The 259,330-nt window shown below is 69.0% G+C and overlaps 21 protein-coding genes across 33 annotated transcripts in view; 12 read left to right on the top strand and 9 right to left on the bottom strand.

Annotated features, from left to right (window-relative positions):
* The window catches only part of STMN3 (stathmin 3), a 6,983-nt gene extending 5,355 nt beyond the window's left edge, over positions 1–1,628 (bottom strand). The window contains exon 1 of the mRNA XM_054577483.1: positions 1,494–1,628. Coding sequence (XP_054433458.1) covers positions 1,494–1,512 — 19 coding nt within the window. The 5' untranslated portion in view covers positions 1,513–1,628. The remainder of the gene's footprint in view (positions 1–1,493) is intronic.
* A 3,658-nt stretch (positions 1,629–5,286) lies between these two features.
* RTEL1 (regulator of telomere elongation helicase 1) lies at positions 5,287–28,161 on the top strand. The gene is made up of 35 exons (XM_054577551.1): positions 5,287–5,529; positions 6,306–6,501; positions 6,789–6,882; positions 7,446–7,527; positions 7,697–7,757; positions 8,576–8,651; positions 9,226–9,310; positions 10,995–11,060; positions 11,523–11,669; positions 16,766–16,829; positions 16,909–16,987; positions 17,743–17,840; positions 18,037–18,092; positions 19,025–19,099; positions 19,195–19,276; positions 21,256–21,388; positions 21,485–21,598; positions 21,679–21,719; positions 21,820–21,905; positions 22,001–22,078; positions 22,461–22,538; positions 22,742–22,888; positions 22,956–23,071; positions 23,149–23,272; positions 23,360–23,507; positions 23,634–23,794; positions 24,250–24,345; positions 25,395–25,593; positions 25,707–25,847; positions 26,317–26,433; positions 26,587–26,820; positions 26,911–27,051; positions 27,166–27,337; positions 27,469–27,622; positions 28,012–28,161. Exons 1-35 carry the CDS (start codon positions 5,428–5,430, stop codon positions 28,159–28,161), a joined length of 3,993 nt encoding a protein of 1,330 aa, XP_054433526.1. The 5' UTR covers positions 5,287–5,427.
* Positions 28,162–28,283: 122 nt separating this feature from the next.
* Positions 28,284–29,825, top strand: TNFRSF6B (TNF receptor superfamily member 6b). The gene is made up of 3 exons (XM_054577529.1): positions 28,284–28,793; positions 28,883–29,104; positions 29,488–29,825. Exons 1-3 carry the CDS (start codon positions 28,361–28,363, stop codon positions 29,784–29,786), a joined length of 954 nt encoding a protein of 317 aa, XP_054433504.1. The 5' UTR covers positions 28,284–28,360; the 3' UTR covers positions 29,787–29,825.
* A 1,187-nt stretch (positions 29,826–31,012) lies between these two features.
* ARFRP1 (ADP ribosylation factor related protein 1) lies at positions 31,013–35,085 on the bottom strand. The gene is made up of 8 exons (XM_054577526.1): positions 34,970–35,085; positions 34,451–34,544; positions 34,169–34,256; positions 33,919–34,001; positions 32,153–32,234; positions 31,877–31,947; positions 31,301–31,401; positions 31,013–31,233 (listed from the first exon to the last, which is right to left on the bottom strand). The coding sequence occupies exons 2-8, from the start codon at positions 34,541–34,543 to the stop codon at positions 31,146–31,148; spliced, it is 606 nt and encodes a 201-aa protein (XP_054433501.1). The 5' UTR covers position 34,544; positions 34,970–35,085; the 3' UTR covers positions 31,013–31,145.
* A 135-nt stretch (positions 35,086–35,220) lies between these two features.
* Positions 35,221–46,025, top strand: ZGPAT (zinc finger CCCH-type and G-patch domain containing). The gene is made up of 7 exons (XM_054577527.1): positions 35,221–35,418; positions 35,606–36,233; positions 43,960–44,093; positions 44,266–44,451; positions 44,861–45,061; positions 45,166–45,574; positions 45,714–46,025. The coding sequence occupies exons 2-7, from the start codon at positions 35,650–35,652 to the stop codon at positions 45,850–45,852; spliced, it is 1,653 nt and encodes a 550-aa protein (XP_054433502.1). The 5' UTR covers positions 35,221–35,418; positions 35,606–35,649; the 3' UTR covers positions 45,853–46,025.
* A 1,393-nt stretch (positions 46,026–47,418) lies between these two features.
* On the top strand, positions 47,419–48,811 carry LIME1 (Lck interacting transmembrane adaptor 1). The gene is made up of 4 exons (XM_054577482.1): positions 47,419–47,516; positions 47,672–47,886; positions 48,005–48,357; positions 48,445–48,811. Exons 1-4 carry the CDS (start codon positions 47,419–47,421, stop codon positions 48,688–48,690), a joined length of 912 nt encoding a protein of 303 aa, XP_054433457.1. The 3' UTR covers positions 48,691–48,811.
* Positions 48,812–49,780: 969 nt separating this feature from the next.
* Positions 49,781–53,280, top strand: SLC2A4RG (SLC2A4 regulator). The gene is made up of 8 exons (XM_054577525.1): positions 49,781–49,891; positions 50,175–50,314; positions 51,222–51,331; positions 51,742–51,941; positions 52,015–52,115; positions 52,208–52,472; positions 52,556–52,647; positions 52,742–53,280. Exons 1-8 carry the CDS (start codon positions 49,781–49,783, stop codon positions 52,893–52,895), a joined length of 1,173 nt encoding a protein of 390 aa, XP_054433500.1. The 3' UTR covers positions 52,896–53,280.
* A 3,070-nt stretch (positions 53,281–56,350) lies between these two features.
* ZBTB46 (zinc finger and BTB domain containing 46) lies at positions 56,351–90,451 on the bottom strand. The gene is made up of 5 exons (XM_054577515.1): positions 90,299–90,451; positions 75,130–76,098; positions 67,367–67,651; positions 59,687–59,862; positions 56,351–56,725 (listed from the first exon to the last, which is right to left on the bottom strand). The coding sequence occupies exons 2-5, from the start codon at positions 76,064–76,066 to the stop codon at positions 56,351–56,353; spliced, it is 1,773 nt and encodes a 590-aa protein (XP_054433490.1). The 5' UTR covers positions 76,067–76,098; positions 90,299–90,451.
* Positions 90,452–109,735: 19,284 nt separating this feature from the next.
* ABHD16B (abhydrolase domain containing 16B) lies at positions 109,736–111,232 on the top strand. The gene has a single exon (XM_054577517.1). It carries the CDS (start codon positions 109,748–109,750, stop codon positions 111,230–111,232), a length of 1,485 nt encoding a protein of 494 aa, XP_054433492.1. The 5' UTR covers positions 109,736–109,747.
* Positions 111,233–113,241: 2,009 nt separating this feature from the next.
* Positions 113,242–129,287, top strand: TPD52L2 (TPD52 like 2). 3 transcript variants are annotated; one of them, XM_054577518.1, is made up of 7 exons: positions 113,242–113,402; positions 115,798–115,943; positions 118,127–118,275; positions 119,244–119,303; positions 122,674–122,775; positions 127,943–127,991; positions 128,490–129,287. In XM_054577518.1, exons 1-7 carry the CDS (start codon positions 113,384–113,386, stop codon positions 128,577–128,579), a joined length of 615 nt encoding a protein of 204 aa, XP_054433493.1. In that variant the 5' UTR covers positions 113,242–113,383; the 3' UTR covers positions 128,580–129,287. The 3 variants fall into 3 exon arrangements, with proteins under 3 accessions (XP_054433493.1, XP_054433494.1, XP_054433495.1); XM_054577519.1 differs by lacking the exon at positions 119,244–119,303; XM_054577520.1 differs by lacking the exons at positions 119,244–119,303; positions 127,943–127,991; positions 128,490–129,287 and having other exon boundaries at positions 122,674–122,779.
* A 2,845-nt stretch (positions 129,288–132,132) lies between these two features.
* DNAJC5 (DnaJ heat shock protein family (Hsp40) member C5) lies at positions 132,133–153,191 on the top strand. Of its 4 annotated transcripts, XR_008529477.1 has the most exons (6): positions 132,708–132,843; positions 148,997–149,114; positions 149,612–149,825; positions 150,265–150,436; positions 150,520–150,586; positions 150,850–153,191. XR_008529477.1 is itself a non-coding variant. In XM_054577522.1 (5 exons), exons 2-5 carry the CDS (start codon positions 149,008–149,010, stop codon positions 150,951–150,953), a joined length of 597 nt encoding a protein of 198 aa, XP_054433497.1. In that variant the 5' UTR covers positions 132,133–132,228; positions 148,997–149,007; the 3' UTR covers positions 150,954–153,191. The 4 variants fall into 4 exon arrangements, 3 of the variants coding, with proteins under 3 accessions (XP_054433497.1, XP_054433496.1, XP_054433498.1); XM_054577522.1 differs by lacking the exons at positions 132,708–132,843; positions 150,520–150,586 and adding an exon at positions 132,133–132,228; XM_054577521.1 differs by lacking the exon at positions 150,520–150,586.
* A 5,359-nt stretch (positions 153,192–158,550) lies between these two features.
* On the bottom strand, positions 158,551–168,324 carry UCKL1 (uridine-cytidine kinase 1 like 1). Of its 6 annotated transcripts, none has more exons than XM_054577510.1 (15): positions 168,187–168,324; positions 163,481–163,668; positions 163,292–163,398; positions 163,041–163,211; positions 162,892–162,963; positions 161,903–162,092; positions 161,763–161,824; positions 161,339–161,355; positions 159,770–159,868; positions 159,603–159,696; positions 159,453–159,515; positions 159,252–159,374; positions 159,070–159,177; positions 158,843–158,999; positions 158,551–158,769 (listed from the first exon to the last, which is right to left on the bottom strand). In XM_054577510.1, the coding sequence occupies exons 1-15, from the start codon at positions 168,297–168,299 to the stop codon at positions 158,690–158,692; spliced, it is 1,644 nt and encodes a 547-aa protein (XP_054433485.1). In that variant the 5' UTR covers positions 168,300–168,324; the 3' UTR covers positions 158,551–158,689. The 6 variants fall into 6 exon arrangements, with proteins under 6 accessions (XP_054433485.1, XP_054433484.1, XP_054433488.1 ...); XM_054577509.1 differs by lacking the exon at positions 161,339–161,355 and adding an exon at positions 160,311–160,330; XM_054577513.1 differs by lacking the exon at positions 168,187–168,324 and adding an exon at positions 165,734–165,963 and having other exon boundaries at positions 163,481–163,671.
* Positions 168,325–171,521: 3,197 nt separating this feature from the next.
* Positions 171,522–176,810, bottom strand: ZNF512B (zinc finger protein 512B). The gene is made up of 16 exons (XM_054577524.1): positions 176,687–176,810; positions 176,285–176,427; positions 175,827–175,955; positions 175,090–175,733; positions 174,770–174,996; positions 174,597–174,668; positions 174,357–174,503; positions 174,108–174,232; positions 173,941–174,033; positions 173,698–173,796; positions 173,445–173,615; positions 173,095–173,289; positions 172,828–172,929; positions 172,484–172,546; positions 172,095–172,193; positions 171,522–171,899 (listed from the first exon to the last, which is right to left on the bottom strand). The coding sequence occupies exons 1-16, from the start codon at positions 176,808–176,810 to the stop codon at positions 171,651–171,653; spliced, it is 2,682 nt and encodes an 893-aa protein (XP_054433499.1). The 3' UTR covers positions 171,522–171,650.
* A 5,086-nt stretch (positions 176,811–181,896) lies between these two features.
* Positions 181,897–185,126, bottom strand: SAMD10 (sterile alpha motif domain containing 10). 3 transcript variants are annotated; one of them, XM_054577478.1, is made up of 5 exons: positions 185,010–185,126; positions 183,047–183,228; positions 182,797–182,968; positions 182,298–182,438; positions 181,897–182,106 (listed from the first exon to the last, which is right to left on the bottom strand). In XM_054577478.1, the coding sequence occupies exons 1-5, from the start codon at positions 185,098–185,100 to the stop codon at positions 182,084–182,086; spliced, it is 609 nt and encodes a 202-aa protein (XP_054433453.1). In that variant the 5' UTR covers positions 185,101–185,126; the 3' UTR covers positions 181,897–182,083. The 3 variants fall into 3 exon arrangements, with proteins under 3 accessions (XP_054433453.1, XP_054433454.1, XP_054433455.1); XM_054577479.1 differs by having other exon boundaries at positions 182,338–182,438; XM_054577480.1 differs by lacking the exon at positions 185,010–185,126 and adding an exon at positions 184,289–184,345.
* Positions 185,127–186,676: 1,550 nt separating this feature from the next.
* On the top strand, positions 186,677–211,878 carry PRPF6 (pre-mRNA processing factor 6). Its single transcript, XM_054577508.1, has 21 exons — positions 186,677–186,857; positions 188,299–188,467; positions 189,469–189,587; positions 191,266–191,344; positions 191,831–192,007; positions 192,193–192,348; positions 195,089–195,183; positions 195,491–195,647; positions 196,359–196,521; positions 197,862–197,980; positions 198,770–198,988; positions 203,904–204,026; positions 204,817–204,938; positions 206,063–206,201; positions 207,033–207,152; positions 207,351–207,527; positions 208,036–208,169; positions 208,702–208,793; positions 209,443–209,557; positions 211,121–211,247; positions 211,708–211,878. The coding sequence occupies exons 1-21, from the start codon at positions 186,787–186,789 to the stop codon at positions 211,858–211,860; spliced, it is 2,826 nt and encodes a 941-aa protein (XP_054433483.1). The 5' UTR covers positions 186,677–186,786; the 3' UTR covers positions 211,861–211,878.
* A 1,989-nt stretch (positions 211,879–213,867) lies between these two features.
* On the top strand, positions 213,868–215,331 carry CUNH20orf204 (chromosome unknown C20orf204 homolog). Its single transcript, XM_054577505.1, has 4 exons — positions 213,868–213,995; positions 214,443–214,794; positions 214,891–215,043; positions 215,182–215,331. Exons 1-4 carry the CDS (start codon positions 213,868–213,870, stop codon positions 215,329–215,331), a joined length of 783 nt encoding a protein of 260 aa, XP_054433480.1.
* Positions 215,332–222,729: 7,398 nt separating this feature from the next.
* On the bottom strand, positions 222,730–224,068 carry SOX18 (SRY-box transcription factor 18). The gene is made up of 2 exons (XM_054577477.1): positions 223,641–224,068; positions 222,730–223,523 (listed from the first exon to the last, which is right to left on the bottom strand). Exons 1-2 carry the CDS (start codon positions 224,002–224,004, stop codon positions 222,730–222,732), a joined length of 1,158 nt encoding a protein of 385 aa, XP_054433452.1. The 5' UTR covers positions 224,005–224,068.
* Positions 224,069–233,066: 8,998 nt separating this feature from the next.
* TCEA2 (transcription elongation factor A2) lies at positions 233,067–239,611 on the top strand. Its single transcript, XM_054577476.1, has 10 exons — positions 233,067–233,308; positions 235,511–235,573; positions 235,878–235,983; positions 236,977–237,064; positions 237,788–237,918; positions 238,033–238,089; positions 238,479–238,633; positions 238,698–238,844; positions 239,219–239,290; positions 239,458–239,611. Exons 1-10 carry the CDS (start codon positions 233,069–233,071, stop codon positions 239,464–239,466), a joined length of 1,068 nt encoding a protein of 355 aa, XP_054433451.1. The 5' UTR covers positions 233,067–233,068; the 3' UTR covers positions 239,467–239,611.
* A 699-nt stretch (positions 239,612–240,310) lies between these two features.
* Positions 240,311–244,851, bottom strand: RGS19 (regulator of G protein signaling 19). The gene is made up of 5 exons (XM_054577475.1): positions 244,754–244,851; positions 242,333–242,428; positions 242,092–242,213; positions 241,207–241,281; positions 240,311–241,128 (listed from the first exon to the last, which is right to left on the bottom strand). The coding sequence occupies exons 2-5, from the start codon at positions 242,360–242,362 to the stop codon at positions 240,702–240,704; spliced, it is 654 nt and encodes a 217-aa protein (XP_054433450.1). The 5' UTR covers positions 242,363–242,428; positions 244,754–244,851; the 3' UTR covers positions 240,311–240,701.
* A 3,559-nt stretch (positions 244,852–248,410) lies between these two features.
* LKAAEAR1 (LKAAEAR motif containing 1) lies at positions 248,411–249,286 on the bottom strand. The gene is made up of 3 exons (XM_054577474.1): positions 248,879–249,286; positions 248,555–248,677; positions 248,411–248,470 (listed from the first exon to the last, which is right to left on the bottom strand). The coding sequence occupies exons 1-3, from the start codon at positions 249,284–249,286 to the stop codon at positions 248,411–248,413; spliced, it is 591 nt and encodes a 196-aa protein (XP_054433449.1).
* A 3,849-nt stretch (positions 249,287–253,135) lies between these two features.
* On the top strand, positions 253,136–256,998 carry OPRL1 (opioid related nociceptin receptor 1). The gene is made up of 3 exons (XM_054577473.1): positions 253,136–253,359; positions 255,987–256,342; positions 256,409–256,998. The coding sequence occupies exons 1-3, from the start codon at positions 253,136–253,138 to the stop codon at positions 256,930–256,932; spliced, it is 1,104 nt and encodes a 367-aa protein (XP_054433448.1). The 3' UTR covers positions 256,933–256,998.
* Positions 256,999–259,330: the final 2,332 nt, after the last annotated feature.

Here is a 259,330-nt window from a genome sequence, read left to right as displayed (position 1 = left end):
TGAAGGCAGATGGACGGCGGGGCGAGGCCTGCCCAGCGAGAGAAACGGCCGAGGAGCGCCTCCCCCAGGCCCTGCCCATTGTCCCGCAGCTCAGGCATGGCTGGTGGCCGGCGTGACAGGACCCGCACCCCTCCTCAGTGCCGGCCGGGGGCAGGGGGTGGGGGGGGCGGCCCTCTGTCGCTGGGGGAGGCTCTCCTTCTGCCCAAAGCGGGTCCCAATGTCTCTGTGAAAGAGCAAGAGGTCGGGGCGCAGGAAGCTGGGAGGGACCAGCCCTCCAGACGATGTGGGTGGAGCGTGGTCAGTGACGCACGGGATCCCCCCCAGACAGGTGCAGGCATCACCTGGGAGCCGCAGGGCCTCAGGGGCGGGGGTCAAGGCAGGCACACATGGTGGGCGGAGCTCTGGAGAGTCACTGAAGTCTGGACAAGGGGCCGCACCACGCGCCCCCAGGGTGGCGGGCAGGGTGGGCAGGACCGCCTGTCCTAGTCAGACGGGGACACGGCATGAAAGGGGGGGCCGAGTGCAGAGATGAGGCTGATCTTGGGGCGGCTGGACCTAGCGCAGACCGTTCCTGGGGCGAGCAAGCCTGGCTCCCTTGCTCCCCGCGTGACTGGGCAGCTTCCCCGCGTCGGAAATGTGCTTGACGACCACCACCCCACGCCCAGCCCAGTGCCTGTTTTTCGCCGGGTTCCCCGCCAGGCGTGGACCAGGAGGGTGTGGGGTCCGCAGCTCGGGGGGCGGGGAGGAGGAGGGAGGCGCAGACCCCTCCCCATCCTCGGAAGGCTTGGAAATGGCAGCAGCCCCTCCCCCATCTAAACCCCGTTGCGCCAAGGGCGGTGGCTTTTTCTACTAGAGCGGGTGGCACCGTGTCGCAGAGGGTGGTCCCCGAGCCCGCTGTGGGCGCGAGGAGGCAGAGATGCGAGGTGGAAGCGCAGCTCCCCGGGGTCCCCGCTGCGGTCCCCTCCCAGGACCCTCTCCAGCTTTCGCGCGCGCTGCGAGGCACAGGGCGGGCCCAGCTGCGCCGCCCTGGCTTGGGGCTCCCACAAAGGGTCCCACTCGCGCCCCTCCCGGCCCTTTGCGCGAAGGCGCGGTCCGACCAGCTTCTGCGGTTGCCGCGAGCCTCAGGGGACCCTGGGCGCACCAGCGAGCGCGCTCGCCTGGAGCACGGGCCGGGGCCGCGCTCGGGGAGCCACCCTGCGGCAGTCGAGCCGGGCCCGGCACCGCGGCGCCGGAGGGGCGATGCGCCCAGGCGCCCGGCGCCCCCGCTCAGGGAGCTCCCCCGGCGCCACCCTGCCTCGCCCCGGGCCGCAGTCCCAAAGGCGCTCGGGGTCGCCTCTGCCGGTTCGGCCCAGCCGCGCCCTGCATCCTTGCCATGCGCGGTTCCGAGATGGGAAATCGGAGTTCGCCACCGGTCCCAGCAGGAGGCGAGGCCAGACAATGGCCTTGGCTGGGATGCGGCGCGGTCTGCGGAAGCCCGCGGCTCGGGCGCCTACCGGACACGGTGCTGGCCATGGTGCTGGCGGGGGCTGCGGAGGCCGGAGAGGCGCGGGCGGCGGCTGGAGCTGCAGTCGGCGAATGCTGCAGTGCCGGGGAGGGAGGGAGAGAGCGGGGGAGGGAGCGAGAGCGAGCGAGCCTGGTGGTGGCCGGGGCTGCAGGCGTCAGAGGGAGGAGGGAGCGCGGAGACCCGCCGGGACGCAGGGCGGAGCGCTGCAGCCAGACGCCCATCCTCCCACTGCTCGCCGCGGGGGGCCGCGGCTCCTCCAACCCGGCTTTGTGCGGGCTCGGGGGGGAGCGGGGGAGGCGCCCCGCGCCCCAGGGTGGGCGCAGCGGGAGGGCGGGGTCCGGGAGCTCTTCCCTGAGGCCCATGCAGGCTGCAGGGCCCCACCCGTGTGCCCAGCTCTCTGCGGAGGTTTGGAAAGCGCGTGGTGGCCATGGGTGGGGGGTGGGGTGGAGACCCCAAGAGGCATCCCGGAGGGCGAGCAGATTCTGAGGCAAAGGAGAGGGTAATCGAGAGCCTTGACCAAGGGCTGGGACGAGGGCTTCGACGCAAGACAGGGGGTCCAAACACAGCTCTGACAGCCCCTCGCTGGGGGATGAGGGTGAGTTTCTGAGCCCTCTGGGCCTCCAGTTCCCGGGTGACTGAGGACAGACGTGCACGCTCGGTGAGTGGGGGGTGTCCTGCCTCCCCCTCCTCTGGGCTTGGGGTTCTGGCTGATTCCCACAATGGGAGACACTGGCAGAGGTGCTGGACCCTTTCCTGCAGCAACCGCCTCGCCTGGCTCTCGGAGTACAGGGTCGGACAGGTGGGCTGTCGTACAGGTGGGCTGTCGTTCCCCCTTAGGGACGGAGCCCATGGGGCGGAGAGAGGTGCTCGCTCCGCACGCAATGAAGTCCCGGGGCCAGGAGCGCAGCCGCGGGAAAGTCCGGGTCCCCGCAGAGAGAGGGGGCGGGCTCAGGGGGGCGGAAGGCACGGACAGGCCCGAGGATCAGAGCCGGTCAGGAGGAGGCCCAGCAGGGGCGCATAGAAACACATCTCGACGTGCACACGCAGCAGGCGTGCGACCGGTTAACATCTGTCCTGTGGCCCACGTGGCGTCTGGTCCACTGCAGGAGTCCCACGCGGCCGGCCAGAGCCGACACCCAGTTCAAGTGTGTTGACAAGTCGAGATCCCTGTGCCGCTGCGCACGGCTTGCTCTGGCCTGCCTCAGTTTCCCTCTCCTCTCTCGTCTCAGGGTTCGGCGTGGTGCAACGGTGTTTCCACGCTGCGACTTAAAGGGGGCTGGGGGGCTCCTCCTCCGCGGGATGTGCCGCCCAGCAGCTCGCGCAGCAGCTCGGGGGCTTGGGGTCCTCAACTCCCGCTCCGGCCAGGAAGGTGGCCAAGTCTCTGGGTCCTGGCCCCCTGTCCTCAGGCTTCCGGGGGGATGGACGCCGCAGCTCTGAGAAGATGAAGGGCAGCGAGGTGAAGAGAGCTAGGCTGAGACATGCCAGCTGCTGCCCCGGGGCAGCGTCCCAGCCACCTGGGGTTTCCGTCCTCACCTGTAAACTGCGGACCGTGAACGAACCTACCTCAGCCCCGGCTGGCGGGGCTCAGCGGACAGAGCGCCGGCCTGCGACCGAGAGGTCGCCGGTTCCATTCCCGGTCAGGGCCCCCGCCTGGCTTGTGGGCCAGGTCCCCCGTTGGGGTGCACATGAGAGACAACTGGTTGATGTTTCTCTTCCTTTCTTTCTCCCTCCGTAACCTTTTCCTAAAATAAGTAAATAACCTTTTTTTTTTTTTAAACAAAAGAACTTATCTCAGCGGTCCTTAGAACAAACACACCAGCGCCGGCACGGACGGTTCTGAAGCCCGTGGCTGGTGAACCTTCAGCAAGGGTGTGGCCAGGTCTCCTCATCCCCCCGCAGCCCCCTGCTCAGAGGCCTAGGTAGACAGACACTCCCCAGTCCCCCCATGGGGACAGGTGGGCGGGGGTGGATGCCAGCTTGCATCACAGGCTTCCCCAAGCGAGGCCTCACGCACCAGCGGGAAGCACCGGGGCAGTAAGGAGCCCACCAGCAGCTCCGGAACCAGCACCGCCTGCTGCCTGTGGGCTGTCGCTGCTGATCCCTTCCTGGTGTCCAGGCTGGGGGCACCTAGATGCGGGCCTCTGGGACCCCCGCCGGCTGCCAGCTGGTGCTCGGTGCAGGGCACTCAGAGTGGCCCAGCTCTGACCAGTGGGGACATTGACCTGAAAAGTGGCTGAACCCAGGGAACAGTAAAGAGACGGGCTGGTGCGGCTCCCAGCAGGCGGGGCATGGCAAGGGGCAGCCATTTGTGGATTTCAAGGGGAGCGACTGGCTTCGAGGGGAGTCTGAAAAAGAGCGCCGGGCCCTGGCCGGGTGGCTGCTTTGGTTGGAGGGTCGTCTGGTGCACCAGCAGTTTGCAGGTTCCGTCCCTGGCCTGATGCCCGGTCGAGGGGCGTACAGGAGTCAACTGATGTTTCTCTACCACATTGTTGTTTCTCTCTCTCTTTCCCTTCTCTCTCTAAAATAAATTTTCAAAGATCCTCAGGTGAGGATTTGAAAAAATAAAAAGAGTTCTGGGTGTGCTTGGATGTGCAAGGCATCCAAGGTGGCTTGGCCCACCGAGGGCTAGCGGGCTGGGGATGACGGGCAGGACCCCAGGCTTTTCTGGATGCGGGCGATAGAGTGCTGGTCCCCGGACTCGGGGGCGAAAGTGTCGGCGGGGCCTGGAACCCAGAGCACGGGTAGCGCGGAACCCTCGGCTGCAGAACGGTTTCCGCTGGGAGCACCGCCCCGCGGACCGGAACTGGGAGCAGAAGTGACGTTCAGTGACGACTGCGCGCCTCAGCCCGCGAAGTCCGAACAGGCTGGCTGCGGAGGACTCGCTTGTGGTGCTTCGAACAGAGTGGGGTGAATTCCTGGGGCCCCCGGTCTTGGAAGGCTCCCCGTGGAGACAAGCGGGCCGAGAGTCACGGAGATCGCGGAACTGGTACTTATACCCGCGCGGCGGCTTCCTAAACTACAGCTCCCGGCAGGCCCCGCGCCGTCTTCATGCCCCCGCGCCGGCAATGTGGCCGCGCCGCATTCTGGGGCCGGTAGTTTCCCTGCGCTCGTGGGCTCTGGGCGCTGTGCTCTGCGGACCCTCGTGGCGAGGGACCCTCGTGGCGGGGGACCCTCGTGGCGGGGGTCCCTCGTGGCAGGGCTCCGCAGCGAGGGCAGGCGCTCTGTGTTTAGGGAAATGGCCTGTGAGTCCCGGCGTCCGGGCGAAACTGAGATGTAGAGCCGCTGAGTGATTTGCCGGGGTCCCGACGGATTCGCCCCCAGATGAGAGCAGGCACACGTGCCCTTTCGCTACACCTGGTTGCCCACCTGGGAGCGACCGCGGGCAGCCCCCGGCCGGCGGAGCGGAGGGTTGGGAGGCGCAGGGGCCGCCGCTTCAGACCGGCCCAGGCTGGGGTGGGACGCTGCTGGAATCTGGCCTCCAGAGCCTGGTGGGAGGAAGCAACTCGTTATTGCAGGGGAGCGCGGGCGACTGTGCCCGCTTTGGCTCCCCTAGTTTCTGTGAGCCCGGTGAGCCGGATGCAGGGGGTGGGGGGCCGCGGAGGAACGGGCAAGGCTGATGCTAGCGTCTTTACCTCCCAGCTCCGCGGGGTAGGGTGTCACAGGCCCGCCGTGGGACCTGGTCCAGGGCAGGGGCTGCCCGCAGTGACTGAACTGGCCTGGCCTCCCAAAAGCTTGGCTACAGTCCCGTCCCCGTCTCTGTGCTGCAGGGGTCCCTCGGAGAGCAGTGTCCTGTCCCAGCGCCTCGGGCTGGCGTCGCCTACCTGGGGTGGCGCAGACCCTGAGATGCCCCCGGGGGTTTTGTGTCCCACGGCCACACAGCCTGCGTTTCAGCCAGCCACTGAGCCCCCCGAGAACCGGCCGCCATGCCCAAGATAACCCTGAACGGCGTGACCGTGGACTTCCCTTTCCAGCCCTACAAATGCCAGGAGGCATACATGACCAAGGTCCTGGAGTGCCTGCAGAAGGTGACGCCTGTACCGGGGCGGGTCCGTGTGGGCAGCGTGGCGGCCGAGTCCCACCATTCTGCACCTGCCCCTTCCGGACGTGGGAGTCAGTCATAAGTAGGGCCGGGCGTCTAGGTTGGGTAGGAAGAGTCGGTAATAACCAAGAGAATTCTAGATGGTAATGAGGGCTGCGCACAAAAGACATAAGGTAATAATAGGCTGGGAACCCCCGTGGGGCCTCGGGGAGGAGGTGGTGTTGGAACCGAAGCCGAGTGACAGGAGCAGCCGCGCGAGAGTCTGGAGGGCGGGTCCCCATTCAGAGGGACGGCCGGCGCGCAGCCCTCGTGGCAGAAAGTCTTTAAACCCTGGAGGTGTGCAGGGGGTGGGAGGGGTGCAGGCTGCTTCCCGCTGGGCCTCTGAGCTGCCCTCTGCTCCCTGCGCAGGCCCCAGCGCCCGGGCTGAGTCCAGCCAGGCTCACAGCTGCGCTGTGGACGCAGGCCCCTGGGGCCCGGAGCCGGGCTCAGCTGTGCCCGTCCGCCCACCCCTCAGGCCTCGCTTGGGCTGCCGTCTGAGACTTGGTACCTGATCAGCGCCCTCGCTATCTCGTTAGGAAAGCCCTCTGCAAATTGTCCGCTGACGAGGGCCCAGTTGGCCCACAGCTTCGGTTTGGGAGTAGGGGTCGCCCACCGTCCCTCTGGCTCCTGCCGCCGGGCGGGTGGGCGCGGCCGAGCAGAGCTGCGGGCTCCTCGTGCGTGCGCACTGCGGGCCACGGCGCCTCACCCCTGCTCCCCCTCCAGAAGGTGAACGGCGTCCTGGAGAGCCCCACGGGCACAGGGAAGACGCTCTGCCTGCTCTGCAGCACGCTGGCCTGGCGGGAGCACCTGCGTGACGCCATCTCTGCCCGCAAGGTCGCCGAGAGGGCCCCCGGGGAGCTCTTCCCCGACCGCCCCCTGGCGTCCTGGGGGAATGCCGCCGCAGGGGGCGATGCCGCAGGTCAGCCCCTGCCCTGGCCTCCCGTGGGTGGGGGTGGCGAGGCCCCGGGCAGGCCGTGCTGTGGCTGCATTCCCATCACGTCCCACCATCCAGCTGCAAACCGGGGATCTAGGCCTCGCAGCCGAACGGGGACACTGCAGACACCCCCCACCCCGCTCCCGGGCCCCAGGCCGGGCGCCCGGCGCTGAGCCGCCTGCAGGGCTGAGCTAGCCGAGTGCCCCAGGCAGCGGCGCACGGGACGCTCTCTCACGGAGCCACGCCTGTCCTGCTCCCTTGTGCCTGGCCAGCTTGCTACGCGGACATCCCGAAAATCATTTACGCCTCCAGGACCCACTCGCAGCTCACGCAGGTCATCAGCGAGCTTCGGAACACGTCCTACCGGTGGGTCAGGCGGCGCTCCCTGCCTTGGCGTTGTGGGGGGTGGCCTCGGTGCCGCAGTCCATGGGCCGGTGCCCGGACCGCAGCCCGAGGGCCCGCTGCGCTGCGTGCGTGGCCGGGCCGACTCCGACGCCTGCCGCTTGGGAGGAGGCCGCTCCGAGATGACGTGCTGGCCTCGGCTCGCACCCGGAGCTCCTCACGGGCCCTGCCGTGTCGGCTGGGCGGTGGGTCCACGCAGCTGTGTGCTGAGGGGGGCGAGGCTCTGTCCCAGGTCCCGTGGGTCGAGCTGCAGGGGTCCTGGAGCCCCGCCTGGCCTCCCTGGGAGCCGGCACGAGCTGGTGGGTCCCTGTGGGCGCTGTGGAGTCTCCTCCCCTCTGCCCAGTCCCCGCCGGGGCTGCTCGCTCACTGTGGGTCATGCCTCTCCCAGGCCTGGGGACATTCTGGCCGCGGCCGTGGCCCCTGGCTGCCCCATGAGCCAAGTGTCCGGGTGCCCCCGCGTGTCCCCGCACCGCTGTGCGGTGGGACGCACACCCTCCAGTCTTGGGCCCACGGTGCTCTCTCCCCAGGCCCCGGGTGTGCGTGCTGGGCTCCCGGGAGCAGCTGTGCATCCACCCCGAGGTGAAGAAGCAGGAGAGTAACCACATGCAGGTGGGTCCTTGGGCGCCCGCCTGTCCTCTGCAGATCTGCCCCAGGTGCGCCCCCGGGTGGGGGACGGCAGGGGACGAGCCGGCTGCGGGTGGGGCCCGCCGGCTGGGCGGCGGCTCTGCCCTTCTGTGGCCATCATGCCAGCCAGGACCACACGTGCTTCCTCTCCCAGATCCACCTGTGCCGCAAGAAGGTAGCGAGTCGCTCCTGTCACTTCTACAACAACGTAGAAGGTAAGGGGCTCGTGGGAGCGGCCGCTGCCTCCGGCTGTCGGTTCACAGAGCCTGGGGGTAGGGTGTGTGTGGCTCGGGGCCCAGCTCGGGGTTGTTCGGGCTGCTGGCTGTTGCCCCTGGGGACCCTTGGCTGGGCAAGGCAGGTGCCCGGCTCTGACTCCTATGCGGGGGCCTGTGCTGGATCGCGTGCGGGTCAGCGCGCGGAGGGTCCGAGGCTGCCTTCTCTGAAGGGCCTGCTGGCAAGGCCGGCGCCCCGGTGCCCAGGGATGAGCTGGCAGGGTGGTCCTGCCGCCCCGGTAGGAGGGGCTCCCTGGGCCTACACTGTTGGTGCGCAGCGTGGTCTATGCTGAGCATCCACTGCCCCCGGGAGCCTGGAAGTCGGCGCCTGTCAGGCAGGGGCGCCCGCGGGACCAGCCCCGGGGAGCCTGGGCGCTGGGTCTCCGGGGGCTCCTGGCTCGTCCCGGCGAGGCGGCCGGGAGGGCTCTGGGATCGCCTGCCCCGGCTCCCGTGCTCCTCCACGCGCGTCTGCCCCCGAGGCACTCGTGGCGCGTCCCTGCCCGGTGACGCTCCGCGGACGCGTGTGGCCCTCTGAGCGCCCGGGGTCCTGCCAGCGCCTCCTGCAGCCTGAGCCGCCTGGCCCCGGCCGTGCTGCTGGCGCTCACCGCGTCCTGCCCCCTTCGCTTCGTGCGGCCGCCCGCCCTGGGCACGGCCCTGCCCCGAGGGGGGCCGCCCCCGCCCCTTCATAGGCGCCATTCCACGCTGGGTGCCCCTGGGGTCGGGGCCCGGAGGGCCGGGCTCACCCCTGCCTGTGCCCGCAGAGAAGAGCCTGGCGCAGGACCTGGCCGCCCCCATCCTGGACATCGAGGACCTGGTCAGGAGCGGGAACAAGCTCAGGTCAGTGCCTCCCTCGAAGCCGTGCCGGCGTGTCCTTCCCGGCCGGGGCCGACTGCTGCGGCGGACGCGCGGGCTTCTTTCCTGTTTCCCTTTTCTAATCATGGAACTAACAAGCGTTCGGTTGGAAAAGCGCGAGCTTTCCTGAGAACCCGAGAGTGAGAGGTGGGGCTGGCCCTCCGTCCCTGCCTCCACCCGCCCGCTGGGCCCCGTGGCCCGGTCTCCAGGGACCAGTGGGCGCCATGTGACCCTCCGGCGCCAGGACTGCGCCAGCCGCCGGCTGCCCTCGGCCTCCTTCGCCCTGGTGTTCGCCGGCGGCTTCTCCGAGCCTTAGGGCTCCAGGTTGTGACGGGACAGGACTCTGTTTCTGGTGACGGCACTGACCCGCCCAGAGGAGGGTGGTGTTTTCCTGGTTTCGTGGGCTTTTAAGTAGGTGACCCGCTCTCAGGGTTGAACACGCGTGCCCCCGACCCGCGCGGGGCTGGCCGGAGGACACAGCGCCCACGTGCGGCCCAGGGTCGCTGCTGCGCCCCCCCGCCCGCCAGGCGCGGCTCACGGCCTCGCGCTCCGCCCCCAGGCTCTGCCCGTACTACCTCGCCCGGAGCCTGAAGCAGCAGGCGGACGTCATCTTCATGCCGTACAACTACTTGCTGGACGCCAAGGTGAGGCTGCAGCCGCAGGACGGTTCCTGACCAGAAGCCCCAGGCCTGCGGGCGGCTCCGGGGCACCTACGGGCGCAGGGCCTGGGGGCGGCGGGTGAGTGGGAGCGCCCAGTGCCCCCCACCGGTCAGGGCCCGCGCTGCCTGCGCGGAGCGGGCGGCTGGGGCCGCAAGGTGGCCGCAGGGCTGCCCGGGGCTGTCCCGGCAGCCCCGCTGCGGCCCCGGGTGCTGTCACGCCCGGCCTTCGGGACGCTCGTCCCTCCTGTTCTGACACCGGGGCATCCAGCTGCCCGTGTCTAGCAGCTCGAGCCTCGTGTCATGAAAGCGCCGTGGATGCCACCGTCTAGGGTCCCTGGCGTCGACTGGGGCCTGGGGACTGTTGGCACAGCCCCGTGCGGGGCACGGGTCGGGCTGGGAGGCAGCGGGCAGCGAAGCCAGCGTGCTGCGCGCGGGGCTCTGACCGGCAGCCCCGCCGGCCAGGAGCGCTGGGGCGGGGCCAGGGGCTGGGTGGGCGGCCCCCTCCCGGCTGCAGGCCGGGCTGCAGACAGGTGCACGTCACGTCCTGGGCAGGCCCACAGGGACTTGCTGGGGACGTCCCGTCCGTCCGTGGGAAAGGGCAGGCGCCGCTGCTTGTTTCCCCAGCACGGTGCCGGCGTCACCGGCGGCCTGCCTGGAAAACAGCAGGTCTCAGCCGGGACTCGGTGCTTCTCGGGCCCAACGCTGCCGTGCACAGAGCAGACCCGGGGAGGCACCGCGGCCTGGGGAGCCGGCGGTTCTCAGCTCGGACTCGCGAGGCACCAGCCGCGAAGGGAAAATCGAGACGTCGGTCACCACCCGCACGTAAAAATCGAAAGCAAGTCGCAGAAAGGGGGAGAGTGCTCCTGGGACACTCGCCGTCTGAGGGCCTGTGCCCAAGCGTGTGCAGCTCCGGTCACTCGGCGTCCGGCCCGCCCGTGTGGAGGCGGCGCAGCGGAAGCTGCGGGAGAGCGCCTGCATTCCCTCCAAAGCGGCTGAGACACGGGAGACCTACCTCACCCGGTGATGGTGAGGCTGGACGGCGCGGCGGGGCCGCTGGCGAGAAGCACCGCGCCAGCCTGGAGGTGCCCCGAGAAGCAGCCGCGTCCACGACCCGCACAGCAAGTTCCGGAGCTTTAACATCTGCCGCAGCGGGGACAGCCCTGCCGCCCACAGCCCACGCGGTCCCTGCTCTGGGCGGCGGCGGCGAGCTCGCGCTCTGCACAGGCGGGGGCGCGCAGAAAACGGACGCTTGGCTTTATGAGGATGAAATGCGCTGTTACGCGGAAACCAAGGGCGGGCGCTGGGCCGCAGCGCCCACAGCTCCCCTCGCTCCCCGGCTCCCGCAGGCCACCTGCGCCGGGCGGTGTGTGCGGGTGGCCCTCCCCCTCCTAAGGCTGCACGGGCGCCACGCCCAGGGGGCAGGCGTCTGCTCCCTCGTGCTGCCTGTCCCTAGGACAGGCCCCTGGCATCCAGCTCGGGTGGTTGGCAGTGCCCGGCACTCTGACCGCCACCACGCAGCCCGAGTGTGGGAGGGCCTGCCCCGGAGTCCCCAGCGGTGTGGGACTCGCGTTGGGGGGCTGTCCCTCCCTGAGCCGCCCCGCCTGGCCTCGGGGGGCTGGGGCCCGCGGCCGCCCGCACAGCTCCAGCCCTGCGTCCTCTCCCCACGCAGAGCCGCCGGGCGCACGGCATCGACCTGAAGGGCACGGTCGTGATCTTCGACGAGGCGCACAACGTGGTGCGTGTCGGGGCCTCCCCGGGCACCCCTCCTGCCCCTGACCTCCCTCCGGCCCTGGCGGTGGGGACCAAGCACCCCTGGGTGGGGTGCCGCCCTCCCTGCCACCTGCAGGGCTGCCCTGCCCATGCTCCCGGCCTCCGGCAGGGCCCTGTGCTTCCACGGACCGCGGCCTGGCCCGGGCCCTGGCGGATGGCGGGCTGGGGTCCGGGGGGCCCTGCCAGGGCTTGGTGTCCTGAGTGGGCCCCACCCTCTGCCCCCGCTGGCTCCAGGCACCTGCTGGAATCCTAGGTTTTAATGGGGTTTTCCCATCATGAAACGTTGGCTGCCCAGGAAAAGTGTTTTCAAAGGCGGGTCCGGGCCAGGCCTCGATCCCGGGGGCCGGGCTGGGCTCTGCGCTCCCCTGGGCGCTGGCCCCGCGGCTCTGGCCCTGCCCCCTGTGACACCGTGTGCTGGCAATCCCAGGAGAAGATGTGCGAGGAGTCGGCGTCCTTTGACCTGACCCCCCACGACGTGGCTTCTGGACTGGACGTCTTAGGCCAGGTCTTGGAGGAGCAGACCAAGGCTGCGCAGCAGGGCGTGCCTCACCTGGACTTCAGCCCGGACTCCGGCGCAGGTGGGCTTGCGGGCAGGACGCCGCGGTCGGGCGAGGGGCTGCGCAGGGTCTCGGAGATGGGCTGGGTCCAGCCGGCCGTTCTGGCGTTTTCGGAAGCCGCCGCCTCCTCTCCCGGCCTGTGTCCTCTTCCTCTGCTGAGCGGGAGTGAGGACAGATGTATTGACCTCGCAGACACTTAATGACCTGTGAGCATGGTCCACGTGTCACCTACTCCTAGGTCTGTCCCCAGTGTTTTCCTTGGCCAGTGCCCATCGCGGTGGATGTGGGCAGCTTTGGTGGACGCGGCAGCCCACCCCCATGCTTCCTGTGGCCCCTGTCAGCGGCCGGTGAGGACCCCGGCTGGGCTCGGCCGGGCCACCACGGGGCGGTGCCTCTGGCAGCTGCTGCAGGCTTTTCAGTCCTCACGGACGGGCAGCACATGCGATGGGGCGGCCTCTGTGTCCTCGCCTTTCTCTGGTCACAGGTGTGAACGGGCCCTGCGGAGAGCTGGGCCGGGGTGGCCCCCCTGCCCTTCCACCCCGGGCGCCGGCTCCGGTCCCGTCTCCCAGCCTATGTGCACCTGCGCGGGAAGACACAGCGTTGGCCAGCGTTGGCTTTGGGACCTTGTTCATTCTTTTTTTTAAAGATTTTATTTATTTTTAGAGCGAGGGAAAGAGAGAGAACTATCCATGTGTGGTTGCCTCTCGTGCCCCCTGCTGGGGACTGGCCCGCAACCCAGGCCTGCGCCCTGACTGGGCATCGAACCGATGACCCTTTGGTTCGCAGGCCGGCGCTCAGTCCACGGAGCCGCACCCGCCGGGGCCCCTTTACGTTCTTAAAACTGAACTTGCTCTACGTGCGTTACATCTACGGATGCTGTGTGAGCAAGGAAAGCGGAAACACTTCAGATTTATTCAGTCTCCCCTTTGAATAGCAAATGTAGGGTCTCTAACAAAGTGTCGCGTCGAGTGGCTTAACCACAGAAGCTGGTGCCCTGCCCCTTGCGGGGCCAGAAGTCACCCGGTTAGGCCGTGTCCCGGCCCCTCCCAGCGGCCAGCGGCCTTGGCTCGTGGATGCAGCGCCCCAGGCCCTCCTGCACACCGGCCCTCTGCGTGTCCACGTCTGGATTCCCACTGACAAGGACACCAGTCCCCGGAGGGGCCGCCCCGTCCACCGTGGCCTCGTCTTCCCTGTCACCTCTGCAGGGACCTGCGCGCGGGGGAAGGCCCTGCTCCCGGGTCCTGTTTCCGTGACACGGGGTGAACAAACTGTCCTCCGAGAGGGAGCACACACAGTGCACCCCACGCGTACCGTGGACGTCAGCAGCGTTTGTCTTGGAAAACGCCTCCTGGAAGTGAGCGGGGCAGCGGTGCTTTGCGGCCTCACGGGGCTCCCCTGTGTCCGGCGGGACGGGGGAAAGGGCCTCACGCTTCCTGCCTTGGACCTGATGCGCACCCCCCCCTGCCCGCCCCCGCTGCGTGGGGCCCGGTCTCGGCTGCGGCCGCGGCTCAGCCTCGTCACCCTGCGGGCCTCAGGGAGCCGCCTCCCCTCGGGGCTCTGGGGGAACCATGTCCGGCCCTTTAGGGCCCCCGCCCCGCCCCCTGCGTCCCCCCAGCCTCGGTGATCCCGTGGGATCTCCCTGCTCGAGGCCCTTCATGTCATTCACACCCATGAAGTCCCTGTTGCCGTGGAAGGGGACATGCTCCCAGGTTCGGGGATCGGGGTGCGCGTGGCGGGGGTCGCTGTCAGCCTCCCACATGTGGCCTCTGGAAGTTGCACCGTGTGTTCGTGAGAGCGAGAGACAAAGGCAGACAGGGCTCGTGATTGTTGGTCAGTCACAGTAAGGTTGCAGACATGGGTTCGCTGCGGGTCCTGGACGGGGCGCGGGCCATGCCCCTGGGCCCTGCCTGGGGCCCCCCGCCCCCCGTGGCCGGGTGGCCGGCACAGGTGCCCGCAGGGACAGGCGGGCGCTCCTCCAGGCTCTTACCCGGAGGCGGCCCGCGCGCGTCGTGGCCCCGTGGTCCCTCCCAGGTGTTGCATCCCAGGAGTCGGGGCTTCTGTGAGGGCTTCTTGTCTTCAATCCGAGCGGCGTCGTTGTCCCCGTGGGGGTTTTTGTGGGTCGATGTCGTGCAGCCTGTGATGTGCTTTTGCAGCACGTTCGGAGCTGCTTGTTTTGGGACGTCTTCCTGCGTTCTGTGCTCCCGGCTGCTTCCTGGGGAACACGCTCCGTCCCGCACGGGATTCACCGCTTCCCTCTCCCGCCCGCCCTCCTGCGGTTGGACTTCCTGCTCGCCGGCGCCCCCTGGCGCCGAGGCGCGCTGCGCTGCGCTTTCCCTCTCGTTCCTTTGGGCCTCGGTCCGCCCCCCCCCTCCCCGGGGTGGGAGGCCGTCCCGTGCCTCGCGCCATGTCCCGAACCGAGTCGGGGGTCGGGGGTGGCTCCCCACCCCCACCCCGCGCTGCGGTGGCATTACTCAGTTTACACAACGTGCTTTTTTTTCTTTTTAAAATTGTTCCAATGTATTTGTCTCCATTTCCCTGCCACCGTGTTCCCCTGCCCCACCCCCACCCCTTACACTTCGGCTTTGTGGGGGGGGGGCGCCCACAGACTCCTCCGCCTGACCCTCCCCTTCTTTCCCTGGCACCCCTCCCCCTCTCGTTACCGCTGGGTTTTTTCTTTCGCCTGCTGGTCCCATTTTCCTGGCCTGTTTGTTTTGTCGATTAGGTCCCGCTCACAGGCGAGACCGTCTGGTGCGGGTCTCTCGCCGCCTGGCGCGCTCCCTGGCCGCCAAGCTCTTCCCCCAGTGTGTTTCTTTTTGCATTTACTTTTCATCTTTCACTTTTATCCATTCGTGTTGACTTTATTGTAACTTTCTTTGAGTATGAACCGTTCACATGGTTCCAGAAACGAAAGGCACAGTGTGCTCAGGGGAGGCGTCTTGCTCTTTGCCCCCACGGATACGTTTTGCTGATTATTCTCGCTCTGGTTTTCTCGTACCTCGTACATGCTTGTTTGCGCTTCGCTGTGTTTACTCTCGAGTGTCCCTGTGAACGCCCCCGCCCCCGCCACCCCCGCTGCGGAGACGTCCTGTTCTCTCTGCAGCTGCCAGGCTCCCCCTGTGGACCCTCCACGTCCTGCGAGCGTTGCCATGGAATTGAGGTCACTTCCCGTATTTCGCAGTCACACGCGGCGCGGTAATGAGTAACCTTGTGCGCGTGTATCTCCGTCCTCTTAGAGGTGTTTTGCAGGAGGCTTCCCAGAAGCGAGGCCAAGGGGTTGGCTGCGGGGGCGTGTCTGCCTGGGCCCCGCGCCGGGCGATGGCTGCGCTCCGGAGGGAGTGACGGTCTCTGCGCCGCTCTGACACGCTTCCCCTCAGGAGTGAAGTGGAGCATCTTTTCCACGGTCGGGAGACTTCTAGGTTTTTGGCAATAGCCACCCCGGGGGCGTGAGAGGGCAATTTCCTGCATTTTGACCTCATGTTCCTGTTCTGTCCCGGAAGGCTCGTGACCCCACATACTCTGCCCTTATCGGGGACAGCATCTCAGAATTCCTTGGTTTCTGGGAACCGCGGCCGTCGGGCAGAAGGTCGGCAGGGTGTTTCATGGCAGTCCCTGCGCCGGAGCACGGCTCGTGTTTCCTCGGGTCTGCGGGGGGGGGGGGGGGGGCGGGGCTGGGGGGAGGCGCCCTCTGTCACATCCTGTGCTGTGCGCGCTCTTGGCTCGTGGCTCAGGACCGTGGCTTTCGGCCTTGACCGCCTGGCCGGAGCATCTCTGTCAGGCCCCCCGGTCACGCCGTGCCCCACTCTGCACACTGTGCTCCTGGGAGGGGCCCCACAGCCCAGCTGCCTGGGCCGCTCGCCACACTGGCCGCCTCCGCGGCTGTGACCCCAGCCCACGGTTCCCTGGAAGTGACCCCAGCAGCAAGGCCCCCCAGAGAGAACACAAAACGGACTTTGTCAAAGTTAAAACCTCAGTCAGACGTTCAGGGGACACGGTCGCAGGGCAGAACAGCAGCCACGGAGCGGGAGCGGTTCTGTGGGTCCCACGGAGGACCTGGGTCTGGGGTGTGCCCAGCCCGGGCAGCGCTGCAGAACCACGGACCAAGGGCGGAAGGCGCAGGATGGGGGCGCGGCTGGGGAAGCATCTTTCCTTAGCGGAGAGGCTGCGGGTTCAACTCCCCATCAGCACACAAGTCTGGGCTACGGTCCGGTGCCCAGTCTGAGCCTGTATGGTCCTCGGCCTGGGCACGCACGGGAGGCAACCCATCGATGGTTCCCTGTCCCTTCCTTTCTCTCTAGAAGCCCTGAAAAAATGTCCTCGGGTGAGGATAAAAGACTAAAAAATTAAGAGGCACAAGGCACGATTGACAGCTCTTCACCGAAGCTGTGCCGACGCCCGCGTGGAGGCTCGCTGCTCCACACCAGGGCGCGCGGGCAGGACACCGGGCAGCGGTGGGCACCGTGAGCCCTGGGACAGCCCGGCCGCCCCCACGCCACTGGGGGGGCCTGACACGGCGCGGCTGCTGCCCACTGGGCTCCCGGCTCGGGCCCGGGCTTGTGGTCACTCTGGTCCGGCCGCGCCCGTCGCCGACGGGTGGGCGCGCCCAGCGGGTGCTCTCGCGCTGCTTGGCAGGGCCGTGGTGGTTCCGTGTGCCTGAGGGCAGGGCCTCGCCGCCCCGGCCATCTGCCGACACCACTCGGGGAAAGGCAGGGCACACGCTTCCTTTTCTCCCCTTTATTTTCCAAGTCGTCAAATTTGGAAGCGTGAACTGGTCATAGTGCACCGTTGGTCGGTCCCCGGTCAGCGGGAGGGGCACAGGCCGCGCTGCCGCCGTGGCCCGCGTGTGCGGTCGCAGACGGCGCTCTCACCGCGTCGCACGTCTCGCGGTCACTGGGCCCGGGCGCCTGGTCTCCCGCCACCGCCACGCGGGCCCTTCGTGCCCTTGGCCCCCCCGCCGTCCGTGGGGCCACGACGCCTGCCCCCGCCCGTTTCTCCTGTCCCCTCCTGGACTCTGCCGGCCCCCAGCCCCGGGGGCGTTCAGTGGGAGAGGCGTCTCCAGGCCCACGTGGGGCAGGGGCACCCCCCCTTCCGGACGGCGCCCCCACACGGCCCCCAGACAAGTGCGCTGCTTTCTCCGCCAGGGCTGAGCATGCAGCTGGAGGACATTGCGAAGCTGAAGAGTGAGTGCTGCCCCCCCCCGCCCCGCGCCCCCCCCCCCGCCCCGGCTGGGGCTGCCCCTGACCGCCCTGCGCCCCGCAGTGATCCTGCTCCGCCTTGAGGGGGCCATCGACGCTGTCGAGCTGCCTGGAGGTGACGAAGGCGTCACCAAGCCGGGGAGGTGAGTGAGTCGCCTGGGGCTGGACACCGGCGGGCGTGAGCGGGGCTCTGTCCCACCGGGCTGCCTGTTGGGCACCGCTGGCCCTGCGCCCGGCGAGGTCTCAGCTCCGGAGGGGCTGCCGGCTGGGCCTGGTCTCCTGCGCTGTGTCCCCTCCCCCAGTGCTCAGCGCTGCCCCAGGGCATCTTCTGTTAGGACGAAAAGCACCGTCACGCCAGCCCCACGTGGAGGCTGCCAGAGGGCCCAGAACATTCTGAACGGCCCCCCGGCTTCCAGTCCCCTCAGCAGCCGGGCGGCGGGGTTCCTTTCCAGTGGGCAGACACCCGGTCGTCGCCGGGGGCGGCTGGAGCTCCCCTCGGGACGCTGCTGGCCGCTGCCCTGGGGCCCTGGCCCGGGCGGTCGCGGGTCTATTCTTCTGGAATGTCCCAGAGCACAGACTGCCTGCCTCCAGCGCTGTGCCCGGGCTCTGGTGGCCCCCAGGCTCCTCCCGGGTGACGCAGGCTCCCCGCTCTGCCTCTCTGCACGGCCCCCTGCTGCTCCCTCTCCAGCGCCGCCCTCGGGCCGGGACGGAGCCACCACCTCAGGGATGCCCTGAGGACCGCTCACGGCCCCAGCCTGAGGCTGACCTCTGGGGCCGCGAGGCGGCTGTCCTCTTTGGGCCCCTGGGGACAGGCCTGTCCCCTGCAGGTGACTTGCGGGGAGGGTGCAGAGCCTGGGCTCTCAGGCTCCCAGAGCCCACCCCGGCCTCCTCCCCGCAGCTACATCTTTGAGCTGTTTGCCGAGGCCCAGATCACGTCTCAGACCAAGGGCTGCATCTTGGACTCCTTGGACCAGATCATCCAGCACCTGGCTGGACGTGAGTTCCTGCCGCCCGCGCCCTGGGCCTGCCTGCGCTCCCCGCGGGCCGTGGCTCAGCCCGACACCACCGCGCAGGCGTTCCCTTGCCGGCGCTGGCCGCGGCGGCGCGCGACCCCCGTGCCCGCGGCCCCCGACCAAGCCCTGGTGCGCCCGCTGCGGGTGCTGCAGGGTGGTCAGTGCCGCTGCCCCCACAGGTGCCGGGCCCTTCTCCCACACGGCGGGCCTGCAGAAGCTCGCGGACATCATCCAGGTAGGACGGGCCTGCCCTGCCGCAGGGATGCCCCCCCCAGCCCTCGTCACTCAGCCTGGCCTGGGGCGTGGGGGCCAGTGGGCAAAAGCTTTTCCCAAGTTTCTTCCTGAAACAGGTTCGGGAAAGCTCCAGCATAAGCCCAGCACAGAGTGAGGGCGGTTAGGCTCCAGCCCCCCAGCCCCATGTCTGGCTCCAGGGCCAGCCCTGCCCAGAGGCTGCGGGTGGCGAGCGTATTCAGGCCGCAGCCCTTGTGCCCCTGCGCGGCCCTGGGGCTGGGAGTGGGGAATCGCTGGCCAGCCGGCCCTGCGCCCTGGGCTGTGGGGGCTGCTTGGGGCAGGCAGCCTCCTCTGCAGCCCCAGGGAGGTGCCCCGCGTCGGGGCCGCTGGACACACCGCACCGTGGCCCCAGCATGCTGTCCCTGTCCCCCGAGCCGCCCCGCCGCTGGAGCGCCGGGCTAGGCTGGCGCCCTGGGCACCGGCCGGGCCTCCGTGGGGCAGTGGGCCCGTCAGACGGGCAGCCCGTGGCCAGCGTGGGGGGAGGGCACAGCCTGTGCAGGACGCGGGCCAGGGAGGCGGCGATGGGCCGACGGGGGGCGAGACCCGCTTCCCAGCTGGGCACCGGCGTCCCTGGGGCTGCGGCACCGAGGCCTGCGGCGGGCGGGCGGGCGGCGGGCAGGCGGGATCGATGCTGTCCTGGGAGGAAGGGGCCACAGGAGGGGTCGGGGGCAGAAGTGGGGGCCCCAGGCCCGTCACTGTTGGACGCAGAAGCCAGTGTGGCTGAGCTGGGCGTGTCCCAAGCGGGGAGGGGGTCAGGGGCGCTGCGGGCTCTCAGCAGGGGCAGTGGCGGCGACGCCCCGCGCGTCTCTCTATCGTGGGGGGCCACGCAGGCAGCCTAGCCTCTGCGCGTCCTGCTGACCCGCCCCTGCCTTGCAGGTCGTGTTCAGCGCAGACCCGGCCGAGGGGGGCCCTGGCGGCACCGCAGTGCCTGGGGCCTCCCAGTCCTACAAGGTGGGGGCTGCCTCGGCAGGGGTAGGGGGCTGTGGGCGGGGCCTCGGGCCTGACTGGGGTCGGGGGTGTTGGCACAGCTGCCCTTTGCCCCCCAGGTGCACATCCACCCGGACACCAGCCCCCGGAGGGCGGCCCAGCGGTCAGACGCCTGGAGCTCCACGGCAGGCAGGAGGCAGGGTAGGCCTGGGGTGCGGCCACGCGCCCTGCCCGGCCGGCGGGGGGCTGTCCCCGCCGACCTTGCATCTGGCCACCATCCTCTGGGACTGTCCAAGCTGGAAAGACACTGGGGAGGCCCACCGGCTGTGCCCAGGGCTGCTGGGCGGGTGCCCACCAAGCTGGGGTGCAGCGGGCCCTGGCCCGCAGGGGCGGTTTGGATGAGGCCGTCACCCCGCCCAGCCAGGCCGACCACGGTGCGGCGGAGGCCACCCCGCAGGCCCCTCTGGTGCCGGCCCCACTCCACGCCAGCGTCGCCTGCTGCCCAGGGTCCGGCCCTGGGGCGGCTCCGGATGCACCGGGGGGGCAGGTCTGTGCCGGGCGCGCTGTGGCGCCCAGTGTGGCGTGGCCGGGGCCGGCCCGACACGCCTTCCCGTAGTGCCTGGCTGTGGCCCTTGGCCCAGGGCCTCCTGGGGGGGGCTGGCGGCCGGACAGGCCCCTGGGACGGTCCTGTGGCCGGTGCCCCTCCCGCACCCCGGCTGCCGGCCTCAGCCTCGGCCTCGCCTGCCAGCAGGGAGGGCCGGAGGTGGGCGCGGCTGCGCAGGGACCGCCCGCTCCTCGCACGGTGTCCGCGGGGCCGGGCCGTGCGGGCCGCCCTCCGCAGCCCTGACAGGTCACGCGCGTGCCGGGGGGAGGGCCCCACCGCCCCGTGCTCCCTGCGCCTTGGCAGCCTATGAGTTCTCAGCATTCACGCCTGGGCTGGGTGTGGAGAAGAAACGGGGTCACCCCCGTCTCCCTGCGGAGCTGGGGCTGGGGGGTCGGGCTGGGCGGTGATGGCGGAGCCGGCAGCTCTCGCTGTGAGACGTGGCCAAACCTGTAGGGGGTTTTTACGAGTTTATGTGAGCCGAGCGGACAGCGATTGCTCCGAAGCAACGCCTCCACGGGCTGTTCCGTGAATGGCGGTTTTACAGCTGATTTTATATGTCAGCATCAGAGGAGGAGGGAGGCTTAGGGGGTGCATGTGAGGCTCCCTGGTGGCAGGCGGGGGGGAGCCCCGTGGGGGTGGCCACAGGGCCCAGCAGAGACCGGCCTCTCTCTCGCGGGGGCGCGGCTCTCGGCAGCACTGGAGCAGGTGTCGGGGTGGGGCGGTGGGCGCTGCGGGCCCTGCTCCTGTCCCGCCGGGCCGCGCCCCGCGGGGATGGGCTGCTGACACTCCCAGCCGGAGCTGTCCCTTGCCTCACGCGCAGAAAGACAACAGACAGGCCCCGCTGAAGAGAGGATTGACCTTTGTCAGGGAAGGCGCAGGCCCCGGACGTGCCTGCCCCCGACCGGCTCTGAGCGGGGAGTTTCCGTCGGCCCCTCAGCGGGGCTCCCCGGCCCTGACGGGGTGGGCCGGCCCGGGCTGGCTGGGCGTGGTGCGGGGCCCCTTCCGCCGCTCAGGGCTGGCCTGGGACAGGGCGCGCGGTGGTGCCGCCCGCGTCCCGAAAGCAAACGGTCTTCTCTGGCTCCAGAACGTGGCCCCTTCTTTCCTGGACACCTCCCTGCTGACCGGTGGCCCAGCCTTGCCTTCGGAGGCAGAGGGTTGGAGTCGCTCGGCCCTTGTGTTGGTTCCATCCCCACTTCTGGAGCGTAGGCGGGGGTGGGGCCTGCCTGGGCACTGCTCTGGCCTCCTCCCTGGGGGCGGCACCGAGGAGCTGCCACTCCCTGTGATGGACCCGGTGCCTGGGGACGTCACCCCTGCTTGAGCGCCTGCGGGTCCCCCCTGGGCTGCCCCAGCCTCAGGTCGCAGGCGGCGGGGGGGCGGGGGGGTGGGCCGGCCCTGCCCTGGGCATCCACAGGGGCCCGCGGCCTCCCTGGAGGCGACCCTGCGCCTGCCCCCGGGGCGTCCCCAGGGCTGCTTCCTGCCCCCCAGGCCCCAGGGAGGGCCCCCCACCCCCGTCCGACCTACACGCGTGCGGGCAGGGCCCCCGCGGGTGGCCGCACCCAGCCCCCTTCTCCCCCAGGGAAGGTGCTCAGCTACTGGTGCTTCAGCCCCGGGCTCTGCATGCGCGAGCTGCTGCGCCAGGGCGTGCGCTCGCTCATCCTCACCAGCGGCACTCTGGCCCCCGTGTCCTCCTTCGCCCTGGAGATGCAGATGTAAGGCCGCCGGGGGTCCCCGGGCCGGCCCCCGGCGGAGGGCTGCTTGGGTTGGGGTTCGGAAGTTCACGGGGGACCCTGTCCCGCTGCCTCCAGCCCTTTCCCCGTCTGCCTGGAGAACCCGCACGTCATCGACAAGCACCAGATCTGGGTGGGGGTCGTCCCCAGAGGCCCCGACGGAGCCCAGCTGAGCTCTGCCTTCGACAAGCGGTAGGGGCTTGGCCCGGGGGACGGGGGGGCGCCGCGGCGGCGTGTGGGACCCGGTACAGCCGCCCCCTGGCTTCCTGCAGGTTCTCTGACGAGTGCTTGTCCTCCCTGGGGAAGACGCTCGGTGAGTTGCGGGGGCCCTGGCCCGGCTGCCCCCCCGCCGCCCCCCCGCGGCGTCGGGGGCCCTGGGAGCCGTGCGCCGACCGCCGCTGCTGTGCTTCCAGTCAACCTCGCCCGCGTGGTCCCCCACGGGCTGCTCGTCTTCTTCCCCTCCTACCCCGTCCTGGAGAGGAGCCTGGAGTTCTGGCGGGTGTGTTCCCCGCTGCGCGTCCTGGGGGTCGGGCACCCTGGGCGGCCCACGGGCCTCGCGAGCTGACCCGGCCCCGGCCCCTCCTCCCCCTGCAGGCCCGTGACTTTGCGCGGAAGCTGGAAGCCCTGAAGCCGCTGTTTGTGGAGCCAAGGAGCAAGGGCAGCTTTGCAGAGGTCCGTGCCGTCCGGGACTCCGCTGCCCCGGGCTGGTCGCCGTCCCTGCCGGGGGCTCCGGCCAGCTCCTGGGCCTGCAGCCGAGGCCCTGCATGGCCCTGGCGTGTTGCCTGGGGGAGGTCCGGGTGCGGGGAGGGCGGCCGGACGCACTCGGGGAGCAAGGCTCCCCCACCCCTGGGGCCCCCGTGTTTCCCGGGAAACGCTGAGCAGACCCTGGGTGCTGGTGCGAGGCGGCCTGGGAGCCCGGGCCCTGAAGAAGCTTCACGAACATCCTCCCAGCTCCTGGCTGGGAGAGCCCTTCACCTCAGGGGACGGGGCACCGGGCCCTTCTCACGGAGGCGGGAAGGGCCCGGGGTGGCTCAGGACCCCCCCCTCCTCGCAGGTGATGGGCGCGTACTACGCGAGCGTCGCCTCTCCGGGGTCGCGTGGGGCCGCCTTTCTGGCCGTGTGCCGCGGCAAGGTGAGCCCGAGCGCCTGGGTCCCACACCCGCTGCTGCCCCCGCCCCCGGGGCTCACGCCCTGGGCCGGGCGCAGGCCGGTCCCCTGGGGCGCCCCATCCCGCAACCCCGGCTCGGGAGGGCAGACGCCCGGGCCGGGGTGGGTGTGGGCGGGAGGCTCGGCGGCGTGCCGTCGGCTGGCGGGTGAGGACCGCGCTGTCCCCAGGCCAGCGAGGGGCTGGACTTCGCAGACGTGAATGGCCGAGGGGTGGTGGTCACGGGCCTCCCGTACCCGCCACGCAAGGACCCCCGGGTCATCCTCAAGATGCAGTTTCTGGATGAGATGAAGGGCCGGAGTGAGGCCTCAGGCCAGGTGAGGGGCCTCACAGCGGCGGGGGCAGGGCGGCTGGCGACGCCTCGTGACCAGCCCTCCCCCGCAGTTCCTCTCTGGGCACGACTGGTACCGGCAGCAGGCGTCCCGGGCTGTGAACCAGGCCATCGGGCGGGTCATCCGGCATCGTCATGACTATGGGGTCGTCCTCCTCTGCGACCACAGGTGCGGCCCCTCGTGTGCCCGCTGGGGGGCTGGGCCGGGGCAGGCGGGGCTCTGGGCTGACGGCCCCTCCCTGCCAGGTTCACCAGCCTGGACTCCAGGGCCCAGCTGCCGTCCTGGGTGCGCCCCCACGTCAAGGTGTACGCCAACTTCGGCCATGTCGTCCGAGACGTGGCCCAGTTTTTCCGGGTTGTCCAGAAAGCGGTGAGTCCTGACCGCCCAGCCGGCCGTGCCCTCTCGCCGCCCCCAGGGAGGAGCTGGGTCGGCCCCCAACCACCTGTGACCGTCCAGATGCCGATGCCGGCCCCCCTGGCCGCTGCCCCGAGCCCGGGAGAGGGAGAAGGCGCCGTCCTGGGGGCCCTGTCGCTGGGGCCCCTCTCCCCCAAGAAAGCTAGGAGCCTGGACGTGCACGTGCCCAGCCTGAGGCGGGGCCCCGCAGGTGCGTGGGGTGCGCGGCGGGGCGGGGCGGGGGCGGCGGGGGGCGGGGGCTGCCCCCAGGAGGCCGGCCGGCTGCGGGGTCGTCCCGGCCTCGCCCCGGGCGGGCCCCACACTCTGCTCCCGGCAGGACTGCCGGACGCGGGGGATGCGGGGTACGGCCTGTGCACGGAGTACCGGCAGGGGCTGGCTCACACGCCGCCGAGGCGCGCGGGGCTGCTGGCCGCCCTGGACCGGAGCGAGCGGCTGGGCGGAGGGCCCGGGGGCCCGGCGGCGCCTGAAGAGGAGGAGGTGCGGGCGCGGGGCCGGGAGGCGAGGGGGGTCGCAGCTGCCAGGGCTGAGGTCTGCTCCCAGGCGCCGCCACGCTCCCCTCCTCAGCCCCCCTTGAGCGTGGGGTGGGTGGTGGGGTCTCGGCACACTCCCGATCCCGCAGGTGCTCCCCGACAGCTCCTGGGGTTCCCCAGCACAGTCCACCCAGGGCCCGGCTCCTGCTGTGCCGTTCCCGGGAGCCCGACTGTGGCCGGGACCCCGCTGCTGTCCTGCGGCTTCTGCCCACAACCCCGGCCTCCAGGGCCCGGCCCGGAGGCCCCTGCGTCCTGCTGGGCGGCCTCCCCTCCGCCCCACCCCGCGGCCTCGGCAGCCACCGCAGGGCTTCGGCCCCAGGCTGCGAGGGAGGCACTGCCCCCGTGGGGTCGGGGTGTTGGGGCCGCCAGGGCGGGGTCGGGACCACAGGCGTGTCCCCTCAGGCGCGATGCCGCTGCAGCCCGTCACTGCCCGGGGAGAAGAGGCCTGCGGGGGAGCAGAGAGGCGGACGGCGGAAGATCAGGCTGGTCAGCTGCCAGGTGGGCGAGCGCTGAGGACGGAGTGCGGCGGGGGCCGCTGCCTGGCTCGGCCAGCCCGGGGCGGGGCGTGCGGGGGCGGGGCGTGCAGGGGCGTCCTGTGGGCGCAGGAGCTGGGGGGCCAGCGGGGGGGCAGTGCCGAGGGGTTCCTGGGCCAGCGTGACCCCGCCCTCACTTTCGTGGGGGCGTTGGGGGCGAGTTCCAGACGTGGCTTCCTGGCCCTGAGCCCGGAGGCTGCCTCCCCGCCCTCGTGCCTCGGCGCGCGTGGGCACGTGGCCACTGTCTCTGTCTCACTTCAACCTTTAACTGTGGGAGCAGGAGCCCCCCCATAACACGTGGCACCGGCCTCTCCTGCTCCGGGGCAGCCTCTCCACACTGAGTCCTGCAAACCTGTGGTCAGACTCGGGCCTTTCAGGCCGGCAGGGTCAGGCCGCAGCCCCGGAGGCTGCCTCAGGCTGGGCTGGCAGCCGGCGGGCCCCGGGCAGGGGCCGGCTCTGGCGGGCGGTGGGGACTGCGGTGCCTGCACAGGGGGAGGGTACGTGCTCCTAGCCTCGGGGGTGGGGGGAGCAGTCGAGGGCCCGAGCGCCGGCCTGGGCCAGGAAGCCTCGGAAAGCCCCGGAGCCGCTTTTGTCCTTCCGTGTTTCTGGGAAGAGCGGGCGGTACAGGAAGCGGGCTAGGTACCCGGGGCCGGGGGCCTGGGCCGTGAGGGCCTCCTGCCTGGTGCCCGCCCTCCCCTCCGGGGCCCAGTGTCGGGCCTGGGGCGCACCGCAGAAATGGGGCGCAGGGTGCTTCCTGTCCTTGGATTCTGGAAAGTGTCTCTTGGGGTGTCCCTCTGCACCAGGAACACCCTCCAAACTCAGCGCGCCCACCACAGCCGTGCGCTGGGGGGCGGGCAGGGATAGGCAGCCCTGGGGCCCAGTCACCCCACTCCGTCCCGAGGTCGCGGCCTCCGCAGGCCCACCTGACCGCCTTCAGGGGAACCCCCGCCCGCCGGCCCCAGGGGCGAGGGCGGTCAGCGCTTCTGATGGGGCTCCTGGCTCTGCGTCCACCAGGAGGAGCCGGCGGCCGGGGCCCGCGTGGACAAGGCCAAGCTGTTCATGGCAGCTGTGAGGCAGGCGCTGAGCCAGGCCCACTTCGACTCCTTCGCCCGCGCCCTGCAGCAGTACAAGGGCTCGGACGACTTCCAGGCGCTGGCAGACTGCCTCGGCCCCCTCTTTGCGCAGGACCCTGAGAACCACCGCCTGCTCCGAGGTGCCTGGGGGGGGGCGGGCCCCCGGGCCCCAGGGCTGTCCCTGCTCCTGTGGCGCGGGTGCGGCCTGGCTCAGCGGCGGCCCTGTGCCCCGCACCCCCCCTCCCCCCAACAGGCTTCTGCCAGTTCGTGCGGCCTCACCACAAGCAGCCATTTGAAGAGCTCTGCCTCCGGCTCACAGGCCAGGGCTGCGGCCGCCCGCCCGAGCACCGCCGCCCCTGCGGGCCAGGGACGCCGCCGGCCCAGGCCCCTGGGGGTGAGCAGCGCGGTGTCCTGGGGGACCTGGGGCGGGTCCTGGCCTGGCCCCGCCTCCGTGTTCCCTCAGGGGCCAGCGGCTCATTGACTGCTGGGCGGCCCCACATGGGGGTGGGGGACCCCGGAGCCCTGCCTGCCCTCCCCTGGCGGTGGGCCCTGCGCCTTTGGAGCCCAAGAGCTGTTCCTTCACAAACAACCCACGCTGGGCAGGGACTTCCCCGAGGATAGGGGTCCCGGGGGCCTGGTTTTGGGAGACCGCCCACCGCCCCGAGGACCTCCCCTTTCCTTCCTGGGTTTGGGCCACCGGGCATCCCTGCACCTGCCCTTCCAAGCAGACAGCTGCCACCAAGCTGCGGGCCAGTCCCGGGAGGCTGTGGGCCCCGCGTCGCCTTGCACAGACCCGCCGCGCCCCAGGGAGCACCCAGAACCTCCGGGGCCAGCCAGGCGACCCCCTGTCCGTGTTTCCTCAGGAAGGAGGGAGCCTGTCCTCAAGATGACCCTGTCCCAGGGTGCGGCCAGGCAGCTGGACCCCGGGGAGCACCTGAACCAGGGCTCGCCTCACCTGGCCTCCAGGCCACTGACCGAAGGTACCTTGTCCCTGCGGAGGCGCAGACCAGAGCCGCAAGCAGCACCAAGCCCCTGGAGGAGGGCCCCTCCTGCGGGCGGGGGCTCTGGCTCTGCAGCCCGAGGGGCGTGAGGGTGCTGCGGGGCCCCCACCGCGGTCCGTGTCTCCCCACCAGGAGGCGCCGGCAGCCACCCGCAGGAGGGTCAGGGGGCCCCCAGCGCCAAGAAGCAGGGTCAGCCGGCCGTGAGCGCCTACTTGGCCGACGCCCGCAGGGCCCTGGGGGCTGCAGGCTGCAGCCAGCTCCTGGCCGCGCTGACCACCTACAAGCAGGACGACAACTACGAGAAGGCAGTGGCGGTGGTGGCAGCACTGACCACCTCGCGGCCTGAGGACCTGCCCCTGCTGCACAGCAAGTTCCTGAGGCCGCGACTCGGCGGGGGCGGCGGGGAGGAGGGGGCGGGGGGGGGGCGCGGCGGGGCCTGAGCACCACTCCTCGCAGGGTTCGGCATGTTCGTGCGCCCCCACCACAAGCGGCGCTTCCGGCAGACCTGCGCCGACCTGACCGGCCAGCCCGTCCCCGACAGGGGACCCCAGCAGGGGGCCTCCCCAGGGCTGCCCACCCCCGGGACTCCCGAGCCAGGTAGGGTGCCCGGCCTGGGGCCACTGCCGCCGCGCCCCGGAGCCTCGCGCAGCCCCGAGGCGTGGGCAGCAGAGAGGCACCAGGCACCCTGCGGACGCGGGTCTCTGTGTCCAGGCCCCTCCACGCCAGGGAGACCCGGCAAGACCTCCTTCCTCCGAGCACCGACGGCCAGCGGGGCGGAGGGTCCCAGCCGGCCCCCGAGTGTGCCCCACGGACGGGCGCAGTCCAAGTGCAGTAGGTCCCGGCGGGGGCTGCTGGGCATGGGCCTGGGGGCCCTGGCAGAAAGGCTGGGGACACGTCCCTTCCCAGCGTCCCCCCACCCCTTCAGGCCCCGGGGGGCACGGTGGCGGGTCGGCACCCCGGGGGGCGGGGGGCGGGGCCCCCGGCAGGCATGTCCGGTGTCCTCTGTGTTCACAGGCCGCTGAGAGGACAGGCCGTGCCGGCCCTGCAGGCCCACCACCAGGAAGCAGGGCGTCGAGCTGGTCGTCTGGAGGCCCTGGGCACGGCAGGGCTTCGTCAGCTGCCGCCACCCCGCACTTGGACACAGAGTGGACACGGGCCTGTCGGCAGGGTGGGCCGGCCCGGTGTGCAGAGGGCCACCACCCCGAGCCCCAGTGCTGGGTGGAGAGGGTCTGCCAGAAGGTGCTTCCCCGGAAGTTTCCTTGGCTGCTGGTTTGGGGGGGCGCCCCGAGGGCTCTGCAGCAGGAAGGGGAACCCCTGCTGGTGTCCGGGGGACCTTCCCTTGGGGGCCTGGGCTGGGCAGCGGGTCTGCATCAGGCAGGCGGCGGGATCTCTAATAAAGTGACTGGCACCATGGGGAAGCTGTCTGCCTTGCTGGGGCTGGGGGGGCGGGGTTCCAGGTGCTAGAGAGAAGGAGGGGTGCCTGCGCAGGTCCCCCCAACCCTGTCCCACTGGAGGTCCCGGAGCACTTGTCCACTTGGCCAGCCTCTGTCCTTCCAGCTGGGCAGGAAGATGCTGGCGCCAGAGGGAAAGGAGCCGGCCGCCGCCTCCACCCTGCCCCCAGGCCCGGTCACTGGGTCACTGGCAGTCCGGGCATGGGGAGGGCCCTCAGGAGAGCCCGGCATCCGGAGGGCTGGGCCCAGCCGGTGAGACTGGGTCACAGCGGAGCCCTAGCTGTGTGGCCCCGCCCCTCCCTGCCCCGGGGCGGGGCGAGGCCAGCTCTTACAAAAGGCAGCGTCCACAGGGGCCGCGCTCAGGCTGGGGCTCGTGGCAGGTGGCACAGCTCCAGCTGGGACCAGAGAGGGGTGGGGACAGGGCGAGGCGGGCTTCCTGGTGGGTCCACTGCCCCATGGCCGGGAGGACCACGGAGGTGCGGGGGAGGCCACTCCCGGCCCAGCCACGGGCGCTGCTGCTCCTGCTGCTGCTCCCGCTCCTGCGAGGGGGCGCGGGGGATGAGCCCACCTACCCCGTGTGGGACGCGGATGCGCAGGAGTGGCTGCTGTGCCGCCGGTGCCCCCCGGGCACCTTTGTGCACCGGCCCTGTGGCCGGGGCCGCCCCACGGCGTGCCACCCGTGCCCGCCGCAGCACTACACGCAGTTCTGGAACTACCTGGAGCGCTGCCGCTACTGCAACGTCTTCTGCGGGGAGGACGAGGAAGAGGCGCAGCCGTGCTCTGCCACCCACAACCGTGCCTGCCGCTGCCGCCCCGGCCTCTTCGAGCTCTCGGGCTTCTGCCTGGAGCACACGCCCTGCCCGCCAGGCTACGGCGTGGTCACTCCCGGTGGGTGGCAGGCTCCACGGGGGGCACTGGGACCTCCTCTGAGCGGGGGGCCCCAGCTCCCCCTGACCCTCACCCCGTTCTGCCCCCAGGCACCCCCACCCAGGACACACAGTGCCAGCCGTGTCCCCCGGGTACCTTCTCTGCCACCAGCTCTGCCTCAGAGCGGTGCCAGCCCCACCGCAACTGCACGGCCCTGGGCCTGGCCCTCAACGTGCCAGGCTCACCGGCCCACGACACCATGTGCACCAGCTGTGCGGGCTTCCCTCTCGGCGCGCCAGAGACCGGGCCGCCGGGCAACTGGAGCGGGGCAGGTGAGCCGGGGGGTGGCCAGCTCACCGGGGGCCCTGCCCCCCGGCGCTCAGGCTCTCCTGCCCTGGACCCCATGGGGCATTCAGTAGGCATCTGAGAGGTGCTCCTGGCTTGGTGGGGTGAAGGGCCCGAGCCCCACGGAGGAGCCTGGGCAGTGGAACCACTGGGTGCGGCATGCTGAGGGCTTCCACGCTGTCCGCACCCCACCGCAGGGAGACTGAGGCCCTGAGGGTGTGAACACCCCACCCATGTCCCGTCGGCCTCGGCGGTGGCGAGTCAGCCCCCCTCTGGTCTCCTGCGCTGTTCGATGGCCCCCTGGGGCAGAGTGGGGGGGGCCTTGCCCCAGGGCCTGGCTGAGCCCCCGCCCCGCCCCTCCCTCCTGCAGGGACCGAGGAGTGTGAGCGAGCCCTCGTGGACTTCCTGGCCTTCCAGAACGTCTCCGTCCGGAGGCTCCTGCAGCTGCACCAGGCCCTGACCGGCCTGGGGACGTGGAGTCCACCGCGAGCCCCACCTCCACCGTGGGAGGACCGCGTGGCTTTGCAGAGGCGGCTGTGGCAGCAGCTCACAGAACTGCGCGAGGCCCGGCCCGGGGCGCTGGCCGCGGAGCTGCTGCGGGCCCTGCAGGCGGCCCGCATGCCCAGGGCAGAGCGCGCTGTCCGGAAGCAGTTCCTGCCGGCCCCCTGAGCCCCACCCTATTTATTGTTCCTGAGTCTGCACCGAGTTTAGTTTTCATAAAGCTGTTTGTAAAAACGGGTTGTGTGAAACCAAGAGCTGAGTCAGCTCAGGGGTGCGGTGGGCACCGGTGGGGCCCCCTGGCCGCAGGGAGCCGAAGCTCGCTCCACGCCCCCCGCCAGCCAGGCTCGCGCTGGTGTGCAGGACAGCCGGGCCCGGCCGGGGAGACACCCAGGGGTCACCGAGTCTGGGGCCCTCTGAGCAGCGGAACCCCGTGGCCTGGCCCCACTCCCACCCTGCCTTCTTTTTGGGCTCCACCCCCTCCAAACCGGAGGGGGACTTCCCAGGAGGGACCGGCCGACAGCCTCCCCAGCGTCACACTGGCTTTCTGGGAACTGCTCTCCCCTCCCGGCAGGCTCACAGCGGGGCCTCTGTTCCCGGAGGAAATGGGAGGGTGGGACTCCCAAACCTGGCCACCCACCCGCCCTTCCCTCAGGCCCAGGGCTCCCCGTGAGTCACCTCGCCTGGCTCTGGGCCCCCACCCCCACCCCTGAATCAGCCCCTTCCCAGCAGCCTCTGTCAAGCCCCCCGGGGAGGGAAGACAATCTGGTGGGAGCGAAGCCCAGGACAGGAGGCCCCAGGCCCCTGGCCGTGGCCACCGCTCGGCCTCGGGCACTGGAGAAAGGACGGACAGGAGCCACTCAGATCGTCTTTATTCTCCCCCCCACGAGCCCAAGGCCAGGCCCGCTGGGTGGCGGCCCTGTGAGGAGGGGGCATGGGCCTGGACGGGGCCCCACCCCTCATCCTCGGTGGGGAACAGAGGCCCAGGACACCACCAGCTGGGCATCTCCACCCCCACCCTGTCGCCCACCCCCCGTGGACGGCACCCGAGGTGGTCCCAGGGGAATGGCAGGTGTGCTTGGGGAAGACGCCTCCTTCCGAGGCTTCCCAGCCCACCAGGGGCCAAAACGTGCTGATGCTGGGCCAGGGGCGGGGGGAACCCGCCCAGGTGGACCGCACCGCGCCCACGCTGAGGCTGCCTGGGGCCTCCCCGTGCACAGCGGCACTAGGGCTCTGCCGGAGCCACACCCCAGGCGAGTCGGCCGGCCGCTAGGGTGGCAGCTCCAAAGAGCACCCACGGGGCCCTCCACCCCGGCCTGGGGAGGTCCAGGCCCACACCAGCCGACTGCAGGCCCTGCCGCCCCCACTCCCCGGCAGAAGCCTCTGGGAATCCACACTTTTCAGGACACAGAAAATAGTTTGTCTTAGAGAAGAAACAGCACATGAAAAGCCCAAAGGCAAAAGGCAAAGCCAGCTCCGTGCCCGGGGTCGGTGGCCCGGGCCTGCAGGCGCGCTGGGCGCTGGCCACTCCTACGTGATGTCCCTCTGCCGCGGCGGCCGGTGCACATTCCGCACGACACACTTCACTATCCACTCGATGCCCTCGCGCACCCCCTTGCTGTGGAGAGAGTGGGTGTAAGGGGGGGCCGCCGGTGACCCCAAGGCAGGGCGAGGGCCCCACTCACCCCGTGAGGGCCGAGCAGGCTTGGGTCAGGCAGTCCCGCCGGCCGATCTTCGAGGTGCAGTCGCTGAAGGCGGTCTTGATGTCCGGGATGGAGAGGCAAGTCTGGGGGGCGGGGCAGGCTGTGAGGGGCGGCCCCTCCCTCCCGAGGCCAGGCCCCGGCACCAGAGGAGGCCCCAGGGCAGTCCCTAGGGCTGCGGGGGGTGGGGGGCCAAGAGCCAGAAGTGGGGGCTGAGGACGAGGCGCGAGGCCACGGTGGCCTCAGGTGGGGTGGACGCACGTGCAGGTCGAAGGCACCCCTTCAGGGGACGGGGTGGGGGATGGCTGACCAGTGGTCCTGAGGACAGTCTCTGTCCTTTCCTGACAGCCCTGGACCTGGGGGTGGGGCCAACCCAAGGGCAGCGCTGACACCCACCCTGGGGCCCCTTCGGCTTTTCTCTCCAGAGCCTTCCTGGCACCACCTGGGCCTTCAGGCCGCAGCGGGACAGAGCGTGGCCGCCCCCTGGTGGAGAGGATGTGCACTACACAGTAGGAGGGCCCACCTGGACGGGCCGTGGCCCTCCCGGGCGGGCAGGCTCACCTCCACGTCCTGCTTGTTGGCCAGCACCAGGATGGGGACGCCGTCCAGGGCCTCGCTCGTGACCATCTTCTCTGGAAAGCGCAAGGCAGCCCTGAGCACCCCTGGCCCCTGACCCAGCCCCACCCGGCAGCCCCCACGTGCCCGCCGACCTCTCCACACGTAGGGACGCTGTGTGCCGTGGCCAGGGCCCTTCCGACTGACACAGCCCAGGGGGGACCCACGGGGTGTGCGGGCAGGCCCCTGCCCCCACCCCCGGCCCCGGCGGGCCGCACCCACCAAAGGCTCGCTGGGACTCCGACAGCCGCTCCTCGTCCGTGGAGTCGATGACGTAGATGACGCCGTGGCACTCTGCGTAGTACTGGGGGGGAGGGGGAGGGGGCTGATGCTCAGGCACCGAGCCGCCCTCCCTGCACGCCACGCCACGCCCCTTCTGCGGTGCCTTCTGGGCGCGGGGGGAAGAGCACAGGGGTAGCCACCTCCCCGGCCCACTTCCTAGGGGGTGCAGCCCAACCCCCTTCAGGCCTGCCCCTGCAAACCACCCACGACCCCGGGCTCGCGGGCGGCCCGGCGGGACAGGCGGGTCCCGGAGGCCGAAAGAGCCCAGGCGAAGCTGGTCCCCCAGCCGACGCGGAGGTGGAGCTCGCCCACAGGGCCCCATGCTGGCGCAGACGGCACACTGGGCAAGGCCCGTGCCACGTCGGAAGCAGCTCTGTCCCCTGCACAGGACGGCAGAGCCAAGGACAAAGCCAGCCTCACCGAGCTCAGCGCTCTCTGGTTTGGACCAGTGTGGACCGGAGTGGGGCAGGCGGGCAGGCAGCAGCAGGCTCCCTGGAGCAGCGGTCACAGGAGCCCCCAGACCCGTGAACCGCCAGAGCCTGGGGTCTGGGGAGAGTGACGCGGAAAGGGGAACGCAGCCGCCCTCCGGAGACACGCGGAGCAGGGCCTTCCGTGGGACAGGCCCACTGGGCCGCAGGCACAGGAGGCACGGGCTCCGACCGGGTAAGTCCGTCGGGAGCACCAGCCGGAGGAGACCCTGGCGACGCCTACACGCGGCAGCGGGCGGCTGCCCCTGCCTCCTGCTCTCCTCTTCGTTGCGGGCTGAGCCAGCGGTCCGCACGCTGAAGGGTGCTCCGGAGCGTTCCGCGGCGTGACCCCCACTCCACCTAAGGCTGCCCACCCCACAGGGGCAGCGCGGGGTCTCGTGGGCTGTGTCCCCCACAGGCCTTCCTGCCGGGGGACACGCGGGCTGGGTCCAGGCAAGCAGGCCGAGGCTCGCTCTGCCTCCAGGTGCCTTAAATGGCCAAGCCTATGGCCACAGGACAGAAGCTGCCCACTAGCTGAAAGACACGGCAGGTGGGGACACTTGGAGGGGGGACCAGGAAGGACTGACTGGACCTGCTGCTGGGATCAAACCAGGTATCGGGATCTTGCCGTGCAGTTCTAAACACACGGGCGCCAGAAAGTGGCAGGGAGGACTCGTCTGGGCCCCCAGCGTGAGGCTGCTCCGAACCCGCCGAGCCAGCCTGCCGCGAGGGGCTGCCTCACAGAAGGCGCTGGGCCGGCCCTGCTCACCGCGGGCCCCAGGGCCCCGCACGGACTGCAGCCTGGGGGTGCGGGGAGGGCGCCGCTGTCTCAGAGACGCCCCCGCCCCACGTCCAAAGAGAAGACAGCGGCTGTCGGCCTCCGAGGACGTCCCTGCCTGATGAGGGAGGGCCACCACGGAGCAAAGATCCCGAGCCAGGACGACGCAGCCCCCAGGGGAGACTCAGGCCTGGTGCCTTCCCCATTCCTGGTTCTGGGCCAGCTTCTGTCCCGTCCCAGTTTCGTTAGCAACAACACCTTTCAACCGAAAGGGACCAAGCGGGTCGCTGCTGTCAGGGGCTGACTCGGGGACCAGGACAGGGCGGGAAGGGGAGCCTCAGGGACCAAGGGGGCGACAGAAACTGCTGACAGGGAGAAAAGAAGGTGAGTCTCAGGCCTTCCAAGAAAAGGGGGGCCGGGACCAGGGTGGCACCGGGAGCGAAATGGCGCGAGGGGCTCACCTTGTCCCACAGAGACTGCAGCTCCTCCTGCCCCCCTAAGTCCCAGAACATGAGCCGAGCCTTGCCCACATCCACGGTGCCGACTAGGGAGAGAAGAGGCCCTGTGAGGCTGCGGCGTGGCCTGCTCTGCAGGCCTCCCAAGTCCCCCGCAGACAGCGCGCTGCTCCCACGCCGCGGAGACGGGCCGAGGCGCCGTGGCGGCAGCGGGCGCCCCGCACCCCGCCGCCCTAGCCCTCGGAGACCCTCTTACTGTTCAGACCCACGGTGGTGGTGATCTTGGAGAGACTCATCCCCTTGTAGTTCTTGCTGAACCGGGTTTTTGATTGCTCCAGGAAGGTCTGCGGGAAGACGGGAGACAGGCAGAGGCGCTGGAGGGGTCTGCAAGGCGGCTCCCCGAACGCCCCTCCTCGGGCCCATTCGGCCAACAGTCTTTCAAAGCAGCGGGGGTCGACTGTTGCGTGGCCTTGGAGGGGGATTGGGTCCCGGGCGGGCGGCGAGCAGGCAGCGGGGGCGCGGGCAGAGCCAGGCGTACCGTCTTCCCGGCATTGTCCAGGCCCAGAATGAGGATGCAGTACTCGTCCTTCTGGAACACGTACTTGTACAGCCCCGACAGCAGCGTATACATCCTGCGGGGCGCCGGAGCTGAGTCCGGCGCACGGGACCGCCCGACGCCCCGCCCCGCGGCCGAGGCCCCGCCCCGGCCCCGCCCCTCAGTGCCTCCCAAGCCACTACCACCTCCCCGCCCAACGCAGGCGTCGCCCCCAGGAGTGCACCCGCTCCTCTCAGACCGTCGGGGCCACCGCGCCTTCTCCCAATTCGGCCACGCCCCTCGGTGGCGCACGGCTCACGGCAGAACCCCTGCCGGCGACACACCGGGACGCGCCCGCTTTTCGGAGGCGGGGTGCGTGTGGTGGCGGGGCGGCCGCGTAGTGGCAGTGCGGCGGGCAGGTGGCGGCGGGGGTCCCCGGGGCCCAACACGGCCCCTGACACCGGCGTCGGGCCCGGCGTCCAGCCCGCCGGCCCGGGAGGCGGCGACTCAGCCCCGGCCTACCTGCGCCCGCCCGGGCCGGAGCCGCCGCGCGCCTGACCGGCTGACCCTGCACCGACCTGCGCCGCCCCGCGCGGCGCCCGATGGGACGCGGTCGGCCGCCAGCGGAGGGTCGCGGCCGTCCCGGCGGCCCCCGCGCGACGCCTCCCGTCGTCCCCCGCGACAGGCACTTCCGGCGGCGGCGCCTGGGAGGAAGTGCCTGCTGGCTGCGAGGGCGGAAGCCGGGCGTCGCGCCGCTCTAGCCGGTGAGGCTGGCGGCCTCTCTATGGCGCGTCCGGGTGACTGCGCGGAGGAGGTTCCCGGCCCGGGGTGAGGGGCGCGGTCTGGACGACTGAGCCCGAGGTGACAGGTCCGGCGGAGACCGGCGGGCCGGGAGGCCGAGAGGCCAAGCGGCCTAGCGGCCTAGCGGCAGCACCAGGCCGCCGGGAGGGGAGCGAGGCTACTCGGAGCCGGTAACCTGTCCCAGCCTGTTTCTCGTCCCTGAAACGGGGCGGGTGGGGGGGGGGGCGGGGGAGCGCACACAGTTCCGCGGGCCGCGGCGAGGGTTCGGTGAGGTCCCGGGGCAGCCGTCGGCGACGGGCTCGGTATCAGCCTGGGCGGCGGCAGGCCCCGGGCTCACTGGGCTCCTCTTCCTCGCAGCTCTGCGCCCACCCGCCGCGTGAGGACACGGGAGCCGCCGCGGGATGGACGAAGAGAGCCTGCAGAGCGCGCTCCGCACCTACGGCGCGCAACTGCAGCAGGTGGAGCTGGCCCTGGGAGCCGGCCTGGACCCCGCCGAGCTGGCCGACCTGCGCCAGCTCCAGGGGGACCTTAAAGAGCTGATCGAGCTCACCGAAGCCAGCCTGGTGTCCGTCCGGAAGAGCAAGCTGCTGGCCACCCTGGATGCGGAGCGCGCGGCGCCGGACGACGCTGAGTACCTGGCTTTCCGGGAGGCCATCGCCGAGGCGGGGGACGTGGCCGGAGCCCCCGCGGCAGAACCAGACGCTGCTCCTGAAACAGAGGATGGGCCCGCGCCCAGCCAACCTGGGCGGGAGGAGGAAGGGGAGGACTCGGAGGACGACGGAGGGCTGAGCGGGAGGAAGGTGAACGCCCCCTACTACAGCGCGTGGGGCACCCTGGAGTACCACAACGCCATGGTCGTGGGCACGGAGGAGGCCGAGGACGGCTCGGCGGGCGTGCGCGTGCTCTACCTCTACCCCACGCACAAGTCGCTGAAGCCCTGCCCGTTCTTCCTGGAGGGCAAGTGCCGCTTCCAGGACAACTGCAGGTAAAGCTCCGGCCCTGTGCGCAGAGCTGCGGGGGGCTGGCGGCTCGCCAGGGCCGGGTCCTTGGGAAGGCGCTTCCTCGGGTTTTCGTGGGTTAATCAAGAGCAGGAGAGGCTCCTGTTGAAAAGAACGGACGCCCCCTCCCCACCACCGGTTTTATTCCTCAGCATTAAGCCTCTAAATTTTACTCTTGTTACGGAAATTTGCCACCCAACACGAAATGGGAGAGGTTTACACTCCTCGCCTCGTCTCTCGTCATTGCTTTGCTTCCTCGGCGCCCCCTTCCCTGCCTGGGTCCCCCGGACCCTCCCAAGCCAAGCCTCGGAATGACTGGGTTTTCACCTGCACGTACTTCAGGGCAGGGCCCCTCGCCTGACCGAGGAGGACGCCGCGGCGGTGCTGCCTCGGTGCCCGAGTCTCTGCAGCCGTGGCATTGTCGTCTTTCTCCCAGTGGGTGACCCTAACGCTGCTCCTTTGTACTGCTCAGAAGGAACGGTTACTGAATTTCGTTGTAGAGAGTTTACTTTTTTTAGCCAACAGTTCACAAGTGACTGTCTCTAGTTCTTTGGTCATCCTATTTTTTTTCAAAAATTTTCTGTTTACCCTCACCGAAGGATATTTTCTTTTGCTTTTAACTTTTTAAAAATACTTTATTTATTTACTTTTAGAGAGAGAAGAAGGGAGGGGAAAAGAAGAGAAATGCCCAAGTGTGGTTGCCTCTCGCGCGCCCCGCACTGGGGACCGGGCCTGCTACCCAGGCCTGTGCCCCGACTGAGGATCGAACCGGCGACCCTTTGGTTCGCAGGCCGGCGCTCAATCCACTGAGCCTCACCAGTCAGGGCTCTTTTTAATTTCTTTAGGTTTTATTCATTTATTTTTAAAGAGAGCAGAGGGGAGGGAGAAAGGGAGAGAAACATTGATGTGTAAGAGAAAGTTTGCCTTTCGCACACCCTCAGTCAGGGACCCGGTCCACGGCCCAGGCATGCGCCGCAGCTGGAAACCGAACCCATGACCTTTCGGTTCACAGGCCGGCGCTCAATCCACTGAGCCACACCAGCCAGGGCCCAGGGACATTTTCATTTGCTTTTTGAGAGAGAGAAAGAAGGAGAGACGTTGGAGTGAGAGAAGCGTTGGTGTGTTGCTTTCGTGCACAGCCAGACTGGGGACCCATGCCCGCACCAGGGCCTGGGCGCTGCTGAACTGGGGCTCACACGCGCCCCGACCTCCCTGGCCGGGAATCAGACCGCGACCTTTCAGTCACAGGACGGCGATCCAACCGCCGAGCCCCCCGGCTGGGGCGGTCATCCTGTTCCCTAAAAGGCTTGCTGGGCCCAAGTCTTGTCTGGCAGGTTCCTCCTCCCTCGCTCCCTCCCGTGCTCTGTCCTCTGCGAGTGTCATGAAAGTGCGGCATCTGTGCAGGCAAGGGCGTCAGTCATTGGGCTGGGCGACTGTCCAGAGCGGACATGCCCACGTCGCCAGCACAGGTGACGCGCCAGGGGCTGAAGCCTTTCGCCCGCGGTGCCCCGAGTCCCCCACCTGCCTGCGGGGTGTCCTGGGCCAGGCCGCAGGCCGCCGGTCGGGCTGCCTCCTGTGCTCCAAGCTTTCCTGCGCTGCGGCCCCCCGCGCAGCAGCAGCCCCGCCGAGGCGGACCCCGCGCCCAGTGAGGCCACGCGGCCTCAGCGCGCCGACCGCCCTGCCGACGCCCAGGCCTGGCAGTGGTTTCCTTACACTTGGTTTGGGTCTCTAAAAACAGGGAACTAGAGGGTGTTGACCCTGGGACCCCCACCCTGGCCCAGCGCCCTGCCCCCCAGGCGGCTGGGGTTCGCGCAGCCTCCGCGTGCCTCTCTGCACCAGAGGACACGGTAGGGCACGCGTCGGCTTCTGCCCGCAGCCCAGCCCACTGCCCGAGCACGTCTGCGCCCGTCTCCCCGCCACCGCGGCCTCCCGCTCGGCCGTCGGAGGACCGGACTGTTCGAGCTGTCAGGGGACCCCCCCAGTGCAGTCCAGCTCCCTGCTCGGCTCCCCACAAGCCGGCAGTGGGTCCGGGGACCCGGCCATGCCCCTGGCAGGGACTCCAGGTGCTGTTCTTGCATCAGGAGGCCCCTGATGACCGGCCGTTCTCCATCGCGCCAGCAGCCGGGGAAGCTCGGGAGCGCCCATCAGCCCGGGGGGACCGTGGTGAAGGGCCCCGTTCATCCCGCCCGTCAGCTGGCTGGCGTGTCGCGCGCAGACGCGCTCCCTCGTCTGCGGTTTGGCTTCGGAGTTGCACGGCGAGGAGATGCGGGGGTTTGCTGTCTCGTTACTTGCTGTCCTGGATAAGGAGTTGCTTCTCTTTCACCGGACGATGGGACGTTGGTGACTCGTGGACTCAAGTGTACTTGGTGAACCGTCCATTGTGATTCTGACCCTCACCGCACGCAAATGGCCCCGCCTTCGGCGAGCGCTCCTTCCCGGCCTTCCCCAGTGAGTGCGCCTCGCGCTGGCGGCGTCCACTGCTGCCTTTCCAAGCTGAGCAGGTCCCCTTTGTCCCGTTTGTTGAGTGTTTCTTGACGAAGGACGCTGGGTGTCTTCAAGCACCTGCTGTGCGTCCGTTGACAGGGCCGTGTGTGCTCTCCCTTCGTCCTGTGACGTGCATGTTACGTGGAGCGATTCTCACAGGCAGGTCTCCGTGCGCCCCTGGTCACAGTGCAGGACCCTTTAAAAGGCCAGTGGGCCCGGTTTGCTGGTTCTCCGTGGCGGGCATTCCCGTCCCTCCGTCCCCACAGGCTGTGGGGCTGTCGTTCCCTTTTCTTCGGGCGTCTCCGTCCGGCCTTGGAGTCGGGGCTCTGGCCTCGCGCGGCATTGGGAAGCGTTTGAGAAGGACTTGGGCGTCGGGGGCATCTGCCAGCGAGCCATCTGGGCTTGGGCCTCTTGTTGTTGGGAGTTCTCCGATTTACAGCTGTTCGTTTGCGATGGGTCTAGTCATGTTTTCTGCTTCTCCTTGAGTCAGTTTTGGTAGTTTGTGTGTTTTTAGGAATTTGCCCTTCCTGCCCGTTACCCAGTCTGTTGGCCTAGCACCGCGCCCCCTGGCGCCCTGAGCGCCTGCACTTCTGCAGGGTGGGTGGGCTGGCCGCCTCCTTTCCGGCTCAGTCTCTCCAGTGCTCTCTCAGTTTTCGGTCAGTCTAGCTAAAGGCTTGTAGGGTTTATTTTTTTGTTTTTTGGTTGTTGACGCTACATTGTTTTTCTTTTTTCTGTTTCACTCATTTCCACTTGGGCCTTCAGGGTCCCTGGGACCTTGTGCTGCTGTGGGCCAAGCTCACGGTCCATACGGGGCCTTGGGGCCCACAGCGAGTCGCTGGCTGGACATTGTCCTCCTTGGAGTGGGCGCTGGCAGCCGCCTTTCCCGTGAGCCCGGTTCTGGGGTGTCGTTTTCATCGTCATTCGTCAGAGTGTCACCTGACCCCTCTCTCACCCCCCGCCCCCCCCTCGCGCCCCCCCCCCAACTCCCTAGCTGCCCTCAGTCCAGACCGTGCTGCTGACCCTCCACGTGCGTGACATTGCCACGCTTCCTTCTGTTGTAGGTTTCTAGGTTCAGGCCCCTGGGGCTGGTGAAGGTACCTTGTGCGACTTCAGGGCTTCACAGTTTGCTGAGGCCCCACGCGTCTCCTGTGTCGCCCACAAGGGTGTGCGAGGCGCTCGGCCGGGCGGCCTGGTGCGTGAGCGTCTGCGGGGGCGGGGCGCGGTCGTGGCACCGCCCGAGTTCCGGCGCGCGGGGCCCCTCCGCCTGGGCTCTCGGTGCGCCGTCGTGCAGGCGGCAGTGAGGCCTGCGCTCCGATCCTGTTTCAGCCTGGAACGCTGCCCGCTCCCCTTTCCTGTTTTGGGGACTCGGTTGTTGGCTGTGGATGAGTTTGTAGTTGTAGCTTCCTGAGGGGTTGATGCTTTTAGCAGTGTTTTCCTTTGTTTTCTCTTTTTCACCGATGCGTTTTTCTCCAGTTGCAGTTCCCGTTCAGCACAGCCCTGTGTCAGTCCCGGGGCGCAGCGTCGCTCCTCTCGACCGTGACCCCGTCCCTCCTGTCTGACAGCAGCGCAGCCGCTGCTCCCGCTGCTGTGAGCGCGGAGCGCCCCCCACCCTCGCCTGCTGCTCTCGACCCAAGCGCGTCTCCTACAGACAGCACGGAACTGGGCGCTTTTATAGTCCGTTCTTCTAATTTAGAGATTTAACCCGCTTACGTTTAATTACCAGGAAGCAGGAACTAACCTGCCATTTTTTCTTTTTCCTATTGTCGTTAAAGATTTTATTATTTTTAGAGAGAGCAGAAGGGAGGGAGAAAGAGAGGGAGAGAAACACGGATGTGCGTTTGCCTCTCGTGCGCCCCCTGCTGGGGACCTGGTCTGCAGCCCAGGCCTGTGCCCCGACTGGGAATTGAACCCGCGACCCTTGGGTGCGCAGGCCGGCGCTCAGTCCACTGCAGAAACATAGTTCTTGTTGGACAGTGTTTTTCTTTCAGTGCCTGAAGGACGTCATCCCCGCCTGGTGGCTCAGTTGGCTGGGACACCGTGCCATGCGCCAAAGGGCTGTGGGTTCGACCCCTGTTCCTGCCCCGCTTCAGCGATCCTCCCCAGCCCCTACCCTGAAGTCAAAAACCATGTTCTCGCCGTGTGACCAGCCTCTTTGAGTTCATGCTGCTTGGGCGCAGAGATTCACCTCTCTCATCACATTTGGGGATTTTTCAGCCATTGTTCTTCGATTCTGCAAACATCGCTTTGCCCTTTCTCTCCCTGTTCTTCTGGAATTCCCTTACGCAGATTTTAGTGTGCGGTGTGCTGTGCCTTTTAGTACATTTTGTACTTTTTTCTCTATAGCCAGACGTGAAGTGTCGGCCAGAAGGGACTACTGTACATGGGCCTTTAGCGACGTGGTGATGAGGGAGCCTCCTGGACCTCACGTGTGCGTCTCAGCGGTCCACACACGGGTGCACCCACATGCACACGCCCAGGCGGGCCTCAGGTGTCCCCTGACCCCCGAGGGGCAGGCTCTGGTTCACTGCTTTCCCTCCGGGCAGCACGGGGTGCTCTGGTCTCTTGAATACGCTTCCTTTTCCCCTCCTGCCACCTGAGCACAAGGAGATTTTTCTCCAATACCTGGTACAGCTTCCAAAGTAAAACTCACAGACGCGTGGGCCCCTCACCCTGAGGACGGGCCCCCCGCAGGTGCTGTCTCCCCGGCTTGTCCGTCCGGCCCCCAGCAGCGGGGCGGCGCTGGTCACGCGCACTTCCCCCTGTTCTCCGAGTGGACCTTCCAGGTTTGGGGTGGCAGCTGGCCCCGTGGTCCCCCTTGTCTTAGGGGCCCGAGAATAGTGGTCGGCTTTCCAGTTTGCTCCACTTCTTACTTTCTGTGGGGACAGAGGGGTGACTTCCAAGCTGCTTTCGTGCTATACCCGCAACCAGAAGTGTCCTGTCTGGAAGTGTCCTGTCTAGTGACTGTTTCTTTCTTTCTTTTTTAAGATTTTATTTACTTATTTTTAGAGAAAGGGGAATGGAAAGCTAGAGGGAGGGAGAGAAACACCCATGTGTGTGGTTGCCTCTCGTGCGCCCCCTGCTGGGGACCTGGCCACAAACCCAGGCCTGCGCCCCGACTGCGGATCGAACTGAAGACCCTTCGGTTCACAGGCGGCGCTCAGTCCACGGAGCTGCACCAGCCGGGGCGTGACTGTTTAATTTCAGCCATTGATTTTTCATCTCTGGAATTTACACTGATTCTGTTTCTGTAATCTCCCCTTTTCTGGAATCATTGTCGTCATAGTTTCATTTAATTCCTTAAATATACCTACGCCCTCCACTGTGACGTCTTTGTCAGATTCGCCGTCTTGGCTCAGTCAAGTCCTACCAGCTGCTTTTTCCTCTCTACGGGTCACATGGCTCCGTTTGCATGTGTGATACGTTTTTACAGAAAACTGGACGCTTCCGGTGATACATTGTAGCAACGCTGGGTTCTGAAATGCTCTCCTGTGCCCTCCCCGCCCCGGCTTCTGACATCCCTGCTCAGGTTCTCACGTTTCGTTTTCTCTCCCGCCGGCTCCCTAGGCCTCGCTCTGTCCACACGGCTCCGTGGTCTGCCAGGGACTTGGTCAGAGGCTGTGCCCGACTTCTCCCCAGAAGGTGCCCCTTGGCCGGCTATTCTGTGCGTTGGGGGTCTTGTCCCAAGCTCAGCAAGCCCCCGTCTCTCTCCGCTCCTCCCCGTCCCGGCCCCTCCCGGAGCTTTTGATCCATGAGCACAGACCTGACGGCTGGGGTGCACCCCGGCCGCGCGCTCACCCGCCGCCGCCCGGGGCGCTCCCTCAGTGCGCCCCCGTCGGCCTCCCGCCCCGGCCCCCGCCTGCCCGCGCCCTGCCCTGCCCTGTCCTGAGCGCCTTGGGCCGTGGCCCACGTCCGACGGCTCCCCAAGCTCTGGAGCTGCGCGCTTCAGCCGTTCTGCTGCCCGGTTTCTCTGGGGACAGTCCCCCACCCCGCCCTTGGCCGTGCGGGACCGGAGCCCCCGCTGGAGTTGTGAACGCCCGTCCACAGGCCCCTGTTCTTGCTTACGGGGGCGGGGATCTCTGTGGATGTTGTGAGGTGGGCGATTGAGTTGGTTTTTTAATGTGTAAAACCAGTTTTAAGTATTTTCTGTGGGAAGTGCACATCCACCCTTGCCCGCCCCTGGGTGCGTTTTGGAGGCGGGGCCCCTCTCCTTCCGCTTGCCCATGCCCGTTCTCCGTGTTTTCAGCACATTTTATGGATTCGCCGTTAACCGCTGCTCAGGGTTGGAAACCAAGGTGCTTCTGAAGTCTTCAGTCTTCGGTCAACGTCACTGTGTCCGAATCTCTGTACGCTTTCATCGTTCTTGCATTAGAATAATGTCTCTGAAGTGCTTGTTGGGTGTCAGGAGTGCACCAAGTTCAAGGTCCCTGGCATCACCGAAGACTCCTGCAGCGGGGCTTTGGCGCCGGTGCCCGCCTGTGCCGTGTGGCCGCAGTGGCGTCCGTGGCAGGTGGCGGGGGGAGCGTCTCACAGGCGGGAGGTGGTTGCCTCCACTCAGGTTCCTCCCTTTGGAACGAGTGGCTTTGCACTTCGGTTGAGCGGGCTCGCCCGCCGGCCTCCACGGCCGTCTGCGTGGGGCGCAGACTCGCAGGCTCCGAGCCCGGTCCAGGGCGGCCCCCGGGCCCTGGGGACAGCGGGTGGGAGAAGGAACCACCCAGATGCCGTCTTGGTCCGGGCGCCCGCGGGAGCCAGCTGGGGCGCCACCGCCCGTTCCTGCCTCAGCAGGCGGCCCTGCCCACAGCCCCGGGCCGTGGGTAGCTGCCTGTCCTGGCTGCTCTTGTGGGGGAAAGCAGTTTCCTCTCGAAGTGACGGCACCGTCGGGGTAGGTGTGTGGTCGGCGCTCTCATGTCTTTATTTGGCAAAGGAAAGGTGGCAGCCTCACGTTTCCTCCTTCCTCTCTGCTTGAGTTTTCATCGCACTGGCTCACTGCTCTCTGACAGGAACTGCCCGTGATGCGCTGGTGGGTGTGGTGGAGGCTCCGCCCCGGGGGTCTGCCAGCCGCGCTGTTTCCCCAGCCCACGAGGCTGGGGCTCACCTGAGGCCTCAGAGCGGCCACAGCCCCGGCGAGAGCCGGAGGGGGCTGGGGCAGAGCCTGGGCATGGGGGCAGGGTGCACGGGGGGTGGGACTCTCCAGGCGCCCCGTCTGAGCCCCGCTCCGCGGCCCCTCTGCAGGTTCTCCCACGGGCAGGTGGTCTCCGTGGACGAGCTGCGCCCCTTCCAGGACCCGGACCTGAGCTCCCTGCAGGCCGGCTCTGCCTGCCTGGCCAAACAGCACGATGGTCTCTGGTACCCGGCGCGGATCACGGGTGAGGCTGCCTGCGGGCCTCCCTCAGGCCCTCCTGGAAGTCCCCGCCCGCTGCCCTATGACCACGCCTTCGGTGGGGCGTCAGGTCCCTGCTCCCTGCCCCCCCGCCGTCCCCCCTGCTTCCCGCCCGCGGTGAGGCCGCTGACCTGGCTCCCCTTTGACCCTGCCCGCAGATGTGGACAGCGGCTACTACACCGTCAAGTTTGACTCGCTGCTGCTGAAGGAGGCTGTGCTGGAGGGGGACAGCATCCTGCCCCCGCTGCGCCCGGAGCCCGAAGGGCCCTCCGACTCGGACAGCAGCGACGCGGGTGACCCCAGCTACGCCCGAGGCAGGCCTGGGCCGGGGGCGGCCGGGCGGGGTCTCCCCAGGCTGCTCCTGGCCGGTGGGGGCCAGGCGACCCTCTGGTCCGACTGCTGAGCCTGGTGCACGTGCACAGCAGGGGATAGCGGGACCCCGCAGGAGGCAGGGGGTGAGGGTGTGTGAAGGGTCTGGGCAGGTCACGGACGTGCAGGCGCAGAGGCCGGCCCCTTGTCACCGAGGGCCGAGTGCCGTGCAGACCTCTGCCGCCGACTGCGAGCCCAGGGCTGGGCCGCACGCAGGGCTGCTGCCAGCGCAGGAGCTACTGGAGACGTGGGCGCACAGGGAGGCCGGGCGGGGTGGCGAGCAGGAGGGCAGCTCCTGGAGGGCGGGTCGGCAAGGGTGACGAGGGGCGGCGTCCCTGAGGTGGCGGTTTCCGAAGCCTCCTGCCCCTGGTGATGGTGTGGGAGCTTGGCCCTTGGGCTGCCGCTGGCCAAGCCGTGGTGCAGCCGGGCCAAGCTGCCACCCTCCCTGTCCCCTGTCCCTTGCAGTGGTGGCACCCAGCACCACCGACCACGGGACCTGCAGCTCCGACTTCGCGGGCTGGGAGGTGCACACGCGGGGCATGGGCTCCAGGCTCCTCGCCAAGATGGGCTATGAGTTTGGCAAGGGTGAGCAGGCGGGCGGGCGCTGCCCGGGGGCGGGGGGCCAGGGCTGCCGGGGTGCAGCGGCAGGGTGTGGCGGCCACAGCAGCACCAGCCCCCTGTGTGCCCAGGTCTGGGCCGGTACTCGGACGGCCGGGTGGAGCCCGTCCATGCTGTGGTGCTGCCGCGAGGGAAGTCGCTGGACCAGTGCGCGGAGGTCCTGCAGCAGAGGACCAGGGGCGGCAAGGCGGGCCCCAGCAGGCCCCCGAAGTGCCGGCGCAGAGGGGGCGGGCCGGGGGGCCGCCCGCCCCCGCGGGACGTGTTCGACTTCCTCAATGAGCGGCTGCAGGGCCAGGCCCCCGGGGCCCCGGAGGCCGGGGCAGCGCCCCCCAGGCAGAGGAGCGGCAAGGAGCTGTACCACGCCAGCAAGAGCGCCAAGCGGGCCCTGAACCTGCGGCTCTTCCAGACAGAGGAGAAGATCGAGCGGGCCCAGCGGGACATCCGGGGCATCCAGGAGGCGCTCGCCCGCAACGCCGGCCGGTGCGCGGGGGCTGGGCGGGGGCAGTGGGCGGGCTCAGCGGCGCTCCGGAGGGCTGGAGGGGCGGGCGCCGGCCACAGCGGCCTCAGGGCTTTGTGGGTGCGGCCCGGGGGCCCACGCTGAGGGGCAGCCTCTCCGCAGGCACCGCGTGACGGTGGCCCAGCTGCAGGAGAAGCTGGCGGGGGCCCAGCGGCAGCTGGGGCAGCTCCGGGCGCAAGAGGCAGGCCTGCAGCGGGAGCAGAGGGAGGCGGACACGCACAAGAAGATGGCTGAGTTCTAGAGCGCCGCACGCACAGCGGGCAGGGGGTCCCCCACCGGCGCCGCCGGAGGAGGGGCCGCGCACCGCCAGCCTGTCTGGGCATCGCCAAGTGGACATGGGCACGGGAGCCGCATCTGGATGCTCGGGGGCCCGCGGACCCCACCTGCGGGCACCTGCTTATCGAGAACATTAAAGTGGCTGTTGTAGCGTTTCCTCGTGGTGGCCGCTTGGTGTGGTGTCTGTGGGGAGGGGTCTCTGCAAGCGGCTGTGGGTGGGCAGAGGAGTCCCAAGCCCGCCTGGAGGCGGAGGGCCCAGGGGTACTGGCGTCCTCCCTGGTCTCCCAGATGGGTCCCCATGTGGCCCAACACCCGTGGACAGCGGAGCAGACCTCTGTCAAGGGGCAGGAGGGCCCGGCAGCGCGAGGGGGAGCCCTGGAGCCCGGCCTCGCCCCCCACCACCAGCGCTTGGCGGCCACAAGACCACCCAGGGCCCATGCGCGCCCACCTCCTGGGGCGGGGACTGGAGAGGCCGCTGCGAGCGCACGTGCCCCCGCTGCGGTCACTAGACCCTGGGTGGGGCTGCAGCAGGGGGCAGGGGCGGTGGCGGCCACAGCCGTAGGAAGTCAAGACTCAGCCCCACACAGGCAGGAGGTGAGGGGAGCCCTGCCGGGTGCCGGCCACAGGCCCGTGTCTCCAGGGCCTGGCTGTGACCCGCCCGTAGGGTGAGGCCTGTGGCACCGATGAGGGTTGCTCTGGCCTCCAGTCGGGCTGCGCTCCAGGCCCCGTGGCGCCCCCGCCAGGTGGCTGAGAGCCAGGGTCTGAGAGCACTGGGCCCGGCCAGGCCAGGGCACTGGACTTCCCTGGTGGGATCCCATTTCCTGGGTCTGAACAGACTGGCTCCTCCCCTGGCCTCTCCTTGTCCTGTGCTACTGGACTGAACGGCTGTGCTGACTGTAGGGGTCCCCCATCCCCTGTAGCAAGGCCCCAGGGAGGGCACAGGTTCAACAGCGGGGAGGGCGGGGAGAGAGAGGTGGCTGGGCCAGTGCCCAGGGCAGACCCTTTCTGTCTGCTGACCCCGCCTTCCCAGCCCCCAGCAGCCAAGACTAGTGAATGGAGGGCGTTGTCACCGCGACCGAGGCCTTACCTGGGCACTCTCTTACCTGGATGTGCTGCAGGTGTCTGGGCCCTGTGGCTCACAGGCTCAGGGCTGTGACCTTGGGGCCCTCAGGTCCCGGTTTGGGCTGCAGCGACCACCGCGGGGCCTCGGCCAGGTCCTCGCTGGCCAAGCTCTGCGGCCACGTGGGTCGTCGCTGACCTGGGTGCTCCTGAGAGCATGCGTCCTCGCCTCTGAGCGGGCGCGCCAGCCCCAGGCGGGAAGGGAAGGTGGGCGCAAGGCGGCGTCCTCTCGGCCTCTGTAGGGGGAGGGGCTGCTGAGTGGCGGGGTTTCCTGTGTGCTGAGTCAGAGCGCCCAGCGGCGGGCGGTGGCCCGGCAGTGTGAGGCCCCAAGTGGGGCTGCAGGTGGGCGCCCCAGCGCCGGTCGGCCCCCAGCACCACCCTCTGCCCCCAGGCTGGCCTGGGGCTACACGGGATGGGATCGCTGGTGTTCTCTGCCTCCCCTGCCCTCTGGGTCCCAGGGTGCCTGGCCCTGCTTCTCTGGCTGTGGGTGCTGTGCACAGCCCGCCACAGGTATGTCGGTCCCCTGTCGGGCTTCCACGTGGAGCCCGGCCCAACGCTGCGGCCAGAGGGGGTGGGGCTCCAGGCAGGCCCAGCTTGACCAGAGGCTGGCGCCCCTGCCTTGCGCCTCTGCTTCCCTGGCCTGACGACCACCCTCCTGCCCGCAGGAAGCGTGCGCAGAGGCAGCCGGCTGTGCTGCAGGGGAGCGTGAGGCCCGCGGAGACCGTGAGTTCCAGGCTGCTGTCCCCAGGCCAGGGTGGGGCCAGCAGGGCGCTGACTTGCCTTCCTTGCCCCCAGTCGACGCTGAGGCAGCCCCACCTCAGCGTCCTCAGCAAATCGGACACCAGGCTCCACGAGGTGCACCGGGGCCCACACCGCGCAGGTGAGCCGGGCGGGCAGCCAGGACTGTGGGTGGGGCTTCCTGCCCCTCGCTGGCCAACCCACGGCGGCGGCCAGACTGGCTCCGCCCCAAATGACCCCTGCCCTGACCCCACCCCCAGCCCCGCGGCCTGCCAGCATGGATCTCCTGCGCCCGGCGTGTCTGGAAGTGTCCAGAGGCAGCATCCGTCCGCCGGCTGCCTTCGCGCCCCAGGAGCCGCCCCAGCCATCGCCTGCTGCTACGCACGCCCTGCCTGCCGCCGGCCCCGAGGCCACCTATTCCAATGTGGGGCTGGCTGCCATCCCCAGGGCCAGCCTGGCGGCCAGCCCCACGGTGTGGGCAGGGGCTCGGCTGACCAGCAGCCGGGCCCGGCCAGAGGTGGCTGCGTACGCTCGCATCCAGAGGCTCAAGGGGGCAGACTGGGGGCCCCAAGGCCCGGAGCAGGGCAAGGCCCAGGGCACCCCCGCCGCTCAGGTACATCAGGGGACATGGGGGTGGCTGGGCCGATCCGCGGCAGAGTGGACCGTGCTGACCCCTCCCGGGTGTGCCTCCTCCCTCCAGGCGGACGTCCTGTACTCCAGGGTCAACAAACCCAAGAGGAGAGATCCAGGACCTGCCGTAGCCCACGCGGACCCCCGGGGCCAGGCTGCGGTTCTGACTCTGGGGCGAAACCTGTCCTACGAGGCCCTCCCGCTCAGAGGCCCGGGCGTGGACCAGGGAGACGACGGCTCCCCAGAAAACGTGTACGAGAGCATCCAGGACATGGGGATCCCCCGAGGGCCGGCAGCCCCCAGCTCTGGAGACTAGATCGGACCTGGAGGCCTCCTGCGCCCCCACCTCAGCCCGGGCAGGGCCTCCCCCCTCCCCTGGCCGTGAGCGCTTACGCGCCCAGGCTCCCTTCTCCAGCGTGGGGCGCACTCCAATCCCCTCGCAGTTCCCCCCACGCATGCTGGCAGCCCGGGAGGTCCCTGGGGCTGGCCGCTCCGGCCGCTTCCACCGGCGTCTTAATAAACCCTCTGCGCCGCGAGGGTGAGCACAGCGCCTCCTTCTCTCCTCCAAAACCTGGTGGGTCTAGGGGGTCGCGGGGGTCGCCTGGAAGCAGCGAGCGCGGCCCCTGGCCTCGGGGACGGCCCGTCCGCCCGGGGCGCCTGGGCCCTGTCACTAGGCTCCCGCACAGCCTGCGGAGGGAGGTCAGATCAGGGGCGGCGTCCCCAGGTCGGTGGGGTCCAGGGGACGCGACCCGCCCGCAGGGGGCCGCCGGGTCGGACTCACGCCCGGAACCCCGGGGGCGGAGGCCCGGGCCGCGCAGCCCTCGGTGGTTACATAAGGGGCGGGGGTGGGCAGTCGCGCCTTGAAGAATAACCTGCTCCCGGGAAGCCCTCCCAGGGGACGCGGCCGCCCCCCGGCCGCCAGCTCCGCGCGCAGGACCCCCCCGCGAGGAAACTGGCTGACCCTCTGGAGGCGACAGGGGCGCGCCAACCAGGGCTCCGCGAAGGCCGAGGAGCGAGCGGGCGGGCAGGCGGGGGGCGGGGGCCGCAGCGGGGCCCCCTCTCCCGGCCAGCGCGGGAGCGGCGGGCCCGGGGCGGGGCCTCGGCGGGGCGGGGCCACGGAGCGCGAGCCAATGGGGGCGTGGCCACGGAGCGCTAGCCAATGGGGGCGCGGCCAGCCCCGGCCGCGGTCCACCTCGGAATGTTGATACGGAGCGCCGGCCAATGGGCGCGCGCCGGGGGCGGGGACGCGCGGAGGGGGCGGGCCGGCCGCAGCTTCGGGGGCAGAGCGGCGCGGGCGGCTGCCGATCCAGGGCGGGGGTCGGCGGCCCGGCCAGCCCGGCCCGGCCCGGGGCCGAGTCCCGAGCGTCGCCCTCGCTGCTTCAGCCTCGGCGCCCGGCCGACGAGCCATGGAGGCCGAGCGCCCCCCGGCGCCCGGCCCGGCCTGCGGGCGCCCCTCGCCCCGCGCCGCCGGCCCGGAACCCGCGGCCGCGCCCGTGTCGGTGCCCGCGCCGCCGCAGGTACCGGGCGCCGGGGGCGGGCGCCGGAGTGCGCTCGCCGCAAAGATGGCGTCGGGGCGGCACAAACTTCGGGCCCCCGGGGGCGGGGCGGTGGCCCGTCAGGGGCCGCGGGGCCGCGGGGTCGCGGGGCCGGGACGCCGGGGCTGCTTCCCGCCGCGCCGCGCCGGGGGCGGGGCCGGGGGCGGGGCGCGCCGACCGCCGCTCGTTTGGGGGTGCCGAGCGGATCCGGGTGGGGGCGGGGGGCCCCGGGCCGCTGCCTCCGCTGAGCACGCCCCGTCCGCAGGGCCCGGCCGTGGGCGGTGGCTTGGCGGGCTTGCAGTCCTCGCCCCCGCAGGAGCCGGAGCCGCGGGCCCCGGGGACGTGGGCGGGGGCGGCAGCGGGGCCCCTGACGCCGTCGGCGCACATCCCAGTGCCAGCGCCCAGGTGAGCCGCGCGCCAGGCCGAAGTGGGCGTGCGCGCACGTGCGCCCGGGTGTGCAGGGGGTGGTGGGTGGGGCGCGGGCGCGTGCCTTCGCGACACCCCTACCGGGTCGGCGGCGGGGGCAGGTCAGGGTCCCAAGCCGAGCGTCTGGCCACCCCTGCTTTCCCGCCCTGGAAGAGTTAATCAGCGTGTTGGTAGCCCTTGTCCTCCTCACACCCTGAGGCCGGTGGAGCTCGGCTGGAACGGGCCGCTGTAGAGGCTGGTGGGTGGCCAGCGTGCGGTCCCCTGCCCAGGGGATCCCGGGACTTCTGACCGCCATTACCCCAGCCCGTGCATTAAACCTTCACGGGCGCTGGACACCCAGGGCTGGCAGCTCAGCCAGGGGCGGGCACTGGCCGGCCTGCTGGGCCTGGGGACCCGCTTGTGCTTGGGGCTCTTTCCCCGGCTGCTGCTGGCTGCTCTCCGCCGCCCCCCCTCCACCCCCGGCCTGGCCCGGGCCCCACAGCTGCTGTTGCACAACCCTGGTTAATGTGTGATTGGGGGAGGGCTGGGCCTCCTGTGCCCTGGCCCCACTATTGGGGGGGGGCCCTCAGACCCCCGGCCAGCCTCGGGGTCTGAAGGAGGGGTCTGAAGCAGGCTCCGTGCAGCACGCCTGGGCTGGTGATGACTCAGGCTTCAGGGAGACCCCAGCCCAGGCCCAGTTCCTGGTGGTTCCTGGAGATCTAGGCTCTGCAACCCGAGCCGGGGGTGGGGCCGGGCCTGCCGCCCGGCCCAGCGCCTGGAGTGAGGATCCTGGCGTGCACAGGCACGTGCCCGGGCCTGCACGTGTGCGCCCGGGCTGGGGGGGCCAGAGCACCTGCTGGGCTCCACCCACCCACCCACCCACCCCCTCGTCCCCTGTTCTCCCCAGAGCCCCCCGAGGGAAGGCGCGGCTGGATGAGGTCATGGCCGCCGCGGCCCTCACGAGCCTGTCCGCCAGCCCCCTGCTGCTGGGGCCCCCGGCCTCAGCCTTCGGCACAGGTGAGACTGAGGCCAGGCGTGGGGTGCGGGCGGGCCGGGCCCAGGGCCCTGTTCCTCCAGGACCTGGGGTGGGGGGCAAGCGGAGCCCCCTCGCCTGGACCACCACCTTCTACCCACACGGACGCCAACACCCCACGTCCTCTGGCCAGCAGGCCTCTGTGGCCGCCTGCCTGTCCCCTCCTGGCTGGCCAGGCGTCTCCCCACACGGGACTTCTCCGTTCCTCCTTCCCTGTCCGAGGGGGGTGGCCCCCAGTCCGCGTGGCCACCTCCTCCTGGCCATCGGCTCCTCCAAGGGCCCACGTGCCCCCCCCAGACTTACCTGTGAGCAGGCAGAGGCTCAGAGCGGAGGGGCTCGGGGCCGGCAGCCCGAGCCCCGGAAGTCCTGAGCCCGGCCTGGCGCGTCCCTGCAGAGCCCGGCTTGGAGCCCTGGCCTGAGCCCCTGGGGCGGCCGCCGGGCAGTCGCGGCGGTGGCGGCGGCGGCAGCAGTGGCAGCGGGGACTGGGGCTGGGACGTGGCCGGCGAGCGGTCCTCTCCACCCACCCCGCCGCCCCCGCTGCCCCTGGAGGCAGCCCACTTCCTGTTCGGGGAGCCTGCCCCTCGCAAGAGGAAGGTGAGCCGGGGAAGGGCTCAGGGCGGGGTGGCCGCGGCGGCCGAGCCTGACCGCCGCCCCGTCGGTTGCCCAGGGCGCGGTGCAGGTCCTGTTCCAGTGTCTGTGGAAGCGCTGCGGCAAGGTGCTGAGCACGGCCTCGGGGATGCAGAGACATATCCGCCTGGCGCACCTGGGGTGCGTGGGCCTGCCGGCGGGCGCGGCGGGCAGGGCGGGGGCAGCCGCGCTCCAGCTCTGGCTGCAGCTCCCCCCTGCGCTGTCCCCGGCAGGCGGCAGGCAGAGCCAGAGCAGAGCGACGGCGAGGAGGACTTTTACTACACGGAGCTGGACACTGGCCTGGAGGTGCTGGCTGACGGGCTCTCCAGCCTGACCCCGATGGCCCCCACAGCCTCCCTGCCGCCCACCTTCCCACGCCTGGAGCTACCGGAGCCCCCGGCCCTGCCCAGCCTGCTGCGCCCTCTGGCCTTGCCCCCGCCACAGGTGCTGAGCCCCGCGGCGCGCCCCCAGGTGTGCTGTGGCGACCACTCCTACCAGGTGGGTGCAGCCTCAGGCAGCAGCTGGGGCTGGGCCCCTGGGCAGGCGCTCTGGGGAGAGACTGCCGCTGTGTCTCCTTGCAGGGCTGCCTGGCGCCCGCCCGGCTGCAGCCGCAGCCCAGCCCGGCTGGGGCCCGCGAGCCAGCCCTGCCCTCCGAGCTTGGTGCCAGCCTGAGGTGCGTGCGTGCGTGCGTGCATGTGTGTGTAGAGGGGGCGGCGGGGGGCAGCAGGGAGGGTCCCGGCCCAATGGCAACCCACATGTTCCCCCAGGAAGCCCCGCGGAGACGCCAGGAAGTGCCGGAAGGTGTACGGCGTGGAGCGCCGGGACCTCTGGTGCACGGCCTGCCGCTGGAAGAAAGCTTGCCAGCGCTTCCTGGGCGCAGCCTGCTGCCCTGGCCGCCGGGGCTCCCAGCGGAGGAAGTGAGCTGCGCCCCAGCCCTGCCCGGGCCTCCCCGCCGCAGGGTCTGCCTTTCTTGGGGGGGCAGGCGGCGTCAGGGACCCTGCACCCCCAGAGGTGGGGGAGGGTCCCACCACTCGAAGTGCCTCTGAAGAAACCAGCCTTTTGCACTAAAGCCCGGGGTGGGTGGCCGCCCTCCCTGCCGGTCCCTGGACTTGTCAAGGGTGCTGACGGTCTGGCGCCGTGGCCCCGTGGGAGCCGGGCCTGGATGCACTTTGAGGGGGGCGGGCGGGGCCTACCCCGCACTTAACCCGATGGATGGCGGTTCAGGGCCCCGGACGGACCTTGGACCGAGTTTGCGAAGCTCAGGTGTCTTGCGTCTGGGCTGCGCCAGGCGAGGAGACAAATTAAAGATGCGGTTTTTCCAGAAGCTGTGTCTGCCTCAGGGGCGGGGAAGGCGGGGAAGGCGGGAGTGCGAGCCCGGGGGTCCCTCTGGCCCCCTCTACCCGGCGCGAAGCCAGGGGAGGGCGCCCTGCCCCAAACACACACGAGGCGTCTGCTTGAGCAGCAATTTCCCGATTTATTGAAAGTGATCGCTTTGCCAGAAGGTCTAAGCTAATCCCGTCACAGAAAGGAAACCCACAGGCGGGCCGGAGGCCAGGCGACGCATCGTGAGACCACAAGAGAAGGTGCTGTTTACCTGTCCTACGCTACAGAGAGGCGGACAGGCCGCAGAGCCCGGCTCACCGCCCACCGGGGACCAAAACTCCTCCCCCGAGTATGAAACACACCTCCAGTACAAACACAGGTTTATAATAATTCATAGAAAGTCAGTATAATAGAGATTACTCCCAGGAAAAAATCAACAGTCTTCAAACACTGCCCTTTTTTTTTTTTTTTTTTTTTTTTTGTCTGTTGCTTTTGTTGACAGGTTGAAAGCATGTTGAAAAAAATAAATATTTCAGAAAAGCACACGCACAGCAGCACCGTCACTACCGGCAGCCCTAGAAGGGCCGCGCACAGGGCGCAGGAGAGGGTCTAAAAAATAAACACAGAAACCACCGTGAAGTATGGCTTTTAAAGAGTTGCACATGTCACAGAATGAGCGAAAATAAGGTTATCTTTCATCATATTGCAAAAAGTTCCAGTTTTTGCATTTTCTCAGTTTTGTGTTTTGTTTTTTTTTTATAAAGATGTGCAAAGTTGGAAGCAGTAGCGGCGTCTTGAGTCGCGGTCCCTACCGAGCCCCGGCAGTGTTGTGACTGTCCCCAAACCCAGGGTCCAAGTAAACACCCCAGTCAGGGTCCAGCGCTTAGTCCCGAAGTCTGTGGTGCCCTGCCCTGCCCCCACAACGGGCTCACCCCCCACAATGGGCTGTGTTTTCCACTTTGGTGTTGCCCACACCAACATACAGACAGACACGAACGAAACAGTACAAAATGTGAAATGTAATCTACACGGTTTTTCCTCTTCATAAAAAAAATATTTATTAGCTTAAACATTGATTTGGAAAAAAAAAAAAAGGGTCAGTCACATAAAAAAACTCTTCGTGACGCACGTCTTTCCCTTCGCACCTCCTGAGATGACAGGTTCATCTCCATCCCGCAAACGGCAAGCGCGGGGGCTCGGCGGGGCGGCAGGCGGCCCCGCGTTTCCAGCGCACCGCCGGCCCTGTGGCACGGACAGCGAACCCCCGAAAGGCCGGCAGGGGCGGTGAGCAGGTCAGGAAGAGCAAGACGTCCTGAGTGTGGAGGCAGGTGGCCCGGGCGTGGGCAGGGCAGCCTGAGGGGCGGGGCCCATACGAAGCCCAGAGGCACCTGTTGGCAGCAAAGGTCTGGTTCCCAAAGGTGTCTTATAAGAAAGTAAGTCTGCGTAGAAAGGGGGCCAGAAAGTGGGGGAGGTACAAGTCCGGGATCCCAGGTCGGGGCTGACCGGGCCTCGCCGGCGACCGGCAGGAAGCATGTCCAGGAGCCGCCGCCCCAAAGGGGAGCGGGCAGCGCGGAGGGCTCACACGTCCGGGACGACCTTGGCATTTTCCGTCAAGGACACCGACCAGGACCTGGCAGCGTCCCCCGCTGGGGGAGGCGGGCGCAGGCAACCCGCTCCTCCAAGAGCGCCCTCCTGTAACCGCCAGAAACGGTGACTAATTTTACTTCAAAAATAAATACGTCAAAGCAAAAGCGGAGACATCCCCCTGGGGCAGGACTTCAAAGACAGCACCGCGCCCCGGACGCCTACACGCCTACGGCCCAGGTCGCCACCCTGCCGGCCTCCGCTGCCCACGGAGGCCCATGGGGTTTCCCGCCCAGCAAGCGCGGGTTGGACGTGACCCAGAGTAAAAACTTGGTAAAAGCCCCCTGGCTCAGAGTCTGCGGAGAAAGAGAAAAAGGCGTGGTCTCTCTGCGGCGCTCAGGGCCCCATGGGGGACGGGAGCTCGGCGGGCGAGAGGCGTGACCTCCAGCGGCCGGCGGCCTGGGCAGGGAGCGCGCCGGCGAGGCCCGTCCTCCCGCCGGGACGGCGGTGCCGGCCAACAGGCTGCACCTGCTTTTCACGCGGAAGAGAGGAGAGAACAAGGTCGTGAGCGCGTTTGAAAAGGCAGCAGAGCACCCGGCGACAAGCTAAGGGAGAGACAGCTCCGTGGGGTTGTCAGGTGAGAGCAACGATGCCAGACGAACGGACCGTGTGTGGCCTCAGTCCGTCTCTACTTAAAAAGTGTGGTTACCCATCCGGGAGGCGTGAGCAGCACGCGGCCTCCGCGGTAGCAGCAACGCAGGCGGCCCGGGCGGGGCGGCGGGACAGGCCTGTGTGACCAGCGGGCGGGGCCGCGGGACAGGGCCCCCCGGGCTCCCCGAGGAAGTGCACGCAGAACAGACCGCGGAGCCCCCGAAGGGACCCCGGCTGCCGGCCCCTCGCCAGAGTTAGCACCTGGGGGCCCTCGCCCCTCGGGGCTTCTGCCGCTGGTGGTGGTGAGCACCGAAGCCCAGAGGCTTTCTGTGCGCTGGGCCCCAGGGGCGCGGAGCCTCGAAGGCAAAGGGCAGCGGGCAGGGCCGGGCTGCTGGGAGGGGCCGCAGGGCGGAGGGTGGCCTGAGGCCCTGCGGTGGAGGCAGAGCTCCTCAGCTCCGCCCAGCGCTCCCGGGGGCCGCACTCGACACCCACGCAGTGCTGACCGGCCCCGGCACCTGCCCAGCCGGCCACACGGCCCCTGACGCTCCCCGCCCCCCGCCCCTGCCAGGACTCTCTCCGCGCCCCGCCGCCACCTTTGCGTTCGGCCCCGGAGCCCCCGCTGCGGGGTCCGCGCCTGCCTCTGAGACCGCAGGGCGGGCTTCTCGGCGCATGTCTGGGGGGCGGGGGCAGGGTAAAGGGGGGGCCGGAGGAGGGGCTGCAAGGGGTCGCGGACGGCCCCACCCCGGGCGAGGGAGACCCCTAAGCACGCACACACGGCGGGGGCGGCGCTGCCCCCGCCCCCGCGCCCAGCCCGGGGCCTAGGAGATCCAGGCGAAGTCCTTGTCGGGCGCCCCCGGGGGGCTGGGCGGCCCCCGCGGCGACCCCGCCTCGTCCTTGTCGTCCCCCAGCAGCGCGTCCTCCTGGGCCAGGCCGACATCGTCCTCCTCCTCGCCCAGCTCCTCCTCGCCCTCCCCCCGAGGGTCGTCGGGGTCCTCCAGGTAGGGCCCGTCGCCCGCGAAGAGCTCTGGGGAGCCCTCGGCGCCCCCGCCGTCCAGCGGGCCGGCCACGCCGCGGCCCGCACAGTCGGCACACACGCCGTGGCGCCGCGAGCCGTGCTTGATGCCCACGCTGGCGGCGGACATGAACGCGCGGCTGCAGAGCTTGCACACGTACTTCTTGTCCTTGCTGTGTACCTGCGGGGACAGGGGGACCGGTGAGGGTGCGGCTGGGCAAGCCGCGCCCTCTCGGAGATGGGCTGGCGGGGCTGCGCCCTCCCTCTCTGCTCGCCGGCGCCGCCGGGTCGGTGTCCCTGGGGCTCAGCGACTCCCCGCCGCGGGGGACCCCAACCGCCCTCCCGCCACGCCTGCCCACAAACCCCAGACCACGCGCGTCTACCACGCGAACGTGTGCTGCCCCCTCCAACTTGAGCAGGTCAGTGGGTGCAAGGTCTGGGGTGGGGCGCCCTCGAGGAAAGCCGGGGAGCCCCTCGGAGCCGGGCGCTGCCCACAGGCTCCAGCCCCAGGAATGGGGTCCCTGGGACCCTCCTGGGTCTTTTTTGTTTGGTACATTAAAAAAAAAGTGCTTATTTTTAGAGAGAGGGAGAGAAACATCCATGTATGGTTGCCCCCGCTGGGGACCTGGCCCACACCCCAGGCCTGTGCCCTGACTGGGAATCAAACCAGTGACCCCTTGATTCTCAAGCCGGCCTCCGTCCACCAAGCCACACCAGCTGGGGCTGTTTGATACATTTTAAATCCAGGGCTTCCTCACCCTCCCCCAACAAAAGAACAAAAACTCAAGGCCCAAACGCCCAGCCAGGCAGGGGCGCGGGCTGCGGGGGAGCTGGGCGGCAGCAGGGCACCGGGCCGGCAGGGCACGCGGGCCAGGACCAGATGGCCGGCACTCGCCCGGCCGCGTGGACTGCAGGAAGGAGGGGGAGGGGAGGGTGCCGGTGCCATGGCAACCACGGCTCAGCTCCGAGCGGCCTTCTCAGGGTCAGGGACCCTGGAGAAATTAAAGGGGACCGTACAGATCCCTCCTCTGAGGAAAACAAGCCCTCCCGGCTCCGGCAGGTTGTCAGGGATCTCTGACCTTCCCCGAAGCCCAAGCTCGAACCCGGGACAAAATCCCAAGGTAAGCAGGCAATGTGGACCCTGACCTCCAACGGGGTCGTGTTCCCCGAATCGCGAGTGCGGTTTTGCTGAAGACGAGAGATGCAGCTACCTAACCACGCGCGGCGGCAGGTGCGTGCTGGAAAACTGGGGGCGGGGGGGGGCTTTGGAAAGCGCCTGAGTCTCCAGCCACGACGCCGCACACCTGAACTAGCACAGAACGATCTCAAACATGAAAGGTCACTGACGAATAAAACCTGGAGTCCTTTACAAAAATCGTAATTGTGAAGGTGCTCAGGTCCCAGTGACCAGGACAACGAGCTTACAAATGCCACCGGCTGTGACCGACGACCTGCCGCAGACGCAGAAATCCCTGCCAACCGGCCGCCTCCGGCAGCGGGCCCCCTCCGGCCACAGCGCTGTTGACACGCTGCAAGCCGAGGGCTCCTCCGGCCGACCCGCGCCCTGGTTTCCTTTGGTCAGCACCACGCATGGTCTGAGGTCGCTGGCTCCTCACTTTTCCTACCAAATTACAGGCGCTTCCCTTCGCCCACGGTCGTTACTTTCGATGTTCGCACATCCGGGGTTGGGTGGTGAGGGGTTGGTCCAGCTTCTCACCTAACTCTGCCGACATTCCTAACCCGTAACCAACCAAAGCCACTGCAAGCCGGCCTCGGAAATCCACTTGTCCGATCGCCGGGGTGGGGCCACATAGCAACCTAGGCTACAACTTCTCTGCACTTGTTAGTGTAACAAACAAAAAGATACACTTCTCTTTGGACAGGAGGTTTCTCTCTCTCTCTCTCTCCTCTAAAGCGCTGGCTGAAAAGAGAAGGCAGGTTGCACCCCGGGAGGGAGCAGACATGCAGCTGGGGAGAGGGAGCTCGGAGTTGGGGCGTCGTGGGGGCCTTGTGCCCCTGGGCCTCCCGACGTGCCTCTCCAGGTCCAGGCTGGACCCTCCTGGGGAGCAGGGAAGGCCAGGACCCACCGGCGGCGCGGCCACTCGGGGACACTCGCTGGCTGGGGCTCGTGGCGCATCCCTCGGTCAGCGGGCCCGGGCCCCCACTCCCTGGAACGTCGCCCCTCCAGCTTTTGGATCTGACCCCAGAGGCTCTCCCCCAGGTGTCCTACCCCCCAACAAGTACCCCTGGGGGGCTGCCGGGGCAGCCTGGTGTGAAGGGTGGGCTGGAAGGTCCAAAGAGAGCCATGTCCCCGACGCAGCCAAGCCCCTGCGGCGCGGCTGGAGGCCCAGGCGGTGGCTCTGCTCCCCACACGGACCGACGCCCGCGGCGAAGACCCTGCTCGCGCCTGCGGTCACCCGCTCCGAGGCCGAGCCTGAGGGCCCGGCCTCACCCCACGATGCGGTCCCTTCACACCAGCATGGGCGGCCGCCCTCCCATGCTCCCTGGCGCCCCCCGAGATTCCCAAACTAGCGGCATTCCCCCAAGGCCCTCTACTGACCCCCACTCGAGCCCAGGGCCACCCCACCACCTCCCTTCAAACGGGTCCAAGCCCAGCCGGCCCCACCTGCAGAGCGCTTGCGGGGTGGGGGCGGGGGCCCAGATCCCGCGTGCCCCCCCTGGGCCGGCGGCTCCTCGGCAGAGCCGCTGGCGTCCCCGGCGCACCTCCCCACCCGCAGGCCCTCACCCCGTCTTCTGGAGGGACCTGCCCCCTTTCGAGGATGACCGTTCCATGTCCTGGCTGGGCAAACCCGCCCCTCAACCCGCGGCCCGACAACTGCGGGCTGGGTCCCCACGGAGACAGGGGAGGGGCATGGAGGGAGTGGCCTGGGTGGGACCCGGGGCAGGGCCAAGGGAAGGGGTCCCAGCCGGGGAGGCCGCGGGGCCCTGAAGGGAAGAAGGGAAACCGACGGGGCGAGGTGTCCCCGCCTGTGCACCCAGGCCTGGGGCGCAGCTGGGGCAACATGGGGCCAGCAGAGTCAGTTCAGGGTTTCCCAGGCCCCCAGACCACGCCCCGCCCCTGCCCGCCCCGCCCCCACGATCGCCCCGCCCCGCCCCACGATCGCCCCGCCCCCGCACTCACCAGCGTGTGCCGCTTCATGTGCTCGCGGCGCGTGAACTTCTTCCCGCAGATCTCGCAGGGGTAGGGCCGCTCGCCCGTGTGCGAGCGCATGTGGCGCTTCAGGATGCACTGGTGCATGGCCGAGAAGCTGCAGTACGGGCACTTGAACTTCTTTCTGATGACCGTGAACTCGTTCACTGGAAGAGAGCACAGAGCCGGTCACCGGGGCCGGCGTGCGCGGCCCGGCACCGACTGTCCCCCCAGGCCCCGCCCCCGCCCGGCACAGGGGTCCCGGGTGCCCGAGGCCAGGCTGACGGCCACAGGCAGCCGCGCCCTCCTCTCCCCTGTCGGCATCTAAAACGCAGGGGCGCCCAAGTGCGCCATCGTAGCAGGACCTCGGTGTCCCCACCGGGGAGCCGGAGGCCGGCCCGGAGCCTGCAGGTCTGCCCCCGGCCTCGGCGCCCGGTGCCCCGGGTGGCTCCACACTGTGAACTCCCAGAGGGAAGGTGCCGCCTGGTCCCCTCGGGGAAGCACTGGGTGGACAGAGCCGAGCGAGAGGCCAGGCCCACCCCAAACGCACAGCGCGGGCGGCGAGCGGCCTCCCTGGGCCTCCTCCGAGGGCCGCCCGGGGCCGGCTCCACACGGGACACAGCCCCGCACTGGGGGCGGCGGTCGCAGGTGTCAGCCCACACGCCACGGTCACCCCCTCCCGAGCCCGCAGGGTCCCCCCAGCGCCCAGGGGCCGAGACCTCCCGGGTTCCCGGGGACGGCCGAGAGCCGCCCAAGTCCTGTGGTCGCATGTCCTCCTGTGGGAGGAGCCCCGAGGCGGACACCTGTCCTCCGGCGTCCGGAGGCAGCTTCCCGGGCCCTCAGCCTCACCCCCACCCAGGGCGCAGCCCAAGGGTCAGGAACACTGGCCCCAGCCGAGCGCGGCTGCCGGAACAAGCGCCACAGGAGGGGGACGGCGGTTAGGCCAGGATGGCCTCCCACTGCGCCCTTGAACCCTCGCAAATGCCAGGACCTGGCCACGGTCACAGCCGCCCCTGGGGGCACCGAAAGGGAGGCAGGCGTGAGGACAGGAGCCACAGGGGCGCGGGGTGCGGGGCGGGGGCTGGGCCTTTCCCTAGGGCTGGGGGCGGCCGGGCGGCCGAGGAATGACCAGCCGGGGTCCATGAGCTCCACGCCCCCCGGGCCTCCCACCGTGTCTGAGTCAGGGACCCCTCAGCACCATCTGCTGGCAGCGTGGCCCCCACAGCCCCGACTCCCAGCCCCCGACTCTGTGGAATGCGCTGCCGGCAGGGTCCCCAGCAGGGGGCGCACGAGAGGCGACCCCACCGGGATGTTTCTCTCCCTCTCTTTCTTCCTCCCTTCTCCTCAAAAAATAAGTAAAATCTTTACCAAAAAAAATCGAGCAACCAGAGTCCCAGGTTTTCCAGCAGGGGACAGCGAGGCCGCCGGCCGGGGGCCCCGGCCAGGCCCGCGCCCGGAGCTCTCTGCGCTGGAGCCTCCCGCGCCTGCTACGATCTGTGCACACCCGTGCTCCCCGGCAGGTGGGCAGCAGCGTGGCTCCGCCGTGCCCCTCGCCTTCGACCTGTGGCTGTCACGAGCTCCGTTCTCGTTTGTGTTACAAAACCCACAAGAGACTATGACCGTTGCTCCACACGCCGGGACCACCGTTTCTGCTGGTCACACGGACACTCCTTCCTGGAGCTCCTGCCCCCTCTTCGGTCTGTGGACGTTCCTGGGGGCTCAGGCCGTTGTTACGGCTTCTTGTCCGCGGCGGAAACTCCTCTCACTGCTGTTGGGTTGCGCGGCGGTGTCTTCCTTCAGCCTGGGTTTCCGGAGGACGCTTTGGCTGGGCAGAGGGCCCTGGGTTGGCCCCTTTTCCGCAGCCCTTCGCTGACGGCCTTGCCTGGCGCGAGCCTCTGCGGCTTCTGTCGGACGGCAGCCTCCGTCGGCTCCTCTGAAAGATGCTTTTTTTCCCTCGGGCTGCTTTTTCGACTCTTCGGCCATTGGTTTGCAAGAGTTTGACTGTAACGTGCCCAGAGACCGCGTTGTGTTGCTACCGCTCTTGTGTCGTTTCGGTTTCCATTCTGCACTGGGGTTACAAAGCTTCGTGACGCTGGGCACGGGTGTCTTTCACCTGCTGAGGGAAATTCTCAGCGGCCGTCTCCTCGGGTCCTCCTCCTGCCGCGCCGTCTGCCCTCGGCGCTCGGGGAGCCCAGGGGTACGTCCACGCCGCGCCCCTGCTCGCCGCTCCCTTTGCCTCCCCCGCGTTCCCTTCTCCCCCTCTGAGCCGGGGCGCAGGGGTTCCCTTTGCTCCGCCTCCCACGTCCCTCGGCCCGTCTCACGCCGTCTCTACGCTGCTATCGACGTGCCCCAAGGGATTCTTCTTCGTTTCGGGTGTTGCGTTTTCAGTTTCAGACTGTTCACGTCACTCTTTTCTAGGGATTCCAAGCCTCTTGCAATGCTCCCTCTTTTGATCTGTTTTGTCCGCTGACGGTTCCGTGAGCGCGTTGGTCACGGGTGTCTTCCGGTCCCCCTCTGGTGACTATGACGTCATCGACTCTGCTGCGTGGCGACTGTGGCCACTTCCTTGGCACAAAACACTGCTCCTCTCGGCTCGGCCTGTTCCCTGCCCAGCGCTTGGGAGCTGTGCCCGAGGAAGCTCCGGGGTGAGAATACAGCTCGTCGCCGGCGGCGGCCATGCTGCGGGTCCCGCCTGTGCGGGCGGCTCCCCAGGGCTGTGCACGTGTGCGCATGGGAGCGGGAGCTGCCCGGAGGGTAAGCCCAGCACAAAAGCGTCATCACGAAGCGGGAGCTTCAGAGAGCTCCCTTCAAAATAAACGAATGTGCTTTCTTTCACACCCGAGTTCTACGCGGCTGCTAAAACTGACCGGGATCAAAACGGAATTCTTGGTTTTAAATGCAGTTGAAGTTAGTGAATTAGCACCCGCAAGGGTGTGGAGGAGGCTTCCCTACCCCCCACATAGGCCCACAGCGCGCACCCAAGTGCACGAGGCCTCCCGTCCACATTTTGTGAAAATGGCCGATACGCTGAGAAGCCCCAAACGAACGTCGAGACGAAGCGGCAGTGCCTCCGGCAGGGAGGGGCCCTACGTGAGGGGCCAGCCCTTCGTCACCGAAGTGCTCGCTCGATGTTGGAGAAACATCGGGGTTACATTTCCGTAATTAAAAAACAACACGACTCTTGAAATCAACCCCTGAGCACCAACGTTTCAGTGAAAAACTCACCGCAAGGAGGAGATGGGAAATTCTCATGGTGGAGTCGGACGCCGCCACGGGAAACCGCGGACGCGGGGTGGCCGCTCAGCCCTGAGGGACAGGACGTTGGACACAGGGACAGAACCGAACAGCGGTTCATCCTAAGAATGTTCCTTACCTCCCTCTTCGTTGTAGCGTCCCGCACAGGCCTGCTCCTTTTAGGTGCAGCGGGACCTGTCTAATATTTGGTAATTGTCTTGAAAACGTAACCAAAGCCCTTCAGCCCCGCGGTGCAGAGAGACGCTCCAGAATTCAGGTCTGCCCGCGGCCCCATCCCGCGCCCGCGGCCCCGGGGGCAACGTCCCCAGCCGCCCGGCCCTCCGTTAACTCAGAGCTGACAGGCGGGCAGCCAGGAATCCACGCGCACAGGCTGCTCCTGCCACAGCGACCGCACGGCGCCAAGACCCCACGTGACAGCGAAGAGAGAAAAGGACGTCTCTAGCCGCGACGTTCGGTGCCGAGGGCGCTGACCCAACCGGGGCCTTGGGAAGGGCGCGGGGCGCCGGCCGACCCGCCTTTTAGCTCCGGGGGACTCGGGGGCCCGGCGGCCTTGGCAAGCACCCGGGGCGGGCGGGCGAGGCGCCGCCGAGCAGGCCTGGGAACGGGGGTGGGGCTGGCCCCGGAGCCCACCGCCCCCGCCGCCGTGCGCTCCGGCCGCCTGCTCCCTCCCTCCGGCCGGCCAAGGCCAAGCCCGCTGCTCCGCGTGGTGAGCGGAAGAGCGAGAGACCAGAGAGCGGCAGCAGCCAGGGCGCCGGCACGCAGTCTGGGCGGGTCTCCCGCGGGGTCTGTCCTTCGTGCTCGGAGAGAAACGCTGTGGGGCTCGCGTGCGAGGGTGCGGCCCCGGGCTCCGTCCTTGGATCTTTCTAGAAAGTAACAGAGTTGGAGCCGTTTGGCTCCTCTCCCCGTGGGTTGGGTTCCCTGCCCCTCGGCTGCCGCGCGGCTCCACATGTCGGCACAAACCCTTCCTGACTGTCGCCTGGAGGCTGCGGGCGCCCTGCCTACCGGGTGGGCGCCGAGAGGTCTCCCCCGGCCACCTGTGTGGGCTTGGAGTGACCGCTTTAAAGGCACAAATAGACGCCTAGGCCCAGTCCCATCGGCCCGCGGCCACCGGGACCTGCACCTCAGGCCCAGCCGGGGCGGAGGCGCCTGTTTCCACGGCGCGTTTTCCTTGTGGGTCCTGCGCTGACCTCAGGGTAAAGCTGGCCGGGCCCAAGGGCTCTGTGCCTGGCGCCGGCCCCTCGCAAAGCCCCCCAGGCGCTGGCTGCAGCCAAGTCCGGGGAGGTCCCACGCCTCAGCCCGGGTCTCCAGGTCCCGGGAGAGGTCGACCAACAACGAGAGACAGGCCAGTCATACGCCGCCAGGACAGGACGAAACCAAGAGCACTGTCAGAGCAGGAGGCTTCGCCCCTTGGACTCGCCGGTCCCAGTCCGGCCGCCACCAGGGGGACCGGTCACGCATCTGGAAAGGAAGGCTGCGGCGAAGTCTCGGGAACGGATGCCCAGGAGAAAGGTCCGCGTTCCGAGAACACCAGTGCGTCCCCGATGCGTCCTGTCAGAAAGGGCCGCAGGGGCACAGTGTCCCGTCCATCTCGAGCCTGGAGTTTGTGGCCCAGCTCCCCTCCAAGGCTTGGTTTTCCTCAGGGGGACAGAGAGGAGCTGCCGGGCTCTGCTTCCGAGGAGAGGCAGGGAGGGCCGGTCCGGGGCCCCACGTCGCCGCGGGTCAGTGCGGCCTGGCGTCCGGAACCCTCGGCTTCCCGAGTCGGACGCCTCTCCCTGGACAAAAATTCCTCAGGGAAGTAGTTTCGTTTAAGTACGAGAACCAATTTAACTTCTTACAGCCTGTCGCCGTGAGAGTGAAACAACTGTTGCGAAAGCGGCTCCGAGCGAGCGGAGGGCTCCGCCCGTTCCCCGGGCCAGGCGCTCACAGGCAGGACGCCGCGCCGGGGCCGCGCCGGGCGTGGGCAGCGGGCTGGCTGTCCCCGGCCTGCGCACTGGGCCGAGCGACAGTGGAGCGAACACTCTGCGGCCCCGTCCCCCGCTGGGGCGCGGGCTGGCGCCAGGCCCGGGGAGCACGGGACGCGACTCTCGGCTGCGGGACCAGCAGCCGTGGGTGGCGCTGAGCGGGTTCCGGAAGCGCCAACCTCGACCGTCCTGTGGCGAGCGGAGCGCGTGTGTGGCGAGCGAAGCCGGGATCTCACTGCAGTGGGCGCTGTGGGCTTCTCTCCAGGTCCCGACAGCCACAGGTGCCACGGTCTCCATGGGTGACTTGTCCGGGGTGCGGGTCTCTTTCCCACAGGACTGTCACCCAGAAAGTCGCAACACGTCACGAGGTCAGGCTGGCTCTTTCTCAAACGCCCTCTCGCAAGAAATCGTTGCAAGTGCCAGCGTCCGTCGACCCTGGCAAAGGCCCCGGTGCCTCTAAAAACACCAGGAGACGGTCCTCCACCCGCGCGCGGCCTGACCGAGCTCGGCCGCAGTGGCTCCCGGACGGGCCTCCTCTCCTGGGGCCCTGCAGGCAGGCCAGCCCCGCGGTCGCCCTGCCTGGTCGCAGGTGGTGAAACGGGCGTGTGGGGGCTGGCGGACCCTCGGCCTGGCCCGGCAGAGACGCAGCAAGGCCCACACAGGGGGCGAGTGGCATTCTCAGCGGCGAGGACAGACCAGCCACGTGGGGGCAGCACAGACTGCCGCCACCGTCGGAGCCTGTGCGGAGGCCCTTGGGGAGGAGACAGGATGGGGTCCAGGCCAGGGGAACACGCTGAGGAGCCGGGACAGCAGAGGGCACTGGAGGCCGGACCTCGCCACAGCCACCGTGTCCAGTGACATCGCAGTCTGCTCTTTGTCCCCCACAAAACCTGTCTGCTTGCCCCTCAGCTGCGTGTCCGGCCGCCGGACCTGCCGATTGTAAATCCCAGACGCCCACGTGCCCTGGGACCACCTCCTTTAACTGTCCCAGGATCCGCACAAGGCCGGTGGTTTCTGTCCAGTCACTGCCTTCATCTGGGAGTGGGCAGGACCGACACCCCGTGCTGATTGCCCACTTGGCTGAGGTGTTTGCTGTTTTGCAAACACTGTTGTTGTTTTGTTTTTTTTTAAGAATTTATTTATTTATTTTTACAGAGAAGGGAAAGGAGAGAGGGGGAGAAACATCAACGTGTAGTTGCCTCTCGCGCGCCCCCTGCTGGGGACCTGGCCCGCAGCCCAGGCAGGTGCCCTGACTGGGGATCGAACCGGCGACCCTGTGGTTCGCAGGCCGGTGCCCAGTCCACGGAGCCGTACCAGCTGCGGCTGCTCTGCCTTAAACTCGCAATAACTGGGTGAGAGACGCTGCCCCCGAGTTTCTGATGCACAAAATGAGGCCTGAACGTGCGACTGGAGCCTTGCCCGACGCCCAGCGCTCGGGCGGCCCCAGCCCCGCCCCGTGCACCAACCCTGCGTCGCCCCGGCAACGGCCCCCGATTCAGCACAACAAGGGGAGCGTGCGCGGCAGTTCCAGGTTCCGTCTTTACTGGCCGTCGCTGTCTTCATCACTCCCACACGAAAGCTGAAGCACGTTAGTGCTCATGAGAAGTTATAAAAATGTTGGATTTTAAAGTAAAGATGAGAACACAGATCCGTGTCCGCAGCCCCCAGTGCCCAGGACGCTGGCAGCTCTCCCTTCCTGCCTTGGGGCCGAGGACCCCTCCCCACCCTGTCACTCAGGCCCCGCTCCCAACACACTCGGGCCCCAGGGCCACCGGGTGTGGCGCCGCCCGCTGTCCCCACGCGCCTCGCCTCCTGTGTGGGGTGTGCCCCCTCCCCCACAGAGAACCAGGGCCCCCACCCCCGCTCGCCCACAGTGCGCGGGGCACCAGCCAGACCCGGTGTTTCCCCCTGGTGACCGCTCTTTGCCGCCCATGGGCAGCGGCCACCAGCGTCCCCACAGCCGCTCTTCAGAGCGCCCGTGACGGGGAAGTGGCCCGCGGCTCGGGATGGGAGGTGCTTGCGCTGTAAACACCACGTCCGACCCCCTTTCCACGACTCACGGGCAACCAGCATCATCTGGTGAAGGCAGAGCCAGGAGACACGCCCCGGCCTCAGCTCCCTCCCAGCTCTGCCCCTGGAGGGAGCCTCGGCGCGGAGGTCGGGGCGGCGCTGGCCGAGGTGGCCCGAGCCCGCCCCCCGGGCCCGCCGGCCGGGCCCACACAGGCGCCCCGTCCCGAGCCTCTGAGCTCCAGCGGGTTTGAGGTCCGAAGGGGCACACGCTGCCCGCCCCGTGGTCCTGACAACCACACGACCTCCCTGACACACCTCAGGGGTCGTAGGGCACCACGGCCCACAGCCAGGCGCAGCGCCCGCCCCCGCCGCCTCCTGGGCCTGCAGCCGGCCGCTCCTCTCAACACTCAGCGTCAGGGCGCAGCGGCCGCGGGCGGGCACTTACGGGACAGGGAGTGGGTGCCCTTGGGCAGGTACTCCAGCAGCAGGGAGCTGTCGTCCCCCAGCGCGTCGGCCTTCAGCGACAGCAGGCTGTTCTTGCTCATGAGCGCCGCCCGCAGGTTGGCCACGGCGGTGGCCTGCTGCAGGGCCTCGTCCTTCTCGGGGGTGAGGGGCGGGCCCAGGTAGCCGGCCTCGGCCCCCAGGAGGCCCTCGTCCACATGGCTGTAGAGGTCCGCCCGCTCCCCTCGGCTGTCAGAGCCGCCGGCCTCGGTGACGGTCAGGTCGGAACCTGGGGGAGGAAACAGACACGCAGGTCATTTCGAGACTCTCCGCGCAGGAAGGAAGCGAGGGCGGCCCAGGCCCTCAGGCTGCTGTGACTCTGCGGGCTGTCGCCCCCAGGACACTGTCCAGCCACCCGCGACACCGCCGAGTGCAGAGCAGCGCGCCAGCACTTCCGCCGCCTCCGGGGGGGGCGCGGTGTGGGCACCGGCCGCCGGAAGCACAGTGTCGCCCCACAACGCGGGGGCACATCCCGGCGTCTGCCTTCCCCCCGCGAAACGCCTACCCTCTGAGGCTGCGTTTCTGGAGCCCTGGTGTCCTCCCGCACCTGGAAGGAATATCCTCGGCACCTTGTCCTGCCGTACGGTGACGCAGACCCAGCGGAACCTCGGAGCAGCGGTCCGCTCTGAAGGCTGGGGATGCCGCAACGCCAAGCGAGACGTCTGCCCGCGCCCCGTGTTTCACGGACTCAGAGACGCGCGGCCGCCAGCCTCCGGGCCCCGCCACCAGGCGCTGCCCCGCGGCCGCGTCTGCCCTGACGCTGACTTCTGGACTTGGGGGCAGCGTGGGTCCTTCCAGGACGCACTGTCCTTCAAATGAGGACACAGAGCGGAAGCGTCCCGAGGAAGAGCGTCTGGTGGTGAGGACCCGCCCGAGGGGCCGCGGGCGCGGCCGTGGGGACAGGAGGGCGGGGCCCGGGCTGCCGCGGGCAGGACGCAGGCGCCCAGACCGTCGCCACGGGGGTGCCTGGCCTGCCCGGGTCGCCCCAGACCACAGCTCGGGCTCCGAAAGAGGAATTCAAGGCAGCGACGTCAAAAGTGAAATTCTCCAAGCAGAATGGGAAGTGGAAGGCGGTGCGGGTCTGCGGCCCGCGTGTGACGCCCTGGGAACAGGACGCTGGGGGCCGCCGCGGGGCCCCTGTCCTGGCAGAGCTGGGCCCTCGGAACCACCGGGCACTGCAGGCGGAGCGGCCGTCCCAGGGCGGCCGCCCGCGGTGGCTTTTCTTTAGCGGCCTCGGTTAGTTACGGGTCGAAGTGACCTCAGGTGGTGTTTTCCCTTCCAGTGCCCACCTCCCGGGGCCCCCTGGGCGGCGGGGAGTCACAGCCACAGCCCAGGGGGCCGGGCGGGAGGGCTGGGCTCGGACCCGCAGCTCCAGGTCGCTCGGCCGTAGATGCGGGGCAAACACGCCCCCCGCCCCCGAAGAACACCACCATCACGAGGCAAGGATGACAGCCTCCGACGTGGGGGGGCAGCCCGGCCCTCTGACCCACGTGACTGCTGACGGCACCCGTGCGTCTTTGTGGGGGGGCTGGCGTCGATCCAAGGCAACACGTGACAAGGGAGACTCTTTGGGGCAGGGACGTCCGCCTGTGGCCCCTGGGTCACACGCGGCCCAGGACGGCTGTGCGCACGGCCCAACCCAAAAGCGTGCATTTACTTAACATCGAGGAGTTTTTTTTTGTGATTCCGTGTTACAACGTATTTGATATGTGGCCCAAGGCGACTCTTCTTCTTCCACCGTGGCCCAGAGTCGCCGAAAGGTTGGACGCCAAAAGGTGTGACCATTGGCGTATCCTCCCGTGTTTGGCCTGTGAACAGTTCTCTGTGGCAAACGCAGGTGCGGTGACCTAGGAAGACGCTGTCGGCGACACGGGAAACGCGCGAAGCGGAGGGCCAGCTGGGGACGAGGGTGGCTCTGCGTGTCAGGGGCAACGTCCCCGTAGGTCCCTCCGAGGAACTGCAGGCAGGCCGCTCAACCGGCTCAACCAGCGGCTGTGGCCGCCTCGCCCCCGTGGCCCCCACGCACGGCCTGCGTCCGTCCCGCGGGGACAGGCAGGGCTGAACTGCACACCCCGTCCGGGGGCCGGAGCGCCAGGGGGTCCCGCCCAGGCGCCGCCTCCTGAAAATCCCCATGAGTGAGCAGGCTGCACGCTCGGCCCCGCGTCTGGATCACATGCGGGTGGGGCCCACAGGCTCGTTGGTAACTCAGCAACTCGGGGTGTTCCCTTCACCCGGAAGTGCCACACACGTGTGCACATGCGTGCTCAGGGAGTTGGCGTGGCACCTCAGCCCCTGGCCCGTGTTATTCCGGCCCCCGACACGCTGCCCCAGCCGCACGCTGGACGTCTGCCTCCCAGGACACTCGCCGGGTGGGGCGACCCCTGGGCACCAAGGGCCTGGACCGTGTCATTTTCTGTCCGTTTTTAAGGTGAAATCTATAAACTTTAGCCCTGGCACCGTCTGCGGAGCACGGCCCCGCGGCACCGAGCACGCCCCCACTGTTGGCCCCCGGCACCCCCGCCCCGCCCGGGACTCTCTCCTCTTAGAAAACGGACGCTCTGTCCCCTCAGCACGCAGCCCCCCCCTCCCCGCCCCGGCGCCGGCCTCCTCCTCTGCCTCCGCGGCTTTGGCTGCCTCAGGGCCCCGTGCCGCTGCGTCACGGCCTGCGCTGCGCAGCCTGCGTCCTTCCTGCCACGGAGCACAGTGTCCTCGAGGCTCATCCGCATGCAGGCTTCAGAGTCTCTTTCCTTCGGACGGCAAGAGTCTCGCTGTTTGAATGAACCACAGCTTGTTTATCCATCGGCCGCAGGGACACTGTGTTGCCCTGGTAAACGCTTTCGAATGAATGAATGAAATGAAAAAGGAAGGAAGGGAAAGAAAGAAAAAACCACCAAACAGGGGCCCGGGCTCTTCGCAGCCTCAGGAGGCCTTGGGGCAGAGGAGGGGTGGCTGCCCCGGCTGACGGCTTCTCCCCGGGGAAGGCGTCCGCCCGCAGCCGCGAAGCTGAGTCCGAATCCGTGCTTTTATTTCACACTTCGAAGTCAACGCTCACCTGTGGCGCCATTTTGAATTTCCCAGCGTACGAGCCACGCTTGTCCCTTGACAGAGAGGCCCCTGCTCACCGTGAGCGGCGCGGGGTCCCCAGCTCGGGCGCTCGGGTCAGGCGGCTCCAGGCCCCCTCCCCCGACCGCGCCCCGGGCCCACGGCTCTCGGGTCCCGCGCTAAACCTACACCTACAAACTGCCAGGGAAGACTCCCAGGAGAAACCTATGGGGCCTCAGCGAAGAGGAGCCTTAGATGAGACCCAGGAAGCACACGCCCTGCCAGAAAACGCGCCCGAGCCGGACAGGCAGCGCTAAATCAACCAGGAGCCAAAGGCCGGGAGGAAGTGTTCGCGCAGCACACGTGTGAGGAAGGACATGTAATCAGAACAGAGGAAGCGCACTCGCCCGGCGATGACCAGCGGGCAGAGCCTCGAGCACACGCCCCGAAGGGGCGGGGTCCACGGCCGACCCGCGCAAGCAGACGCCCGTCACCGTGGCCGCAGCCCTCGGGTGCGCCACACAGGCGCTCAGCGGCGACACACAGACCGGACCCCACCCCCCAGCAGGCACCTCGGGAGGAGAGACAGGCGAGCGGCCTCACGGGACGCGTCATGGCCAAAAATCTCTCACGCAGCCAAATGCCCGTCCACAGCGGAACGAACAAGGGAGTTGTGCCGCGGCCACGGAACCGAACAGCATTTGGCAGCAACAGGAGGACTCAGCGAGGCCACGGCGGCACCGATGGCACTCGGACACACAGTGAACATCACAGGCACAGAGGCAGGCCCGTGGCACCCCAGCGCGGCTGGGCGGGTGGTCACACGCGGGCTGTGCCGCCACCGACCCCCTGGGCGTGGCTCTGACTGTCCTGTGCGAGGTGAGGCCGTGGGCGGAGCCGCGGAAGGCACGCGGGTCGCTCTCTGCTATCCTGCAGGGTCGGTGACTAACGTAGCCCCGGCTGGCGGCTCCGTGGGTTCGAGCGTCGCCCCGATGCACCAAGGCTTTGGGTTCAAATCAATAAATACAAAATTTAAAAACACACCGTTGATTATTAATCAACAGTCGCCTCACAAGGAGGCTCTCTGGGCGGAGGGTGAGCCCGGAGGGGCCGCCTGGGGGTGCGGCGGGATGGGGTCGGGGGCTGCCTGGGGGCAGGAGGGAACGCCGCTGGCAGTGGGAACGGCCTCCCCCCGGCCCCACAGGCACAGCGGCGGGGCATGCGGGGCCGTGGCCCTGAGCCCCTCGCACTCCCGTGAGGGGCAGGGGGCAGCCACGCAGGGAATGTCTGGCCCGGACCCGCTGCTCCCTGGTGTTTACTCAGGAGAGATGGGAACGCGCGTCCGCAGAACAGCCTGGCCAGCAGCGGACACAGAAGCTTCATTCACAACAGCAGCCCGGCCGCGGCTCCGAGGCAACCGACACGAGGCCGGACCAACACACACCGGTGCGTCCAGGCAACAGAACACGCACCACGATCCACAAGGTGTGACCCAGGGACACCGGCACCGCCCTGGCCGGCTCCCGCAGCGCGGCCCCCCGCCTGGCCTGCCCGCGGCCTGTGCTTCGTCGCCCCAGAACACGCTCCAGCTCTTCCTCGGGGCTTCCTCTGGGCGGGCGCGGTGGCGGGGACCCCCAGTTTCTCCCGGCGCCCCGAGCGGGAACGGCCGCTCCACCGGCCGCTCAGCGCAACCGAGGGCGAGCATGGCCTCGTCCACGGAGGCTCGGGCGCAGAAGGTCACATGGTGCGACCCTCCCCCAGCCAGACACTCACTCTCGCCCTCTGCGCTGTCCGCCCCTGAACTCTGCGCCCCTGGCCGCCCCTCCCAGGGGCGCTGCTGCCAGCAGCGGGTTCGTGGTCACCAAGACAGAGCCCGGGTCCCCGCTCGCACCTGAAGCAGGGACGTGCATGGGGGCGGGGGCAGTTGAGGGCTCAGGAGGGAGGAACAGGTGAGTGGGGGCCCGTGTCTTGGGCCGGCACCCGCCTGGGCCACACAGGGTTGTTTTCATTCAGCCCCGCTTCCCCCCAAATACGGTATCACACTAAGCGAGATGATTCTCCTCAACAGAGATGATCGAACGGCTTGAAGGACAGTCGGGGGCGGGCGGCGGGGAGGGAAGCTCGCCCGAAAGTGGCCGGAGCCGCTTCGCCGCCTCCCCGAGCGCCCGGAGGCCTGCGGCCCTGGGCGTCAGCCTGCCACCCGTCTCCGATCGCGTCGTGGAACCGAGGTTCCAGCTCCTCCGAGCAAGTCCCCTTCTGTGTCCCAGGCGGCCCAGGACAGCGCTTGCAGGCAGGTGTGGCGGCCGGCAGACGGCCCGAGAGGGAGGCCACCCACTTCGGACCAACTCTTGCCTCGGCCCCAGGGACGTGCTCCGAGGGGCCAGGACCCTCCGGCTCAGCTGAGAAGGGCCGCTGAGCCACCGTCCCCGCCCGGAGCAGGGGAGAGGCTGCCCGGTGGGAGGAGCCGCCGCCGCCCACCTGTGGCTGTTCTCTGGGTCCCCAGCATTCACGACACTCCCACTGTGCCGTGGTCTCAGTTCTCGTGCGCCCACCCAACCCCACCTCCCTGCGAAGGACACACCGGTGCCAGCGGCTCGGGGTCCGTCCGCCCGAGGCTCCCGGGCTCCTCCTGAGCCAGTCGGCACGAACCGCCACCTCGCAGGCCCGAGGCCGCCTGCAGGATCACAGCCGGGCGAGGCTGGCGCGGGGGCGGGCGAGGGGCGCGCAGGCCTGGCAGGAGGTCTGCCCACCCAGGCCACAGGCCGTCACCGTAGGCGCACGCCCTGCACGTTTCAACGCGACTTCTTCCCACGCCTGTCCCACAGGCGGACGCTGTGATGGATCGTGTTCCCTGTGGACGTTTCCGTGGAAGCTGCCAGGTGAGGATGCACTGGGTGTTTAGCTCAGGAAAAAATCACTCCGATCGCGGACAGGCGCCCTGGCACCACGGCGGAGGCGGGACGCAGAGGGGTCAGAGTGGGCGGGCGCCTGCAGGACCGGACGCCGGAGACCCCGTCTGTGCCCCAAACCACGTGCGGTAGCCCCGTGATGGGTTCCCCTTGGGGAAGGGCCTCCCCCGCCCATACGCGGGCTGGGAAGAAAACAACCCTGTTCTCTGAGATGCAATAGATCCTCCGCGAAAGCCCAGTGCCCCCCAGTGCGGAGCCCAGCCTGCGCTCCCGAGCCCCGGCCCAGGGCCAGGGCGGGCGGCGTGAGCAGGCAGACCGTCCCACGCGAGCGCCCAACCTCGCGCCCTTGTCTTAGCAACTCAGAACAGTCGGGTGGGAGCGGCTCACGGTTTCCTTGGAAACCCCAAGGATTTAAGACGTTCGCAAGAGCACGCAGCAGAAATCACTTGTTGGATTCTAAAAACACCTTCTGCTCGACAAGTGCGTGTAAAACAGCAAACCCACGGCTCAAGGACGCTGCCGTTTCTCAGTGCGTCGACGGACTCTCCCGTCTCCGGCCCCCAGTGTCACCGCCCGCGGGAGACGGGCCGCCCCGGACAGCGGTGAGGGCCCCTCTCCACCGACCGCCGCAGCAGCCTCGGCAGCACAGAGCCTCTGTCCTGGTCGTCCACCGCGGATGGCGGCGTGTCGGGCTCTCGTCACAGTTAGGAGCCGGTAGGGACACCACTGACAGCCAGCAGGGGGACAGGCGCTCTCAGCTCAGACGCCCAGCCTTCTTCTGACTCAGTTCAACCCCAAAGGTTCTGGGGGGCTGCCTGTCGGGGGCATTTGCCAGGTCTGGGGTCACCAGCGGGCAGACGCCTGGGCCTCAGGACGCCCCGCCCAGCCGCCAGGCTGAGCCCTGGTCAACCACAAACATGCAGCAGACACACAGTAACGAGAAGAGGGGAATGGATACTCCCGGCTACAGTGTCTCCTGGGCTGCTGTGCGATGGATACAGAGTTGCAACTTGGGGATAAAGAGGAAGTTTCGGCAACGGGGGAGAGAGGCCCCACAACAGCTAGAACACATCTAATGCCAATGAATCATGCACTTAAAAGTGGCTGAAGAGGTGTGTGTGTGTGTTTTATGACAGTGCAGGGGGACGGGGGTGCTCCTTCTACTGAGGGGAGCGGGAACGGGGCTCCCCAGGGGCCCCGGGACGCTTTCCGGGCAGGGCAGCGGGGACCCCCACGGGCGCAGGGCGTTTCGTACTTGTGACACTTTCCATCGCCCCACGGTTTGCTGCCTTCCGTCCACCTCTGTGCACCCACTCGGTTGACTTCCTACCTTCCCTCTGGACAGGACCCTCCACGGCGGACACTTGCTGAGCAGCCTCCGTCCCGAACTGGACCAATGCTGGGCGGTCCCTGAGCCCCACCCACAGCCCCAGGAGCCCCCGGGCGCCCGGCGCCCGTCTGCCACTAAGAAAGGCTCGGCCTGACCCTCGTAACTGCCAGAAGGAGCACCTGACAGGCAGTGAACATTGACTTGGCTGTTTACTCCTCTGAGAGACAGATACAAAGTATCCTCCATAGGGTGAGAAGCAGCCAAGCCGCCAGCCCTGCACTGGGTGGTGAGCCCAGCGGCCCGAGACAGAAACGCCAGGGAAAGCCCCGGAGCGAGCCCGGGCGCCGGTGGCTCCGTCAGCATCACGCACCGCCACGGGCCCGCATGCAGCGCCTGAGCCCCGCCTGGAACCGAGGGAGGGCTTACTTGAGTCGCGGATGCTGAACGGCCACCCGGAGGTCGGCAGGAAGGACGGCACCGGGGAGCCGGCCCGGCTCTCGTCCTCCACCTGCTGCGTGATGTGCCGGACGGTCTCCTTGTTTTTCCGGTTCTTCCTCCGGCCTGTGGGCTGCCAGCCGTCCCCGCCGGCCTGCTCGGGGAAGGCGTGCTGGGGCGCCCCGTCCTGGGCCGCGGCCGGCTCGCCGCCCCCGTAGGGGGGCGGGGAGGCCTGCTCCTCCTTGATGCGCAGCGGCCCGTAGCCCACGTCGCCCGGCCACAGCGACTGCGAGGACAGGTCGTCCGAGCCGTCGGCCTTGGGCTCCTGGTCCTCTTTGCCGTAGCTGCTCCCTCCCTCGTGGCAGCTGGCGATGGCCGAGTCTCCGGAAGAGTTGGTGGGGCTCGCGCGCCGCGCCAGCCACGGGGAGATGCTCCTCCCGGCCATGACGGCGGAGATGAGCGCGTCCGCGCCGCTGCCCGGCGGGGCGCCCACCTCGAACTCCGAGAGCTCGTCCGAGGCGTCCGGCTTGATGCTGATGTCCAGGGCGGCCTTGATGAAGTCGTGGCAGGCCTGCACGATGTCCGTCATCTGCAGGAAGCTGGCCGCGGACATCACCTCGATGACGTTGCGGCTGGTGAGGGCCAGGTGGGCGGAGTACATGAAGTCGATGATGGCCTTGAAGCCCTGGGCCGTGACGATGTCCAGGTGCGTGACCGTGGCCGGCTCGGACGTCTTCTGCACCTGGCAGTACAGCGTCTTGAAGTAGCGGCTGCTGCCGAGCAGCACGTTCTTGTGCGCCTTGAAGACCTTGCCCTCCACCACGACACACACGTCACACAGGACGCCGTGCTGCCTCTGCTGGTCCAGCTCACGCAGCAGGTGCCGGTAGTGGGACGCGATTTCCATATCTTCCTTCCGGTTGTTCATCGGGAAGCCGGGTGCTGCCTCTTCTACAGGCCCTGTGGGGACAAGACGGGACAGTTACCCACACGCGGTTGGCCCGGCGCGCCCGGTGGTCGGCGGCGAGTCCGCGGAGCAGAGCCCGGGGCCCAGGGGACGGGGGTGGGGGGGCCCGGCCACGCTCGGGAAGGAGAGGGAGCTCCTGGTTCAAGGCCGGGACACAGATTTTGGGACAGAGTCCCCCCAACACCGCGAACCCTCCACACAAAAAGCATATATCCCAGAAACAGGGAAGGCGCCCATCAGGAGTCGAAGCAAATTTCTTACCCAAACGGAAAACCTAGGGCATGTAACCTGTGTCCTCACCCCTCACCCTTGAAGGAACATCCTTAAAAACAGAAAGAGAAGAATGACTTTCCACAGGAAGCCGGCGAGCAACGCGTTGGGTGCAAGCCACCCGGTCACCACACCGCCTCCCGCTGGCGGCCGGCGCCCCAGGTCACCCACTCAAGGCCCCGCGTCCCCAGCCTGTGTCTCCCAACCCGCGTGGCTCGTCCTCCCGCTTCGCCGCCTGCGCCTGCGTGAGCTCCCCCGGGACGAGGGGCCGTGGGCCAGCAGCCGGAGCAGTAGCTCGTCGTCCGGAGGCCTGAGCCCCCAGCCAGGGCGTCGCAGGGTCAGTCCCGCGGAGAATCCGAGGGAGGGGGCGTCCCTGCCTCTCCGGCGCCCGCCGGTGGCCGACACCCCTCAGGGCGCCTTGGCTTGTGGACGCACCCCCATCCTCTGCGTGGCACTCTCCCCGCGTGCGTCTGTCCCCGTGTCCCCTTCTTATAAGCGCAGCGGTCGCGTGGGATTCGGGGCCACCTACTCCAGTGTGCTGTCACCTTAGCTAATTACGTCCGACTGGTTCCCGGCCACGGGACGGGAGAACCAAGGCTTTGGGTTCTGCCGTCACAGGAGGAAGTGTGGGCGATTTTGCAACCGGATTCCCTCCATGGGGGAGTCTCGACCCGCCCGTCGGGAGACCCTTCACGAATCAGGAAGATAGCGCAGAAGGAAAGAAAGCGCAGTGACGGTTTCCAGAAGAACGATGACCTCACGGGGCTTGCGTTTCAAAGTCACCTCAACGGGCCGGGCGAGTGCTGAAACAGGTCGCCCCTCCGTCGGCAGCAGGGAGCCGGCCCGCACCTGACCGAGGTTCTGCCCTGGAAGACGACGCGGTTTTCAGGGCGAGAGGGACTGGCCAGACGCGGAGAAGGAACTTCGCACGGCGGGGACCGAGCGGATGGGCCGTGGCGGACAGCGCGCCAGCTCCGTCCCGGGGACGCGGGGACGGCAGCTGCCTTCGTCGCTCCGTGGGAGACCCCTCGCCCCACGGCGGCGCGGCGGCTGCGACCCTGAGAATGGAAGCACCCGGGCAGCAGCCGCGCAGCGCGAGCGAGTGCGTGTTCGCTCGAGACTGAAGCAAAAGCTCAGGGCGCGAGGGCCCGGAAGCAGGGCGCCTGCCCGGCCCAGAGGCGTGCACTACGTGAGGCACACACCTGTCCAGGCGACGCACACCGGGCCGCAGGACACACACCTGCTCACAAGGTGCGCATCCGCTCGTGGGGACACCTGTGGGCTCAGGCCTGTGGACAGACAACCTGGCCGGCGTCTGCGGGGCGGGGCCGAGGCCCTTCATGCACCCAGAAGCCTGCGGTCCACGAGGGACGCAGACGCCACGCGGCGGCACGGCTACGCGCCCGGCGCCCGGGTGCCTGGGGCGGCGCTCGGGCGAGGCCAGCACCCCTGAAGGCTGCGTCCGCCCTGCGGTTGCCTCCGCCGCCGCGGCCCCCAGCCCCTCGGTGGGCTCGCCCTCCACTGCTGTATTCACAGCCCACGAATCCCAAGGTGCTTCGGAGGGTTTCAGCCAGAATCACCACGACACACCTGGAATCCCCGTCCCAGACGGAACCCGGGCGCCGCACAGGATGAACGGCCCGCGGCTGGGGGGGCCCACGCCCCCTGGGGGCGGCCGGTCCTGGGCACAGGGGCCAGGCCGCTGCCGTGGCTCCCCAGCAGGCGGCGCGGGGCCGAGGGTCCCTCCCCCGCTCCGGAAACTAGTCTTTGCGATTAGGTCGGTGGGATTTCTTTTTAAAAAGTGGGCCCCGTTTTGAGCAGACATGTCACAAAGAACACGTACGAATGGGCGGCCCCGGAGATGCCCGAGCCCTGGGAGGCGCCCGGCCTCTGTGCTGCCGCCCCCGCCCCCCACAGCGTCGCTGGGGCCAGAAAGCCACCTGGCGGAGCCCGTGGGCCACACGGCCTTGAGACAAGGAGCCCACGTCCGGGGATGGACGTGCCGGGGGACAAGTGACCGTGAGACGGGGCAGGGCCCGCGGAAGGGCCCGCAAGGAGCTCGGCGCTGGGCGGGTGGAGCGCCCGCTGGGCCTCAGGGTCCCCGGGGCACCGGCCACCAGGACGGGGACCCCGTCGGCCGGCACCTTGGGGGACGCAGAAGACCCCAGCGCAGCTGCCGCGGCGTCCCAGGCACCCCCTCAGGTGCCGGCCGACAGGAGGGCGGAGGCGGCCTGTGAACTTCCCGTTTCTCGCTTCCACCGGCGGGAAGTCAGTCGGGGGAATTTCTTTGTTTTCTGGGTTGGGAGGGAGAAAGGGGAAGAAGCCACCTCTGCACCTCAGCGGGCGCCACCCCCGGCACCGGTCCCGGCCAGACCTTTGGTCTCCAAGCCGCGCCTGCTCTCCGCGGCGTGACGCTCCCCTTAGCTCAGCCGGTGACGCGCACGGTGGCAGAGCAGACGCACTAAGGCCGCGTTCCCGGCCGCAGCCGGGCGCCCGCCCACGGGACACTGCCTCCGCCCCCAGGAAGCCCCCGGCGCCCCTCCCCCGCGCCTGGGCGCCCCGGCCCTCACGCTCAGGGTGACCAACAGTAGAGGACCTTTTCTTTTCTCCTTTCCCGTTAAATCTGCGATACTGAGCGCCCACATTTTAAACTCAAGAAATATGTTTTAAATGCCCTGCATGACATGCTGGTAGAAGCGGGAAGAGGCAGCGAATCCCTGGCCCTGGGACAGGGGCTTGGTGGGGGGTGGGGAGGCCGTGCCCCGCGCCCCTCCGCCCGGCTGCTCACCCCAGTGACATCCCAGCTCCGAGCCACCAGGCGATGTGACGTTCGCGGCCTGACACCGCGCGAAGGCTCCGGGGGCCTGGTCGGCCGCAGTCCCCGGCAAGGGCAGGGGAGGGACGCAGAGTCCTCGCTGCCGTGGGCTGGATCCCGTCCCCAAAAAAGCACATTGAAGCTGCAACCCTGGCACCTATGAGTGTGACCTCATTTGGAAAGAGGGTCTTTGTAGACTTAACCCAGGGAAGAGGGGGCCATAACCCAATAGGACTGGCGTCCCTACACAAAGGGGAAACCTGAGCACCAACGCACCGAAGCCTCGCGGAGACCGAGGCAGCAGGAGGGATGCGCCCGGGACCCACCCAGCGGCCGGGACACTGGGGGCCGAAGACGCGGAAGGGACCGTCCCCGAGGCTCTCGAGGGAGCGGCCTGCCCACCTTGATTTCAACTTCTGCTTCCCAGAATGGCAACGACACACCTTCCGTGCGATCCTTTTCACATGGCAGCTTTAGGAAGATTTTAAAATTTTCTCGGACAGCTCCCAGGCTCCACGAGGCAAAGAAGCTGTGTCCGGGGATTTTAAATCCGGGCTATCCCGTGACTTGAAATGTGAACTCCGTGCACGTGTGCTCCACACGCAAGAGGAAAAGATCTAAGCAGAACACAAGGACAGTGCAGTCGAGTGACCCGGAGCCCCCCGGTCTTCCAGTGTTTTGGGGAGACCCTTTCCAGTGCACGGAGCAGCGGTGGGAGCAGCTCAGAGAGCCCGGCAGCCGGGAGCACCGCTGTTACATTCTGCAACCCGTGCTCACGTCAAGCAATATGCTGGACTCTTTGATCGGTCCTTCTTTCTTTCTTTTTCAAAAAGCTTTTTATTTATTTATTTTTAGAGAGGGAGGAAGGGAGGGGAATGCGAGGGAGAGAAACATCTGTGTGTGGCTGCCTCTCGCATGCCCCCTGCTGGGGACCTGGTCCCAGGAATATGCCCTGACTGGGAATCGAACCTGCGGCCCCTTGGTTCGCCAGCCGGTGCTCAGTCCACTGAGCCGCACCAGCCAGGGCGGTCCTTCTTTCTTAAAAGCCGAGTCCCTCAAAAACAAGAGACGCCCCCGGTCCAGGTGAGGAGCTGCGTGCGCAACGGGCCGGGCGAAGGCGGTCTCGGGTGCAAGCTCTGGTTCAAACGGAGCCACACGTCTGCTCTGGTGTCCAGCCGAGCTTCAGCCGCCAGCGTGACATGTTCCCGATGCCCACTGTCGGTTCTGCATGAGGACGGGGCAGGCGAGGGGTGGACAGGGACCGCCTGAGCTGTGGCCAAGACCTCCCACGGGCAGATCCCGCCTCCATCGCCCGGGCTGCTGCTCCCCACGTCGACCTCGACAGCACAGCCTCAGCAGCGAACGCGAAGCCCGGGTCCCTGGCACCGCCCCCCCACCCCCGCAGCCAGCTGGGCGCCCGAGGCAGGATGGGCACAGGGCCACGGTGGGGCTGCCCAGGCTGAAGTGGGGCCCCAGCACGGGGTCACCTGGACCCACGAGGACTCAGCCCACAGGGCCCTCAGGGGAGGGGCCGGCTCTTCCTCTCTGGTCGCGGTCCGGGCTTGGGCCTGGCTGGGGTGCCGCGGAGGCCGGGAGGTGGAGGGCACCTTGTGTGCCCCGATCCTGCCGTATGACAGAGACAGAGCTGCTCCCTGGGAAAGACCTCTCTGTAAAGCGCTGGGCTGGGACGGCTTCAGGCAGCTTTAAGAAATGAAACTCCACGATTCAGAGGGAAGACCGGAGCTGCCAGGCTCGGGGTCGCACGGGGGACGCGCCAGGGCAGGCGGCTGGTGCCCCGGGGCCGCAGGGCGCACGAGGGCTCTCCAGCCCCCACGGACAGGCGGCCGCAGGGATGGGCACTGCAAGCGCCGGCTCAGCCAGGTAGCCGCGGGGGAGGTGGACTCGCCAGCCCTGGTCCCCCACCGGCCCAGGGCCCCGCTGCGCGGGAACTGCCCGCGGGAGGGTCGGGGGGTCGTGCAGCCCAGTCAATGCGAGCTGGGGTGCTGCGGGGTGCGCGCCCCGGACGCCAGCATCGCCCCGTCCCCACGCCCTGCCGGGGAAGGAGCCACTGAGGCTGTGGACGCCTGGGGGGTCTGGGCGGGTGCTGGGTGCAACCCTTGGCTCTTCCGCTTTTAAAACCGAAGTTAACGTGAAGACGTTAACCAAGCGACACACACTGGATCCTGAGAGAAGAGTTCCAAGGAAAACGCGCATCCGGAAGCTGGCAAAAATGAACATCCGGTCCTGAAAACCCTTCCAGGGCGGCGGCATGCACCAGCGGCCCGCAAACGGCCCGTCCCCCGGCGCGCAGAGGCAGCGGACCACGGGTCGCGGGCCGGCTGCGGCTCCGGCTCCACCGAGGAAACACCCGAGAATGCCCACTCGGGCACAGGGGCTTCCAGCACTGCTGTTCTTGACGGCAAAAAATAAGAAACTCCCAAAAGCCCGACAAGGAGAAAGCAGCCCAAACGGCTACGTGTCACAACTAAACCAGGCCCAGGGAGCAGCGACAAGCTGTCCCCGGCGCAGCTGCGCAGGGAAGGCGACGCTGAGACACGGATCAGGAGAGACCAGGCAGAAAGTGGAGCAGGGAAGCCGCGCCTGGGGAGAGGGTCTTGTCCCCCTTCCCTCTACGGCAAGCGCCTCGCTTGCGGAGCCCAGGAGGGAGCTGCACAGCAAACCCCCCACAGGGCGGGTCGGCGCGGCCCCACGATGCCCGGGGCGGAGGTGGGGGTCAGTATAAACATGAGAAACAGAAACGGACGCCTCCTTCGCTGCTTCTGGGGGCGTCGATGCCGGCGCGTGCCTGGCAGCCTCCTTGGGTCCCCAGGCCCACAGGGTCCCCACGGGGGGAAAACACAGACCCCCGCTTCCCACGTTGCCGCCCGCGCACGGGGCTGCCAGACAGACACAGGGAGGCTGCGACACCCCGGCCCCAAACTGCCTTCTAAAAACCACGGGGGGATCCTCAGGGCATCGGCCGCCCTGGGGGCGTCTCCCAGCGGCCCCTGGGCAGAGGCTCCATCCCCACGGCTACCCAGCCACCACAGGGCACCCCACGTTCGGGGCTACTGCGGCTTGACGCCTTTCAGACCCGCCGCTGTTGGATGCCTGACGTGCCCCGTGTTCCTAAAGCACAGGAGGAAGTTCACATTTTTGAAGGGGGTGTTTCCTTAGCTGTGACCTTTTGTTTTCCTGTGACCCTTCTGGAAAGTTGGGAAAAGAGGCCATGCGTCTCACCAGCTGCCTGGGGACAGAAAAGGCCCTGGTGTGACGAGGGGGCAGGTGGGCCCAGGAGGCCAGAGGAGGCCCTCCTGCCCCCGCCGCCCCCGTGGGAGCCCTGGGTCCACCTCGGCTCACCCCCCTCCCGCCTCGGCCCCGCATCCCTCGCCACGGCAGGGGCGCTGTCTGTCTCTGCTCCGTCGCCTCCCCTGGGGGATGTGCTATCTGGTGCACCCTAAGCCAACATGACTGGCACCCCTATGAGAAGAGGGAAACCTGGACGCTCGGGAAGAGGCCACGAGCACGCGGCAGGAGAGACGGGCGCTGTGTCCGCAGGCCCAGGGATGCTTGGGGCTGCCGGCCGCCGCCGAGGCCGCAACAGGCAGGAAGGCCCTCCCCCGGAGCCTTTGGAGACGCGGAGGCTCTGCCCACCCCGCGGCTGCCGGCTGCCGGCCTCCCGAACGTGAGGGAGTGAATCTCCACCGTTTAAGGCCACACGTTTAAGGGTTTGTGGTACTTGTTACGACGGCCCCGGAGGACTCAGACGCAGGGCGACCTGCTTCACCCCGGCTGTTCCCAGTCAAGGGGGCAGGGACGGCCTTGGGTACGAGGCGGGTGGGAGACCACACGGTCCTGTTGGTTCAGAACCGAGCGGCAGGGCTGAGCAGAGAGCCGCTGAGTCCACCCCGTCACCCCGCAGGCCGGGAGGCAAAGTCGCTCACGCCCGGAACCCAAACCCAACAGGGTGACGGCACAGCAGCTGCGCCCCTGCGGGCTCGTCCGCGCCCGGGGCGGGGGGCGCCTGAGCGGGGTCGCAGGCGGGGCTTCCAGCGCAGCTCCGCAGGGAAGGGCGAGCCCTCCGCACCCGGGACCCCCCCGGGCGGCCCGCACGCCGCAGCTGCACCGAAAAATGGCTTCTGGCCGACGCCCCGGCTCATCTCTATTCACCCTGACAGGTGCGCGCGTCCTTTATGGGTGTCAAGAAAAATAAAACCGAGACTTCGAACACACGACGTCCCGGGTCGTCTCGCCTCTTCACACAAGGCAAACCCAGCAAGTGAGGTTGTTGTGAGCCACATTAAGCAAACACGGGCAGCACCCGGGCGCGCTGAACAGCGGCGCTGCAGCGGCTCCGCTTCCTCCCGGGACGCCGTGCTGTTCGCTGGCTCCGAGGACCGCAAGGGAGCGGACCGCGCCGGTCTCTGACGGGCACCTGGCCGCCTTCCTGGGCCGGTGCGGGCCCGGGGACCGTGTCTGGCCCGTGCCCGCGCGCACCCTGGAATTACTCTCCGCTCGTCTCCGCCGAGGGAACTCCGCGTGCCGCCTGGACGCACGGTTTCCCCAGCCCCGCCGGACCCTGGACGTGGGGGTTCTGCCTCCCTTCGCTCCGGGGTCTCTCGCCTACGAAGTCCCGCCACGCAGAACCGCACAGAAGTGTCGGCTCTGATCAGCAAGCCAGACCAGGAGCGGAGGCGCAAAAACATTTAAAACATTGACCTCGTGCCCTGGCTGGACGGGTCAGGGGGTTGGAGCGCCACCCCATAAACCGCAAGGTCGCGGGTTCGACCGCCGGTCAGGGCACGTGCCTGGGTGGCTCTCTTGCATCGATGCGCCTCTCCCTCTCCTTCCTCTTCCCCACCTTTCTAAACTTGGTAAGTTTGTTCTCACATAAGGATAAAAAAATAATAATAAAATCAAACGCTGCCTGTCAGCCCCCCAAACGGTGACTACACGGCCCTACCAAGTTCAGGGGGCGCCGGTCAGCTCGCCTCTAGACGGGCCTGTCCGGACCGTGCCACGTTTTCACTCCGGTCCTTGTCTCGTTCTGCCAGCAGCAAAAAAACCGGAAAGCCGAGCCGTCCCCAATATCACAGGCTCTGCCGGCGGCCCCGCAGGCTGTCACAGACACACGGGCCCTGTCCCAGCGGACGGCGTGTCTGCTGACGATTTCTGGAAAGTTCTTCAAAACACTCTGAGGCTGCAGAAAAAGTCTTTGTACAGAACAGAAGCAGGGAGACAGGACAGGCGTGTGACTCTGCTCTGCACAGACACCAGAGGCGGCCACGTCCTTACGGAGCCTCTCGTTTCTGAGGTCCCTCCCGTGCACCCGAAAGCGAAAGCAAAAGTGGCCGCGTGGGAGAGACAGGCACCGTGAATACCGCAGCGCGGGGCAGATTCCTCACGGAGCCTCCCGCGCGCCGGACAAGCGCCTCGGCTCTTGGTTTGAGCAGGGCCCACCCCCACCCCCGACCTTCCCGTGGGAAATCAAAACCGACAGACGCGCACGCGCCAGTCAGAGCGGCCCCGAGTCCCGGGATGGGGCGCCTGCGGGGACTTCCCGAACGCGAGAGGGTCCTGCGGGGGCCCCAGCGCCCGCCCACGGCCCCTGCTCCCTCGCTCGCGGCCGGCAAGGTCTTCATCCGCACCTTCCTCTCACCTCAGAAGGTTCGTGCAGGACAGTCGCCGCCTTTACCTGTTACTCAGCAGCGAAGCCTCACTCTGAACGTTCTAGAAAAGTGAGGAACGTGCTGATGGGGGGGGCCCGGGAGACGCCTGAGGCAGGCGGGAAGCAAGGAGGGAGAGCGCCCGTCCCTCCGCGGCCCCCAGAACGCCTGCCCGGGGCCTCCCTGGGTGCGCGAAGGGCCCCACGTGAGCATCGGTGGGGGGCGACCTCTGCACAGATGCCCGACGGGACCGGGGGCCCTGAGGGGCTCCTGGGCCCTGACTCAGGGCTCGGTCCCCCGGGGGCCGCAGCGTCCCAGATCCAGACGCACGCCATAGAGCAGCCGCTGCCCCTGAGGAGGCCGAGGCGGCACCAAGCACACGGCACATGCCCGACCAGCGCCAAGCCCAAGCGGTGAGGCAGGCGGCCCGCGTGCTCTGTGCCGAGCGCACCCGCCGCCCCTCCCCAGGCAGGCGAGCGATGCCCGTCTGCACCCTCCTCGCCTGTGTCCTGGTCGCTGCGGTGGCCCCGCTTCGCCGGGGACGCTGCCACGTGGGGCCTGACAGCAGCTCTGCCCTGCGCGTGAGGACGTGGGCCCAGGGCGCCCGGCACAGGGCCGGTGCGGACATCGCCTGACACGTGGGCTCTCGGCGCAGGTGGCGGGAGGGGCGTGGCTCTGGTGCCACGTGGCTTCGGCAGAGACCAGAGGCCGGGCCTGTCCTCGGCCACAGAGCCGGTTCCCTGGGGTGGCAGCGACCACACCGAGCGCGAGTGGAAGCCCCTGAGCCCTCGGAGCCGGAGCACCTGGCTGTTTCACGCCCAGTCCCTGCGCCGATCCCCCTCCTGAGTCTGCAGGGCAGCCCGTGGTCACAACACCTGAAACCACACGGGCCTCGTCCCGGGCCCTGCGGGGCCACCCCGTGTCCGGCTCCGCTCTGTCACCCCGGCCCCCTCTGCACACAGCGCCCCGGGAGCCGGGCAGATGTCGCTCGGCGCGGATGCTGCCCCCTGCCGCACGGGCGACCCTCGGGCTGCACGCGTGCGAGCACTTCCGGAGAGACCGCACTGCGGGAACCGCGGCCCAGCCCTGACGCCCCTCTGCGGCCGGCCCAGCGCGGCAGCCCCCGAGCCGGCACTTCCCGCGGCTGGTCCCTAGGACGTTGGCCGGCAGAGCGGCCCCCGGGCGCAGGCCTGGCTTGGCGGGCTGCTTGTCCTTCTGCCCGGCGAGGAGTCCCCCACTCTCCACGCCCCGGGTGTGTCTGTACAGCTGGGTGCTCCTCACGGACCCTCCTGTGGCCGGGCGGCCCCCGCTGACAAGGTGACCGCCCAAGGCCGTGGGGGCCGCGCCGCCCGCATGTCTGCCCCTCACGGAGGAGGCAGCTCAGTGCACTTGAGACCCTTGGACCCTCTGCGTAGCCCGGGACGCAGGCGCCTGCCTTCTGCTCCGCGAGGGTGGGGGTGCACCCCCCCTTGGCCAGCGCAGGGCTTCTGTTCCGCCCGTGGGGCCTCGCTTCTGGGGCCGGTGGGTGCGCTCACGACGTGGAAGGACAAAGACGAAGCGAAGAGGGATACAGAAATGCCTTATAGACAAAAAGCCTGCGTCCCGTGCGAAGGCCACGCTGCCCAGATTTTACCCAAATACAAACACTTTAACACCGGTCATGCCACGTGGGCGGGGACCCCTTCCGTTGTGCGCGCAAGTGGAAAGGGCAGAGAGGCCCCCTGCTGAAAGGGACGGCCAGGCGGAGAGCGGACAACGCCGCCGGTCCGCCTGAGCGAGCGGTGGCGTCGTGCTACCCCGAAGGCCAGGAAAAGGACCGCTTTTCCCAGAGGACCACGCGTGGCCTGCGTCCGTGCGTGTGTGCCGGGGCGGGGGCTCTGGACGGTAGAGCTCGAAACCGTGGGGTTCCTCAGGCCCGCCCCGCAGCCAGTCGGCCCCCCCGCCCGCGCCGCCCAGCCAGGATCTGCTCCGGGGCGGACAGTGGGGTCCCGCATGGGTGGGGGGCCGAGGGGGCGTCCGCATGGGCACGCTTTCCCTCCGGCCGCGGCTGGAGCCTTGGACGACCCCTGGCCCACCCTGCAGTCTGTGCTCCGTCCTCTGGGCTCACGGGCCCTTTCCTCGCCAGCCCTTGTGACCCCCACCTGGTCACATCGGGGTTCCTGTGCCCCCCATCCCAACACACCCCCGGCCCCTCTGCGGGGACTCTGTCCCCAGCCGGGCCTAAGGGCTGCTCCACAGCAGGGTCCTCAAAAAGGCCAAAGCACCTGCACGAGCGAGGACCCTGGGCGAGTCTCGGATCCGGCTCAGGACACACATCTGTCGCAGCAGGGGAGCTCTCAATGCGGCTGGAAACCCCACCAACGCTGCTTCTCAACTGTCTGTCCTAAAATACCCAGGTGAGTCATTTTTTAAACCCAAATAATGATGTTTAGAAATGCTTAGTAATATTAACTCTAAACAAGAGTTAGGAGGCAGAGTCGACAGAAAACCTCACGGAAATCGTAGGCGGGGGTCCCATCTGAGCGTTCGGCTTGGCTCCCCGTCCTCACCAGAACGAGCGAGACCCCTGGCCGCCCCGTCTTCAGTAACAGCCAGGAACAGGCCTGACGTGCACCTGTGAGGGACACAGCACTTCAGCCAGCACGGCAGGAAGGGAGGGGACGTCAGCCCTGTCACAGCCTCAGACCCCAACGCCACTGGCAGCGCAGAGGACAGGAGAACCAGGGTGGGGACGAGACAACCGCGCTTCCGAGGCTGCCAGCGCCTGTGGCCTCGATTCGGGTTTCTCCTTGCGCATCCGTTCCTGGCAGGCAGGCCGCTGGAGTGAGCTTGTAGCAACAAGAAGGATTTCTTTTGCGGGGGTAAGGGGACGTTTTGGTGAGCTACCATCCCCCAGCCGACTTCAGGGTAAAAGATGGTAAGTCAGAGAGAAGGAAAAGCCTGCATTTTTCTGAGCACATGAGTTGGCCGGTAGCGTAAGCCCCCAGGACAGGGGACCGCTGAGAGACAGGGTGTGGGGACAGGACTGATGGTCTCCACAACTCTCTCGTCACTTTGACAGGAGCCAAGAGGGCGCCTGAGCACAAAGCACCTGCACAGCGCGGCGTGAGCGCCAGGTCACGGCTCCCGGAACTTTCTGCTCACCGTGCACTAAGTGGGTCTCTGGGCTCCTGGAGGCTGGTCTCAGACCTCTGGTTGAGAACAAAGCGCGAGTGTCACACAGATGTCCCAGAAATGCAGACCACAGGGACAGCGTGGCCCAATTTCCCTTAATTTGAAAAACCCCACATCAGGACAACGTTGGAAAGTTCACTCTGTTAAAATTTAATTCTGCTTAACGTGTTGGTAAATAATACATCATCCAGCAATAAAAGGCTGTCACGCCGCACGGCATTTACTCCAGGTCCCTGTTTGCCTCAGGCCCTCGGTGCAAATGTGTGACCGAGGAGCGTGGGGTGTCCCCGGGGCAAGGGGTCACTGCGGCCCTGGGTAACAGAGCGAGGACACAGCAGGCAGCCAACACAGGCCGGCCGGCCGGTCCTGAAACCACAAAGGGGGCAGGGGCGGAGGTCTGAGCACAGCAAACACGAAGCAGCCAAACCTAAGCAGAAAGTACCTCGGCCAAAAGAAACAAGCTTCTCGCCTCTGGGATGCCCACAAGAGGCTTCTCCGACTTGTCCTGACGTTGGCGTCCAGCAACGGCTGGGCTTGGGGTTTCTCAGCATCCCAGAGTGCGCACCTGCCACCTCTCCCCAAAGGGAGCGCGCACCCTGACCCCTCCCTGTGGTCCCTCCCATAAGGGATGTGAAAACAACAACTGGCTTTTTAGAGGACACAGCGTGTAAGTTCCTCCTTCAGTGTCCGGTAACTTCTGCCTAAATGTGCCCGGCACTGGCTGGATCCTTTCTGGAATAGCAAGGCATCTCCAAGTTTCAGTTTAAAATGTCTACAGAGATCAGAAAGTACACCGGATGGAAGAATTCTGCTTCGATAAAATACTATTATTTTCTTCATGATTCACAGGGGAAAGGCTTCCATAAATCTTCTGATGAACGAACTAATTTCCACTCTCCTGGAGTGGAAACGTTACCTTGCGCACAGCAGGCAGGCCAGCAGCCGAGAATCCACAAGTCTGCTACCCAAACGGGACGTTACCTTTGCTAACAAATCTAGTATGAACGGTCCCGCAACCGATACAATGAAACTGCGCCTGAGGACTCCGTGCCCAGGTGTGTGCGCCCAGCCTCCGCGGGCTGCGTTGGCTCATTAGCATTTCTTGAAACAATGCTGGTAACAATCTTGCCACTGTAATCCGTCGCTGAGGTTCTGGCAGGGAAAGCGGGAGGAAATTCGCTGGGAACCTCAGTGAAACTTTCTTTTGTTTATATTTCCTCGGTCTCAGAAAATCTCTCTCCTTCGCCCCGTTGGGCTTCTACCCGCACTCTTCGCTCTGGTCCAGCCCTATTGTGCGTGGTCCGTTAAAGCGACACGTGATGAATTTGTTAGCGGGGCCCGCGGCACCCCAACTAGCCAGAGCCCTCCTCCCGGCGTAGAAAATTCCCCGTTCGCCACCGGGATTGAGTTGTCAGATACCGGCTCGCGCTACCCTGTGAAACTGACATGTCTATTTACAGAGAAACAAAGACACGGCTCGCCACGGACCCCGGTCTCTCCGCGCGCCTCGTCCGCTCGGCGCGCCCCTGGCCGCTCGGCGCGCCTCGCCCCCTCCAGCTCCCCCGGTCGCTCGGCCCCGAGGCCCCTGCGCCCCGATTCCGCCGGTCATTAAAATGGAGACGAGGCCAGTGCCCGGCTTCGGGGGGAGACAATGACCCCAAGGCAGGACAGAGCGCGGAGACCCGCCCGCACCCACCTCCCGCAGTTCCGACTCTTGGCAAACTCGGCGCGGGCGGGTCCGGGTGCGGCTCGGCGGCGCGGGCGGGGGGCGCGCGGGGCGGCGCGGGCGAGGGGCGCCAGGACGCCCCCGGGCTGTCTCCTGGGGCCGGGCGTTGACGCAGCAGAAATTACCAGCTGGAAAATTCCCCTTTCGGAGGTGACGGGGGAGGGACCGCGGCGGCCGCGGCAGGAGGCGCCCGGGCGAGGGGCGCGGGGTAGTCCCGCTGCCGCCGCCGCCGCCTCCGCGAGCAGCCCCGCGGGGACCCCGCACCGCCCTCGCCCGCCCCGCCCCGTGACCCTCGAGCTCGGGGACCGGCAGTGACGGGCCGGGGTCGCCCCCGGCGCCCCCGGAGCCGCAGCCGGGGCGCTCCGATCGTCGCCGGGAGGGCGCCCCCGCGGGGTGGGGCGCGGCGGGCGCCGGGCGGCAGGCGGCGGCGGCGCGCCCCGGCTCGGAGCGGCCCCGGCTCGGAGCGGCCCCGACCCGGCCCCCGCCCGGCCCCGCCGCGATGCGCCGGCCGGCCGCGCGGACAATGAGCCGGCGCCGCTTACCTGTGACCCCATGGGGCGCGGGCGCGGGCGGGCGCTGCGGCCGCCGGACCGGAGCCGGTGATCGCCGCCGCCGCCGCCGCCGGGCGAGCGCTGCGTCCGGGCGGGTCGGAGATGCGCGGCAGCCTCGGCTGCTCCGTCCGTCGGTCTGTGCGTCCGTCCGTCAGGCCGGCGCGCGCCCCCGCGGCCGCTCCAACCCCGCGGCCCCCGCCGCCCGCGCGCGCGCGCCCCGCCTGCGGACCCCGACCCCGCCCCCGGCGCGCGCCCGCCGCCGCTGATTGGCCCGCGCCGCGCCCCGGCCGCGGCCACCGCCCCGGGCCCCGCCCCCGCCGGCCGGGCCGCGCGCCCCGCGGCGGGCTTGGCCCCCTGCTTCGCGCCGCGGAGCGGGAGGGGGCGCGGCGGGGGTCTGTCCTCCTCCGGGCCCCCTGCGGGCGGCCGGACAGCGGAAGTGCGGGCTGGAGCTCGCTGGGCATTGTGGGAAGCCCCCTCTCCTGGGCAGGCGGGGGGGCGGGGGCGGCGCGGCGTGGGGTCTTCGAGCACCCGCACCCCTCTCCGCCGGGCAACGGCGGGGACACCCGGGTGGGAGACGCGGGTCGGGGCGAGGGCCCTCAGCCTCTGGCTGCGCACCCCGGCCTTGCCCACGCGCCAGTTGCTCGGGGGCGCGCGGGTCTCCGGGCCACAGGCTGTCCCCGCGCACCGACGCGCAGTCGCGCGCGCGCCTCTCAAACTTCGAGACTTCCCCGCGCCCCGGCGGCTCCGCGGGCCCGGCGCTAGCCAGCGCGCGCAGTGAGAAAGTGCTCCCACGACCCGCGCCCGCGAGCGCCGGGGGCCTGGGCAGCGCACGCTCGCGCCCCCGGGGGACCTCGGCTCACCCAGGCGGAGACGCACCTCGCGCGGAGCGGGCCACGTCACGGTGCATGTCACTGGGGCTTGGGTTTGGCCAACTTAGGAGCACCGGCGGCCTCACGCGGTGGTCCCTCCCGCCGCTGCGCCTGTCTGGAGGGGTCACGGGCCCCGCGCCCCCGCAGGCGATCACCGATCGCGAATCGTGCTGCCCTGGGATGGGCCTTGTGTGTCTCTCCTCCCCTAACACGGTCTCCTAGCCCTCGGGCGGGCGAAAGGGGAATCGCGGCCCCGCATTCCTGGCTGGCCGGTGCGGGGGCAAAGGCCACCTCGCTTCCTCTCCCGGGCGCGGCGGTGGGAAGGGAGGTGAGCCTGTGGCTGGCCAGCCGCGCAGGGGAGTCGAGCAAGGCCCGGCCATCCAATGGGGAGGCGCCGCGGGTCGTCCGCGCCCTGCCTCCCCGCGGGCCCAGCGCCGCGGAATTCCTCCCGAGGTGGGAGGCGGCGGGCCATTACGGATGCTTTCTCAGGACGTGTAAGGAGGCATTCACTGGCTGCGGGGAGAAGGCCGGTCGGGTGGGGGGCGGGGGTGGAATTCTCCTTGAGCGAACAAGGGCGAACGTCGGTCTGGCAGCCGCGGAGGAGAGGCTGGACACTCCCTCCCCGCGGGCTGACGGAGCCTGGAAACGGCTGGGCGGACCAGCACCGCGGGCCCAGGAGCCGGTCCCTGCAACCCTGCCGCGGGGAGGCCCCGCTCGCCCACGGCCTTGTTGTCTGGAACAGGGGACCCAAGTTTCCGAGGCCTTGGCCAGGGGGCTGGGCAGAGCCACCCTGACCAGCGGCTGCCCCTAGGCCTCCGGGAGGGTCATCAGCCTCCTCCCTTTGAAGGGACAGAGGTCTCTATGCAAGAGTCCCCCCACCTGCGTGCCCAGAGCACAGGTATCGCCTCAGGACGACCCTGAGACCCAGGAGGGCCTGGCCACTGCCCTCCTTGACGTCTCTCCTAATGGGACTCGCGCACGCGTGACACTCTTCAGGGAGAACAGCCTCCCTGGTAAGCCGTCCCTTCTCTGGCCACCTCGGTCAGAGCACACAGTGGCACTCAGGAGGCCTGCCCGCGAGGGGGCCCACCCCGCCCCCCACCAGCCTGAGGCCTCTGGTCTTGGCAGACAGCTCCGGGGTGAGCCCCTGGGGCCCTGGGACCCCCTCTCCTCGCTCCCCTATCCTGTGTGACGATGAATCAAGGCCCCCCTCCCCACAGCACTGGCTGGGGGCTGAGACACCCATCTTTTTGGTCCATGAACCAACAGAAGGGCCAGCGGCCTGAAGATGAAGCGGATACACTGAAAAGGCAGAACCTGGAACAGTCCCAGGGAGCCTTGATCAAGCCATGCCTGAAACCCACCTCGTCTCTAGGCTGTTACTGTTCTGTGAGCTAATGTCCCCCTTTATCGTTTTAAAAAAGAACTAGTAGCAGCAGCTGGATGCCCTGGAGCCGGCTCAGCGCTGATGGGGCGATGCCGCAGCCCTGCCCAGGAACCCGGTATCTGCCAGCGCCCAGCGCCGGCTCAGTCACCACTAGGACTGGGCAGATGCCGGGCTAGGTCGCAAAGCCTCCCCTCTTGCTGGGTCCCCAGACCCTGCTGAAGGCGACATGCACTGCCCCTCAGCCCTGAGGCCTGGCCCAGGCCCCAGGAGGGGCCTGTGTCCGGCTCTTCATTGTCCACAGACGGGAGGCCTCGGCGAGGGCAGGTGCGCCCTGGAAGTGGCTCCGGGGACAGAGGGGGATGAGGGTGTGTGGTTGGCCTCAGCGGTGTTCTTTGCGGTGTTGGGTCCTTTGACCAGAGGGCCCCGCGCCCAGGGCCAGCGGAGCCGGCCCACGGTGTTGGGGGGCCACCTGCCGTGACGAGCCCTGGCCGAGCTGGTGGACAAGACCCAGGGGTGGCGTCGGGGGCTCTGCCCGGCTGAGGGCTGCGTGGCGGTCACCCTGGGAGCTCGCCCCCGGCCATGCGGCTGAGCGTGTCTGGAGCCTGCCCCAGGCACACCTGCGGCCGGGGTGGGTCTAGGGTCTGAGAGGCCAGGGCTAGGGCTCAGGGGCCGAGGGCCAGAGCTGGTCCGGTTCCCAGAAGCACTTGCTGACAGCGGCCCCCCAGAGCGCACTGCCCTACCCCCACCTACGGACCCCGGGCTTTGGAAGGGCAGGCTGGCTCGGCGAGCCACACGCTGGCAGGCCTCCCGGTGCCCACAGCCCCGGCACCTCGCACTGGGCCAGCCCTCCGCCTGCCCTCCAGCCCCACTGTGGCTTCGGGGGCAGAGGAGCTGGCAGGGCACCCAGCCTCTTGCCCCATGTGGGCCCTCCGATGCCACCAGCAGAGCCAGGACCAGCCTCCGGTGCCCGAGTCCGCCCTGTGAGGCAGAGGCGGGAGGGGCTCTGGGGAAGACGGTGGGAAGGGCATCAAATATTCCTCCATATGTTCCTTCCCAGTGTCCCCCGGGCAACACCCCACCCCCAGGGCCCTCACCACAAGCCCCACCTTCCCCAGGGCACTGCTTCCCCATCCGCCCCCACTGGGTTTTCTGTGCAGTCACTGGTCTGGGAACCTGCCTGTTTATTCTCCAGCCGTCCCCATGGCAACAGCCCTGGGAGTCCTGCCCCCTCCCCGGGAACTGCCCAGAACCTGCTCCTGCCCTCTCCGAGCCCTGCTGGAAGGTCCCCAGGGAGGGAGCGAGGCTGAGGACCGCCGGGGAGGAGGCGCGCGGCCGGTGGGCCCAGGATGCCTGGGCTTCGCGGCGGGAGCCGCCCCGGGCGCGTCATCCTGGGCCCTGCGGGTGGACCGGAGGCGTCCCTGGCCTGCAGCGGAGCCCCGCCCGGAGGTGGGGAGGCCGCCTGCCGAGGCCGGAGCCTGGGCTGCTGCCAGCTGGCCCTGCCCTCCCGCTGGGCCTCCCGGAGACCACCCTCCGGAGCCGCTGCGGGCCAGGGGCTACCTGCCAGCCCCGCGGCCGCCCCGCCCTCGGTCCTCCGGGCCTGCGCCCCTGCCAAGCCCCAACTGCCGCTCCAGCTGCCACCGCCAACTGTCGCCCGTCTCCGTTCCAAGCGCTCACCCCCAGCCGTCCCTCCGACAGGCCACTGCCAACTGCCAGCCCCTTCCTTCCTGCGCCCTGGCTCCTTCCACCGCCCCCAGGCCCTGGCACCGGGGCTCTGCATTCCAGACCTCCCCTCCGAGGCCGAGGCGGAGCCACACCTGCTGTGCACCCGCCGTGCGCCCGGGAGGGGCTGGTGTCAGAGGGCAGGGCAGAGAGCCTCCAGGAGCTGGGGGCCGAGGGCCACAGGCCGAGCAGCGGGTGGGGGGAGGGCAGGGCCGGGAGGAGGCAGGGGCCGTGCCAGCTGCGCAGCCGGCCGAGCCCGCCCGGGGTGGGGTGGCAGCCAGCGCCTGGCCTGGGCAGGCCTGGGGGCTGAGGGTGGAGCTGGGGCCTGTCCTCCGAGGGTCTGTGAGCAGCCCGGCCTGACCAGCAGCCTTGGCCTGGACTGGCAGCGGTCAGGAGGGTCCTCCTCTCGCGCCTCCCCGGGCCCCTCTCCCGGCCACCAGCCTCCCCCAGGCCCACGTGAGCCCAGCTCCTGATGCCTCAGCCATCCAAGGCCACCCTGGCCCGCTGACCCCGTTCTCCTTGGACCCCTGGCCACCCCCGGGGGTCCCGGCCTTGGCCTTGCTGTCCCCCTTCCTCCTCAGACCGTCCTTTCCCTGTGGCCGGCCCCCTTGGTTCCCGCAGTGGCCCCTGACCCCCACCCTTCCCCACGGGAGATCTCCAGAGCCTGGCTGCTGCTGGGCCCCGAGCAGGCAACCGATCTGAGTCGGTCCTCGCCCAGGCGAGCCAGGAGACACTGCCGCCTGCCGCAGGTGCCGGCCGGGGCTGTAATTCCATCTCGGGCGGGTTCTGGAAACTGGGAGGCGGCGGGGGCCAGCCAGCCAGCGCCGGAGCCGGGCGAGGGGACAGGGGCCTCCGTCCCGCTGGAGGCCCTGCTGCTCCCCAGGGCCGGCTCGCATTGCAGCGCCCAGCGATGGCTGCGATAGCCGCAGCAGGTGGAAGGGACACCGGCACCCCCAGTGTCCCCTCCAGGAGTGGCCCGGCCTGGACACATGTGGGGGAGGGACCGGGAGGCCGTGGCATCGGCGCCCCACCAGGTGTAATCCTGGGAGGAAAGGAGCCCCCGACGCGGGGGGTGCTTGCCCAGCCTGGCCCACCTGCTGCGCTAGGGGTCAGAGGGGGAGGAGGCGGCTGTGCCCCCCGCCGCCGGAGGCCCCAGGGTGATGGGCTCTGTCCTGCCCGGCAGGTCAGGCCTCTTCCCACCAAAGGAGGGTCTGGGAGCGGGCCCGCCCCACGCAGGGCCAGCCTGCTGTCCCTTTCGCTCGCTCGCTCGGCCACCTTGGTGGCACCCGGGACCTACCGCGTGCCTGGGACGGTCCTTTGTCGGAGGGAGTCAGAGCCCTTGAACTCTGGGCGGGGGCCAGGGCTAGGCAGGCAGCCGAGGGACCAGCGAGGGCGTTCCTGACGGCAGAGGGACCTGGGGAAGGGTTGGGCAGGCAGCGCCGGGGACCTGGGGGACGGACCGGGGCAGGGTGGGAGGGCCAGGCCACGGCGCTGACAGGAGAGATGCAGAGCCGGGACCCTGTGGGGCGTGACGCCCAGCTGGGCGAACACCGGGGAGGCCGGAGTCGCCACGCGGGAGGGGCTGAGCGCGGCGGGGACCCCGCAGAACCCCGGACAGCGAGACTGCGCAGGAGGGCAGGAGGCGGGGACGGGGAGGCCTGCCCGGCTGGCAGCCCCTGAGCAGGGGACTGAGGCGAACGTCACCGGGGCATCACGGGGTGCCAGGCTCCGCGACACCGTGTGACAAGGGCACCAGGCCGACACCGGAGCCCAGCGAACGCGGGAGAAATTGCACCAGAGAAGCCCCCACTGGGGGCCGTTCCACCCAACACCCGACAGGGCCTCCTCGCCAGAGCCCGGCTCGGGTGCGCCGGCTGCGCTGCCCAGGTGTCGCAGGGCCAGGGAGTCATAACGGAGACACGGGGAGCCCGCGACCGCAGCCGGCTCGGCAGCTGAGACATGGGCCAGCGAGGCCGCTCGGGGCGGGCAGGTGGGCCGCCTGCGTGCAGGGCGACAACGTGGGAGAAAGTGGCACCGGGGACGGGCACCCGGGACCTCGGGGCTGGGCAGCGGGACAATCGTCTCTGTATCTAAAACGACCCCAAAATAAAAGTTTATTTTCACAAAGGAAAACCTTCAAAACCCATCCGATCATCCAACAAAACCTTGTCCTGGGGCCCCTGTGCTGGGGCGTCAGCCTGGCAGATCGTCTTTGGCCCCCGACCTGCCGGCTCCTGCAGGCCTGGCAGGGCCACCGGCGCCCACGGCGCGTGCCTCGCCTGTCACCTCGCTCTGCCGTGAGGGCCTCGGCCCTGCCCGCCCCAGGGCGCGTCCTAACGGCAACCCCAGCCCCTGAGCTGAGTCTTTGCGGCCAAACTGCGAACGTGCTTCGCCTGTGCAGGGGTGTCCGTGAGCACGTGTCCTGCATGCTTCTGCCACACCTGTGAGCCAGGCCAGCACTGGACGCTGGGCAGGAGGGGAGGCCGCCGTCCGTCCGAGGGCCTGGGGCCACTCAGGGCGAGCGGGGCCCCCACAGCTGCCAGGCTGGGGCTTCCGGTTGTCTCACGGCTGGAGGGGCCGCTGAAGGCTTCTGACCGGGAGGCAGATGGGCCAGTAATGATTCTGCGGCTCTAAGGGCGCAGAGCGGACATGCCCTGGAAGGAGCAGGCGCAGGCAGTGACCCTCGCCGCGGCGGCCGCGACATGGCAGCGTTTGCAGGGCAGGAAGCCAGAGGGGCGGTGAGCGCGGGGGCCACCCAGGTGCCGCTGGCCCAGGTTGGACGGGCGAGGCCAGGGCTGCGGGTGCGGCGCGGGGGAGGGGAGCCGTCAAAGGGCACAGAGCCGGCCTGCGTCCCGGTGACGAAGGGGCAATGCCATCCCTGCCGTCCCTGGGACACACGGCACCCGCCCAGCGTGGCTGCGGTGAAGGGAGGCCATGTGACCGTGGGGCGCCCCTCCCTCCAGCTCCGTGGGGCTCCAGGCGTCCCTTGGGCAGGGACCAGGGCAGAGGCTGGTCTTGAGGACGCCCGGCCCCAGGCGGCTCCCCGTGCGGTGCAGGAGGAAATGAGGCCCGGCCTCTGGGCCCAGACTCCAGCAGTCTGCACACCCCTCCCCCCACCCCGCCGCCTCTTAGTCACCCTCCACCTCACACCCCGCAGCCCTGCCTGGACGCGCTCCCCTCCTCCGCGCAGGGTGGGCGCCAGGGTCTGTCCGCTGGGCCATGGGGTCCTCGTTAAGATGGGGCACGGAGACCTCTAGTCCTTCCCCCGGGGAACCAGCCCTGGATGGACACTCCTCCCCCTCCCCCCTGGCAGCTGCAGGAGGAGGCCAGCCCTCACCCCCACCCCCTGCTGGGGGGGCTCCTCCCACTGAGGCCAGGGGCACAGCTCCGCTTCGGGGTCCCCTCCCGGTCAGCACGGCTGGAGGCAGGAGGGCACATCTGGAGTGAAGTGGAAAACCGCCTTCCCCACCCACCAGGGACGGTGGCCACCCCTCGCCCCTGCCCACCCGCGGGCTCAGCGCCCTCCCCGCCCATCCCCCGAGCTGCCCCGAGCTGGCCTCTCGACACCCGAATTCCAGGCTCTTCCAAGCTCACACTCGCTGCCCACGGCTGCCCGCCCTCTCCTCTGCCCCCTGAGAGGACCTGCTCAGTAGGCAGGGCCCTGCCTCCGGTCTCAGGCAGGCACTTTCTGCCTGTCCTCCCCCGTCCCTGGGCTGCAGCGGGGCAGGGCCAGGCCCAGGTCCCCTGCGTGTCCCGCTGGTTCCTGAGGGCTCCAGGGCAGCCCGGCCAGAGCGGGGGTCACCAGCGAGCGCCTGACTGGGCACGCCGCTCCCCCCTCCGAGCACAGCGTGCACCGACGGAGCCCACCTGGCAGAGCCCCGCGGGCTGAGCGAGGCGTCCACTGAGGCAGCCTGGGGGTGCTGCCTCATGGGGGTTATGCACTATCCCCTGGAGGGGAGTGTAGCAGGCACTGTGCACGGGGGGCTGGGGAGGGGTGCAGGGCTGGAGTTGTCGGGGAAGCCACAGGGGCCCCAGGGCCGACCGGCCCCAGGAAGAGGTCCTGCTGCAGGAAGGGTCTGCCTGGTATTAGGAGCCGGCATCTCCCCGGGATGCGGCTGATGCCGGGCAGAGACTGAGGACCACCCCCCCGACAGGCTCAGGTAGGGTGGGGGCGTGGGAAATCCAGGGCTAGGAGCTAGAGGGGGCCTGGGACCTTGGCCAGGGCCCTGGGGGAAGGGGACGGCCTGCCCCGGGGTCCAGCGGCCGGAAGGAGCTGGAGGGAGGAGCCATCCGCCTGGCCGGACCACCTCTGCCTCCAGCACCCAGACTCCAAGCCCCTCCTGGCAGTGAGGGGCCCCGCCAAGCAGGAGCGGTGGGCAGCACCAGGGACCAGTTCCCGGCCCTCCTCCCTGGGGGGTCCTCGTGCCGGGGTGGTTTTGAAAACCAGGGACTGGAGGTCTTATCAGACCGCAGGTTTTCCTGAGGAAGGAAGGGTGGGTGTGGGCCTGGGGCGGGAGTCTCCTCTGGGCGGGAGTCTCCTCTGGGCGGGCCTGGCCTGGCAGAGGGCGCGAATGCTGCCCCTCCCTCGGCGGGCGGCGGGGATGTGGGGGGGTGGCCTCTCCCCAGGGGGCCCCAGCCCAAGGCCCAGCCCCGGGAGGACAAGCAGACGCCAAACGCAACAGAGCCACGGAGGCAGGGCTCTGCACGACGAAATCGAGGGCAGGTTCTAGTGTCCTAGGAGAGTCCCCCGACCAGAGCCTCGGGGGGACCTGTGGCCAGGTCGAACCCCTGCTCCACCCAGGGCGCCCCTGGAAACTGCTGAGCTTCACCTAAAACCACATGCTCAAGCGTTCGAAGCCCCCCCATGCGTAATGACCCCGAACTGGAAATGCCCACGTGCCCCTTGGCGGTTGTGCAGGCAAACGAAGTGTGGCCTGTCTCCCATGTAATGTGACAGCCGTGACCACGAGCCCCCGTGCACTCCCGGTGCCTCTGCACACGCCTCCGGGCGGGCGTCACCAAGGTGTGAGCGGCCGCTTCCGTGACCAGCAGGTCCAGAGGCGCCCACAGGATCTACCAGCGATGGCCTTTGGGGTGTGGGCCCCCGGGTGGGCAGTGTCCTGGTTTCTCAGCCCGGGCGCCGGTGTCGTGTCCAGTGTGCGGAAGTTCACTGCGCACGTACTTCAGGCGTGAGCGCGTTTTGGCCCGTACGCGGCCCTCCCATCGAGAGTAACAAGACCCCTCGCTGCTGGGCCCCTCTGTGGGGGAAGTGCTCCCCAGGCCCTCTGCTTCCCTCCCTGCCCCCTTCCTGCGTCTCCAGGGACCCTCCGTGCAGGGGACAGGCTGATGGGGTCAGGAGGGGGCGGGGGGCCGCTGTGAGCAGCCGCCAGAGAGGCCTGGGGCCCTTCCTACCTGCGGGGGGGGACCGAGGGGGCAGCCGGGCTCAGGCCAGGCCGACTGCCCAGGGCTGGCTCTCCCTTTCCCGGGGGGCAGGCTCTGAGGAGTCACGCAGGGTGGGGGTCCGCGGCCTCCCAGGTGGGGCCCGGCGGATGCGCCCGCCCTGCGGGAGCCCGGCCTGCTGGCCTTGGGCCACCAGCCGCCCGCTGGACCGGGGGCGCCTCCCCCACTCCAGCCTCTACCCCCTCCTCTGCCCCTTCCCCTCCCGGAGGCCCCAGGGCCATTTTTAGGCTATTTTTAACTCCGCTGAGCTGCCTGTGCCGAAGGTGGACAGAGGGGAGGGGCCCACATCTGCCTTCCTGTCCCCTCCGCTCCCGGGGTCCAGGCTTTCTAGGGAGACTCTAGAGGGGAAACAGCGCTGGACCCATGAAGCAGAGCCATGCACAGAGGCCACACAGACACCCAGGGACGCAGGCACAGGCCTGGGACACATGCGCGGGCGGGCGCGTGAGCCCGGGGCCCAGAGCCCTGCTCACCAACAGGCCAGACACGCTCACTCAGAGGCACAGGCCGGTCTGCACGACAGACGCCACTCAGCCCTCCCTGATCCCTGGATCCTGGACACACACCCTCACGCAGAGGCCCCAGGGTCCCCAGCTGGGGGCATGGGGAGGCCCGCAGGTGGGGCGCTCAGCCCCCCATCCTCAGGGGCCAGCACGACTCCCCTGCAGCCCACCCGGGGTCCCCAGCACCCACCCCCAGCCCGTGGCCCCGTGACCAGGGAGGCTGAGCCGCATCCCGCCTCTCCCCACCGCGGGCGCCCCGGCCACAGGACAGGAAGCCCAGGAGAGAGGCAGGGGAGGCCGAGCGCAGAGAGGTGCCTGCGAGCTGCTCAGCCCCTTCCTCTCCCTGCTCCCCACTTCCCCTCTCCTCCCCCAGCCTTTGTTCCGTGGAGCAGCCACCCCCACCCCGCCGCCCTGGAAAAACCCCAGGTGCTGGTCTGGGGCCTCTGTCCCCTGCGTCTGGAACCAGGCCGAGGAGGGAGCCAGGCGGGAGGCAAGGGGCACAGGACCCCGCAGGGCGAGGGCAGCCGGCCGAGGTCCAGCTCCCCGCCACCCCGCCCCCACCCTACCCCCGGGAGGCCCCAGGGATAAAGGAGGGTGGGGAGCCGGCCTGGAGGACAGGACATCCTCTTGGCAGGACACAGGACGCAGGCCGGAGGTTCCCAGCCCGTCAAGGCCACAGGGGGAAAAGGTCACCGGGGCCTGGGGCCCACCACTTCCAAGAGTCACCAGGGCCTCCAACAGCCCGTCCAGGAGACTGTGAAGAGGGACTTCGAGGACCCTGCACCGATGAGACACCCCGTTCCCTGAACCCCCCGAGGCCCCACCGTGGCCAGCCAGGCTGTGGAGGGGCCCGCCCCCCCCCGTGGCCCCAGCCCCGGGGCACCCTTGGGGAGCGTGGGAGAGGCACAGCCCTGCCGTGTGGGCCACCCACACTCCGGGGGCCGTCCTCAGGCAAGTCTGTGGCCAGCACCTGGGGGGAGAGGCCTCAGCCTGGCTCTGGCCCCGGCCCTCCTGTGCCCAGGACAGGGACCCAGGGACAGCCTCGTGGGGGCAAAGGCCAGGGGCACCCCTTGCTCTGCATCCCTCCAGCAGAGAGCAGCAGAGCCTGGCCGTCCTGGCTGAGATTGGCCGACAGTGTGCTCGCCGGTCCGGCAGATGAGGACCTGGAAGGCCCTGGAGCAAAGGACTTCCTATGGTTACCACGTCCAGGCCGCCAGGACCGCGGCCTCATCTGTTGGCGAATCCAGACCAGGGCACCCCGCTCGTCTGGAAAGGCCTGGAGGGCCCGTCCCTCCTCCCGCGCGTCTTACGCCCAACGCAAGTGCCCGCCGGGTCACCCGTGGGAGCTTCTGCTGACCTGCCTCCGCGCCCCACGCGGGAGGGGGCGGCTGCCCAGAAAGCAGCCTGTGAAGACGCACCAGCGCAGCATGCGGCTGGGCTCCGGGGCTGCCTCCGTCCAGCGGAGGCCGCAGTCACCGAGGGGGGAGGCGGGCACAGCCGGTGTCCGCCCGCCCCAGCACCGCCGCGCCCGCGCCCGCGCCCGCCCGAGGGGCGGCCCCTCCGCCAGAGCCAGCCGCCCAGACCCGCCCTCGCCCCCTTCCCTCCCTTCGCCCCTATGTTTCTCCTGGTCCCTCACAGTCTTCACGTCCTCTTAAAACTTTTTTGTTCAAGTGCGATTGACATACGATGAGCTCCCCAACTTGCAGCGTGCAATACGACGAGCTTCGACAAATGTGGGGTCATGCCGCCGCCACGACCGCGCCGCGGAACATGCCCGCCTCCCCAAACGCCGCTGTGCCGCCGGGGCGTCACGCTCCGGGGCCCACACCGTTGCTCCAGGCGTGTCGTTCCCAGGACTTCACGTCAACGGCGTCACGCCGTGGGTGGTCGCCAGAACGCCTCTGCGACGCGTACGTGGCAGGAGTTCGCTCCCGTCCTTTGCGCCAGGCTGCAGCATTGGAGGACAAGCCTGTGTGTGAGCGTGTGCGCGTTCCACATCTCTCTTTCTTCCTTTTTTAAAGATTTTATTTATTTTTAGAGGGGAAGGGGGGAGGAAAGAGAGGGAGAGAAACATCGATATGTGGTTGCCTCTCATGCGTTCCATACCCAGAACCTGGCCTGCCCCCCGGGCCTGCGCCCTGACTGGGAACTGAACCCACGACGACCCTTCGGTTTGCAGGCTGGAGCTCGGTCCACTGAGCCACACCAGCCGGGGCTGGCGTTTCGTTTCTTTCGGGTAAGTACCTGGGAGTGGAATTGCTGGGTCATTTGCTGCGCTTCTTGTTTCCTCAGTCTCTTTACGTCTTTGTCATTGGCCTGCCCCCTACGCCCGCCCGCAGCCAGGACGCCGCCCCGGGTCCAGGCCTCGCCTGAGCTGCCCGCTGCTGCGACCCCAGCTGTCTCTGACACCTGCCCTGAGGGGAGCACGGCGGTGACGTGGGGGAGTCCTGGGGGTGCTCCTGACGGGGATGGGGTGACAGAGCGGCCGGCGGCGGAGGCCCTGACGAGGGCGGCGATGACCAGTTGGGCAACCAGGGAGCGGGTGTCAGCGGTGACGGACGTGGTCCTCTGCCACGGCAGCGGCTGGGAAGCCTTCTTTGTCCCTCCTCGGAGGTGTCAGGGGCCAGCATTCTCCACCCACCGGGTCAGGCATCACGAGTGGTGACCCACTCCCACAGTCACGCCTGCGGCGCGAGCGTGGAAGGGACGACATCCGCCCGCCCCCGCTGTGGCCACAGAGCCGCCACACCTCACGGAACCCTTCGCTCTGGAGACGGCCCTGTGTTCTCCCAAACACATGGCCTTCCCGCTCTTTGGCTTCCTTCTCACCCAGTTTAGATTTCGTTTTTTTCTCTCCAAAATACAGGAAGTAGCAGCCGTGCTGTCCTCGCCCAGCGCCCCCCACCTTGTCCTCGCCGGCCCCCGAGAGCCCCCCTCCCCGAGGCGGGCGCCCACCCGGTCCCTGGCCACCAGCACAGCAGGCCCGCGGGCTGTCTGCTGCGTGGCTCCTGTTGGGACGGTCGGGGGCGGCCGTGGAAAGGCGCAGCCCAGGCCGTCTGCGTGCGGCGACTGCGGGCGAGACAGCGGCCTCCCTCCCGCCTCCCGGTGCCTGCGGCAGGAGACCAGCCCGGCCCGGGAGGCCCACGGGGCACGGAGCCCACCCTGGAACGGGAGGCCCAGGTGCGCGGGGAGGAGACTCCCGCCCCACGCAGGTCCGAAGGCACCCCCGGGGCTTTCCAGGGGGCTGTGCCCACGGCCGGAGCCTGCGCTGGGGGTGGGCTGGGCGCGGGGCATTTCCTGCCGGCCTGCCCACCCCAGGCTGCAAGCCCCGCGCCTTCCGCCCCCGCCCCCGGGGCTTTCCACAAAGCCCAGACCCGCTATTTTTAGCTGAGGGAGAGGGACCAGATCCCGGCCCCACTGCCGCCCCCAGGGAGCCTGGGCAACACTGGGGCCAGGGTTGGGCCCCAGAAGCCGGGGAGACAGCCGCAGGGCAGCCCCTTCCTTCCTCCCCCTACTCCGGTCTCCGCCGCCCCCCACACACACCTGGAGCGAGGCGGCTAGCACGTGGCGCGGGCTCGGGAGCCCAGTGGGCAGGGGCTCAAGGCCTGGGCGGGGTGGGCCCAGGGCCTGGGTGGGCTACTGCCCGCTTCCTGTCGCCGCGCCCCGGCACTTCAAAGGCCGCTGCGGCCCTGCGGTCACTCCCCGGCTCCCACGCAGCCAGCGGAGGGGCGGGGTGAGCACGAACCCCTGGCAGCTGAGCCGGGCCCCAGCAGCTTCAAAGCCGCCGGGGTGGGCAGCCCGGCGGTCAGTGTGGGTCCCCAGGGCAGGGTGGGGGCTGTCCGCGGGGACAACGGGCTCTCTCCTCTGCCTCTTCCTGCTCCTCACACGCCGCCTTCCTGGGTGGGCTCAGGACAAACGCCCAGACCCTCTCCTGGCCCCCCGACCCTGTCCTGGATTGTGGTCCCCTGGGAGCCCGAATGCGTCCCTGTCCGCATGAGGTGCAGGGTCTCGGGGTGGGGCCCCCCTGCGCTGCACGCCCTTTACTGAAACCAAGGCTGGGCCCCCTGGCCGCCCGATCTCTGGCTGGGGCGAGGCTTCCCGTTTTCCCTTTTACCCCTCCCTCTCCGTCCCCCCGCGGGGCAGCCCCGAGGGGAGGGGAGGAGACAGAGGGAAGAAGGGCCTGCCTGTCTGGGCGCGCCCCGCGGCAGCCCTGCCCCCACCCGCCGCAGAGGTGGGCCGGGCCGGCTGCGGTGGGCTTGACCTCGCGCCAGATCCCCAGGGACCGCGGGGTGCCGGGCGGGGGAGCCGGGCCTGGGCGCGCGGAGAACAGAGAGCGCCTGTGCGCGCGGGGCGGGGGAGGGCGCCTTCAGGGTCCCCTGGGGTCAGCGCTGGGACAGTTGCCGTTTTTAATCTGTGCAGGAGGCTGAGAAGGAGCCGCGAGGGCTCTAACCTAGATCCGCTCCCAGCCAGCTCGGGGGTGCGGCGGCCGCGCCCCCGGCTGTGAGCCCCGCGGGGCAGAGCGCGTCCGGCCCGCCTCCCCGTCTGAGGTCTGTGGGGGCCTCTCAGGGTCCCGCCCGGCTCCGCGCTCACTCTCCCCGGACGGACCCGGGCCTCCGGCCCCGCCGCTGTCCCCGCGCGGCGCCAGGCTCCCCAGAAAGGGGGACGCGGCCCGGGGCTCCCCGGTGCAGGGCCGCGAAGGAGCGTCGTTTGCGGGGGGCCTCCGCGAAAGGCGGCTTTCAGCCCACGCGGCGGCAGGTGGGCGGCCCGCGCCCGGGAAGGCGGGCCTGGGGGTCTCCCCTGCGGCCCGCGGGCTCGGGGCAGCGCCCCGGGGCTCCCCGGCCCCGCGCAGGCGCACGACCGGCGACCACCCGGCACTCCGCGACCCCCGCCTGCCCTCCAACGCAGGCCGCCGTGCTATGTGCTCGGGGCGCCGCGCGGACCGGGGTGCTGGGCGGGGCTCCGCCGGGTCGCCTGCCCCGCCCCAAAGGCGCGTCCCCTCGGAGCCCGCGGCCGGCGGCTCCCGGTCGCTGCTCCGTCTACCGAGCGCGCTGGGCGCACTGCCCCTTCCCTGGGCGACACCGCCCACCTTCCCCACGGCCGCACCGCCTTGTGAGAAATGTCGACGGTCCCACGACTTGGAGCCTGGAAAGGTCGCCCGTGCCCCCCGGGCCCTGGGCCCCCGGTGGAGTCCGAGCTGCCACGAGGCCCGTGCGTGGAAACGCGGGCTCGGATTCAGCGGCTGGCGGCGAGCAGGTGCCGTCGGGGACCCGGGACAATGCCCTTTTCCCGCCCCGTTGCTGGCTTTTGCGGTCCCGCGCTGGCAGGGACAAGGCGCGCATCCCGAGACCCGACTTGCAGGCGGAGGGTCCGCGACCCTTTCCGTTCATCCTTCGCCCTCGCCCGCCCCGCCCGGCCGTACCCCGAGTCAGGGCGGCTGAGGGGCATCCAGGCCGCCGCTTCCGTCTGGCTGCCTCCCAGAGCCTGGCGCCGGGTCCCACAGGCGCGGGGTCTCCAAGGGGCCAGAGTGAAAAGCGGGCAGCGCGCCGGCCTTGCGGGGGGGTCAGGATCAGTCCCTAGTCCCTTAACTAGGGTCACAAACAGGAAGAGCCCCCGCTGACCCGTTTGCCTCGCGTGTGCACCCACGCGGGGCTCACAGGCCGGTCCCAGCTGTTAGAAAAGCAATGCAGCCCCGGCTGGTGCGGCTCCGCAGACTGAGCGCCGGCCTGAGAACCAAAGGGTCACCGGTTCGATTCCCAGTCCCGGCCCAGGCCTGGGTGCAGGCCAGGTCCCCGGCAGGGGGCGCGCGAGAGGCGACCACACACGGATGTTTCTCCCCCTCTCTTTCTCCCTCCCTTCCCCTCTCTCTAAAAATAAACAAATAAAATCTTTAAAGAAAGAAAGAAGAAGAAAAGCAATCCAGCCAGATGTCCTGGCCTGAAGAAACGCCCCCCACCCCTTGGGCAGAGGCACTGGGATGGCGGAAGGGCACCAAGGGAGCAAGTGACAAAGGTACCCTCCTGGCCAGCGCTGCCTGTCGTGCATGTTTGCGGGCACACAGGGCAGGTGTGAAAGGGCACATCCAGGCTCAGCTCCCTGGATGCCGGGGTCCGGGGGTGCGGGGCAGGGGAGCAAGGACCGCGAGCTTTTTGATATGCGTCTCCCCGATTGCACTTTAAATAACAAAACTGCCAGGAAGCCCTGGCCTTCTTGTGCCCTGTGCTGGGTGTCAGTCAGCGGTGGAAGGGACATGGCTGTGCTTTGAGGGGCTCCCGGCCAGGAGTGACCTTGGGCCCACGTGTTGGGACCCTTTCACGTTTGCGTCGGAGGCTCCAAGCGTCCCTGCAGGAGCCAGGCCGCGGCCCGCACAACTCCAGGGGGCGCTGCGGCCTGTGAGAACGGGGCAGACCTGGCCGCCCAGGGGATGACGCCCCTGGGACTCAGCCCCAGGGACCCCTCCCCAGGCCGCTCAGTGTGAGGGGGGTGGGGCCCGGGCCTGCAGGGGGGCAGGAAGGAGGGGGCCTGGGCATGCACCCCCCCAACCCTCCACCCTTGAGGGCGCCGGGCAGTTCTGTGATTCCAGATGTTCAGCAGCTGTCCTGGCCATTTCCGCCCCTTCTCTGACCCCACATCCGCCAGGAAGCGTCCCCTCCTGTCCTCAGGCTCCGAGCCAGCCCCCACCTTCCCTGCACCCCATTTCCTGAGCAGAGGCGTTTCTGCAGACTCAGCTCCCCCTCCCAAGGCCCGGGGCGCTGCTCCCACAGCCCTGGGCCGAGCCCACCAGCTGGGCACCCTCTGCCGGGGGCTCTGATCCCGGCCCAGCCCCGCCAGCCTCCGGGGCTGGTCTTCTCTCTCTCCCTGCGCTCCTTCCCCAAGGTCGGCTCTGCCGCTGGCAGCATAAATCAGGGCCTGGGGAGGCCGAGCAGAGCGGGCCCCAGGGGGCGCGCCTTCGTAGGAGGGAGGGTGGGAGCCTGGGGGAGAGGCCAGAGGTCGCAGCGCCCGGCAGGCTCTGTGGGGGCGGGGTGCACACTTGGGCGGCTGCCTGCAGACACTGGGGCGTGGGGGACTGCCTCGTGGAACTGAGAGCTGACAGTGGGGGACACTGCCCCACCTTCCCGGAGCAGATGGGGCACCGGAGGTCATTGCAGCTGGTCCAGTCTGGGGGGCTCCTCTGGAGGGGACGGCAGGAGGAGGGCTCCTTCCTGTCACATGCTTTCCTGTCTCAACAGAGCTGGTGGCTCTGGGCACTCAGGCTCCCAGGGGCTGGGGGTAGGGCTGGGGCGGCAGTCAGGGGCCCGGCCAGACATGGGGTAAGGCCTCCAGCCTGCCGGCCTCTGCCCCTCAGAGCCGCCCCGCCCCCCGCTTCCTGCTCTTCTGGGGAGCCCAGGGCAGGTGGGCCTGGCTGAGGGGAAGCCAGTGGGGGAACTGCCCCAGGATGACGAGAGTCCTGGAGCCTCGAAACAAAATGTGGCGTGTCCCACACGCTGTGCCGACAGCCCTCCAGGACCCCCACTGTGCCGCTGTATCTGCCCGAATGTGGCTGGGCACGTACCAGGGCCCTCTGCGCTGCTGGGCCGGCCCCGATCTCACGGAGGGAGCCCGGGCCCCTGTCTGCGCCGCCCCTGCCCTGGCTGCGGGGATTATGAAAGACGTTCCTGGGGGAGGAAATGCCCTGCCTCCTCCAAGGCAGCCGTCTCCCCCAAGCACAGGGCCAGGTGGGTGTTTCCGGAGAAGGAGGAGGGCCACCCCTTGCCACAGGCACCTCTGCCCATCCCTGGACACCGGCCATGGTGCTCAGGGGGCCCCTCTTTGGGTTGCCCCCCACTGCCCCTCAGGACCCAGTGAAGAGGTGAGGTGGCTGTAGGGCAGTGGAACAGAGGGGGCCCTTGCCCAGGTTCCCCCGCACCCTGGGACTCCTCTGGGTCCTCAGGACCTGGCCCAGGAACAGAGCCGCCCAACCTGGAATACGAGCTGGAAAATCTGGATCTCAGTAGTGGGGGGAGGGGGGCAGGGGGCAGAGTTGCCAGATTTAGCAAAAATCAACAAACAAACCTACAAACAGGATATCCAGTGTGTCCCATGCAAGATTTAGGATGTACTTGTACTCAAAAAGTGTTTGTTCTTTATCTGAAATTCAAATGTAACTGGGTATGCGGTATTTCATCTGGAAACCCTGGGGAAGAGTCAACCTGCCCAACCCACCCACCTTGCCCACCGACCCCTCCTGCCCCCAAGTCCCTGAGGGCGGCGACGGCCTCACTCTGCTCCAAGCGGCTTGCGCGGCCGACGCCACCCTATCCAGACACGGAGGAGGACGGAGAGGGTGCTGACGCGGGAACGTCCTCTCCCGAGGCCTGGGTGTCGGGAGCAGGCCTGGCTGTCTGGTGCCAAGGGTCCAGCTGGTTCGCCAGACTCCCACTCCAGCTCTGGGCACCTTTGGAATGAGCCCCCCCCCCCGCCCCCGCCCCGTGGCCTCCAACCCTGCCACCTGGGCCCTCAGGTGGGCCGGTCCTCTCTGGTGGAGAAAAATGGGACTGCACCCGAGCCCGCCAGAAAAGGGGAAGATGCAGCTGGTGGGGCGGTTTCAGGGGGGAGGAGGCTTGAGCAGTGGCTGAAAATGAGGAACGCTGCCCAGGAAGGGCCCACCTGGAGGGGTGCCGCTGCCCCGGAGGCGCCGGTGGAAAGAGGATCCAGCGCAGGCGGGGGTTTCCAGCCTGCACCCGCCTGTCCTGAGGGGGGCGCTGTGGAGGGTGGGCCCAGCAAACTGGGAGCGCAGGCTGCCTCCCACCTGCCAGCACGGTCAGGTTTCCTGGGCTGCTCGGTGCGCTGGGGGGCTGGGGGCAGCCTCACTGGCCTGGGCGGGGAACTGCTAAATCCACCCCCTGGCTTCTGCAGGGGACCACCCTGTCTTTGCAAACGCTTCCACAGCCTGGCGCCGCTCCCGTTCCCACCAGTGTGGGCACCTCCCGGGGTGGTGGACCGCCCGGAGCAAGCCCTGCCTTTTTCCCAGGGAGACGCGGGCCTTGCCCCTGAGAGGTCGAGGCTGTTCCCTTCCCGCCTCTCTGTCCATCTTCCGTTTAAGGAAAGGAGCGGATGCTGTTGTAGGTGTGGGTGGGAGGTGGATGAGGCTGGGGCAGGGGAGAGCGAGGCACGGAGGGCATGCGGAGGGTGGCCACCTCGAGGTCCTAAAGGCTTGTGTCCCAGGGGTGAGGCAGGACCTGCCGGCCCATGACTGGGAGCCCTTTGTGAGCCCATCGCAAGGTGTCACTTCTCCCCACAGCAACGGTGAGTCACAAAGCTGGCTAGTGCAGATGCCACCGCCCCTGGAGGGCCCGAGTCATAAAGGCCATTAAGTCCAAGCCTTGAGCAGGAGCGTCCCAGGACAGCCCTGCGCGGTGCTCGCCCCTGCAACCGGGCTGGGCTGGGCCTGGCCCTCCCACCTTGCCCGGCTCCGCGGCTGCGCATTAGGGTTCCCGCGTTGGAGCCTCCGGTCGCCGGGACGCCCATGTGTGTCGTCTGCTTCGTGAAGGCGCTGGTGCACGTGTTCAAGATCTACCTGACGGCCAACTACACCTACAACTTCCGCAGCTGGCCGGCGGACTTCCGCTGGGATGACGTGCGCGCTGCCGGCGCGGGCAGCAGCGGGCGCCGTGCGCTGACGTGCACGGCGGCAGCGGCGGGCGTGTGGCTGCTGCAGGATGCGGCGCTGGGGGCCGATGCACCCGGGAGGCCGCTGCGCGGCACGCGCAGCCAGTTGCAGTGCCTCCTGCAGCAGATCCGCGAGCTGCCTGGCCAGCTCGCCAGCTACGCGCTGGCCCACTCGCTGGGCCGCTGGCTCGTGTACCCCGGCTCCATGTTCCTGATGACCCGAGCGCTGCTGCCGCTGCTGCAGCAGGGCCAAGAGCGCCTGGTGGAGCGCTACCGCGGCCGGCGCGCCAAGCTGGTGGCCAGCGACGGCAACGAAATTGACACCATGTTCATGGATCGCCGCCAGCAGCCGGGCAGCCAGGGCCGCGGCCTGCGCCTGGTCATCTGCTGCGAAGGCAACGCGGGTTTCTATGAGATGGGCTGCTTGTCGGCGCCGCTGGAGGCCGGCTACTCGGTGCTGGGCTGGAACCACCCTGGCTTCGGGGCCAGCACCGGCGAGCCCTTCCCCCAGCACGACGCCAACGCCATGGACGTCGTGGTCAAGTACGCGCTGCACCGTCTGCGCTTCCCGCCAGCCCACGTGGTGGTCTACGGCTGGTCCATTGGCGGTTTCACTGCCACCTGGGCCACCATGACCTACCCGGAGCTGGGGGCGCTGGTGCTCGACGCCACCTTTGACGACCTTGTGCCCCTGGCCCTGAAGGTCATGCCCCAGAGCTGGAAGGGACTGGTGGTGCGCACCGTGCGCGAGCACTTCAACCTCAACGTCGCCGAACAGCTGTGCGCCTACCCAGGGCCGGTGCTGCTGCTGCGGCGCACTCTGGACGACGTGGTCAGCACCTCGGGCCCCCTGCGCCCCCTGGCGGCCGGCGACGTGGAGGGCAACCGCGGCAACGAGCTGCTGCTGTGCCTGCTGCGCAGCCGCTACCCGGCGGTGATGGCGCGGGACGGCCTCGCCGTCGTCGCCCGCTGGCTGCGCGCCGCCAGCCCAGCGCAGGAGGACGCTCTCTACGCGCGCTACCACGTGGACGACGAGTGGTGCCTGGCACTGCTGCGCTCCTACCGCGCGCGCTGCGAGGACGAGCGCGAGGACGAGCGCGAGGACGAGCGCGAGGACGAGCGCGAGGACGAGCGCGTGGACGAGCGCGAGGACGAGCGCGAGGACGAGGAGGCCTGGGGGCCGCACGGACTCCCCTTCCCGTGGATGGTGGGTCAGGGCTTGAGCCGGCGGCGTCGCCGGCAGCTCGCGCTGTTCCTGGCGCGCAAACACCTCAAGAACCTGGAGGCGACCCATTGCAGCCCGCTGGAGCCTGAGGACTTCCAGTTGCCCTGGAAGCTGTAGCGCTCCCCTGCAGGGCTGTTTCCTCCCCATCCCCCAACCAGCAGAGCTGCCTGCCCTGGGGGTCCCCACCTGGGGGAGGGCAGGGCATTGTTCCCAGCTCCCTTCCGTCCCTCAGACACCTGTACAAGTCCCCGTCTGCTCCCAGTTCCTAAAAGGAATGCAAAGATTAACCTGACCCGATTAATGGCAACGCTGTGTAATGGGGCTCGAACACCTCGAAATGATGGTGGGGGCGCGTGGGCTGCGGGGCCCTAGGAGGGTCCACCGAGCCTGGGTTCCAGGGGGGCTCCGGGAAACACAGTGTTGAGGGGCCTGGACGCGTTGCCCGTAGTTGTGAAAGGACATTAGCGACTGCAGAAGCACATCGTAGCCGCTGGACCTTCCTGAGCTGTGATGCCCCCGCTCCATAGGGTCCCCGCCCCGCGTCCACTCCCGGTTCCTATGAGAGGGGTCCAGTGGGATTGCAGAATCAGGGTGACAGGTCTATGCAGTGGCGTGTGCACGTGGGGCTCCCGTCAGCAGTCACCCGCTGCTGGGCGGCTGCTGAGCCAGGCCCGCCCTGGGCCTTGGTCCTGGCTCAGACACGCCATGCGGGATGAGAGGCAAGCCCTCTGCTCCCCGCTATCCGTGCCGCAGCTGCTCTGTGACTGTCTGCCCTGAACTGCTTGAAGCAGGGACTACAGGCGGTCCCCAGCCTCTGGGGACAGGCTGGCCAGGATGGGTTGAGCAAGAAACTCCGGAAAAACTGAAAAAGTGGGGCAAACGTATAACAGCACCAGAGCAGGACATGGCCATGATGCCCCTGGCCAAGCGCAAGCAGAGGCCGGCACGGAAGGTGACGGAGAGTAACAGGAAGACACCTGTAGGAGACGGTGAGCTTTGAGCTGAGACTGAAAGGATTCAGGGGAAGGGGCATCCATGCCTGGGGTCAGCGTGGCTGGGCTGGAAGCGGGAGTGCAGTCCCTGGTCGGTCAGATCCTAAAGGCTTTGGAGAGCATTTAAGGACCGCTTCTAGGGAAAGCAGGAGACAAAGGAGGGAAGTCGTGGGAATTGCCTTAACAGGACTGGTTGCCTGACGTCACGTACCACCTGGCCTTTGAGAAGTCTGGCAAGTTAGGCTCTTGTTCCAGAGTCTTCTGGAAGCCACTCCAGCAGCTGGATGACCTTGGCAAGGCACCCTAACCTCAGTTTCCTCACCTGTAAAGTGGGAGGGCTCCACCGGGTGCACGGGGCGGCTGAGACGAGCCCAGGAGCCCAGCGCGCGCCGCAGCGGGCCGGCGAAGGGCGTCTGCGCGCTCACGAGGCCCGGTGCCGGCACGGGGACCTGTCCTCTCCATCCTGTTCAGGGCAGCAGAGCCTGCATCATGATCATACGTTTTTCTGTGTGACCCCTATGCCACTTTTTAAAAAGATTTTATTTATTTATTAGGGGAAGGGAGGGAGAAACATCCATGCGTGGTTGCCTCTCGCGCGCCCCCTACTGGGGTCCTGGCCCGCAACCCAGGCCTGTGCCCTACACAGGGAATCGAACCGGCGACCCTTTATTTATTTTCAATCCCTGTAAATGGGTACTCTAAAAAAGGGACTGGGGGCAGAGGCTAACCCCAAAGTCAGGGATCGGGTCTGGGAGGGATCGCCAGCGGTCTGAATCGGACCCGTCAAGGTGTGTGAGCCCTGGCGCTCGTCGGCAGCTGGAAACACCCTGGACACCTGCCAGGGGACTGGGTGGAGGGCTTCCGTAGCGCCATGTTGGCCAGCCCTCCCACTTCCCACCTTCCTCGGGCTCTCGGGGCCGTTCTACCTAGGCGTCTCGCTGGTGGAGCCGACCTGGGAGGGCTGCCCTCAGATCACGGCCTCCCTTTCCTGCTTCGGCCGCAACCTTGGCCAATCAGGTTGAAGTAGGTGGACCGGGGACTGGGCCAAGCAACGCTCTTATTGGGCAGTGCTCGTGGGGGCAGGACGTAGGCGGAGCGTGCGTCAAAGCGGAAGTGGGCCGTCGCGTCGCTGATTACGTAGTGCCACGGCGGCTGAAGCGGTTCCGCTGGCTAGCGTGTGTGCGGCGAGAGTCTCCCGGCGGTGTCCGCTCGTCTTCTGCGCTCGCGACCCCGGCCCCGACTGCGACTCCGGCTGCGGCGGGGCCGCCGTCTGAACATGGACTCTGTTGGCCAAGGTAAGCTGCGGGCCCGCCACCTCCGCCGCCTCCGGGCCCTACCGGCCCACGCTCCGCCCCTCCTCGGGTCGCGTCTCGGACTCTTGCGCCCCTTGCTCTCCTCCCCGGCCCCGCAGCTCTTCTCGGCGCCCCAGCGGTCGCGGCGTGTGTGTCTTCCGCTCCCAGCTCGGACTGCCGCGAGGACAGGGTCCCCGGTACCGCCCGCCCCCCAGACCCCAGAGCTTTGGGCTTTTTCGCCGCAGGCAGCTCTGGTTAGGCCCTCGCCCGCCGTGCCTGCCCTGGGCCCTGGGAGACACTCCCTGTGGACTTGGGCCGAGTGTGTGCGCGGCTCCCGGAGGAGTATCGGGGAGGTGAGGCCGTCCTCGCGTTCAGCGCGGCGCCCCTTGGGTGGCAACGCTGCTCGGAGCGCAGCCTCCTGCGAGGTTGGCTCAGGAGGCGGAGGGCGCCGTGAGTCAGGGGCACACCCCGCGTGCCTGGCCTGTTTCCAGACAGACACCGGACCAGTGTGCGATGGCCGCCGGGGGTAGGTGCCGCTCGGGTCCAGGAGATTCAAATCTTGAGAAGGCGATAACTAGTTTGTCTCCCATTACGAGGCTCTAGGGCGGGGGAGCTGCTAAATTTCTCTGTTGACATAACTACGCTGCCTAATTCCAGGAAGCTTTTATCAGAATGTTAATTCAACATTAGAACTCCTGGGTTCTGATAACGTGCTCTTGGTTTTCCTGCTTTTGACGTCTCCTGACGAAGTAGTTGAGTAGTTGAGGCCCGCGGGGGGCCTTGGGATGTTCAGGATGCGTTTTACTGTGTCCTTTGCACCCCTAATGAGTTAAGCATCACAGACTGGATTCTGATCATGGGAAGGACCGAGAATGTTCACGGAGCACCTGCCGTGTGCCAGGCACTGTGTTAAACCTGCTGTTTTCAGAGCAGCCCTTTGAGATCGGTCCTCGTATGGCTCCCAGCTGCAGATAGCCATACAGGGTTGGAGCGCCAGGGCCGCCCCGGGTGAAGGGCCACCCCACGGTCATTCCCTAGGGGTCCTTTGGCAAGACCCTCTCCTGCCCACAGAGTGGAGAGGCTGGTATCATGCAGAGTTCGTCCCGGCACGTTCTGCCTGGGCGTGACTTCCGTGGGATCCAGCTTTAGCTTTCTAGCCAGAAATGGTCCGAGAGCCTTCGTTTATTTATTTGTTATTAAACATTTTATTTATTGTTTTATTTTATAGAGAAAGTGAGAAGGGAGGGAGAAAGAGGAAGAGAGTCGTTGCTTCTCACATGCCCTCAAATGGGGGCCTGGCTGGCAACCCAGGCCTGTGCCCTGACTGGGAATTGAACTGGTGACCTTTTGACCACTGAGTCCCCTGAGCCCCACCAGCCGGGGTGTTTCTTTTTTAAATAGTGGGAAAGTGTAGAGAATTCAAAGCATTTACTGGATTTGAGTAGGTTCAACGTAGTAGGGACAAATGATGAAGGAACATCATCATGTAGGTTGATCCCAGTTAAGGATCGGTTGATTCTGAAGTGGACGTGCTCCGTTTTGTAAACATCCGTGGAGAACAAGGAAGCGCAGGGCTGGAGCGTGTGGGTGGGGCGCGAAGGGAATGAGACAGCAGCTAAGTGGAGCGTCTTTGGTTTTAAGTGCCTTCTATCTATACTTAGCAGACAGGAGGCAAACATGTCTGCAGTTAAAAACACTTCAGTTCTGCCTAACCCTTTGTGCTTTTTATTTCATTTACTTTTTAAGGTGCCAGACACCGTACAAAGGCTGTTTCTTCTCAGTGTGCTGATCGAAGGGAAGGCGTTTCCAGTGCTGGGTGTCTAGAAACACTAAATGGCAGCGTGCGGTCAGGGTAGGACAGGACTAGAGTAGGGCCCCCCCCCCCCATTTCCTGTGTTGTGATCATGAACTTTCAGTGCAGACGGGAAGGTTCACTTAGCGTGAAGCAAAAACAGTGACCTTGGAATTGGGACCCAGCCGGCGCGGCCCGGTGCCTGGAGGCCCCGGGGACACGGCGGGCGGGGCCGCGGGCCCCCCGCAGGGCGCCCCTCGAGTGCAACCCCAGCAGGGGCTCTGGCGGGCCCGCCGCCTGGAAAGAGGCGCTGGCGTCTGCAGCCGCGTCGTGTCCCTTTGCGCTCAGTGCCTCGCAACAGAGTTTCCCCGGCTCCGGCGCAGGCTCTCACGGGGAGCCAGCGTTTTAGGCCCGAGGCAGTGCCTGGGGTGTGCTGCCCCAGTCTCCGGCCACCCTCCCAGAAGCTTCCGGAGCGGAGGCTTTGCTGTGTGTTAGGGCCCGCCCCCACCCTGCCGCCGGCCCTTGCACCCTTTCCCTCCTGCCGCCCTGGGCGCCTCCGCAACTCCTTCCCTGACACGCTTTCTGGACCCATCTTGTCTCTGGCAGACATCAGCCTGAACTCTCCCAACAAAGGGTCGCTGCCCGACGCCATGACGGACGTTGCCGTGGACACGGTGGTGGCCGGCCCGACGCCTGCTGCCACGGGCCTGACGGAAGCGGAGGAGGAGGAGCTGCGGGCCGAGCTCACGAAGGTGCTGCGTTGGGGCGGCGGGCCCAGGGCCTGGGGTGACCGTGAGTGCAGGCCTCCTAGGCGAACAGGGGCTGGGCTGGCGGGGCTGTGGAGGAGGCGGCGGCCGACCCCGCGGCCCCACGGCCCCCGCCCTCTGCCCTCCGCAGCCCTGGCCTCGGGCCTGGCGCCTCGTGGGTGGGACAGCCGCTCTGTGTGCGCCACCCGCCGGGAGCTTCTCTGTTGGAGGTGACACGACATGGTTTCAAGACCCCACAAGTCTCACTGCCCCTGGGATTTGATGTCTCTTTCAGAAATACTTCTTTTGTGCAAGTGCTTCACATAAGCTTTTTGAAGTGAGAGTCCCTTTAAGAGGAAATAGGGGTTAAGAACAAAGCTGCCAGAGGTGTTCTTTGCTATGTAGAGCAGAGTCCAGTCGTGGCTCAGTGGAGAGTCCAGAGTCTGGGGACGTGAACCCCGGGTGTGGCTGCGGCCTGCAGCCCAGGACCAGCTCAGAGCCCTGGAAAGGACGTGGGGATTTCTGACTCGAACAGCCGCTCACAGAGAAGCAGCGAGAAGTCCGAGGACACGCGCGCTCTGCCCTCTGCCTCGTGCACTGGACTCGAGACCAACCCCGCGGCCTCCTCGGAGCTCGGTCGCGGGGGCCTCTCGTGTGCCTGGGGTTCTCGGGCAGCTTGTTCCCGGGGCGGCTCTGCCTGTGCCCAGGGCCCTGTCTGTTGTGGCGGCTGCAGTTGTTGCCACCTGAGCGCGCGGCGGTCAACAGTTGGGGTGGCTCAGACAGTCCGTTTTGTTTTTTTGTAAGAAAAAAAAAATTTTTTTTTCATTTTCACTAGTAACTTTACTGATTTGGATAATTGGAGTATGTTAGGGATCTCCTGCTATTGGCTTCCGTGGTTGGAGGCCAGGGTCCCTGCTCAACACCTGCTAGGGCGTAAGGCGGCCGCACAGCGAAGAGTTGTTTGGCCAGAATGTCACTAGCGCCAAGAAACACTGCAGACCGCTGTGGACGTGTTCAATCAGTCACAGCACCTTTTCCACACACTGCATAAATCTTTTGAATTTTTATCTTTTTTGAAGTAATAAAGCATGATATGCCAAAAATGCTCCATATCTCCCTTCATCTCCAATATTAAAATGGCTGCACAAAAATTCACCAATTTTGATGTTTTAAAAAAAAAATGCATGCTGAGCCCCGGTGGGTGCAGCTCCATGTACTGAGCACCAAGCCTGCGGACCCAAGGGTGGCCGGTTCGATTCCCAGTCGGGCGCAGGCCTGGGCTGCAGGCTGGTCCCCAGTGGGGGGGGGGGGTGCGGGAGGCAGCCACATGTGGATGTCTGTCTCTCTCTCTCTCTCTCTCTTTCTCTCTCTCTCATCTTCCTGTCCCCTCCCTAAAAATAAACAAGCCTTTAACACACGCCGCTGTGACAGCTGTCACAGCAGAGTCTAACAGTTGCTCCGCGTGAGGTTAAAGGCAGCCCAGTGCCGCTGGGACTGTCGTGTGGACAAAACTAAACGAACTTCATGCCGCCCCTACTTCCTAAGGCAGAGTCTAGGGGCGCACACACAGCTCGAGCCAGTGTCAGCGCCTTCACCCAAACAAGCCGTTTCTGAGGACGGGTGTGTTTTGTGTTTGGTTTTTGATTCTTTGAGAGCAGTCCTCTGTGCAGGAGCGGGAGACCCGGAGCCGTGGGGCTCTCGGGGGGGCTCCCCACGGGCGTCACTTTTCCTTTCAAGGCTGGGGAGGCTCAGGGCTCTTGCTGCTACGCAGCTGGAACTGCCTTCAGCACAAAAAGGCTTTGGCGTTCGCTCTGGCTCTGGCCAAGGCCCAGCGCCGACCCTGGGAGCACAGGAGGTGCCGCGAGGGTGGTTTCTCTTGTCACCTGGGTCCCTGGACGCCCGTCTGTCCTGTAAGCTCTGCTTCCTGCCTGTGGAGTCCTCCCCGGTGTGGGGGGGTGTCGGCTGCAGACGTTCAGGTCCTGCGCCCGAGCTCAGACCCAGGGCCCCGGGCGGAAGGGGCACGATCCACGCCCCGACCACTGTGCCTGCCGCTGGTGGGCTTTGCTAAGCCACCCGCTTGCAAGGCGGCCCCGAGAAGCCGGGGGTGCGGGCGCCCTCTCGCCGCAGCGTGTGGGGGTGTCGGTCACCTGCAGCAGGGCAGCTGACCGTGTCCCTGCGTCCTTGTGCAGGTGGAAGAGGAAATTGTCACTCTGCGCCAGGTCCTGGCAGCCAAGGAGAGGCACTGCGGGGAGCTGAGGCGGAAGCTGGGGCTCTCGGCCCTGGAGGGCCTGAAGCAGAACCTGTCCCGCAGCTGGCAAGACGTGCAGGGCTCCACCGTGTAGGTACCTGCTCGGCGGGGGGCGCCAGGGGCGCGGAGAGGGGCCTCTGCCGTGGGGGGTGGCTCTTGGGAGCGGGCACCTCGCACGTTGGCCAGCGGCACTGCCCGCTGCTCCCAGAGCTCGGTTTGTGCGGGGGGACGGGACTCTGCCACTTGTCCAGGTGGATGTGGATGTGGGTGCGTTTTGGGATCTGAATTTTTTTTTTTAAGGTTTTATGTATTTATTTTTAGAGCGGGGAAATGAAGGAGACAGGGAGAGAAACATCCATGTGTGGCAGCCTCTCACACATCCCCCACTGGGGACCTGCCCACAACCCAGGCCTGTGCCCTGACTGGGGATCGAGCCGGCCACCCTCTGGTCCCTTTGGTTCTCAGGCCGGCGCTCAGTCCCCTGAGCCGCACCCGCCGGGGCAGGGTCTGCATGAGAGCAAAGCCTCTTCAGGTCCTGGATGAGCCTGGGTCCCGGTAGCTCAGCGTCAGCTCAGGTGGACCGAGCCCTTCTCCTGAGTGCGATGCGGTCCCAGCTCAGGACCGCTGCACCCAGCGTGGCTCAGCTCTCGGGGCTGGGGGGTGCCGCTGCGGGCCCCCGACGTGTGTCCTCCGTGGTGGGGCTGCGGGGGTGTCGCCCCTGTCGAAGAGGCCACGTCCCCGCAGAGAGGCAGGTTCGGTGCCATTCTCTAAACCTCCCTGTGAGGAGCCCATTTCTCTCAGAGAACTCACAGGGTTTTCGGTCTCAAAGCATGGCCGTCACAGAGGTGCCGTGGGGCTGCGGGCCGTTCGCTTCTTGGCCCTCACAGCCCCGTGTCCCCAGGAGCCGCCTGGAAGTGGGCCTCTCTCCTGCCGCCGCCTCAGCCCGCGCTCGGGTGGCTGCAGGCTCCCGGTGCCGTTTCCCCGGAAGTTTGCCTGCAGTTCGAACCCTGAGTTGAAATAGTTCTTCTAAATGATTCACTGCAGACTTTCTGTTTTAGCTATGTGAGGACTTCTGAGAAACTCGGAGAGTGGAATGAGAGAGTGACCCAGTCGGACCTGTGAGTGCCTCTGCCGTCAGCGCCCGCCCCGCCCCCCGCCACGCCTTGTAGGGACAGGCAGGCTGAGTACACTCGGCACAGACCTCGTGTGGGGCTTTCGGGCTGTTCTGTTTTTCATCTTTTTCCCTCTCAAACGCAAGGGAAGTGGCTCCACCCTCCTGGAGCAGGGGCTCCGTCGCTGAAGGGGCTCAGCTTCCAGACCACGCTGAGCACCTCTCGGCCCAGCACGCGCCCCGTAGGGGAGGCGTGGGCTGGGCCCAGGCAGCGCATCTGGCGCCCTTTGGAAGGTGCTCAGCTTCCACAGCAGGCAGGCAGTCGAGGGCCTCCGGGCCCGTATGGGTGGGGGAGCCTGGGGGGTTCGGTCCTGCGTCCTTCCCTGGTAGACCCAGCTCCAGCTGTGGGGTCTCCAGAGCTTCACTTGCCCTTGGGGGGGGTTCCTTGAGTTGGGGGGGCCATGCTGCGGGATCCCGGAGGAGCGGTCTGAGCAACACGCAGCGGCTGGCCCCACGGAGCCAGCGGCGTGCGGGAGACCCAGCGGAGGGCGGCCGCGGCCTTCTGCCGGAGGTCCTCCGAGGGAACGGCAGAGCTTCGTTCACCTGCGCTGGCTCTGGCTCTCTGGGCTGGGAGGGGTGGTGTTTAGAAACAGCTGTTTTCTGGGTGTGTCCGTCTCTGTTAAGAAGTCCTGCCGCGGTCCTGCGGTGCGGATCAGAGGAAGGGGCCACCGCCCCGCTTACCCCGGAGGGGCCTGGGGCGCTGGCTGTGCGCAGAGCCCCCGCAGACGGTGGTCGCCGGCGCTCGGGTGCACGGGGCCTCGCGCGCGACCGGCGGCGGCCGCCGCAGCGGGTGTTGGCAGAGTGCGGGCCGTGTGCGCTCGGGTGCACGGGGCGGCTGTCACCGGGCCGGTCTCAGCGCACACTTCGTCGGGAAGCGGCCGCCGTCCGGTGGGAGCAGCTGGCTTGCAGCCGCGGGTGACTGCAGCTCCGGCCACCGAGGGGACCCGTGGCTCGGGCCTGGCCGCGTGTGGCCAGCTGTGCGGCCCCCCCCCCCCCGAGGTCTCAGCCCACCCCGTCGGAGGCAGAGTTGTTGGAGCAACGCCCCCAGTGGGACGCATCCCCTGGGACCGCCCAGGCGGGCTGCACGCCTTCCGGAGGGGAGGGGCCCTGGGAGCCTGGCCGCATCCCAAGCAGAGCAGCTGGCAGGGCGTCCAGCGGGGCCAGCGCGGTGGGGGGCCCGTCTCCCCGTCTCCCCAGCACTCGTGGGGCTGTGCTGGGCAGGGCGCTTATGCCGCCGCTCTCAGCCCCCGGCTCCTCGGGCTCCACGGCTGAGCCTAAGCCCAGCGGCGCTGCGGATGGCGAAACGGTCGCCTCGCGGGCTCTTTCTCGTCAGCAGTTCTCAGTGGCGCTGACCTGAGAGCGGCTGGCGGCACCGCACAGGCACCAGCTGACCCAGGGCAGTGCCTGCAGAGTCCTCTGGCTGCAGCGACAGGAAGCGCTGCGGGTCGCTGGAGCACGGGAGGCCTGGCCGCGAGACGCCCCTGCTCCAGGCCCGCCCACCGGGGGCTGGGGGCCGTCTGCTCCCCGCACAGCGGCTTTGGTCTCAGTTCCTCCTTTGTGGTGCGAAGGGGCGCCCAGCAGCAGTGCGGCCCCGTGTGGCTCTCGCTGCGGGGGGGGGGGGGGGGGGGGCACGACCGGGGAGGGGGGTGCGGGAGGAGGCAGGCGTGTCTCAGGGCCCTGCTTCTGTGCTTTCCCAGAAGGGGGAAGTGGTGCCCGGGGCGGCGCCAGCTTGCGCTCAGACACGGGGGCGGGGGGACCGCTCCCCGGGACGCAGACGCCGGCCGTGTCCCAGGCCTGTCACCCTCACTGGCTTCTGACCGAGGTCCCAGGGACAGCCTCTAGTGACACGCGTCCCCGCACCCCAGACCCGCCGAGGGCTGCGGAGGGCAGGGAACGGCTCCGCAGGGCACTGTCCTCCAGGATGCCCCTGCGCGTCCTCAGCGATGTCCGTGTCCCAGCCTGGCCGTGTGGGCACACGCGGCGGCTCCGCGAAGCGCTGCCCCCAGACCCCGGCCTCAGTCCATCCCGCCCCCGAGCCCCCGCCGCTCCCTCGGGAAGGGCTGGGTGTGAAGACGGGCTCTGAACTCAGATTTCCGAAAGGAGACGCTGCGTGTCCTTATTCCCCTCGCCCCTGGTGTTTTATGACTAATGCCGTGGCTGCAGGTGCACAGAAGGCTGTTTCTCGCAGGTGATGTTATTAACTCCCTTTGAAACAAAAGCCTCGTGTCAGGCGAGGTCTCGGGGGTGGGGCTCCGGCAGGCCCTGCGCGGCCCAGAGAAGCGGCAGAGCCTCCCTCGGCAGGCCTGTCGTGGGCCCCCATCCCCGGTGCCCCTCCCCCTCGGCTGCCGAGGCCCTGCTGGGCCCTGAGATGCGTCATGGTGTGGGGGCAGCTCCAGGCAAGGACGCTGTTGGGCGTGAGGGCCGGCTCGGGCAGGCTGGGTGCTCCGGAGGCTGGCCCGAAGCAGGAGGGCCATGGGCGCTCTCAGGGACCCCCGCAGGCGGCAGTGCAGAGCGGGTGGCGGGGAGGCTCAGGAGGCTCGCTGCTGGGGCCTTCTGACCCCCGTCCCCCTGTGCTGGTGGGGACGTCCGCGCGCCCTGTGTGGGCTGGTGTCTTGAGAGCTCAGCCACCTTAGGCTGTTGCTGTGAGTCGCCTGGTTGGGCAGCAAGGAGCTCTTGGGTTCGGGCTGCCGTGACTTGTTGATGGAAGCAGCTGGGTGGGGGCCGAGAGCCACGGGCGCGAGCTCTCGAGGTTGGCCCAGGGGCGCCCTCGCTGTGAGCCAGGACCAGGTTCTGGAACAGAAAGCGGCGGCTCGAGGTGGGGGTTGGGGGTTCCCGGTTCTCTGCGGACGGAGTGGGACGGTGCGGCAGGGGGCGGCCGGAGGGGCCCTCCGCTGGAGGAGGTCGTGGCGGGCCGGGGCGGGGCTGCGAGGGCCGCCTCGCAGGAGACGGCGGCGGGGGAGCCTCCTGAGGACGGCGGCAGGGAGCCCAGGGGACGTTCCTGGCTGCGGCCCCAGACCCAGGGCCTCTGCAGCCCCAGGTGCTGCTCCTCGAGAGCCCGAGCCGCCAGGCGGAGGCGAGGGAGCCCTGGGGCTGGGGGCGCCCTGAGGGGGGCGGGTGGCTGGGGGTCGCAGCGAGGGCAGGCCACAGGCCTGGCGGTCACGGCTGCGCCGCTGCGCCCCCTTGGGGTCTCTGTCGGGCTGAGGCGGTGCCCCCGACCGCCGCCCCGTGCCGTCTGGGCGCTCTGTGTCCTTGGCTGTGGACGTGGGGAGTGGATTTCCCCTGGGTTTGGTTGGCTTAACTGTGTTTCTTCCTCCCAGCTACAAGAAGACTCAGGAAACCCTCTCCCAGGCGGGACAGAAGACTTCAGCTGCCCTGTCCACCATGGGCTCTGCCATCAGCAGGAAGCTTGGGGACATGAGGTGAGGCCCCGCCCCTCCACCCTGAGGCCCGGGCCAGTCCGCGGAGGCTCGGTCTCTCGGAGCCAGGGCGTGCAGCCCGCGGCCACGTGCGGCCCAGGGTGCCTGCCAGCGCGGCCCCACAGCGAGTCCCGAGCTCCCGTGAAAGACCGCGGGTTCGTCGGTGACTGCACGTCGCGCTGTCACGTCGCGCAGACGTTCGTGTGTGTGTGTGTGTGTGTGTGTGTGTGTGTGGGTGTGTGTGTGCGGCCGTCCCGTGCCGATAGTGGCGGTGACCCAGGAAGGCCTCGTGCGCGCTCGTGGTGACTCAGGAGGCCGCGGTTGTCAGGAACGTGTCAGGCGACCCTCGCGGTGTTAGACACGCGTGTCACTCAGAAGTCGGGTAAGCGTGCTCCTCCGACGGTCAAAGCACTTCCGTGTTGAGTGGTAGGTCCCGCCTTCCCAGAGATGACGTTCCTCGCTTCCCAGTCACGCCTTACTTGCCCTCGCTGTTTGGCAGCGCCTACGTTTGTGAGCAGCGATTTCCGAGAATGAAACATGGGAAGAGTAAAATTAGAACTACAGGCTCTGATGAGCACCTTGAGAACTCACTAAGAATTGCGGCCACTTCTATCAAACCAAGTATTAGCACACTAGTCTCTCAAATACAATGTCAAACATCCCAGTGGTGGTGGTTTGTTTTTTTTTTTTTTTTAGTTGTATTTATTTTTGCACAGAGGGGAGGGAGGGGGAGAGAAACATCCATGCGTGGTCGACTCTCACGCGCCCCCTACTGGGGACTGGCCAGTGACCCAGGCCTGCGTCCTGACAGGGACTTGAACCTGCGACCCTTTGGTTCGCAGGCCGGCGCTCAGTCCGCTGAGCCGCACCAGCCTGGGCTACATCCCACTAGTTTTATGTTGCCCTTTTTCCTTTTATTATGAAAAAATACAAAAAGGGGCATCATTGATGTTTTGTTACTTAGGTACGTCTTGTACGTTAGCGATCACAGACTTGGGACCTGCTTGACGACTTTACGGGTCTCGAAAGGGCCGCTGCATAACGTGATAACGAGGGTTCTCAGACGAGGACGTTCCTGCTCTTCTGCAGTGGCGGATATCACGGAAGTGATGCACAGATCTTTTTTTTCCTCATCAGTTCTCGTTAGTGTTGGTATATGGAACGTGTGGCCCAGAGACACCAAAAGGTCAGACACCCTGGTCTTAGAGCTGCTGCGGGCCAGGGCTCAGAGGCCCGTGTCTCAGGAGCCCCTTCCAGCCCCCACCCAGCTAGTTTGAGGACGGTCTGCAGGGGCCTCACCGTGTCTCTGCTGCTCGGGGGAGGGCGGTCGTGGGGCCTCGACGTCGGGTGCAGGACCAGGGAGGGCAGGACCATTAGAGTGGCTCGTGGAAACCCTGGAGCGGGCGTGACTCTGGCCTGGTGGGCATGTTGGGGTGGGCAAGTGCTGGGCAGGTGACCGCCAGGACCTGCCCGGGGCAAGCCTGGTGCTGTGTTGGGGGCGTGTGCCCGGCCTGGGTCCCACGCCGGGGCCCAGCGGAATGTGCTTTGCAAGGCTGGCCAGACCTGTATGGCTGCCGAAGGTGCTCTGAGCACAGCCCAGGGCCCGGGGCGCCGTGTGGTCCAGCGCCTGGGGCTGTGCACTCTGCCTGCGGAGCGGGGTTCAGGCTGGGCTGCCGGAGCGGCGCCCTTGACCAGGAGGAGAGCGGCAGGGAGTGGCCGTGTGGGGCGGGCGGGTCCTCGCCAGCCTGCGGCCCTTCCTCCCTGCTTCCACCCCTCGGAAGCCCTCACCGCCCCGCCCGAGGGAGTCACACGGCCTCGCAGCCCGTGGGTTTGGGGTGCTGGGGACGCCCGTGCTGACCCTCACCTCCGCCCTGCTGGGCTGGGCGTCTTCCCGCTCACAGGCCTAGCAGCTGCCGCTCAGCCAGAGGCGGAGACAAGTGCTCCCGTGCCCTGCAGGACCCGTGCCGCCCAGCGCACGGCGGCGCTTGCCAGAACCCCACTCGCCTTTTACTTTTCTGTTTGATGTAATTGTTTCTACCTTAACTTTATTTGGAAACATTTCAAGCCTTTAAAAGGAGAAGCTGAACAGGGAGGCACCCCACATGCTCCCTCCGTGCCCGGGGACTGCGCCCCCTGCCCTGGGGCTCTGGTCGAGCTCGTGAGCAGCTGGGGGTCCTGGCGGGTCGCCCTGTGGGCGCAGGCCTTGCCCAGCGCGGCTGTGATGGGGCTCTGCCCTGCCAGCCAGGGGTCCTGTGGCGCGTCTCCCCCAGAGGTGCCCCCGTGTGGCCCATGCCAGCTCGGGCCTGTCCCTGTGACGCGTCTCTTGTGAAAGGAGATGGGGTGCCGTCGCTGCTGTGCGCCAGGGCGTCTGCGGGGCCCCTGAGCCGTGACTGGTGAGCCTGGTGCCACCAGAGCAGCAGTGTGCGGGGCTGCGCCCGTTCCCTCCTCAGATGCTGGGTTTCGTCGGCACCAAAGGAGGCCCAGGTGTCCGCTGTGCCTCCCGCGCCCTCCGCTGGGGATGGGCCACGCATGCGCCTCCGAGGGGCGCTGTGCAGGCCTGTGGCTCCGGGAGGGCAGACGTTCCCGTCTCTGCTCGGAGGCCTGCCGTTTGCCGCCGGCTCGTGGCAGGGCCGGCAGCACGTGGCTTCCCATTGCAGCGATGCTGGGGTTGCTCTGAGCCTGTGCCCGGTCTCGCTGTCCAGTCTGAGCACATGTGGCACCTGCGCTCTGCGTGCATGGGCCACCAGGGAGGAGCCAGGCCGTGTTCAAGGGGCTGAGAGAGAGTGACCTGCTTTCTGGTGTGTCTCATGCCGGGGACTCCTCCGTCTTCCCAGGGTGCTGTGAGCTCTGACGTCTTGGCCTTGACGTGGCCCCAGTGTCTCACCGCGTGGCCTCGGCGGGTACCCCCCTGGTTTCGGGTCTGAGGTTGCCCGCTCACGCCTGAATGGAAGTTGGGCTCAGGAGGGGCTTGCACCAGGAGCCTGGGGCTGGGCGACCCCTGCTAGGCATTGAGGCGCTGGGGGCCGGGGCCTCCAGGACAGCCGCCCCAGGCCAGAAGCCACAGCGCGTGCCCTGGAGCGGCCCTGGCCTGGCCTGAGAAGCGCTTGTGCCCTGGGGCGTGGGTGGGAGAGGGGCCTGTGCTGCTCCCCGAACAGCAGGGACACGCCAGGCCCCGCGGCTGTGCCCGTGCCGCCCCACCAGACAGCGTCTACGGGGGGCAGCCTCCGCAGCATCTGAGGCAGCAAGCGGGCTCGGCGATGGAGCGGTGGCCATGCCCCTCCCACGCCCTGTCCTTGGACACATGATCGTTTCTGAGTGGCTTCTGTCGTTCCTGGTGGCAGAGCCGGAGCGTGGAGGGCTGAGGCGGGAGGGCGCCGGCTCCGTTGCCGTGACTGGGTGTGCGCCGTGGCGGCGAGTGCGGCTGGCTCGGTTCCCGGGGGCGGCCCCCCCCTTTGTGCTGCTCCACTCTTTGGGGCTCCTTTCCTCCAGCCCCTGAACGGGCGTGGACACGAGGGTCCCCGGCACCCGACTGCGCCCAGCGGAGCAGCGCCATGGGGCCGTGCGCTGCTTGGTTGTGTGCCGTGCCGGGCGGGGGCGGGCTCTGGCCTCTGCCTAACGCGTGTTTCTTTTCTCCTCCTGCTGCCGCCGCTCAGGGCCCGTCCGCTCTCACACTCCCTTAGGTAAGGCGGGTGGCCTGGGGTGGCCCCTCTGCTCCGGCCGGGGGCAGGCAGTGCGGGGGGCGGGGGTGAAGTGCCCGCGGGGCCCCCCGGCGTGGCGAGGTGCCTGGGAACGCACGGCGGTCCCTGCGGGCTGTCCCCGGCCACGTGATGCACGTAGGCGTGTCCGTCCCTGGGCTGGGGCTCCCCGCTATGGGCCCAGGGGCTCTGGCCGCCCTGGGGCAGCGGCGAGGCCGGTCCGGGCGGCGCCAGCTCTCCGGTCACACGCTCCTCTGGCCTGGAGGCCTGGAGGCTTGGAGCCCAAACTCTGAACAGCCTCGGGTTTTCGGTGCTTTTTACTCACTTGACCTGGTGGTTCCTCTTTTGCCAAAAAGTCACCTAGTTTGCTCTGAAGTCAAGTAGGGACCTGTGACAGCTGTGTGTTTTGGGGCTCCAGGCTGTCTCCCTTGGCAGCGCCACATTGCTGGGGCGACCCTGGGGGGAGAGGAGCCCTGGGTTGAGTGTGCCTCCTGCTGAGGGGCCTCATGAAGCTTCTTTCTGCTCATTTCCACTGTGCTGGGGGTGGGGGTCCTGGTGCCCCCTTTGCAAAGTCCAGTGAAGGCTACTCTGTCCTCGCCTTAACTCTTGCTTCCTTCTCTGCTTTTGCCACGCTTCCAAGCAGCGGCTACTCCATCCGCCACTCGATAAGTATGCCAGCCATGAGGTAACGTACGCGTGCGCCCGCAGCTCCCGGAGCCGGGGTGGGAGCCGGGGGGCAGGGGGCTTCCCACCGCCCTGAGTGAGGCCCACCCTCCCCTGGCAGCCTCCTGTTGGATAAGGATTGGGGAAGACCCCTCCCAGGCCAAAGAGCTAGTGGGGGTGAGGCTCGGAGGGGGCCACAGTGCCACACCGCGCTCCCCTGGAGCTTTGCAGGACTGCCCGCTGGGCCGGGCTGGCGAGGGGCAGAGAGGCCCCCCTCACGCCTGGTGGCTGCAGGTGTCTCCAGGCCTTTTAGGGAGGCTGTTCTGTCTGCTTTGTGGCCAGCTTTCTCCCTGCCGAGCCCGTCCTTGTCAAAGGACTAGCAGCTGCCACGCCCCAGAGCTCGCTGGGAGTCTGCGATGGGGTGTGTGGCCGGCAGGGGCCTGGGCGCCGTGGAGGAGGGTGCCAGTGGGGCAGGGCTGCGTGCTCTCACCTCCCGTCCCGTCCTCACCGTGCGCTTGTCCCGGCTGCCGCGGGCGTTCTCTGGCATCGTGCTAGCAGGGCTGCGTGTGGAGCGCACATGACGACTCCGTGCCCCAGCGGGCGGCCTGCGGGTCTCCCGTCCCTGTGGCCGGTGAGCATGGCTGACCCGGCTCCGACCTGGTGAAGCCCCCGGAACGGCCCTGGCCGGGCCCTCTGGGAGGCGCGTCTTGCAGTGAGGCCTCAGGGCACCCTCACCTGGAGGCCCTGGCGTCCAGGCGGGCGACACAGCCCTGTGCTCCTCGTGCTGACTTCTGCTTCCTCTTTCTTTCAAGGAATTCTGCCACCTTCAAGTCGCTGGAGGACCGCGTGGGGACTATAAAGGTAACGGCCTGGAGCGCTCCCTTCTCTTGGCGGGGACCTGCCACGTGGGGGAACTGACTGAACCGTCGCAGATTCACGTTCAGTTCCAGGAGCCAGCACAGGGAGCCCTGCCCCTTCCCCAGTTTCCCAGGGTGGGGTGTCACAGCGTCACATCAGGACCTGGCTTTGACACGGTCGGCCGAGAGCGGGCCACCCCGCGGAGGCCCCTCACGGAGCCCCCCCGCCCCCGGCACACAGTGGCCGCCTCTCCCGGCCCACGGTCTGGTCGCCCGGGAACGTCCTGAGTGGGCCCGCCCAGTGGGCGACCTGTGTGCCCTCATCGCTCCACGGGATTCCGGGGAGGCGTCCCAGCCGGCGGCCCACACCAGCGGCTTGTTCCATTGTGTTGCTCAGCAGTGTTCGCTGTTGGGAGCTCATGTGGGAAATGGGGCACCGGGAGCTCCCGGCGGGGCCTGTGTGCTCTGCCTCAGGTTCTCCTCCTGGTCTCCCCGTCTGCAGTCGAAGGTGGCAGGCGGCAGAGAGGACGGCAGCGATGGCCTCACCTCCCCGGCCGGGAACGGCGAGGAGCCCGGCCATGCGCCCCGCTAAGCCCGAAGCCTCAGCCGCCACGGAGCACGTCCAGCGCCCCTCGCCTCGGCGGCCCCTCCGGGCGGCAGGACAGCAGCGGCCGTGGGAGGATGCGGCCTGGGGGGCCGCGCCGCGGTGCCGCCCACCGTGGACGGGGCTGCCGCACCGCATGTCTTAGGGGACAGCCTTGTGCACAGATGCTTTCCACTAAAGCCGGTAGACGCAGCAGATCGTGGTGCCATCCTTCTGGGGGCAGGAAGGGGCCGGGGCGGGCGGGCTAGGTGCTCGGCTTGCTGACACCTGGGAAGAAGGGCGGGGTCAGGCCGGCGGCGTTGCATGTGCTCGCCCTTCCTCTGTGCCCCGTCTGACCTGTGGGTGTTCTTTCAAAATGCTAAACAAGGGAATTGTCTGTTTTCGGAGGCCCTCCAAGGAGAAACCTGATTATCAGCCGCTGCCGGGTTGTTACACTAATGACCTATAGCTTTAAGTAAAGCAAACTCTTTATTTTTTAAATGCAGTGAATTTTTCAAAATTTAAAACTAAGCAGAGCAGCTTTAGCCTCATAGTTAGAAAATATTACTTGTTTGGACTCAAGCTGAAATACAAGCCTTACATCACCTTATACTTTATTTGTTTATTACATTTTTATACATAGAAGGGAGAGTTCTTTAGTGGGTTCTGAACACCGCACAGAATTCTGCGCCTGCCCGAGGGGCCACCCGCCTGTGTCAGCAGCTCCCCTCACTCCCGAGCTCCTCCCTCCTCCTCTTGGGCCCCGGCAGCTCCCGCCAGCGTGGGCCGTGGGCCTCAGGTGGGGGCAGGAGGAAGGAAAGCCACCCCCAGGGCGGCTGCGCTGCCCTCGTGGGGCCAGGCCTCGCCAGGCCCGGCCGGCACGGCACTCTCGGAGGCTCCATCCGCCCACCTGCTGACGCCCGGGACTCGGGCAGCGCGGGGACCCGGCCCGGCAGGGTCGGGCCGGGTGTGGGGTCCGCTGGACCTCCGCTGCCGCCTTTTCTCAGGAGTTACGAAGATCACTTTCCCGTTTGGAAGCTGCCGCACCCCAGCAGCCGCCGCCCAGGGCCCCAGGTGTCCGGTGTGTCCGCAGGGGCAGCTTGTGCCTTACTGGCTCTTAGTGGGCGCAGACCTCGCCTGCGTGTGGCCCGTGTGCCCCCCGGGGACTGCAGTCCACGCTCCTGTGCTTTCTTCAGAGTTAGAATCTCAGGCGGGGGGGGGGGGGTAGGCGGGGTGCGGGGCTCGTCACTGATTTGTCTTTTCCGTAAAGTGAGTAACGGGCAGTCTGTCAATAAAGAATTCGTTTGGGGGAACGTGCACTTCATCTTGTGTGGCGTGTCTTACTTGTTCAGGAAGGTGATGAAAGGGGCACAAACCAACGGACAAGACCCCTCGTGCCATGGGTCTGCACTCTGGGGGGAGGCGGGGAGGAAATAGGTGATCTCCAGTACGAACTGCAAGCCTTCGCTTGCTGCGACAGAAGCCCCTGAGAGACTGACAGCGACGGTCTGCGGGTCCCCAGGGCCGGGGAGGCCGCGGGGAGGGAGCCGGGTGGCGGACTGGGCGGCCGCACCGTGGGGGTTGAGCAAGCAGCCGGCGTTGGCCCACCGAGAGGGTGGCCTGCAGGAGCGCAGCTCGCAGTCCGAGTGTCTGGTTGCTGTAACAGCTGGTGCAGAGCAAGGCAGCCGCACCCCTGGGGCCGGTGCATGGAGGTCGCCGAGGGGGCCGTGGGCTGTTGGCCCTGTCGGCTCGTGGCCCCGCTGCAGCGCTGGAACCGCGTGAAGATGGGGAACGCCGCCTAGAAGGCAGGTGGCGAGCAGAGCAAAGGTGGGCACAGAGCACCCGGTGGCGGGGGACGGGGGAGGCTCCAGAAGCAGCGGCAGGCCCGCCCCAAGCAGGGGCTCCGGTAGGTTTTCCATCTTTTTTAATTTCTATTTTTTACATTGCCTTTTAGTCTCCTGGCAAGTTTCCAGGGTGCTCTTGTGTAGAGGGTTCAACGCGGTGACAAGGCCTGTCCCCCCGCCTCTGTGACTGCAGCCTGTTAATCCCGTATTTCTTGATGCAAAAACAAACGTGGATGTGGGTTCCCATCCCATTTCCTGTTCCAAAGGTGCCACGCAGGCCATTGCCACGCCCTGCAGTGCCTGCCGTACCCGCCCCTGGGGCCCTGGCCGGAGAGCCTCCGCCCCTTGCTGCCCGCAGCTTCCCAGGGGGCCCGTTCCCAGCGGCCTGCGCGGTCGCAGCAGGGAGCGCCAGGACTGGGAGCACCACCCCTCCTCTGGGGTCAGGGAGCCGGGCCTGCCCGGGGGGTACCAGCGGAGGAAGCCGGTGACTCCCCCCACGAGAATCTCCACGCGACAGTCAACCCCAGAGTGGGCTGGGCAGACGGTGGGGAGACCCGCAGGCAACATTCGCCCTCGTTTATCTAGGAAATGGGTTTCAGGGAGGCTTTGTTAAATGTTTAAATGGCCTGAGGATGAGGGTTAGGGTCCCCTTTTGTAGGGGTACAAGGGTGATTTCGACAGGAGCCAGCCCGGTCCTCCAGGGCCTTGCGTGTCCACATGTTGGGGAGGACATGGTGTTTCCCTAGGTGGCTAATGTGTGTGGGGTGAGCTTTGGGAGCTGGGAGACGGTGGCCAGGGTGGAGCTGAGGGCACCGCTGGGCTGGCCTTGAGGGTGGGGGCTTCCTCAAAGCCTCGGGTGGGAACAGCAGGGTCGGCCACGCCCGGTCAGAGGGCACGAGAGGCACGGGGCCTAACTGTGGCCATTGTCCCCATCCTTCCTGTCTCCTTAGCTCCGAACAGGTTGGCTGTGTTTATAAACAGTTGCAATAGTGTACTTTTTATGTATCACACACCTTGCTCCTTTTACTTTCAGGAGGTAACACAAGTGCTTGTTATTAGGTAGCCCCTCTGTCCATTCTTTTCCTGTATCATTTGGGTGCTCTTGCGCAGTAGGCCCGTTTCCAACGTCACTGTTCTAACGCCGTCGAGAGCAGCCTGGTGTACGTGCCTGTTTCTGTTCGCAGGACGTGTTCGTAGGAAGGATGTCGCCACATCGGCACTGCTACGTCAGCGAGGGGTTCGCTTAGGCCTGGTTCATTCGTTCTTGCTGCTCCCAGCACGATGCTGGGTCCCTTTTGTTCTCTCATTTTTCCTGTGATTCTGGCCTGAAACCTCTCATCCTCTTGAATCAAGAAGCACAGCTATCCACCTGCCTTTTCTTGCAGCCGGCTTGACATTGCGGGGGGTAAGGACCGCCAGGTGACGTCCCGAGCTCTCCGCCCCTTACAGGCCCCGAGCCTGGGACGGGCTGGACCCTTCGAGGGAAGAGGGAACAGCGCGACGGCCGAGGCGGAGGGAGCGGGAGAGGTAGACAGGGCGGAGCCTGGCAGGCAGGCAGGCGGGCGGTGAACGGCAGGACTGCTACGCTCACAGCGAGTCTACCTGGGGAAGCGCGGCGGGCGGGCCGGCCTCCCCACCTTCGCAGCCGGTGCAACCAGCGGGGGTCGCGGCCGCGCGGGGAGGGACGAGCGTGGGAGCAGCTCTCCTGCCCTTCCGCACCGTCGAGCGCGGGCGGCTCGGGGCGGGCGACCGGATGCTGGCGGGGCCCTTCGGTGGCTGATCACGAAGGCAGGAAGTTCCGGCGCTGCGCAAAGGTCAGTCCCACCGCGGCTGCGGAGCGCGGGCGGCCCGCGGCTCGTCTCCGAGCAGCTCCGCTCCCCGTTCTTTGACGCGATCAGTTACTTTTTCCCCAGACTCAGCTCCAGACCAGTCCCCGCACCTTTCTGGGCGGCTCGTCGCAGCGCAGGCCGGCCCACCCGGGATCACCGAGGCGCGGCCTGGCGGCGCACGCTTCCGGCTCCGCCGGGCTGGCTCCTCCCGCCGCTCCGGAGGCCCGCCCACGGGCTGTCACTCGGAGCCACGCCCCCTAGTGGGCGGGGCCTCTGCCTAGCAATCTGGGCGCACGCGCAGTTGGCCCCGCCCGCGGCTACGAACCGGCGGAGCCCACGTCTTTCCGGGGGCGCGCGCGCCGGTGCGGGTGCGTGCGTGAGCGTGCGCGAGCGTGCGTGCCCCTGCCTCCTCTGCCGGTTCTGCTCCCGCGCCCTCGGCCTCTGCCCCCGCCGCCGCCGCCGCCGCCGCCGCCGCTTCTGCCCGGGGTCCCCGAGGCGCACCCCCGGCTGAGGAGCGCGTCAGCCGGCTGACCACCAGCGTCGCGGAGCGGAGCCGCGGAGCCGGCGGACGGACGGGCGGGCGGGCGGGCGCGCGGACAGGTAAGCTCGCGGCGGGCCCAGCGGGCCTCCCGTCAGGCCGGGGCGGGCGGCAGGGCGAGGGGGCGGCGGTGTGTGCTGGACGCCGTGGGGCGACGCGTCTGCAAGGCGCGCGGGGTCTCGGGGCAAGGCGTCTGCGGGGTGTGCGGGGCCTCGGGCCGGGGGGCGGCGCGCCGCAGCCGGAAATGGCGGCGACCCTCCCTCGGGGCTGGGACGCGGGGTGGGCGGGGGCGGAGCTTCGCAGAGGCTGGCGGCGGCGGCGGCGGCGGCGGCGGTGGCGGGGCCGGCGGACGCCGCGGCGCGGAGAGGCCCGGGCGGCCGGGCGACCCCCGGGCGGGCGGAAAGGTGTGCCCGCCGCGAGGCCCGGCCCCACGCGTGCCTCTGTCGAGGTGGCCTCGCGGGGTCGCAGCGCGCGGCGGGCGGGCGTCCGCTTGCGGGTGGGGCCGCGCCCGGGGGACTCGGGCTCCGTCGCCCACCCTGGTCCTGCGAGGTCGGGCGCGCGCGGCCTCCCGCGCCCCCATCGTCCCCGTGACCGACCGGAGGGTCTTCCATGCTGCGTGGCGGTGCCCGCTCCGCCTCTGGCTCTTGTGTTAGGTCTGGATTAAGGACTCTCTGTCTCGTTGCTTAAGCGGATTTCTCAAAATGCGCTCGGTTGTGTCAGACGCAGAGGGAAGCAAGAGTCTCCGCGGTTAGGCCGGATCCGGGACTTTGTAACCAGCTGGTCGGAGCCTCAGCGGTGCCCGGTCTGGATTGGCAGGCGCCTCTGTCCTCACCTGCTTGTGTGTTTAAAAACTATCTCGACGACAAGAACAAGTCGAAAATCGCCCCCTGCGTTGCCGCGGCTGCATTGAGGTTTCCGTCCACCCGCTGCTGCTTCTCTCGTTAGAGGCTGCGATGAGTTCCGGGACTGAGTAGCGTGTCCCGTGGGAGGTGAGAAGAGGAGCCAGGATTTCTGGGCCCCGGAACCCTCATGACCGAGCTCGTGCGGCTTTCCTTTCACCTGGGCCAGGGCCCTGCGGCTCAGGGTGGCTCTGGGCGGCTCCTGGCCAAGCCCAGGGCTGTAGGGCCCGCTCCGGCCTGCTGGGGCCAAGCTGCTTGGGCCCCCGCGGTCACTGTGGGTGGCGTGGTGACCGGCGCTGGGCTCTGAGAGGGGTGCGATGCAGGCCCCCTTGGGCCGAGCACAGGCCCGTGGCAGACACTGAGCCTTGCTGAGGGACCCCTGCGGGTGGGGACCCCCGCCCCTCCCTCCTTGGCCTGTCAGGCCCCGGGCGCAGGTCGGCTTGGCCCGCTCCGCTGCCTCCTGCTCACGGTCCCTGCGGCTGGGGCTCCCCCGACTCCCGACGAGGCTGCCGTGCTCCCAGCGGCCGTGGAGTGTGCTCCTTAGGCTTGGCGCCTCGCTGTGAGGCGAGGTGCCCGGGGAGGCCGGTGGGGGAGCGGTTGCTGGCGGCGGTGCGTGCCCAGGAAATGCTCGTGGAGTGCGTGAAAGCGTGGGCCCGGTGACAGCTGGGGGCAGGCACAGGGACCTGGTCACTGGGCGGTCATCGTGGGCGAGGACCGAGCGCCGGGGGTCCTGGGTTCTGAGGCAGGTCGATGGCAGGTCCCCTGCCCTTTGGGCCAGTGATGAGGCGGGTCAGGGAGGTGTGGGGCCGCTCCGTGAACTTTTCTTTTGCAACTTGTATATTATTTCAAAATAAAAAGATTTTAAAGGCAGACCTGCCACTCGTAATGTGTTTAGCAGTTTTATCTTTGGCAACCCCCCCCCCAAAAAAACCCTCCAGAACCCCCCGTGCCAGCCTTCCAGCCCGGTGACACCCGTCGGAGCAGGTAGGGCGGGGTGGTCCTGCGCAGAGCAAGCCGTTGCCAAGGGCACGCACAGGTGCTGCGGGCGCGGGGCTCTGGAGGCGTGGCCAGACCCCCACCTGCCGCCCACCTCAGCTCAGAGAGAGTGGGCTCGGTGGTGGTTGTAGGGGGACCGTTCGCGTGCGGGGCCGAGCGGGTGCTGCGTGATTCTCGGCCATGTCTGTCCTCGAGCCCCCTCGCTGTCCTGTCCTGTCCTGACCCCCTGCGGCGATCTGCCCCAGACGGCACGTCCCCAGGGCCCAGGCGCGAGGGGCGCAGCGGCCCCGGGCGCAGGCATCGGTGGACGAGCAGCAGAAGTGAGCGAGGCTGGGGTCGCGCTGCAGAATTGTCTCAAAAGCGAGAGTTTGCTTCTGAAGTCAGAGGGCGGGTGAGCGTGAGGCGCACACAGGGACAGTGGTCCCGGCAGCTGGGGGGCAGCTCCGGACGCAGCCCCTCCCTGCCTGCAGAGACGGGTGGCCGCCTGGCCAGCAGCCGTGGGAGCGAGGACAGCCTGCGCCTCGACGCCCGCCCTCTCAAGACCCCTGTTGGTCACAGCCCCGTCGCCCTCACACACGCGGCCGCTGCTCCCTCCCGGACCCCGCCGGTAGCACCCCCAGCACCACGGCTGGACGCAGGCGCAGGCACAGTCATCTGCGCGGGCTGGCCGCCACCCGCGGTCACGTTATGCAGCCCTGTAACGTGAGTCATGAACGGTGTGCACGTATGTGCTCGTCTTCCAGGCGGTTTTACAGAACATCAGGAACACAGGTGCAGGGCAGCGCCCTGGCTCGGAGCTCCTGCGGCACAGCAGGGCCCAGCAGGGCCGCTTCTCGGCGGCCAGGCTCCCGGAAGAGACACGCCCTGTGTCTTCACAGGTGTGGGGAGGGGACTCTCAGCTCCCCAGGGCGTCCTCGGGAGTCGCTGTCGCGGGTGGAACCCTGTCCTGCGAAAGCGCGGCTCGTTGGCCTCTTCTAACTGAATGGCCAGGTCAGAGTGTAGGCGGCTGCAGAAACCTCCTGCTGGGTCACAGTTCTCCCGCCTGTCTGTCCATCCGTCTGTGTGTCAGCGGAGTCCGTGCTGGGCTTTCCGTCCCCAAAGGGGACGGGGCTGGGACTCTCGCGAGGAGGCCGCCCCACCACATGAGGGTCGGGAACTCCCCTGCTTGCAGCGGGGCTGGCGAGTCCAGGGAGTGGGAAGGGAGAGGCTCCTTGGCAGCTGCCCCCTGGATGTAAGGACCGAAGGTGCTGAAGGCGGTGACAGTTTGTCTCATGGGGGGTTGCCTCGCCCGCCCCGACCCCAGGGCCGCTCTTGGACAGTGACGTCCCCTGAGAGGATTTGCAGCTAGTCAGTGAGCGGTCACTTGGGAAACTTCAGGGTTAGGTTACCAAACCGCCTTTAATTTCGTTTTTGTCTCTGTTCTTTGGACTAATTTTGTGTACGTGAGTTCTGCCTCAGTTCTTGGTACTGGCACAGAATAGGTTCAGGTCTTCAGCAAAGAAAATTGTTCTAAAGTCTAAGACTTTTGCAAACGTATTGGGAGTTAACACTGAAATTGCAGAAATTGCATCTCATTCCTGAAGAGGGAAGTGCCAGTGAGCCTGGGTTTTGTCACTGAAAATGGCGCCTCGGGCAGTTCCCCTTTGGGGACTGATCTGTGTGCCTTGAGGGCTCCCTTCCTTCCAGAGGCACCATGCGTGCGTTTCCAGAAGCAGTTTTAAAACTTGGTTCTGTGGCAGGAATCTTTGTTTGTTAAACCTGTGATATTTTAAATAACGTGCAATGTGGTGAGCGATGGGGACTGTTCCCCGAATGTGTGTGAATGAGCCTTAGTCATCATCATGGACTATTTGAAATTTTATTGTCCTTCTAACCAGCAGACACGGTGGTTTCCACGATGAAATGTGCAGTGGTGTGGTGTCTCCTGCTGCGCTCCCAGATACTCTGCCAGTTGGTTACAAAGTTGCAGCTCTGGGAGTCAGAGGATCGGAATGCTGAGGCGCCAGCCGCTCAGCTGCGCCCCGCCCTGGCTCTCCAGAGGGACGGTCCCTTAGAGTGGTTTCTGGCCCATGGAGGGGAGCTGTGTCCCGTGGAGAGGGGCTGTGTCGTTGTGACACCCGGAGAACCAGAGCCTCCTGTCTCACGTTGACCCTGCGTGGCTTCCAGGGCCAGGCGCCGAATGTGGGTGCTGGGGCCCAGGAGCTCGCCTGCACCCTGCCCTGCGGGGCCACCCGCCCGCCCGGCGTCTCCTCCTGCCTCTGCTGCTGAGGGGTCAGTGGGGAGCGGGTGCTTGCTTTTCAGAGAGGCTGCCCCGGTTGACTTTTCTGCGTTAAATAAGAGTGTCTTTCCTTGTGAGAGGGTTTCTCTAATGACAGATTCTGGGTCAAATACGGCAGACTGTCGTCTTTGCCCTGTGTCCCCAGGTGTGCGGTCTGGCAGCCCGGCTGCTCTTCTCCGCCCCCCGGGGGCTGGGGCACCTCAGGCCTTGGTGCTCCGGTCAAGATAAAATAGCAGTTTAGTTACAAATAAACGCAAGAGCTTAGTTTAAACGGACCTTCTTAAATTCATGGAATCAGCCAGCATCTCTCTTTTCTAACCCCTCACCTGAGGACGCCTTTCATTGCTGGGGGGAGGGGCGCGTAGTGGGAGAGAAGCTCCAGTCGGTCGCCTCCGACGTGCCCGGTGTAGGGGTCGTGCCTGCCCAGCCAGGGACTGACCCGGCAGCCTGGGCATGTGCCCTGACCAGGTGTCAGACCTGCAGCCTTTCAGCCATGGGACAGTGACACCCCCCCACCCCGGGCCAGGGCATGAAGCAGTTCGTTCTTTTCTTTCTCTTTTTAGGATTTTTATTTATTTTTAGAGAGCGGGGAGGGAGGGAGAAAGAGAGGGAGAGAAACATCTGCTTGTGGTTGCCTCTCGTGCGCCCCCTGCTGGGAACCTGGCCCGGGACTCAGGCCTGGGCCCCGACTGGGGATCGAACCGGCGACCCTTTGGTTCGCAGGCCGGTGCTAGGTCCACTGAGACGCACCAGCCGGGGCTCGGAAGTGCTCCTTCGCGTGTCCAAGGACAGGTGCTCCCTGTGTGGAGCGGTGCGCTGCTCATGAAGCTGCCTGGAGGGGCCACCCACCCCAATAGGAGCACCGTCGGCGGGCCCTGCTGCCGCCGCGGACAGGCCTGTGTGGCGCCGCGCCCGTCCGCCCCGGCCCCTGGCGCCGCCTCGCACGGTCGCTGTTGCCCAGTTGCAGAGGTGAGGAACCGCAGAGCTGCCTGTCTTCTTAGCACGAAGGTGTGGTGTTGAAGAGCACACACAAGCAACACCCTCGTGCACAGGAAAGCGACCACACAGGACTCAGAGCCCTTCGAGCGCTGGTGTGCTTTCCTCTGGCCCCGCTACCCGGTGCGGCGACCCGGCAGGCACTGCATCCGCTGCCTGCCACACTGGGCTCGTCCTTTGCGCAGATCTGGGTGCGACAGGACGGCTGGCGCGTCGTCGGAGGGTCTGTGCTGGTGGCTGGGCAGGGACGCAGAGAGGCCTGGATGGCTGGCACCCCGAGGACCTGCTCCCCTGTGGGTGGGGAAACAGGCGGACCCTCGCGCGTGCCTGTGCTTCGCGCCCCGTCCCTGCAGCCTCAGCCGGGTTGCAGTCACAGTGTGGTGGCGCCGCCCTGGGTGCACCTCTCGCTTCCCCGCCCCCGGGTGCCGCTCCCTGAGGGGGCCGGCGACCTTCGCCCTGTCCTCGCTCACCACGGCCCTCTGGCTGACGGACAGCTCGCCTCTGGCCCCTGCTGGTCACAGACCCAGAGTGTGGCGCAGCGAGCAGAGCACAGCCTCCCCGAGTTGGGTGCCGGCCCCCAGCGTCGTGAAGACAGATGTCCCCTTAGAAGGGAGAGGGCCTTTGACACCCCAGGGGTGTGCGGCAGTAACACCGGCGGCGTTCAAGTGGAGAGTCTCATAAGCCGTAGCCAGTGTGGCAGGTTTTGTCTACACGTGTGTCTGTTCTCATGTAAAAAGTAAGGAAAGGGCTGACCCAGCACCTGTGCAGGCGAAGCGGAAGGTGCAGAAGATGATGCCTGTGCTCCAGCCAGGGAGGGGCTGCCCCCTTTGCACGGCTGCCGCTGAGAGCCCGCCGATGGCAGGGTGCTCGGGAGTCCGCTGTGCGGTCAGCCACAGCCCGGCCGCTCCCGGCGCGGCGCCCGCGGGCGGGTCACTCGGTGCCCCCCACCCGAGTGAGCTCGCAGGCCCACGGCAAGGTGGCCCGTCCCCCTTGGATGGGGTGGCGATGAGGCGCCCCGTGACGGCCCGGTTGCTGAGCCGCGAGGGGTTCCAGCCCTGCCGCCATCCCCGGACGGGCGCCCGTCGGGGAGGCCTCTGGCACGCGTTCAGCAGGGGCCGGGCCACGCGGCGAGCTCCTGACCCGTCAGCGCTGTGTCGGTGGAGCCACCGCAAGGACGACAAGTGCTGCCCCCGCGGTGGTAAGGCTCCCCGTGCCACGTGGCGGGTGCGCCTCGGCCGTGGCTGCAGACCGGGCCCTGTGGCTCCGGGCCGGTCGCTGTGTCGTCAGGGGCCGTCCCCTTGGCCGTCTCCCCAGGGGCCTCCCAGGTGCGGCCATGGCCAGGGGGTGCCCACTGCTCCCAGTGGCTGTGTCTCGGGGCGCGTGCCTGTTGTAGGCGCCCGAGGCCCCGCGGCCTCGTCTGTGGCGTTGACCAGCTCCGGAGTCCGCCGGCCCTCTCGGCGCACGCAGTCCCCCCCGCGGAGCGGCGCGGTCGCCAGGGGGCGGGTCGCTGGGCGCCGCGCTGGGCGGGGGCTCTCCTGCAGCGTCGAGTCAGAGCCTCAGCCCACGCCGTCCCTGAGTGGCCGCGAGCGCGTCCACGTGTTGTCTGCGGTTGAGACGATTTCCAGATAACGAGACGTTCCTCCTGGTGGTGCCCACGAGAGGAGACCCTGTGCCGGGTCGCCCGCTGCGCTGTGCCCTTGCTGCGTGGCCCACAGCCCTGGGGCGGCGTGCCTGCCTGCGTGGGGAGTGCCCAGATGCGCGGGGGGCGGGGTGTGCCCCGGGGGCCCTGCCCTCGGGACGGATCCCCGTCTCCACTGTCCAGTGCCGTGTTTGGATCTGGAAGTCAGTCAGGGTTTTCTGGAAGTTTCGGTCGGGACGGTTGCGTCCCAGAGCAGAACCTCTCTCCCTTGTCGTGCGAGGGCGAGGCCTGGTGGGTTCCAGGGCCGGGGCCGCGGAGCGTCCCGTGAGCCCGGCGGCCACGTGGCGGGGGAGCGTTTTGGGGGCGAGGGTCCTTTGACACGGGGACCAGACCTCATCTGTGTCCTCGGCTCACTCCCCCGCTGGGGGCGCCGCTGATGACAGGACGGCCGTGGGACGTGGCGGGGGCTGGCGCCGCGGTGGCCCGGCCACAGCCCCTTCCTCGGACGCAGACGCACGTCCACGGTCACAGGCTCGACGCCCAGGCGTGTGTTCCCTTTGGCTTCCTGTGCCCTGTGCGTCGGGGCCTTTGGCGCGCCCTGGGTCCAGGCCTCTCCCCTCCTGGTGCTTCCTGCTCCCTGTGAGTCACCGGGCCCGAGTCACGGGGCAGACGCGCTTCCTCTCAGGTTCCTTTCAGCCCCAGGCCCGTGATGGGAGGAGGCGGGTGAGCAGCTGCTCTTTGAGGGGGGGCACCCCTGGCCTTTACTTGGGTCCGCGCGCGCTTACGCTTTGCAGGCTGGCTGAGGGGGCGGCCCGGTGCTGGGTTCCCGGCTCGCGGGCCCTCGGGGCGAGGAGCAAAGGTGACGTCCAGGGCCGCCTGCTCCCAGGGACCTCACGAGCCCTTTCCATCTGACACTTCCAGTTTGCAGGTGCTGCCGCGGCGCCACCCCTCCCTGCCGCCCCTTTGTTGACTCTTTATTTGGGAGTGAACGTTGAGCTCGGAGTGGTGCTCACACCCGGCTCCCCAGCCTCCTGGCTAACCCTTCCCTGCCCTCGGGCCGCGCGCCCCCTGGCGGGCGTGGCAGCGCCTCCGTGAAGGGCCCCCGGGGGCTGGAGGCAGCTGCTGAGTCCCGCTGCGGTGCTCTCAGCCGAGGTTCCCTCCTGCAGGGCTGGGTCCTCCCTGGGGGCTTCCCTGGTCCTCGCTCTGTGTCACCTGCCACTGTTTCCTGACTCCTCACCCCACGAGTGACCTTTGTCCCATCCCAGCCTAACCGCCACCCTTGGTAGCTCTCGCTCGCCATGGTCTCCCTATGACATGACTTGGTCCTGCTGTCTAACCCTCCTTCTCCTCCTCCTCCTCCTCCTCTGACATTTTGGGGGTTTTGGGGGGTCTTTTTTTGGAGTCTTGTTTGTCCTTTACCTTTACACTGTTGCGGCAGAGAGGTTGACATTCTTTTTTGTGACCATAGACTTGAACTTACTTATCTGTGAGTTTATTGTTCAACTCTTACTTTCACTTCTGGAAACTGTCGTTTGCAGCCCTGAGGCCTGGCTCCCTGCCCGTGTCCGGCCACACTCCTGAGCCAGCCACGGAGGCTGGGAGGCCGGCCGGGGGTGGGCCCGGTGGCCGGAGGCCCCTGCCGCGCCCCAGGGACCGTGTGGACCACAGGTTGGCCCTCACGCTGCTGACCGGCGTCACCCAGACTCCAGGCTGTGAAGCCGGGGCTCGGGACACGGGGCAGGTCCCTGTGCCGAGGAGGTGCGGCCCGTGGGGCCCCCGGCCTCCCGGTGGCGCGTGGTGACAGTGGTGTGGGGTGGTACCCGCGGAGGGTGTGCGCTGGGGCAGCAGAGGGCCCGGGCGTTTGGTAAAAACTTTTGAGACAACCTCAGAGAACTTCAGAGGTTTTGAAGAAAGATGCTAAGAATGGAACAAGACACCTTTGACCCTGGAACACGTGGAGGTTAGGGACGCTGGCCCCCTGCTGCGCAGCGGAGAGCCCCTCCTGCCTGCAGGCCGCCGTCCACACCCGGGGGCTCCCTGCCGCGGCGTGGGCCTGGGCAGTGTGGTGTGAGCTTCACGGGTCTGTTGAGAGCCCCGCGTCCACGCGGACCCCACGCAGTTCCAACTGTGTCGTTCTTGGTCGAGGGTCAGGCGCCTGCAGTGAGCTGGGGCGCGTGGGGCTCCTGGGACCGCGGTGCTGGGCACCTCGTGTCCACGTTAGCTCCAGACGAAGTGGACTGCCTCTGAGTGGCAGAACCTTAGAAGAAAGTGTAGGACAGTTTGCTTTTGACCTTGAGATTGAGAAGAATTTATCAAATGGAAAGAAAGACGGAGAAGATGGGTAAGTTCACTAGGATGTGCATTTGTCACGGAACCGCTAAGACGCCGTGAGGGGTGCTGCCGGCTGCGTCCACCTGCTCCTGAAACGGCCACGGGGCAGGTTTTATGTTTGCTCTTTGTAAGATTTTATTTATTTGTTTTAGGGAGGAGGGAGGGAGAGGGAGAGAAACATCCCGGTGCGGCTGCCTCTCGCGCGCCCCCTGCTGGGGACCTGGCCTGCGACCCAGGCCTGGGCCCTGACAGGAATCGAACTGGCGACCCTTTGGTTCTCAGGTTGGCCCCCAGGCCTCTGTGCCCCACCGGCCAGGCCAGGTTTTATGTTTTTTACCATGACAGGAAAGTCTGAGCTCGCATTCTTCAAAAGACACCATCATGAGTGGAAAGCACTGGTCTAAGACCTTTGTGGCTTTTGTCACCTGCAAAGGGACTGGTGTCCTGGACACGTGGACAGCCTCGCAGTGGCCGGCAGGTGCGCCGAGAGCGCCTGGCCTCCGCCACCCGGCGGGGGCTGACTCTGGTGACGCGGCGCCCCCGTGCGCGGGCGCGGGGTGGGGGGCAGGGCCCCGGTGTCCCTCGGCGGGTCCGCGCCGCACCTGCTCCTGCCGAGCTGTCCGTGGTGCGGGGCCAGGCTGTGCTCCTCCAGTTTCCGAGGGCACAGGCTGGTGCCCGGCTCGCTGGGGAAGCGAGTCACGGGAAGTGCCGGGGCGAGCCCGCATCCTGCCCGCTTTTCCTCGTCAGCAGTCGCCCAGGAAAAGGCACGTCTTCGAGGCGCTGTCTCTGCAGTCCGTGCGGGGCCCCCGGGCCTGGCGCCCCCGGGCCTGCCTGTCGGCAGCTTCCCTTCGGGACGGCTGTGCCCTCCGTGCGGGGGCTGAGCATCTCCGGGCCGCGTGGGGGCAGCCGTGTCGCGTGTCCTGTGGCGTCTCCAGCTGTGTTGCGGCTCCAGTCGGTGACCGTTGCCGGGGTCACCCGTGTGGTTTCCCGGGATGGGTGGGAACACGTGTTTACCAGCAGGTGTTCCCGGGAGCACCCTTCTCTGGGACAAGCGCTGCGGTCGCTGGGCCTGTAAGGAAGGTCCAGGCACGTCCAGGGGGCCGCCCCGTTCTGCGTCCCCCGGCGGCGGGCGGCGGGCGGCGCTAGACAGTCTCCCTCCCCAGCTCTTGGCGTTGCCGCTTGTTTAGAGCTGTTGCAGCAGGTGTGTCTGGTGTCTCCGGCGGGTCTCACGGGAGCTTCCTGAAGGAGGGGAGCCTGCCACCGCCTCACCCTCTGCTGGCCGTGGGGGTGCGGGGTCGGCTGCGCTCTGCCCAGAGCCTGGCCTCGGGCCTCGGGCGACTCGCTCCTCAGCAGCGGCCCAGGGCAGGGCGGGGGCAGCAGGGCGGCTGGGGGCGATGGGGGCCGCCGGGCCGCCCCGGAGCGGGCACGGGCGTCGGACCAGGCCGAGCCTCGCAGGGAGCCCACGGGAGGCTGTGCAGCGCTAGGCCGTTTTCTTACGCTCAGAAAAGCGAAGCTGAACAGTGTCTAGGGAGCGGCGTGAGGGGTCGTTCTTCTAAAGCAGTGATTTCAGCCAGGTGGACGCAGGAAGCGTCGAGGTCTTGGCGAATTTTCCAGTTTTAAATTGAAGGGTGGGAACATGGTGTTTATCACTGTGTGTCGCGACTTAACACGCTGCATATATTCCTTTGCATGTGTAAACTTTCCTTATTAAAATAGAACAAAAACAGGCTTACTTTTAAGATATTTTCAAACCTGCACATCCAAAGTTGGCACGTGGCTTTTCCCCAACAGTGGGTTGAATTCAGCTCTGTGTGCGGCACCCTTGCTGCGCGCTGAGGCCGCCCGCGGACACGGGTCGGAGCACCCGGCCCTCCCCACCCACCATCCCATCCGGGGGCACGGCCACCGCGTCCTGCTCCTCCGCTCGCTGCGAGGCCCGCGGCTTTGAGGACGGCGTGGCGCGTGCCAGGCGCTTCACGAACGTTTGTGGAACCGACAGGCGGCCCAGACAGATGCTTGGGGACGCGCCGCAGATGGCAGCGGGCTCTGCTGGGGGGCGGGGGGCAGCAGCTGGGGGGCTGCTCAGGGGCCGGCGGGGGGAGCCCGTCGCCAGGGCTGGCGGGTGGGAGAGAGTGGCAGCGGGCCGGTGACTGGAGCGGAGATGAGCCTCAAGACCCCCCCCACCCTCGGGGCAGCGCTGTGGGGGGGCCGCCCCGCTGGGGGCCGCCGGGAGGGCGAGCGGCGGCTCGGGGTGGCAGCCGCACCAGGACGCACTGCACTTTGCTCTCAAAGACGCGACGCCCCTAAAGCAGCGCCAGCCCGAGGACTGGCCGGACCCTCCTGGAGCGAAGGCTGGGAGTGGGCCCGTGGCGGGGCCGGAAGTGTCTTTGAAACTTAATGCGACAGGTTTAGGTAGCGCGCAGGATGGTGCGGCGCCACTTCAGACGCGGGGCTCACCACCCCAGGAAATAGGGCACAGGGACGTGGGAGGGTTGGGCTCAGCCGGAGACCGGTCGCCGGCTGAGCAAGTGGGGATGCTGCGGACCTCGAGGCTGCCGGCAGGGACGCCTGGGATCGCTCGGAGCCGCGCGCTGGGGAGAGGGGGGCAGCGGGGCAGCGATGCGCCTCCTCCAGTCTGTCCGGTGACTTTGTTGTTAAGGTTTTATTTTGAGCGGGGGAGAGGGAGGGAGAAAGAGGGAGAGAAACATCCATGTGTGGTCACCTCTCGTGTGCCCCCTGCTGGGGACCTGGCCTGCGACCCAAGCCTGTGTCCTGACTGGGAATCGAACCGGGGACCCTTTGGTTTGCAGGCGGGCGCTCGATCCACTGAGCCGCGCCAGCAGGGGCTGTGGGTAATGTTTTAAGATGGTCTTTTTCTTTCCTGTTGGAAAAATGTTCATTTCTTCAAATCATGAAGACATACTTGTTCATTATAGAAAACAGGGAAAATAAAGTATTAAGTTCTCAAAGGTTGGTTTTAAGGATTAAAAACCTTGCAGAACTTTCTCCCCTCCACTGCCGCTCCCCTCTGCCAGCATCGCCGTCCCTCGGCCTGAGCGAGACCCTCCGTTTGCGGGTTGAGTTGCGGTCACAACACTGTGTCCCCACTGAACGTGGAACTGGAAAGTGTGCGTCGCCTGGCAATGGTCGGTTCCGCGCTGGAATGCCCGCTTCTGAAATGTGTGTGAAAATAGTGTGGGAACGTAAATTTAGCGATTTCTGCGCTTGGACAGCATTTCTTCCATTCTGACACAGACCGTAAAATGCCGCTGGGAATCCTGTTCGTAGCAGCTATTTTTTTCTTACAGAGCCAGACATCGTTTGCGGCTCCGTGACTGCCGATGCCACAGCAGCAGGTGGACGTGGCTGCCCCAGCGAGGGATGGGGACAGCAGCCGGTTCTGGGGGCGGGCAGTGCCATGTGCTTCCTGCGAGTTTCTTGTGTCTGACGGGCTCTGAGGACAAATACCTGCTCGCTCTCAACGCAGGCAAAACTGGCGGACAGCGAACGGCGCCACCCCGGCTGCGTGTACGCGTGAAATTGCGTGACAGACTGCGTGTCACCCTGGGGCCTCAGTTTCCACATTTGAGCTTCCTCTCAGCTCCTGGTCATTTTCTCCCATTTTAAACGGACCTTTCTCTCAGTTGGTTGCACTCTTCGCCTCCCGAGTTCCGGCTGCGCTGGTTTCCTGAGAGGGTGGAAGCTGCCTTTCTCGGGGCGTCTCTGAAGCTTCGCCCAGAGAGCTCCTCCCGTGGAGGCGGTGGGTCGCCTGCCCTCGGCGCCCGTGGGGCAGGGGCAGCGCGGCTGCTCCCGGCTGGACCGTGCGCCGCTGTGCGAGGCTGGCTCCTGGCGATGCGCCGGACGCGGCCGTTGCCGCGGACAGCACTGCGTTGCGCTGTCCGCCTCACAGGCTCCCGTGGCCTAAACCAGCCGAGTACATAACCACGAACTGGCCCAGTAATTCACCGCTAATTGTAATTTTAATTGAGATAATTACAGGCTCGTGTGTCACCGTAGGAAGTAACCCAGGCACCGCCCAGTCCCCACCGACCCAGCTCACTCCCGCCCCCCCCCGCCCACGCGGAGGCCACCGCAGCTGCCAGTCTCGCTCAGGGCTCCCGGTTTCCCTCTGACGTGCGCGGGTGTGTCCCTGCTGTGGCTTCTGGCCGTGCGGTCTGCATGTCCACCGCGGGGACGATGCGGACGAGTCTGAGGCGCGGGCCCTGCTGCTGCCCGGTCCCGTGGCCCCCTCCCCATCAGCTGGAGACTCGCGTGCTCCGGGCCCCCTGCCGCCGAGCGGCGCAGGCGGTCCCTTTGGTTGAAGGACGTGGGACTGCTTCCGGCGGCTCGTTTGCTGTGAACCTTCGTGCCCAGGATTCAGCGTGAACATGTTCTCTCTTCTCTCAGATAAGCCTCCCGGGGCTGGAATGCTGGGCCCCGCGTGGGCGTGCACTGGCCCCCCTCTGTCCCTCTGCCCACGCCCGGGCCGCGTGCACCGTGCTCTGCAGGCACCTGCCTGGGCGGGAGCTCCTGGTGTGGCCCTCGAGTCGGCCGTCCGTTTGTGGGTGCCAGCAGCTCGAGCCCCGGAGCTGAGCACGTCCCGCTGCAGAGAGAGACCTCTCGTGTCTGCCCAGCGCTCAGGAGCGGACTCCTGGGGTGTTCCCGGAGGTTGGCTGTGGCCACCTTGGTGGCGTGTCGAGGTGGGCGGGGGTCTCTCTCGTCAGTAAGCGCCACGCCGGGCCGTGGGCCCGCTGGGCCATGCGGTGAGGGCAGGCCGCCCTCCTGGACCTCCAGGCCGCGCTCAAGGGCGGCGGCACCTGCCCCGTCAGCACGGTGACAGCTCACCGGCGCTGCGCCCCTGCCGGCGCCTGCTGCTGCTGAGCTGCCCGGCCCGAGCCGCCCCAGCAGACCCGTCCCAGGCCTCACGTCGCACGGCCAGCAGAGCCCGCACCTTTTCATGGACTGTGGCCGTCTGTCCATGTTCCGTGTTTGGATCTTTTGTCCATTTTCGTAAGTGGGGGTTTTGTCCTGCCTGAGCTGTGTCCTTGTTGTCCACGTGTTGGGGGTGCGAGTTGCTTCTCAGGCGGCGGTGACGAGTGCCCGGGCTCCTGCTCAGCAGCGCGCCCTGTGTGTGGGCGGCGGCCTCCGGCCCTCGCTGATGGGCGCTGACGTGGAGCACGTCCTGAGCCGGCGCCCTGGCCCCCGGCTCGCTCTCCTGTTGGCGTCACTGTGGCTGATGCAGGCCTAGCGCCTTCCCATGTGCGTTTTGAAGTCAGTTTGTCAGTTTCTATAGAGAAGAGTTGTGATTATGTTGAGCTTATGGGCTCATTTGGAGAGAATTGAGTTCTGAATGTGAGCTTTCTAAACCATGAATCTGCTGCATCTCTTACTTTTTTTTTTTTTTTAAGGTTTTTATCTATTTTCAGAAAGAAGGGAAGGAGAGAGGGAAATGTCCCCGTGTGGTTTGCCTCTCGCGCACCCCCTGCTGGGGACCTGGCCCGCAGCCCAGGCCTGCGCCCCATCCGGGGATCGCACCGGCGGCCCGGTGGTTCGCAGGCGGCGCTCTGTCCACGGAGCCGTGCCGGCCGGGGCTTCTCCTCTTTTAGTTGTTTCCTTTCTCTTGGTGGTGTGTGGTTTTCAGGGTAGAGTCTTGCGTTTTCCCTCATTATGTAACGTTATGGCCCTGGACGCTGCTGCCAGTGAGGTTTCTACGTGTGGCTGTGCCCCCTTGGTTGCAGGGGACATGACCCAAGGCTCCCCAGGGGACGCCTGCAGCCGCAGGCGCGCCGGGCCCTGTCAGCGTCACGTTCCCTCCCCCACGGGCGTCTGCGGGGAAGCCCGGCATGCGAGGCGGCCCAGCGAGAGATCAGCCACAAAGACGAGCGATGAAGCAGGGCGCGTGGCGGCCCACGGCGGCGACACTGGTGTGAGTGGCTTTGGCATCACCGTGAAGCAGGACGTTTCCATCCCTGCTGCCTGTTTCCGGGCCCGGAGCTGCCCGTGGCCGCCGCCGCCGCCTGTGCCAGGGCCCCTCGCGCTGCGTCAGTGGCCGCGCCTGTTGGCACCCGGCCTCTCTGGTGGTCACCTGCTCTGTCGTGCGTGGATTTTTGGATTTTTGGATTTTTGCCCTTGGTTATTTTTTCCTTCTGTTTCTGTGGGCTTTGCCCTGACTGTTTTCTAGCTTTACAAGGTGACACCTTAGGTCTTGACTCATGTGTCCTATTTTCTTATTATTCATTCAAAATATTTCCTGATTGCCCTCGCGATTCCATCCTTGAGCGGCAGGTCACTCAGGAGCAGGCCGGCCCAGCCCCTGGCCGGGCGTTTGGGTGGCCGGAGCGCCGTCCAGAGGCACCAGGGTTGTGGGCCCAGCCCGGCCCAGCGGGGGCGGCCGCGGTGCAGCCGTGAGGGGAGCAGCAGATGGGCGCTTCTCTCTCCTTGAAGTCATAAGTTTCTTTTAAAGTATGTTGTTTAATATGAAACAACTTGAGGTTTTCTTAGCTATCTTAAGGTGGGTTTTTAATTTGAGTCTTTGAGGATCAGGGGACATACTGTGTCCTTTTAAGCCACTTGACTTTATTGAAACGTGTTTTCAGGTTCAGCTTGTGATGCGCCTTGCTGGTTTTTAAAACGTGCCTTATGTATACATGTTGGTGCCACGCGAGTGTCAGGTCACCGGTGGCTGATGGCGTCGCTCGGTCGTCAGCGCCTCGGCATTCAGTCTGTCTGGTTGTTCCGTCAGGTGCTGAGAACGGGGTGTTGTGCTAAGATTTCTGCAGCGGTGGGGTTTCTCGCCCCCTGTAACTCCGGTTCATGCGTCCTGAGAGCCGGTCTTTTTTCTAAACTGCGTGTCTGCGGGCAGCTTAGAGTTGGGTCTTTCCTGCTCATTTGTTCTGACAGCCTCTTTTCTTTGGGCTTTTCAGCCACACCTCTTCGCATTTTTCACTCAGTGGCTGCCCTAGGGGTTGCAGGGAACCCACTTAATTTTGCAGTCGACTCTGGGCAGCGGAACGGCAGCCCCCCGCATGCCCAGCTGGCAGCGCCTGTGCCCGCTGAGCCCTCTCTGCCCCCCGCAGGCTCGCCGACCATGGCCGACCAGAGGCAGCGCTCACTCTCTACCTCTGGGGAGTCGCTGTACCATGTGCTGGGGCTGGACAAGAACGCCACCTCCGACGACATCAAGAAGTCCTACCGGTACGAGATGCGGCGGGGCCCCTTGGGCAGGAGCCGCGCTGGCCGGCCGCCCTGCGATTTCGCTTTTTCCTGCCGACTCGGCCGTCAGCAGCTTCGTGTGCGCGTGGTGTGCGCGTGGTGTCCCTTACGGCTGAGAGTTGTTACAGTGAGGCTTTACAGCCTGCCTGCCTGGAGCAGACCGTCCCGCGGGTGCGCAGGTCTGACCGCTAAGCAGGGGGTGTTGGCTGCTGCCGGCTGACTCAGCTCCGCTCCCCGCGGTGGTGACCCTGTGCCCGCCCTCTGGCAGCCTCCCGTGTGCAGTTAGCCGCTTGGCCACTAGAGGTCAGCGCAGGGTCTGCCTTCCTGCTGCTGGGGGTTTGAGATGACGGCCCAGGTCTCCTTGGGCCCCCGACCTTCCCGGCCTCTGCGCGGGGGGGGGGGTGCACGTCCCTGCCGCTGGCACCTGCACACCGCGGGTCAGCGGGAGGCGTGAGACAGCACGCAGTCTCCATTTGCAGGAAACTGGCCTTGAAGTACCACCCCGACAAGAACCCGGACAACCCCGAGGCCGCGGACAAGTTCAAGGAGATCAACAACGCGCACGCCATCCTCACCGACGCCACGAAGCGGAACATCTACGACAAGTACGGCTCGCTGGGCCTCTACGTGGCCGAGCAGTTTGGAGAGGAGAACGTGAACACCTACTTTGTGCTGTCCAGCTGGTGGGCCAAGGTGAGGGCGTGGGGCCAGGCGTGCGGGCAGCGGGCGCCCGGGGTCCTCACGTGGTGCGTGTGCGGGGCTGGGGGCGGCGTCCCGGCCCTGCCCATGTGAGTGTGGGCAGAGCCGCCTGCCGGTTGTCACGGCGCTGGCCCAGAGTCGCCCTGAGTTCCTGGAGGCCATGGGGATGCCGGCCGCCTGGGCCGGGCACGTGTGTGGTTACTGGGAAGACTTGTGTGAGATCTACCTGGGAGAGTTGGGGTGTAGGCACTCGTTTTGCTTTTTAGCACCCCCTTCCTTGCTTGAAGCTGCCTCTTGGGGGAGGGCGTGGCAGACGGCCCGCCTCTGCAAACCGTCCTCTTGCGCCCAGGCCCCGCCTCGCTCCTCGACCCAGAGGAGGGACGCCCCGGGCGGGTCCCTGGCCTGCGTGCCCACCAGCTTCTCTCGCCCGTAGGCCCTGTTCGCCGTCTGCGGGCTCCTCACCTGCTGCTACTGCTGCTGCTGCCTGTGCTGCTGCTTCAACTGCTGCTGCGGGAAGTGCAAGCCCAAGGCGGCCGAGGGCGAGGAGACCGAGTTCTACGTGTCCCCCGAGGACCTGGAGGCGCAGCTGCAGTCGGACGAGCGGGGTGAGTGTGCCCGGGCCCCGCCGGCGTGCGTGGGGCGGTGCCAGGGCGGGCCCTCAACCGCGTGCACCTGTCTTGTCAAACAGGCGGGCACTGACACGGTGCCGGGATGTGTGTGTGGCGGCTGGGCCCGTTGGGAGCGTGGACTCGGAGGTAAAAGCAGGTGCGGGGGCTGTCCCCGCCCGCCCGTGCGGTAGCCGTAGTGCTGGGGGCGGGCCGCGGGCCGGCGAGGAAGGCCCTGCTGGGGGAGGTCACAGACAGCCTCCCCCCTCCGAGCGCTTGTCTTTCCCCTCTGACCCCGGCAGAGCGGCCGGGTGATGGAGCGCCCTCGCCGGAGGGCGTGTGGGGGGCGGCCCACGGTGCACGCGGGAGACCGCCGTCCTCGTGCGATGAGCACGCGTGTGATTGCTTTTCAGAGGCCACAGACACGCCGATTGTCATACAGCCAGCGTCTGCCACAGAGACCACCCAGCTCACGGCCGACTCCCACCCCAGCTACCACACTGACGGGTTCAATTAAGCTCAGCGAAGCTGCGACTCGCGGATCAGTCAGCGCCCGGCCACTCCGACCTTAGAACCATGAACTGCAGTCCGGGAGGCGGGGAGGGCGCCGCTCTGGCCGCAGGGAAGGGGCCCCTCCTGCCTCCGTGCCCGCCCGCCCGCCGACCCCCGACACGTGAAGTTCGTAGCATGCAGTATTTAAAGCAGTTTAGCTACGGTCGCCGTCCTCTGTTTTTTCCTTTTCTAATAGCATGTGTGGGGTTCTGTTCCATGTCTGTCTGTGTTGTGGACGTGCCGCGGGGTGACCACAGGGACCGGATGGCCGCGCCGCCCGGGGCCGGCGGTCAGGCTGCTGCAGCGAGTTGGCCGTGTGGCGTGGGGTCCCCGCTGCCCCCGGGCTGGGGCAGGGGCTGCTGTGGAGCTGTGGGGTCCGGTCCGGCCCGGCCGCGGGGCCGCCGGCAGCCTCTGGACTCGCTTGCTGGCCGGGAGCTGAGCGCGTCCCCGGGCGCTCTCACCCCCGCAGGCGTTGGCAGCAAGGACAGTGTGTGCAGGTCAGGCCTGCCTCGGGGGCGTGCATCGTGGGCGTGGCCCTGCGGTGCGTGCGCGTGTGCGGGGCCTGCGGGGGGCCGCGGCCCTGAGACCGCCTTCTCTGCCTGTGTCGGCCTGAGTCCCCCGCGCTACGGCGTGTCCCTCAGCCCGCAAGCTGGGTGACGGCCACGTCCCAGCGGTCTCCCCTCCCTCCTCTGCGTTGCCTTCCACGCTCCTGCAGGCCCCCGCTAGTCGTTGTCGGGCTGAGGGTCCAGGCTGCTGGTGGCGCCTGGCCGCCCGGCCTGCGCTCTGCTTCCGGAGCCCCTGCTCGCCCCTCCTTCCACTGCTCCCCGGCCAGAGCCAGCGACGCCAGGGCCCTGGGGAGGGGCCCGCTGGACCAAAGGCCGCTCTGGCCGGGGAGCCCCGGGTCCCTTTGCTTGTTAGCCCCTCACTGCTTTTTCGGGCGGTGCCTCCCGTGAGCTGCTGGGAGGCGGCCGTGTGTCTGTCCCAGAGCGTGCGAGGGGTGCCCTGCTGTGGGGACGGGGGAGCGTGGGCCTTGTGTCGGGGCGGCAGACTCAGCGAACCCTGCCCCTGGCCTCAGAGGCCCACGCGGCCCCCACGGGCCCGGTTTCTGCAGAACAAACCTAAGAGCTGCCGCTGCACATGCCTGGCCGTGCAGGAGAGTGGGGGGCAAGCGCGGGAGGCTGGGCGGCAGCGTGGTTCCCCGCGTCGGACAGACCAGAACATGCTCCTGAGGCCGCTGTCCTCGCCCGCCACTGGGGCCACGCAGACGGCAGGCTCAGCGGGCGGGCGGGGCAGGAGGGCACGGCCACTCTGCGGGCAGCACCGGGGCTCGGGTGCCATCCGGTCCCGCTCGGGGGGTTGTGCACATTGGATGACCGTGCGGACCCGGTGAGGGGGCAGCTCTGCACTGTGAGGCCGTGCGAGCCGGCGGCCGGCACCGGGCCTCCCCGGCAAGGAAGAGACGCGCGGTTGGACCCCCTGGCACGAGGGAGGAAGGAGGACAGGCTGCGTCCGCCCCGGGGATGCCTCTGGGAGTCACGTGGGACATGAGTTGTTTCCCCCGAAGGACCAAGCACCCGCTTGCAGTCACGTGTGTCAGGCCGGGCACCGCCTGCGCAGGGGCCGTGCTGTTGCTGGCCAGTGTAGGCCCTGCCGGGCGTCGGCCAGCTGTCCACCTTGCGCTCGGGATGGGGAGCTCCCCGGGGCCGGGGGTGCTGCAGGCGTGGCAGCAGCTGGTGGGTCAGGTCTCTGCGGCGAGCCCTTGTTTTCTGTGGCCTGTCTCCCTGGTGAGCAGAGCAGTGGAGGCTGGGGGGGCACCCTGTTCATGTGCCGAGTGGGGGGCGAGCCTGTGCCTCACTCCAGGGCTGCCCAGGGTGGTGGCCGTGTGTGGCCGGGGCCAGTGTCCGACGGCAGCTAGTGAGTGTGGCCCGGGCGTGTTGGGGTCTGTTTTGCCAAAGGCAGGGCTGGCCAGAGGTGGCAGGCGTGGCAGGCGCCTCAGGGGTCCGGCAGTGCTGCCCGTGGCTCCTGGAAGCGCACGCCAGGCACCAGCGGGCGTCTGGTGGCAGCTGCTGGCGTGGAGGTCTCTGTTGCGCTCAGTGATGTGGTCTCGTCTCGTCTTCCTTTTGGCTCTGTCCTCGTGTCAAACTGCTTTAGGCGCTGCTGCTCCGCGGGGCCCGGCTGGGCGGGCGGCGTCCCCCGCTGTGGGTCTCGGGCTTCCCCGCCGGGCTCCTGCAGGGGGCGGGCGCTGCCGAGGCCGTTGGTGGTGTTCTGACGTGGGCGGGCGGGCTGTGCCAGACCGGCTGGGGCCTGAGGGAGGGCCCCTGGGGCCACCGGCTGGGGGGGGGTGTCGGGGAAGGCAGGGGAGGGGCGGGGTTGCCCTCCCCCCTCTCAGCTCGCCCTCCCAGGGGCCGGTGGTGACAGGTGAAACCAGGGGCCGATCGCATTCCTTTCTTGTCTTCTGAGCCGTGAACCCATGTGACACAGGACTGACCTGTTTGTTTCGTTACTTTGGTTGCGACTCTCCTGTGGGACTGGCAGCAGCTGCCGTTCCACAGTCTTTACCCGCACGGCTGGCGCCGCCTGTGCTGTGGGTGGGCGCGGTGGGGGCGTCTCCGTGTGTGCATGTGTGTACATGTGTGTGCCACGCAGCGCACGTGGCTGCTGCTGTCCAGTGGCAAAGCAGCAAGTACAATAAAAGGCGGCTCCACAGTGGTCTCTGTTTCTTGGGGAGTCTGAGCAGGGGAGGGTCCCGTGAGCTCGGGCGCCCGGAAGAGCCGCAGATGCGGCCACGTGGACGGCAGGGCCGGGCGCCCCTCCCCAGGGTCTCCGCTGGCGATCGCCTGGCCCGCACGTGAATGTCCCTGGGCGACACCTGGGAGGCGGTAGGAACCCTTTCCTGGGTGGAAACTTTGAAACCAGTTTTCTAAGCATCTGATACAATCAGCGTTCGAAACCCTCTCCGTTGGGACCACGGGTCAGCGGGAGGGGGGGCCACGCCCCACGCTGCTTCCCTGGAAATGGATTGGTGTTTCACGCTAAGTGAGGGGAGGCGGTTTGCACTGAAACACATTTATGTTGTTTTTTAAAACTAAGTGCAATGCATGGAAGGCACTGTCCGCGCTGGTTCTGTCCTGTAACGGGGACCCCACAGAGCCGAGGGCCCGGCTGTGGGGCGGGGGGCTCCCCACGGCGATCTCCATCTTGTATGTCTGGATGTCGACTTAAGTAAAGATAACTGTTGTAAAATAAATGTTTTCACTGCAGACCAGGTGTGCGTCTTCCTTCACGGTCCCTGAAGAATCCCGTTGGGGGCGGGTGTCCTGCTGAGGGTCTGCCAGCCCTGGGGGCTGGGAAGTCGCCGCCCTCTGCCCTCTGCCCTCTGCCGTCCCAGCGGGGACAGACCTCCCTCCCCTCGTGTGTAAACACGGGGCGGGTCCTGGCGCTGTCCCCTTCCCAGTCGCACAGAGGCTGCAGCGCCTCCCTCCCTCCCGTCGCTGTTGGCTGTTGGCGTCCATTCCCCTGGGTCCCCCGGCTCAGACTCACTCCGCCTGCCTGCGTCCTGACCCGGGGTGGGCGGGCTGCTGCCTCTGGGGGGGGCCGTGCGCCCCCTGCCCTCGGCGGGAGGGGCCCCGAGCTCAGGAGGCCCGTGGGTTGCGGGCAGCGGCTGCCTCGGGGGTGGGCACCAGGGCTTCCTCTGGGCCCTTGGTCTTAGCTCAGTGCAAGGCAAGAGCATTCTGAAAACCTGGAAGCTGCCTAAAAATGCTAAGTAATGGAACAAACACCTTGAAACAAATCATTGGGACATACGAAACAGGAAGTTTGGTGTAGGCTTCCCGTTCCAGGAAAAGTGACTGGAAGCCAGGTCGGCGCCCCTCCCCCGCCCGCGGGGCCTCCGCTCCGGTCCTCCGCTTCCGCCCGTGCGCACACGCCGCCCCGCCCCCGCCCCCTCACACACGCCTCGGAGTCCGTGTTCGTTCGGTGCAGTTTGGTTTTTAATCCGCCTCGGCGACTGCATGCAGGTCCGGGCCGTGCATTTTCCCTGTGGCGCTGTGTCCCCGGCAGGTGCGCCGCGAGCACGCGGCCCGTGGGCGCCACGGTTGGACTTGAGCGGGGCGGCCACTGCCCGGCTCCGGCGACCTCAGACGGGACTCCTCTGGGCTGTGTCCGTGTTTTGAGGGCGCCTGTGCCCCGGGCGGGGATCCCCGCGCGCCCTCCCCTCCGCCCAGGGGCACAGCCCGGGAACCAGGTCACCTCCAGCCGCAGGCAGGTGCCGTCGCCTCCTCCGGGCGCCCGCGTGGGCGGTGCCTGCCGGAAGCTCCGCCCCCACCCGCCCCGCCTCCGGTGTCTGCGCCGGCCCCTGGGCTCTCGCGCGCCAACCCCAGGCTCCCTGGGCCCGACCCCTCGGTGAGCCGCCCCCAGAGTAGCCCGAATCCGCCCCCGGGTCTGCGTCCAACGTCCCTGCGGGCTGCGCCTCGCGGCAGCATAACCGTCAACGTTTGATGTGGTTCATTCCGGGAGCTGGAGGGGACGGCTGGCGAGTGTCCCCGCACAGGGGTTTCCGCAGCGGGGACAGGCAGGGCCCTAGGAGCCGGAGCGCCGAGGATGCGCGAGGACTTGCTCAGTAACCACGGCAGGACACGGGGAACCGGGCGACCGGGCTCTTCGGGGTGTGCGGCCAGGGTCCCCAGTGTCGCCCGCCTGCGCGCGACGCAGCTTCTCCTTAGCCCCGCCCCCGCCCCCAGAAGCACGTACAGAGGCAGCTCCCGTGTCCTCAGCCCCCAGCTAGGCGCGCGAGGTCCCCGGATCAGCGTTAGCAACTCCACCGATGGGAGACCCCGTGCCCACCAGCGCGTCCTGGTTCGGGGCCTGCCCCCCTTGGCGCCGCGACTCCAAGTCCCAGAGGAGTGGAGCCCCTGCGGCCGGTCCCATCAGGAAACCAGCCCTGCTGGGCACCCCGGCTCAGCTGGGGGCTCCCCAGACCTTGAGGAGTGTCTGATGCCCCCACACGGGATCCAGCGCCTTCTCCCTCCAGATGCACAGTCCCCTGGCTGTCTTGGTGGCTGGCACTTAGATCAGGTCGGACTGGGGTGCACGGAGATCAGGGTGGTCAGAGCCAGAGCTGGCCCCACAGCTAGACACGTGGCACTGGGTGGCTCTCGGGCCCCCGCTGGAAGCCGATTGGCGAGCGGAGGCACCAGGTGATCCTCGCCGGGCCCTCGCTGGGAGTAGGCCCAGCCCTGAAGTGGCCATTGCTCCCAGCCCAGACCCACCTGGGCCCCATCCAGTGATGGTCACAGCCTGGGTCCCCACAAACCCACAGGCAAACGGTCCAGTTCGTGCTCTCCTAACCCAAATACGGCCAGGCCTGCGTACCACCCCCTGCCCCTCTGAACCCTATGCCCCCTCCCCTCCTGCACCCCCAGGCTCCCGCCTCTCAGCTGGGCCGTGGAGCACCTAACACCCGGCCCCTGGCCTCTGGCCTGGCCCAGGTCCAGCGCAGAAGGTCCTCTCCGCCCTAGGACTCCCCCACTGCCTTGGGCTGCATCAGGCTGTGGGGCCCGGGAACCCGGTGTTGGGCGGGTGACCCCCTGGTGGGGGCCCAGCTGAGGCTCCACGAGGCCCGACCAGCCCTCCAGACCCCACTGCCAACAGCACGTGGGCACACGTGGCCTGCGTGAGTCAGCGTGACGACCGCCCGGGCCTCCTGCGGGGCCCCGGCCGCTCCCCTGCCCAGAAGCGGCGGCGCAGGCTTCCTCACACGGTGGCAGCCGCCGCTGGGGAAGAGGCAGCACCTCCTGGGCTGACGGACCTGAGACGGACCCTGGGACACCATTCTCAGGCCGGGCAGTCCTGGAGGCACGGCCGGCGCGGCAGCGGCGCGCCCCCGCAGGCGACCTCTCGGCCCCGCCCCGCGCGCCCCAGGGGCTTCTGGACCAGGACGCAGGGGCTGCCGCCACCCCCGGCCGACGGGCCCCTCCCAGGCCCTGCAGCCCCTCCTCTCTCCTCCGGGCGAGAGGCGCGCAGGCGCCCAGGGAGGCAGCCGCGGGGCCCCCTGGCTCCCCGCCCCGAGCCGGTCCATCGAAGGTCTGTTGAGTGGGCTCGGCCTCCCCCAAGGACGCCACTGGGTCTTCCGCTCACCCTGGACCCTCGGCGTGTCCCGCAGCTGCTCCGGGACAGCCCCGGACCTCGGATGCTGGGGCTGGGAGGCTCCCACGGGCCAGAGGAAGTACCCCTCCTCCCACTGGCCCCCAGAGACCCTGTTTGGAAGGTGACCCACTTGCACCGCCTCACAGGGCCCCGGCAGGAAATGGGCCCAAGAAGTCCCCTGGCCTGTGGCCCGGCCTCCCGGAGCTGCTTCTGAGGAGGGGACCCAGCTGGCGGAGGCTGCCCTCCCCCCGGGTGGGGGCAGCAGGGCCTTCCTGAGGGCACACGCGTGCACGGGCGTCCAGGACGTGCCCTGCTGACGTGTGATGGCACGAGCGTGGGCAAGTGGGGTTTGTTTCCTGGGAGCCGGTCAGCCTCTGGCTGGGCTTTGGGGGACCCTCCGAGGAACGAGCTACCCCTGGCCGGCTGCGCTTGCATGGGTCAGCCCGGTCCTCACCCGGGAAGACCCAGCCAGGCAGAGCAGCGCCGTCCCCGCCCTGCGACCCGCTGCACCCGCGACCGTGGCCGGGCTCGCTGCCGCCTCAGGTGCCCAGCGGCAGCACCAGAGCCCGGGAAGGCGTGGCCGCAGGCCCGGGACGGGGAGCACTCACCACGCGGGAGAAGCCCCTGGGCTGACAGCTGGCCGCGCCCTGGTCCTCCATCACCGGTGCCTGGCCACCCCTCGGACCAGCCGCCTGCTTTTATCTGCCCGCCTTTGGCCTGGCCCCCACCCGATGACTTCCTGTCCCCGCCCCACCTCAACCTTTTCCATGACAAGGGCTTTGTGGGGGGTGGGGGAACCAAGGGGACCAGGAGGACAGGAAAGAGGCCAGAGCCCCAGAGCCTGGGCTGGAGGGAGCGGAGGGGGCCGGGGCGCTGACGGCCCACCTGCAGCAGCCCCGATGGCTGTCTGCGTGGTCTCCCTCCCCCAGGCAGGCCTGCCGCGGAGAAGCCGGCCCCCGCCCCGGCCCCCAGCTCAGCGAAGGCAGGCTGGACGTGGTCTCTGGCCTCGGAGGGCAAGGACGGCCGGCCGAGGCCCTGACCGCCTCTCCTGCAGCCGGGCTCCTGCTGGCGGCTGCCCCCAGCTCATCAGCGCCCCCCCCACCGGCCGCCCACACACCCACTTCCGCGGGGCCTCCTGATAGTGCAGACACGTGGTGGCGGCGGAGGCAGCTGATGGGAGCCTGAGGAGGAACTCCAGGCCAGGTGGCCGCCAAGGGACCCACCTGGCAGGGCCAGGGCTCCCCAACCCGGGTCCACTCTGCCCTCTGCCAAGCCAGGTGCCTAGCACGAGGGCCAGGACAGCCTGTCCTGCAGGGGAGGAGGCGAGCAGGGCCCCTGGCCTCTCCATGGGCCCTGAAGCAGGCGGACCGCTGGCCGCCCGGGGGCCACTTCCAAGCCCCCAGCTCATCAACCACAACTTTGTTTTTCTGAGACTTTATTTTATAAATGTGTAGAATAAGTTACACCAGTGACGTCGTTAAACTAGAACAACGTGTGTCGTCTGTGAGCAGGGGCCGGCGGGGGGCGTGTGCGGGCGGGAAGAGAGCAGGCGTCGGGCTAGCCCATGGACGCCACTTCTTCCTCGTCGCTGCCGTCGGGGACGGCGTCCGTCCCGAAGTAGCGGTCGCCGAAGTTCCCTGGAGAGAGAAGCGGGCCCTTGCGGCGGCGGCTCGGGCCCCCCTGCCCCGCCGCGGGCCCCGGCAGCCTCACCGATGCCCGGGATGATGCGGAAGAGGTCGTTGACGCGCTTGTCCACGGCCGTGGTGATGATCCTCACGCGCGGGAAGGCGTAGGCCACCGAGTGCACGCCCATCTCTGCCATGAGCAGCGACAGCAGGAAGATCTTGTCCTCCGGCACGTCGTGGTCCTGTGGAGGGGCCAGGCCGCGATGGAGACCCCGCCCCGCGCCGCGCCGCCCCGCCCTCCGGGCCACTCACCAGGAGCACACGCACGGCCATCATGGCCGCGGCGCCCGTGGACACGGTGCAGTCCATGAGGATCACGTGGTCGTCGCTGATGTCCTTGGGCAGCCGCAGGTAGTGGAGCTGTGGGCGGCCGCGCGTCAGCCGCGGCCGTGGCCTGGGGTCGCCCCCCGCGCCCCGCACGCCGGCCCCCGCACCTCCGGCTCCCCCGTGAGCTGGTTGGTCTGGATGAGGATGGTGCCAATGCGCACATCCTTGCACACCGCCCGCAGCGCCGGCTCCATGGTCTCACCCGCCCGCAGGATGGACACTCCGGTGATCTACGGGGGAGGGGGCTGAGCCGGACGCTGCCCCTCCGCCTGCTCCAGGCCCAGCCCCCGGCCGTGCCCCCACCCTACCTGCTTCCCAGCGTAGCACTTGCCCGCGTAGTCCTGCCCCTGCGGGGTCTGCACCACGCAGTCCTGCGGCCGAGAGGTCGGGGGTGCTGGTGAGCACAAGGGGCCGCCCCCGCCCCCGGCCCCCGCCCCACACCCCTGGCAGCCCCGCACCTGGAAGGGCAGGAAAGACAGCGCATGCTCGATGAGCAGCCGCATCAGCCTCTTGGAGTAGAAGATGAACTCGTCCCGGCTGGTCTCCTTGTCCCTGCGGCCAGCCAGGCGGGGGCGGTTAGCCACCGGGGTGGCCGCGCGCCCACCCGGCCCCGCCGAGCCCTCACCTGATGATGGTGTGCATGCCCCGCACCTGCGGCGTGCTCTTGAGGACGCTCAGTGTCTGCGGCAGGGGGTGGCACTGGTGCGCCGAGGCCAGCGCGGCCCTGGGGACACAGCCGGGTCGGGACTGGCGGAAGGTCTCGTCCCGGAGGCCCCGCCCGCTCCAACACTGGGGGACACTGGGGGGGCGTGCGGGGTGGGAGCCGCCGCCTCCCTGGGGCTCCTCTGGAGGGAGGCTCAGCCCCGGACACCCCGCCCCCTTGAGGGCCAGGCCAAGGTTAAAGGGCGCAGCAGGAGGCAGAGCAGCTGGCCATTAGGCGGGAAGCAGACTGCAGGGTGGGCCGCGGAGACAGGGCCAGGCAGAGCGAGGGGCCGCAGGACCCCTCGGCCCCCGGGACGGCTCGGCTCTGGGGCCAGGCCCTGCCCCTGCCCCCCAGGGGACGCGGCCCCGCGGACAGGGCCGAAGCGCCGTGCCTCGGGGGGAGCAGGCGGGGGCAGCCCCAGCACAGCGCACCCGGCACCACAAGCAGCGCACTCGGTCCTCACATATCCCAGCGCAGCTTCCTCTGCCGCCAGGTGGAGAGGTGACGAGCAGGGAGCAGGGCAGGCAGCCCCGGGGTCCCAGAGGAGAAGAGAACAGAGAGGCCGCTCAGCAGGGGGCAGGGGTCCCGCGCCGGCGGGGGAGCAGCGGGGGCGGCGGGAGGGGGCCGGGCGGCAGGAAGAGCCCGGGGGGGTGTGCGCGCTGGGGCGGCCCCCGCCCACCCCTGGCCCTGCTTCCTGGGGCAGCGGAGGTGGGCGCGGCCGCCAGCCGCCACTTCCTTGGCTGACCAGAGAGGGGAAAATGCAGCTGGCCCCGTTTGGGGTTTGCTCCGCTTTGAAACCTGGAGACGTTTTCCTCAGGGCGCAGGCTCGGCAGCCCTGAGGGGCGGTGGGTGTGGGGCCAGCAAGCCCAACGCACACGCAGGGGCGGGCGCCGGAGACCGTGGCACGGCCACAGCCGCGGGGCGCGGGGGCTCGGGGGCGTGGGGCCCCCGCCGGCGGCTCCGCCCACACCCCGACCCCACAGCGAGCCCAGGCTGCGGGTGGGTCCCCTGCGCTGCTCGCTGTGTGGGGACAGGGCCCCGGGACCCCAGGCTGCCCGGCCTGTGCGCGCCCCTCCTGGCTCTGCCTGCACCTGGGCCCCGGGCGGGGGGGCCTGTGGGGCCCACGGGGCAGAGTCCAGACTGGCCTTCCCGTCAGGCAGAAGTGCACGCCTGGCCCTCGGGCTGCAGGGGTCACAGCGCGGGCCACCGCCCCGGCGTGAGCAGCGCTGGCTCAGGGACGCCCAAGGAAGGGGCCTCCCGAGCGGCCGGGCCAGCCCGGGGGCCGGGCTCAGTGTGACCTTAGGCAAGCGCCTTAACCTCTCTGTGCCGCGGTTTCCTCATCCGCCCGAGAGGGGCGGCAGAAGCAGCGTGGGGGCCCGTACCCCTTCTGTGCCGGGGGCGGGGCTGCCACGGGGCAAGGGCGGCCCTGGCTCCCAGCCCCGAGGATGCCGGCCATGCCTCCGTCGGAGCGGATGGGCGTGGACGTCTTACCTGACGCTGAGCTCACGCTGCGGCAGCACCAGGGAGACAAGGGAACAGGGGGCGCGTCAATGACAGCAGGGTGCCCCCTCACGGCCGTGCGCCCCGCCCGGCCACCCCCAGGATTGGCCCTGCCACGCCTCGCTGAGCGGCGGCCCTGGTGACTTGCCCACCACGGCGGGGGCCGCGCCCTGCGGCCTCTGACCTGCGCAGGCAGAGCCTCAGGCCTGCAGCCCAGGGCATGTGACCTCAGGTTGGTCCCGCCGCGGGGGCTCCAGGCGTGGCACTTGCGCCAAAACCCCAGGGTCCCCCAAGGGCGGCAGGGGCAGCTCCGGCCTGGGGCACAGGGCCTGAGCCCACTTGTTCGGGGAGCGTGGCCGGCTGAGCGGGACACAGGAAGCAGGGGGCGGTCAGGGGCCTGGCTCGTCCCGCTCACCTCCTCCAGCTGGCTGTGCACGTGCTGGACAATCAGGTCGATGGCCACTGTGTTCCCGCTCCCTGGGGGAAGGGCCGGAGGGTGAGGCCTGCCAAGGGGGGCGGGCCCCGCGTCCCCACTGACCCCCACGGCCGGCTCACCTCGGGGCACCACAATGTCCGCCAGGCGCATGGTCGGCTGGATGTACTGGTCGAAGGCCGGCTTGACGAACTTGTTGTACTGCTTGATGACGCCCGCGATGTCGCGGCCGCGCTCGCTGATGTCCCGGCGGAGCCGCCGCACCAGGCGGATGTCTGAGTCTGTGTCCACGAAGATCTTCATGTCCAGGAGCTGGCGCGGAGCGAGCTGCTGAGCACGGCCGGCCCACGGGGGCCCGGGCCCCGCCTGCCCGCCAGGCCGAGGGCTCAGCCGGGCCTCTGTCTGAGGCGGCTGGACACTCCGGGACGCCGGCTCTCCAGGCAGCCACCCACACCGACGCGCTCGCACCGGGGACTGGGCTCGGCGCCTCCGGGGCCGGTCCCCGCGCTCAGCGCACGGCAGGTGACCCCCGACGGGGCTGTGGGGGGCCGTGCTGGGGGCGGCGGGTCCCTGGGACCTGAGCCTCAGAGCTGCCGTGGGACGCGAGCCCCGGGCCCCCACACGGGCCTCTGCTGGGGCCGCGCATGGGGCCAGAGGCCAGCGAGGACGGACAAGGCTGGGCCGTGCCTCGCGGGGTCAGGAGCGCCCTCAGCGGACATGCAGCCTCCGGAGGCCACCCCCACCCAGGCACCGGCATGCATGTGAGCCGCCCCACCCTCAGCCACCGCGGCCTCCGCGCGGACCCCAGAGGACGGCCGCGGGATGCACGGGCGGGGGCAGAGGGGCGCGCGCTCAGACCCGGAGGCTGCGGCCCTGCGGGCGGCTGCTTCCCCGGCCAGGGCGGGCCTGCCTGGTCTGCTCAACCCCACGCTCCCTGGAGAGGGGACGCTCCTCCCTAACACCCAGGGACCCCTCCGTGGGATGGGGCAGGTGACATGCAGCACACGGGTCAGGGCCTGCCTGGGGATGCGAGTCCGTGGCCCGGCCTGCGGGCAGGCGGCGTTGGACGGGACGGGGTGTCCCGGGGGAGGCAGCCCGAGCCCGCCCTCACCTCCAGCAGCGTCTTGTCGGCGAAGGCCATGATGCCCTCGAAGATGATGACGTTGGCCCCGTAGAGCGTCTTCTGCAGAGGGAAGGGCCTGTGCTGGCGCCCGCGCCCCCGCGCCCCCCCGCGCCCGCCCGCCGGCCCGCCCGGCCTACCCAGTCTTTCTTGCGGCTGTGGGTGGTGAAGTCGTAGACGGGCACTTTGACACTCTTGCCCTGCTTCAGTTTCTGCAGGGTGGACACGATGAGGTCGAAGTCGAAGGCGTCAGGGTGGTCGAAGTTGTAGTTGTTGAGGGCGGCCTGCTCCTGCTGCTGCCGTGTGAGCACCTGTGGGGGGAGCCGGTGGGTGCTGCCCGGGCCGGGCTGGGCGGCGGGGGGATGCAGGGCGGGTGCGGGTGGGCCCTCACCTTGTAGAAGGAGTCCATGGACAGCAAGACCACCCAGGGCACATCCAGGGCCTCGATGATCATCCTGGCCACCGTGGTCTTCCCAGAGGCGCTGCCGCCGCCCAGGCCTGCAGGCAGCGGAGCCGGGCGTGACGGGGGCCCTCCGGCTGGCTCGCCCGCCCGCGGGGCCAGGGCGGGGCGGCCGCTCACCGATGGCGAAGGCCTCCTTGGACTGCGTGCCGTGCTCGTTGTACCAGGGCGGCCGCCCCGCCGTGTAGATGGTGCGCTTGCTGGTGCGCAGCAGGGGCGGCTCCGACTTGCACTGGCTGGTGGTGCGTTTCCGGGGCGCACGCCCGGCGCCCACAGGCGGGAGGAGCCTGTCCAAGGCCTCGGCGCTGCTGCTGAGGGAGCAGGGTGTGCTTGCCGCGGCCCGGGCCCCCGGCCCACCGCCGCCTTGGGCGCCACGCAGCCATGTGGCCGCGGCCAGGGCGGTGCGAAAACCCGCCCGCCAGCCTCCTTCGGGGCCTGTGGCCCCAGGTCCCTATTCACGCCAGTCCCGGGGGACAGCAAACCACGACGGGAACGCGGGGGGCGCTCCGTCCACGCCGAGGACGGGGACGCGGATGGACGCGGGAGCAGGACCCTGGGCCGGGGACCCGCAAGGAGGCCCCCGCAACCCCCAGGGCGGAGGGTGGAGGCCCCTGCAGCCTGCAGGGTGGCACCCGGCTGTGGCTGTTGCCACGCTGCGCCACCCGTGGGCCCCCCACGCCGGCCTGTCGCTGACGCCCTGCAGGGTCTCGGGTGTGGCGGCTGCCTGAGCCCCAGAGCGCAACAGGGTGGCGCCTGGGGGTCCCCGATGGGCTCCGCGGCAGCTCGACGCCTGCTCAGGGAAGGCCTGAGAGGTGCGGGCACGGCAGGTGCCCTGAACGCGGGCGGCGGGGATGCAGGCCCGAAGGGTTTTGCGCGGGCGCAGCACTGCACGCCCTCGGGCCGTGAGCCTGAGTGGGCGCAAGCGCGAGGGAACCAGAGGCCGACGTGCCGGGACCCGGAACAGGCACCTGCCTCGTCTGAGGGGCTCCCGAGCACACGCCCCTTTGCTGCCAGAGGCCAGGCCGGGGTCTGCGCTTGAGGCTCAGAGTCCTGCTGGCGCCGCTACGGCCGGCGGTGCCTGGACGGTCAGTGTCTGCACACGTGTGGGGGGGGGCGGCGTGGGAGGAGTCTGCGGAGGCCTGACACGCGACAAGCCACACAGGCGGCTCAAGGGCACGGAGAACAACGTCCACGCGTGCACGCGGCGAGGAAGCCAGCCGCGGGATTTGACAGGAGACGCACGGCACAGTCCTGGGGGACCGAGAAGTCGCCAAGGCTGGGCGGGCGGGGGGGGGGGGGTGGCAGCGGCAGTAATTAGCTGGTTTGCGTGCGGTGTGCGCCGCGGTGTCTCCGTGGAGACGGCAGTTGCCCGCCGCGCTCTGCTCAGAGCCCGGCGCCGAGGCTCGCGGTGGGGCTGAGCGCACACAGCGGGCGCCAGGGTGCCCTGGTGGTGGGGGGCCCGGGGACGGGACATGCGCCGCCTCCGCCCTTGAGCCCGGGGCTCAGCCGGGCCCCGCCCACACAGCCGCTCAGCCCCCCCGAGGCGGGGGCGTCTGCAGGTCCCCGCCACAGGGCAGTGCTGGCCGCTCTAGACGCCCGTCCAGGAGGTGGCCCGATCGCAGGCCCTGGCAGGGGCGGGGATGCTCCCAGTGGCCACAGGCCCCTCCCTGTACCTTCTACTCCGGGGGCGGGGGTGGGGGGAGCCCCAGGAACCACGGCCGCACGGCGCACGGGAGCGGGGGACGGCCCCGCGGGCCTCCCAGCCCCCATCTCTCACCCCGGGCTGCCAGCCCGTGGCAGGAGCCTTCGGCCCCTCTGGTGAGCACATCTCACCCTCCTGGGGAAGCCGGTCACCAGCAGACGACTGTGGGCCTGCGCCGCCAGCACCCAGGGCGGACACCTTCCCGGGGCAGGGGCCGTGGCCGGGGCGACCGCGCCAGACACCCACCCGCTCGGCGCGTGGGGCCCCGGGCAGTGTCAGGCTGGGCCGGAGGCCAAGCCCAGCCCCACAGCCTGCTCCACGGCCTGCTCCACGGCCCCTGCCGGGCTCTCTGGGGCCGGGGCTGTGGCTGTCCCGCTCCACGCCCTCCGGGTGAGCTTCGCTCCCTTGTCACAGCGGGACCAGCCTCCGGGGGGAGAGCTGCACAGTGCTGCCCCAGCCACAGGGGAACCGGGCCTCTGGCTCCAAGGGCAGGTGACTCCAGCCACGGGACTGGGAGCCACAGTGACACAGACCCCTGCCATGAGCAGTCCCCCGTGACACCAGAGCCTGCAGGGGATGGGCCGGCTCCCCAACCCCCGGCCCTGCCTGGCCCGGCCGTTCCCTGGGGCTCATCGCCCTGGCGAAGGCGGGTCTCTTCCCCTGCCACTCACCTGCCTTCTGCTCCCAAGGCCCAGCACCCTGAGATCCTGATGCTGGGGTAAGTCGGGGGGCTGCTCATGCCTGGGACTCGGGGATCCGAGGGGTTTGCAGGGGCGCCGCCGTACGGCCTCAGGCCCACAGCAGCCCCCCGGGACGGCTTAGCAGGCCCCCGAACGGCTGCTCCATGGGGGCTGGCAGAGAGGCAGGGGCCCGGCCGCCGGGAGGCCCCGCGAGGCCCCACGAGGCCCCGCGAGACCCCAGGCCGCAGCAACGGCGCTCAGCACTGGCCGGAGACCGAGGTCACGGGCACCGTGGGTCACCCGGCTGAGGGCTGTGCACTGCCCCGGTATTAGTAGCCCTGGCCCTGCTGGAGAGCAGGCCGGCCGGGTGTACACCACCCCAGACCCCTGGCCTGCCTGGGGCTGCAGAGCAATGGCCCCCAGAGCAACAGGGAAATCCGAGAATGTCAGTGCTGAGCCCGGTGTCCCCCTCCCCCTTCCCCAAGGTGCCTCCTAGAGGCATAAACAAATCTGAAACTCTACCCTGCGAGCCTCTGAGAATAACTGCCAGCCCCGCCCTCCACAGCTCGCAGCACGTCCCCCTGGCCACCCAGTGCCCGGCCCTGGAGGGGTGGGGTGACAGAGCCACTCCCCAGCCCGGCGGCAGGGGGAGGAGAGGCTCAGGAAGAGTGGCCGGCCGTGGGCACGGGGCTCCTGCACGGCCCGGCCTCCTCCCTCGATCAGCACAGCGGCTGGCGGGGCCTCCGGGCGGAGAAAATGCCCCGTGCGGCTCGCACGTCTGAAGGGGCCTCTCCCCTGGCTGCCCAGGTAACGCAGGCGGGTGACTGCGCCCCACCAGAGGCGCCTGGAGGCTGGACTGCCCGTGACCTGTCCACAGGAGCGTCCCTCCTGCCGCCCCCGCCCCCCCACAGCTCGGGCCGACGGGCAGGGGCGGGCCGCCCGGGTTTAGGGGAGTTTGCTGTTTGCAGGGCTGGGGGGAGCGGGGGGGGGGCTTGGGGGGATGGGAGGGAAGTGTCGGGGGCAGGTAGGAGCTGGGTCACCAGGGTCACACAGCAGGGCTCCCAGGCTGGCTCAGGGACAGCAGTTTCAGGGCCCCTCTCTCAGGGGAGGTGCCGGGATGGGGGCCCCACCCCCTGGCACGACCCTTCCTTCCCGCTGCTCTGGGCCGGCCTCCCTTCACCCAGAGCTGCAGCCCCAACCCTGAGGCGCACAGGGACACCTGGGCTCCCCTAGAGCCAGCACCGGGGCAGTGCAGGGACTGTGAGGCCGGCACCCGAGGGTCCGTGGCGGGGGGCCCTTGGCGGCAGCACCAGGGGACAGCGGTGAGCAGAGGCAGCTGGAGGGCAGGCCCCGTGGTCTCCGCGGAGTGGAGCCCCGCCGTCCCCTCCCTGCACTCAGGTCCGGACTCCCCGCTCTGGCCCGGCGGCAGCTGCCACGAACCCGTGTCTCCAGGGAGTGCTTCTGTCGAGAGGGTGCCTGGCCTGGCCCTCTCCGATCTTAGGCTAAGTCAAGGATTCTTTGGGACCAGCAGCCGTCACTGACTTAGGTCCTATTAGGCCCTGTCCCCCTGTGCCAGGCTCCCAGTCACTGCTCACTGGGAAGGTGTGAGCCCAGGACACAAGATGCTCCTTCGAGGCAGCCTCTTCCTGCCGAACCGCTGGGGGCGAGCTGCCGCAGCAGGGCGCCCCCGCTTCCTATCGCGCAGCACCGGGACCGCTCTGGAGAAGCCCAGGGACCCACCCGGCCCGAGCGAGGAGCCCGGGCAAGGAGCCTGGGCTGGAACCACGGCTTCCTTTGGGGCCCAGGCCCGGCCATCCCTGACTTCCCCAGGGGACAGGTCAGACCCGGAAGCGCGGGCCCAGCCTCCGGCGCAGGGGCCTGGCCCTGCGACCTGCTCCGCCACGGCCGCTGGCGGCGCCGGTCCCAGAGGCACCGAGCTGAGCCCGTTTCCGCGGCCACTTCTGTCTCCCCGGCCGGGGGGCGGACGACTGCACCCCCGCCACGTCCCCTCTTGCGAAGCCCCCGCAGAGGCCTCGAGGGTGCCCCGCTCCAGGCGGCACAGAGGGGCCATGCCCCACCCCCAGAATCACGACCCCCCTGGCCTCTGGGTGGGGCGGGGGCGGACTCCAGAGCAAACTGCCCGCCTGGGAGCGTCGGGCGCGCACTTGCTGCGCCCCGGCGCCCGCGGTAGCGTCCACTCGCGACGGGAGCCAGAGCCCACCTCGGGCCGCAGGACGCGCTCCGTCCGCCCAGCCTCCGCCTGGGCGCTCAGCGCGGGCTCGGCCCGCGGCCCGCCGGGGATCGCCCAAAGCGAACGGGGCACCCGTGTGCCCGGCCGCACCCCTGCAGCACCCCCGGAGGACAGGCTCGGGCGGGGGCGCCCCTCCCACAGCGGCCGCGGGGGGCGTGCGCGACCCCGGCCCGCCCTCGGCCGCCACGCCTACCGGTCCTCGCCGGCAGCCTCGCTCTTCGCCACCGGCCGCTCCGTCCCGTCTCCGGCCGCGGGGGGCGGCGGGGGCGTGCGGGGAGCATCGGCGGAGGCTGGGGGCGCCGCCATGGAGCTCCGAGGCCGCTGCGCGGAGCGAGTGGGCGAGGCGGGCTGGGCCGCACATGCCGCCGGGAGCTGTAGTTCGGGGCTCGGCCCTGTGCGCCCGCCGGTGCGCCGCGAGGACTACAAGTCCCACAAGGCCTTGCGGCCGGGCATCCCCTGACTCAGAGTCCAGTCTTGCGGACACGTGCGGGCTCCCTCTGCCCGGGGCAGGACCCCACCCCGGGTGTTTCCACAAACTCAGCCGCACACAACCCCTGGAAAAAAGTCAATAAACATTTATTTGATACAGTCATTTTTAATACATACAGTTGATGGCCCGCCCCCGTGCCACTCAGGGCCTGGGGGCGGGGACGAGGACCAGGGACAGATGGTCACGAGGCGGGCCGAGCCCGAGCTTACCGTCAAAACATCTTGCAAATAAACACTTTGTAGATAGAATATATATGTATATTTATGGTTACAAGTGATAGCTGGAACCTCTCTTTCAAAATGCACTTATGTACGGAGAACTGGCATTTAAAAAACCAAACCAAGAAACCCAAAGCACAGGATGCGTGCCTGTCAGGCCGGAGGTGCTGGCCGGTCTCCTGGAACACCCCCCACCCCATAAGCTCCAGGACAGGCCTCCTGAGGCCGGCAGAACGAGGACACACGGGGACAGCCCTGCCCTCCCTGGGTCGGGGTGCTCCGGTTCTTTCCCTTCTGAACCAGAGGAAGGGGGGCGCGCTACAGCTGGGAGGGCCACCGGTCACACCAGGGGATACCCTCATCTGCCTTTGCACAAGCAAATAAAGTGCATCCTATTCTTGTGTGAAGTGTCAGCCCCTCGAGTCAGCCCTCTCCTGTTCTCAGGGCAAGGGGGGTGGGCTGGGCCAGAGGTAGATCTTCAGAAAGGGACCCGGCATTGTGCCCCGGGCTTGGGTCTCAGGCAGAGCCCACGCCCACCGCGCCCTGGAGACTGCCCCTGGGTCCCTCTCACTGAAGGTGTCAGTCCAGGCCAGGCAGTTACCTGGCAGGGCCCCCGCCGATCAGGAGGCGGGCAGACCCTGCGGAGCCGCCCAGGGCTCTGCCCTCGGACCAGCCCGCCACCCCACTCGCCAGCCAGCCGGAGCGCAGGACGCAGGGAGGGAGGGAGAGGCAGGGGTCTAACCCAACAAGCCCCCACACCCACTTTAACAACAAAGAAGGGGGTTAAAGTGCTAAACATCAAGTTCTCCAGGACCCCACCTCCTCCCTCACACCTGGGCAGGGTTCCCACCCCAGGGGCGCCTGCAGAATGTGGAGGGGGACCTGGACACACACCCCCCGCTCCCCAAGGGCCAAGTACCTGAGAGGCCGGGGCGGGCGGCTGTCCCCAGCAGAGGTGTTGAGGTCCAACCTCCTCCAGCCATTGGCGACAGGGCAGAGAGGGCGCACCCGGGGCTCCTGTCAGCGCCTGCTTCCCCTGCCCCCCGAGGCTGCCCTGTGGCGGCCGCCTGACCCGCCTCCACCGGCCGAGCACCGCACGGGACGCCCCGAGCACAGGGGAGAAGCCCGCCTGCAGCCTGTGCCGCCCGCCTTGACTCTGACACCGGGTCACCCCCGCGTGCCCGTGGGTGTGCGGGAGGGGCCCGCCTCCCTGCGCCCTCCCCAGCACACCAGGCCAGGGCTGCCCAGGGTCAGGGCCTCTGGACAGAGCCAGAGGCGCACCGCGCAGCGCCTGGCCCCCAGGCCCCCGGGGCCTGTCCCCCTGCCATGGGGCCAGGACAGCGGAGCCCAGCTCTGAGCCCCTCCTCGCCAGGGCTGGGGGAGGGCGGCAGCTGGGGGGCAGAGGGGCGCCCCGCAGGCACTGCCTCCCTGAGCAGGGGAGGGACCCCGGGAACCCTGGCCCCGCCCCCAGACCCACCGTTGGCACCAGGAAACCCTTAGCACCAAAATGTCAGATTGTTGTAAGTTTTTGTATAAAAAACAGAATAAAAAAAGGTTGTTACTTGTCACAGGAACAAGACTGGCACCCACTACACACCCAGGAGACACACGCACACAGGCAAATATCAAAATTCACATCGTCCAGGATCGGCGAGGCCGAGCCCTCAGCCCACCCCCCACCCCACCCCCCGTGGAAAACAGCCTCCATCCAACCCAGGGGCTCTGAGCGTCCTCGCCCCCGGCAATGTCACGGCCAGAAGGCAGGGCCCGGGGAGGAGGCCGGAGCTGGCGGCGGCTCCTCCAGGTGCCCGGGAGCCCAGCCTGAGCCCTGCCCAACCCGCCACCTGGCCGTCCTCAGGGCCCCGAAGGGAGCCAAGACGGCCCCCAGCTCCCAGCAGCCCCCTGTGGCCTTGCCAAGCCCCTCCCCAGGCCTCCAGCTCTCCTATGAAAAGACCACACAACCGGAAAGGAAGGAGCAGGTGAAAAGGGGGGTAGGGGGTTCCCACAGGAGCCTGGCCACCGGCCAACCAAGTCTGGGAGACAGAAGGCTGCCTCCTGCAGCAGCCCCTCCTCAGAATGGGGCCCAGCCCCCTGCCCCGCATGCCTGACGGCCCCAGGCCGGCCCCCTGCCCAGACTGGCCAGTCCCTGGCGGATCAGGCCGCCCCGACCGGGCCGGCGGTGTCGGGCCAGCCGGAGCGGGCTCCCGGTGGCCCCAGCCGCTGCAGTGCTGCAGGTGGGCAACCAGCGGTCCTCCACAGGGACGGGAGAGCGACTGCGGGGGGCCGCGGCCCCCGCCGGGACGGCCAGGCTGGCGGGGCGGGGCTGAGCACAGCAGCCGTCGCAGGGGCTGGGGAGGGCGAGCTGGAGAGGTAGAGAACAGGAGCGGCGGAGCCAGGGGCGGGGAGGGGCGAGCGGCACGGCTGTCCGGGCCGCACGGCGGCGATGAGACTCGGGGCCAGTCCTGGGAGGTAGCTGGGGGTGCTGGGGCTCCAGTGTCGGGTAGAGGGGAGGCTGCTCAGGCACCCTCATCGGCCAGAACCAGGGACCCCCGAGCCTCGGGCCTGAGGAAGCAGAGAGGGCACGCAGCCGCGGGGCCGGGCCGGGCCGGGCCAGAGGGCACCGGGCTGCCGTGTGGCACCCCTGTGGCTCCGAGGCCTGGGCTGCAGCCCCTCCAGGGCCCAGACTCCGCCAGGCCTGGGGCTGTCCCTCCAGGCTATTGCACTTCCGTGGCTGCCACCGGCCAGGCGTGCCCGCAGCAGCCTGCACAGGGGAGGGGCCGCCTTCAGGGAGAGGGGCGGGGCTGGCCGCCCCCACTGGACAGGTGGGGAGACGGGGTGGGGGCGGGGAACCGCAGGGCAGGATGTCCTGGAGCTTGCGACCCAACCCTGGACAGAGGAGGGCGTGGCCAGCGTGGGGCCCGGGCCCCACCCCCCTGCCAGCCACCACGCTCACTTCTCGGGTGCCTTGCCGCCTCCCACCTTCCGGCCAGTGGCACCCCGGGCCCCCTTGTCTCTGCCTCCCGGGGGCCAGTCATCCTGGCGCGGGGGCATCTTGGGCGCAGGCTCCTCGGGGGGCCGCTCCTTGGGCTTGCGGCCCCGCTTCTTCCCGCCTGCCACGCTCTTCTCCTCCTTCTTGGGCACCAGTGAGTCCTGGCTCCTGTGTTTGGGGGGCGGGTCTGCTGACGTGCGGAACCAGTTCTGGGGAGAGAAGAGCAGTGAGGGGAGCCTGGGACGGGGGGGCGGCCGCTGACGCCACTTTGAGGAGGAGCTGCCGCGTCTTCCAATGTGGGCCACGCAGTCAAGCAGCCCTGGCCCTCCATGGCCGCCCCGCCCGCGGGCCCCGCGGCGCCCCCCAGGCCCCGCGGCCCCTCCCCGCAGGCCCCAGCCGCCCACCTCCGCGTGGGCCTTGAGGATGTGGTACTTGACTCCGCTCTCGGAGCTGAACTCCTTCGGACACAGCAGACAGCAGTACTTTCCCACCAGGTGGTCCCCCTGCAAGAGGTGGGAAGCCCCGCCCCGGTGTTGGACCGGGACCCCCACCCTGACCCGCAGCTAACCGGTGAGGTGGCCACAGCTGACGGGGCCAGGTCAGGGTGCCCAGTTGCACCCCAGAGAGGAGCAGCCCCCGTGGACGGGACAACTCGGGCCTGACCGGCGGCCAGGGCTACGGCCAAACGTCCCGGGCTGGGCTGGCCTTGGAGCGCGGGGGACGGGGCCGTGCGTCCCGCATGTGGGGGCCCTCCCGGGGGAACTGCCCGCCACGGGGGAAGGCGCGGACTCACCTTGCTGCAGCTGGCCAGGTGAGCCTTGAGGCCGGACACGCTGGAGTAGATGGCTTCACAGCACTGGGGTGGGAGACAGCCATGGGCGGGGCCTCCAGACAGGGCCCGCGGGCACGCGGCGCCCCTCCCCCGCCGGGGGCCTGCCGGGAGCCTGGGGCCTGGGCAGGCTGGGCCCCGGGGCTGCGGCCCGGCCTGCCCACCAGCAGGGCTGTGTCTGAGGGCCCACGGGGCTCAGGCACCGGGCAGACTGGCCTCCTGTCAAGCTCCCGCCCAGGGCCACGGCTGGGGCTCCATCCCGAAGCCCCAGAGCCGCCCCCCCTCCCCCGCACATCTGCCCAGCTCACGTCATTGGGACAGTTGACGTGGCCTTTCTCCTTCACTTCGTTCTTCCAGGTCTCCAGCAACTGGGGGTTGAGCGTGGGGAGGCCTGGCCGCGTGTAGTTGAGCTGTGGAAACAGGCAGCCACCAGGGTGAGCCCGGGGGCCCGTGCACCGCGGCCTCTGCGGGGAGACTCGCCCCTTGGGGAGTCAGCAGAGCACCAGCCCTGGCGGCGGGGGGCGGGGCAGGACCGTCCCGGGGCCACGCGGAGGCGCTTGGAGGCCAGGGCTCACCCGAGCCGTCTCGGGCACCAGGTCATCCTTCATCCGCCGCTTGGTCCAGTCTCGGGCCAGCTCGTCCTCCGCGATCTCTTGCAGGTGGAACACGGCGACCTGGGCCGACGTGCGGCGGATGCGGCCACTGGGCGTCCGCTCCACACCCAGCAGGTCCTCGGCCTCAGGGGGCTTGTCCTCGGGCTCCTCGGGGGGCTGCACGGTGCGGAGGCCCGGTGAGCAGGGCAGGGAGCCAGGCGTGCGCCGTGGCGCGGGGACACAGGAGCAAGCGCGGGCGGTGGGGGCCGGGGGGGGGGAGGGTGCCACGTGCCCGGCGCCCGGAGGGCAGGACCGGAGGCACCGCCACTCACCGGGGCCGTGTGCTCCGAGCGCATGTGGTAGTCGTGGCCGGCCTTGGAGCGGTAGGTCTTGCCGCAGTGGGAGCAGGGGAAGGACGGGCTGTCCACCTCGCAGGGCGGCCTGCCACAGCGCCGCTGGTGGTACTGGTAGCCCATGAGGCTGGAGAAGGCGGCCCCACAGCCCTGGGGGCCCGGGGGCGTCACGGGGCCGGCCAGGGGCGCTGCCCGGCCCCACGCCGCCCCGCCCCCTCGCGGTCCCACTGACCTCCTGAGGGCAGCGCAGCCGCCCCATCTGCTTCAGCACCTTGCGCAGCCGCTCCCGCTCCTCCTGCTCGCTCCCCTCGGAGGCCTCCGTGTCCGACGGCTGGGGGGCAGGCCCGGCCTCAGCGCCCCGCCCCGCCCCGCGCCGGGGGACGCCCCGGGGTGGGCGCAGGCGGGCAGGGCGGGCGGGAGGCCTGGGGTCCGCGGTCGGGGGGTGGCGGGCTGTGGGGCCGCCGGGCCGGCCTACCTTGGCGCTGTGCTCGGCCATGGTGTGGTAGTTGAGGCCGGCCTTGGACTTGAACTGCTTCCGGCAGTGCTGGCACTTGAGGGCGTCCTGGAGCTGCAGACGGCGACCCCTGAGCAGCTGCCCCGGGGCACCGCCCCCACGCCGGCCGGACCCCGGGGCGGCCTTACCTTCTGGCACACCTCCATGTGCTTCTTGAGCCCCACGAGGGTCTTCCGGGCGACCACGTTGCAGGTGGGGCAGACGGCCTCCCCGCGCTCGTGCAGAGCTCGCTGCCACTGCTCCTCGGGACCGCCTGCGGGGGGCGCCGGGCCGGCCCGGGGTCCTCGCTCAGCCCCGTCCGTCCGTGTGGCCCAGGACCTGCCGCGCAGTCAGGACCCAGCCCGCCCCCGCCCCCCCACCCCCGCCGAAGCCCCTACCTGGGGCTGGGTGGACGAGGGCTGCCGGCACCTCCTTGCTGGCGGCGCTGGAGGGGGGCGGCGCCTTCTTCCGGACGTCTTCGGGGCTCGGCCCCTCCGGCTTCTTGGCTCGGTAGCCCCGGGCTTTGTCTTCCGCCTTGGCCAGGCCTGCGTGCACACGCGAGGCGGGGCAGGTGTGGGCCGCGGGCACACCTGGGCACAGGCCCGGTCCCGCAGGTGCCCGGCCGGCCGGGGCCTCACCTTTGAGTCCGAACGTCCCTGAGATAGACGGCTGCTCCCCCGTAAACTTTTTGGGTGTTTTCTGCTTCCTTCCTGACTCGGGGGAGAGGAAATGGGGCCGAGACTCTGGTCAAACAGCCACCGGAGGGGCGGCCGCAGCCCCTGCCCTGGCCATGACCCCCCCCTCGTCTTACTGTGCTTTGTGCGCTCGGCTGCCTCCTCAGGCGGGGACACCGGGCCCGCGGCCCGCGGCGCCTCCTTGCCCCCCGAGGGCCGGCCGCCCAGCGAGAGGGGGCTACCGCCGAGGTCTGCGCTGGGCGGGCAGGCCACGCCCTGGCCTGTGGTGGACGGGCCATACTCCCCGTTCTCCGACCTCGCCTGCTTGGGCGGGATGGGGCAGGCATCCAGGCCGTCCACAGCCCTGCGGGAGGCAGGGAGGTGAGGGGCAGGCGGGCCCCCTAGGCCGTCCCCCAGGCCGCGGCCGGGAGCCCCCACCCCGGCCGGGAGCCCCCACCTTTTCTTCCCGCTGGCCCTCCCCGCGGCACGAGGACTCTTGTTCTCCGACTTGGTCAGCAGCACCATCTTGCAGGACGGCGTGTGTCTGCCGGTGATGGCGAGGGGTCGGCTGACCGTCACCAGCTTGCTGACCATGAGGGGCCGGCTGACTGTCACCGGCTTGGTGACCGGCACAGGTTTGGTGACTGTCACAAGTTTTGTCATCGGCACTGGCTTGTTGGCAGTCACTGGCTTGGTGACTGGCACTGGCTTGGTGACCGGGATGGGCTTGGTGACTGGGATGGGCTTGGTGACTGGCACGGGCCTGGTGACTGGCACGGCCTTGGTGATCGGCACGGGCCTGCTGACCGTCACGGACTTGGTGACCGGCACGGGCCTGCTGACCGTCACGGGCTTGCTGATGCCGATGGGCTTGCTGACCCCCACGGGTTTGCCAATGGTGACGGGTTTGCTGACTCCGATGGGCTTGCTGACCCCAACGGGCCGGCTGATGGTGACGGGCCGGCTGACCGGCCCAGGCTTGGGGGCAGGCAGAGGGCGGTCCATGTGGTTCCAAATCTGGTGCTTCTCCAGCTGCGTCTTGGAGGTGAAGGCGGCCTCACAGAAGGGGCAGGGGAAGGTCAGCCTCTCGGAGATCGCGCCCTGGGCGGAGAGGGCAGGCGTGGGCCGGGCCGCGGGGCCTCCGCCGCCGCCCCGAGCGGGGCCGGCCGCCCCCGCCGCGCCGCCGCGCCTTACCCCTTGGCACCGCTGGTAATGGTACTTGAGCCCGTAGATGCTGGGGAACTCCAGCCAGCAGCCGGCATTGGGACACTGCACCCGGGAGTGTGCCTTGAATTCGTCCTTCCACTGGTTCATCAGGGAGAGCTGCGTGGCGAGAGGCGGGGCTGCTGACGGCCGGACTCAGCCCCTGCCCGGGCTTCCCGGGCAGACTCGCTGCCGGGGCCCTTCGACCTCGGGGCCGCAGCAAGGTCCCCGCCGCCTGGAGCGGCAAGGGGCCCTAGACCTGTTCTAGGGTCCCCGCGGACATGGTCCACTGGGTCCCGGGCCACACCATGACCCCTTGGGGCACAAGGTGGCCCCGGCGCGGGCTGAGGCCTTGGTGCTGGATGTGGGGGGCGGCAGGCAAAGGCAGGGCAGCGGCCTCGGCGGGCAGACCCCCTCATGAGCCCCACCCTGGCCCCCAGGGCGCTCACGGGAATGTCTCGCAGGGCCTGATTCTCAGCTTTCGGACGCCCCTTTTTCTTCCCTTCTGTCCTGTCGCCGGCTGGACTTCCCGGGTCAAAGCAGAGCGGGGCCTGGCCAGGCACGGTCTGCCCCCCGCGGGCCACCGGCAGCCCTGCAGCACACAGCACGTGGCGGCTTGGCGCTGCGGCCCCCGCAGCCTCGCCTTGCACCTAGGAGGCTGCCGTGGGCCCGCGCCCCACTGCGGAGGCACGGCGGGGGTGGCTGTCAGCCCAGGAGAAGACTCCGCGGCCCTGGCTCCCCCCGCCCTGGGCAGGCTCTAGGGATGGCAGCCCGGCGCTGGGTGTCCGGGAGGCGCCCTCGCCCTGCAGTCTGTGCCGGTTTGGCGTTGACCTCGGCCTGACCCCTCTTACCCAGCTTCGGCGGGTCGTGCCGCACAGGAAGCCGGACCTCGTGCCGGCTGCTGTCCTTCCCAGACCCGCTCCTGCTGGGCCCCGGGAGCCGGCGGCCGCTTCCCACACAGAAGGGGTCAGTCATTGCTGCAAGGCAAGCGGACGGCCCCGTGAGGCCCACCTGAGGTACCCGTCCTCGTACCCCGCCCCCAGGGCGGCCTGCCTTTTAGCTCCGGGAAGGGGACCCAGCCTGTCTGTGCTCTTGGTCACAGGGGAAGCAGAAGATGGGGGACTTCCGGTTCAGGGGGCGTGCCGGCCCGGCAGAAGCCTCCCCAGGAGACACCATCGGCCTGGGAGAGTCTTACCCTGTCGCGAGACCCTCACCGGCCTGATGGGTCCTTCCGTCCTAGACAGAGTCCCCCAGTGTGCAGAGAACCGTGCCCCTCCCACCCAGCGCTGGGCCAGGCGGTGCCAGGAGGGGCCGAGCTCTTGGGCGGGAGGCCAAGGACATCCGTCCCGGGGGCCAATCATGACCCCAGCGTGGCCGGCACCTGGGGGACGCCTCCCTTCATGGCCCCACCCAGACCCAAGGCCCTGCTCCAGCGGCCCCCCTGGATCCTTCTTCCCCAGGACAGCGCTGGGAGACAGCCAGCGGGGGCCCCGGGGCCCCACGCCCACTCCCCGCCTGCACGGCCCCCGGGCCGGGGCAAACGGAGGGCGAAGGGCGCCACCGCGCCTGCTCTGGCCCCCATGTCGCTGGGGCCACCGGGCCTGACCCCTGCCTCTGTTTGTTCCGCTGGGGCCCCGCAACCCAGAGGAGGCCCCGAGAGGACTGGGCCCCTCGGCCGCCCTCCGCCCGGCTGACTGAGCCTCCTCACCTCCACCCTCCGCGGCCTCTCTGCCCCCCGCCTACAGGGCCACCAGCACCTCTCCAGAGACCGCTGGCCACCAGCCACAGGGAGCTCCCGCCTGCTGAGCGGGGCTCTGCGGACACGCGAGCTGGAGGGACTCCGCGCTCAGACCTGCTGGGTCCTCCACAGGGGCGCCCAGGGCCCCGGGGCAGGGGGCGGCGGGCGCAGGTGATCCCTGCCCCGGCAGCTTCTAACTACCTCGGAGGGGACAGGAGAGGGCTGCCGTGCCTACCAGGGTACAGAGGCTGTCTGGGCGGGCCGAGGTCAGAGGTCAGGACAGCCACTGCCTGCTGCCAAGGGGGTGCCTGGATCCGGGGGCCCGGACAGAGCAATGGGTTTAGAAAGGTCTGCGCAAACTTCTCTGCGAGTCCTCACGCTGCAACTTCAGAGGAGACAATGCCAAGATCAGTTGCCCCAGCCTCACGCTGACCCCGAGTGGCCTGAGGGGCAGGTGCCTGCTGGAAACCGCGCCTTTCCAGTCTTTCTGCAGCTTGGGCGGAGAAGTCAAAGTTGGGGGGCCTGTGGCCGGGGCTGGCCTGGGAGGCAGAGACGCTCCTTCCATCCGGGGCCTGTGACTCGCTCCGGCAGGAAGGGCTTCCGCCCCCGGGGGAGGGCCCAGCACCGACCAAGAGGGGGGACCCCCACGGGGGCTCGGGGTGCGCAGAGGTGGGCGCCGCGCTGACCACTGGCAGCGGGACCACGGCGCGGCCAAGGCCGCCGGGCCCGGGCCCCGGCTCAGGTCCGGGCGCGCGGGCGAGGCGGGCCCGGGGATGCACACCTGGCGGCTGGCCTCGCCACCCACCTGTCACCTGCGGCCGGGGTGAGGCCCCGGCCTGGCCCCCGGAAGGGCCGATCGCGGGCGCCCGGGGAGGGGGGGGCGAAGGCAGTGAACCAAAATGGCGACTTTTTCTGGAGGAGGAGGAGGCAGGAGCGCGGCGCCGGCGCGGGGCGCGGGGCGCGGCGCGGGGGGGGGCGTCCGGGCGCGGCGGGGGGGCGGCGGGCGGGGGCTCGGGCGCGGCCCCCCCGACCCGCGCGCGGGGTCGGGGTCGGGGGCGCGGCCAGCGCGGGGGCCGCGCCGGGGTCGGGGCCGGGGGCGCGGCCGGGCGCTTACCTGCGGCGCCCAGCGGGCCGGAGGCGGGGCGGGGGCCGGGGCCGGGCCGGGGCCGGACAGGGGCGCGGGCGCGGGGTCCGGGCGGCGCAGGCTGCGCGCCGCGCTGCGCACATGCGCGCTCCCGCCCCTCCCACCTTTGACAGTTTTACTGTGGGGGGGGGGGCGAACTCTCGCGGTATTCCTGCAGCCGCGCCGCGCCGGGAGGGACGGGTCGGGGGGCGGGGGCCTGCCGGCCCGCGGGCTCGCGGGGCTGCGCCGTCCGACGGCTCCGTCGGCCGGGCCTGCAGTACAGTGTCCAGCTCTGCCGCCCAGGGGGTGGGAAACGTTATTTTCGGAGTGGGGTAAACTGAGGCACCGTAAGGGCGCAGGGTGCTCCCCCAAGCCCAGCGCGCTCTGGTTGAAACCACCGGATGCCCCTGCGTCCTGGCCATGGGAAGGGGGCCACTGTCCTCGGGGGCCCTGAACTCCTGGCCGTGGGAGCCCGAGGCCTGCACAGCCGGGCTCAGCCTTCCCGCGGGCCAGCCTTGGGCCACCTCTGCCTGTGGCCACCCTCCGGGGATCGCTGGCTCCTGGCCCGTGAGGAACGCGCTCCCCGGGGTTACTGGCGTTGACCGGACGAGCCTGTCTGCTTTGGGACTGGGCATTTCTACACCGCCCAGTGCCTTGCTCCTCAGCGCCCCAGAACCTGGCCCCTGCAGGGAAGCTGCTGTCGGGTCTGGGGTGAGGGCCTGTGCTCGCCAGGCCGCGGGAATGGATGGAAGGGGGGAAGGGGTGCCCGTCGGGGCACGAGTTGCAAGATACACCTCCTTCCCTGAAGCCCTTCCCACCCCCACCCTGGGGCAGGCTCCGCTGCGCTGCTTGGGGCCAGGGCACCAACCATGGCACATGAGGGGTCTGCTTCTCACGGGGCCCCTCGAAATCGGCTCTCGCAGGGCTGGCACAGGTGCTCACCGAGGGGCGAAGGCGAGGCGTTGGGCGGGGGCTCGTCACGGGTCGCCCTTCCCGCGGAAATCCAAGACAGGGAGGCCGTGTGACCCAGGGGGAGGGGGGAAGGCCCCCCTCACGGGTGGGGCCCACCCCGGGGAAAGGACACGCGGGATTTCCGGGGCGGTCAGCACGTGCGCCCCGAGGGATGCCCAAGGCTGTCGGCTTCTCCCGTCTGAGCCCGCACATCCGTGTCTGTGATGTGTCAGTGCCGGTAGCTGGGCGTCCGAGGGACCGTGCGCGCCCGGTGGCATCCTCTTTGCATGTCACCGCCTCAGGGTGTCTGTGTCCTGCGCTCGGTGAGGAGGCGCCTGTCGGTGTGGGAGTCTTGGGGGGCTGGGCCCAGGGCCCGGGGCTCGTCTGGGTCCAGCAGCTGTGCGTTCAGGCTGCAGGGTGTCGGGAGGTCGGAGTCTCGTGCAATGGCCGTGAGTTTCGGTGTGGGGGTCCCTGGGTCCCTGTGTTTGTGTCCGTGTGTTCCGGCCTCAGCGACTGGTTTCTGCGTCTGCGTCCCTGCGTGTGAGGGCACGGCCTGGGCAGACCCCATGGAGATCCCCGGAAGATGCCGCCGCAAGGCTCAGGGACACGTGAGTGAGGCCTCGTTAGGGAAAAGGGTCTTGGCCGCTGTGACCAAGTTAAGGACTTGGAGATGAGGTCGTCCCGGGTTCTCCAGGGGCCCTCAGGAGAGGAAGGCCTGAGGCAGACAGAAGGCAGCGTGACGACGTGGTCCTGGGCGCAGCGCGCGGTCCCTGAGCCGCGGCGACCGCCAGTGCGGGCTGTGGGGAGCGGGGTGGCCCCGCTGGGCCTCAGACCTGCGGCCCGCAGGACGGGAGAGAGGCAGCTTCCGCGGGGTGGAGCCTCCCAGCTGTCCTCCGGGGGCTGCCGCACCTGTGCTGGGGTGCCCAGGCGCAGCGCCCAGCGGTCCTCCGGCCGGGCAGGGCCTCTGCCGCGGGCCCCCGCCCCCCCCATTCCTGGCGTACGCAGGCAGCCTGCCGGGGCGCAGCACCGCTGCCCCCTGGTGGCCTTAGCAGGCGGCAGCTGGGCTGGGCACCCCTTCCTCCCAGACCCAGGGCCCTGGCCCCCCAACCCAGCTGACGGGAGCCGGACACCGCCCTGGGGCACTTGAGAACCAGGTTTATTTCTGGTCTTTTTATCAGAATATAAAAAGTGAACACAAAACAAGGAAGACCACACAGGAGCACGGTGTGGGACTAGGGGGGCAAGACAGAGGGGGCAGAGGGGGCAGAGGTGGGAGGGGCCCCCCGGGAAGGGCGGCATCGTGACAGCACAAGGTGGGGGGACACTCAGGGCAGCCAGATGGGACGGGGGGGCTTCCTGTGGCGGGCCACCGGGGGCGGGGGCACCCGGCCAGTTGTCCGAATCCGACTCCGGACCTGGAGCAACCAGCCTCCCATGCTGGAGCCAGCTCCGGGGGCAGAGGGGGCGGGGACTCAGCCCCACCACCCCTGAGGTTCGCAGGGCCCCCAGGGAGTGGCAGGCTGGCGGTGGGGGAGCAGGCGGGGGAGACTGCAGGACAGCCCCGCCCTCGGGCCTTCGGAGTGGTTGCTGGCTGCCGGCCGGGTCTCCCGGGGGCAGGCATGGGGGCGGCCTGGCCCTGAGGCCCGTCTCTCGGGGGGAATCGGGGTTTTCCTGGGCAAGGGGTGGTGGGAGTACCCGCCCACGGATGGGCCCCCCGCGTGGCCTCCATGAGCCCAAGAGGAGGGAAGCTTCCCAAACCTACAGCCAGGACGTGGCGCAGCCTGGCGCTGAGAGCTGGGTGCCTACGCCCAGCCATGCTTGGGTCTCGGGTGCTGGAGCAGTCCTGGGCCTGCCTCTCCTCGGCTCCGTGGACAGCTGCCGGCGCGGCGAGGGTCTCATAAATGAGGAGGGAGGGCGCCGGGCAGGTGCCTGGGCGGGCGGGTGCTGGGCCTGGGCGGGGCAGGGCTGGGCCCACAGCAAAGGGAGCCGGGCAGTTTGCCCGCCCCTGTGGGCAGTCCCCGAAGGGCTGGGGGGTGTGGAACGGGACGCGTGGGCTGCCAGACTGACCTCCGGCTCTGGGAGAGGACAGGGGTGAAGGGACTATAAACGCACACTCCCCGGGAGCCTGGAGGGGCACCCAAACCCTGCTGCGGCTCCGGGCAGCTGCCCCGATGCCGCCGGCAGCACCAGGGCGCGGGCGGGGGCTCCGGTCCTGGGAGGCGGGCCCACATTCGCGAAGCCCCCACCAGCCCAGTCGCTGGCACGGCCCGGCGTGCGTGACCCCAGGAGGCAGGAGGAGGCCCCCTGGGCCCACCTGTCCACCGGGCCGGGCCTGGCCGCTGGCCGCTCCTGAAGGTCCAAGAGGGGCCGTGCCTCGTCTTTGCCACGGGCTCCGGTCACAGTGCTGGGGTCTGGGGTTCAGGCCTCGGGCAGCAGCTAGGACATGTGTCCGAAGGAAGCTACGGTGGGCAGGTGAGGAAGAGCGGGGCCTCTGGCATCGTCCACGCTGCCACAGGCGCAGGCCAGCCCTCGCTGGGGTCCCACGGCCCCCTCCTGAGGTCCGCCCGCCCACCTTGCAAGCGGGGGCCTTGCAGCCCAGCCCCCCAGGCCTCCCCAAGCCTCTCAGGCACGCCTGGCCATTCCCGCTGACCTTGGCTGAGCAGCTGCAGGCTCCGCCCCTCCTCGCGCACCTGCAGGCGCAGCACCTGCTGCAGCACCTCCTGCCGCTGGGCCTCCTGGGCCAGCCCCATCCGCTGCAGCTTCTCCGCGTTCAGCCGCAGCAGCACCCGGCCTGGAGCGGGGGAAGGGGTCGGGCCGAGGTCAGCCCCGGACGGCACCGGGAGCCAGAGCAGAGAGAGCGTGCGCGTGGGAGAAGGGGGCGGGGGGCACAGGCTCTAAGGCGGAGACAGAGGAGGGGGAGAGAGGTGGGGGGGAGACAGAAACTCAGGTCAATTCGGAGAGAGGGAGAGAGGGAGAGACACGGATGGATGGAGACCGAGCAGAGAAAAGCCAGATGGAAACCGACAGAGGCTGGAGAGGCGAAGGGCGGTCCTGCAGGGAGGAGCGCAGAAGGGGAGGCAGGAGGAGGGAGAAAGGGGAGGGAAGCAAGAGGGGCAGAGGCGGACCCGTGCCCACCCCGCCCACGGCACCGGTGATGGCGTGCTGGGAGAAGGCCTCCACGTAGACGAGGTAGTTGTGGGGACAGTGCTTCTTCAGCCACTTGCAGACGTCCTGCTGGCTCCACAGGACCACCGGCCTCGTCAGGCCCCCCAGCGAGGGGCTCGTGTGGTACAGGCCGTAGTGGTCCGCGCAGAGCCGGCCCTGCGGGCGAGAGCGGGGGCAGCAGATGCAGTGAGGAGGCGGGGAGGGTGGGCCGGGCTCTGTGCGGAGGCTGCGTACCTGGGCAGCCTCTGTGCCGGGCTGCTGCAGGAGCTTGACCGGCCGGCCGCCAGCGGCCCTCTGGCTGCGTGAGTCATGCCACGTGAGGCTGGTGCCCGGGGTCCGGGGCAGGTGGCAGGGGATGCTCTCCGCGGACACCGTGTGCTCCAGGAGGGTCCGGCAGAAGCTGAAGTGGGCAGTAGCTGCAGAGCAGGGGTGGGCGGGTGGTCAGGGGCGAAGCCGGGGCTCCTCTCCCTGCTCGGCCGCCTCCCCTCCGCTGAGGACGCAGCCACGCGCTCAGCAGGCGGCTCCCAAGCCCCCGCAGGCTGCAGGAAGCAGCAAGAGCTGTCCTGAGGACCCCACCCAGCTCGACAACAAGAACAAACACCTTTCCCTCCAAGTCCAACGCCCACGTTCCAGGGAGCTGGGCTGGCTGTGCTTAGACTAAAGAGAGAAAGTGCCCACCAGGGAGCCCAAGACTTACAGATGGGGGCGGAGGGGGGGTTACCCTGGGAGAGCTCTAGCCTCACCCTTGCTTCCCGCGCACCCACAGGACCTGCCGGCAAGGCCTGTGCGGGGGGAGGCCCTGAGTGCCCCGCCGCGCACCCCCGCAGATGGACCCAGTCTCCGACGCCCGAGCCGAGGCTTGGCCCTGCCCAGCATGCTCACTGGTTGTGACTCATCGACAAGAAGCCTGGCCTGGGGCAGCTGACACCCAGGGCTCCTGCTCCCCGCCTCCCACGGGGCCCAGCCCGGACGGTTTCCGTCCAGCCGGCACGGGCTGCTCAGGACGGTGCTGGGGACCGCGGTCTCCGTCTGGAGCTCTCTCTCCACCCACACCAACTTTGTCACATTCATTGAGTTTTAGTTTTGTTATCGTTTGCGGGCTCACTGCTGACTTGAGTCGGGGGAAGGTAGACACCGGGACAGGCCCCTCCCAAGAGGCCTGGGCCCAGAAACACTGTGAGTGGACGAGCGGGCAGATGGAGCCCTGCATGATGTCCGTGAGCCAACAGAGCCCTGGGGACGGATGGGACACTGGGCCCAGGCCTGCCCCATCTTTACGGCATCCAGGCCCTGACTCAGCAGCCAGGGCCAGGTTCCCGGGCCAGGTCCGCTCCCCCGGGAGAAGGAGAGACCCCCTCACCTCTCCCCACGGGGGGCTGGGTTGGGCCCTGTGCCCCGGTCACGGGGGAACCCACATCTTACCCTCCTCCTCCCCCCGGAAGTGTCATGGACCTAGCCTCTCCCCCCCATTCTCACAACGCTCCTTCATCGCGGGACCCTATGCGACTCCCAGTTTGAGGTGGAGGGTCCGAGTGTGGCCAGTGTGGCTGCCACCTTGAGGTGGCTTCTTGCTCCGTGGGAAATGGCTTATCCTAAGCCGGCACCTTTCAGGGAGCGGGCGCCTGGGTCGCTGGGCTCCCTTCCCTTCCCGGCCCGGCCCGGCCCTGGCGAGAGCGCGCGGCTCCGGGCAAACCAGTCCGACACCTCCGTCAGCGCTGCACCTGCCCCGGGCCAGCTGGGTCCCGCCCATTTCCGGCCCGCGCTCGGGTGGGCTCTCTGTCCAGGCGTCCGTCCTTCCCTCCTCTCGGCCCCAATGTCAGAATCCCAGCAGAAAATGGGGAGGGGTCGGCCGAGCCCGGCTGTGGCTTCTGGCGCCTTCTCGGCCCCAACGCTAGGGCTGCGGAGGGTTTTTTTCCGAGCGAAAAAAATGGGACCGCACGGTGGTGCCAGCCTGGGGACGGGAGCCCTGGTCTGTCACCTCCCCCAAGCCAAGGGTGCGTTCATCCCCCAGGCCTGAGGCCGCGCCACCCACTGCCCCCGGCACAGGACAAAGACACCAGGAACCCGGCTCGGCCAGGGCGCGCCCCCCACTCTGCCGCCGCCGCCGCTCGGAGTCCGCCCGGTCCCGCCCCCGTCCCTCTCGGTCGCCAAGCCCCCAGCCCGCGACATCTCCGCGCCCCGGTCCAGCCCCGCTCACCGTCCACATCCCGGCGCTCCCCGAAGCCGGCGCGCACAGCCCCGGCACGGCCTCGCGGGGGGCTCAGCTTGGTCCTCAGCTCCGTGAACATGGGGCCCGCGCACACGCCCCTCGCCGGGCGCAGGGCGGCCCTTGTGGCCGGCGGGGAACGCGCGCCACCGCCCCGCCCCAGCCGGCCCCGCGCCCGAGCCGGTCCCCGCGCCCGGCGAGTCTGCGCGGCGAGGCACCTGCCGCTGAGCCCTGAGTGCTGGGCGCGCTCCAGGAGCTCGGAGGTGTGTCGGCGGCGCGCTGGTCTGCGTCTGCACAGGGCGTCCGCCGGGGCGAGGGGCGCCCGTGCGCACCTGGGCAGGGCCCCGAGGACGCGTGACTGTGCACCGACTGGGGTCCAGGCCTCCGCGGGGGCCTCTCAGGCAGGGAAGTGGGGACACATTCGTCGCCTCTGTGTGTGTGTTGGGTGGGGTGGATGGAGACCCGACGCGCCCCTGGGGCCTCCTGCCTCCCGGGCCCAGGTCAAGGTCCAAATCGACCCCTTCCAACCACGTCCCTCCTCTCCCGCCTCAGTTTACTCCTTTATTTTACACGTTCTCCAAACTTTTCCACAGGGGCCTCCCTGAAGTGGGCACTTGCCTCCCAGAAGTCAGCTCGACCCCCCCCCCCTTGCCCTACCACACTGTGAACTCCGGCAGTACCGCCGGGGGCTGCCCCCTCCCCTCGGTAGGCCCCGAATCTGACTCAGAGCCCAGGACTTGGCATCGAAAGGCTGGGCCCAGGGAAGAGAAACTGCAAGGAGGCTGTGGCAGAGGGGGTGGGGGGTTGCTCCAGGATACGGGGAGAAGGGCCAGGGCGGGCCTGGGGGCTGCCAGGCCTGCAACCTGAGCGATGCTCGCTCTGCCAGGAGCCTGCGTCTCGCCCCAGGTTCACGATGGGGCCCCGGGGGGCGCGGGGCCCAGCGGGACTGTACAGAGCACAGCCATGCCCGTCCACCCACAACTTGAGCTCAGCGGCGACCTGCAGGCACGCTCCCCAACACGCACACTCGGGGAGGTTTGCACGGAGCCCAACCGCGTGCAGCCGTCGCCCCGACCACGTGCTGACTTGTTCCCGACGCATCTGCTGCGTCTGTTTATTGTCCTCCATCAGCGCTCTAGAGCTGGCCTCGCTGCCCTGAGCGCGGCACGAGGGGTGGGTGGGGCCTGTGTGCGCGTAGGAGCGCTGAGAGCAGGGCTGGCACAGGAGACCCGCAGCGGGTCCCGGGGTACCCACAGTCACGAGCCCCCCCGCCCCCGCCCTGCACAAGCTCAACGCAGCTGCGGGAGTGCGAGGTACAGTGCGGCCCCGCTCGGGCATCTGGGCCCGCCCCGCCAGGGCGGCCGGCGGGGCTGGGAGAGGCAGGGGTCCTTGAGGAGCATGCAGAGAGCGCAGGCAGCGGGGACGACCTGGCTCGGTTCCGAGGTCCCGCAGGGGTCGCCTAGGAGGGAGTCGCTCAGGACCCCTCCAGCCGCCTGTCCGGCCTCCCCGCCGCCAGAGGGCGCTCCAGCTCCTGCGCTGGCCGCATCTCCGCCCCTCAGCCGCGGCCGGAGGTCGCGTTCCCGGAACTTCCGCCCGGAGGCTCCGAGGTGGGCGGGGCTTCGTGCGGACTGCGTGCTCTGCTTCCGGAGCGCGGGTGACGCGGGACTCGCGACTTCTTCCTGCAGCGAAGCTCCGGACGCCTGCGGTCCTCCGCTCGCGGCCGCGGCCTTCGTCCCTTTCCTTTCCAGCGCTCCTCGTCGCCGGCGCCATGAACAAGAAGAAGAAGCCGTTCCTGGGCATGCCCGCGCCGCTCGGCTACGTGCCGGGGCTGGGCCGAGGGTGAGTCCTGCGGCGGGCGCGGGGCGGGGGGGGCGGGCCCGGCCCGGGGCGGCGCGCGCTTGGGGCAGGGGCTGGGCACCGGCCCGGGCCCGGGCAACGCCGGCCGGAGTACCCGACGCGAGTGTGACAGATGAGTGTCTGCGGCCGCTGCGTCTGCAAGATGCGAGGCCGTTCGGCGTCGAGTTTGCAAGAGGGGCCGTTCTTCGCCGTTAGTTCCCACTCGGGGCGGTGCGGGCTCCACCAACCGCCTGGGAGCTGGGGGCGGCGCCTCCCCGCGCGGTGGCCCGAGCCTTGGCTTGGCCTCTGCGGCGGGAGCATCGTGGCCGCCCTCCCAGGCCAGGAGGACCCCGCCCCGCGCCCGCGGCAGGCAGGAGCGACCCCTTCCGTCTCTGGTGATTCGTCTGTGTGGCGGCTCGCAGGGCCTCAGTCCTTCCCGCGCTGGCCGTGGTGGTCTTTCTTGCTTGTTCAGACTGTCAACTCTGCCGGGTCGCGGCGGTCCCGGCCCCACGGGCGACTGCCGTGAATTGAATTGCTGAATAAATGAGCAGTCGTTTTCGCTGTTAGTTTGGTTATTCGCTTGGTTAGGGAAACGGCTGGGCTTCTCTCGTCGGGGGTCCCGTGTTAGAAGCTGCGCAGCGCACGTCGGTGTCGTATTTGATGCCGTCTTCAGAGGACGTGCAGTTGGCTAGGAGAGGTGGGGAAGCGCAGAAGCCAGTTCACGAACGGGAGCGGATTTGGAACTGGGGGGCCCACGGGGCCGGGTTCACTGCGGCGCGGCGCATCCGAGCTGCGTTTAGGAGGAAAGCTGCAGTTAGGGACGCGGGAAGGAGTTAGGGAATAGCAAGGCGTCCCTGAGCAGAACCCCGGGGGACGGTGACGGGAATGGAGCTCCTGGAGCCACTGGAGAGGCAGAGGCTGTGGCGGCGGTGACTGGTGGCTCCGCTGGCCCAGCCGGTGGGCATCACGGCCTGGGCAGGAGGGGTCGGGGCAGCTCAGCGCTGCGAGGCGGGAGGTGGGATGGGCGAGGAGGGCGCAGGAGGCGAGGCTGACACCACGGCGGCTGCCTGGGTCGCCATCTGGGAGCGAGTCCGGAGCAGCCGCAGGGCGGCCCAGCGGGAGCTCCGATGGGGCCGCGTTGGGTGGGGGGGGCCTGGTTGGACGGGAGGCTGTTGGGAATGGGGCTGGGACGGGGAAGGAGGGCGACCTGATGCCCTGGGGAACGCGGCGGCAGACGCACGCCTGAGTGACCACTGAGCGAGGGTCGGGAGGTGCCCGCCTGAACAGCAGGCTGGCGGTGCTCGGAGGCAGGACCCCGCGGGGTTCACGGCCGCCAGCGTCTTTGGAGGCGCTGCAGGAGGAGGTGTCGTTAAGGGACGGGTGTGGAGGGAGGAACCTGGGGACGGCTCACCCGGGTAAACGGGCGTCTCGGGGTCTCCTGCAGCGCCACCGGCTTCACCACGCGGTCGGACATTGGGCCGGCCCGGGATGCCAACGACCCTGTGGATGACCGCCACGCGCCCCCGGGCAAGAGGACCGTGGGCGACCAGATGAAGAAGAGCCAGGCTGCGGACGACGATGACGAGGACCTGAACGACACCAACTACGACGAGGTGAGTGGCCGGCCCCCAGCCCCCGGGGTGGGGCAGCCCCGCAGCCTCCTGCTGTTGTGACAGGCTCCCCTCCGTCCCCCGTGGTCCCTGGGCTTCTGCAGCCGGGGGGGGGGGGGGGGCGGCGAATGTAGAGACACGTGCACTGTGTTGATTCCTCAGAAGAGGTGCTTTGGCAGCTATTTGAATCCCTGCGCTGCATTCGTTTTGGCCCCTGGAAAGAAACATTTTCTCAAGTTACGAGAACAAGTTTAATTTGAAAGTTACAGAGAGCATTTGAGATCTTGCTCCCTGGCATGTCTTCAGTCTGACTCAAAGAAGTGCATTAAAAATTAAAAAAAGGAAGTTACGGAGGCTGCAGGAGTGAGCCGGGTGGGCGGCGCAGGCCCAGGGCGCGGGCGCAGGGCGCAGGGCAGAGGAAGGGCCCTGTAGCTCAGGAGAGCGGGGGCTGTGCGGGGGGAGCGCGCCGGGCGTGCCCGTGGGAGCACGAGGACCAGGGTGGGACGGGGGCGGACGCGGGCTTCCTTCTGCGTTAGCGCTCGCCCTCTTCGTTGCCCGGTGTTGGGGCCATCGGAGATTTCTCCAGATGGGTTCTCACCGATGGCATTTTTTCTCAGAGGAAAAGAGTTTAAAAATGCAGCTCTGAAATAACTCAGTTTGCAGGGAGCTTGCAAGAATCGTGTGGAGGACGCCTGCGTTCCCCTCCCAGGCCTCTCCCCATCGTGCATCACCAGGGCGGCGGCGCCGACGCGCCGGCTGATCCGCAGCCGCTGCTCGATCCCCGCCAGTCTCCCCCCACCGCCTGCCGTGTCCTCCTGGGCCCCTTGTTGCCTTGGTTTCCCCGGGGGCAGCTCCTCCGTGCCCCCGGCCCTGGACCGCCGTCTTGTCTTGCCTCGAGCCGGGCGTGTGTCGCGGAGCCACGGTGCGCACGAGCGTTGCGGCCGGCGGTGCTCTGGTCCGCTGGTGGGGGCAGACGCTGACCCTGCGCTGTGTTTGGCCCACAGTTCAACGGCTACGCGGGGAGCCTCTTCTCCAGCGGGCCCTATGAGAAGGACGACGAGGAGGCGGACGCCATCTACGCGGCCCTGGACAAAAGGATGGACGAGAGGAGGAAGGAGAGGAGGTAAGGCCGCAGGTTCGGGGCGGGGTCCTGACTGCCCGCCAGGCCCGCGTCTTTGGGGTGGGCGTGGTGCTGCTGACCAGCGTATCCTCAGTAACTCGGGAGTTCCCTCCGTGAGCTGTTCGTATTTTTATTTAAAAAATGCACTGTCGTTACCTCGTACTAGGACGTGCGCTTGAGTAGGATCGGTGAGGGGGGACCTTTGTTCAAAAGCCCAGAAAGTGACAAGGACGTTTCGCTTTACTTCCCTTTTTTCGTTGCTCCGTACGCACACAGCGTTGTAACTTCCCGTGACATAGGTAGCGTGTTCGATGTTTTCAGGGCCGTTCCACGGGAGCAGCGGTGACGGGGTGATGGAAGGGCGCGTCCCTTGGGGCGGGAACACAGGACAGGGTACACACGTGGCGTGTTACACGTTTGTTTTCCTCAACCCGTCTAATTAACCAGGGTCGCCCCGTAGGTTCAGTCAAAATGAAAGGAAGGAGAGGGTTTGACTCCCGCTGTCTGTCGGTTCCTGTTCAAACGGGGAGCGACGTGGGCGCCTGGAGAAAGTCGTCCTGGGTGGCTGTGGCAAAGGGCTGGGGCCTTCCGCTTTGGTCGGGAGCCTGCCGGCCCCCAGGGGGAGCAGCGTGGGTCCCCGCCTGGGACTCGCCCGCCCGCGGGCTTCCCTGGGTCACTCAGGTCCAGGGCGCGCCCCGCACCAGGCCATGGTCTCCCACGCGGGCCCCCCGGCAGCGCAGGCCCCCCGGCAGCGCAGGCCCGAGCCTGTCACCTGGGAGCAGGTCCCGGGTCCCGGGTCCCAGGTCCCAGGTCGCGGCAGGCCCGCTGCCCTGCCCGCCCTGTGGCTCGGTTCCCGTGCTCGGCTCCTCGGTCCCTGCTGCCTCCGCCTTTGTAGCCTCCGTGACGCTGGCTTTGTGAAGAGCTGCGTCACTGTGTGGAGAGGCCTGTCCTGCTCTCCGCTCCTGGAGGGCGGGGACACTGGAGCGGAGGGTGGTGTCTGCAGCCACAACCCCTGACCGGCGCCCCTGCCTGTCGGTTTGTGTGGGCGGCTCCTGGGGAGGGCACCCCCCGCTGTGCGGTGGTCGACTCAGGACCCTCGGAGCCGCCCGCAGGGGCTGGCGACCTCACAGGGGAAGCGGGTCGCAGCGTCTTGGCATCGGGGCTTCAGCTGCTTCGCTTGCGCCAGCTTTGGTGTGTCCTGGCACCTGTCACGCTGTGTTCACGTGTGGCCTCGGAGCCCCTCCCTCGGCCGTGGCCTGGACCCCTCCGCCGTGAAGCCCAGTAACACGGCGGCGGCCCGGAGCCCAGGTCCCGGCCGGCGGGGCCCGCGGCCAAGGCATCCTGCTTGTTTGCTTCAGGCGGAGAGAGGGGGCTGGGCCTCCACGGGGCAGCCCCGGTGGCAGGTCATAGAACTTCAGAGCAGCAAACGCGAGTGTTCACGTCGGGGTGCGATGCCTGGTTTCGCTTCGGTGAATTTCTGCACGTTTCCACGTGGTCGACGGCTGAGTTACAGTATTTGTGAACACCCATCGTTGCCTTAGAACAGATTTGACTTAGCTACCGTGTGTGTGGAGTTTTCCTTCTTGGTGATTCAATGCAGACAGGCAGTGAAGTGACTTTGTTTCACAGCACACCCAGGATTTCTAATGCGCGCGCACGTTGTACTTCCTTTATTTCCCAGGGAGCAAAGGGAGAAAGAAGAAATTGAGAAATACCGTATGGAACGCCCCAAAATCCAACAGCAGTTCTCAGATCTCAAGGTAAGAGACGCCGGCCCGTCTCCTCCGGGCAGCCAGGCCCTGACCCCAGTGCTGGGGTGGGGGCAGGGGGGGCGCAGGAGGCTCTACTGACCCCGCCCCGCAGCAGGGAACTGTTGGGCTTTAGTCTTCGCCCATGTGACTGCGTCTGCCAAGCCTCCTCTTCCAGCCGGGGAAGGGGGACTAGCGAGCCTCTCTCCATTGTGACCTTCACTCCTTCTCTGCGTGTTAGCTTTCCTAAGCCACGCCCTCTGGGCTCTGGGGGCACCTCGTGTGTGTCCGTAACTTCCCGTAACGTACTCAGCGTGTTTGACTTTGGCGTCTGAGTGGGGCCGAGCAGGTCCTCACGCTGGTTGCCCGGCGAGGTGGAGAGCCGGTCCCAATCGCGGCCCTTCCTGAGCACGATGGGGTGGGGCTGGGGCTGGGGCTGGGCCGGGGCGAGCGCATGCGGTTCCGCCAGAGAACTGACAAGTGGGGGGGCATTTCCAGAGGAAGCTGGCGGAAGTCACGGAGGAAGAGTGGCTGAGCATCCCTGAGGTCGGTGATGCCAGGAACAAGCGCCAGCGGAACCCGCGCTACGAGAAGCTGACCCCTGTTCCCGACAGCTTCTTCGCCAAACACCTGCAGACCGGCGAGAACCACACTTCAGTGGATCCCCGGCAAACCGTGAGCATCCGGAGAGAAGGGGGCGGCCTCGTTGGGCTGGGCCTGGGGAGGCGGGCGCGGCGGGGGCGCCGGGGGCTGGGCCCGCCGCCTCTGCCGCTCGGGCCGCGCTGCCCCGAGTCTGTGCCGCTGCACGTGTCTGGCGGGGCTGGGGGGCCCTGCCCACATCGTCCCCTTTCTGCCCCCAGCAATTCGGAGGCCTGAACACGCCGTACCCCGGTGGCCTGAACACGCCGTACCCCGGGGCGATGACGCCCGGGCTGATGACGCCCGGCACGGGCGAGCTGGACATGAGGAAGATCGGCCAGGCGAGGAACACGCTGATGGACATGCGGCTGAGCCAGGTGAGGGCTCGTGGCGCGTGGCCCTCGGCGCGTGGCCTGGATGCGTTTGTTTTCTGATCGTAAAGCCGATGCTTTTGCGTGCGAAGTTCGTCCTTTGAAGTGCTTGTGCCATCTTGTCTGTCAGTGAGCTGCACTGGCGGCGCCGGAACTTACTTTTTGAACCGTCCAGCTCAGTGGCCTCAAGTGCATTCATACTCTGCAGCCGTCCCGTCCCCCCCGGAGCACCCCACTTCCCGCCCCCAGCGCCGGCCCCTAGGAAGGTAGGAGCCTCCCGTGAGCGGACGCACGCGGTACCTGTCCTCTTGGGATGGGCTCCTGCCGCCGGGCCTGCGGTCCTCGAGGCTCCCCACGCAGTAGCCGGGGTCAGGGCCCCTTTCTAAGGCTGCCGCCCCCCTGCGCGCACAGACCGCCCTCGGCGTGTCCATCCGCCGCGGCGGGCGCTCGGGCCGCTTCCCCCGTGGCTGCCGCGAGCAGTGCCGCCCCCGGGAGTCTCCGTGCACAGCAGCCGCGTGAGTCCCTGTTTTCAGCTCTTGTGGGCGTAAAAGCAGAAGTGGAAATGCTGGGTCGCGCGGCAGGTCTCTGTGTTGTTTTCGGAGGAGCCCCGTTCTCTTGCTCCCTGCAGCTGCCCCGTGCAGAACCCGGCAGACGAGCCCGGTGCAGAGGGCTCGGTTTCTCCACGGCCTTGGTGTTTGTTTTAGTTGACTTTTCAGAGAGAAAGACAGACAGACAGGCCGGCCATCAATCGTTGCTCCGCTTACCGGCGCCTCAGCGGCTGGGTCTTGTGTGGGCCTGACGGGGTTGCACCCGCAGCCCTGGCACCTCGACGGTGCTCTGGCCCACAGAGCCGCCCAGCCAGGGCGCGGGTCCTCTTCCTTTCCCTTTTGTTCTTTTTAAAGACTATTTGTTTTTAGAGAGGGGGAAGGGAGGGAGAAAGAGGGAGAGAAACACCCACGTGTGGTTGTCTCTCACACACCCCTGCTGGGGGTCCTGGCCCGCAGCCCAGGCCTGCGCCCCGACTGGGGATAGACCGGCGACCCTCGGGTTTGCAGGCCGGGGCTCAGTCCACGGAGCCACGCCAGCCGGGGCATGTTTTCATGTTTTAATTACAGCCATCTTCATGGGTGTGAGGTAGTGTTTCGTTTCTGTGGTTCCCTGATTGCTGATGTTGAGCGTCTTTTTCACGGACCCACTGGCCACTCGTGTGTCTTCCTGGAGAAACGTGGACCCAAGTCCTCTGCTCGCTCGTCTAGGCCTTTTTTCTGAAGGGTCAGTTTTAGACTCACACAAAACTGTGAGGAAAGTGCAGACTCCCCCACAGCCTCCCCGGCCCCGGCCCCGGGGACACCGGACAGTCGACGGGCCTGTGTTTGCACGTCCCCGTCACCCGCGTCCGTGGGTCACACTGGGGCTCCCTCTTGGGGTCCCACAGCCTCTTGATTCAGGGTCACACAAAGCGCTTTCCCTGCCCTGAAAATCTCCTGGGTGCCCCTCGGTCGCCCGTGTCCCCGGCCACGGGTCTGTGACCGTCCCCATAGCTTTGCCTCTTCCAGAACGTCACGTAGCTGGCGTCACGCGGCGCGTGGCCTTTTCAGGTTGGCTGGTGTCACTTGATCGTGTGCACCTAGGCTTCCTCCTCGGGTTCGGTCACCGAAGGGCTTGCTCGGACGAAGAAAGGGCTGCAGTCTGGTGTGTGCAGCCCCCGCCGCGCCCGGCGCAGACCCTGTGAGGAGAGGCCGGGCACCCCCTTCTGCGAGGGGAGCGGAGGTGCAGGCGGGGCCGCTGCAGCCACAGAGGGGCTTTCTCGCCGGCGGGGGCGCGAGAGCCTCCCCGCAGCCCCCCCGGATTCCTGCCGGGCGCGTCCTGTCAGACGTCGTGACAGCTTGCGTGTCATTTCGTCACCGCTGTGTTGCCTGTCCCGGGTCACTTGCCCTCTGGCTGGGTGAACGTGAGGGCCGGTTTGTCTGGCGCCCCAGAGTGGCGTGCCGGGGCGCCGGGCCTCCCGCGGGGCGGCTCCCCCCTGTCCGCCGGCGGCAGCGTCTCTGCGGCGCCGTCCTCCCTCTTCGGTGTCGCTGGTCGGGAGCCCCGCGGGGCGAGCTGGGAGGTGTGTGAGGAGCGCGTGCGCGTGAGAGGTGGCGCCGTCTCGTGCAGCCCCCGTGGGCGCGCGGCGCGCGGAGGGGGAGGCAGATCCTCGCCGCCCGCCCGCCTGCAGCCTTGGTGCCGGGGCAGCGCCGTCCCGCCGGCTCGTGGGGGCTCCCTGCGCGGACAGGCGGGGCCTCCGCGCCCCCAGGGACGCCCCTCCCGCCCCCTCCCGGCCCCTCCCGGCCTTGCTGCCTCAGCCAGGGCCCTGTGCCCGTTTCCTCCTCGGGCTTTGTCTCCATGGTAACTTCAAAGTTCAAAACTAGAGAGAACGGAAGAACAATAAGACGGTATGTGCAGACTTGAAAATAATTAGCTGAAGTAACGAGCTACTTTAATTTTCTGATTCCTGGGCTCCACTCATTTAGACTTTTCTTCGCTCAGTTAGGTTTTCCCCGCTGGGACTTTCATGGTTTCTCTTGTTTAACGTAAGTCCTGGTTCTGCACAGATGACCTTTGTTTGGTGTCATCGCCAACTGCTGTGAGGGAAGGTGTTTTCCTGCCTCGAATTCCCACACCCAGTGGCAGGCGGGGCGGGGGCGGGGGCCGGGGCCCCTCGGGCCTCTGTGGCCCACCTGACCGCGGGGCCTGGCCTGTCTTGCAGGTGTCGGACTCCGTGAGCGGACAGACCGTGGTCGACCCCAAAGGCTACCTGACAGACCTAAACTCCATGATCCCCACCCACGGGGGGGACATCAAGTGCGTGCACGGAGGGGCTGGGGGAGGGTGGGGCTCCAGGTGCCTGGGGGAGTGTTCGGGATTTTCTTCGAAAAACATGCAGCCAGAATTAGGTGTGTGTGTTCTAGGAAGCACCCAGTGAAGGAGTTCGGTGTCCCCTTTACAACGCGTCTGTAGCCATTGGGGGTGGAGGTGCCCGGGGGCGGCGCTGGCTGGGCGCAGCGGTGTGTCCGTGGGTCCGGCGCTCCCGCGGGCACCCGTGCCGTGCTGTGCGCCCCTCCCCAGGCGGGGCGCGGCGGCCTGACCCCGCGCCGGCTCGCCTTCACAGCGACATCAAGAAGGCGCGCCTGCTCCTCAAGTCTGTGCGGGAGACAAACCCTCACCACCCGCCCGCCTGGATCGCGTCCGCCCGCCTGGAGGAGGTCACCGGGAAGCTGCAGGTCGCCCGGAACCTCATCATGAAGGGGACGGAGATGTGCCCCAAGGTGAGTGCGCGGCGGGGCCCTCGGGAGCCTCCGTGCCCTGCAGGGCGCCACGGGCGTGGGCCTGGGTTGGAGGGGCGCTGCCTGTCGGCGTGGCAACCGCAGGCCGGGGTGGGCGAGGCCGAGGGGAGAGCTGCGGGAGCGGGCGCCTCCTGCTCGTCTCCCCGCCGCGCGGGCCCGACCTCCCTCCGTTCGACGGCAGCCCAATGCTGCTAGGGAGACGGGTCCGCCTGCCCCCGCCGCACGTGCGCACCCCACGGAGCGGTGCCGGTCCTGCACCGTGTGTTTCGGAGGCGGAGCAGTGAGACCCTCTGCGTCGTCGTCCACTGTGGTGCCAGCTGGGCCCCCTGACACGGGAGGTGCCCTCTGCACGCCCTCCCCGGACTCGGGCGCAGGCGGGGGCTTCCCCGGCAGACACGTGGCCGCCTGCCGGGCGTCTCCTCCGCGTCGGGATCAGCTCCTTGCCCTGTTCCTCTCGCGGGGAGCGGCCCGCCCACCGCCCAGACCCACGTGCCGTGGCCCCGGCCCCGGCCCCGGCGGCCGCAGGGCTCTGCAGGGCAGCTGCATTGGAGGCCAGGCTGCAGCCGCCTGTTGGGTTGTGAAACCAGAGGAGGGGAAGGATGCGAGGAGCCAGCCCCGTGTCCTGAGGCCACGTGCGCCCCTGGGGGCTCCCGGTGGCGCGTGCAGGCCCCAAGCTTCTCATCTGCCCCTCAGAGTGAAGACGTCTGGCTGGAAGCAGCCCGGTTGCAGCCTGGGGACACGGCCAAGGCCGTGGTGGCCCAGGCCGTGCGTCACCTCCCACAGTCCGTCAGGATCTACATCAGAGCAGCGGAGCTGGAAACAGACATTCGCGCCAAGAAGCGGGTCCTTCGGAAAGGTGAGCCTCCGGCGCGCCGTCCCCGTGCCGGTGCCCAGCCTGGGTCTCGGTGGCCGTGGTCACAGGACGATGACGTCTTCGGGCCTCTCTGCCTCGCGCCACCTGGCCTGCCTGGAGCTGCTGTGCGCCCTCGCGTGAGCTGGGCCCGGGCTGTCCCCCTGGGCAGGGCGAGGGCGGAGCTTGTGCGGCGTCTGCTGCCGGGGGCTCAGTGGCCGCCGTGCGTGAGGGCAGCCCCTGGACACGCTCGCCTCCGCCGCAGGGTGTGAAGCCGCTCCGGGCGGTCGCACTGGAGCTTCGCGCTGGGGGAACCCGGCGGCCAGGGCGGCAGAGGGCGCCACGCCTCTGGCTGCCGCGCCTGGTGCCCTGAGCCGGGTGAGGCGGGGCCAGGGGCGTGTTGCCCTGGGCGGTTCGCGGAGCCCTCCCAGGGGGCTCCGGGAGCAGCTTCTGTGTGCAGGTGCCCTCAGGGAGCACTTGAGAGCCCCCATTTGAAAGATCTGAGTTTTGAAAACCGAGAAGGCACCGTCAGTGACCTGGGGCACTGCTCCCGCCCCGTCTCTGGGGCGTGGGCGCAGCCGAGTGCGGCGGGTGCCTGACCCCCGGCTGCAGCGTCCCCCTTCGTGTCCTTGGTCGCCGCCCCCGTGGGTCTGAGCCTCGCGCCCCGGGCGGCCCCCGCTGCTGCCTGGCGTGCGCCCTGCGTCACCCTCCGGGTCGGGGTGCTCGCAGGGCGAGCGGCTGTACCCCGAGAGCGGCCCCGGGCTGTGACGCGGGGCGGCCCGTGCGGCCGGCCCACGGGGTCCCCGGCTCTTCCCACCGAGCGCCGCGCCCCTTGGGGACCCGGCGGCCGGTCCCGGCAGGCCCGCCCCCGTGCCCGCGGCCCCCCCGCGGCGGACGCCAACGGGACGCCGACCCATCTCCCGCTCACGGGCTCCTCCCGTTCCACGCCGCTCTCCCTTCTGGGCCCCGGCGCCTTGGTGAACAGCCCCGGGCGCCCGGCCGGCCCTCAGGGGCGCACGTGCCGGCGTTGCTGTGCCCTCCTCCCGAGGCTCCTGCACCCTCGCCCCACCGCCCGCCTCCCCCGCCTGTGGTCGCTGCCCGCCCTCCCCGGCCCTGCTGTTCCCAGCACTGGTGCTCAGGTGTGAACAGGGGGCGGGGGGAGACGTGCTGCCGTCGACCAGCTGCTGTGCCCGGGCCTGAGCCGGCCCCGAGGAAAGGCAGGCTGCCCTTCTGGCCTGTCCCCGGGCCAGGCCCCCTGACCCTGCTGGCAGCAGCGTTCTCTGGGACCGGGGTGTCCTGCCTCCACACCCCTTTCAGTGACCTGGTTTCTCATGGGACTTTCTCAGCCCTGGAGCATGTGCCCAACTCAGTCCGCCTGTGGAAGGCGGCCGTGGAGCTGGAGGAGCCTGAGGACGCCCGGATCATGCTCAGCCGCGCCGTCGAGTGCTGCCCAACCAGCGTGGAGGTGAGGCCCGGGCCCGGGCCCGTCTGGGTGGCCGCACAGGCGGCAGGGGGCAGTCGGGGGCCCCCGCCGTGGCCGGCCACGCCGCTGATGGAGGCGCTGGGTGCTGCACGGAGCCCTCCTCCCGTCCTAAAGCTGCTCGGGCGGGGTTGGCAGACGGGAGCTGAGGGGAGAGGGTGGCCGAAGCTGTTGCCCTGTCTTCCTGCCGGCCCAGCATGAGGCCGGCCGCGCGCCACGGGGCGGATTCCTTCAGCGTCAAACGTCCTGGTTCCGGACGTTCTGTGCGGTGAGCTCTCGTCTTGGGTCTGTGGTGTCCAGCGTGTCTTTAATTATCGTCAGGGGCGTTGCGAAATTCTCCAAACAAAATCAGCCTTCATTTATTTATCTAAAACCCGGGCCCGTACACGCTGCTGGTGGCGGCGTGGGGCAGGGCCGCCAGCTGGGGCCCGAGACCCTGGGAGGCCGAGCGTGCGCCTCACCGCTGAGCTTGCGAAGCAGCCGCGTGTCCTGCTCAGCTCCGTTCCAACTCCTCACGCGAGCCTGGCGTGCGACGCATGTCCCACCAGCCTGTGGGGCGTGTGACCGAGACGCTGTCGCCTCTCCTGGTGAGCGGCGCGTCCCTCCCGAGTCGGAGGCGGAACTGAGCAGCTGGCTACCCAAGGAGGCGCAAGTGCGGCCGTCTGCTCAGGGCCCCGCTGAGGTGTCCCGAGGCGCTCGGAGCCGGTGGGCCTGCCGCGCGCCTGCGCCTGCGCCTGCCCTGCAGACCTCAGCTCCCCGCGCCCCTCCTTGCAGCTGTGGCTCGCCCTGGCGAGGCTGGAGACCTACGAGAACGCGCGCAAGGTCTTGAACAAGGCCCGCGAGAACATCCCCACCGACCGGCACATCTGGGTCACCGCCGCCAAGCTGGAGGAGGCCAATGGCAACACGCAGATGGTGGAGAAGATCATCGACCGGGCCATCACCTCGCTGCGGGCCAACGGCGTGGAGATCAACCGCGAGCAGTGGATCCAGGTAGGCCTCCGGCTGCTCCCGGGGCACCCGCACACGGCACCTCGCGTGGGCCGGGCTGCGCGTGGCGGCCGGCGCGCCTTGCGGGCGGGGTGCAGACACAGGCTCCGCTTGGCGCGGTCACGCCCCAGCTTCTCACTGCGGCCAGCGGCAGACGCCGGGCCCGCCGCGGGGCTGGGTGCTCTGGAGAGCGTGTGCGCCGCGTCCCCAGCACTGCCTTGGGAGTGGAAGGGGCACACGTGAGGGGCGGCGGGTGGTCTCCCTTCCGCTCTGCCTGTTGTGCACCGTGCTCTGCAGGCCTGGCTGGCGAAGCCTCTCCCGTGCTCAGGCCCGGCCACCAGGCCGGTGTCCCCCTCGCTCGTCCCCGGGCGAGCTCCCCGCAGCCCGGCGGCCCCTCATTGGCCCTGGGGAGAGCCCTCATGCCCTCGTCTGCAGGAGGGTGGCCGGCCAGCCATGGGGCACGGGGACCCCCTGCTCCGCTGCCACACTTGGGCCAGTGCTCTTGGCACGTCCCCGTCCGCCCCGGGGCTGCTGCTGCTCCTGGGGGGCCGCGTCCTGGGACCCCCTGGGGCAGCACCCTCTGGCACCGGATACGGCCAAGCCGGGTGGCCCCTTCTGCGTGTGGTGCAGGGTCTGGCGTGTGCCTGAGATCGAACCTTTGAGAGTGAGCCCGTGTCTCTCGTTCCTGGGAGGGGGTCCAGGGTTCCAGCCGGCTCCTCTCCCTCCTGCCCACGGACCGTCCGCGGCCCCCCGCCCCCCGCCCCCATGCGCAGGCCTGTGGCTGGAGCGCCCTCCTGGCGGCTGGGTGTCTGCTGTCCTTGTTCCCTCTTGGGTTTGTTTGCCGTCCTTTGCTTTTCCTCTTGGTTTTTGGAAGAGGCTTTTTCTGGCGGAGAGTCCGGGCCGGCGGCCCTTTCTGCCGGTGTCTTGTCGGTGCTGCTCCGCCGTCCGCTCGCCCTCGTCGTTGGCGGGGAGGTAGAGGTCTGCCGCTGCCTGGGTTCTTTGTACGTACTTTCGTTTCTTTCTACAAATTCCTTTCAGGTGAAAAGTCTTGTTTCATTTCTAGACTTAAAGAAAACATCCAGCTACTTTTAAGGCTTTTTCCTTGCTCGTGGGGTTTGAGCAGTTTGTAAAACGCCTTGGTCTGGTGTCCCTCCCGTTTCTTGCATACGGAGCTGGCTCACTTCTTGGGTCTGCGGGTCTGTAGGTCCCACCGGGCCTGGGACCCGCGTCTCTTTGTCTCCCCTCCGGCTGCTTCGGCCATTTGAAGTTGTCGCGCCGCTCCTGACGGGCGGTTTGTTGTGTGCGTTGTGTCTCCTGTTTCGTCTTAAACAGCTCGTTAAGCCGTGCGTAACGCTCCGCGGACCCTGCCCGTTGGAAGCGCTTGGCCCGTGGTGCTGAGTGAACGCGCAGCGGCGTCCCGTGGGGGCCCTCCGCCCAGCGCCGCGCCTCCCCCGCCCTCCCGCTTCCCCGCTCCCTTCTCCGCGCTTGTTCTCGGCACAGTTCACGTGGACGTGCAGAGTCACACGACGTGTCGTCTTCTGGGAGCGGCTTTCACGTCACAGTGCGTTTCGGGGTGTCGCGTTGCGGCACGGACGCATCGAAATCTCTCGCCCGTTGTTACGTGGAAGTGTTTGTTTTCACTTCCGCTTGCTTGTCTCGTCCGTGTGTGGCTGAGGTGCCCGGAATTGCTTCTCAGCATCCTGGCCGCGCGTCACCTGCCGGGCGCACAGTCGGCGCCTCGGCCCCGGGCTCTGTGCTGTCTGCCGATGCTCCGGGTCGGGGAGCCGGGTCTTCATTTCGGCGAAGCCCGGTTTCCTGGCTCCTCTGCTGCTCGCGTTTCGGGGGCTGCAGCGAAGCCGCCTGCCTCGCCCCAGCCCTGAGGACCGACTCCTGCGTTGCCCGGGCTCCGTCGCCTTGCGCTCCCGCGGTCTGTTCCCTGTGCGTGGGTTTCCGTGTGGGGTGTGAGGTCAAGGGTCACGTCTGTCTTTCCTGTGTGGACGTCCGTCGTCGTGGCCGCGCACGAAGGGCTCCCGGCTGGACGTGCGCGCGGTGTCCCCGGCGGCACGTCCGCCTCCGCTGGGGCCGCACCGTTCCCGTCCCGCGAGCCGTGAGGTCGGGAGGCCTGAGCCGTCCCCTTGGCCCTCGGTGTTCCCTGTGCCTGGTCCTCTCCACGCTTCGGGATCCGCCGGTCGGTTCCTGCGGACGAGACGGCTGGGCTCTGGGTGGCGCCGGCGCTGAACCTTTGGATCGGCTTGGGCACCTGCCCGCAGTGGGTCGGGCTTCCGGGCCACGGACGTGGGGGCCTCTCCCCGACGCGGGTCTGCGTTCACATCTCGTCCGCGCTGCTTTTCACCTGCCCCCCGGTTTGCGTTCGGGTTGTTGACAGCGTGGGGAAGTGGGGTCGGTGTTCAGATGCCGAGCCTGAGCGCTGGGCCCTGGCTGGGACACCCTCCTGGGCTGCCTCGGTCTCGGGGGGCTGCCTCTTCGGGACCTCCTTACGTGAGGTCGTGTCACCTGCCCCCTCCGTCGCCCCCTCTGCTCCTGTCCGGTGCCCTTTCTCTCCTGCCTGGTCGCGCAGCCCCCGCGGCACGTGCCTGGGCGTGGAGGGTGTCAGCTGGCGCGGCCGCCGGTGCTCTGGCCGCGGCCGTGGAAGTTGCCCTCCTCCCTCGCCGCCTCGCTTCGCTCACCGGCTCCCGCTGCTGCGTCTCGGGGTTCAGGGCTGCTCTTCAGCGTCTGAGCTGCTGTTTACCTCATCTCAGATCTTGCACTTCGTGCCTCTGGGAATTACGTTTTAGCCTTTAGCAAAATTTCCACGTTTGGTGTCTGCTTAATTCTGGGGACGTGGGGAGCACGGTGCCCCCCGGCCTCGGTGCCCCTGCCGGCTGGACCTGACCCCGTGTTTGTCCTGAGCTGACTGGGTAGATGCTTCCCCCTGATTGTGAGATGTCTTTTCCTGTGTCGTTCATGTCTGGTGCTTGGGTTCGTTGCCAGGCTCTGCGAACTTCCCCTTGGCTGGCGCTGGGCATCTCTGGTTTCCTGTAAACACTGGGGCTTCTGCGTGGGGTGCAGCCACGTCATTCGGGACGTTCTGTCCTCTGGGTCTGGCTTCGGTGCTCGGTGGTTTGGACGCAGGCAGTTGTCAGCGTGGAGGGCTGAGGTCCCAGGCCCCCGTGGCGGGGGGGCCTCCGGCGTCTTTCGGGGCTTTCCAGCCTGGCTGGCGGGAACAGGCCCTTCCAGGGCCCGCGCGAGCCCTGCGGGCGGTGCTCCGTGCTCCCAGCGGGTTCGCCCCAAGCACGCGCGCGCCGTGTGCCGGCCGGCGCGCAGTGGAGACGCGCGGCGGGGCCCTGTGCGAAGCGGACGTCGGGGTCCTCTCTCGCCCGCTTGGGCCTGTGTTCCCCGACCCCGCTCCCCTGGGGCTCTCAGGGCTGCCCCCGCCTCCAGCCCCTCCTGGGCCCCTCGCTGCTCTGCGGCTGCGCGGACAGGGCGCCGGCCCGCGCGAGTCAGCCCTCGCCCCCGTCGCCGCCCCGACCAGCCCCGCGTCAGGGCTTCTCTCCGGGTTCCGGCCGTTCCGGAAGGGGGGTCTCGGCCGCAGGGTCCAGGGGCCCCTTCGGTCCCAGAGCATCGGGCGGCTGAGGGCGCCTCGGGACGCCCAAGTCCGAGCGCAGTGAGGAGGGGTCCAGCGTGCCGCCCCCCCCCCCGCCGCCCCCGCGGCTCCTGCTCCCAGCCGCCCTCGGCTGCCCGCAGCCTGGCGCCACTGCCCGCGGCAGACCCCACCGGGCGTCTCCCGGCCGACTCGCTGGGCGGCGGCAGCTTCATCCTATCGCCGACCCGGGGCCACCTGCTGCCGGTCACGGCGCGGGGCTGCGGGCCCGCTCTCCCGAGGGTCCGGCCGGGCGTCCGCCCCGCCGATGGGCCGCTGCACGTCTTTGCCCTCCTGCCACAACCGTCATTGCGCCTGCGGGCCTTGTGCCCGGCTCTTCTCGGTCGGGGGTGCTTTCCTGACGCCCGCGGGGCCTGAGGGGCTCCGGTGAGGCCGCCGGGGCCCCCCCCCCCGTCCGGCGCGTCGTGGGAGCCCTGGGAGCGCGCCCTGCTGCCTCCCCCCCCTGCCCCGCCCCCTCTGCCCTGCCCGGGCCAGAGCGTGCGGCTCTGCTGGGGGTGGGCGCGTTTGTAAGGCGAATCCCTTGAAGTGAAATTGCTCTGTTTTTATTTTGAGAGAGAAGGGGAATTGCTGCCCAGAGAGGCGGTCACGTGTGCTCGTCAGCCACATGCAAACGCCGTGTCCCCATCTTTGTCATGTGGGTGTGTTGGCGGCATTTTGATGTTGCTGATAACATGTGTGTAAGATGCCTTCGTGAGCGTTTTAAAACGAAGCGGCTGTGAGTTTCTCCTCAGGTGTTTCGAAGCCCCTCGCAGCCCGCTCTGTGGGAGAACTGTGTGGCGTGTGTCTGTCGCACCCCCTCGCCCTCGGGCCGCGGCGGGCACGCCTGCGCCTCCGGCCGTCTTCCCTCCCTTCCCCGAGGGAGCGCCTGGGACGGGCCCGCCCTCCGGTGTCGGTCTCGCCCTCTCGCTGGGGGGCTCCTTGCACCCGACGGGTCTGTCTGTCTGGTTGGAATGTTTCTTCCAGACCAACAGACCCAAGCCTGGGTAGACCCGTCTTGTCCTCCGGCTTCTCTGGAAGCTTCTTCGGCGGAGGAGCCTCTTCCAGCCGCAGTGTCGCCCCCGGAAGCACGCAGTGTGCGGCGGGCACTCGCCGCGTGTCGGGCGGGGGGGCTGCTGCTTGCCGTCCGCAGGCCCGGCGCGCGTCCGCCTGCTGGGTGGCCGGGGTGGGCGCACCGGGGGGCTGGACAGGCCCGGCACGCGGCTCCCGTCCGGCCACTGCAGGTCTGAGCCGGACGTCCCGCCTGTGTCCCTCTCGCAGGACGCGGAGGAGTGCGACAAGGCCGGGAGCGTGGCCACCTGCCAGGCGGTCATGCGCGCCGTGATCGGCATCGGGATCGAGGAGGAGGACCGGAAGCACACGTGGATGGAGGACGCGGACAGCGTGAGTCGGCCCTGGCGGGGCCGGGGCAGCGGGGGGGCCCTCGGTCCGCGGCAGCTTGGACCCGGCTGTAGCTGTGAGGGGCCGTGTTCAACCCACGCTCACGCCAAGGCGGCCTTTCGAGGTCCTGGGACCTGTGGGGCTCCGGGCGCACGGGGCTGTCAGCGGGTCCCTGCCCCAGGGCGCACGCGACACATCTGGCACTGGAAGCTCTTGGCTCCTTTGAGGCCATCTCCTCAGGACAGTTCCAGGGAAGAGGTGGCGCGTCGGACTCGATGAACATGCAAAGTGTCTTACACGTCACATGCAGCCCTTTTCTTAGTTTTTTATTCTGAAATAGCTTTGGCCTTACAGAAGAGTCGCAAGGCTGTAGAGAGGATTCTTCCACCCAGATTCCCCCAAACGGACCCACTTTACCGCACTGGCCTTTCCATTCTCCACGTGTGCACGCGCGCCCTTCCCCGGTCCCGAGGCCGGCGAGAGCAGGCGGGCGCGGTCCGGGCCGCTGGCGCCGGAACGTCTCTCTGCGTGTCCCGTGGGCGAGGACCGGCGCTCCACGGCCTCAGCGCGGCCGTCAGAGGCTGGACGCTGGTGCTGACCCAGCGCTGTTGCACGACCTGCAGGGGCACGTGTGCACGTGTGCAGGACGTGTGGCCCGTGCCCACCCCGCTCACCTGCAGCCTGGGCCGCCCCCACACGCTCCCGCCCCCTCCTCCCGGGCCGTCCCCCCGCACCACGATCTCCAGCAGAGCCTCCCTGGGGGGCGCCGCTCCCACGCCTGCCTCTCTTCCAGTGTGTGGCCCACAACGCCCTGGAGTGCGCGCGCGCCATCTACGCCTACGCCCTGCAGGTGTTCCCCAGCAAGAAGAGCGTGTGGCTGCGAGCCGCCTACTTCGAGAAGAACCACGGCACCAGGTGCGGGGGTGGGGGGGCCCGGCGGCCGCGCCCACGGGGTCCTGGGCAGCGGTGCAGGCGGGGCGGCATCTGGGCGCGGGCGCGCATGGTTCTCATTTAAGCAGCTCTGCTGTGGGTTGGGGCTGGCTTTTGTGCTCGGAGGGGGTCCTTGACAGCTCCCTCTAATTGTGCTCTGTAATTGAAAAAACCTTTTGGCCTCAGGGCCGCCTCGCTGATTAGACTGGGTGTCGCAATCGCTGGCCGGGCGCGGGGCGCCCGTCTGCGCTCACCCTTGGCGCTGTCCCCGGGCTGGACAGGGCCGGGCCTCGCCGATCTTGCCGGGGCTGCTGCTGGGGGGACGGAGTCCGGTTTCCGGCTGCCCCCCGCGGTCGGCTCGGGGTGGCCTTGGGCCCCTGCCTCTCCTCGCTCCTGCCCGCTGGTTGGCGTTCGGAGCCGATTCCCCGGGGCTGTCGGGAGGACGGCGCGGGCTCTCCCTGTGCGGTTGCCGCTTGGACGGCCCGTCCAGGGCACAGCCTGTCCCCCCCGCTGTGGCCTCGGCGCGGCCCCACCCGCCTCGGTCCGAGCCTCAGGGCGACGGGGTTGGGGGGGTGGGCGCGGCCCGGCCGTGGGGCCTGGCCGCCCGCACGTGCCCCACTCCGTCCTGCGGCCCGGGCTCGCAGGCCCCTGTGCCCGGCAGCGTGGACGGGGGTGGCGGGCTGTGCGCCTGCCCCCCGCTGTCTGCCGCCTCGCTCGGCAGGGCCTGGAACGGCGCTCGGCAGGAAGACGGGCTCTTGGGGGCCGGGGGGCAGACCGAGGCCATAATCTTTATCGGCGGATCAGTGGGTGAAGATGAAAAGGCCTCTCCTGTCCCCCAGACCGGGGCGTGGCCACGCCCTGGAGGGTGCACGGCTGTAAAAGGGTCTCCTGAGAAGTTCCTGCCCCGGGCTCCTCTGCTCACACAATGCGCTGCTTTGTCGCGTGCTTTGCGGGGGTTGGCTGTGCAGCCTTTATGGGGAGACAAGATTTCCCCGCGCTCTCCCCGTCGTAAACCTGGTAAATCATTCACAGCCTGGACTTTGGAGCCGCAGCTGCCCCTGCGCGCTCCGCACCCCGGGCGCCCCGGCGACGTCCACTCTGTCTTGCAGGGAGTCCCTGGAGGCGCTGCTGCAGAGGGCGGTGGCCCACTGCCCCAAGGCCGAGGTGCTGTGGCTCATGGGCGCCAAGTCCAAGTGGCTGGCGGGCGACGTGCCCGCGGCGAGGAGCATCCTGGCTCTGGCCTTCCAGGTGGGGGTGGCGGCTCGGCCGCGAGGGCTCCGGGTCCTCCCGCCTCCGGACGGGGGCGTGGTCGGGATGCACCGCCGGGGCTGCGGGGCCTGAGAATCGGCACAGTGGCCCCGCTGGCGGACACCTCCCTCGCGGTCACCGCCGCTCAGCGCGACCCCACGGGCGCGACGTCCCTGAGTGCAGAGTGCGGGGCGGCCCCACAGGAGGGGGTGCGCGGGGGCCGGTGGCGGCCGGGCTCCTGGCTAGAGTGAGGCGGCCCTGTCCCGGCGGGGGGCGGCGACCCGGGGTCACACGTGGGCCAGGTGACGCGGAGCCGGCCGCCCCCAACCGGGCTCGCCGTGGCTGACGGGCCTGGTTCCTGCCATCTCTGTGCTGTCCGGATGCTGTGGGCCCACGTCGGGGTGGCCGGTGTGCTCTCGGGAGGCCCTGGGGCGCCGCCGCGTGTCTGCCGCGCTGCGGGCGGCTTGTGGCCGAGTCCCGACCCTGGGGGTCATCGCCGCCGTGTCAGCGATGCCCGGGGCACCCTTCTGCGTGGCCCATGCGGACACCCGGCGTGGCCAGTTCCCCGTCACCGGGCCGGGGGTGGCGGGCCCCGTGCGTCGGGCATGAGCGGTCCACTCGGGCTTCGAGGGGCTGTGCAGGCTGAGCGGCCCCGAGAAGACAGCCCGCGGGCGGTGGCCTCTCCCGGGTGCTGCCAGGGCCACCCATCGGCCCAGCGAGGCGGCTCCAGGCCAGTTCCCGGGCCGGACTCGGCTCTCGCCTTGGAGGGGACTGTCCTGCGCAGGGGAGGCGGGGGTGGCCCCTGACTCCTCCACTGTGCCCGCCGCCCAGGCCAACCCCAACAGCGAGGAGATCTGGCTGGCCGCCGTGAAGCTGGAGTCGGAGAACAACGAGTACGAGCGGGCCCGGCGGCTGCTGGCCAAGGCTCGGAGCAGCGCGCCCACCGCCCGGGTGAGGGGAGCGCACGGGCCCTTGCCCTGGGGTGTCCGGCGGGGGCACCACGGGGCCCCAGGTTCAGACGTCGCTTCGAACGGGCTTGTATGCGTGTGCCCCGCCTGACCCCTGGGCTGCGAGACAGCTGGCATGGCTTGGGCAGACCGGCGGGCGGGGGCGGGCGGGGGCCGCTGCCTGAGGCGTGCCCGCCCCCAGGTGTTCATGAAGTCCGTGAAGCTGGAGTGGGTGCTGGGGAACATCGAGGCTGCCCAGGAGCTGTGCGAGGAGGCCCTGAGGCACTACGAGGACTTCCCCAAGCTGTGGATGATGAAGGGGCAGATCGAGGAGCAGGCGGGGCTGGCGGATGCGGCCCGGGAGGCCTACGGCCAGGGGGTGAGCGCCTGCTTCGGCCCCGCCGGGCCCGCGTCCCTCGCCCCTCGCTCCTTCCTCCCCGCGTCCCTCGCCCCGAGCGTTGCTCTTCCATCCGGGCCTCCTGAGCATCTCTGACCCCGGGCTTCGGGAGTCCCTCACGGTCGCATACGCGGCGCTCAGTGCAGTGCAGGCTATGGCCCGTGCAGGGCACAGGCGGCTGCGTGCACATCCTGTACACACGCACCACGCAGCCATGCGTGTAAATACGTGTGGCCGCTACACAGCCATGCACAGGTGTGCACTCTCTACGCAGCCCTGCGTACAGATGTGTGCGTCCTGTACACATGTGCACGCAAACAGACGCACCCTGTGTGCATGGGCGGAGCACACACAGGAGCCCCTGGCTGAGCCGCGCAGCGGGTGGTCTCCAGGGACACAGGAAGCCCTGCTCTGCTGGCCTGCGCAGCGGCCACAGCTGCCTCCCGCCCACCACCCCCTCCCTCTCTTGCTTGTCCGTCCTTGGCCGCAGTTGAAGAAGTGTCCCCACTCCACGCCCCTGTGGCTTTTGCTTTCCCGGCTGGAGGAGAAGATCGGGCAGCTGACCCGAGCCCGGGCCATTCTGGAGAAGTCTCGCCTGAAGAACCCGAAGAACCCCGCCCTGTGGTGAGTCCCGGGCCGGCTCGCGCTCGCGGGCACCGTCACCGCGCTGGCTTCTGCCGCTGTCCATGCAGCGTTTCCGGCTCAGCCCTTGGGAGGGCCCAGCCCAGGTGCTCAGATGGGCCTGTAGGTGGCGCGGTGTGGTCCAGGCTGTGCTCCGGGAGAGGGCGCCCCGGGAGCCCAGAGCTGGTGACGGGGGAGCCGGGAGCAGCGCCGGCGGGGAGGCGACGTCAGGGCAAGGCTTGCGGGGTGCATAGGAGCCTGTCGGGTGAGGACAGCGCTCCGCCCACAGGAAGCTGCGCAGAGGAGCCACCCGGGCCCCATGTGTCCGGGCCGCGGCGGGAAGCTGAAGAGGGCCCCCCACCCCCGTGGCCCCCACGTGCCCGTCGGCCTCTGCTGGCCTCGCCGCACCGAGCGCGGTGGGGTCCGGGCTCCTGTGCGGCCGTGGCCGCGGCCGTGGGCCCGCGATGGGCGGCGACGCTGCAGTTGGGCCATCTCCGCAGACAGGCCCTGACCGCCCTCTCGGGCCTGTCCCCAGGTTGGAGTCTGTGCGGCTGGAGTACCGCGCGGGGCTGAAGAACATCGCCAACACGCTCATGGCCAAGGCGCTGCAGGAGTGCCCCGGCTCCGGTGAGGCGGCCGCCCGCGCCGAGGCCCCGCCTGGGGGTCCCGTGGTCCTCCCTGAGGTGCCGCGCGCTCCCGTCCGGCGGCCCCCGTGTCTCCGAGTCTGGGTGGCGCCCATGCGGGGTGAACGGGGTGGGGCGGGCGGGGTGTGGCAGCCACCCGCGAGCCGCTGCGCGGCCGGCCGTCACGCCTTCGGGCTTTTCTCCAAAGGCACGTTTTGTGCCTTTTTCTTTAAAGCTCAGAACAGAATTTTCTGTTACTGAATCCTCAAGGATGTCAGATTTTCAGCGGCTTCATAAAATTTCGTGCGCGTGCGAGAGCACGGCTCACCAGCCGCTGTGTTGAACCTGACACGGGTTTGCTGTCGCCCCTTCTGTGCCTGAGCCTGCACGGCGTCTCTGCCTGTTCCGCTGTGCTGCCCTCTCAGCTGTGAAGGGACGGAGTCGGTGGGAGTGAGGCCTGTCCCTTCCGACCCGGTCACCCCCAGAAAGCTGGCCAGTCCATGCCCTGGTGGCTGCGGGGCCCCAGGCGGGCAGTGGGACAAGGGCCCGTGTGGCCCCCGGCGTCCCCTCTGAGCAGGACACTGCCCGGCAGCCGGGTGTGGACGGGCACTCGGCCAAGGCCGGAGTCTGAGGGCGGCGTCTTTGCATCCTAGGTGTCCTGTGGTCTGAAGCCATCTTCCTGGAGGCCAGGCCCCAGAGGAAGACCAAGAGCGTCGACGCCCTGAAGAAGTGTGAGCACGACCCCCACGTGCTGCTGGCCGTAGCCAAGTGAGTAGGGGTCCCGTCGGGGTGCTGACCGAGGGGCCCCTCTAGGCCTCCAGGGCCTCTCGCCAGATCGCTGGCCACTGAGCTCTGGCCAAGCGCTTCGGCCCTCATCTGAGGCAGTGCGTCTCTGGGCAGAGGCCCGGGGCCTGGGCTGCCTGAGCCCCTCTGTCCCGGGTCCCCTGACGGGGCTGCTCTCTGCTGGCCGCCGGGTCGCTCGTGCGCGCACCTGCCCCGGGTCTGCAGGCGGAGCAGGGTTGCCGACGGCCCGCACAGGGCTTGGTTTGTCAGCAAGGCTCCTTTGGCTATAAAGGGCTGTAAGCAAGAAGATGGTTCCCACAGTGCTAGGCGGGAAGCCAGGCCCCCCCCAGGGGACGTGGGAGCCATCAGGGCGGGCAGTGCGCCCGGGGGGCGCAGACATGTGCACTGGGGGCCACCTCCTGGGCCGCGTGGCCGGGGGCCAAGGGGAGGTCCGCCAAGGGCTGTGCAGCCTGAGTTTTTGTGTTGGGTCTTGGTCAGGGCTCCCTGAGGAGATGTGGGGGTGTGGCGGGGAGCTCAGGCTTCGGGAAGTTGGGGTGTGGCCTGCAAGTGGAGGGTCTGGAGAGCTGCCGACCCCTCCTTCTAGGGGTGACTTCCCGACAGGAGGGGCTGCTGCTCAGAGCCTCCCCTGGGGGAGGCGGCACGTGTGGCCCAGGCTCCCTCGGGCAGTCGCGGCCTGAGCGCACCCGGACGTGCGCCCGGGCGGCCTGGCCCCTCTTCCTCCGGTCCTGCCGACGCCCCCTCTCCATGGCTTTGGGGGCAAGGGCTGCCCACAGGCCCCGAGGCCCAGCCGGGCCTGTCAAGGCTGCCTCCCTCCTGCCCTGGGCTTCCGCCTCCCTGGGGACTTCTGATAGGGCGGCCATAAAACCTCGTAAAAGGCTTTGCTAAAGTAAACAAGTCACTCCTTGCTGTTCCCAGGCGGGTGGCTGCCTCCTATCTGGGTTTGTGCTCTTTAAATCACAGTTTATCTAACACCCAGCAATTAGAAGCACCGCAAGGCTTAAAAAGCGATCAAGCTATCAGGGCCTGAAGCTGTTCTGTCTGTCCTGTAACAGACCCGGGCAGGGAGCAGGGTGCCGTCCGGCGAGAGGCAGAGGGAGGCGGGGCTGGGCACAAGGCGGGAGCAAGCCCTTCCCACGCTGTCCTCGCTGAGGTGCGGGTCCGGGGGCACTCGGTCCGCCTCAGGTGGGTCCCCTGCTGCATTCTGACCTGGAGGGACAGGAACAGGCCAGAACGTCACCTCTTTGCCTGATCGACATTTCAGTCCAGCTCTCTGCTGGGTTGGCTTCCATCCCCTGTGTTTTACCCAGAGAGGAGAAAGGACGTGAGGGAGTTTGAAGTCCTTGCCCTGTGCGTGGGTCTGTCCAGAAAGAGACGGCCTGGCCGGGCGCCGGACGGAGGGCCCAGGGTGGCAGCCGCACCGACCCGGCAGCAGGCCCTGCTCCCCCGTGTGGGAGCCTGGGGCTCGCGGGAGGGCGGTGTGCGCCGGGGCGGTGGGGAGGCTGCTCACGTGGGCCCCGCTCCCGGCAGGCTGTTCTGGAGCGAGCGGAAGATCACCAAGGCCCGGGAGTGGTTCCACCGCACGGTGAAGATCGACTCGGACCTGGGCGACGCCTGGGCGCTCTTCTACAAGTTTGAGCTGCAGCACGGCACCGAGGTGGGTCCCCGTGGGGCGGGGCGGGGCGGGGCGCCGGCAGGTCCCGCCTCCGCTGGGTTTGTGGTGCCGGGCCTGCAGCCTCTCAGTGCGTTGGCGCAGGGGGCGTGGGGTCACGGCCGAAGTGGCAGTGGAGCTGGGCCCTGAGGGGGGTCCTCGTGCCTCGGGGCATCTGTCTGCTGGGCCTGAGCCCAGTGGGCTTCCCGGGGAGCCTGGGCCGTGTCCGAGCTGGGCTCACAGGGTGGGGGTGGCCAGGCTGTCTTGGGGTCCCCACAGGAAGCGCCCTCGGGGCTCGGCCCCGAGGCCGACAGCCGGGTGCCGCGATGGCTGCTCCCAGGAGGAGGGTCGTGTCCCAACCCGGGCCGCGCTGGGCGGGGTCCCTGGTGGGGCAGGAGGGAGGAGGGGCCTGGGAGGAGCCCCCTGTCAAGAGCCCCGTCAAGAGCTGGCCCGTGGGCGCCCGCAGGAGCAGCGGGAGGAGGTGCGGAGGCGCTGTGAGAACGCGGAGCCGCGGCACGGGGAGCTGTGGTGCGCCGTGTCCAAGGACATCGCCAACTGGCAGAAGAAGGTCGGGGAGATCCTCGCGCTGGTGGCTGCCCGCATCAAGAACACCTTCTGACGGCGGCGGGGCCGCGGGGGGGGGCCGGGGGGGCCGGGCCCCGCCCCCTGCTCTGCTCTCCGATTAAACGTTCCCCAGGCTCCCGGCAGGGCTGGTGCTGCGGGTTCTCTCTGGGCGGCCCCGTGGGCTTGTCCCATCCCCTGCGGCTCTGCGTGTGCGAGGGGGTTTGTGCAGAGGGTGGCGGGGAAGTGGGGGTTCCCTGATGGCGCCTGAGGCTGAGCGCGCAGCAGCCGGGCGGATGTACGTGCCTCCTGGCCCCGTGCAAGGAGGGTCTCCTCGCATTCGAGGGCGACCTGGTTCTGCTGCTTCGTCGGTTTTCCTGAAGCAACTGCCTCCCTCTGGGGCTGAGAAAAGGGGTCCTTGGGGCGCGGGGGCAGGCGCGGGGGTAGCGGGGGGGCTGGAGGGCTGCGGCTCCGCTGGGGGAGGCGGGCGGAGGGGCCTCCCCCGCACCGGGGTCGAAGCCCGAGGCTTCTGGGGGCTGAGTGCCAGCTGCCGGTCTCGCGTGACGGGGAAGCCCCAGCCCAGCCCGGGGGAGCGAGGGGCTGTGGCCACAGGCCAGACAGATGGCCGCCTGTGCTCAAGGGGGCGCAGCTGCCCCGGGTGCCTCCCGTGGCTTTGAAGTCAGGTGAGGCCTCCCGCGGGGCCCTTGGAAAGTTCCAGAGCTCCAGGGCGACCCAGTGTGAGCCTCTCAGGGTGGTCTTTGTCCCGGGGAAAGGCCCTTCAGCTGTTCCCGCACTGACACCCCCCACCCCTCCAGAAGGTGGTGGGTCCCAGAGGCTGCGCCTGCTTTGCGGTGGGCGGGGCTGCGGCTGAGTGCGGCCGCGGGAAGTCCCAGGCCAGGGCCTGCCGAGGCAGGACCCCAGGAGTCCGGGTGCGGGGGCTGGGCTGGCCCTGGGGGGCCGCTGAGGCTCGCTCGCCTGGCTCTGCCGTGGCTGGGCTCTGGGGGGGAACAGTGCTCCTCGCGGGGGAAGACCCTGGTGGGGGGTGGGAGCGGCCCCCTCTCTTGGCTCTCCTCCCCCACCGGGTTGTGCTGCCCTCTGCCCACCGGGCTCCCACCCCCTCCTGGACGGCGGCACGTCTCCCGGGGCCGGCCCCTCCGTCCCGACCCGCTGGATGGGAGAGCCCCGCCAGCTCCTTGGGTCCAGGGTCAGGTTCATTGAAGAAGTGATTGGATAGGGGGTGGGGAGAGGGAGGGGGCAGGCTGGGATCCTGGGGCCTCCTCCCTCCCGCCCGCCTTCGCTGGAGGAGCCAACTTCAAAAGCCTCGTCCGCCTGCTGCCAGCCACCGAGCTGCAGCCCGTCCCTGGGAGCCCCCGGCCGGCAGTGGCGGGGCTGGGAGCCGGACCCCGGGAGGCCGCGCACCTGAGGACCCGGGTCATGGTGGAGGCTCGCCGGCCGGAGTGAGGGCGGGCCTGGCCCTGAGAGGCCATGGTGAGCGGCCGGGGCCCGGGGGCCGGGGGGCCGGGGGGCCGGGGCGAGCGCCCCCGGGGAGAGGCTGCGGGTTCCGCGTGCCCCACCGCCAGCGACTGGCGGGAAATCCCCCAGGGTTCCGTCCCGGGCCCGGCCCTGGGCGCTCTGGCCCTGGGTGCCGCTGCGGGCCTTTCCCGGCAGCGCTGGGGGCAGGGAGTCCGCGGGGCCGCCCTGTGGCTGGGGCTGCCCTGTCCTCACAGGCTGGGCTGGCCGGAGCCTTGGGCCCCTGTGTGTGAGTGTCGGGGGGCAGGACAGACGAGCCTTCTGAGGACCCCGGGGCGTCCGACCTGCCCAGCTGGCTGTTCCTCTGGTACTGTGGGCGCTCTCGTCACTGTGCCCTCTGACCCACAGCGGAGAGAGGCGCGGCCCCGGGTGGGCCGTCACGGTCGGCGTGTCCAGGGGCCGAGGGGAGGTCCCCCTGCTCCTCCGGCTGCTGGAGCCCCCAGACACCCCAGCCTAGGGCCAGCTGGGAGCTGCTGCGCGGCCGCCTCCGCTGGGGCTGGGAAGCGGAGTCGAGTCCTGGTCTCGCTCAGTTCACATGATTGATTTCCAGGCGCAGCCGGACTCCATCTTGGGGCCAGGGGGTGGGTTTGGGGGCTGGGAGCCTCGAGATGAGCCCTTGTTTCTCTTCGACGCCGGAGCTCCTGGGGACGGGGGCTTCTGCCCGTGAGAGTTGGCTCCTCCGTTCTGGAGGCGGGGGGAGGCCCTGAAGCAGAGTGTCCGGGGGCCCAGTGTGTCCCCTCCCTTGCCTTGGGGTTTCCCCAAGCCTTCCCCTTCCACCGGGGTGTGGCCTTGGGCTCTGAGCCCTCATCCCTGTCCTGGCTGGGCCAGGGGTGCACGGGGACTTCACTTCCCAGCTCAGAGCCGGTTGTAGCAGGTCTGCTGGTGGGGGTGGTCCTGTCCGGGGCTCCTGGGGGTGGGGGGAGGGGTCCGCCTGGCCAGCAGAGAGGTGCCCTGCTGCCCCCAGGCCTAGGCCAGCCCTGCCCTCCCCAGTCAACCCCACGCAGGCCAGGGCACCGGCTCTGCTGCCCCGGGCCCGGCCCTTGCCCCGTCTCCCTCGGCCCTGCCGGGGCTCCGGGGTGCAGGCCTCGTGGGGCGTCGGCTCCCGCTCAGAGCCCCAGGCCGTGGGGCGACGCTGAGGACGGCCTGCGAGGCTGCGGGGGGCCCCCCTGACCCGGCGGCCTTCCAGGTGCCCCCCAAGCCCGCGCTCTGGGCGCTCCTGCTCGCACTGCTGGGACTCGCGCCCGTCCCCGCGCGGCCGCGCGGCTGCAGCGTCCCCGACGTCCTGCGCCACTACCGGGCGGTCATCCTCGAGGACCTGCAGGCCGCTGTGAGGCGGGCGGGGCTGGGGGCCGCAGGGAGCGGGCCGGGCTCCAGGCACCTCCACCTTCCTCAGAGGAACCAGACAAGAGCTGCGGCCGCCCGGCGGCGGGGTCGGCTGGGACCCTCCTGTGGCGCCCAGAAGGTAGGCGGTGCCGCCCACCCGTGCCCTGCCGCCTGCGCCCTGCCGCCTGCCCGTCGGGCTCCGCGCCCAACCCCCAGTTGCCGCCTCCGCCCCCAGGAGCACGGAATCCTCGCCTCCATCGCCTCCCTGGGCCAGACCCTGCGCAGCGCAGCGGCCGGGCGTCGCCGCGGGGCCCTGGAGAAAGCAGCTTGGACCGTCGCCTTGCGCACTGAGGCCGTGATGCGGCGCCACTGCCGGACCCCGCGCCAGGTGTGCCTGCCGGCCCAAGTGCGCACGGGTCCTTCCGCGGTTTGGGGGTTCACGTTGGGCCCACTGGCTGCGCCTTGGTCCTTCCCCAGGGGCAGGGGGCTGGGGCAGGCGCTCTCGCTGACCAACCCTTCCCGACAGCGGAGCCGGCGCCGGCGGCCCCAGACGCACCAGGAGCCACGGCCTCACGGCGGCGGCCGGAGGCGACTTCTGCTGCGAACCTTGAACGCTGTCGCCACCTGCTGGGAGAAGCTCTTCGCGCTGCGCGCTTGGGCCCACGGGAGCCCCTAGCGCGCGCTGCCCGGGACCTGAGAAGGAGCGTCCTCGATTGGCCACGACCGAGGGCTCCCCTGGTGACCTCGGCTGAACCCTGGGTCCTGCCTACCCGCCTGGGCCTCATCCTGGCCCGCGGCCCCTCAAGGGCCCAGGACTTTGGAGATGTGAGCCCTGCCCGATCCCAGACCGCTCTCCACGCCCGAGCGAGGCCTCAATAAACAGCTGGTGCTGTGGTCCGTTCTCGCTCCCTGCGCCTGCTGGCCCTGGGGGCGCCCGGGGATCTGCTCCTCGGCTGGTGCTGGGTGCTGGGGGCACCAGCTGGCGGTGGCCTGGGGCGGGGGGCGGGGCGGGGGGTCCGCGTCCTGTTCCACCTGAGTGAGCGCCGCACTCCCCGGCTCGGGCAGCAGGGGGCGGCTTGGGACACATGACTCCGGTCCAGCCGGAGGCTTGGGGGATGGGGGGGCCTCCTGTGGCCCGAGGACGTGGCTTCTCGGTCCTGCTCCACTCCAGTGGGGGAAGGGGTGGAAATGGCGGGGGGGTGGCGGGGGAGGCCAGGCTTTGTGAATTCGGAGCAAAACAGCCGGATAAAGGAAATGGGCCTGAAGGGAAGCCGGAGCCACCGGCCCTGGCTGCAAGGGGGCCAGGCCGTTTCCTGCGGCCCTGGGAGGGCGGCCGCAGCCCCTCCGTGGGACTGGGCGGGCTGGCCCGGGACCCTCCGTCGGCCGGGCAGAGGGGGCGCCGGTCCCTGAGCTCCGCACGCACAGCCGCACCGCCCTGGGGCCCTGCCCCTCCCGAGCACCCCGACGAGGCGGACGCCTGGCGGGCTGCACACCTGCTGTCACACTCCTCCCAGGCGGGCGGCCCCCCTGGGGGGCCGCAGGGCTGGTGCAGCAGAGGGCGAGCGCGTGCCGCAGTCCCCACGTGCGCACGGGCAGCCCGCGCTGCAGGGCGCCGAGGCACCGGGCGGGAGGTCAGGGCTCAGCCCCGTCACCCGCCAGGAGGTGGGAGAGCTGCGGCGGGACCCCGGCGGCGAGCGGGGCGTCGGTGTGGCCCGCGGGCAGCGGGCGCCGGGGCCTGGGTGCGCGCTCGGCCTCTGGCTCCCTTCCCGCACTCCCTGGCCACGAGGTGTGGGCCTGGGGGCCCCGCTGAGCCTGAGGGCGAAGCTGCCGGCGCCGGCCTGTGCGCACGTGTGCAGTGCGGGCTGTCGCCGGGGCAGGCGCGCGGGTGGGGCGACCGGAGCCGTGCGGCCCGAGGGCCTGGGCCACGGGGGGACGTTAGAATCGGGTCGCAAACAGCCTGCACTGGGCATGGGGGCTGTGTGGTCAAGGCTCAAGGAGAGGCCGGGGCAGCCGGGCGTGTGCTCTTGAGCTAGGGCGACCCCAGTAGAGGAGAACAGACTCGCGTTAGACGGAGCTGTTGGTGTCACCCAACATCAGGGCGGCGGGGGGGGGCTCGGTGTCCTGGCCGGGGGAGCAGGTCAGCTCTGGTTGGAGCCCGAGGGGTGGGGCAGCAGAGCCAGGGCTGGAGAAGGTCAGTGAGAGAGGCTAGGGGTCGCCCCTGTGGTCCCCGGGCACTGCGCCTGCCCCAGCCCTGGGGCCGCGAGGGGCGCAGGGCTAGGGGCTCCCTGGCTGCCACCCACCCAGGGCGCTGCCTGCTCGCTCAAGGGCGTCAGCAGCAGGCTGTCCCCGCCTGCCCGCGGTCTTGCTCCAGGGTTGTCCTCGGCACAGTGCCCCCCCTTCCTGCTCTGTCCCTTCTGTCGGGGCCTTAGACACGCCCACCCCCGGGTGGTAGGCTGGCGCCCTGGGTGGGGGACCGGGGCCACGTCCCAGAAGTCACCTGTATTGGTTTCCTAGGCCACTGTCAAAGACCACAAGCTCGGGGGCCTGACACAGCAGAGGATTGGTTTCCTCACGGCTCCGCTGGCCTGAACCCGCGGCATCCGAGGGCCCTGCCCCCTCCAGGGCCTGCAGCGAACCTCCCGGGGGCCCCAGGCGCCCGTTGGCTGTGGCTGCGTCCCTCCAGCTCTGCCCCCTCCTCCCGTGAGGCTCTTTTGCTCTGGACTCGGTGCCACCCGAGAAACCCAGGGTTTCCTCTCCTCGGGGTCCTCTGCTGGGACCCTTTTCCAGAAAAGGTCCTGCTTGGGTTCTGGGAGTAGGCTTTGTCGTTTTGGGGGGTGGGAGGGGGCTTTGGCTTCCGGGGCAAAGTTCACTTGTGAGGAGTGCGGACGCCCCATCCAGATCAGGTCTGGGGGCAGGTACAGAGCCATGGCTACCGCTGAGGGGAGGCCGGGGGCGCCTCGCTCTGACCCCGAGGTGCCCGCTGCCCTTGGCCTCAGCATGGGGCCCTCTGGTGGGCCGCGGCGGCACTGAGCACTCAGAAGACGCGCCGGCTGGAGCTGCCCAGCGCGTGGAGATCCGAGGCCGCACGGCAGGGAGGCTGCGGGCCCCGAGGGCAGAGCGGGCGGCCCCGCACGGCCCGCGCCTGCTTCTCCCCGTGTGAACCGGCAGCTGGGGCCCACACGGGGTGGGGCCTGGGCTGCCCCCGGCGGTGCCCTGCCCCACAGGGGCCTTCCCAGCCGCCTCGGGGGTGGGGCCGGGACGCAGAGGCGGGCTGTGCGGTGACCGGCAGGGCTGCAGGGCACCGCCGCGGTTGTGCAACGTCCCAACGCAGGGAGCTGACCCCCCCCACCGCGTGCGGCCCTGAGAGGGGCCGGGCCGGCTTTGAAGGGCAGCCGGTCCCACGGTCTCACCAGCCTGGGAGGCTTTGAGGGAACATCTGGCACACGGCCGCTGCACACCAGTCCCGGGGTTCGCAACTCCAGAAACCTCATCCTGACTCTCCCACTGTGTGTGCCCCGGGCTCGCCCGCCCGCCCCCCACCTCCGCCCCCCCCCACCTCCACCCCTCCCCGGCGGCCAGCGGGCTGCAGGGGCGGCCGCACACCCTGCCCTGGGGGGCGCTTGGCTCCGGCAGCACCGCCCCCCCCCCCCACCCAGCTGCCCGAGGAGGGGTGAGGGAGGGGAAGAGGAGCACGCAGGCCCAGCCCGCGGAGACGAGCTGCGGGCCCGCGGCGCCGCGGCCGCGTGCGGGCCGGGGCAGGACGTGAGCTGGCCGGCCCTCACGTCCGGCGCCGGGCGTGGGGGAGGCTGCGGCAGTGCCCGCGCTGGGGGCCTCTGGAGGAAACACCTGCGCTCAGGCCTGGAGGGGCGCTGGCCGGGCCGCCCCGGCCTGGCCAGCAAGCGAGTGCGGGTCCCCGTCCCGGCAGCGGTTCAAGGGGCCTGGCCGCCCCAGCTGTGGCTGCCGGGAAGCAAGGCCCCCCACTCCAGGAAGCAAAGCAAACACTCAGGGCGGGGCCAGTGCCAGGTGCTGGAGCCCACGGTCCCTGCCAGCGGCCCAGGGACAGCCCGCGTCCTGCCTCTTCCCAAGGAAAAGACCCGGCTTTGTCCACACAGACACAAACAGCCGCCCTGCCTACCCCAGTTAACCGCCCCCCAGCCCCGGGGCCCAGCCGGGAGCAGGCACCGGCCGGGGAGCAGCCCTCGTTGGGGGCCGCGGGTGGGGCGAGGGCGGCGGGCGTCTGTGCATCCGACGCTGGCCTGGGCGCCTCCTGTTGGTGTCTCCCGGGAACTGTGCTCGCAGGGCGCCCCGCCAGGGGATCCGCCCTGTCCTGCTGCCCCCGCACCCCCGCCCCGCCTGCGCGGGGCGCGAGGCCAGGGGTCCGGCTGCGGCTCCAGATAAGCCCCGCGCCTGCCGCTGCTTCCTGCACTTCCTCTCAACGCCGCCGTCTCCGCCGCCACGCTTCCCTTCCTGTTTCCTCGAGTGGCGGGCGGGCGTGGGACTGGGGTTATGGGGGAGTCGGGACAGGGTGGGGTCATGGGGACGGGGTCATGGGGGCGGCGGGGTCGTGGACAGCAAGGCAGAGGTGCGGGGGCCCCACAGTACTCGGCCGTGGGCCCTCGGTGTGTCCCCAGGAGGCCGGGGACTGTGGGAGGTGAGGGTGGGCAGGGACGGAGGGTCTGTGGGCGGAAACAAGGAGGGGCGGCCCAGGCACCGCCAGACCCTTCCCCCAGGGCTGGGCCCCCCCCACGCTCACACCCCTCTGGGGACTGATTGGCACCTGCCCCTTGGCGCCCCTCTGGCCTGAGGCAGGAGTGGGGGTTGGGCTGAGCCTTGGGTGGGGGGCGTTGGGATGGGAGGGCAGAGGTTCTGGCCCCCTCTGGGGACAGCTGCTCTTGCATACAGATTTTAAGGTGCTTAAGCCACTTGCTCAGACTTGGCGTGGCAGATACTAGTGGATGTAACGCGAATACAAACGCACGCGCCCGGCGCGCTCCCGGCCGCAGGTCCACAACGGGCTCAGGCCACGCAGGAGAGTGTCACTTGGCCTTCGAAAGGAGCGCGGAGCCGCCCTGGCGAGTGCACCGCGGGCGAACCCTCAGAGCAGGGCGCTCAGTGACCACGCAGGACGGGGGGCTTCCGCTCACAGGACACGCCCGGAGCGCTCGCGCACGGGCTGCGTGTGGGGAAGGGTCGGCTTCCCGCCCGGTCACTCCAGGGCCAGTCTGGGGTCCGGGCGGGGGAGCCCTGGCTTGCGCCAGGCAGGGCTGTGGCTCCGGCTGTTCCTGGCTGGCCTGACTCAGCGGGGAGCTGGGGGGTGGGGACTTCCCTTCTCTGACCCTCGGGAGGCAAGTGGGTGGGGCCAGGAGGGGGGTGTGGGGAGCCAGACCTGGAGGCGAGCCACCCGGACCCCGGGGCTGTAGTCCCCCTGGGAGGCCGTCCGGCCCCCGGGCTGGGCCAGGCCCCTGGACCGAGGGTCCTCGGAGGGGCCGGGGCCGCGGCCGCCCACCCACTGCCGCTGCTGAGAAGCGGCTATTAGAAACAGCTGCCCTCTGGGGAACGCCCTGCTCGTCCTCCTCCTCCTCCTCCTCGGACGCCCTCAGTCCCCGGCACGGGGACGCCTCCCGATCGGGGCGCCCTGAGCTGCCCACCGCGGCACGGAGGGAGCGGCTTCCGGGGACCTGGCTGCTCTGCCCCCCCAAGGCCCCCGTGTGGCTCCCCACCCCGCTGCCTCTGCGGGGCGCGCCCTCTGGTGGGGCGGGGAGGGGTGCAGAGCCCGGACGGAGGCTGTGGGGGTGTTGTTCCTGCTGGGCCAGGGAGCAGCAAAGACGGACAGACGGCCCTGGCCGCTGGGCTGGCACCTCCTGCGTGTGTGTCCTTGGCCGTCTCGGGCCCAGTGCCTGGGCCCAGGCAGGGAGCCCTCCCTGGGGCTGGGCCTCCTTCCTCCGCCCCGGCCGGGCGGCGCTGAGGCGGTGTGGGGCCCACGCCTGGGCCGGGGGCTCCTGGGCCCCAGCTGCTGCAGCGTCCACTCCTGGGAGGGGCCGGCGGACCCCGGGCCGGGGAGGGGCGGGGCCGTCCCCTGTTCCTGCGGCAGGGGCAGGCCTGGAACAGGAGCTGGCTGGCGCAGAGCCGGGGGTGACAGCACCTCTCCCCGCGCGTGAGCCCGGGGCTCAGCTTGGGCGCCGCCCCCGCCCCCGCCCCCGCCCCGGCCCACGACAAATGTGCCTGGACAGGACCACCCCTGTCGCTTCGTGTCTGGCGTCCCTGCCTCCCGCGCGCCAGCTCTGCTCTGCTCTGAAGCAGCGGGCGTTGCCCGCGGTGTGCGCCACGGCCTGGTTCTGTCTGTCCCCCCCACCCCCTGGGCCTCGCCTTCCACCTCCAGGCCTGTGCCCGGCTGCCCTCAGCTCGTCTCTCTGTCCCTTTGCGTTTTCTGGGCCCGGCCCTGCTCTGCCCGCTCCGGTGCACGGCTCGGGCTGCTTGACCTGGTGCTGGCAGCCTGCCTCCAAGAGGCAGGACGCCTGGAACAGCTGCACACCCTGCCCCCGCCCCACCCGCCAGGCAGCAGACCCGTGTGCGCGGGCGGGCCTTACACACAGGCACGCACATGCATGTGCAGGGTCTCAGACACGCCGGCCACCACACGCGCGGCCGCCCCCCACGGCTGGTCACACGGTCGGCATCACAGCTGCACTCAGAGCCTCCTGTGGGCACGCGGTGCCCACACCGGCTCACAGGCACGCTCACACGTGTGACCAGGCTCAGTCCCAGCCACGGGTGCTCCCGGCAGGGCACGCGTGCACAGGAGACGGAGCGCGACCACCGCACGTTGGGGCTGCCGGGGATCAGTGGTCACCCCCATGTGCTGTGGGGGGGGGGGCTGAGGCCCCACAGACCGCGGGGACACCTGAGTCCTCTTCCTCAGAGACCTCTAGGCCTTGTGAGGTGTGTGCGCGGGGGACTCATGTTGGGGTGCTCACGGGCTCCACCCGCGAGGGAAGAATCACCGTGACATCTCCGCAGCCCGAGGGCCGGAAGGAGCCGGGGCCAGGCAGGCAGTGTAGGAGGGCGTCCCATCTGGGGAGGGGGCACGGGGCTTGTGCGGTTGCGATTCCAGGCTCCTGATGCTAAGCCTGAGCCCCCGCTCTGGTCACTGACCTTCTGTCCTTGGGCCGAGCCTGGACAGGTGACCCTGGGGAGCACTGGGGCGTGGCTCTGGAGACGCCGGGCCACTGGATGCACCGAGGCACCCACCCCAGCAGTCACCTCCCTGGAGGCGCGTCCGGCTGGCGCCTGGGCGGGGATCTTCAGGGCGGAGAGGAGTTTGCGGGAACCGAGGTGGGTGGTTGCCGGGTGTCTCTGACTGTTAGGCATGTGTTAAAATGTGGGGGGTGGGTGGGCGGGGGGGGGTCAAAGGCTGGGAGTCAAAGGCTGGGAGGGTGGGGAGTGCCCGCTGCCGCCGCCCACCCACTCTGGGCGAGTGTCCTCCTGCCAGGACGGGGAGGCTGGTGCTGTGGAGTCCAAGCTGGGAGCCAGGTTCTGGGGGACAGATTTGGGGGGAAGGGCGTGTCCAGGGCCCAGGCCCCGCCCCAACAGACCAGGCCGGGCGCAGGGGCCAGGATGAGGCGCTTTATTGTGGCCTCAGGCGGCCCCGGGGGCCCAGGGCTCCAGGCTCCTCCTTCCCAGCCGACAGCCGTCGTTACTCCTATTTGAAAAGCCCTGGCTACAGCGATGCTCTGACCGTGGAGGCCCTTGGGAAAAAGGGTTACGTGTTTACTTAAAAATTAAATATAGTGTATTACGTGTATAAAAAAGGCAAAGTAAAAAAAAAATACAGCATAGTTCTAGAAAACACTGCAGGAAAAGGATTAAGCGCTTCAAAAAACTTCACCCTGGCAGGGCCAGCCCACAGGGCCGAGGCCTGGGCGTCCTGGCAAGGCCCGACCGGTGGGAGCCACGCCGGCAGGGCCCGCGGGCCGGAGCACGGCGGTTGCAAGCGGCCGCGGCCGCACCTGCGGAGGCAGAGCGGTGCCGCGCGGCGGGGCGGGGCTGCGGGCGGGGCTGCGGGCGGGGCGCGGGCCTAGCCCGAGATGCACGCGCTGTAGTACACGGCGCTGCTGGCGTCGGACAGCGCGGCGATCAGGCTGCTCTCCTCCGGGCAGGACATGGCGCGCGGGCCCAGCTTGGCAAGCGCCACGTGGTACGGCAGCCCGGCGGCGTCGGGCCGAGTCCGGCTGCAGTTGAGGTACTGGTCGAACTCGGTGAGGTCCACGTCAGCCCACAGGTCGGCGGCGGGCCCCAGGGGCTCGGCGCCCTCCAGTGGCGGGGCCTCGGGCGGCGGCGACAGCGGGCCGGGGTACGGGCCGGGCGCGCCCAAGGCGCCGTAGTAGAGGCCGGAGAGCGGCGCAGCGGGCGCGGTCCTGAGCGCCTCGGCCAGGGGTGCCCCGTAGCAGCCGCCGGGGTCCCGGGGCAGCTCGGCCGGCGCGTAGGGCGCGCGGAAGGCCCGCAGCGCGCAGTCTTCGGGCGCCGCGGGCGGCGGGAAGAAGGCGGCCTCGCCGGGCTCCAAGCCGTCCAGCGGCGAGCGCTCGGGCGTGGGTAGCCCCAGGCCGTCGAACTCGGCGCCCAGCGGGGGCAGCTCGCGGAAGGCGCGGGCCGGGCCCGGCGCCGCGGGGAAGGGCTCGGCTGGCGGGGCCGGAGGCGCCAGGCCCTGGAGCAGGAGGCCGGGCTCCATCCGCCGGGCCTTGCGCGCCTGTTTCTTGCGGCGCGGCCGGTACTTGTAGTTGGGGTGGTCGCGCAGGTGCTGCACGCGCAGCCGCTCCGCCTCCTCCACAAAGGGCCGCTTGTCCGCCGCGCTCAGCTCCTTCCACGCCTTGCCTGCGGGCGCGGGCGCGGGTCAGCAGCCTCCGTCGCACGGACGGCCCGGCCCACCCCCAGCCGCGCCCGCCTTCCCCCGCGCCCCCTGCCCCCCGCCCGCCCGACGGCGCCACTCACCCAGCATTTTGCTGAGCACCGCGTTGTGCAGGTCCGGGTTCTGCTGCGCCAGCCGCTTGCGCTCGTCCTTCGCCCACACCATGAAGGCGTTCATGGGCCGCCGGATGCGCGACTCGTCGGCCGCCTGGCGCTCCCCGCGGCCGGCCGGGCTGAGGCCATAGCGCCCCGGGTCGGGGCTGCGCGGCGGGCTGCGCGGCGGGCTGGGCGACGAGGCGGGCGCGGCGGGCGCAGCGGCGGCGGGGGCGGCGGCGGCGGCGGGGAGGCCGCGCGGCTCAGCGGCGGCCCCGGGTCCCGGGGCCCATGCACAGTCGCGGCGGGCTGGCGGGTCGTCCTGTGCGCCGTAGCCGGGCGGCGATCTCTGCATTCCAGCTGGGCGCGGCCTGGGCGGAACGAAGCGCGGGAGCGCGGCGGTGGGCAGCGAGCAGTTCGGGGCCGGGAGGGACGGGTGCGCGGCGGAGGGCACGGCGGTGGCCTCACGCCGGGTGGGCGCCCAGATATAGCGGCGCGGGGCCAATGGGCGGCGGGACGGGCGGGCCGGGGCGGGCCGGGGCCGCCCCCTCCCGGGCCGCCTTTCTTCTCCTCGCGGCGCATTCCGGCGCGGCCTCCTCCGCGCAGCGCCCCCTGCACCATGCGGAGGAGAGACCCCCCCGAACGCGAAAGCGCCACTGATGTGGGCTGGCGCTTGGAGGGGGCGTCCTCGGGGGCTGTCAGAGGTTCAGAGATGAGGTGCCGCCCCCACCCACGGAGTCAGGCCCGCGGGAGGTGACTGGGGCTGGTGGCAGCCTCCCCACTGAAACTGCAGTGGGGGGGCGGGGGGGATGTTCTAACACCATCTTCTTGGGAGGCTGCCTCCCAGCAGCCGTAAGTCCTTCTGGGAGTCTAGACCCACGGTAAAGGGCATTTTGAGAAAGCGCCCCATATTGGGGGGAGCCAATGCCCCGCCCCCGCCCCCCACGCTGAGTGCTCAGCACTGGAGGCCTGCTGACCCCACCGGCGGGGTTAAAGGAGCAGAGGGTCCTCCTGCCCCTCCCCCGCACCAATCCAACTGCCCGCAGGACAAATCTGGACAGAGGGGGTCTGGAGGGCGGAAGAGCAGCCTCCCCGAATTCCAGAGTCCCCTCCCTCATTCCTGTCCCCGGCTGGGTCGGGGGTAGGGGCCTGTGCTCAGTCCTCGCTGGTTCCCTGCCCGGCCCGTTCCACCAGGAGCGGAGGCCCGGGCAGCGGCGACGGAGGGTGGGTGCCTGTCCTGGGCCGTCAGGCCTGGGAGGGTCTCCGGAGGGACGTCAGCCTCCTCCCAGTCCCCACCCCAGGAGAAGGGGCCTGGGCTCCGGGAGCTGAGGGCTCCCCTCCTCCTGAGGACGGTGCTGTGGGGGTGCAGCAGTGCCCTCAGCCCCCTGGGCCCCTGCACAGCCGCCTGCAGCCCAGCCGCCGCCGCCCATGCGCCGGGGGCTTCACGGTGCGTGACCGCAGGTGCCGGTGACCATGGGCCCGCGTGGCCACAGGCGCTCGGCGCTCTGTCCCTGGTAACTCCTCTGGGCGATGTCCGGTCAGCGAGCGACGCGAGTCCCGTGTGGCCCTCCAGCCCCCGAGCAGCCCCGCAGGAGGGCCCAGCCCAGTGGAGCCGCTGGCCTCTGACCGGCGAGCGGGGGACGCAGCAGCCGCTGGGGGGGTGCTCCAGGTGGAGGGGTGGGCCCTGGGGGTCCGCCCCGGTGGGGGCTGCTGCTCCCACAGCCTTCTCGCTGTGGCTGGGCCTCCAGGGCGGCAGCGGGTCTGGGGCAAGGGTCCCCGGGGCTCGGGAAGGGCCCTCCCCGGCCCCCCTGGTTGGGACAGATGCCTGGCTCCTCGGGGGCCCTGCCCGGCCTCCTGCAGCCCGGCGTGGCCCCGGCGGCGGCAAAGGCGGGGTGCGGGCCACGTCCGGCATCACCTCGCCGCCCCCGTGCCCCGCCGTGGCCGCCTCGCCTGGCGCCAGCCAGGGACCCTCCCTCTCGCTCCAACTGTTCGGCTCAGGTGTCCGGCTGTCATGTCCTGTGGGTCAGGGCCAGGCTGGGCGGGGGAGGGGGAGAGCCCCCGACGCCCCTACCTCTTTGGGGGTCAGGCTACCCCCTCCGCATGCCGCGGGGGCGCCGGCAGCCTGCTGCTCGGGCCCACTGTCCAGATGGGAGAACAACAGGGTGAGGACCCCGGGCTCCACAAGGGCCGCAGGGGGTGTGGCGGCTGGGCCGGGGGAGGGGCGTCAGATGTGTGTCTGCGCCTGTGTGTGGTCTGTGTGTGTCTGTTTGCCCGGGTTTGGGCTGCCCAGGACCTGGAATGGGGGTCCCGCTCAGGGCAGCCCTGGCCCTGGACACCCACCAGGGGAGGAGTCCCCAGGACTTCCCTGGCCCCCAAGCTGTGGCCCCAGAGCCAGCCAAAGTGTGGACGGTTCATGAGTTTGGGGGTGTCTCTGTGCCTCAGGCTGGCCTGGCTCAGGCTGGCTGCTTCCCACCCTTGGGTGGCCCTGTCTGCAGCCCCCTGACCCCCTGACCGAAGGTGACGCGGGGGCAGCCTTCCTCTGCAAGGGCGCCGCTGGCCTGGAGGGCCGGGGGGCACCGTGCTCTCATTCCTCCCGTGGCCGGACTGGACGCCCCAGCCTCTGGGTGAAGCCTGCGGAGGATGCTGGGTAGTCCCTTCGGTGGCTCTGGGGTGGCGGACCTCCCAGGCGCTGCCGCGGGCCCGGACCTCACAGGCTCCAGGCCGCCCCGCCCCGCCCCGCCGCGGGAGCCGTGGGCCTGGGACCAATTACAGAGGCCTGTGGGGCTGGGCCTGCCTGCTCCGGGGGGGTGGAGGCAGGTCCCCCTGGACGTAGGACCAGGTGAGGGGCTCGCTGGTCTCCCCAGACCTCGACTGCGGAGCTGGGCCACCCGGTCATACCCCGCCTTGTGTCCTGGAGGCCGGGGCTGGAGGTCTGGCCCAGGTCCTCACACCTGTCTTGACGCTGTTCCCCAGGGTGGGGATGGGGGCTGCAAGGTGCCGGGCAGAGCCGCTGGGCAGGCCGTCCGACCGCCGGAGCCCAGTGGGCACAGGCGTGCGCCTCGCGCGGCGACGGGCCGGTGTACCTGCCGGCCTTCCTGCCCCTTCCGGCGGCGCCCGGCTCCCGGGTGCTGTGGGCCTTTTCTGGGAGAGCACGGTGGCGGGTGGGTGCGGCAGGTTCCGTTTGGGGTCACCGTCTGACTCCCAGGCCGGGGGCCTGCGGCTGAGCGGAGCTGCGGCCACGGGACCGGGTGGCCGAGCGCCCGTGGGGTGTGGGGCTGGCCCAGGGTCCGAGCCCTGGGAGCGAGCAGAGCGGCGAGCGGCTGTCGCTGGGGGTGCCTCGGTGGGTGCGGCGAGTCGGGGCTGTTGTGCGGGGTGTCAGGTCTGGCCTGAGGGCCGCGGGGCCGGCAGGGCTGAGCGGGTGGGGGCGCGGGGCCTGGGTCCTGCCGGTAGGCCCGTGAGTGGCACACAGGCCGTGGACAGTGGGTGAGGTCACGTGGCGGTAGCGGCTTCTGTGGGTGTTCCAAGTGGCAGGCGGCATTGCCCTGCAAGAGTTGGGGTGTCGAGCCTTGTGAGCCCTGGGGCCCAGTGTGGCTGTGTGTGTCCTGGGGTGTTGCTGCGTGCTGTGTGTGTGGCCCCCTCCCCGCTCAGCAGGGGCTCCATGGGAACCGGGCTTGGGGGGAGCCGGCTGCTCTAGGTTTCCGTGGCAACAGCAGGGCGGAGCCAGGAAACACCAGCTCAGGAAGGAAGGCTGCAGCTGCGAGGCCGGAGCCCAGGGCCAGCCTGGCCGAGCAGGCGCCAGACACTCTGTCTGTCCGGCCGCCCGGTGTTCTGGCCCCCGCCCCGCCCCATGCCGCCGACCTGGGCCCGGGCTTCATTCGGGTCGCAGCGCCCGCCGGCGGGCGTCTGCCCTGCAGAGGCTGGGCCCTCCGTGCAGTAGGGGCGGGCTCTCCGTGTGCCCTTCCGGGGCCGGGGCCGGGGCCGGGGCCGGCGCCCTGGGCCTCGCAGCACAGTGCCCCCCTGGCCACGCTGCCCCACGCTGGCCCGGGCCCACGTGCTCCCGCCAGGCGCTGGTGACAACCCTCCGCTGTCCTGGGGATCGTGGGAAGCAGCAGAGCCACGGGGGGGGGGCACCGGCCCCCAGCTGTGGGGACAAGTGGCTCTGATGGCCCAGCTGGGCTGGGAGGGGGGGGTCTGTGTCCTTGGGCACCATCCCTCCTTCCTCCTCGGGGACAGGAATAGTTCATCCTCCTGTTTGCTTGTGTTTATTGAGCACCTGCCGTGTACTGGACGCTGGTCTGGGGGACGGAATTGGGCAGCAGAGAAACCAGACCCAAGTCCCTGCCCATGGGGAGCCCGGTCCTGGGGAGACCCAGTCAGAGAACCTGCCAGCAAGTCAAGGCTCGGGCGCTGCCCCTCGGAGGGGGCCTGTGTCGGGGTGCCCGGCTCTCAGGAGGGGCGTCCTCAGCGGCTCCTGGACGGACGCGTGTGAAAGACAGGGAGGAGAGCACGGAGCTTACGGGGCCGGGAGGGGCCCGGCGAATGGGGCGGGTGGGCCTGGCTTTCTCTCTGAAGGAGCCTTGGCGACCTGCAGGGCTTTGGGCAGTGGAAGGGGACCCCTGGGGGGCCCCACGGCCCCAGCCCAGAGCTGTGTGGGCTTGGGCCTCGCGGGGCCAGCGGTCACTCCCGAGGCCTGGTCCTCAGCCCCCCAGCCTAGGCCCCGAGATTGCCGGCCCCCTCCTCCCCCCCAGCCCCCGACCCGCCGCGGCCGGGCCCTGGGGAGGCTGGCGGAGTGGCCGCCAGGCTGCCGGGCTGGCAGGGCAGGGAGGCGGCGTTTCTGGGAATTGTGTGGGGGAAGCGCATTGTTCGCGCGGCCTGGAGCAGGCCCCCAGCCTCTGGGGGCCGCCGCTGCCTCCCCACAAGCGCTGCCTCGGGGGGCTGGGCCGTGGCCAAGGTGACGGGCCTGCGGGGACTTTCCGGGAGGCACCGCCCTTCCATTCTGCGGACGGGGAGACCGAGGCCCCGAGAGGGGCCGGGGTGGCAGAGCCGAGGCACGAGCCGGCATCGGGCGCTCTTGCGGCACCGAAGTCCCTGGTCCGGCTCCGCCTGACCGCAGGGGCCAGGCTGTGAGGGAGGCCCAGGTGGAGAAGGCCGGGCCCAACTCCCACAGGACCCCCAGGCTGGGGCCCCGTGGCCCCCACAATGGGCCAGGGGGTCTAAGGGTCAGGGCGGAGGGCTGGCGGGGGGCCAGGCCCGGAGCGCGGCCTGCGGGACGGCAGGGGGTGTGGCCACGCAGGCGGCAAGGCCTCCCCGCTGGGGCCGTGGGGAGCGAGGGGGCCGTGTGAGTTTTGCAGCTCAGGCCTTCCCACCGCGGCCCCGGGCCCAGCCAGAAGGGAAGCGCGGATGCGACCCGCTGGGGTCATGGCCGGCCTTGGGCTGGCGGGGGGCGGGGGCCACAAATAGAAAAATAAATGGCCTGAGCTTCCGATGTTTCCGTGGACTGCGGATGGGGGAGGGGCAGGCCTCTGGGCCAAAGGTGTGTCCAGGCCCATGTAGGGTGGACCCTGGGGTGTCCCCGTAGCCCTGGCGGAGCCCCCGGGACAGAGTGGTCTCCGACAGAGGGCTCCAGAGGGCAGCCCCTCTCTAAAGGGGCGGAGCGCGGAAGGCCAGGAGGGACTGCAACGCTGCGGGATGGGCAGCGGGGGGGCAGCCCGGGGCGGGGCTCCTGCGGGGCGCCCCTGGGCGCGTCGTGGGAACCGAGGCCCCTGGCGGTGGGCCAGCAGTGTCCAGAAGGGCTTTCTGGAATAAAGGGGGGGCCTGGGCGGTGAGGGTGCTGTCCCCCACTCTGACTCCCCGCACCTCTGGCCTCTTGGAGGAGCCCCTCCTCCCCACACGTCCGTCCGCAAGTTCAGGGTTACAGCCTCCAGACGCAGCTGGGGGTCAGGCCGCGCGGGGGTGGGGATCGCGGCTCTGGAAGGACCCGGCCCGGGTGGGTGCCAGCAGAGGCTGCGCCTCCCCCGGGAAGCAGAGTCCCGTGGTCTGACGTCACCCCGGGGGCAGCTCTCTGAGGGTACAGGAGGTCCAGGGGGCCCAGGCAGCGTCTTGGGGAAGCTCCTGGGAGGAGGAAGTTCTTGAGGTCGGGCAAGGCCCATGAGGGGTTAAGTGGGGGCGAGGCTCTGGGAGTTGTGCATCCTAAGGGGCCCCAGGACCTGGGACTCCTCAGGCGGGGAGTGGGGAATTTTGGGGTTGGCTGGGGCTGCTCCAGCCGGCGCCCCGGTGAGGGTGGGACCCACCTACAACCCCTGCAAGTGAGGACCTCGCTCTAGGACTAAGCACTGTCTCTCTGTGGTGGAAGCCAGACCACGGGGTCCTGCCCCAGAGGAGGGTGTCCCGGCCGGCAGGCCGTCCATGGCTCACTCCTGCCACCTAGAGGCCACCGCTCAGAGCCGCGTCGCCCTGCCTGGGCCTTGGGCTCCCCCTCACCTCACGTCGGGCGGCGCCCCTCCCGGCGGTGCCGGGGCCCATCCTGGACGCCACCTGCCTCCTGCCTGCCCTGTGCACGGCCTCCTCCCCATCGCCTGCCCTGGGCCAGGCGCCCCGGGTGCCCCTCTGCCCCGGAGGCGAGCCCTCCTGCTGCAGGAACCCCGCCTCCTGGCCGTTGTCCTCCAGGGCCAGGGTCCCTGGGCCCCAGCGGAGGTGCACGGAGACTGCCAGGCTCCTGCGAGCTGTCTCTGTGGGCCCCCCGCCCCGGAACCCTGGAGGCAGGGTCCCCCTGGCTTCCCTTGGCGGAGAGAGGGTGGGGGGCCGACTCCCCTCTCCTCGCGTCCTCGCTGTAGTGCATGAACTGACGTTCACTGGCTGCGAAGGAAACCAGTTCCCGGGAAACAGCCCTCCAGGCGTTGTCTGACGCGTGCGCCCCAGGACCCGAGGGGCTCCATCATCACGCGGCCCCCCAGCGGCGGCCCCTCCTGCATGTGGGCGCCCGGCCCGGGAAATGCCGCCTCCGCCGGAGGGAAGGAGAGGACGCCCCCCACATCTCGTTCCTTCCCTGATGGGCTTGGCCCTTGACCCCTTGACCCGAAGAGGCCTTGTGCTCTCCCCCCCCCCCCCCGCCACCAGCCACCTTCTCTGCTCCCGGCCTGCCCGCCTGGCTCCTGCACCCCCACGTCCCTCTACTGTGACCCTCTGGCCCTCCCAGCGGCTGGGCGGGGCCCCACGCACCTCCCAGTCCTGGGGCACCCACTGTTGTTGGGATGCAGCCCCCGGCCTCCTGAGCCTCTGCCCCCTCTAGGTGCCACTGCTCAGCCTGCACCCAGGTACGGGGGCCCGGGCCTCCCACCTGCGACAGAGGGCAGAGACCCCGGGGGCCCCTCCCTGGGCTACGGAAAGCAGGGCTGTCACCCTGGCCCAGCCGTGCTTGACAGTCACCGCGCGAGCGCGTCTTCATGGCTTATCACGTCCGACCCAGCCGAGCGCTCAGAAGCGCCGCCTAGGCAGAGCCCCTTGCACAGGAGGGCGAGGCCTCCCCTCGCCGGCGGTCACCCACGGAGTCTCCGGGGGAGCGCTCCGGGTACCTGCCTGCCCAGCACAGTGGGCTTATCTGTGCCCGCCCCGTGGAGAGAGCAGATGGGGACTGGCCTTGGGGCTGGCTCCGTGGCAGCCCCCTGCTCAGGGGGCTGTGCTGGTGGCCCAGACTCTGCCCCCTGGGGGTCCGGGCTGCAGTCGGGCGTCTGGGACAAACCCGCCTTGGCAGTGAGGCGAGGTTCTGAGAGGCCTGTCCTGACCCTCTCTGGTGGACTCTCCTCTTAGGGACCCGAGGTTGCTCTGAGACGCACACCCGTCTGCTGCAGAGGGTGCAGGCTGCTCCATGCTGACCGTGTGCTTGACCTCCCTCCCCCGGGCTCCGACCTTGGTGGGCTCCCCAGCTGGGGCACCTGGAAGGGGTATCAGCCCCAGGGGCGTTCCCTCCGAGAAGAAGTCTTTGAATCCCGCTTTGAAGTCCTTGCAGCCGGGGTTTCCTGCTGGTTTCTGTGTTATGGGACCCCAGCCAGCAGCCTGTCCTGGCCGCCCATCCAGTTGAGACGTTGAAGGGTGTGTGGCTCCGGCCTTACCAGTGTCCCTGGTGTTGCTGGACCCCCAGAGGCTGCACACACTGTCTGACCAGGAGATTTTGGCCCCAAGGACTTGCTTGATGGGCTGGGCTGAGAGCGATGGCCCGGCTTCATGGTGAGGGGCCAAACCAGCCGGCCTGCGACCAGGGTGTGCTGTGCTTGCCTGTTACGGGGCCTCTACCTGTAAAACCTCTGCTCCCTACGAGGAAGCCCACGCTGCTGCTTTATAATTACAAAGGAATCTCACGACCTGTGCTTCCCTTTCCACCGTGGCTGCTGGGAAGCTCAGTCATAGCCAAGGAATGCCACTGAGGGGCCTCAGCACGGTCAGCCCAGGTCATCTGCATGTCCCGTCTGCCACCTGGCCCCACAAGCGCTTGCCTTGAATTTTGGTGACCTGTGGGGCCCACAACACTGTAGACGTCGTCCCCCACCCTCCACCCCCTCCAGCAAACCACTCAGCACCTGCACCGCTAGGAAGGCGGCAGACATCAGGACGGGATGCTAACCCTCCCCGAGCCAGGCCGTCCCTTCAACTCGGTGCAGCCAGGGCCCGACGCCTCGCCGCGAGGGCGACGGCGACCTAACTGCTCGTGTCTGTCCTCAGTGCGTCATCCTGGCAGCAGCCCTGGGAGGTGGACGCTGTCGACATCCCATTGCACAGACGGGAGCAGTGAGGCGCGCAAAGTGGCCAGTGACTTATTTGAAGCGGCAGCGCGGGATGCGCACCCGCTGGCTGGGTGCCTGCGGGGAGGCAGGGTGACCCAGCGCCGGCCTCTCCCGTCCGGCATCCGGCTACTGCTCCCTCCCAGCTTGGGGCGTCCCGCACGCGGCCTCGGAGGCCGGGATCGGGAGCAGAGCGCGCAGGCCGTGTCCACGCCCGCAGGACTTGGCTTTAGGGCGCGGGAGTCGGGTCCGGCTGCCCCGCGACGGCGGGGGCGGGCGGCGAGGAGCCGGGCTCCGAGAAGGTGGAGAGGGGAAGGTGCCGTCGCCGGCCCCGCGCAGTGGGCCCCGCCCCCGTCCCCGGCCGCTCCAGTGGGGAGGATGCAGAGCGACGTCCCGAGGTCCACGCCACAGCAGGAACGCACGTCCTAGCCTCAAGCGCCAACGCATCGCCCTCCACCCGCTAACCGGGCCGGGCGTTGGCTTGTGGGACTGCGAGTCCGTCGGCTCCGTGGGCCTCCGGTGACGGCCGGCTCCAGAACTACAGCTCCCAAGAAGCTGTGCGCTGCCGCATGGCTCCTGGGAGTTGTAGTCCTGAGCGGGAGAGCGCGCACGAGGCTGGCGGGCGCCGGAACTACGTGTCCCATGATGCAGCGCGGCGGGCGCGGGGGCCGAGGGTTTGAACGGAGGGTCTCCCTCGGCCGCAGGGCTGCGTCGGCTGCGGCGGGTGCGGGAGGCGGCGACGGCCAAGGCCGGCGTCGGGGCCGGCAGGTTGAGGCTGGCGCGGTGGGCGCTGGGGGCGCTGCCCCTGAGGCAATGATGGGCAAGGAGGAGGAGATTGCGCGCATCGCCCGGAGGCTGGACAAGATGGTGACCAAGAAGAGCGCGGTGAGGGGCGCGGGCTGCCAGGACCCCGGGACCCCCGCCCCGCCGAGCCCCCGCCGAGCCCGCCGAGCCCCCGTCGGGGCCGGTGAGAGCACCCGAGGGGCCGGACGAGACGCCGCCGGTGGCCGAGACCCCTGCCCCGGGGCAGCCCTGCCCGTCACCCCCGCACCCGCGGGAGAGGCCTCGATCGGGCCTGGACGTTGTCCCGCAGCCACCGCTCTGGAGTCAGACCCAACCGCAGCCGGGGACCCCCGCGGGTCCGGGCCCGCGCAGCCCCGCCCCGCCCCTCCGGGGCATCCCCGCAGCAGCCCCCGGCCGCGCCCGGTCCCGGCCGGCGGGGGTGTGGACTGTGGCCGCCGCTTTTTCCCTAGGCATCCCCGCGGGGCCTGGGGCTGCGGCGCTCACTGTTCCCGTCGCGGGCCGGCCGCAGGCCTTCCGTCCCCGTCCCCGCCCCACAAGAACCAGGTTTCCCTAATAAATGCTTTCCCTTCTTGGGCCAGGACTCGGCCAGCAGCCACTGGGGGTGAGCAGGTAGCGAGACCCTCAGGCACGGCCCCGGCCGCCCGTAGCCCGGCCGGGGAGCGCCGGACCGCTGCAGTCCCGCGGCCTCGGAGGGGGCCCGGCAGGTGGGGGGCCTGGGCGAGCTGCGCCCTCCTTCCACGGAAGCGTCCTCGGCTCCCGGAGAGGCTCGGGGGACCCCCGCTCGCTCTCCTGTCCGATGGAGTGTGGGGTGGCTTTTGGATTGAGCAGGGAGGAATCTGGGTCCCTGTCGACCCGGGTTCAGGGAGAGGGGCTGGCCCCACGCATTCGGTCATGCAGCAAGCAGCGCCGGTTGCGTTCCTGCCCCAGGGCGCCGCGGGAAGTGCCGAGCAGGGGTGTGGGAACAACCGGTAGCCTTTTCCAGAGGTGACCAGAAAAAGAAGGCACTTCCCTAGTGAAGGAGACAAAACAAAGAGTGAACACCCCCTGGTAGGGGCAGAGATGGGTCCTGGAACCCACGGGGGGCTGGGTGTGCAGGTGGAAGCCCCCTCAACCCCAGGGGAGAGTGAGGAGGGGGCAGCTGTTGCTGGCCGACCTCTGGATGGGGGAGGTGGCTGGGGTCGCCGGCTGTGGAGCCGACAGGGGCTCCTGGGGCTCCATGACCACGAGGCCCTGGGGGCGCTGTGGCCGAGCGTGGGAAGTCAGGAGTTGTGCTCATGCCGCTCTGGTCCAGAGCCCCAGGAAGCTGGTGCTATGAGCCTGGGGTTCCGTCTCGTCTCGGGGAAGATGGTTGGGGAGAAGCCATCTGTTCCCTCTGAGGAGGTCACCCCAGGACTGAAGCCTGAGCAGGGATGCCACCCCGACTGGTGGTGGGGGCAGGGCGAGCCCCCCACCCCCTGGGCTGCAGGACATCTGAGGCTCTCACAGCCTGGGGTGGCCGGGGGGAGCCACCTCTGCCCCTTCGTGTCACGGGAGACACACACACACACACACACATCAGTGTGTTAAAAAGTGAGGCGTCTGTGGAGGAAAGAAAAGCAGGGGGTAGGCTGGGGTGCTGCAGGGCGTGTGATTGCTGAGAAGGGGTCCCTTAAACAGCTCGGGAGGGAGGGAGGGCGGAAGGCTTGGACCTCCTGGGAGAGACGTGTGCTGGGCAGTGGGAGCAGGCGTGGAGGTCCGGGGGCCCCAGCGCGCCATGCTTGCAGGGCAGGGCGGTGGCGGGGTGCGGCAGAGAAAGGCGCCCCGGGCCCATGCGATAGTCCGGGTGGGGGGCGGTGGCCGCCCAAGGGTGGGTCTCAGAAAGATCGGTGGGAGGCGCAAATGCTGGGTACGAGGGTGGGGGAGGTGCCACCGTGGTCCTAGGTCAGCCCCTCTCCGCTGGTGGGTGGGTCACTTTGGGAGGAGGCTGCCCGGCCCACCTGGGCAAGGGACGGGACCGCGTCGGGGTGGGCGCCCCTGGGGCCACATGCTCGCCCGGCTGTGGCCTCCCGGGTCTTTCCCGTGGCCTGGTTCGGGTAGTGGCGGCGCGGGGTGAGAAGTCACCTGGCCTGTGGTGTGGGGGTTGCGTGTGTGGCCACTTCTTGTCCCCACGCACTCGGGGCGTCCTACCCCGGGTGGAGCCCCCGGTTGTCACCGCCTTGTGTCCCCATACCCTCCTGGGTCAGAGGGGGGTTTGTCCCTGGAGATCTCGGGGATGTTCATGGAGGTACGCCCTTCTCCTTCTAGGAGGGAGCCATGGACTTGCTGCGGGAGCTGAAGGCCATGCCGGTCACTCTGCACCTGCTCCAGGTAGGGCCCCACGGGTCCCCTGCCCGGGAGAGCATCAGGGAAGCTCCTGGGCTCCCAGCAGGCTCCCTGCCTCACTCCCCGTCCTTGGGCAGCACACATGCCGTCCCTGAGGAGGCTGTCCCTGCCGTTTGCTGCTGTTCCGAGATGGGGAGGGGCACCTGAGGGCGACCGGCCCTGTCCCCGGGGCTCCCAGTCCCAAGTGGGGCAGCGGCCCTCGGGAAGAGCGTGCCCCTGCCCGAGGGAGCCTTCGGAGGGCCGTGAGGGGGGCCTGGCTGCGGCCCCCAGCCCTGCGCTTGCCTTGCAGTCCACCCGGGTCGGCATGTCTGTCAACGCCCTGCGCAAGCAGAGCTCCGACGAGGAGGTCATCGCGCTTGCCAAGTCGCTCATCAAGTCCTGGAAGAAGCTCCTGGGTGCGCGGTGGGCGGCCCGGGCTGAGCGCTGGGGCCAGGGGTGCCTGGCTGGTGCCGCCTGCTCTCCTGCTTCAGCCCACCCGGCGGCGGGGGCCTGGCCGACCGTCCTGGCGGCCCGCTGGGGACCGGGAGGGGTGGGCGGGCGGGGCTCCTACCCTGAGCTGGGCGTGGTGGAGGCTGGGCTCAGGGCTGGGGAAGCCACACAGGGCGAAAGGGCTCCGGGCTGCAGGGGGGCAGGGAGTCGCCCCCAGCCGGGGAGGGGAGCGGGGAGGGGAGGGGTGTGGAGGAAGGGGAGGCGGCGGCGGTGGCAGAGAGGAGGGGCCGTCACTGCACCGGCGACCGAGGCACCACCTCTGGGCCCGGAGCCCCTGCCCGCTGTGCCGTCCAGAGGCTGCGCCGTCCAGAGGCTGCGCCGCACAGATGGGCGTCCCAGGTTCCCTCCAACCTGCGTGGCCAGAAGGCTCCGTGTTGGACACACGTGTTATTGTGGTGGTGGGCGGGGAGGCTCCCAGGCCCAAGCCGGGGCATCAGGAGCCCGTGGGGGACGCGCTCAGTGGACAGTGGCTCGCAGAGGCGCCCGAGGTCCAGCTGGGGAGTGGCCGTGTCCTGCCTGCCGTGACCTCCTTTTCCAAGTTCAAATGCTTCGCCTGTGGAGACGTCACGGGGGGCGTGTGTGTGTTTGCCCTGAGGAGTCACTCTCGGTGGATGGCGGTCCCCTCTGGCAGGACAGACCCTGGGTGGACCCCTGGAAGTGCCACAGGCAGCGGCTGGGTGGGGAGACGTGTGGGGAAGGGATGTGGGGGCTGTTCCTCAGCCCAGGCAGGAGAGGGCGCCAGTGGGTCATTGACAGGAAGGCGCAGCCCCAGGCCTGGCTCAGGGGCGGGGCTGGGGGCCGAGGCTGTGCCCTGGTGTCGGTCAGTCCCCTCCCTGGCCTTCCCATGCCCTCGGGCCTGCCTTCCTCTACCCACCCGCCCCCCTTCTGGGCACCTGCAGATGCTTCAGACGCCAAAGCCAGGGAGCGGAGGAGGGGCGGGCCTCTGCCCACGTCCTCGAAGGAGGCCTCGGAGGCCAAGGACACCAGGTAGCGCACCTGGGAGGCAGGGGCACGCCCTCCACCCCCGGGGTGCGCACGCTCACACGGGGGTGCTGACAGCTGCGCCCTGGGAGGGCTGGGGCCGCGGGAACCCGGGCCCTTCCGGCCCCTCGGAGGGACTGACCGCAGCTCCCGGACACAGGCTGCAGCCCTGCCGCCGGCGGGGAGGCTGGGCCGGGGCTCGAGGGCCTGTGCCAGCCCTTGGCCTGGTCCTTGGCCGCCAGCTCGGGTCACACGCCCTTGAGCTGGCCCCACCGTGGCTGACCTCTCCCTCCCTCCCTCCCTCCCTCCCTCGGGGCCGCAGGGGCGTGAGGGGAGGGCCGGTGGACGCAGCCTGGATGGCAGGCGGCCGGGCAGCCCTGCTGGTGGGCAGACCCGGCCTTGGGCGATCGACTCCTCGCCCCGCCTGCCCCTCCCCGACCTGGCAGCTGGTGTTGGGTGGTGAGGCCCCTTCCCCTGGGCCTCCCAGAGGGCAGCGCTGTCCCTGCGGTGCCGCGGTTCGGGGGCGGAGGCCCCACGCAGCTGGCCTCGCGGCCCTTGGCCAGCAGGGCAGACTGCGGCCATGCCGGGCTGGGCTGCGGGTGCTTGGCGTCGCGGGCCGCTCCCAGGGGGAGCAGCTAGGATTCGGGGGAGAATGGCTGTGACGCTGGCTTTTGTGGGGACAGGTGTCTCACGGGCTCCCGCGCCCCGGGCGGGCCTGTGTCTCTCCAGCCGCAAGAGGCCAGAGCTGCCCAGGGTGCTGTCGGCCCCGAGGATGACCACGTTTCCCCCAGTGCCGGTCACCTGCGACGCTGTGCGCAACAAGTGCCGGGAGATGCTGACCGCCGCCCTGCAGACGGACAGTGAGTGCCCGTGGGACAGCCCTGTGCCTGCCCGCGGCCGCCCCCCGCCCCGGACTAGGCGGGCGGAGGCGGCGACCAAGCCAGCGGGCGGCTGGTCAGGGCTGCTTCTTGCAGACGACCATGTGGCCGCCAGCGCAGACTGCGAGCACCTGTCCGCCCAGATCGAGGAATATATCCTTTGTGCGGGGCCTCAGGGCTGGGGCTTTGGGGGGCGTCACCAGGCCCTACTCCCTGGCGGCCACTCTGCCCCAATGCCTCTGCCAGGCCGGGGTGGGGGTGCGGCGGGCTCACCCCCGAGCCTGCCGAGGGCCGACCCTGCCTGCTGGTGGGCGTGGGCCTCCGGGCCCCTGAGCCTGGAGGGGGTCCTGCGGGGGGCAGGGAGGGTGCCCAGCGGCCCCTCAGCTTGCCGCCAGGCCTGGGGGGGGGCAGACTGACCCCGCGGGGCCGGGCCCCCTTCCCAGCCCAGCCAGATCCCGGCAGCCCCCACGGGAGCGGCTCCCCGGCCGCAGGGTGGGCGGAGGGCGGCGGCCTTGCCTATGACGGTCCTTACATGCCTGCACGCATCTTCCGGGATGTGGGCAACACGGACATGAAGTACAAGAACCGCGTGCGGAGCCGCATCTCCAACCTCAAGGACGCCAAGAACCCGGACCTGCGGCGGAACGTGCTGTGCGGCGCCATCACGCCGCAGCAGATTGCAGTGATGACCTCGGAGGTGAGTCCGCGCGTGGCAGGGTGGGCCGCCTGCCGGGCTGCGCTGAGCGCTGGCGCCCCCGCAGGAGATGGCCAGCGACGAGCTGAAGGAGATCCGCAAGGCCATGACCAAGGAGGCCATCCGCGAGCACCAGATGGCCCGCACGGGCGGCACGCAGACCGACCTCTTCACCTGCGGCAAGTGCAGGAAGAAGAACTGCACCTACACGCAGGTGCGCAGCCGCAGGGCCCTGTGACCTCCGACCCGGCCGTCGCCTGGACGCTGAGCGCAGCGGGGGGCTGCAGCCCGCGCTTGGGCCCAAGCCCAGGAGTGACGGTCACCTTTGGGACCTGCTCGCTCCCTCGCCTGGGCCCTGGGCCCCAGGGAGCAGCGCCTGGGGGCAGGGCCTGCTTGCTGAGGACGCTCGGTTGGGGGGGCCCAGCCCAGCAGGGGGGGACGCGGGGGCGCTCACTGCCGGTGGGAGGGCCTGCGGTGCCGCCTGGCGGCGGCTGCGGACCCAGGCCAGCAGGCTTGGCACTGGTCGCCCAGGGGGCCGGGCCACGGCGGCGGGGAGGGGCTGGCTGTGACCGGGGGCCCCGCCCGCAGGTGCAGACCCGCAGCTCCGACGAGCCCATGACAACCTTCGTCGTCTGCAACGAGTGCGGGAACCGCTGGAAGGTGGGTGGGCGAGCCCGGCCCCGCCCTGCTCTGGGGTGGGGTCCGTGTGAGGTGCTCCAGGGCGGCCCCCCACGGGCTCTGTGGAGGGTGGTGAGACCCCGCCCCGCCCCGCCCCTGCTCCGCGCGGTCCCGGGTGCCGAGTGGACGGACGCCTGTCCCCCGCGCAGTTCTGCTGAGCCTCGCGCGGACGCGGCGGCAGCGGCGGCCTGTTGCCCTCCTCGCTTCCTGCCGACACAGCCCCTCCGGAGACTCGCTTCGCGCCCCTGGCCGCCCCCAGAGCGCAGCGCGCCCTGCCCCCCGCCTGCAGCGCACCTTTCTCTCTTCCCCCAAATTATTAAATGTTTCTTTTTGCCACTGTGCTGTCCTTGGCCTTTGGTCCTGGTGGGCCACGCACAGGCTTGGGCTGGAGCTGGGCCCCCCGCTGCCCCCGGGACAGCCCTCCTCCCGGGGGTCCGGCGACCCTTGGCGGGGCAGGCGGGAGGGCCCGGGTGGGCGGGGCCGGGGGTACCCGGAGGACCCGGCCCCTCCCTAGGCACATCTGCTCAGGGCCCAGGGTGCCCGGCCCTTCCTGGCTCCAGCCCTCACCCTAATCCCACTCCTGGAGGCGGAATGGGTGGGGCCAGACCCTGGGTCCTCTCGGTGTCAAATCGCTGTGTGTCCCAGAAATCCGGGGGTCGTGGTGGCCGGCACATGCCTCGGGGGGCCCGAGACACAGTGGAGGTGACGGCTCCTGGCACCAGGGACCCTCGGGAAGGTCCCCTCTCCTCCGTGTCCCGCGCCCATAGGGCAGCCTCTGGGGAGGGTGTCTGACACCTCCCGGGACCCTGCCCACCCCAGGACTGGGCGCCAGGGGGCCACCCCGGCCCCAGTCACTGCCCTGCTGGGGGCGCGTGGGCACGGGGCCGGGTGTCCCCCGAGCCCAGCTGCTCCCTCGTGGAAAGAGAGGAGATGCTTAAAAACATCCTTGATAAGACAGCCTACTTTGGGGGGAGAAGTGGAGATAAATACGAAAACTTTCTTTTTTTGATAAAATACCGTGAGGACTTGTTTCCAGGTCTAAAGTTAATGAACATGTAACAGAGAGACTGGGTCCCGGCGTCTGATGCTGGGTTTGGAGGCTCTGGGTCAGGTCCCAGGTGCCGCGACCCGGGTCGGGGGTCTCGTCACACCAGCAGACGGGGCAGCGCCGAGGTCCTCTTCACCAAAGGTGCTCCCCTGGCCCCGGCTGCCCCCGGAGGGCCCCCCTCACCAGGCAGGAGCCCACGGCTGGCCCGCACGCTGCCTGTCGGCAGGGCCTCGGGGCACCGGGCCCCGGGGTGGGGAGGGCTCTGGGCCCCCCGCCCCGCAGCGCCCGCCACCAGCGGCCACGCACAAGGACGGCGACCGGAGTCCCCGCCCGGAGAGGGACGGCCTAGGCCTCCTTGGGGGAGGCCGGGGGGCCGGCCTGGAGCAGCAGGTCGCGGTAGGCGGGGGAGCCGAGGAAGCGGGGGTAGGAGTCCCGGTGCATGAGCGTGTAGATCTGCAGCTGCGCGTCGTCGAACGTGTGGGCGGACGGCTCCTGCATCCTCTTGTTGATGCCCTCGCGGACGCGGGAGTCCAGGCTCACCTCCCTGGGCGACAGGATGGACACATAGTCCTCGTAGATGAGCCGCGCCTTCTCGTCCACCCCGTGCTGGTCGGCCTCGGCCTTGAGCTCCTCGCAGGCCAGCCAGAAGAGCATGTTTTCCTCGCTGTACTCCGTGCGCAGGAAGGCGCGGAAGGCGCTGCGCCCCGCCGGGCTGCGCATCAGCTTGTCGAAGGACTGCGCCCAGCTCTGCACCTCCTCCAGGCTCGGCGCGCTGCGGGGCACGGCCAGCAGGTCAGGCGTGCGGCCGCCGGCGGCCCCCAGCCCGCGGCCCGCCCGGCCCCCGACTCACCAGGCCTCGCGGTCGGACAGCGGCTGCAGCCTGTTCTCCCCGGAGGCCTGCCGTGCGCGCTGCTGCCCGTCCCTCCTGAGGGCGGACACACGGGCCCCGCGTGAACGCCCAGGCGTGCACGCGCGGCCGGGACTCTGGGCCCCGGGGCCCGCCCCCCCGCCCCGCCCCACCAGACCCCGCCCCTTGTCCCAGAGGCCCCAGGCTGGTGTGGGAGGCCGACCCGGACTCGCCCTGGGGACCCGTCTTCCCTCCCCTGGGCCGTGGCCCGTGTCAGGCTGGCTCCCAAACCCGTGCCTGCCAGCAGACCTGTCTCCAGGGCCAGGGAGGGGGCCGATGGGCACCGCGCACCCACGCGCCCACCCTGAGCCCAGCACCTCCCGCCGCCTGCCCAAGCCCAAAGCCAGACTCCCGGCCAGTCCGGGCTCTTCGTGTGCTCCCGCCCCCGGCCACCCCTCTCCACTCTCGGGTCTGGGCTCAGGCCTTGGGTGCTCGCGGGCTGGCCCCCTTGAGGCCCCCGCAGTGCCGGGCAGACCTCTGGAAAGCACAGAGCTCCAGCAGCTTCCCAGGTGCCTAGGAACCCTGGGACCACCCGAGGCCTCGCACCCGCTCCAACACGCCGCGCTGGCGACTTGTCCCCAACATCCCCGGGGCCGGCAGGGGCCCTGAGCAGGCCTGCGCGGCCTGCAGAGACGGGGTGTCCACGCAGGGCTGGCTGGTGCCTGCGCTCCGGGCGGGACCCCAAGCACGGGCCTGGCCACCAGCCGCCGGAGCCCCGCAGCCCCTGGGCAAGGGCTGTGGGTGGCACGGGCACCCTGGGGGCGGGAGACACCTCCGAGGTCCCCAAGGGTCCGGGAGCAGGCCCCTCCCTGCCCCTCCCCCACGTACCAGGAGGGGCTGCAGCAGCAAGACCACCACGGGCAGCAGGGGCTGCGGCCGGGGCCAGCTGGGGACGCCGCGTCATGGCTGGACATGGAGGGAGGCTGGTCCGCCTCCTCTGGCCCTGCGTGCTGGGGGAGACAGGCGCCTCAGCCGGGGCCCGACCGCGGGCCCGCCTCTCCCGCGCGGTCTCTGGGGGCTGCAGGGGCCCTCAGTTCCTTGTGGCGCCCAGGGGGCAGAGGCGGCGCACCTGCTTGTCAGCCTCATGCGCGGTGGGCATGGGTGGGTGGGGGTGGTCGCCTGGGCTCCGTGGTGCCGGCTCGGGACGTCGCCACAGCCTGGGAGTCTGAGGAGAGAGGCCAAGCTTCTCAGAGGACCTAAGACCCCAGCCCCAGACGCGCCCCTCCCCCAGCGGTCCTGAGATTGCCCGCCCCCACCCCCCCACCTACAGCAGGGCCGTGAAGGGCGCGCGGTCAGCGAGGAGGGGTCCTGGACAGAAACCCACAGGAGGTCCTGGGACACCCCCATCTACCCGGTCCCTGGGAAGCCGGAAGCCTGGGTTCCTCTTTCTTGGCTTCCGGCTCCTGGCCCCTCCCAGGGGACCTGGGGGCCCCAGTTGTCTGCGGCTCAGTTCGGAGCACAGCCGAGGTGGTCAGACACTCGGAACCCCCACCCCAGCTCCCTCCATCCTGGGTTTTCTGCCGGGGCGGGAGGCATCGTGGGTGGGGCGCTGGCCCCCGAGGAGCACAGATCAGCCTGCGGGCCCCAGGGCACCTGGACCTGCTCACCGACTACGCCTGAGGGTGGAGGGTTTGGGTGGGAAAAGGAGCAGGACCTCCTGGGGGTGTGGGCAGCGGGGCTCCCCGGCAGGGAGGGCTGTCAGCCACCCCCCGCGGACCTGGCGCTGCTCGCTCCGCAGCCCCGGCCACGGCCGGTCGCCCCTGCCCCCGCCTCCCTTCCCCCCGCGGGCTGCGGAAACCGCTGCCTTGCCACAGGGCGGGCACGCCACGCCATTCGGGGGAGGCGGTGGGCGGGGGAGTCCGGCGCCCGGCCGGGAGCTGCGGGGCGCCCGGAGGAGGCCAGGCCGTCCTTCTGCGCTGGGGGCGCGCGGGGGCGCTGGCGGCGCCGGCCCGTGAGCGGTGTCCCCTGCCAGGTCCGCCGCAGAGCCGAGTCCGCCTGGGGACAGCAACCGCCCAGGGCAGCCAATCAGCGCCCGGGAGGCAGTTTTGACTGCCTTCCCGCCGCCGCCCCTGCCTGCGCCCGCCTCGGCCCAGGTGAGGGCGCACAGGGCGTGGGGGCCCCGCGCAGCCGCCGCGCACACCTTCCGGGGCCCGGCCGCCCGCCTCGACGGCAGGGGGCTCGCAGCTGGGTTTCCCTCTTTTCCTCGTCCCTGAGCTGGGGGCCTCCTAATCCGCTTGGGTCCGCGTGGGCCCGGGGGTCTCCGTGGTGGGCAGGTGAGGGGGATGCCAGACAGCTGGCGCAGCCGGGCTCCACGCTGGGCTGGGCGGGCCCCGGGCGGTGGGCACCGCGCTCAGGTGACGGCCCGGAGCCGTGCACACTTAGGGCGCCCTGCCTCCAGGGCCAGGGTGTGCTGCCCCGAAGGGGGGGGCAGCGTGCCGGGTCCCGGGGGACCTCAGCCCCTTCCCACCTTGAGACCCCGGACGGGAGCCCCCAGCTGGGTCCCACGGGTGCAGGCGGTGAGGGGGACGCGCGGCCCCACAGCCTCAGGGGCCGAGTTTCTAGGGAAAGGAAGGGGTGTGGCAACCCCCGAGGGCTGTGCCCCGGCTGTTGTGACTTCCCCAGGCAGGGCTGCTCTTCCTCCTCCGCACTCCCGTGGGTGGGGGCAGGGGCCCGGTCCTGGCCCCCCCACCCCCAGCACCTGAAGGCCATACCCACCTTGGCTGCCATGGCCAACTCAGCTCTCAAGTGGAGGGGCCCCGATGCTGGGGTCCCAGCTGGGGCAGAGGGGGACCGGTTCCTGCTGTCCGGGCTGCAGGCCCTGGGTCTGGCCGTCTGTCTCTGGACCTGACTCCCCACACCCTTTCCAGGCTGTGCGGGGCCACCTGCGCCCCCAGGGCACCGCTGTCTCTCCCGGGGCCGCACCGGGGCTGAACCTCATCCCTGCACCTGAGGGGGCTCCTTCGCCTCCCCCACCTCCACACTTGGCCACCCCCTGGGCTAGGATGGAGGAGGCTGGACAGGCAGAAAGTCCAGCCCCTGGGGACAGAGGCTCCCTGGGGAGCGGCTGCTGCTTGGCTCCACAGAAGGAAAAGAACGTCCCCAAGCCTGCCCAGTCCAAAAAAAGAATGAGAAAACGTGACAATCCCAGGAAAAAAATGCCGCAACCTTTGGGAGTGGGGCTGACAGACGGGCCCTATTCCGTCCTGACCCTGCCCGACCTTTCCTACCTGCTGCCCACGCGCCTCCCCGCCCCGCCGGGCTCCTCCAACTCTTCAAGGCCGCGGGGCTGCCGAATCTCGGTGACCCTCGCCCCCAGCTCACCTTTGCAATGGGCGGGGGGTGGGGGGGTGGGGGGACTAATTTCTCGCTCCCTCTTTCTGCTCGCAGGCTCTGGCCTGGAGGAGCCTGTCCCCCTTTGCAGGGACCCTTCCCTCCAGTCTCCGACACCCCCACCCCTACCTCAAGACACTCGCCGTGGCGCCCCACTCACCAGCGACCCAAAGGCGAGGTGGGGGCGGGAGGGGCCGGCTTCGGTGGGGGCCCCACCCAGGCTGCCGAAGGGGCGTGCGCCGCAGCAGCCGGGACTCCAGTCGGACGGCAGGAGTTCGGGAGGGAGGCCGGCGCCAGGGCCGATCGGCGCGGGCGGGGGTCGCAGCGCCTCCCCTGCGACCCGCGGGGCCGAGCGGCTGCCGGATCCAGCGGAGCGCGGCGGACAGGGTGCCCCGCTTCGGCCCCTCCCCACCAGGCTGAGGGGGACGGGAGACGCGGAAACCTGAGTTCTTCCGGCCCCCCTTTGAGCAATCACTTCCCCAGGCTCTGAGCTGGAGAAAAGGGGAACCCGGTTGCAGCGCCCCCTCCCCCACGCGCGGGGGGGGTCCGCTCCAGTCCCGCGGCGGCCCAGGGTCCACGTGGACCCTGCGGCGGGAGTTCTTGGGGTGCGGATCCCGGAGCCTGGTCGCGAGGCTCCCGCCCCGCGCGGCCCCGGGCCCGGCGGGGCAGGGCCGCGGTCCTCGGCGCCGCGCGCGCGCACTCACCGGTCGCGTTCCCGAGCTGCTCGCGCCGCCGCGCGCGGGGCCCGCGCGCTGAAGTCCGGCCGGATCGCCGCGGACGGGGCGCAGGGTGGTGTGCGCAGGCGCCTGGGCCGCACTTCCCCAAAGCGCGGGGCAGGGACTTCCTCGCGCGGGGAGGTACCCGGCGCGCCCCGCCCCGCGCTCGGCCGGCCCTGCGCCCCACCCGCCCCTTCCCCACCGCCCCGCCCGGTCCCGCCGGCGGCTCGGCCCCCGCCGTCGCTTAGGCTGCCCGGAGTACGCGAGGTGCCACAGATGGCGCCTCTGGCCCCAGGGCGGCCTGAGCGAGCTCTGCAGTAGCTGGGGGTGTGGCCGCGCCCCCGACAGCGCCCAGTCGGGCCGTTCTGGCTTTGCCTTTCCTGTGGCGGTCCAGTTGGGGCACGAGAGCCCTGGAGACGCCGGCGTCCCCGTGCGCTACTGGTCACGCTTGAACAAGGAGAGGCCGCGGGAACAGACTGCCCGGGGCTGCTCTGCCTGTGCCCCCCAGGCCGGGTGCCCGCGCCTTCCCAGCGGGATTCGCCGCTCGCTGTCTCCGTGCTGCGGGGGCTTCCCAGAGAAGGGGCAGGGGTCCCGGGCTGCGGTGCGGTGGATGCTGGGGGTGTCATCAATGTCCCTCTCCGTGGGGCTTCCCTGGGACCCCTTCTGTTGCCTCAAGGGGTCCTGCAGTTTAAAGCCACCGCCTCCCCTTTGCCACAAGGGCCCTGCCCTTACTCGCTGGCTGGCCCGCCTCTTGGTTTATGACCTGGTGCCGCTGTTAGTTGGGCCCCTTCGCGGCCAGCTTTTGGACAGTGTCACCGTGGCCCTGGCCCGCAGCTGAGAAGCGGGCTGCCGCCCGGGCGCGAGGTGAGGTGCCCAAGGGCGGATGTGCCGGGCTGTGTCTGCGGGGCGGCCTGGGCGGGCGCAGGTCTTGCTGGAGAAGGGGGTGGGGCCTGGGCAGAGAGGTGGCAGGGCCCACCCTGAGGCCTGGGCAACCCGTGGACCCTGTGGGCCGGCCGGGACAGGCCGGAGGCTGGACGCCTGTCCGGATGGGAGGCGGCTGCTGTTCCTTTAGCCCCGACGGCAGTGCTCCGGGGTAGGTCCCACAAGGACAGGCCCGCACCCGGCCAGGGCCACACAGCCGGGCTGGTCCCTCGGTGTGGTGTCTCCACCCACCTCCTACGACGTGTGTAGGGCTGTCGGCTGTGGGCGGGGGTCCACACGCTTCTCTCTCCCCTCGGGTCGCTCCCCCGCGCCCTCTGGCCACTTGGGCCCGCTGTCCATTCGCCTTGCCTCTGCCCTTCGGGGTCCCTCGCTCCCCCTCTGGGGGCCGTCCCTGTAGCGTGTCCCCGCACCCCACGGGAGGGCCCCGGGGCGGGCCGGGCAAGAGTCCCCTCCAGGCCATGCAGCAGGCACTGCTGGTGGCGGGTGTGAACCCAGGACCCTCTGCCCAGAGTGCCCTCTGCCCGGGGAGCTCGTGGCCCCGGGAACCCTGGCCGACCCCCTGCAGCCCCCAGCACACGGCGCCGGCACCGTGGCCCACGAGCTTCGTGCCCTCAGAGGAGCGGCCGCCTCCAGGCCCTGCCGCCTTTCCTCCTCTTGGCGTCCTCTGCAGAACTGGGGTTCCCTGCTGGCAGGGGGGTCAAAGGGCGCCCCGCATGCCAGCATTTGCGAGTCCCTCCTCTTGCTGGTCTTCATGCCTCTGTCTCGTCCCTCTGTCCTCAGGCGACTGTCTCGCCTGCAGCGACCCCTCCCTCATGGAGTAGTCTCAGTGCAGGGGCAGGGCGCCAGGTGGGACCCCTGAGGCCTCGTTTTAGAGACGGGAAGAACGAGAACCTCAGAGAGGCGGTGAAACGAGATGCACTTTTACTGAACAGAACGGGATCATCCCGGGCACTCGGTGCCTCCCCAGGCGGTGCCGCCGGGGCCCAGGTTGCAGGAAGCTCAGCCAGCACGGCCGGGGCTGGCTGTGGTCCGGTGCCCATCGAGGTCGTAGTGGCCACCGCCTCTGGACAGAGACTGCCTCCCTGCGTCTGTCCCTCTGTTCTGGCCCAAGCCTTCTCCCCCCCGCCCCCCGCCTGGGCACCTCCCTCCCTGCTGGAGCTGCCAGACCCCGGCTCCACACACAGGTCTGGATGTGGTCAAGGCCAAAGGCAGCAATAGCCCAGGGAGGGCGCAGGGCCACCGCAGCGGGGGAAGGGCTGCCGAGCCCCCTGTGGCTGTGCCCATCCAGACCTGGGTCAGGGCCTGGTTCCTGGCTCTGACCTCGGGGGTAAAGGCTGCGCCCCTCCAGACGATTCTCTGCGCTTCGCCTCAGTCCCCTCGCAGGAGCCGCCTGGCGGGCGGCGGGCTTGTCCGTCCCTGCAGCCCCTGCTACCTGCCAGTCGGCGCTGGGGGCGGGCGAGGGAAGCCCCAGGCTCGGCAAGAGCGAGAGTCCCCTTGAAGGCCTGCTGAGAAACTGGGAGGCTCTTCAGAATCCAGAAGGTTTGCTGGATGCGGGTTTGTCTGAATGGGGCTGGGCACTTTCCTCCCTCATGCGTGCGTGTGGCGGACACTGGTGAGGGAGAAGGCGTGGCACAGAGGGGCCTCCCGTCCACAGCCTCCCCCGCCCGGCCACGAGGGCCCGGGGGGCCCCCAGCAGGGCTGACCCTGCAAAGACCAGCCCCTGCCCGAGCCGCCCGTGCCCCCGCCCCTTCCTGGAGCGCCCCTGTCCTCCCAGGGCCCCTGGGGGGATGGCCTGCAGGCTGGGCCCCCTTGGGCCGCTCTTTCTCCCTGAGGCTGCCCGCACTCCTGGCGTGACTTGTGAGCCAGGTGCTCCTTGTCCCCTCTCCTGGTCCCTATGGGCTGATGGGGGCAGCCCCAGAGCCGGGCGGCTGAGGGTGGCCCTGTGCCCTGTCAACCCGACACCCACCACTGGCACCTTCCTGCTTCGATGGAGGAGCCCCACCCTGTGCCCCGCACCCCCGTATCTGTGACTCCCGATGCGGGAGAGGAGCATCCATACCCGCTTCCCTCCCAGGGGACCTGGAGCGGGACGAAAAGACCAGCAGGCGCTTAGAGAACCAGGACTTTATGGGGGAGGGTCGCGCAGCCGCCGGTTGCCCTCAGCGCAGGAAACTGCTGCCGTCGACTTTCTCTTCCAGGATGGTCTCCACGCGCCTCCGCTGCGGGGGGAGAGAGGCTGGGGCCAGGCACGCAGGGAGGCAGGCGGGGGCCCCCTTCCCGCCCTGGCCCGGGCTTGCAGCCACCTCTTGGCGGTCCAGGGGGTCCGGGATGCGCGTGGGCCTCAGCTGCGGCGGCAGGAACAGCTCCAGCCGGATGGCGGCGCGCGCGGACTTCTGCCGCTGGATGAGCAGCGAGATCTCCTCCGCCTGCGGGTGCGGGGAGGGGCGAGGGGGCGCTTCTGAGCCCGCGGGACGTCTGCCGGCAGCGCCCGGCGCGTGGTCCCCAGCCCCACTCCTCCCCGCCCCCTCCAGCCCGAGCCCCAGCCGGTCCCCACCCCGTTTTTTCAGGAGGCCCGGCTGGACTCCCTGCAGGTCCCCCTGCCCCGGCCGCCGGCAACCCCGGCTCACCCGCATGCGGGTGTAGCGCAGCCGCAAGGCACGGACTCGTCCGCGGGCCTCGGCTGCCTTGAGGGCGCCGAGCAGCCGGTCCTGGCGCGCCGCAGGCGGCTCGAGTGCCTGCGTCCACGCCTGCGGGTCGGGCATGCTGTACCCCAGCTCCACCGACTCGCGCGGGAGGATGGAGGCGGCCATGCCCACGTCCTCAAGCACGTCCCCGAAGAGCAGGTGGCGGTGGCACTGCGTGGGGTGCATGGCCGCCAGCGCCTCCACCGACAGGGCCCAGCCAGGCCTGGGGGGCGCCCTTGCGGGCGCCCCTTTGCCGCGCTTCTGACGGGGCCCTGCGCCCTGCGCGTCCTTCCCGGCGCGCTCCCGCGGGGCCCTGCGCCCGGCCTCCTTCAGCGCCGGCGGCAGCGGCATCCTCAGCCTTGCCAGGGGAAGAGGGTGTCCCCAAGTGGGTGCCCGAACGGCGTCCGTGGGGCACCTGCCCGCCCCTCCCGCTCGGCGGCGCGGCAGACTCCCCGCTTAGGTCGCGCCCCTCCGGCCCGAGCCTATCGCGCGCCGCCGTCGGCCCTGCAGCCTGGCGGAGCGTTCGGACCCTCGGAGTCGCAGGCATTTCCCTCCCCGTCCCCAGGCTGGCTCTGTGTCCCCTGGGAAAATGCCGAGACCCCCGGGTGGCCCTCAGGCCCTACCCAGGGTGCAGCTCAGACGAGGCTCCAGTCCCCTGGGTCTGTGGTCGCGGGTCCCGCCCCTTGGGCCCCCCCGAGGCTCAGAGGCAGACGGACAGCTGGCGTGCTTCAGGGGACGCTCCGTCCCCGTCGTCTGTCTCTGCTGGTCTCGGAGGAAAAGGGGGAACAGGGGCCCGGGAGGAGGGGGTCGAGGGTGGGGGTCCAGGAGGCGGGGGAGGGAAACACCCCGCGGGTCCGTGTTCAGCCCTGCAGCTCCTGCCTCCCGCAGCACCCCGCGCCCTCGGCACCGGTAGCGGGTTTGGGGCCTGCCCACGCCCTCCCCCCACTTCAAGCCCCATACTTTCTGCCGTCCTGGGGCCGAGCCTCGGACAAAGCCCCCGCTCCCTCGGGCATGTTGACGCGGCTGCCAAGCAACAGGAGCCCCGCCCCTTTCACCCCGGCGGGGGCGGGGCGGCGCCTCACGAGGGGCGTGGGCACGACCGCGGTGCCGGGGCGCTGAGACGCGGTCAGCGCGGGGGGCCAGGTCGCTGCAGCGGCCCAACTAGTGGGTGACCCTGGAGGTGGCGACCGCCAGCTTGTCTAGCCTCCGTGCGCTCTCCTTCCTTTCTGGGGAGCCCCCAACACACTGTCCTCCGAGGCCTGGGCGCCCCGCTGCCCCGCTGGGCAGGGCTTTGGCGACCGTGTTTGAGCACAGGGGACGCAGCCCTGAGACCTTCGTGGGGAGGCCGTTCCCCTCAGCGGGGCCCCCGCGCCCCGCAGCCGCGGGAGTGCACAGGCCGGGAAACGGGGCGAAACGCGAGGCCGGCGTCCGCTTCCAGGGCAAGGCAGGGCCGCGGGGCCCGCGAGGCCAGACCCAGGGGTTTTGCTGAGCCCTAACCCTGCGGTCCTGTATTTCTGAGGTCTGTTGGTGCACCTGTTCATTCATAGTCTCCTGCAACCGATCACTCCTCGGCTGCTTCTGGAATTGAGTCACGCGCTCCCCAGTCGGCTCTGCAACCCATGGACTCACGTGCTCATCCCGCAGGTTCCTGGGGCCCAGAGTTGCGTTGCGGTTCACAGCTCATTCACTGTGGGCGGCCCCCTTTCACGCCCGCCTCTGTGCCGGGGGCGGTGTGAGCGCTCGGCCCCGGGCGGCGCCACGTGGGGAGCTCAGGACCAGAGACCCGCGTGGGCGCTGTCTTGCTGCGGCTCTGGCCTCCCCGCCAGGGGCAAACCTCGGGCCTCTGCGCCCGGACTCCTGAGCCCACCCCGCCCCGGGCCCCGCAGAGGGGCTGTCGGACTCCGGTGCCCACGCCTCGCACAGAGACTCCCTGGGTGCGGGCGAGGCTCAGCCCGGGGCGCCCTTGGCGGGCGGGGGGGCTGCAGGAGGCGGGCCTCTGGGTGTCCGAGGTCAGTGGGGCCCAGCTGCCCACTTCCCCGAGAGGGTGGCACCTGTGTGTGCCCCCGGTGTCACGGGCCCTGAGCTGTACGCCTGCCGGTTCTGTCTTGTCTGCCCATGTGCCTCACATGCACTGGGGTGAGGGTTTGCGTGTGTGGCCCATGTATTTGCATGTCCCTGCAAACGGACCCGTGTCGGTGTGTTTTCCTGTGTGCCTGTTTGGGCATCTTTGTGTTTGCAGGCATGTGAGCCTGTGTGTCCCTCGATGTGTCCCAGGCCCACACACGTGTCCCTGAGTCAGCTGCCACAGAGATGCCGAGATAAGCCGCAGGGACAGCTTTGGATGCTGAGTCCTGGGGCATCTGCCGGCTCCGTCCTCTCCTACTCGCCAGGTATCCTAGCGACGCTGTGTCCGTCACCTAGCAACCAGGTCCCCATCCTTGGAGGTGGATGCTCAGAGCAGGGGCTGCGAAGTGTGGCAGAGCCCGTGTGGGGAGCGTGGCCCGGTGACTGGATGGGGCTGAGGCCTTGGCGGAGGGGCCCCCCCTGGCGGGTGACCCCAGCATGAAGACGGACCCTCTCCTTGGGGCAGCTCCGCTGCGCAGCTGCCCAGGGCCCGGGCTGTGAGCGGTGCTGCTCAGGCGGCATCTGGGACCCCACGGTGGAAGGGGCCTCCGTGGGGCATCTCAAAGTGATGGGGAGACTGGGGTCCAGCCCCTTCCTCTGCCACTTTGACAGGTGGCTGCGCACCCCTGAACCCTGATGCCCTCCTCGGCTCGGAGGTGGTGCCCCGGGCTGGGGTGGTGCTGGTGGGTGAGCTCGTGTCTGTGGCTGGCTTGGAGCCTGGCAGGTACGCGGGGCACACAGTAGGTGCGCGGGGCACACGGCAGAATGCGGGCGTCCTGCCGGCTGGCAATGGGACTCCGGTCCCCTTGAGGCAGGCCACGCGGGGCACTGCTGTGCACCCCCCGCCTCTGCTGGCCCACCGCGGAGCCCCCGCGAGGCCGGCCTGGGTCCCTCCAAGGCCACCCCAGCGGGTGAGGCAGGGCCCCCTGTCTGTGGCCCAGTCTGTGTGGTCTGTGTGCATCAGCCCACTTCTCTGTCCCCTGCCTGTGGGTGAGTCTCTGTTTGCCCTTGTGTGTGTGCCTGTCCCTGAGTCCTTGAGCGTCTGTTCCCATCTGTCTGCCCCTGAGTCTCTGTGTGTGTCCCTGTGTGTCCCCCATGCCCATCCCTGAGTCCCCACGTGTCCTCGTGTGGGTCTGTCCGCAGGTCTGAGTTGCTGTGTCTGCGCCTGAGCCTGGCTCGGGCTGGCTCTGCGGGTCTGAGTCTGTCTGTCTCCGTCAGGCGTCTCTAAACGCCTGCCCTGGTCCTCGCGTCTGTCCCTCCCAGGGTGGGGCCTGGCGACCCCCTCCCTGCGGCCCCCTCCTCCCCCCGGCACGGCCCCGCCCCCACCGCGCTGCAGCCGGCGCCCCTCCCCCCGCTCTGCGCGCCAGGCTGCTGCGTCTGGTCTGGCGTCTACTGAGGAGCAGCTGCCACTGCGCGCGGCCGCTGCAGCCTCGTCCGGCCCTGGTGCTGCCGCCGGGCGGGGTCTCCCAGCCGACTCCGCTTGCGGGTTAGGGTCTCCACGCCCCAGCTCCCGAGGAGCCGCCCAGGTAAGGCCTGAGCCGCGGGGGGCCAGGCGCGGGGGCTACCGGCCGCCGGCCTGCAGCTCGCAGGGAGGGGCAGGGCTGAGCTCGGCGCCCTGTGTCCTGTGTCCCAGGTGTTTCTGGGCACCTCTTGGCCCCCTTTGTGCCTGTGTGTGTGTGTGAAGACAGGTGTGGCGTCTGTGTGTGTGCGCACACGCGTGCGTCCCCGTGCCTGTGGGCACACAGGAGGCTGCCTGTGCAGGGGTGCCTGTGGGCGGGCACGTCCTGGCGTGTAGCTGCGCCCACACATCCCGTGTGGGAGCCTGTGTCTCTGTGTGTGTCCTGCGTGTGCACACATGCTCTGTGTGTGCACACATGCTCGGTCGGTGTCCCTGGCGGCGCTTCATGCCCGCATGTCCCCGCGTGTCTCTGTATGTGCGTGTGCCTCTGGGACTCTGGGTGCCCGGGGGTCCACGTGCCTGCTGGGCTGCGCACACGGCCTGGTGCGGGGGGGGGGCGCTGAGGACACGTGTCCCTGTGCCCCAGGAGCCGAGCGCCGGGCAGGCAGGGCTGCAGCATGGAGTGCCCCTTCCCCAGCCCGCCCTGGGGCGTCTGTGCCGACGGCCTGCAGGGCAACCTCTCCGGCCCCGACCACAGCCTGCTGCCGCCTGAGTTGCTGCTCAACGTCAGCCACGGCGCCTTCCTGCCCCTCGGGCTCAAGGTCACCATCGTGGGGCTCTACCTGGCCGTGTGCATCGGGGGGCTGCTGGGGAACTGCCTGGTCATGTACGTCATCCTCAGGTGAGCCGGGCGCGCCCCGCGCCGCTGCCGAGGGGGCCGAGGCGGGGTCTGTCTGGGGTGAGCGTAGCAGGTGGTTGGTTGCCTGTCACGGGCTGGGGTCTGTCCTGAGGCCCCGAGGTTCAACTCCCCAGGGTGCGGGGCCCCGAGGAGGGGAGAGGGAGGGCATCACCCTGACTCCTGACAGGCCACGCCCACCGGTCTGAGCCGCGGGCCAGGCCTGCACCCGGGCCGCCGCAGGGGGTCGTATGGGCCCTCAGTGACCCCTGAAGGCGGCTCTCGCTGGCCTGTCCTCGGGCCCCTGCGCAGGGCTGGCATCGGGCCGGCGCCCACGTCTGCGGGGTGGCCGGGCTGTGAGGCCCCAGTCCGTCACTGGGGCCGTGTGGAGCTGGTGTCGGGGGCACGGTGTGGGGACAGTGTGGGGGCACAGGGAGGGGACACGCACAGAAACGTGCGTGCACGTGGACGCACTTGGGTACACACACAGACATGCCTATACAGGTGAGTGTGTGTCCGTGAGCATGTGCTACACAGTGTACACATCTGTGAACACATAACACGCATGTTTGCAGATGCGTGTGTACTTGTATGCACCCATGCACACACACATACATGTGCAGAAAGTGCATGCAAGTATGCATGCATGTACCTGAGTGTGCACACACATGCCCACACAACGGAGTACGCACATGCTTGTGCGAGGGTGTATGTGCACGTGTGCGTGGCGTGTGGTGGGTGTGGCGTGCGAGCTCAGACATGGAGGCGAGAGGAGCAGAGGCCCCCCCACCCCCAGGCTGCCCCCTTGACCAGACCTGACTGTGTTAGAGCAGTTTCGGGGTCACAGAGAAGCTGAGAGGAAAGCGCAGAGATGCCTGCGTGGCCCCTGCCCCTACCCGCGGCCCCACCAGAGCAGCACGCGTTTCACGATGAATGGAGTCACATGGACGCATCCTAACCTCCCGGGGTCCACAGCTGACACCGCGGAGGCTCTCGGCGTCGCCGGTTCTGTGGGTCTGGACAAACGGACAATGTCACATGTCCGTCATCCCAGCATCGAACAGGGCAACGTCACTGCCCTGAACACCCCGGGGCCCCCTGCCCGGCCCCGCGGCCCCGGCCAGCGCCGGCCGCTCCCTGTCCCCATGCTGCCGCTCTCCCGGAACGTCCCGGAGCTGGAGCCAGCGTGGGGCCTTTCCTGGTCGGCATCGCTCACTCGGCCCCGTGCAGCCAAGTCCCTCCACGCCTTCACATGGCTCAGCAGCCGTTTCTCCTCCGTGCTGACTAATATTTTATGGTCTGGAAGGACCGCAGTTTACCCATCCGCCCACTGAAGGACATCTTAGTTGCCTCCACGTTTTGGCAGTTGTGAATAATAAAACTACTATAAATATCCACGTGCAGGTTTTCGAGTGGATGTAGTTTTCAAAGCCTTTGGTGAGTTCCAGGGAGTGTGGGTGCTGGATCACGTGGGCCTGTCGAGTTTTGTAAGAAACCCCCGAACTGCCTTCCAAAGCGGCTGCGCCACCTGCACCCGACCAGCGGGACCGAGCGTCCCCGCGGCTCCGCGTCCCCGGCGGGCGCGTGGTGTCGCCCCAGCTCTGGGTTCTGGCCGCTCTGACAGGGGTGCGGTGGCGTCGCGCAGGGTTTAGTTTGCACGTCCCCCATGGCGTGGGGTGGGCGCGTCCTTTCATTCGCTCTTTTGCCGCCTGCGTGTCTCCTTTGGTGAGGGGTCTGTTCAGGTGTTTAGCTCGCTCTTTAACCGTTTGTTCTCTTATTGCTGAGTGTTGGTCCTTTGTGTTCTGGATAACAGTCCTGTGTCATGTGTGTCTTCGGCAGATTTCTCTCGGTCTGAGCTGGTCTTCTCGTTCCCTTGAGGGGCCGTTTATGGCTCTGTGGCCTGGAGTGTCCTCTTGCATAGAATAGGGGTCACAATAGCATTTTTGGAAACTTAAATATGATAAAACCCACGTGGAGAGCCTGGCACGGGCATTGGCCGTCGTCGGGGAGGCTGCTGTTACTGGGTCATAATTAAGGCTTCTGAGCTCATTCTTAACCCCTCTTTAAGGGGAGGAAGTGACCCTCACGCTCCCTCTGGCCGTGTACTCGGCACGGAGCGTCCTCAGCTCTGGCGTTGCCGCTGCCAACACCGTCCATCCCCGCCGGCCCCACTGTCACGGCTGCTTGTTCGTCCAGCGAGGGGTCCGCGGGGCACCCCCGGCTTGGACGCAGCCAGACTCCTCAGCGCCCCCTCCCGTTACTGTCTCGACGGCCGTTGTCTGCGTGGCCCGGGAGGCCTGTGACGTGTTCTCACCGACCTGCGCCCTGGGAGAGCCTGGCAGGTGTAGGGGCAGCCTGTTCATCCGTGCAGGGCGTTGGGGGAGACTCCGAGGGCGGGGGCCGGGCTGTGGTCCACCCCCTTTCCCAGAGCAGCCGCGCGGAGAGGCTGGGCGCCGCCTCGCGTGGGCCCGCCGTACCTGAGGCTTGTTCAACTGTTTGCGCCCGGGCCCCGTGCCCTGGAGCCTGACTTTCAGAGAGGGCCTCACAGCGGGCGCCCCTCACGGTGGCTTGGCTCCCGGGTCCACCCAGTGGCCAAGGGCGGCCGCCCTGTCCCCTCCCTGTTCTCCCTGCAGACACACCAAGATGAAGACAGCCACCAACATTTACATCTTCAACCTGGCCCTGGCGGACACCCTGGTGCTGCTGACGCTGCCCTTCCAGGGCACAGACGTGCTCCTGGGCTTCTGGCCCTTCGGGAACGCCCTGTGCAAGATCGTCATCGCCATCGACTACTACAACATGTTCACCAGCACCTTCACCCTGACCGCCATGAGCGTGGACCGGTACGTCGCCATCTGCCACCCCATCCGCGCCCTCGACGTCCGCACGTCCAGCAAGGCCCAGGCCGTCAACGTGGCCATCTGGGCCCTGGCCTCCGTCGTCGGCATTCCCGTGGCCGTCATGGGCTCGGCCCAGGCCGAGGACGAAGGTCAGTGGGGGCCCCCCTCCCCGGGCGGCGCGCGCCGGCCGCCGCTGACACGCCCTCTGCCCGCAGAGATCGAGTGCCTGGTGGAGATCCCCGCCCCGCAGGGCTACTGGGGCCCGCTGTTCGCCGTCTGCGTCTTCCTCTTCTCCTTCGTGCTCCCCGTGCTCGTCATCTCTGTGTGCTACAGCCTCATGATCCGGCGGCTGCGCGGCGTCCGCCTGCTCTCGGGCTCCCGGGAGAAGGACCGGAACCTGCGGCGCATCACGCGGCTGGTGCTGGTGGTGGTGGCCGTGTTCGTGGGCTGCTGGACGCCCGTGCAGGTCTTCGTGCTGGTCCAGGGGCTGGGCGTCCAGCCGGGCAGCGAGACGGCGGTGGCCGTCCTGCGCTTCTGCACCGCCCTCGGCTACGTCAACAGCTGCCTGAACCCTGTGCTCTACGCCTTCCTGGACGAGAACTTCAAGGCCTGCTTCCGCAAGTTCTGCTGCGCGTCCTCCCTGCGGCGCGAGGGGCCGGCGTCCGACCGCGTGCGCAGCATCGCCAGGGACGTGGCCCTCGCCTGCAAGACGTCCGAGACAGTGCCGCGGCCGGCGTGACTAGGCGTGGACCTGCCCCTGGGGCCCGTCAGCCCGCAGAGCCCCTCCACGCCCAACACGGAGCTCACCCAGGTCACTGCTCTCTAGGCTGACGCGGAGCCCGCGCCCAGGGGCCCCCGGGCTCCGAGGGCCTGGCGACTTCATGGGGCAGGTCAGCGCGTTAAGGCGGCCCCCTCGCCCCGGCCACACCTCACTTGTCCTCCCGGTGCCGGGCTGGGGAGGGCGCGTGCAAGAACTCACCGGCGAGCGTGCCTGGCGGCGGCTCGGCTGGCACGCCCGTGCGTCGCGGGATTCCACGGCCTTTCGTCGGCTGCCCCCTGCGTGCTCCGGGGCACACGCGTGGAGGTCGGACAGTGTGTGTACAGCCCGTGCGCCCTGTGCCGTGTCCTGCCCGCAGGGGCTCCGCAGTGTCTCTTCGGGGACTCGCCCTGAGCTGCTGATACGGACTTGCCCGAGCCTCACGCTGGGGTGGCCCCCTTGTCCCCTGACTTCTGCTTCCCTTCAAGGAGGCTCCCCCGCTCCCCAGAAGGGCCCTGAACTATTGTGCTGTGGACATGGCCCTTCAGGTGCGTGGAGCTGGCTCGGGGGGGGGGCGGGACCACCGCAGGCTGCTCTTTCTGTCGTCGGCAAAGCGGCCCGGGTGCCCGGTCTCGACCGCTTGGCGCCGGGGGGCCCTCGCCGGGGATCCCCGGGCCCGGCCGCCGCTCTCTCCCGCTCAGTGTCTCCTTTCCGTGAGAGCAGCGTCAGCGGCTGTGTGGCTGGCGGACCTTGGGCCCTGCTCGGGTCTTGGTGGCCTTGCAGGGGTGGCGCCTGGGACAGGTTTTGCTCTGCGCTGGCAGAGATGCAGCTCCTGCTCCACTTCCAAGCCTCCCGGTGTCTACGGGGGCAGCCCGAGCTCCCGGTGCCAGATCAGGCAGTTCCGGCGCCGCAGCTGGGAGCTGGCCTGGGCCTGGGGACGCTGGGGGCAGTGTCTCCCTGCTGCGGTCTTCGGAGATGCGCCCCCAGCCTGCCGACGGGGGCTGCGGCTCGGTGGCTTTGCACACTGTCCCCTTGCGGCGCTGAAAAGACTCTTCTGCCTCCACCTGCGAGCCCAGCGGGAGCCCTGGCCAGGTGACCTCAGCCCCTGCAAGGGGCAGGAAGTGCTGACTGAGACTGGCTGCCGCTGCCGGAGCCAGGCCCCGCGGGGCCGCGACGCCTTCCTGCTGCGACCGGACGCTCTGCGGCCTTGTGCCCTGGACCATGCGCCTCTGTGTATGTATGCATGTGACCAGCATGACTCCCCTGCATGCGGCCCCCGAACCTGTCTCTAGGGCCCCGGCAGGAGGCCCCGTAAACCCTGCCCCTCGGCCAGGCCTCTCCTCTCAACAGGGGTTTCTGGCTCCTGCTGGGTGGGGCTGCTGGGGCACCTTCTCTGGGAGGACCCTGCGTGGTCCTCCCACCTGCTCTGCGGGCCTCACCTGTCCCGGCTCTGCCCTTAGTGGACGGTCCCCGCTCAGGCTCCAGCTTTGGGAAGAGGAGCAGCTGGCTTATGTGTTGGGGGGCTGCTACATTTTATTCAGCAAGTCGTTCAAATAGTGTTTCCCTAAACAACAACCGCTGCACCTCCTCCTGCAGGGGGAGGTCCCTGTCCCTAGTCTCAGCCAGCCCCCCACTCCAGCCCTGTCTCCCCTCCTTGCTCAGATCCAAGGGGAGTATTTTCTTTCTTTTTTCTCTTAAAAGGTAGATGGGGGGTGGGAGGGAGAAAAGCACCCACACGCACTTGCTTCTCATGCTCCCCTCGCTGGGGACCTGGCCCGCAACTCAGGCCCGACTGGGGATCGAACCAATGACCCTTTGGTTTGCAGGCCGGCGCTCAGTCCGCTGAGCCACAGCGGCCAGGGGTCTATACAAGCTATAATGATGGGCACTTTGCTGTTAAAAATTTGTCATCAAGAGAACGTTTGGGGCCCAGGCCTGGGTTGCAGGTCCCCAGCAGGGGGCGTGCGAGAGGCAACCACAGAGGGATGTTTCTCTCCTTTCTCCCTCCCCTCCCCTCTCTCTAAAAATAAATAAATAAAATCTTAAAAAAAAAAAAAAAAAGACTGTTGGGGAGGAATGGGCCACATGCGCAGGAAGGGCGCTCAGGAGCTGGAGGTGCTTGGGCAGAGGGGGCTCCGGCCTCCCCGCTGCCCAGGCTGCGTGTCCCTGGTGACCCCACCGTGGCCATCAGCGCTGACCAGCCAGGGGCGGGCTGGCAGCGGCGTCCTCCGGCAGCTCTGTGGGGAAGAGCCCGTCCTGGGCCCCGACCCCACATGCGCCCCCCTGCCAGCCCCCCCGCCCCGCCGCCTCGGCCCGGGTCCAGCGCCAGTCCTGGACCCTCCTGCCTCACCGCAGTTCCAACCTCCGTCCGGCCTCCAGC

The sequence above is a fragment of the Pteronotus mesoamericanus genome, unplaced genomic scaffold (genome assembly GCF_021234165.1).
Source record: "Pteronotus mesoamericanus isolate MK-2021 breed Mesoamerican mustached bat unplaced genomic scaffold, CSHL_Meso_final contig_436, whole genome shotgun sequence".
Lineage (NCBI taxonomy): Eukaryota > Metazoa > Chordata > Mammalia > Chiroptera > Mormoopidae > Pteronotus > Pteronotus mesoamericanus.
This window is presented reverse-complemented; position numbering and strand designations above follow the sequence as displayed.

Bases quoted from the DNA above. Each gene is read 5' to 3' on its own strand.
- RTEL1 (XM_054577551.1), top strand. From the start codon at position 5,428: ATGCCCAAGATAACCCTGAACGGCGTGACCGTGGACTTCCCTTTCCAG. The intron at 17,841-18,036 runs GTGAGTTCCTGC...CTGCCCCCACAG, and splicing joins CATCCAGCACCTGGCTGGAC to GTGCCGGGCCCTTCTCCCAC. The intron at 22,539-22,741 runs GTGAGCCCGAGC...CGCTGTCCCCAG, and splicing joins TGGCCGTGTGCCGCGGCAAG to GCCAGCGAGGGGCTGGACTT.
- TNFRSF6B (XM_054577529.1), top strand. From the start codon at position 28,361: ATGGCCGGGAGGACCACGGAGGTGCGGGGGAGGCCACTCCCGGCCCAG. The intron at 28,794-28,882 runs GTGGGTGGCAGG...TTCTGCCCCCAG, and splicing joins CTACGGCGTGGTCACTCCCG to GCACCCCCACCCAGGACACA. The intron at 29,105-29,487 runs GTGAGCCGGGGG...TCCCTCCTGCAG, and splicing joins GGGCAACTGGAGCGGGGCAG to GGACCGAGGAGTGTGAGCGA.
- ARFRP1 (XM_054577526.1), bottom strand. From the start codon at position 34,543: ATGTATACGCTGCTGTCGGGGCTGTACAAGTACGTGTTCCAGAAGGAC. The intron at 34,257-34,450 runs GTACGCCTGGCT...GTCTTCCCGCAG, and splicing joins TGGACAATGCCGGGAAGACG to ACCTTCCTGGAGCAATCAAA. The intron at 34,002-34,168 runs GTAAGAGGGTCT...TTCTCTCCCTAG, and splicing joins CACCACCGTGGGTCTGAACA to TCGGCACCGTGGATGTGGGC.
- ZGPAT (XM_054577527.1), top strand. From the start codon at position 35,650: ATGGACGAAGAGAGCCTGCAGAGCGCGCTCCGCACCTACGGCGCGCAA. The intron at 44,094-44,265 runs GTGAGGCTGCCT...CCCTGCCCGCAG, and splicing joins GTACCCGGCGCGGATCACGG to ATGTGGACAGCGGCTACTAC. The intron at 45,575-45,713 runs GTGCGCGGGGGC...GCCTCTCCGCAG, and splicing joins CTCGCCCGCAACGCCGGCCG to GCACCGCGTGACGGTGGCCC.
- LIME1 (XM_054577482.1), top strand. From the start codon at position 47,419: ATGGGATCGCTGGTGTTCTCTGCCTCCCCTGCCCTCTGGGTCCCAGGG. The intron at 47,887-48,004 runs GTGAGCCGGGCG...CCCCACCCCCAG, and splicing joins CCGGGGCCCACACCGCGCAG to CCCCGCGGCCTGCCAGCATG. The intron at 48,358-48,444 runs GTACATCAGGGG...TCCTCCCTCCAG, and splicing joins AGGGCACCCCCGCCGCTCAG to GCGGACGTCCTGTACTCCAG.
- SLC2A4RG (XM_054577525.1), top strand. From the start codon at position 49,781: ATGGAGGCCGAGCGCCCCCCGGCGCCCGGCCCGGCCTGCGGGCGCCCC. The intron at 49,892-50,174 runs GTACCGGGCGCC...CCCCGTCCGCAG, and splicing joins CGGTGCCCGCGCCGCCGCAG to GGCCCGGCCGTGGGCGGTGG. The intron at 50,315-51,221 runs GTGAGCCGCGCG...TGTTCTCCCCAG, and splicing joins ATCCCAGTGCCAGCGCCCAG to AGCCCCCCGAGGGAAGGCGC.
- ZBTB46 (XM_054577515.1), bottom strand. From the start codon at position 76,066: ATGAACAACCGGAAGGAAGATATGGAAATCGCGTCCCACTACCGGCAC. The intron at 59,863-67,366 runs GTAAGTGCCCGC...GCTCTCTTCCAG, and splicing joins GGGCACCCACTCCCTGTCCC to TGAACGAGTTCACGGTCATC. The intron at 56,726-59,686 runs GTGAGTGCGGGG...CTGTCCCCGCAG, and splicing joins ACATGAAGCGGCACACGCTG to GTACACAGCAAGGACAAGAA.
- ABHD16B (XM_054577517.1), top strand. From the start codon at position 109,748: ATGTGTGTCGTCTGCTTCGTGAAGGCGCTGGTGCACGTGTTCAAGATC.
- TPD52L2 (XM_054577518.1), top strand. The intron at 115,944-118,126 runs GTGCTGCGTTGG...GTCCTTGTGCAG, and splicing joins TGCGGGCCGAGCTCACGAAG to GTGGAAGAGGAAATTGTCAC. The intron at 122,776-127,942 runs GTGAGGCCCCGC...CTTTCTTTCAAG, and splicing joins AGGAAGCTTGGGGACATGAG to GAATTCTGCCACCTTCAAGT.
- DNAJC5 (XM_054577522.1), top strand. From the start codon at position 149,008: ATGGCCGACCAGAGGCAGCGCTCACTCTCTACCTCTGGGGAGTCGCTG. The intron at 149,115-149,611 runs GTACGAGATGCG...CTCCATTTGCAG, and splicing joins GACATCAAGAAGTCCTACCG to GAAACTGGCCTTGAAGTACC. The intron at 149,826-150,264 runs GTGAGGGCGTGG...TCTCGCCCGTAG, and splicing joins TGTCCAGCTGGTGGGCCAAG to GCCCTGTTCGCCGTCTGCGG.
- UCKL1 (XM_054577509.1), bottom strand. From the start codon at position 168,299: ATGGCGGCGCCCCCAGCCTCCGCCGATGCTCCCCGCACGCCCCCGCCG. The intron at 159,375-159,452 runs GTAGGGTGGGGG...CCTCCCCCGTAG, and splicing joins AGTGCTACGCTGGGAAGCAG to ATCACCGGAGTGTCCATCCT. The intron at 159,178-159,251 runs GTGCGGGGGCCG...GGCCGCCCACAG, and splicing joins AGCTCACGGGGGAGCCGGAG to CTCCACTACCTGCGGCTGCC.
- ZNF512B (XM_054577524.1), bottom strand. From the start codon at position 176,810: ATGACTGACCCCTTCTGTGTGGGAAGCGGCCGCCGGCTCCCGGGGCCC. The intron at 175,734-175,826 runs GTAAGGCGCGGC...CTCTCCGCCCAG, and splicing joins ATTACCAGCGGTGCCAAGGG to GGCGCGATCTCCGAGAGGCT. The intron at 172,194-172,483 runs GTGAGTCCGCGC...CACCTCTTGCAG, and splicing joins ACCTGGCCAGCTGCAGCAAG to GGGGACCACCTGGTGGGAAA.
- SAMD10 (XM_054577478.1), bottom strand. From the start codon at position 185,100: ATGTTCACGGAGCTGAGGACCAAGCTGAGCCCCCCGCGAGGCCGTGCC. The intron at 183,229-185,009 runs GTGAGCGGGGCT...CCTGCTCTGCAG, and splicing joins GGAGCGCCGGGATGTGGACG to CTACTGCCCACTTCAGCTTC. The intron at 182,969-183,046 runs GTACGCAGCCTC...TCTCGCCCGCAG, and splicing joins CCGGCACAGAGGCTGCCCAG to GGCCGGCTCTGCGCGGACCA.
- PRPF6 (XM_054577508.1), top strand. From the start codon at position 186,787: ATGAACAAGAAGAAGAAGCCGTTCCTGGGCATGCCCGCGCCGCTCGGC. The intron at 192,349-195,088 runs GTGAGGGCTCGT...CCTGTCTTGCAG, and splicing joins TGGACATGCGGCTGAGCCAG to GTGTCGGACTCCGTGAGCGG. The intron at 204,939-206,062 runs GTGCGGGGGTGG...TCTGTCTTGCAG, and splicing joins GAGAAGAACCACGGCACCAG to GGAGTCCCTGGAGGCGCTGC.
- CUNH20orf204 (XM_054577505.1), top strand. From the start codon at position 213,868: ATGATTGATTTCCAGGCGCAGCCGGACTCCATCTTGGGGCCAGGGGGT. The intron at 213,996-214,442 runs GTGAGAGTTGGC...GCTCCCGCTCAG, and splicing joins GGGGACGGGGGCTTCTGCCC to AGCCCCAGGCCGTGGGGCGA. The intron at 214,795-214,890 runs GTAGGCGGTGCC...CTCCGCCCCCAG, and splicing joins CCTCCTGTGGCGCCCAGAAG to GAGCACGGAATCCTCGCCTC.
- SOX18 (XM_054577477.1), bottom strand. From the start codon at position 224,004: ATGCAGAGATCGCCGCCCGGCTACGGCGCACAGGACGACCCGCCAGCC. The intron at 223,524-223,640 runs GTGAGTGGCGCC...CCGCGCCCGCAG, and splicing joins GGTGCTCAGCAAAATGCTGG to GCAAGGCGTGGAAGGAGCTG.
- TCEA2 (XM_054577476.1), top strand. From the start codon at position 233,069: ATGCAGCGCGGCGGGCGCGGGGGCCGAGGGTTTGAACGGAGGGTCTCC. The intron at 233,309-235,510 runs GTGAGGGGCGCG...TTCTCCTTCTAG, and splicing joins TGGTGACCAAGAAGAGCGCG to GAGGGAGCCATGGACTTGCT. The intron at 235,984-236,976 runs GTGCGCGGTGGG...GGGCACCTGCAG, and splicing joins GTCCTGGAAGAAGCTCCTGG to ATGCTTCAGACGCCAAAGCC.
- RGS19 (XM_054577475.1), bottom strand. From the start codon at position 242,362: ATGCCCACCGCGCATGAGGCTGACAAGCAG. The intron at 241,282-242,091 runs GTACGTGGGGGA...GTCCGCCCTCAG, and splicing joins TGCTGCTGCAGCCCCTCCTG to GAGGGACGGGCAGCAGCGCG. The intron at 241,129-241,206 runs GTGAGTCGGGGG...CGTGCCCCGCAG, and splicing joins CTGTCCGACCGCGAGGCCTG to CGCGCCGAGCCTGGAGGAGG.
- LKAAEAR1 (XM_054577474.1), bottom strand. From the start codon at position 249,286: ATGCCGCTGCCGCCGGCGCTGAAGGAGGCCGGGCGCAGGGCCCCGCGG. The intron at 248,678-248,878 runs GTGAGCCGGGGT...CCGCACCCGCAG, and splicing joins TGCGCTACACCCGCATGCGG to GCGGAGGAGATCTCGCTGCT. The intron at 248,471-248,554 runs GTGGCTGCAAGC...CTCCCCCCGCAG, and splicing joins ACCCCCTGGACCGCCAAGAG to CGGAGGCGCGTGGAGACCAT.
- OPRL1 (XM_054577473.1), top strand. From the start codon at position 253,136: ATGGAGTGCCCCTTCCCCAGCCCGCCCTGGGGCGTCTGTGCCGACGGC. The intron at 253,360-255,986 runs GTGAGCCGGGCG...TTCTCCCTGCAG, and splicing joins GTCATGTACGTCATCCTCAG to ACACACCAAGATGAAGACAG. The intron at 256,343-256,408 runs GTCAGTGGGGGC...CTCTGCCCGCAG, and splicing joins GGCCCAGGCCGAGGACGAAG to AGATCGAGTGCCTGGTGGAG.